Below are 288,358 nucleotides of genomic sequence, written 5' to 3' on the forward strand. Positions count from 1 at the left end.
GGCACCTCCCCTGGTTGGCTTGCTTACCAGCTGTATCAGGAAGTTATCTTCCACACACTCCAGGAACCTCCGAGACTGCTTTCTCTCTGCTGTGTTGTATTTCCAGCAGGTATCTGGTAAGTTGAAGTCCCCCACGAGAACAAGGGCTAGAGACTGTGACTTCAGCCAACCGCTTGTAGAATATTTCATCTGTTTCCTCATCCTGGTTGGGTGGTCTATAGCGGACTCCCACCAGGGTATCTGCCTTATTAGCCTTCCCTCTGATCTTTACCCATAAGCACTCAACCTTATCATTACCTTCATTGGTGAAGAGGTAAATACAAATCAGTTATTCTTTTTTAAATCAATGATCATGAACATGTTGTTTGGCCTGCACGCAAATGAATGAACTACTTTGCTTTAAAGCTTTTTAAAACTATCTAATCCTGGGAAGCTGGAGCCTGCAATTTTCTGTATAGCAGCTTTAATAATGACTAAGGAATTACAGCTGTGGTGAAGCAGCTTGTCTTGTGTAAGCAAGATATCTTAATATAAACAGTTCACTTTTCTCATTAAAGTAATTATTGAATCAAAGGCAAAGCAATCATTTCAAATATGTTGCAGTTCTGCTCTGGAGTGCTGTTCAGAATCAATGCAGCAAAGCAGTGAAACATATTTATGAATGAATTCTCAAAAAAAATTTGGAGCCTGCCCAAAGAATCCTTATAGGAATGGGGCCATTTGGGCAGAAGTTGTGCATTTCTTTGCAGGCTCCATTCTTCCTTTGGTGGTCACTTTTAGTTTCTTGAGGCAGAGATCCATGGAGGTCCACGCAGCTAGAGAAGCTTTCTACCGCCTACTTCATTTGATGATTCTGCCTCTTCAGATGGGATACAGAGCAAACTGCAACAATTCAGGTAAAATTACCTTAGGTGTTGAATTCGGACAACTTTGGCAGGAGTACATCACTGTGAGGGATGGATATCAATTGGATAGTGATGCTCTTCAGAACCAGCAACGTAATTTCCACAGGACCTTAGCAAATATATCTCTTTAAAATGACAGGAAGAGAAGGTTGAGGACACAGATGTAACGGACTTTTTCACTGCTCTCCTTCTTTCTTAGTTTTCCAGCTCAAGTTTCTGTGCCATTTTATTTAATAAATATCAATGGTATGGATAATAGTATACAGTAAATATCTTGAAGACCTTTGCATCCTTTGAGCATCATTTATGCTTACTGTTGAAAGCCCAATGAAGGCAAAAGTAAATATCCTGGGTTACAGTATGCAAGTAACTTCATGGATTGTCTGGAGCACAGAAGGGTAAAAACTCTCTAAAATAATGGAGAAAAGTGTAGCAAACCCCAATATCTCATACCTGACAAGGGAAAAATTAAAAGATAAACTAAATGCAAATTATGAACAGTAAGGAGCGATGAAATAGCTAATGATACAAGTAATGATTTCTCCCTTCCCTAGTCTCTTCAATTCAAGACTTCCTGTTTTTTTTTTTTCTGTCAGAATTCATTTTTTCTTGTTACAAAAATAAAATTACGTGGTAGTCAACCATGCAAATACGTTACTGATCAGTTTGTCTTAAGTGGTAGTCCATAAACTACAGCAAATGAATAGCTGATTCTCGTAGACCTCTGTTGCCCGTGCACCCTTGTGGAGGGTGGACGGCAGGTCTTGGTTAACCACCTTAGCTGCTATAGACTATGTTCATGAATCGGAACTCTTAAGTTACTTAAATCTGAAATCTCTTCACATTGTGTTGCATCTTAGAAATCTAAAGAAATATTACTTCTTCAAAACTCAGGTTCAGTTGCATTTCTTCCAGAGAGCATCTACAGTGGTCATGTTATTGTTACAAAAAGTGAGGAATCAGAGCAGTCTGCTTGAAATGTCATTGAGATGTTTAAGGAGAAATGAAGTGTGAAAGTCAGCACAGAACTGGGTACTTGCAATGCACCCGCACAGCCTTACTGCGGTAGAGTTGTGGATCAGGGTTTGTTTTGTGAGACTTCATAGACCAAAATATGCACCATTGTGTTGACAGTGCTAAGTAACTTGTGAAAAGCAATATCTGCTGTCCTAGTTCAAATAGGTCATTATTATCCATGAACAAATATGAAGCTGACAATTAGTGACTGCTAAGCTTCCTTTTAGTTATTCTCTTGGCCTGAATCCTAAAGACACTACATTACTAGTGCAGAAATGGAGTCTTGGGGATTGTTTTAAGTGCTGAAGACTCCCTCCCTTAACTTACTTCCTCCTTTATCAGAGACACAGCTGATTAGATAGGAAAGCATGCTGGCTGGCGCCTTCCCATCCCACTTGTTTTTGTACCTCACTGCTGTATAGTGCTGGGTCATGTTCCTATTCATTTTTCATGACCTTTCTTCATTACACCCTTTTTTAATTGCAGCTTGTTTCTGTGACCTTGGAGTTCTACAGGCCAGTCCAAAAGATCAGGCACTGTGTTTTTAAGTTACCTTCTGAAAAGGCTGGAAACACGAGGACATTTTTCAGCAAAGAAGTTTGTGTGTATGTGTAGCTTTTACTTTTTCATCATACAGTATTTGGCTCAGTGCTGTAGACTGTTTTTCAGCCTGCTAGCAACTTCATGAATTCTGGTGTTGAATGACTCCTGTTTACAAATGCTTTATATTTGGTATCCGTGTGGCTGTTTTATAAAAAAACCTGGATAATCAATGAATATTGTGTAAATATCTGTCTGTGTTTCACAGGTTTTCGGTCCCACTGCTTTGCTGCTTGTTTCTATACTGACTTTTTGTGTTTCTTTCTCTCTAAAAATCATGCAGCTGTAGTGGCTTTGAACTCACACCTGTTTATTGTAGCCACAAAGAAATTAGATCATGTGTTGAACTTATGCTATAGGCAAAAAATGGAATCAAAAATATACCTTTTGATGTGCTTTCCCACATTTAGATACCCTTGAATAGATATTTTATTTTGATTGTTGGATTTCTTTAATGTTTTACTCACAAGTTCCCTATGCAAACTTTCAGTTGATACTTCAATAGTTTAAAAAGTATTGCAATCCTTTATTGATGAGGAAATGGATTATTACTCATTAAAACTACTTCCTTCCCATCTAAAAGCATCTTCCTATCAGGTTCAGAGCCAAAAAAGGAAGATGTGGAAACTGTACGCTATGTTTTGAGAAAATATTAAGTATGTCTACCTGTGTAAGAGTACAAGAACATATTGTTATAGATCCGTTCTCCCTGTATTCTAAGTGAGCCGGATATGAGGCACTTCTGGCCAGGAGTTGTGTAACCTAATTTGCGTGGCACCGAGCCTGAGTTAACATACCTTGCCTCTCAGCATCCAGTTAATGCTGCTGCATGGCTTCCGGATTGGGCTTTCTCAGAGCTGGTGAGCTGGGTGGAGCGGATGCATGACTGTCTGTACGCAGTCATGTCCACATGCACTTAATGCTCCCTGAAAGGGATTGAGAGCTGAGGTATAAGCATTCTGTGTGTAGACAGTACAAGCCTTGCAAAAGCGCTGTTGTTAGGTTACAGTTTTTAATGTTGGGACCTAGTATGAGGTATGACCTTTAGGGGTCTGATGCTTGGATGCATTGGGTTCTTACAGCTCTCCTTAAAGGTGGAAGAGACAGAAGAGAATTAGAACATGGAAAATCTAGATTCAGCCATATGCCTACATTTGGATATAAGTTGCCTTACCATAGTGTCATGGTTTAACCCCAGCCAGCAACTAAGCACCACACAGCTGCTCCCCTGGTGGGATGGGGGAGAGAATCAGAAGAGTAAAAGTGAGAAAACTCATGGGTTGAGATAAAGACAGTTTAACAGGTAAAACAAAAGCTGCACGTACAAGCAAAGCAAAGCAAAGCAAGGAATTCACTCATTACTTCCCATCGGCAGGCAGGTGTTCAGCCATACCCAGGAAAGCAGGGCTCCATCAGGTGTAATGGTTACTTGGGAAGACAAATGCCATCATGCCAAATGTCTCCCCCTTCCTTATTCTTCCCCCAGCTTACGGACTGAGCCTGATGTCATATGGTATGGAACATCCCTTTGGCCAGCGTGGGTGAGCTGTCCTGGCTCCTGTGCACCCGGCAGAGCATGGGAAGCTGAAAAGTCCTTGACTGGTGTAAACGCTACTCAGCAACAACCAAAACATCAGTGTGTTATCAACATTATTCTCATACTAAATCCAAAACACAGCACCACACCAGCTACCAAAAAGAAAACCAACCCTATCCCAGCTGAAACCAGGACACATAGGTATTGAAATCTGTCAATTCTGATGTTGATGTATTTTATTATAAAATCCTGTACTAGATGCAGAGGCAGATGCAACCTTGATGTAAATGGGAGGATTCTCAGAGCTAAATGTCCTCTTTATTTGGTATCCGTGCCTCAGAGGCAAATTAGACTTCTTTGTGCTTCACCAATGGCTCTTCTTTTCCATATCACCTCCTGCTTGGCTACCTCATCTGCACAAGGAAAGTGGCCAGGACGTTTCAGCACCTCTTTGTGCAATTTCAGTTCTTTGGAGCCCTTGACTGCTGCTATAAATCAGAATGGTCCCGGGATGGAAGTAGAAAGACAGTGGTCACAAGATACAGGGATGCAAACATTTGTTTTATTCTGTGTGGCTCTGCTTTCTAATGGCAACAGTACTTTGAATTATAACACAAATAGTAGAGTACCTAATCATAAAATTCCTTTGAATAAAAGCTTGCTGCTCAGTGTTCATAAAAAGGTAGGATTTTTTTCCCCCCAAATGATTTTAAGTATATTTGAAAGGCAGAACTTTTATTTAGAAGCATGTAGAGCTCCAGCATAATTTAAAATATTTCTTCTGTTAATTCTAGCTTTACTTTTATGTGGTGGTTGCAAAGGTAATACTTATTTTCTAGAAGGACATGTTTCTTCTTTTTCTTAAAAAGAGGTGAATGCAGGCTTTTGACACTAATAACTAGTCCCGAGAGAAGCATTTTTCTGTGGTCAATTGCTTTGGAATGAAACATTGTTTTTAAGTTTCTCAGAGGATTGACTCTAATAGGATAAACAACTGCAGTCAGACCTAATGTTTATGCCTGTCAGCCTTTACACTGCCAAATCACAAAATATTAGTATATCGTACATATCAACTTTGTTTCTTAAAATAATATTGGCTCTTATTACAGTACATGTGTTAAGTACCTGCTGGCCTCAAAAGATTCAATTCCACTGACTCAGAGGTTTTGTTACAGCAGCAGCAAAACAATCTTTTGTCTTATAGCTAAAGCACAAATACAAAATTACAGGAAGAATTTTGAAGAGAACTTACAGTTAATAAAAATATGCTGCTACTGAAGTGAAGGGGAAGTTTGTCTTCTATTTCAGCTGAAACATAGCAAGTCCTTTGTCAATAGCTTTTGAATATCTCTCTGAAAAGATGAAAAGAAAATTATTTAAAAGAAATGGAATCGTATGTTCTGTCAACCGTTCATTTCTTCTTTTGCAACTTCAAAAACCTATTAAACCTGACTAAAAACAACAACAAAAAATTTAGTTCATTAACTGCCATCAGTTCAAGGTCTTCCACTGACTCCCGTAGTCACTGATGCAGGCTCTTACTAATTAAGCATGTAAAGAACACATGATTTGTACTTAGAAAGTATTTTTTTATAATTAATGACAGGAATCTAATAAAAACGTGTAATTTTTCTAGCAGGAGATCTTACTTTTTGAAGTGCTAGGTAACTAAGGGAAATAAGTCATGTTTGATAAATCTTATTATTTTTCATTTTTACAAAAAGAATGTTGAAAAATATACCTCTTTCTTTAATTTCTCTTAAAACATGTAATTTGGCATAAATTGTTCATGATGAAGCAAGAGACAGTATCTGTTTTAAGGAGATGAAAGCTTCACTCTTTGTAATGACAATGTGAAAGAGGCTAAAAAATGAGTGATTACCTATTGCTTTTGATGCTACCCAATGGTAATCACTGTACCAAGGGATAATCCAAACAAAGATTTCCTAATCGTTCCTGGAAACAGCTCCCATTGTTCTTGTTCTGGCTGCTCCTGATGATGTAAGGTAATAATGGGCAGTAACGCGTTTCAATGTTTCTGAGAGTCCCACATTTGTGAAACAGACTGAAAGGTAATATGAAAGTCAAAAGAAGTTTAGAGTATTTTCTTACCCAGTCCCTAAGCATGCCTGAGCACATCTCCGGTGTAGTCCCTTTTAAGAATTAAAACTATAATCTCTGCAGAAGACACAAATATACAGCCTAAGAATTGTGGGCTGGACATTGACAACAGCGCGACCTGAGAGTAATTTCCTTTCAGTGAGTGGGCTGTATGAATAGGATTTATTTATTCAGCTCATACACAGACTGACTTCTTTTCTTAACAGTCAATATGAAAACAATTTATTGTTTTTATTTATTTTATTTATTAATTTATTTAATATGGAACAAAAGAGGCAAGTTTGTTGCTGGTCAAATCTTAATGTTTTGTGTATATTTTTTTTTTAATGCCAGTTTCAGCCATCTGTAATAAAAACAAAGAGGTTGCTCAAAACCAACCAGGCAGGGGCATTTCCTTCTGCCTGCAGTGTTGTAAATAAGCGGTTGATGGGGTGGCTGGGGCACCTGAGATTCACTTAGAACTCATGCTTTCATTCTTTGGTGTAATTAATGCTTTTTTATTTTGTCTAAAATAGAATAACTTCTGCAGGAGGGAGTGTTTTTTTATGGGTACTGTAGAGTATAAGAATCTCCTGCAGGAGACCCCGGAATCAAGAGGACCATTTGATTGAAATATTTGTTCTGACTCATTCACAGAGAGGCGTTGACCCTAATTCCCAAATATCCTGGCTGTGCCATTTGAGCTGTGGATTATAAGGTGGGAGGTGAATGGCAACGTTCTGATTTCATTTATTTTAACTGGTTTTGTGAATTTAGTCCCTCAAAATGAGAGGTATTAGCAACACTTTCCCCCTGCTCCTTCTCTCCTGTCCTCCCCCCTTTCTTGCTTCTTTCCCCTTTTCTTTACATCTTTCTTCCTATTTAGCAAATTCAGATCAAATACATTAATGTTTTCAGGTAAATTTTTGGCTTTCCAGCATCTGTACTCAGTTATAAAATTATCATGAGAAGCTGAATATAAGCAATATTTATGGTATATTATGTATACCCATACCCAATAGTTATATTGATTTAATAAGGACAGAGTGTGCAGGCAGAGCTGCCTGTCTCTTCTATTACTTCATTTACATTTATTCGTTATTTTTTTTTGTTATTTCACAGTCTAATTCCGCCAATAAAAGTGGTCACTGGTATACAATACAAATTGCCTATTGTTCAGATTTTAAGCAGTACAAGATTTAATTGATTAATTTCACTGAAATGGATGAAACTAATAACAACATAAAAATCTTGTTTGCTTTTCAGCATTAGATGCTTAATTAGTAATTTGGCAGATATGACAAGTAGGGAGGGTATTTCCTGATGGTTGACAATTCATTGAGTTGAGTGCCAACAGCAAATCTAAAATCCCTTAACTGCCATTAATTAATTACCAGGAAATACCCGGCTCGGGTGGAGTGGGTCATTATGCTTCTATTCCATGTAAAACTGTGAAGGGTGAAAAGAAATCAAAATAATGTACAAAGTGGATCGTACAAAGCTAGTACAGAGACCAAACTCTGTATATTCACTGTAGTTATACAGTGACACAAATAGGCCATCACAGATATCTTATTCACAAGCACAGTTCAGAGACATAAAGCCAGAACTTCCAGGTGCCTTTAGGTTTAGAACTGCAGTGGGTGTAACCCTATGTTTACACTGGGGTAGCATTTTCTAAAATGCACAAGTGAACAATGAAAATGTCTCCTGAAGACTGCCTTCTAACCCATGTTCTTTGAAGATTACATTTTATATTCATATTTGAGAATGGTTTTGCTTGTTAATACTTCAAAGCAAGGGTACTTTATTCACACAGGATAAAATTAGGTTACAAAAGCTGTTGCCAAGATATCAGGATTGCTAAAGCATGTCTCCGAGTTTTCTTCCATTATTTTATGTTACAGTCTACAGTTGCTAATTTATTACTGTAAATTACTTTACTAATAAAGACGAAAGTATAGATAGTCCTTGATAGCAAATCATGTCTATTTCACTCAAAGTATACCATTGTTTTCCAATATTTCAAAGGAAAAGGGAGCAAAAAAAGATTCCCCCCCCCAAGACTCCCTCTCCTGAGACCTCCATGTAATCATTAACCAAGAGAAATCTTATTTTTTATTAAATTAGAATCCTAGTCTGAGGCATGAGGAAGATGCGATTTAGAAACTTTACAATCCAAAGATAGGAGAGACGTATTACAGTTGTTTCTGCTTATACAAGTCCAAGTCAGATGAGGACCAAACCCAGTGAGCTGGTTTCAGTTTCCTTATAATGAGCATAGCCATTCTTCTGGTGACAATAAACACAGGTAAATAAAAATGGATATAGGAACATTTCATATTATCTCAGACTGCATAAAGATTTTTCTTCTGTTTCTGTGGATGGTTTTGTTGGCTAGCTTAGCTTTTTGAAGTAGGTTATAATTGACTATTTTTTAAAAATTTTTTTTACTGGTTTATGTTTACTGTGTTCAGTTTTGGGCCCCTCACTACAAGAAGGACATTGAGGTGCTGGAGCGTGTCCAAAGAAGGGCAATGAAATTCGTGAAGGGTCTAGAGCACAAGTCTTATGAGGAGCGGCTGAGGGAGCTGGGGTTGTTTAGCCTGGAGAAGAGGAGGCTGAGGGGAGACCTTATTGCTCTCTACAACTGCCTGAAAGGAGGTTGTAGTGAGGTGGGGGTCGGTCTCTTCTCCCAAGTAACAAGTGATAGGACAAGAGGAAACAGCCTCAAGCTGCGCCAGGGGAGGTTTAGGTTGGATATTAGGAAAAACTTCTTCCCTGAAAGGGTGGTCATGCACTGGAACAGGCTGCCCAGGGAAGTGGTTGAGTCTCCATCCCTGGAGGTATTTAAAGAACGGATAGATGTGGTGCTCGAGGACATGGTATAGATGGACTTGGCAGTGCTAGGTTAACAGTTGGACTCGATGATCTTAAGGGTCTTTTCCAACCTTGACAGTTCTATGATTCTATGATTCTATGTTGTAACTTTCAGAGGAGCTTTCCTCTCCCCTCCTCCCTCCTTCAACAGCAATATAGAGTATATAGTTTTAATGTACTTACATGTACACAGTCAAAGTTCGACATTTCAAATGCTTTGGGAGCCCAAACCTATTTCAGGCTAGAATGATAAAGGTTATTAAAGGGAAAAAACAAAATTATCCCTGACACATTTCGTAACAGGAGAGAGTATATTTGCAGTTATACTGATCGTTTTATCATTTCCATTTTTTAAACTTCCCATTAGTATGTGCAAATTCATCTTAAATACAAGAAATCCAGGAGTGTAATTTAGACAACATGGCCATTCTAAATATTAGGACTTTCCCTTAAATTTTTATTAAATAAATCAGAATCTGGTGAGGATTTTGCAAGATCACTTCGTGTACACCAAGACTCTTCACACTGTTCAGAAGTAGATTTGACAGAACATCCGAATTTGCAGTAATCAAGGAACGGTTCCCTGGCTGTTCTTCACCTGGATGTGCAATAATTTTTTTCCACATCCTGGCAGCATCAACACCTGGATTTTGAACCCTACAATTTTTCCATCATTGGACTTTCAACAGAATGCATGGGCAGAGATAGGGAAGTTATTTTAGGCGGTGGTGCAGGAGGTGGAGACACAAATGGGATGGAGAAAGAAAGGGGGAACTGTAGGAAGTGTACAGCAAAATAGTTCATTTCCTTATATTTATGAAATGAGTGAGTTCCCACACATTATTTTTGACCAGAATTGTGTTATATTTTTTGAAGAACCCTTGAGAATCAGTTGATACCAGGGATAGATAACTCATTGAGCCACTGGAACCTTGCCTTTTCTTTAACAAATAATTCAGATTTGTTTTTCCAGGGTGCTGTGTCTCAGCAAAATTTTAGCATGTTTAGGAAGAAAAGGAATTCTAATGGATCTTAAAAAACCTGAAGAATACTACTGCTATTCAATGGCTAGTTGTTTAAATTTAAACGGTGTTTTCATGGGACAGGAAAAAACTGCTGATAAGAAACAATGTAGTCTAATGGTAAAGATCTTATGATTGTGAGCTTTTCAGTGATCATTCAAATAATTCACGTACTTTCATAACAGAACAAGATATCTTGTACTTATAAGTGAAGGGTGGATATTACTGTATAAACTACATACAATGCTTTTCAAGCTTTTTGTTTAGATGCTGTTTAAATATGTAGCTCAAATCCCACTATCACTGAAGTGAGTGATACAACTTCAAAGAGAGCAAGAACACACCCGCTTTATCTGATCTAGTAGAGATACAATGGGACAATGAATACAAGAACATTTTTATTTTTTCAGATGTAAACTTAAGGATAAGAAAGGAATGTATTGCATTGCTCTGTTTTCCCTGCGGGACACACTAAGTAAATATTGTAGTATAAGGTTTTTTTTAATGAAGATGAAATTGCAGATTTTGTTTGCAACCAGATCTCATTCAGGAGATTCAGCCATATTTCTTTTTAACTAGATGTCTAAATTACATTTCTGTTGAAAAAGCTAATATTGTATGGCCTAAACCACAGAGCTACTGATACCCCAGCCCTGTCCTAAATCTTAGAATCACCAAAGTGGTTAATATAATACCATTACTAGGTAACCTGTTAATTTATGGCAGCCACATTTAGAAGTTCAGACGTATAGACAAAAAAGAATTTTAAATGGTCTGATACTAATCAGAATATGTTCTTAATGAGGAAAACTGACCAAGTATTTGAGATTTGGTCTCTCTTTACCAACACTTTCCAATCTTTCCTAGGAAATGCAGGGAGAGTCCATTTGAGTACCATTGGAGATCAAAAATAATTGTTTACCTGAACTAAAGGCAAATGATTGATATTATGGTATGCGTTACAGAAAAATATGTCCTTCAAGTTTCTTGTAGGTGGTACCTTTTTTTTTTTTTTTTTTTCATCTTTCCTTATTCAAAGCTGCTTTGGATCTAATCAGAATCATTGTTATCCCCTGATTATTTGGTTCCATTTGTTTTATTGCATTTATGCAGTGTAAAAAAAGGATAGTGTCCTTAATATATAGTGGTCAGACGCTCTGCCAATGTCCTTAAAGACAATTGCATTGACTTCGTGCAGATTGTAAGGAAATAAATTTCCTGACAAATTGTAATGAAATAAAAAAGACTAAACTCATTCAGGCAGTAATATATTCTTTTTGAAAAAGAAGAAAAAAGTTGTATAACCTCTTGGTGAGTGTTTCTGCTAATAGATAGGTAAGAAGATGTATATGTTACAGGCCTCTGACACACAGCTTTTCTGCCAGACTACTGTTTCACACAGCAAAAAGTGAAGCACTGGCAAGTTTGCACAATGATGCACTTGACTATGACTTAATAAAACCCGTTTTGAACCCTGTGAGACTTTGAGGATAGAAAAGGCACATAGAAATATATGATTTGTAACTTACCCAGTACAATGATTAGAGCTACTGTTAAAGGAATAATAGTTACTGCTGAGACAAGGAACAGGAAAAGGTTCTAAAATTGCTGATGGAATTGGATTTGTTACAGATTTCTTTGGTCATCTTGGCATTTTATTTCATTATTGCACACTGAATCTTACTAGGAAATTAGATAATATATGGATTTTATTTATTATACTATATATTTTTATTATATTATATATTTTTATTTATTTATATAACTGTATCTGATTCAGCTGGCAAATGTTTTTTATGTTATTTCAGTTCAGAAAGGTAATGAAGTGTGTGGGAGTGAATATGAGAATATTACTTTCATTTTTATATGTGCTGTTATCCAGTAACTTTCCTACCATATTGATTGTTTGTACATTTAACTTGGAGCAAATTACCCTGGCATTTAAATGAGTCTCTGGATGTGAAGCTTTCAAGCCCTTTTTTTTTTTTTTTAAACTTTACTTTATTAAAAATCTTTACTAAGATTTTTCAGTTTTAGCTTGGTTGTTCTCTTCACCAGTATCACATGTTCCCTTAGATGCTGTATAAGTATTTATTCTCTAGAATAAATGATGATAAATGTAGTAAAATACTTGTTTTTTCTTTTAGTCATTGGTAAAGACATATTCTATTCAAAAGACACAGAGTATGTCTTTTGAATAAAGACATTTTTGTGAGGCTTATTTTTAGACCAGTGCTTTAATGTCCATGTGATAGATCCTCTGCTGGTGTAAATCAGTAGAAATATATGAGATGATATCCTCTGGTGATCTAACACTAGGACCTCCTCCCACATCCCTTGAACATCACAGAATGAGAGTAATTGTACTTTTAAAAGACTTATTTAACTTGATACCTTAGCCCTTCAAATTTACCCATTATGCCTTCTCCTCTGTAACCTGTGCAAAATAATGATGTTACACAGGCATGAGAAATTAAGCCTTTGCCTGTCGTCTGTGTCATGGCTTTTCCCTGGTTTCATCCATAGATGACCAGTGTATGTCATGTATATCCAAAGTCATCTAAGGTGGAGCAAATGTGATATTTGATCCAGTGTATCTCACTCTAGTGCCAAATTTTAGCTGATAGTTGCTTTTGTGGTTTTGCTGTTTTTATTGAAATCTACAGTGTTTTCAAGTTTCAGGATAATCAGAACACACTAGGAATACACAGGTGTAATTATATGAGAAAGACTTTTATCTTCAGCACCTTTACTACTGCCAAAACTAGTAGGACAGCACACAGCTCAAAATTCATATCTTGTGGTGTTTGCAGGGTTGGCAGTCATGGGATGAAAGTTGTGTTGTTTTCACCAGTAAACCAGACAATTTGAATGTATGTATCATTGTCAAGACAATTTCAAGGCAGTCCATGCACTAAAAAAAAAAAAAAAAGTATAATACTTTACTGAATTCAATTCAGCCTAGTGTTTTTATGCTTAATGTATAAAATAATAATTACGAAAAAAATGTTTTCCGTTACATGAACTAATTTGCTGTTGTACTTGACTTTCACATTTTAAATACCTTGTTCATTACTCTGCCTTTTTTACTGATTTTCAATTCAGCTGTCTTTATCATCTACTATTCATAACTTTCGTTTGCGCCTGAAGGGACCCTCCTTGCTTTAGAGACAACGGCAATTGTCTGGTATTAATTCTAACTTTTAAACAAAGCCAAGTAGTAACCTTTCAGCTACCAAAATATTATCAGTATATTTGTTGTGTGCAGTAGGAAAGCTTCAGGTTTAATCTGAAGCTATATCCTGCAGGATTATGTGTATGCATATGCACACCAAGGTTAATCCCACTGGAAATAAAAAAAACAAATGCAAGTCTTCCCATCTCTGTGTCAGTCTGTACAGCTCAAAGCAAAAATTTACACTGATATTTCTGAGAAGGTATAAAGTAGTTACAATTTTTCCCTTTTAATGTTAGCTACATGTGTAAGGGCTAGACTGAGTAAGGGTCTAGTTTTGTCTAAGAATTAAGTACTCAAAGTAGGCTCTAGACATAAGGATAATTTACCATAAAATACACACATCTTGAAGAAGGGTCAGAATGAAAGGTTTATTTAAGTGGGCTGTAACAATCAATCGGCTATCATCTTATTCCATCATGTGAATCGTATTCTTTTTACTCAAAAAGAGAGGTAGAGACATGCTAGCTGGTGTAAAAGCTGAAGCTGAGAGGAAGAGATGCATATTTGAACTCCCATAGTTGGAGGAGAGAGTTGATTGTTATACAGATTCTATATTTGATTGCCTCTATATTTCCTTCATTGAAAATTGAAGTTACAATAATCATATTTTGTAGGACTCAGATCTTGTTAGTGTATGTAGACAATGTTCTGAATCTGATGACTGAATCAGACGTCAAAAGGTAGAGGACAAACATTTAATATCTGATTCCTAATTGGGTTTAGGTGAGCACTGCGTTGGAAGTGAACAGGAAGCTGCTCAGAACCGCGGATGTTCTGGAGCTGGACAAATACAGAAATCTGTCACTTGCATCAATGCACAAACCGCTCTAGTTTCAGCAGCAAAAGTGCGCGTTTGGTATGTCAGTTTGAAATTTGAATGACTTCGTTTCATGCAGTTCTTCCACAGGGTTCATTAGGCCTCTGTGAGCTTAGCCTTAATCCTTTGTATGACTCTAGAAAATTTTAGTTATATTTTAGGTTTAGCTTTCCTTCCAAGTAACCATACAGTCCTAAAAAGGCAAAGATGTCATATGATGGGTATTTTATTCCAGGGATAGATACAATTCAGGACAACGGAGGACTTCACTTTTAAATAATGCCTTGAACAGATTCCTCTGCTTCCTCTATCTCCTCCTACCACAATCATCTCATGTGCTGATAAATATGATTTTTTAAATGGCAAAGAAACGATAACATTCTTGATCATTATTTGGTTTGTTCCCAGCTTTATAATACATTCGTATCACCTCTTCATCCCAAATCAGATCCTAAAATTTCCCTCCCCCTTTATTTCTGATTCTAATTAACTTATTTGTTTATTCAGAATGCAGAGACTTCCATTAACATGTTACAATTGTCATGTAATTGAGGAATACCACTTTTCAGATATTTTGTCAAATCGATAAAATGTATGTGACTGTCTAACACTCAGCTGCAAAGCAATGGAAATGTTCTTTGCTTTTGATTATAAAGTTTTTGGCTTTTGTTTTGGCAGGTTCCTCATCGATGTATAAAGGATCTGTAGCATTCACTGATGATCTCACAAGTGACACATGTCTTATCCTATTGCCCGTGTTTTCTTGTTTTACTTCATCAGTTATGTCATTCTTTGACGCTTTTCCTATTGCATTCTCATCACTTTTCTTATCTCTTTCCACATTTGTTTCCTTGTGGCATTGCCTCATTCAGTACATTACACCCTCCAAGTTCCTTGACAGCTTCTAGATTCATTTCTTTCTTTCTTTTATGTAAAGGTTTTGTTTAGCCTTTGATTTATTTTCCTCTTGTGCCAGTTCCTTTCCTGCAGTTTCAGTTGTACGGTGCTCTTTCAGTGGTATTAACGATTCCCTGTGTTTACTGGAATGCACACCAATAGGATTTGTCATAGTCACTTTCTGGGATTTTGTATTCCTCTGTTTCTAGCATTGGCTTTTACATCTGGACTTAAATTCTTGTTAAGCTTAACTGCATTTGATTCAGGATATGCATGAGTTTTTTAAATATACTGAGATCCTCTAAGCAAAACTTATTTTTCAAGTAATTTCTCAAGCAAGGTTCTTCTACACCCTGCTCCATGCTCTCTGTCTTTCTCCACCCCCCCCATATGACTTGCCCCTTCTTAAAATGCTTTTTATCATTTCTTCAATTCATACATAAAAAGAAGCGTAGTTTTCCATACTGCTAGTACTTTTAGCATAAATTATTGTCAAAGAATAATTTTTGAGATTGCCCAAAGTAGGTGTAGAGCTTGTGCTAAAAACAAAGGAAGAAATATTTCCCCCATGAAACTCCATTGATCTATAGAGAATTACTTTGAACTCTTGTTTCAGAAAATTTCTTTTTTCCCTTGTTATAAGTTACATATTAGCAATGTAAATTTTTCATAGGTTTATTAGAACCTCATTTGAGTCTTTGTGTCATTTCAACATTGAAGGTATTGTAGGTATTAAAGATTATGAAAAAACGTGGCTAACCAAGCATGTTTATGGCAGGAAAGTATGCAAAAATTTAGCAATATTTGACACTTCTTTTGCTATTGTGAAAATACTACTATTTGAGCAAAATTTCCTGATATTGATGAACTTACTCAAAATAAATACAACTTTCAGAGGAAGCAGGTTTAGACTGACTTGTGACTAAAACAAAGGGAAATCTGTTTCGTTCAGAATTTTGTCTTACGTTGTTTTACTGTCAGTGAATTAAATGTTTAACGTGTCCTACAGCCTTAAAAATAACATAACATGCTTCATATTAATATAGTGTAATTTTTCATTAAAACATTATATATTTTGAAAATTAGCACCTTTCCCTTCATTAGGAAAGCTGAGAAAATGAATTAAAATTTGTAATCTAGGTTTAAATTCAAACAATATTGCCAAAAAGAAAAAAAGCTTCACTTTCCTATGATGGCTCTGAACTTACGCTTTTAAATTGGAATTGCAATGAAATATCGATGATGCCAGTTGTCTGAAGTGTCTGAGTCATGCTGCACACTAAACCAATCTTTACATATTGCCTGAAACTTCCTAAGTAGAACAGACCAAGTTTCATGAATAGCTTCACTCTTATTTCTTTCATTTTTTAAATATTGTATGCATTTTTCTAAATATGGCATTTTTTCCTCTTTATTTACTTTTACCTAATTGTGGAAGAGGTGAAATGGCAGTCCAAATGTTGGAGAGAGAGAGAGAAATCTTTCCAGCTGTAGGCACAGAATTTAATCTATTGAGGGAAGAGTTCCACCTTTTTATGCCTCCATTTGCTCACTCTGAAGATGTGCTAGACCAGATCAGCTGTGGCTAAAAATGACATTAAATTTGGAATCTTTACTAGCATTCACCCAAGCTATCCTGAGGTACATCCTTTCATTAGAAAATGTGCTAGTTTCAAATTCTTCCTTGCTTTAGGTAGAATTAATACTTTTTTCCAGAAATATATCTTTCTTCTGCAGTGTTTGTTTTACTCTTTATATTTTTGTGTTTGTATATTTCTTTTCCAAGTTTTGAAAGAGGGACTAATGATTTTATTGCTACAGAAAACAGACTGCAACAACCTTTATGCAACAATCATGTTTGGTTTTGATAGGGCTGTTTTCAGCTTTTGTCATTTTTTTCCTTTGTCATTGAGTTTTCACAGTGGGAGGGGGACTATACACTAAGCTATAATTACGAATCCTATGGAAAGGCAGGGGTAGTAAAGGATAAACACAGTATCCTGTTAGGAAACACTGCTTTTGTAGAAAAAAAAAAAAAGTTCTTCTAGATCAATATTTGACAGAGAAAATTTGTTGTGCGTATGTTTAAAATCCGTTTCTAGCAGCAGTAGCACAGTTCACTTGTTCCTGCATTGGGCTGTATCTTGTCGTTTTACATGCTGATCTCACATCGATTTCTATTCAATTTTTTATGCGTGGCAATGAAGTCGCGTTGGCAGTACTTAAATTTGCAGGGGAGGGCATAAGTCAATTCTTCCCCACTCCAAGCTGTGGTTTCTAAAGACAGGAAACTTGTGCCCTGGGATGCAGGAACCTTGTACAGCCAAGGAGGTGCGGGTGAAAAAGCAGCTGGATCAGTAGGAGAGCAGAGCAAGCCATAAGATGTATGCAAAGGTCAGTCTAACTGCAGCTTGAGATTCCCTGTTGTGGATGAGGATTGACCCTATTTTCTTTGGCTCTGTGTCAGCACAAAAGAAAAACCCTTGCCTGCATGCCTTCAGTCTAAGAAAACTGAGTCAATATTATGTCAACACAGAGGGACCAACATGAGCCATGTTTCCTGCCTGAAAGCCACAGCACTTCCGAGGTAGAAGTGGCTTTGGGCTGAACCACTGCAAGGCGAGTCCTTAATGGGAATATCTGGCCCAGCGAAGACATTAGGTAACACTCCACTGCTTTGGCTTTTGTTGTGAATAGTATGCAATTGTAAGAAAAGGTGTTGTTTACACCTCTATTAATCCCCTGAGCAAGGATTTAATGAAAGATGTTAGCTGCAACTGCCATTAATTTTAATGAGATTTCCCATTGGGAGTGTTAGCCCCAGAAGACACTAATATTTTTAATGCACTCATTCTGATGTTTCTTAAGGTTGCTGACAGGATCCATAATGGAAATATGTTAACAGCAAGCTGGATTCTCATGTATCCATAGTAAGTCTGAGGGGTCCATAATCCTTTATATGTTCTCAGTGTAGGCAGGAAGGTCTTGTCTAGGGATCACATGAAGCAAAAGTAGACATGCTCTGAAGAAAACCAAATAATGAAGACAATTCTGAGAATGTGTTCTTGAGTGAATTTGACTCTATGCTTGTTTGTAATATGTATAAACACGAAGGGATAAAAGAGAGTGCCTGAATGAGAACTATTGTTAGGAAAAGCAGAACAGGAAAAAACAACTAAAGAACTAAAACAAACTAAGAAACAAAGGGTAAGCAGGTGCAGAACTTGGACAAAGAAAAAAACTGAAGTTTATTTAAACATTTTAAAATTTAAAAACAGAGATTTAAAAGTAAATATCTGTTTCCTTATTGTTCTGAAGAACCAGAACATAATTTACACTGATTTACTCCCCTCCTCTTTAATGCTTCTAACTGCCAAGTTGCAACTGGCAGTGATTCATTTTGATGATGAGGAGGTAATTTTCCTCTAATTTTGAATTGTCTTCTTTTTCTTCGCTTACCTCTTACGTGGGTCTCTACTTCTTCTTTATTTAGGTGCTTCAATAAGAATTTAGGAACTTTAAATATTGTAGGTTTTAGCCTTAAAAAATGGATACTGTGATGAATATTTCCATTGTTATCAGTAAAACAAGCAATCATTTAGAAAACCCAAACAAAATCCAAGCCACAAGGGAGCTAGACATATATAGTAAGAAAGCGCTTCTGCCATGAAGAATTTATATTTTGAAGGGACCAAGTAGTAAGAGAAATGTTATTATCTCATTTAAGTATGCAGGATGAAGAACAGAGTAATGCAGTGACTTGCCTAATGGTTTAGATGTGAGCTAGGAATAGAATCCAGACTGCCTGACTCCCCAGGCAGGGCATTAAAACAGATTGCCCTTCTCTCTTCCACGAGCAATAAGTGAGGGCTATCCGTTTAACAGCCTGGATTTGATGAAATATACACTGTATATTTTGCTGAATGTGTTTTACCATAATGGGGATCTTTTTTTTAAAGAATTAATGTTGTAACTCATTAATGATAAATTATTTATGAGCTCAGTGTGTCACTGCTGGAATGATACTTCTTCATAATCAGAGTGACTGTATCATGTCAGAAGACACTGGTATTTATTTTTGGGGGAATAGGTACCAGAAAATGCTGTGCAGGATGTTCTTTCCTATATAGCCCTTGTTAACCTTTACCCCTGCAACACATGATCTAAGTCTGAAGGAGTGAAAATAAATCTGTCACCTCTAATATGGTTTAGAATACAGATGCAACAGTCCTTTTTTTTTTTTTGCGTTAGTATTGTCTAGTGTGTACTGCAGAGAACTCATCCTTTAAAACCAGCCATGGTGATAAGCAACATATGTCCTAAGGAAATGTTCTTACAGTTTACATCTATAAAATAAGTTCTCCAATTATGAATTAGAATTAGAATTCCAGCCCTGCTGGAGGCTGAATTGGGTAGATTGTAGCCTGAGAAATAAAAAACTTGGAAAAACCTGCCTGGCACGCTGCCTCTTTCAACTAACCTTAAGGAAGGAATATCCAAAGCAGAAACAAAAAAATTACTTAAAATTAAGAAGTAAACTAAACAATGTTTAGAACACACTGGAACTCCCAGAAGAGATTTGTTACCTAATTCCATAGAAAGTATACAGAAAGGTGAGCTGTAAGATATGTAGAGATGGGCATTTAAGTGGGACCTTCTTTACTTAGTACAATAAACATGATAAAATTTGGAGTTTGCACGCTACATATTCCCAGACGTGTCCTTAAGCTGTCTTTAATGAATGCCATTCTCATTAATTTAAATGCAGCTTACATGCAGATAGCAATAAGATAATTGAAGAAGTTCTTAATTTAGAAGCAGTTTATATGGTTATTCCACATGAAGCTATTCTTAAAATCAGGACAGAGATATGACTTTTCAGAGATACATTTAACAGCAATAACTGCTAATCTCCAGTGGTGAGTCATTGCTTTAATTCTGAGAGCGTCGGTGGCAGGGTGGGAGGGGAAATCCTCACTGTTCTTTAAAGGAGGAAAATGACCCTGGTTTTGAAGGATTATAAATTTATTTTCCTAAGGCCTACTGACTTCCAGCAGAGGCTCCATCTGCATGGTAACTAGAGCTTCTGGGGCAGGAGCTCTCCTTTTACTTTGTGCTTGCACAGCACTAAGCATAGCAAAGTTCTGGAGTGCCGTAGCAATAAAAATGTGTGATAATAGTAATTCATTGGAAAGAACATTGGGCAGACTATAACATGTATGAAGCTAATATATCCTTTCAAGGACATTATATCAAAAACAAAAAATCCTTCTTTCTGCTACTGCTGAGTTCAGGAACTTTCTGTATTTGTTGTCAGGACACCTACCATCCAAAAATTAGCTTTGTGCAAAGGGTTACCTCTCTTCTCATTCATTTGGATAGTTTTCCCTGGGTTCATTCCTGAGTTTACTTTCAATTACCTCTAATTCCCATTTAAACATTATGCCTGAGCAACCCAGCATTGCAAAGCAGCTTCTGTTGAAATAGATTCTTTCACCATTATCATGTAAAAACTTTTACATGTAGAGAAGTTCTCAGGCTTCAATATGAAACCACAAAACCTGTCTTCTCCCTTACTGGAATTTGCTCCAAAGCATTATGAACCTAAGATTAGAATTTCTGCCAATATGGAAGCTGAACTTACCTGGTTTTAGTTTTGTGGAATTTTATGTCAATCTTATAGAAAAAGCATTAAATTCCTCATTTTGAAATATTTTAGCAGAAGTAGCCCTTATTATAAGTGATGTGAACAAGTAATATCTGATAATGGATTTCTACCTCTGTGTGTCAAAGTCAGCAATGTAGCGACCTCTTTCAGAATGTTTAAAATTAGAAGAAATCTGGAATTTCTTTGCTTTAAAAACAAAAACCCCAAATATTTATAGCCTGTTTTTGTAATAAGATGGGGAAAAGAGTTGTTTATCATTTGCTTGGTGTAAAATAACTGAATTTCAGCAAACCTGGCTTCTAGCCAGGCTTTGTATGACCATATTTGTCTAATACAAATAATTCAGTGTTTAATATTGTATTGGAACTGCATTCTTAATTGCATAGTTCTTTGTTTCTTTAAGAAAAAAATCCCAAATCAAAACAAATGGCATTGAACAAGTCAGGTCTAAACATACCAAAACTATGGTTAGTAAACTGATTTTTCAACATACTAGGATATGTAAGGAAGCTCATATCACTGCCATCTATACCTAAATCTGTTTTTGAATGTTCTGTTTTTTCTTAGGAATCTGGTTCATCAACTGTTCTCAGCCAAGCACCACTGACTGAACATTGTATGTGCATATGTAGGTGGGTACAACTTTGAACATTATAAATGGATTTTAAATATGACTGCAAAGGTTTTACTTACACCGTGATGATAATGAAGAGGAGAGAGATTTTTGTGTGTTATTTAATGTCACTGCAATGAAACAATCTACTTAAAGCGTACTTCTGGCCATCCCTCATGGTGTTGGTTGGCATTGAGAGAGGAGGGGTCATCCTGTAACAGCAAAAGTTTCACTCAGTGTTTAGTTGGATACTTGGTTGTGGACCCAACAAAAAAACAGATGTGGAGCAAGGTTCTCAACCAGCTAACAGGAGGGAGAAGACAATCAGGTTGTAAAGCCGAGTCCTTGATGTGCTGGCCAGTTTGTCCTCATGCACTGGAGAGGGAGGATGTGGGATATTTCTTTGAAGAACAGGTGTAAAGGGTATTTGGCAAACTGCTTTCTGTGATCTTCCTAATGGCATTAGCCAGAGAGCTACTGGTTAGGAACCCTCTCTCATGCATGCAGACTATACAGGACTTAGACCATGTTAGAAACCTATTTGCAGTAGTTGAATTTTGATGAAGTTGCTGTGTAAGTCCAATTTCTCCCCTATCCCTCCAGCTGTTTCTCTAAGAGGCTTTCTCTGTTGTTCAATAATAGGTATTTTCATTCTTTAGGATTATTCATTAAAATCTTGTGTTTATTTATATAACCTGAACATGGTAAAATTGAGTAAAGACCTTCACAGGTATACCTTTTTTTCCCCAGTTATGCCTTGAATATTACTCTTTTGAGTATACAAAATTACTCTGCAAATTTTTATCTCTCATTTGCATTTTTTTTTCTTTTTCACTCAACCTATGACTCCAGCCTAGCTGCTTTATTTTTTTCCTTTATTAAAAAAAGACTTTCTACTATAGCTTTTTTTGGTTCTAGTCAAGCCTTATAAAAATTAATCTATTACAAATAGTACATATGTGGTTTCATTGCAAGATAAAAACATAGATAAATTTGCAGTGTAGGAAGGGTAGATAGAACCACTCCATTATATTAAAGTTTCCTCATAAATTTTCTTCTATGATTGCATTTTCTGCTGCTTATAACTTTATAAAGCTCTGATTTGGGGCATTTATTTTCTTTTTTAGATGTCTATCTCAGTCTGAGATTTCAGTTGATGAACCACCCTTTCCAAGGGGCTGGAAAGATGTGCTGAATTCCAGAACAATTTCGAAGTTCCCCAGTGGGTTTGAAATCTCTCCAAAGATGATTGCTAGTATTGATGAAACGGTAGGTAGTTTTGTTTTCGTTTTCACAATTCAATGAGGTTTTAACCATAGTCCACTCCAGCAGATGCCAAAACCATAATTTCACTGAAGTTGATATTTTAACAATTGACTAATTACCCTGTGTGCCCTCTTTGTAGCATATCCAACCTGAAACCTATTATTATTTTACATTTCCATTATGGTTGCACACATAGTCCTCAGGCAATTTGTGAGTGTGCTGTGCTGAATATAGTACAAGCACCAACGATCAGTATCCACCACAAAGAATCATGAAATTCTGAAATTATGTCCTAAGCTCTCTTAAAAAACCAGGCCTTTCCACAGCACCTCAGAGAGAGATCCCCTAAATTATGATACTTAAAATTACTTCCAATGCCATTAAAAAAAAAAATCAGAGTAGCTCAACTATTCCTATTGTTCTTTCAAGTTTTTGGAGTGGTAATAAGAAACCTCATGGATTCTGTATTCATTTCTTTAAGTACTCTATTTATGGCAGTGGTGTTCAAAACTTCAGGGTTCATATCTGTTTTTTTTAATTCTCTCTCTTTTTTTTCTTCTTTTTTTTTTTTAAACAATTCTCTTGTTTTCAGCAGTAGCTTATGAATTCCTATGAGTTTTGCAGTAATCTTAAGATTTTAACTTTCCTTGTGAAGAAATGTCTTGGGATTATACACAGCTCGTGCAATGGGACATTGAGCTGTTGCTGAAAAAGTTAAAGAACTAAAGAAATCAAAACAGCCAGGTAAATGCCATCTTACATTGACAAAGATTGAATTGCAATACGTTGGTGTTTTTATCCACAATTTTTATGGTTAAGTTCTTAATCTGATGTAAATCAGACAACTGCAATGGAGCTACACTGACTCAAACCAGCTGTAAAGCTTTTGGTAATTTCCACAAATTATGCCCTGGCTTCCAAACACTCCTGGTTTTAGTTTTATAAATCAAAGCCCAATCAGTGAGTTTTGGCTGTTCTGAGAGATGGCATCATAAACTCTTGTCACTCCCAAAACATCTTGCACTGAGCAGATTGACTGAAGTCTATAGAGCAGCTTACAACACATTTGTTGGAGATCTAGGATCTGGTCTGTCTTCCATTATAGAATAGAAGTATTCATACGTTTATGGAAGCTCTTTTCATTATTTTGCAAAGAGTAACACTTTCAACATGCAAAATTTACACCTACTCAAGGGTTAATATTCTGAGAGCTCCGTACATTTCTTACAAGTGGAAAATACCTTGAGATTTAATCAAGGTATTATAGATTATAGCAGAAAGAAGCAGGGGTTTGTTGTTAAAGAAGTTGAGTCATCTGTGGTCAGAGATAGTCAGAGATTTCATTAGAGAGAAGCATTTATGTATCTGAGTTGCTTTACCAAAGTTCTATTATGAATCCATTGTAACAGTTGCTGTAAACATCAGGATTGTAAAGACAAGGTTTAAAAACATAAATTAATTGTAAATTAAAGAGAAGAAGAATTCTTCTAAAAAAAGAAGAATAATTGAAGTAACTGAGTACATTTGTATTTTTTTAAAAAACAATGGCACTTTTTCATGCATGTATTGGCAATATTTCATAAATATGAATGTTCGATAACTACATAAATAATAGGATGGATAAGCCTTAATTTGATTGAATTTCATCTTTTACTGTTAGTTTTGTTGCTGGAGTCAATGGGATTAATCATTTTAAGGCTGGGCTCAATAAAGAGTTCCAAAATTGAGCCCTTCGCCTTGCACTGTGTGTGACTAAGGGAGATCTCTTTTCTCCTCTTTAAAGAACATTGCAAGCTTTTACTAATTTGCCGGGAAACCACTGTTCAAAACCCTAATGCATGTAATAAGTAAACAAGGAAATGTTAAGAAAGCAGAAAAATGTTTGTAGAACTGCCAAGTTATTTTAAGCTTTGGAAATGGTCTCATAATATGGAAAAATAAAAAGGAATGTAAATGACTTGTTTAGTTAAAGGTGAAAAATGTCAGAAGTTGAACTGGTATAATTTTTCTTCCTGATAGAATTCCCAATCTTTTTGATGAATTATTCAAAAGAAATTGTTGTGCTTATCATTTAAAACCGTAATCGATGATTAATTCTCCGATTTTTGGAGATGATGATGTTAGCCATTTTCTCATTCTGGTGTATCAATATGTCTGACAAGGAGTAACAGAAACAAAGCAATACAAGAAATAACCCATTGTACATTTTTTTTTCTGGTGTGTATTTCAGAGCACAAATCCTGTCCCCACATTCAAAGCATGAGATCATCTTTAACTGCAATCTATTGTTTACCACTGGGGGTTGTTCCAAACAAAACCCATCTTTTCTTCCTTCCAGCATTTGAAGCCGTTTTCATCAGCTACCCTGATAGATTATTCATCTAAGTCCTGTTCTCCCTACATCTATGCTAACTAATTAAACAGTAAATTAACACATATTAATATATGACATGCCTTGGTAACAGTGCATGAGGTCCTGTAATTCTTTTTTGTACCTCTGTTCTTCTTCTTGTACTTATTTTTTATTCATTGGATCACTTATCAAATAAGATTATAAATTCTTCTTTGATTCTTATCAGAAAAAAAATTGTTTAATCTGGGGAATTTATTGCTTAATAAAAGTAGGAGAATACTCAAGAGAATCAGTGAAAAGAATCTCTTTTTCCTGAGAGTGATATGCTGGACAATTTTGAATTTCCAAAAACATAAGTATCATCTGGTTCCTAGAAAAAAATCTTAAGGCATTACAAATTTCTTCTTCAGCAAACAGGCGAAGTTTGAACAAAATAAAAATGCTTTTGAAGAGAAAATGAGGAAAGAGAAAGAGAAATGAGCCCCAAAGTTAAATTGCAAAGTTTGAGAAGTACATGTTATTAATATAACAATTCTGCTTTTAAAGCAAATAGTGAAGTGATAGTTTAGAAATCATGTTTTTTTCACAGCTTTCCTGGCTTCTCTTTTTCTCTACAGCTGGCTTCCAGTTGGTTTAGTATTTGACATCAAGCGCATTTCTAAATGAATTCTGAAGAATGACTTGGGAATTGTCAGATGATGGAACATCAATCTCAGATGTCCTGAATAAATGGAAAAAAAGCTTGGGTTTGATGTTTTCTGAAATACAGGTATTGGCTGATGGAGCAGAATTACATTACCAAATCAAAATGTTCCAGGTTAAATTTTCAAAGACATAAATGATATAACATAAAATTATATTTTCCTGTTTAAGTAGGATGGCAAGTGAAAATTCACTTTGACTTTTGTTCAATTAGACATATGTCTCGGGAAAACGTCACCTAAAGTACCTGACATTTAAAAATCTGGAATTCGGTTGCTAAAAAGTCCATTTAGCAAACTCTACTGCCTTTTGTCAAAAAATGGGCTGAGAGGCTTACGTAGCACATAAAGCTCTATTTTTACACTGGATAACTTGGTGAGTTTCCCATAAAGTCACTAAGAGCCTGTGAACGTTCAGTAGTTCTATCCAGAACAAGGTTACAACAAGGGACACAGTTTTGAAACGGATGCTCAGAATTATGTGTACAGTTCTTTGTCATTCTTTGACGGAAATATTCCATGCTTATTTTGGATCTCTTATGACATATTGAGCACTACATTTATTTAGAATCAAATCCTTTGGAATCAACACGCGAATATAACAGGGTTGATGTAAAGGCACGAACTCTGGCCTTTCGCAACATGTCAGTTGGTAAGTTCAGCTGATCAGTAAATTTGGTCCAAAGCTTTTAAAGACACTTTCCCGAACACTTCAAAGCAATCTATTTTTTCACTGACATTGTGTACCAAAGAAGCTGTTTTGGTGTGATTCATATCCTGGTGTTTATAAACACTGATAATTTCTGCACTGAATGATGTTTCCACTTAATGTGGAAGAAATGAACAATATATGTTCTTAAATATCTTCATGTTAACATGTTCCACCTTGAAGTTCGATATTGAGTGTTTACCATTCCAACTGAGATCACTCTTTTATGACTCTCTAGTTAAAGTAACTCACCATCATACAGTGCTGTTACTTCGTACTGCTCTGTTGGTTTCGTAGGCTTTGCAAGGCACTGGCTACACAACCTATGGACAGATTACTCTGGCTGCCCTAGCCACCCTACTTCAATTTGTGCTGAAGATTGCCAGTAAGATCATTTACTATGCCCATCAGTCAGACAGTATCCTTCTTGTCACTTCTTTCTTTCTAACCTCTGAAATGACACTGTTTTTCAGTACATTTGGCTAGCATACCTACAGGCTTTTCCCCTAAGGCAAGTTGCCAACTAATTGCTATTAACTTGAATACAGTAACAAAAAAGAGTTATCAGCTAGAATTTTCTGATTTTCCTGATTTTTTTTTTTTTTTTTTTTTTTGGTTTAGCTTGGGTGGGGTTTTTTTTTTGGGAGGGGGGGAGATGTTTGGGGGTTTTTTGTTTGGGTTTTTTTGTGGGTTTTGTTGCTTGGTTTTTTTTCTGGTAAAACTGTAAACTCTCCAGTGTAAAGGCAGTGTCTCTCCAGATTCCTCCAGCATGTAGTCCTGATCCTTTATGGAGTTCTAAATATTACAGAATACAACTAAATGGTGATAATAAATAATAATCTACTCATTTAAGCACTGATTATCACTATTAAGGTGGAGTTAGTAACTGTTTTGTGTGAGAGTTCATTCTGAGTGAAAAAAAACCCTAACAAAAAAAAGCACATCATCTTTTACTGCAGCCAAATATTTGTAAACTGAAGTTGCTGAGAGCCTAAGTGGTAACCGTCATCTTGCAAACAGATGGGACAGTCCTGTGTTTGTGAACTTTTGCCCTGGGAAGCAAGAGGGTAAAGGAAAGGAGGGAGGAGAAAATAGAAGAAATGCTCAGTAATTATTACTTATTGCACGGTATTACCTTGCAATTATTGTTTCATTCAGGCATATGTGTGTAATAAATCTCTAGAAATAGTCCCAGAGTAATTAAGATACGGCAGGTAGGTGTAATTTTGAAAATTGCTGCTGGATGTTTGTATAGTTGTTGGCTTGGTTCCTTTTTCTTAGCCACAGTAAACAGAGTGACAGAGTGGTGTGCTAGACTATTAATGATGTCATAGATTAAATTATGTTCTATAAACAGAAATTTACACCCTGTACTTTCAACTGAACAATCATTTAAAATTTGAAATAAAGAGTCTGCACTTTTTATCTCTTTCAATCTTCTACTTTGAAGTCTAAATCAATTAAATTCATAGGGTTTGTGAGGTTGTCTTAGTGTGGTCTAAAATTTAGGTGAGAAGGTAATGTATTTAAGAATGATCAATTTGCTGTGCCGTAATGTTAAGTGCTCCTCTACTTTAAAGAGTGAACTTGGTTACAGAATATCTTCATTTTTGATGTTCTAGAATTCCCTATAATGCCATTAATGCAGGTTGTTGGTATTCACTGTTAGGTTTTTTACATCCTGTTTCATAACTGGCAATGCCACACTGTTTCATACACAGTGAAACGGTTACCGCTTTTGACTCTGGTTAGGTAGGAAGTATTTTGTACAGAGACTCATACATGAAATCTACCAGTGGTTTTGTTCATTACCTTACGCTTTCTGAAATATGCTTTATTATTTTGTAGCATCCTAACATGCTCATCATCTCTCTCTCTCAAACTCCACTGACCCTGTTCCTCCAACCATTACAAATTGTCCGCAGGCTATCACCATAACCACTGAGACACATCCAGTACAAGTCAGCTGGGAACAACCTGAAATTAGTGCCAACGGTGGTGATGCTTCTATATCCAATGCCTCCTGCTTCCAGCACAGAACTTGTCGGGTTCAGAATACAGCCCATGATGAAGCTGGAAACACAGCCTTTTGCTGGTTTAAAGTAACTATCAAAAGTAAGTGCTATTTTAGGATAAGGTTTAACAAATTTGGCTCTGGGTACTGCTGCCTCTTTCATAGTTCAGTTTCCAGTACCAAACTCAGTGTCTGTGTTTGTTTCCATGCACAGTTTGATATCAGGTCCACTATACCAAACAGCATGAATATTTTAGGTTTAAAAATAGTTCTCTGCTTAAAGCTTTTGATGCTAGTGAACCAGCTCCTTCATGGAGTATCACTTTATTAGTTCAGGGAAACACTTGTTTACTAGGGAAGAATTTTTATAAAAATTGTTATTTTACCATTGGCTTGAGTCATAATCAGTTGAGGGCTTCACTGATCAATGACCTCTAGTTGTCTTCACTGCAGTTTGATCACTGTGCTTGATGCCATGGACAGGCTCCTGTACTGTTTGTATTCTCACTAATAAAGCCCTACATTTACATAGTGAGGATTTCCAACATTTTAGAATGCAACAATGAAATACACTGAGCAATAATACGATGATGTACTATCTCAAGCACACATTTGCTTGGAAAGCTATTGCTGTTGTTGCAGCCCCTCTGGAGCATCCTGCTCATGTGGATATTCTCTTTAAGCACTTCATTAATTCGTTTAAGCACTTCTGGTCACTTGTTCAACAAAGGTAAGTTTAAAGCAGTTTAAGCTGTGTAATCAGGCTCAGACTTAGCGCCAAAGTGACTGAGGTGTGCCTAGGAAGGCCATTAGGCCTTTCTTCAGCAGGAGAGGGCCAAGAGGGTGGCAGATTTGGTAAAGAACATTTGTAAATGTTATTACTTCCACTTGAGAGTGTATCATTTCCAGGAACACAGAAGTTTTAAAATTAATTTAAGAGTGTTCCTATAAAAAACTGATAGCTTTTAAGCATCAGATTGATTATCAGTCCTATTTGTGTAGCTAATCACTCTAATATGCAGAAACAAATGCTTTCCAGTCAGCAGAACTTTTGAGAAGGTTTTCAAGCTTAGTGCTCTAAATTCAATGAGCATTTTTAAAATGCAACCATATGTTCTGAATTAAGGTCATAACATTGAAAAAGTAGTTACTATAAAAGTGGAAAAAAAGAAAGCTACTTCCTCTGGCTTGGTTTCTTATAGAAGACAAAGCATGGCTACAAAGGTTCGATGACATGATGGCAGAACATGAAAGAAGTTTATTGAGGATGGGAACTACTTCCAATAAAACATCAGGAATGGCTTTAGTAGAACTTCCAAAAAGCTTTTTAGATGTCTGAAGTTTGCATGTTCTCTTTGATTTCCGGTATATTAAAAAGTCCTACAAACATATTCAGTGCTACTTAGCCTTGTATTCTGTAGGTATCGTCAGTTAACCTGCTTTTTAAATTCTATGGCAATAGTCTTATGCTTATTTCATTGTGAGTTTCAGATGGAAGTTGTGGTTTCTTGGGGTTTCTTATATGTACATATATTGTAAACATATTTTATGAAAATACAGTTTATTACCTGCCAAACCTGAGGAGGACTTCACTTTGGGAAGTAAAATAAAAACAAAGGTTAAGGTTGAAGGTAGTGTTAATGTCTTTGACAGTGGTTTGCTGCAAATGGTTTTACCTGTTTGAATGTAGAAATCTGAGTGCTACAATAAATTCACAATGTTTTTATTTTGCTTGTACGTGTTGTTTAGGAGTAAAGTAATAACATAGGTTGTCTTAGCCAGAATAATACTGCACCAGTTGTGACCAGCCAAGATGACTGGGTTCTTCAAGCTCTCTCCCTTATTTATTTTAGAAAATGAGTTTGGCTGCTTATCAGGAAGTGACTTCAGTAAGGAAGCACAGTAATTCAATTATCAAGCACTCCTTTTTCTAACTCTTCCAACAAAATGCATATGAACTCAATGTAAGAAAAACATTTATTTGCAGCTTCTTGTCTTCAATAAGTCGTTCTGTTACATGCAGCATGGTTCACCCTAGAAGGTTATCTGTCATGAGGGAGGCAGGGGGAAGAATGAAAAATTCTAAGAGCACCTAAAATATATTATTCCGTTGTAGACAGTGATACTACTTCCAGGCAAAGTAGCTCAGTCATCTGTTTGGAGGAAATTCCTCCAGCTCCCTGGGCCTTGTACCCTTTGTTCCTGATTGTCTTCAGACAAGCAATCGGAAAATCTCTAGCTTGGGGACTGTATTGCCCCCAGGGCTGCTGTTGCTTTTTGTCAAATATCAAATTTGGATTGCTGAAATCGCAATGTGTCCTCTAAAGATTGTTGTTAACACATTTTAAGGAACTGAAATAATGATAAAAATCAGAGAACGTTCCGAGCAATTCACAGTCACTGTTCAAAGTTCACACTCTCTTGCTGTCAGTGAGAGGGAAAACAGCCATATAAGAGTCAATTCACAAAAATACATGACAGGCAGCAGAAGTCTCTTTCTTAAGAGGAAATCTAGCTTTGGAGAAAGCTTCTGATGTCTATGGGTATTTTTTTTTTTTTTTTTGACCATTTTTACTTTATTTTCTTCACACACATAAATTCACAAAAAATAATTATCCATACTATGTGTTGAAAAAAACAGTGTCAAATTCATCTGTATTTTCATTTTGGTAGATAAATCATCTTTGCTCCACTTTCAGTATTATGTATGGCTACAACATACAACTACCTGACCTCTGTGAATAGTGGAACAGATAAGCTTATCATATATTGACAAAGTTGGAAAGAACTCCTTATTTTTTTTTTTTAATATTAATTTGAAGTATAGGGACCATCTGGAGGTTTTGTGACTAAGAATTCATAGCCCCTCCAATATGCTTTTCATGCATGGTCAGCAATGTGCCAGCAAGATTTGTTAAGTACCCATTCTGCAGCTAACATGAAGAAAGCTGTAAGCAGAACCTAGCACTCCTGTGTCCATAGTTGAATATTTACCATTCTGGGGAGAAATACACGGAAAGAATAATAGGCAGTGCGTTGTAGGAGAGAACAAAAACATCTGAAGAGCCATGTTGTCTGAACAGACCCAAAATAATTAACTAACTAAGGGAATATTTTCACTTCTTTATAAAAATATAGTTAGAAGATAGCTATGGCAGATATTTTTCCAACAATTGGTACTTTTCTATACTAATTTAAAGAAACAAGCAGAATACGAACTTGTGGCCTTTTGGACTCTCCATTGCAGCAGGCTGCAATTTTACTTCTTCTCAGCACTTCAGATGCATTGCTGAAGACAAGGCAAATGTTATAGTATAGGGATTTAGTTAGGAACTTAAAAGAGGAAAAGGGAGATCATCACAGAGGCTCAGAACAACATTGGAAAGAAACAGGAATGTCAGCTTATAGCTAAACGATATCGTAATTTAGGATACTGGATATAATAATCTTGGGAAAGAGGTGAATGCGCAAAGATTTATAAGTAGGTCAAAGTAAGCGTCCTGCCTGCCTCAGCTGACAGAGCGTATTGATTCCTTTGGAAGGGTGCCTTTATGGAGACATTTTTGCCTAACCTAGCTGCATGAATCAGCAATCTGACACTGCCGCTTTGCAACGGGACGAGAGCTGGACCGAGGTCTTAGTGACTAGTCTGAGTAGTTATGTTACTGGGACAACAAGTGTAAACTTCAGCTGTTTGGAGACCTTTCCAAGGAGAATACTGGCACAGTCCTGCTATAAGGAAAACTGGAGTTTTGCAGCTTGTGCATCACAGACGCTAACAAATCTTGGTGCTGTTGTGATCAGATAAAGAAAAAAATTTGTAAGCTAATTAGGTTGGGCTGGGGAAAAAAAACAAACTCTGGAGTCATGGAAGGGCCATGTTGTTTGAAACAGTCTGAAAGGAAAAAAGTTCTGTTTCAAAAATTATCCTGGCAAATTCTTCTCCTTTCCAAGAGTAGACAGATGAGTGTTTTAGATATAAAAGCATGATTTACAAATTGAATATAAACCTGAAATGGTTTAAGAGTTAAACTACGAAGTAGGCATTCGCTGTTTTTAAGCTGAAATGGGACAGGATACCCACTCGAAGGGGTTAACCGACACAGTAGATCTGCTTTGTTATATCCAGTGTGTAAATGGAATAGTACAGAAACACTGATAATATGGTTGTGCTGCTGAGAGGCCAGTGTTGTGGGAGGACAGTCACCTTTGTGAGGGCAGCTGGGGCTGGAGCTGGGGGTAGGAACATAAAGGCATAATTCTTTAGAGTTCATTCAACACTGCTGTTACAGACTCATCATAAAGCTTAAATAGTGTGTTTGAAGGGAGTTAAGAAAAATAAATCTATCCAGAGCCTTTGAAAGATGGCTCTAGAACCTGAAGAAAACAGCTGGTAGGAAAGTAGGAGTTTGCATTTAGAGCAGATCTGAATGGTAGATAGGACTGTTTTATTTATAAGATAGACCTACACTGCAATCAGGGATTTAAAAACAGGGATCTGCACCAGCAATTAAAGCATCTGTGATGAGAACAGCTTTAATCTACTAAGTTTGAAATGATATTACAGGTTGACAAACGGAAAATGTCAGGGAAGAATAAACCCAAGGTATGTTGGCTATAATGACAAAAGACCAGAGAGAAGGGAATATGGGAGATTTTATCATTTCAGAATTTTCTTTTTGTGTTCCGTATTTTTTGATGAGTGGTATGTATTTTCATTCTGTGTTCCATATTTTATCATAGCCTCTTCAATATAATGACCTTCTCTCCCAGGAAAATTATTTTTTAGTGAATAACTTCAACTTGTTCTAAAAGCAAACAATTCTTTCCTTCACTGTTTCCTTAATATTTGGAAATTGTGATGCAGTAGAATAACTTAAAAAAAAAAAAAAAAGATTAAAAGGATTAATTTCTTAGAGGGGAGTTTAGTTACTGTATTTCTTCTGGAGTGATGGAAATGGAGTTTAATCCATACCATATTTTTTATTGCCATTCAATTTAGAACCTGATCTTTCATGTACTACCAAACCACTTCTGATGGAGACCCCAGCAGCAAAATGAACAAACAGCAGCAATTCTGCATCCTGTTCTGTATGAAGGGCACTGATTTTCACCAAAGAGTGCAGGTCTGGCGTATTTCTGTCAGACTTCTTATATGACAGATTTCTCTCATTTGGATGTAGCCTGGCAGGCGGCAAAGCATCATATACCAGAAGCTTGCACAGGTAAGGAAGTCTTGAAAATGTCAACGGATTTGATTGCTTTTTGCTGATTGAAAGCTCGTTGATTAACGCATTCACTTGCTGTTATAGAAAATCACATTGAATGAGTATGACCTAAATTGAGAAAAGAATGGGTTTGTTTCTTTGTCTCCAAGTAGGCTGCCTCTTGGGTGAAGATTCTGATGTCAGATACGCTGAAGTATATTGAATTCAGAAGAGTTACCTGGGAATAAAGCCAAAGTTACTGGGGAATTGGCTTGAGTATATTGCCTTCTTTAATGGTCTTGCAAACACTGGTTGCAATTTCTGTGCTTTTGTGCATTTGTAAAATACACACGTACACCCACATGCAGATTTTTAGTGACAGGGCTCTTGAAGGCTTAAATATAAGCTTTCTGCAACATTTTTTTCATTGTGTCTTTCAGCAAACCCAGATACCTTCACTTTTTTTGTCTAGAAGAATGATAAGCTAGTACAGTACTTTTTTACTCTCATGACTATTTGCTGAATGGTGGGCCGTACCAGATATGGAGTCATGTGGCAACTGTACAAGAACAATAATTTTTAGCACAAAATTATTAAACAAAGATTCTTCAAGGACCTAATATAGGGGATGCTGATTTATAGATCCAAAATATGCCCTGGAGTCTTGGAAAGCCTTATGTTTTTCTTCCCCATTAGCTACTGATGGGATGACTGTGCTTGGAAATTTGCCAGAGTAGATATTGCAGAAAAATTATTTATGGTTAAAGTGTTTTATTCCAACATGAATAAAGCAAATTGAGAATAAAAATGCACAACCCTCTTTTATTCTGGAGAAACTCTGTTCACAAGGGGAGTTCTGGAATAACTAGTCTGTGACAGCTATTGTGGTAAACTGCCCGTGTATGAAGCACTGCAGCGGCTTTCTAAAAAATTATATTAGATGTTGAAAAGAACATCTTGGCCCTTAGAACAGGGCCAAGATAGACTCAAAGGAGGCAAGAAAACTAAATAAACTAAATATTTAAACAAAAGAGGACCAGAATATGTTTGGCCCTGTTCAAGTTCACATGAGAGGTGGAAGTCTCCAGGAGCTCTTCCCTTGCAGATGTTCCTATATGGCTTACAGGAAAGAATATGAGAATGAACCAGCAGCAGACGGTGTCAACTAAAAAGGATACCTGAAGTAGTTTACTGTCAAGATGTCTGGGTGGTCACAGACCCTGACTGAACTGACAGGTAAAAATGGATCGTCACACCTATTTAGCTCTGAGAGTTCAGGTCCTGTCTATGGCTTTCAGGAGCTCTGGCAGGACAGGTGCACCTCTGTTGCGCACCTATTGCAGGCTTCAGTAGGTCTGAGGCTCACATCTTGTGATTGCAGACTTCAGAGGCAGTTAAACTAATCTGCAGATGAAATGACTTTGAATCTGAAAGCAAAGTGGAATAATTTTAATGACACATAGTTGGAGGGGATATAATATTGTAATTCTCTATCACATGGCTGTGCTAAGTATTTACAGATGATGAAGAAAGCTTGCAAAAATAAAATTACAAGTTCAAAGGAAGTGGGGAGAAGCAAGATCTTTTTTGCTGAATTGTGCTTTCTGTCATCACTGAAATGAGAACATGCTGCTCACACCATTTGTTACTGAGGGGATCTCATGTTCTCAATTTTTAAACAGCTATTTATACTGAAAGGCAGTACCACAGATTAGAAAAAGTCTGTTTGCCCTTTTTCTGCATTCAAAAGAACATATTAGATCATATTTCATGTATCTTTAGTATATCCTTTGAGCTTCATTGTTTAAAAAATAAAGTATGAAGATGATGATACGGTAATATCTGCCAGGATCATCCTTCAAATTTAAACATCACTCTTACGCAATGAAGTGTAATCTTGGACCTGTAATTATCAAGCAGCAGTGCATTATCTGGACTGTTCAAAGTCACATTGGGTCCAGAAAAGGAGATTCACTACAGTATCCTGAAGATGATTGCAATAAGGCAGCAGTGAACAAAACCCTCTAATTTTAGCAACAGTGAGCACATTTCTGCCAGGTACCCCTCTGTTCTTTCCAGTTGCACCCTGAAGCCAGATGTACATCTAGTGATTTTTAATACATCACATCTTTCAGTTCATTGTGGGCCTGGAAACATAATACAATAGGCCTGGAAAAAGTAATAATTTGGGTATTAGAGTTTTCTGAAAGCACTGATATTTTGATTTTTCATTGTATATTTTAATGTACTTCAGGGCATATTCTCTCCCTTTATGGTAGTTCACATTCTCCGGTAAATGTCAATTCTTTGTGACTTGACGAAAACTATGATTCTTTAAGTGTATCTCACTAAACACACATCCTGTCCATCAGTATGCACAGACAACTGTCATGCCCTTGATTAGAGAGCGCACCCCTATTGTCAGTTTTAAAATCTGATGTTTTTCCTCCGTGTGGGCGATAATAAGCTTTCAGAGCTACTTCAAATAAATGCTCTGAAAGAAACGTATAGGACTTCAAAGATAGTGCAGGACCTTTAGGAAAGTTACGACGAACACAAAGGCTGCAGGGTGAGCTGGTCAAATGCAATTGAGCGAATTACTTGAAATCTGTGGTCTCATAGATTAAGAAGTTGGTGAATGGAACATGCCAAAAAGGTGTTCCATGGGTAGACCACATAGATGCTGATGATTTGTGAATGTGATGGTAATAGTAATTCAAGGGCTAGGTGGAAGCAAGCAGGGCAAATTTGATTTTTTTAATCTAATGATGCACGTCCACGTGTATTTAATCCAAACCCATGCTAGTTCTGTACAATTTAGTTACAGTTCGGAGTGAACCATTGCTAGACTCGTTGTTCTCATTATAGTCATCTATTGTTGTTTTCAGCTGCAATCAAGGCAGACATTATTAAAAAAGAATTTTCAACCTTTAAAAAGATCATACTCACTTCTAGACAGTTAGGTTGGTCTAGACATCTTATTTAAACTGCTTTACTTTTAAGTCTATGGGAACTTTCTTATCTAGTGTAGAAACAGGTGATAGTATTTAAACTCTACAGTAAATACCTTCAACAGTAAATATTGCTTTAGCAGAAACAGGAATGATTTCTTTATCTTGGCATCCATTGTAGGGAACTGGGCTGGATGGCTGAGGAGTTCATCATGTAGAATCACTGTAGTTAAAGCCAGATGATATTATGTTGTGAATAAAAGAAGGGGCCAGGGGAGTTCAAGGAAGGAAAAGGAAAAAGAGAAGAATGTGTAAAAATGCTACCCTATCCTTTCTCTTAAGCATATGAGCTGTGCCCGCTGGTGCTAATGGCAGAAGCCTCAGGCTCTCTTTTAACTTTTCCTCTCATCAGTATGTGTGTGCCTGGAAAGCAAGTGGAGACTATCCGTAAATAGAGGTATATGCAATTTTTCTTTATTCTAAAGTACAATTCTTTTGCAGTGGTAGAAGAGAGACTCTTTTTGGAGTTCCTAAATCACTAACAGTCCCTATCTGTACAAGTTTTTTGGTTTGGTTTTTTTTTGGTAGCACCACTCCATGGGCTTTCCATGCTAATATGGTCTTTGTGTATTTGCAGTATTGCCACTGGCTCGCAGAGTGTTCGTACCATCTATGTATGTTTAGTAATTTTATGCTTTATTTATTTCATGCTTCTGCTGGATTAGGAATATGATGAATTCTTAGATTTCTCTGGCTTTCAACGTGCAGCTGCCTCTGCACGTAGAAACTGACGGGGATTCCTTCTCCCTTCAGTTGTTTCAACAGCATTAAAAAGACATAAACAGGGAGTGATTGAGGAAAAGGCCAGAGATTCCACAGCACAGCAAGGAGAGTACAGCCAGAAAACCAGCTCAGTGCATTCTTCCTTGCAGGAAGGCGCAATGCCAGTTGTTCCCCAGCGCCAGAACAACTTTACTGAGGAAATGGGTGTGAGTTAAAGGCTCTCGGAGGCTTCGCTTCCTTCATTCCTGTGCCAAGCGTACCTCAACTGAAACGGAAAGTCAGTGAGTGCTAGCGACTGGCCTGCTGCGCTCCTCCTGTGGTCCTGGCGCAGCTGGCGGGGTTGGGAAAAAGATGCTAGGCTGGAGCAGTATTACCTCCAGTTCCCAAGACCTTTGGAGATAGCTGGTGGAAGGGACAGTATCTTGCAGGGATGTGGACACCCGCTGAGTGCTGGGCTTTGGTGAATACTAAGAAAGGAGGGGAGGATTTTCTTTGGAAGAAAAAAAAAAAATCATACCAATGTTAGTGAAGTACTGAGGTCTGGGGTGGTGGGAGAGAGAGTAAGGTGTAAAACTCAAAATATTTTGCTCGAACTTACATAAAAAGTTTATTTTACCACTCTAAGTGTTCTTATTTCTAAAAAAAAAACACATTACTTTAAAAAATCTTTTTCCATTATATAATGAAATAACATGACTCTATGTAGTGCTGTTATTGTCTGCAACAAAAACACATTTCCAGAATTCTAGTGCTAACATGTTTCCATTTTTGCTTTCAATATTTTTCTTATTTCTGTGAAAGCTTCCTGATTCAACTTTCTTCATTAAGAATTTCTTATATTTCAATTACAGATCATTCTAATCAGCTTTTTAATTACGGCTAGAGCAGACTATTTACAGCACTCCTGGCTGTTATAAACAAGTCCCTGTGGGGAAAAATAAGAAAAAAAGAGGTGATTATCTTTAAATGAAAATGAAAAATAGGTACTGTCATTTTCCACTGTCAAAAAGAAAGGGAAACATTTTCTATACCGTGTACTAAATACAGACCTGGACTGGCAAGGACTGTTTGGGTCAGAGTCCAAACCTTGAAATTATCTGGACTTGAATTAGTTTTACCACAGATATTTGCTATGAAGATTTTGAAGGAATTGATATTCTAACTTTCTAAAGTCTTGGAGTGAGTCCATTGCATCATCTGCATAAAGCGTATCACAATTATGTGAGAGAGCTGTGAATATGAAAAACAAGGCAGTATCACTGTACCATCTTACAAACCACAGAATAGTAATACAACTTCATTATGATTTTTCAAGTCATCCAAGTCTGAGATCTCTTGCTGTGAATTTTGTTCTTGTCACAGATTCTCAAGTATCCGTGGTGGCTATCTGCCCACAGAATATTGAGAGAGACCCTTGAACAAGGAAACTCCTACTGTCATCATCTGCCCAAAATGTGACGGAAGGGGCCAGTGCTTGAAGACAGCTCCTGGAGTCCCTTAGGAATCAGAAGACGGGAGTCCCTTCTGAGTAACAGAAGTGAATTGGGCTATGGACACTATTCTGTGGAATATATGGCCACAGATCCTTCCGGGAAAGCTAGCCAAATGCGCTTCTGAGCTCTCTGTTAAATGCACGTATTTGGCTCATATTCAAGGTTAGCTAAGTAAAATGTGATTAAGTATTTGTGTTCCTAGCTCTTCACTGATATTTAAGCTCTTACATCCAGTGGAACTTAGGAGACAAAGTCATTGTAATTTGTCTAAGTCTACAAGTATGTGGTATGAAAGGTAAAAATACTCTGATTTTAAACCTTTCTGTAACACATTTATAAAAATAGGCACAAAATAGTTCATTCTACTTTTTTTTCTTTACTTTAAATCCAGTATACCCAGCAATGTTTTTATCATCATCTTTATCGTTGTGTTTAAAATAACAAAACTCTTCGATAGGTATTTCTGTTCAGTGCAATATACTTTTTGTAATGTCAAAAGATTGTTCCCTACTAATTCAATATTTTTTTTCTTATATATTTATATGCAAAGCTATTGCATGTACAATGGAGTGCCACAACATGGAGCAACAGTCTGTGACTACCCTTCTTCGGAAGGAATAGACCTGATGATCATGGACTTTACTGCACTGTGTCAAAGACACTGCCAGTTTAACAGCGATCCCGATCCAATGCACGAAGGACCTTCAGAAGCACTTTCTCTGCTGCAGGCACGTTTGTCAGGTTTCATTTGCACATATCGAGGTAAGGAACTAAGCAAATACATAGTTGTATTCAAGCTTATTTTCTACTTTCATAATTTGTGCAGTCCTTACGTATATATTTGCTGTAGAACCTCAGGATTCATACCTAAACCCTGCCCCGAACTCTGGCCATAGGCCCACTGGCAGCTTCAAACCATTTCTCTACATAAGAGTACGCTCTTCTAGGTCAGAGAGAAGGGAACATTGTTACCTCACGCTAAGAAGCAGGAGGCTTGCATTCTTGGTCAACTCTAGCTCCTGCAAAGTAAAAAAACTCAGTTTAGATTTCTGGCATCCCAGGTGACTGCACTTGCCATGAAAACTTGCGTTAACCAGACAGCACCAGGGACCCCAGCACCCATGGTCACCTCTTTTTCCCTTGTGGCATTTTTTTGCTTTGTCACTGATTGTGCAGCCTGCATTTCCAGAAGAGCTTGATCATCTTAAATCAGGAATTAACAATACTGTGTAAACACTTTTTCAGAAAACATGCTTTAGAGGCTTTGATTTTTCTGTATTTATATTCTTTTAAATTCACATAAAACAATGTATTAAGCTTTATGTGAGTTAGCACTAATCAGAAGATATTTTCCCTTTGTAACAGTTTTCATTTAGAAAGTGGTGAGTTTTGTTGAGGGGAAGAAAACTTTGAAATAGTCATTAGGAATTGTAGTTGCAAATATCTTAACAATTTAGTGTGCACGTTTTTATTTTGGGTAGTGATAAAACTGGGTTTAATTTAAAAAACAATCCTATATGTCATTTGTCTCAAATGAAGCATGAAATCCATGTGGATGAATCTAAATTCTTCATTTAGGCAGTATGTTTTGAAAGTTATTAAAAAGATACAACTGTGGGATGATAGATAATAATTCTAATTATAAACAAGGGGCTGTCAGCTCTGAACTTCCAGTCAGGCTCTTGTTACAGTTTAGAGATGGGCTCCTGAAAAAGAGAATGTTCACAGTGTGTAAAGATGAAGTGACAGGGAAAATAACTTGCTTTTTAATTGATTATTATTTATAGGAGTAGCATATGTAAAAAAGACCTTACTCAGGCTTTTCTGTGAGATTTGGAAGAGGTTAATTTTTTTTTCCTAAGGTTTTTGTGTCCAAACCTGTGTTTGCTTATGCGTTAAATGCATTTTGTGTGTTACGGCTATTTCAATGTAAGTAAGAATTATCCTGCTATTCCTAAAGGCTTCCTAAACTCTATACTCGTTGCTTCTGGCCGGTTATAATAGCTAGCGTGGTAGCTCTACGTAATCTTCATAGCAGCCTTCAGCAGTGAGATGCCTGTAGACTGTGGAATGCATGTGTCGGCACATCCACCTGCTTTCCCCCCTCCTCCACTTGCCTATTCTAGTTTCAAGTATGGGTGTGAACACAAACCCTTGCGCCAAACAAAACGTGATAGGATGCGGAGTTTTGCATTTAGTTTCAGCTTGTCCTTTCTCAAAAGGTTAATAATGACTCTCAATGAATAGAAAGGCCACACCGTAGTCCAACAGTAGCTACAAAGAAGCTTACGCCTGTTCACCAGGTTTTTAATTTTAATTCTGTTCCTTTTATTCAATGTGCAGCAGATCAGTTTGCAGGCTTAGTGTCAACAATGGGAATTACTCACTTTGGCCTGTATTTGGTCCACTAGTTCAAAGTGAATTTTGTATTTTCTTTACACGTGGTTTTTTTTTTTTAGAATCAGATAACTATAAAAAGCTAAAACATTGGACTGGAACTTTGATGGTGACCGCCATGACAAGATCATGCAAGGTATACTAGCAGAGCATTTGGAATATTTTCAAAGGATGTGATCTTCATATCTTGCAGAGAGTGGAATGGTATTCTGTGGCAATGGGTGGTATGAAATTGATTGGGGGGTTTTTTGTTGTTTTATTTTCTAGTGTATTTGTTGGCATGTCTAAATATTACAAGGCTACTTGTCCTGTAGGAGCTCTTCCTCTTTCAAAATTACGTATAAAATGTAAGAATCGCTGTTCAGTCTTATCTACGGAGGCTAGGAGGCTATGTTTTATTTTTCTTTCAGGAGCAAAATTCTGTGTTTGCATGCTTTTAGGTGCATATACTCCAATTGTAAATGCTACTGTGGATATCATTTGTGTTACTTTTCTACTGCTGGGCATAAGGATAAAATGTTGTAGGTGGTAACACTTGGATTTGGGGAATTGGCTTTACTACTTTTTCTCTGTAATTACTTATATAAAAGTATAAAATAATTGTTAAATGTAACAGTTTGAACTCTGTATATGCAGATACAGAGAATCTGTATCACTGAGAAGCAGTAAGTATTGGTAAAAAGAGTAAGCCGCATGCTTAGCTGGAGTAATGGACATAAATTAGTATTAGTAGAGTCTGTAACAATTTCCACTAACTGACATTCGGAACTAGAGATAATCAAAATAACCTGGAATTACAGGCTGCTGCTCAAGAGTCAGGAATGGGAGCTGGGAGATTGTGCATTTGTTGATCGGCCATTAGCACACTTTAAATATGGGTATCATGCACACAGTAGTATTAAGCCCCAGTATTAAGATCCCTGTGTGTTCAAATATTGTTTGGCTTAATTAGGCAGTCTTATTTTCTTTTTTTTCTTGAGTGCATTTCTTTAGCTGAGGATTGCTTATATACCTTAGCTGAAACGAGATTTCGGAGTGAAGTTGTTTTAGAGCCCCAGGACAATGATTTCTTCCTCTTTCTTCTCCACCCTCAACCACTACCACACATCCTTTCCCAACATCCAACCTCAAAAGAACTCTGTCTCACTTGAAACAAACAAAGGCACAGTTTTTATTCTTTTTTTTTTAAAGGTTCTTAAAAATACTGTTCTCTAGCTTGCCAAGAAATACAGAGCTGAGCTAAGCTAAACAATTGAGTCCGATACAACCTTCCCTCATTCAGGTTCCACATTAGTTTGAGCATTGTTTTAAAGTCAGTCACCATTCTCTGGCTTGTACGGACCTTCCCTTCTAAATTGTGCAGTGACCCCCTCAGTTGCAGTTTTTAGTGCTATCTATCTTAGCTTTTAATCTTGTATCACAAGGAAACTGTAAACAGAGCCATCATATGTGCTCCTTTGTAAACCAAATCTCTGAAATGAGGAAATTCAGGCTAAGTGCAGTATTGGACTGCTTTTCATGGCTATAAGCTAGCTAATAGCAAAGAGCCGTGTTTGTTTGTTGACCTAACTAAGACTTTTAACAGTTCTAGGTGGTGATTTCCTGTATGCCTTTTAATAAAAAATCCGCTGGAGTTTGCTGCCACTTCTTGAGCTGTGATCCATACCTTCAGTTCAGCCCATCATGAAGTCTAGGAGCAGCAGTCTGAGATGAAAATGAAGACAGGGTATGGGTTATTCTAAAGTTGTCTTACTAGATTTTTTTAGTAGCTATGATAGAAACTCACTCAAATGAGTTAATAAAAAATTGAAGCAGTATGTTTCACTCTGGAAGCAGGTACGAAGTCCAGCTCCAAATTTAATGGGATTTGCTCAAAGGCATACAAAAAGAGAACACCTTCCCAGTTTTGGACGACTGAGCAAGTTAAACAGAATTTCTAGAGATTACCCTTGAAAACAGATGCCTAAATTTCATGTGTCATCACTGTAGGTAGAAGCACACTTAACCCAGTTAGCTTATGAAACTTAGACCTGCAACAGTGTAGGGAGACCCGAGCTGGCCCAATGGAACTACAATTATAACGCTTCCCCACGAGAGCTGCTACACCCCTGTCTTGCTGTGGCGACTGCCCCTGCTGAAGTGCAAACTGGGTGAGCGACAACTTAAGCTGTAGATTAAATGCCCATGTATTTTGGCATTTCCCTTATCTATATTAGAGTGGTTTGATCATCAGCTGATACCGTTCAAAAGCTTAGCAATTACATGCTGGTAGGCATGTCTCTGAAGTCAGACAGGCTTCAGTATTCGAAGAATAGACTCAATTCTACAGATTTAAAACATACCTGTCAGTCATAGCTTTTGTGCAGACACCATCAATTCTATCGGGGGGGGGGGGCAATCTCACTCATTTTTTCTCTTGCTTTGCTTCTTGTAGGTCTTACAGAACAAACCAACTTCTGCACAGATAAGTCTTGTCGGTGGAACACCATGTTGAGAGGAATTCCACCTAGACTGATGGAATTAAGACAGATATATTTACTTTAGTCCCTACTCTGCTCCCAGCTCATGATGGAACAGAAAATTTGGCTGCTTAACATAAGTAAGTATTAATAACTTCTTATTAAAAGGCAGATTCAGGAGACAAGAAATAAATAGGAATATGAAGCTTTTGAGCAAATAATTTTAAGAGCAGCCATCTTAAAGTCATCTATGCAAGCTTCCTCCAGAAATGCAACACTCTCTTATGCATTAAAAATGTAAAAGTATTGAATAAACAAACACTTAAAAACTGAATACTTGGTAGTAACTCTATGTAATGGCTTCCTCCCTGGGTTATTATTTAATTAACACACAGTTAAAACATCTGTGAAAGCCTAGTTTAGATCAGCTTTGGCACTTCCATATTAGAGCACAAGAGATCTGAATAAATGTAGTAATATTTTATTGATCACAAACATAATACGTCTTTCGGCAATTAAAATGCATGATGATTCATATGAACAAAGTGAAAATAAAGCACAACCAAAAAATAACTTCACATTTTCCCATTTCATTCTTAGTGTAAGCAATAAATACAATGCTATAGCTTCTATTAATCTTATTTACATAGGACAATACTTGAATGTTGCCTGGTTTCCAGCCCAAATGTTTCATGACATGAAAAGGAGTACGTGTTACAGCATTTCTACAGCCAAATACTCTAGTAGATCATCACACTGAAAAAATACATAGCATAAATGCTAACATTAAAACAAACAAACAAACAAATGACTGAGGGGACCCTGCAACGGAGCATTTTATTAATTGAAGACAGTAGCATTAAAAATAAACATTCCCTCTCACAGAATACTAACACGCTGGTGTTACAGATACCAAGTAGAAGACAAGTATTCCTGTAGCCCCTGTGGATTTATGCAATAAGTCCTCACTAAATAACAAAAAAAAAAAAAAAAAAGAGCAAATAATAACAGATAACTGTTTGCATGTCCAAAGGAATCTCACAGCCCAACCAAGAGAGTTTACTTCCATCCCAGAGAATACAGATAAGGACTACAACATTCTGTAAAGCAGAAAATAAGCCATGAGAAATCAGCATAACGATTTGATTTTAAGAAGCAGACCCTTCTCTTGGTTGTGTAGGAACTGACTAAGGTGAGGTAGGAAGACAAAATAGGCAATTTATATTTTCCAATGAAAAATAGGAAATAGGTTAGTTAACCTCATGAGGAGGGGGAAATGTAGCTCTCCTATGCCGTATAACCCTCCACAGCCACAAACATTTTCTTGCACATCCAGCTGGATGAGTGTTTCTTTTCCAAAGTGAAGACAGATGTGTGCCTAGAAGCATGCTGTGACTTTCCACCTAAAAGTAGGATGATTTCTATGGAAAAAAAATTTCCCCTCCTAAATGACCATTACAAGTTTCTCTCACAGAGAACAGGGAGCAATTAGCAACTAGTACTTTGTATTAAATGATAAAAATTTATAGGCTATTAAATTTGAACTGCCTAGCTGAGAAGGAAGCTTAATTCAAAATCTAATATTGTATCACACTCTAAACCGTCACGTATATTTTAATTACAACAACCCCACCAGGTACCATTGAAATAATTATCTGATAATATGCCATAAAGGACTTCTAAGCCCTTTTAAATGGACAGATATTTGTGTGGGCTTTGATTCTCAGCTAGTACCCCTTGATTCTGAAAATGGAACTCGAGACAGATTTACACCAGTTGGTGATCTGGTCCCCCAAGTGTAAAGCTGCTCTACCAGAGCAGGGATTTTCTGCACCACTAATATTTTCAGAACGTTGCACAGATTCTAAGTAATGCTACACAGATCAGCAAGCAGAGTTGTAAGTAACCTCTAATCATGTTGTAGCAGATACTGTTACTGTATTCTTACAATTTAAGGGATTGTGACATCTGATTGCCAGATTTCACACTCTTCTAAAGTACAGAATCCAACTGATTTTCAAATCATTCCCATCAATCAACCAGACAGCCTTGCAGAAGAACAGAAACCTTGATTTGTGCATCCTAGCTGAGATTCTATATTATGAAACTAAATTATTAATAAAATGCTTTCTAAATTCAAACTCCAGACAGAAGAATTGTAAAAAAAAAACTATGGAAAGGTGCAAGTGGCGTGAACTTACCGCATCCTCCTAATGTTTTCCTTCTAAATACAAAGCATTTAAAGCCTTATGAAGTCACAAACCAATAAACGCTGTGACAGCAAATTAACTAGATGCTAATGAAGCTTACAGAAAAGCTACTGACAAAAATGTTTAAATGTCAAGTTGTTCATACACAAAATTAAGTATTTAAAACTGAAGAGGTCTCAGAAAGAACTGTCTTTTGGTTTTTTGACTGCTTACATGCACCAGCTATACATTAATTAGCATAATAGTCTATCAACTCCAGCATCTACTTTTCTTCTACTTCGTTTTGTTTTTTTCCCCACTTGAAGTAGACTTATCTGCAAAATAAATAAAACCTTTTTCTAATTTTGTGATTTTTTAGTAAGGCTTTTCTAAACTTACCTTGTATCATGCCCTCATTCTTGAGCATTTTTGTCATTTCACTTAAGAAAACTACTATTTCTTTAAAGCATAAAGATTTACAAAAACACAGATTGCTATAAAGACACATTTTCTCAAGACCTTCCTGACAACCTCCTCATTTTCAGTGAGACCTTTATTCACCAGTAGAACCCAAGAAACAACTTATAAAATACTGTTCTAAGCTAAATAACTGAGATAGAGATTCAGAATCAAGCACTGCAAAATAAAACTAAAATTCTCAATCAGTAATGTTTTGAACGTTTATAAGACAAACTTTATATTGGCTTTTCCAAATAATGACAACTACTAACATTAGTTTGCTTGATTAGTCTGAGTCTCATACACTGGCTGTAAAGGTAGTATGTCATCTGCACTGCATTTAGTCTTCCATGCTTTTCTCAGACAAAAAGCAAGCCACAAAATTAATCAAAACTTTGCCCCAAGAATGAAGGAATAAATTATCAATCATATGGCCAGGGAAATACTTAAAAATGAAACAAAACAACAACATGACTACAACAAATTCTGTACATGACTTTTTCCCAGTTGAGTAAATTCCGTAAGCACACAGTGAAGTTCCATCAGCTTCAATTATGTATTAGTGTCTGAAAGGATTTACAGTTATTCAGGTTACTACTTTTCTTTCTGGCAGTAAGGCCGCATTGATCTTGTCTGTGTTAAAGCCAATAAGAAAATTCCATAAACTTGAGGAGAAGGAGACACTCCTGTATATACAAAAAAATAGTTTAAATAAAATTGCTCAAAGCTTGCTGTAAACTATTGCATCGCAGTACAGAAGTAAGTAGAGTCTCAGACTTGCACTGGTGTCTCAATGCTTGATTTAAAATAGTGGAAAAATCAAAGTGGCCAAACCAAACCAGACCATCAGTATCTTTGAGTCTGTTATCTCAGACTACCTGTTGGGCTTTTTGGACAGTGAAATGCTGGACACAAAATTAAACTGGACAATCTAGTGTTATTATTGCACCTACTTTAATCATTTTCCTTTGTTCTGTTTTAGGTTGAATTAAGACAATACCGTATGGTATTTACATTCTAAGATTCTGTAGGCAAATGAAGTGGCTTCAAATCAACACAGTCTTATACAAACTTCCAAGAAAATAAGAAATCCTTCATTGATTCCCGTTGTACAAAAAATTGCCAACTTTGTCTACACAGTAGAAACTGAAGAGGCAAAGTTTGTATCCTTATATAAATGCACATACATATATAGATATATATATGTACAGCTGTCCATACTATATAGATACACAGAAACACAAACATATGTATATATGCATATATATACATACATATGAAAAACGCGTCGGTTTAGTTTGCATCATTCAGGAGAATAACATATCCCAAGTTAGGTAAAATCTTCTGGCCGTGAAGTCATTAAATCAAACTTGGAGTTCACGAGGGTAGAGCACACTGGCACATGCCGCGCCGCCGGCAGTCAACCATACAGCTTTTCAGTTTTTAAAACAACGCTCTCCATGTCATGGTAGCCCTTCCCATTTAAGTGTTCACTGGTGCAGTCATGATTGTAGCTGTAGCCTTGAACATCGCTGATTGACGACACGGTGTAGGAAGCGGTGCGCATAGCATCCGAGTGGCTGAAGCTGTGCTCAAATTGGATTTTGTACTGATTCCAGTGTCTTCTCAAAACAGCTTGGACCTATGCCAGAAAACAAAAAGAAATGCACATAAAACACTTGGAAAGATATCATTGGACTTCATTCTGTGACGCATGAGTGCCATAATAAATGTGTCTAGGCAAATTAGGTGGTAAGGCTCAGTAATCCTGGCAAATGGGGGTACCTACATGTGATCTGTCCCATGAGATGTTCTGAAAGATTTACAATTTAAGCAGGCATTATTCTTGAGCAAATTTGGTGTGAAATAATTACATTTTACAATTGTAGTGTACTAGTTGCTCAGGAAGAGCACAGATTACAGGAGGAGCAGCAGCACCATTTTCTTCTTTCTCCCCCATAGGCTTGAAGTCCAGTGTGGACAGATCAGAGTTAAAGGTGAAAAAGATCATTTCTATTCACCCTTATATTCAAAAGGCCACATCTTGAGCAGCTGTAAAGTCTTATACTCTCAATAAACCATAATTTACATTTGCTATGGTTCTAGCACAAGAAAGCCTTTCTTAATTTCTGACCATACCTTAGTCAAATGAATAGAAGGACAATTTCCCAAACTCTGTACTTCTACCAGGGTTAAAAATAAAGCTGATAAAATAGCTGAAGGCCCCAGCTGGTTTACATGTCTCCACTGAAGGATGTTATGTTTATCACAGCCTTCCTCTCCTACAATATGGTTAAACACCTGTGCAGACTGGATTGATGAAGTGTCACATTCATGACATTCACATGGAATTAGTCTTTCAGTGGAGATGCTAACTGAGGAATGCTAAGAATGCTAATAGCGATTGTTGTTGCTTTTTCAAGAGTTTTTTTTTTTTTTATGTTAAAAAACCTGTCCACAGATCACGAATATTTAATTTCCTCTTCAGCCAAACTTTGTACACAAAGTATTCCGGCATCGGCTGGCAAGGCACTGACTTTCAAGAAATGCTGGGGGGACGCTGACGCTCACATTTAGCCAGCAGTGCACCCCAAATCACAGGCCTCATTCACAAGCACGACCTTCATTTCACTTTGTTACGTACAAAAGGACTAAACAGCCAACAGTGATTCCCCCAGAGAAATGTTGATACTGTGGGTAAATATTTTTAGGATTTTTCCATAAGTCTTCAGGGTTTCTTTTGTGTTTGCTTTACATTTCCCTAACACAATGGCTTCTTTTGTCTAATTTTCCTCTGGCTTTAATTATGAAAAATAAAAATAAATAGAAGAAAAGGGATGCAATTTTTAGACCTCCTGCAGTCTGGTATCAGAATCCTTCGTTTAAAGGAGAACTTCATATGTGTCAAAATCTTTACAAAGAAAATGGAAAAGGGTAAGGGAAGAAGTATCAACTGAGTAACGTAAGAAATTAGTCTTTTAGGGCAAAGGAGATGCTCTTTTACTGTTCATGAAACCATTCCAATCCACTCAAAACAGCTAAACACAAATCTACAAACACTGAAGAGAAATCAAGTGTCTTAATACTTCTGAGTATCTGATCTTATCGCTCTTCATATCAAAATTCTGTATTTCTTCCGAGTCTAAAGGGAGAGTTCTTGTTTCATCACAGGAAGTTTTTGATTAATTAATTTCCATTGCATAGCAATATATAGCCTTAAATCTTCACATAGGTTGAATCCACTTCCTGTAATCCCTCATAAAGCCAAGAGAAGAGGCATATTCAAAACTCCATCTTTTCCAAGAAGGAAGCTTGGAACTTATTTTTAAATCATATCTATCAATCTGTGCATATCACTAAGCTGTGTTCCATTTGTTCTCCTTTCCATAATAACTCAATAAGATTAGTGTTTTACTGTAGACACATCATACACAAAAAAAAATTATATATTGAGCAATTTTCGCTTTAGACAAGACGGGCTTGAGATGGGAAGATGTCAGCAACTGCAACTAAATGGCTTAACCAAGGTCAAAGAAGTCTATTGGCAGAGCTAGGAAATAAACTAGACTTGCCAAGCTGCAAAAAAGCCTTATACTCAGGTCCTCTCCCACACCTCCTCCTGGCTGCTTCAGTGACGTTTGTTTGTCTTATTTTCAATTGTTAATAATATTTGTAAACCAGTCCTAAAGGATATCAGTCCCCATAGCTCAAGAGAGCCATCAGTATCCCTGCAAGACAAGCGCCTTCAGGCTACCTCTAGGGCGAAACCAGCCTGTCCAGCTTGCTCTCTGGCCCGTGACAGACTGCTATAAATAGGGTTTCCTGTATGGGCCAACGCCGTTTCCTCTGTGCCCACCCCAGTGCCCACCACGCTCTCTCGGTGCAGTTCTGACTAAGCCAAGCCACATATTGCTGGCCTTCTTCCCGAAGCCTCTCTGTTGCTGCTGAATCAGTGTTTCACCCCTGCCCTACTAGCTGTCTGCTCCTGTAGGGGGTTACAGCCTTTCATTTATTATTACTGTCTTTCAGTCTTCTCTAAACTGTCCAAGCAATCACTTATAGAAGAAGATGGGGAAAAAAAAAAAATCAACGAGACAACTAATTTTCACCACTAATTATACTCTGTTTAACAATATGCGTGTCTACCCGTGAAGTGAAAACAGAACTTTTATCGCTCTTTCCTCAAGCTTTGAGCAGTTGCAGAGAGCTGCAAATTCAGCTCAGCAGGGGTAGCACTTTGTTACTTCGTTATAAGAAAGGACACTCAGCAATGCATTTAATGAAAGAAAGTAATGTAATAAATATCATTGTATTTCTCAGTCATCAATACAGATGCTAGTTCCAGCTGCAAGATTCTTCCTTTCTCACCTTATTAGTTAGTAATGGCTCTTTTTGATGAGTTTTCATGAAGGGCTCCTTCCGATCAGCCCTTTAACAGACCAGTAGCTTGATGTTCAATACAGCACATATTAAACAGCTCAGTAGCCAACGAGGAGAAGAAAAAAACCAAAAAACCACAACACAACCTTGTCTATTAGTAAGGGGATTGTATAATCCTGCAGACCTGAGACTATAATCTTTACTGCAACATTTCCATAGACCAGTGGAAGGAAAAAACAAACAAACAAACAAACAAAAACAAACCCAACACAAACCAACCCCACAAACCTTACATGGATCATGTAGCTCATTATTATCACCTGTTATTAATAGCTCAATAGGAATCTTTCTACTCATTTATCAGAGATCTGGGACAAGCTCCTCCTCTGACTGCAGCCTGTGCCACCCCAAAGGCCACTCTAGGCCAACTCAAACTGGAAAACATGATGAGGTAGTCAAGCAGCATCTTAAACTCTGTGAGATGCTGGGCCATAAGCAGAATGTGAGCGTCCTTAGGGAAGCTCTGCCACAGAAGATAAAGATGAGGGGTCTGCACGTACGCCCTTGTCTGCAGGAGGTTTGTGACCACCAGCTGCAGCGCATGTTAGAACTGGCTTTGACAGACCATCCCTGGCTGCGCTGCTCCAGAAGTCTGGAGATGTTCCTTGGCTACAGTCAGAGGGACGTACCAGCTATTTTTCTCACGTTTCTTGGTTTCTTTTCGCTAGTGCTCTCTGCTAGCAGACCACTTTTATTCACTTTTTGGCCAGAGCTGGCCTGCAGGCCACCACTTGAACAGGGTTTAGCTCCTGATATTTGGTATAGAAAACATTAAAAGGTACAGTAGCAGTTGGGAAATGCTAAGATTTAGACAGAAAGAAATTAGTGCTTTTAGCATTTTTAATTGCTAGTACCCCACTGGAAAATCTTTGCCCCACTGTCACTCAAAAGTGTCGATTCCAGTATCAGTATTCACCCTTAACCCGTAGACTTGCTGCAGAGAGGCGTTAACCCCGCTCTCCGATGCCTCTCATTTTGTGCCGTCTCTAATGAGGTGTTGCTATGAGAGGTGATGAGAAAGCCGCATCTTGCACACAACAGCTAAGCCGCAGTTGCAGGCTTTGTTCAGGCAGCGCTGTGACAGCAAGAGACTCTAACGCCCACAGAATCCCCGCGTGCCTGCAGGCCCCCGTGCCAGCAGCGGAATCTTTTAGTAGGCAAAGGAAACACCTTTTTTTTTTTTTTTGCTGTGCAGACATTTTTTCCTAACTCCGCTGTCATTCTCCCCATGGATCTCCTTACTGATACAGTTTTTATAAAGCAGTAAAGTCCCTTCTTGAACAAGGTGTAATTAAAAAACGTGAATGGCGGTCATTGAAGCACTGAACCCACAACTCATTTAAAAAGCATAAATTTCCACTCTACAGAGAGCAAATACAGACACGTATGTTTAACTGACAAAGTCAAGGTATAGGATCTAAAAATTAAACGCGTAAATTAATAACTGTTAAAATGGCTAAATCCTCCTTTTAACATTATCCTGCCGGCAGATATTCAAGAAGTGATTCATCTGTTACCATTTGTAGGAGTTGTGGAAGAGCTCATCTTTTACCGCTGATCAGCCCATGGTGAATTTAGGCTGCTGAATGAGTGGGATGACTCAGGTTTGCTCTTCTTACACAGCAGAAGAGAGCGTGTAAAAAATATGTTTATGACAATGGAATATTAACAGATACCATTCTTACTGATTATATCATACTTTAAAATTAAGGTTTCGACTTGATTAAGTAATAAAGTAGCCTCAGAAGATCCACAAGGATTAAAAGACAGAACAGAGCAGTGGACAATATTGTTTCATAGAAACTGCAGACATTTCAAGGTTCTGCCTCCCCCCCCCCCCCCATTTTGCACTGGAGCAGAACAAATTCTGTTTCATTTTTTCCCAATTAACTGTTTTTAGAAGGCATTCTGAACTATAAAATTTAGAAGGGAAAGAGTGTGTGAAATATCAATGCTGAATGTGGGCGGTTGATCAAAACAGATCCAGAACGCTTAATGATGTGTTCTGAATCATATATACAAGCAGGGACTTGAACCTGGATCTACTTTATATTAAAATCAGAACAAAAACACAGCCCCATGCCCACTGAACTGTGGGAAAGTCTATCTTCATCTTTTCTGCCTCCTTGGTAAAAAAAAAATCATTGAGGCTCATATATTTCTGGTGTGGGATGGAAATAAACCTTGAAACCCCATGGGAGTTTCATTGCAATGCAGTCAGCTTCGGACCTAGGAAGAGGAGGAAGGGCAATCTGCACGAATCAATTCTAGTATTACCCGAGTATTTACCTGTAAGTAAATATTACTGTCCGATAACATCATATAAGCACACTGATACAATTTTATAACATCTGATAAAAGAAACTAAGGGTTCAGTCATGAAAACATCTGGTTACTCCCACACATCTGCTTACGGCCATATACTGCAACTGCACTAAATGTAGAACAAACGAACAAACAGCTGGTAGGAGTAAGTGTAAGATTGTAATTGTTCCTCTGCCAAAAGTGTTGGAAAAGTACCAGTTAGTTTTTTGGTGGGGTGTTTTTGTTCATTTGCTGTTTTTTTTGGGGGTGAAGGTGTTTGCAAGCCAGAGCCATATTAACAATTTTCTATGTACAGTTTTTAGCCTTTCTCCCACTTTGATCTCTGACACTGTAAGGCCCTGTCAGTGGACTCTCAAGTACAGCCTGGGGGCCAGAGTTTCTAGATGAAAGTCACTGTGTGCACTCCAGAGTTACTGGACCTTGATCTATTCAGGATAACAGAAAAGCTTGTTAGCTTCAACAGAATATATTACTGAACTACTGCAATCTTCCAACTTAAGAATAAAGAAGTTTGTTCTTGGAATTGACTGATGATGGTTTCTTAAAAGTGCCCCACTACTTCAACCCAGAGTTCTGACCCAAGCACAATAAGCTATTAAGTTCTGATTTTTGGAGTTATATTTTTCAGCAGTTCTAAAAATGTTTTCCAAACTTCAGCCTAAAATTTTCCCAAAGAGCTGTCACAACACAACCGTACCGCAGCACAGCCACATGTATGCAATATGCTCTATTCCCACTGCAGAAAGACCAAACGCAGAGATTCACCAGGATAACAGATGCTATAAAGCTTCTAACATAGACAAATATACCTTCTGGATATTCAATTACATTTTACATTTATGTGATATGTATTGAGAATTTATATCGAAGTGACAAGTGTCTTCAGTTCCTTATATAATCAAGAGACATATATGCTGCTCAGCACAAAAGAGTCAGTCCTAAAGAACTTAATGATGCCACGAATAATGGCATAGCCCTTCCCAAGCTCTGCTCTTGCCATCCAGACTTTTTTTTAAATTATTTTTTACCTGACAAACCTAGATTCAGATTTTTTTTAAAATTCTTTAAAAATTACCATCTCTTTAATTGCTGAAACAAACCAAACATATATAAAATAGGAAAAATATTATAAATATATAAAAAACTGTTACTCTACCTCTCCGTTAAAGAAGCAGAAAATTGTAGCCACCAGTAGACCCTGTAAAATAAAAAGATTCTGCTTTATCTCAGATGCATATGGATTTTTCCAGGTTTGAGATAAATAGAGGTTCCTGATAAAATTCAGATATAGATAGCAAAGAAAACGTAGTACAAATCTAAACTTGGTGAATTATTTCTAAAAATACATTACTAAAAAGTATTGGGCCAGCTATTTATCATGCCACTTCTTTCCTTTAGGAAATGAAAATTCAGCATAATGAGAAAGTTAAAGCCATTATAGGAATATTGCATGAAGGTCTTTAAAAATTAAAACAACACGATTGTTTCTCCTTTATTTGCTTCACATGCCAACTGCTGTCTAGCTCAAGTGAGCAAAAACTGTTCAATGCTTCCTACCTGGTAGTGCATAAGGATGTGCATCACATAGTCGTACACTTCCTCAGCGATCCGGCCTTCTGGTCGCCATGGAAACAGCACAAATTCAATGCCAAGCAGTGGAACCAGAATCAGGGTTGCTCTCACTGCTTTCATGTACAGGTTGGATTCTGCCTTGTGGGTGTCTTTCAGCTTGGTTATGAGAACACGAACGATATTTAGCAGGAAGAAAAGATTCACCTGTCGGAAAAGAAAATGACACTGAAGGTAGTCTGAAAAATAATCCCACACGCTGTTCTGGGATACTAAAAACCAGAAACTCAAGAAAACTCATGCTACAGGGATGGCATTGTGACTGTACGATAAACATGAGTTAAAACTCTTTGAGAAGACCTTTAAGTAACTGAGATGTGGCTCTAACATCCAATATCCACATGCATTCCTCTAACTTATTAGGCAAGTATCCACCCAGATAACTGTCGGTCTTCCGGCGTTACCAATTCACGCACCTTTCTCTCTGCTGTCACAGTATTAGTACACACATGACTGATCGGTCTTTTTAAAATTATTATATCTTTTTATGCTGGTCAAGAAAGAGGATAACACTCTTTCACTCTTTGTATTTAAATATGGTTCTTCAAAAAACTGCTTTTTTATTTTTCAAATATGTATTTGACAAATTTATAGAGAAGAAAACAATTAGATTTAAAAAAAATAAAAAGAAATAAAATTGCAGGCAAAATGCTGCTAACAAGGAGCTGTATACTCCTGTAGAAAATCAGCAGATGTAATGTTCTCACAGTGGCCCATGCTTGATTTTTGAATCATTCAGCAGAACTGCAAATGGGGCAAGCACTCAGATGATGCTCTACATCATTCTCATGCACTACTGAACTTAATTATTTCCATAGCTATTAAGGCTTTTCTTGTTAACAGTGGTGTATATCCGTTCATTCAGTTTCACAAAAAAAAAAAAAAAAAAAAATCCCAAACTGAAATCACAACTATGCAGACTATGTCTTTCAACATGTGAGCACTTGTCGTAAGCAGCCACAAACCAAATACACGCACACATATGCATATGTATATATATACGCACACCCCCCAGCTTAAGTAACCAGAGCAACAGCAACACTAGGGATGATTACACCATGTTTTCACCTATCATGCAATAATGGTAGCCCCTTATAGAAACTACAGCTGGAAGAGACCTTGAGGGCTCAGGCAATCCTGTCACCTTGCCCAAGGGCACAGAGGCAAGGCAATGCTGCTTAGGGGACCCACTATGGAAGGGAGAGACCTACAGTCTGGTCCTCTTATCTCTTCTTCCAGATAACTGTCTGTCCTTGTTAACAACTACCTAGAGGCAAAAGGGGGGGCCGGGGAAGAAGCCAGCAGACAGACAGACAGGCAACTCCCTTCTAAAAATACTAGGAACTCCTAGTCTAGGGGGAGGCCTCTGTCTTGCTGTAGGACAAGTGCAAACAGGGAATCCATTTCAGACCATGTGTGTCACCGTGTCCTCCACAACCCTGGCGGAATTCTTTCAAGTCAGTTAAGGTTTTCACGATAAACAGCTGTGTATTGTTATAGCAACACGGCCCTTGACAGATATGTGATGTTATTTATATTCTATTTACATGCTATTTAAATCATTTTAACAGGAAATTGTTTTACATAGGAAACTACTGCATGAATTTCTCCTGGAAGTCTCCAGCTACCTTTAGGCTTTGTTTGAGCAACGAAGGTCTTCTGATTCTTTCTCAAGGGATTTATTTAGATTTTATGCAGCCCACGATCCTCATCCAACTTCCTACAGTACACATAGACAATAAGTCTTTCCTCCATTTCTAAATTTAATCCTTCTCCAGTCTACTAGTTCAACATGTCTCAAACACAAGAGTTTTCAGCCCTCTCGTGTTTTGGTAGCATGGCCAATCCCTGTAATACTGTCCTTGAATGCTAACTGAAGATTAAAGTTGCCGCAGCCAGGAGTAAAATACCACCCAGCAAACTATTTCATTTACAACGTGCTGAAATGCACACAATTTGTCTGTATTTTCCACTTACCCACCAAAACCAAAAAGCACAAAAATAAGCATGCAAAGAGTTTGCAAATAGATATTAGGGCAAACAGAAAAGATGAACAAGGCAAAGCAGAGGACAGAGTTGAGAAGAACAGTATGAGTGTCAGTAAAAGTATGCAGCACCAATTTTTTGATGAATATCTCTTCTGTCACAAAATGTAGTGAGAACAGGATGAACTGAATTCTTAATTAAAGTGATGAAAACAGGTCTTGATTTTAGCAAGGTAGTGAGTAGATTTTTACATTTAAGCAAAAGTAGGCCAGTGGAACTACTCGCATATATATTATCATCAAATTGACTGTGATGGTTTGGAAAGCCCCAAAGGAGTCCTGTTGTGCTAGCTGCAGTATGAACATGTAGTAAAATACTAGCAGCTCCACAGTGACCTGACAATTGAACGGGCAAACGAACAAAAATGGAAACAAAGGCAGAGAAGGGAATCCTAGATAAAAAGAAATGTTGGTGCCTATACTGGGAACTTCGTAGAATTTAGGTTCTGCCTTAAGAGTGGCTGTGAACTTAGCTGAGCTTATAAGTCAATAGGTGCTGCAGTTCTTGAATTAAACTCTCCTCAGGTCCCTGATATTTCTACTTCTCTCCATGTTGAGTTTATGCTAAGCAGTATGGTAATCCTTATTAGCATGTAGGTTTAAATTCTGTTTAAATTCCTCCTTAGAATGATATAAACAGACCATTCTCAGCTCAAGAAACTCAGATATTCTTACATACTAGCTGGTAGCCATTACTTGGCTTTTAATACAGTTATGCAGCTTCAGATCTTAGCCTGCTTGAGCCCGGCTTGCTTAGGCAGAACACCTGTATGTGCTCATGAAGACAATTTTTGTACTCGGCCTGCGGACATTTCCAAGGCTGGGTATATGAATGCTAAGCATTCAAATTGTAAACTCCTAAGTCTTGTACTGACTCCAGCTTAAAGTCATTAAATAGGCTGGTGACAAAGGTAGGAGCTCCTGACTTTCCTTCTAGTACACGTTCACTGAGTACACTTCTTCTGCTAAAAGAATTTGCACCTCTAAGAGGCTGTCAGTCTAAGACACCAATACATAACATTATTATAGGGCAAAATAAACATCCCTGTAGTATTATTTATATAAATAAAGGCATAACTAAATAAAAATCTACTCTTTCAGCAGCACCAATGCAAACTAAATCACTAGTGCACTGGCACGTCTGAAATCTATGCTGAAATCAATTCTGCTTTCGCTGAAGTTCAAACTCATTGCTTTTCCACCCCTCCTCCATTTTGATCAACATTTGTCTAGTGTAAAAACTAACATCACCCTCGACTGTTTCATTCCCACACTATTTAATTGTGGTTGCTTAGGCAAACAGTTGTAATTAAATGGTCAACTGAAGACAACTCCAATCGAAATGCAACCTATGTCTGCTCCATTTTCCAGTTTCTTTGGCAGGGATCTGACCCCAGTTATGTAAAACAGGGACCGTAAAAGCAGCGTTATTGTTAACTTTACGTAATTGTATCATTTTCAGTGATGTACGAGAGTTAAATTCCCATTGGCTTCTGCCAGTTCTCCCTGGCACCCGCTTGACAGTCCTCTTCATGTTCTTTGAGATCTTGCTCCTGCAAGTAGAAACAGTGTCTTCTCCCTTGTTATCTAATTTGCAGTTTAATATTGTTGCTTAAACGTCTACTAAAGCAGGTCATGCTTAGTAAAGTGTGAAAATTGTATCTGGCAAGCAAGCTGCTTAAGCAAATGAGGGTTCTGTTCACAAAGCCTAAACACACGCATTTCATCTGATGTCTTTATCCCTGGCTTGTCTTTTCTGAATTGACATACTACATTTTTTTGTTACCAGAAAGGAAAGCAACTCCTTTAAGGTAGTTTCACATCACAGGCAAGCTGTGTAGTTGTGTTTAATCTTTGTTATTCCTACATGGTTTTCAAATAAATTTACTGATTGTACTGAGGCAAGAAAAATGCAAGAGGAACACCTGCAGCCGGTTCATGAAAAATATAGGAATATCAAAGCTATACATATTTGTAAATTGCAAAGAGAATGGACAAAGATTCTGCCCAAACCAACACCGCAGAGGCGATTATTATGCCTCCTGTAAAATCACAGGACATTCTTAGCGCTGCATTGAATGGAAAGAAGACTTGACAGTTTGGGACTGATCCAGTACGTTTGAAACCAGCAGGAGTCTTGCCACTTGTTTTCAGTGTGACTTTGTGGAGGCCACTGCTGGGAACGAGAAAATGATCTTACATCCTAAAATGAGGTCACTTCATGGAAGATGGTGTAGCCTCATAACTTTTACACAAATTTTTCTGTTGTTATTTAAGCAAGCTCTGACTAATACAAATTATATTTCAGTGTTAAAGAGCTTTACTTAATTGATATGTCTGTGAAGAGACAACAGGACAAAGAGGTAACAACCCACAAGGCAATGCAGAATAGCATACATTTTCTGGGTGAGATACAGCACCACTGAAGTGAGGAAAAAAAACCCTATCCCTTTCTGTGAAAACAGGATTTCACCTTCTGTGTAAATTAGAAGAAAAGTTGAAAGGATTTAGAATTGAGTTTAACTTCAGAGATTAGAGCACTAGTGGAAGTGTCTTAACATGAACATAGATGACAGACCTGACTAACAGGACAAGGGATTATCAGTAATAATTCACACCCCAAGGGCCATGGATCTCAATAATTTCATGGGGACTGCCTCTGGCTTCCCATGCAGAGGACCTCAGGTGTGTCACGGTATCAACACAATCTTGAAAATACAAGTTCACCAGCTAATTTCACTGTGAATGAAAATGGGAGTCACAAGAACCACAGGATTTATGCAACAGTCTTCAGGGAGAATTCTCTATGCACAGAATGCCCTCTGCAAATATTCATTAACAATTTAACAGAAGAGGAAGTTCACGTAGCTCAGAAACTGAAATGATTTCCAAAAAATTACTTAAATGTTTTCATTCTTAATTAATTTCCTTGTGTGAACTGAAAAGCCATAAGAAAAGTCAGTAGACATATACAATACCTTTGCCAGATCAGTTTGAAGTTTCCGTTACAATAAGAGAGATGACTGTAACATATAGTCAGCAGCTAATTGTGGTGACGCCTAGAATGCCTCTACACTGCAGCATTCTCGGCATTATGCATTCATAGATATTAATTACGTAGATAGTTGTGTAAGTAGGTACATATCAGCATTTTCTTTTATTATGCACCTATTTCTATTTAGCAATAATCTATTGACTGAATTTCATAGGTTAAATTCAGTCCTAAAATAATCGAAGCACAACGTTGATTTTTATGCAGTGGAGTCTTCAGTTACGTACCGAGAATTTAGTGCCTTCAGCAGGAAGCATTTGTGTAATAGAGCTGGCATTAACTTGGAGCGTAAGACAGAACACTGCACTCTAAGAGTTCATGAGGACTAATGACGCAGAGGAGTTGCAATACCCGGCGGCCAAAGCACACATTGCTAGATTAGCATCAGAACAGGGGCAGTCACAGATACTTGTAGAAATATTTTCACTGGTTCTTTCCCAAGGGCCTGCTCTAGTTTCTCGCCATCCCGTATTCCCACCCACAGTCTGTCCTGACATTCAAGAGCCCTCTTTCTGAACCTCAGTGAGGTCCAGTCTGGTAGCTGTTTGGCCACTTTAGCACAGTGACACAATGATGCTCGTAGTAGGGTCAACCTGGGAAATGGCCTGGGCAGTGAGAAAGCATTCTCAGCTAAAGGAAGGATTTGAACGTGGCCCTCCAGTACCCCAGGTAATATTTAGTTCTTCCTTGTCACTAGCATCTAAGTGGAATGATAACCAACATTGCAAAACCTGAGTTTCTCAAAGGACCAGGGGTACAGCTCCTTGGTAAGGCCAAGACTTGTGTATCTGGTGTGTCTAAAACACCTGCTGGGTTAAGTGAGAGTCTTGTGAATGACAGTGACCTCTAAATGTTAGCTTTAGGCTCTTAGCAACTTTATAAGCCCATGAAGAACAGCCAGAAAACAAATAAGAAAAGCAAATTATTATCTGAAAAATGCCTACCAAGAGAGCAGCACAAATAGGGCCATGGATGATGTACAGCAGATGCGTATCAGAGCTGATCCAACAACTAGAGAAAACAAACAGGGAATGAAAAAAATATTTTATTATTATCTGTTGTATTCCTTTTTTTCCCCTTAAAGAAAATGTAACAGGTTTGCACAGCAAGTTGAGATGCTACTTACTTGTCATTATAATATAAACTTCTAGCAACAGCATGTATGCAGGCAGGGATCAGTGGAAAACCTGTGAAGAAAAAACAAAGTTTTCTTCATACACAACCTGGCTAATAACTAAATAAACTTGCACCTTTTGTGGGAATCTTCTCTGTCTTCACCTCATCCAAACTATATACCTGCAGAGCAAATAAACTAACAGGGACCAACTCTGTTTCTATTTTCTCAGATTTCTTTCAGAGGAGTATACGAAACCTCATTCCCATTGTTTTACCAGGAAATCCATGCTAATGCACAGAAAAAAAAGGCAAATCAAATTATAACTTTTTAGAATATAACAATCAATTTTCATTAACACAGATGTTTTTCAGATGGCAATCTGCAATAAAGCTAAATAGGTAAGTATATTAAAGAGGTAATTGTATATATGACCATAGCTTTAACAGTACTATTATCAATGTTGATTATATCCTCACCAATACTTGTTGGGTATTCAGAAAACAAGGTCACCTGCAAAAAAAATTTGAAAACAGACACTGGAAATCAGGCCAAATTCAAAATTTAAAAAGAACAAACAAATTTGTTTTCTGGGGTGCTTGACACCCTGGTGGTACCTAATTTTCAGAATCTGCTGAGCACCTATGATCTTTTAACCATGTCTCAGTTGTGTCTGTAGTGGGACAGCTCGCGACCCAGGTACCAAGTCACGTTATACCTCAACGTGCCAACACCCTGAAGCTGAGGAGAAAGCCCTCACTTGCACTTTGTGAACATGCTGTTGTGCATTATCTGAAATGACCAGGTTTGGCTTGTTAGTTTTGATACTGATATTACTTGAGACCTTCAGCTACAGCTATTCTGTATTTGCTTAGTGAACAATACAGGTCAAATGGAACTGCTGGAAAAATAAATACTTGGCCATCTCTACCTCAGTTCTGACCCTCCACCCTAGACATGGCGAGACTTCTCTGAAAACAAACATTCATTCCTGAATAAACATCTTCGAGATGAGGAACAATGAATAATTACTTCTTAATGTCTTTTTTATAATAGGAGACTATTTTCTCTATACAAAGGAGGAGTCGCTTCCTGACTCCAGAAATGCATAATCTCTCTTTCAGCAAAGATAGAGGTACATACAACTTCCTACGTTAACATTTCTAAGCCTGTTAAAACACTACAGACAAAGAAGAGCGGTGTGTCATCGTTGTTCAAAGCTACCAGCTCAGAGAAGCAAAGGGACAGATGTTCAAATTCTCTTGAAAAGGAGTAAGAGATTGCATTGGTGTGAAAATATAGAACGTGAAGTTGCATACCCCAGCCAAGAAGGTAATACCACATCAAGTGTTGTTTCTCAGCAAAGACAGCCACCACAATGAGAGTATGCAGGTAAATGCCTTCACACAGCATCCAAAAGTAGTTGCAACCCATTAGGTACAGGTAGATGAACTGTGACACTTTGCAACTAACCTGTAGAAAAAAACAGAATACAATATAAATTTTTTGTTGCAAAAATCTCAGAGCTTTATTGACAAAATGGAAAAAAATACTGCTCCAGTCAAATGTTAATGTTTATTCTGTTTTTCACTACAATTACTTTTTTTTTTTTTTTAATAGAATTTTCATGGAATTACAATTCCATACTTTATGGTGACAAAAAAGTTAGTAACTGAGTCTGTATTTTTATTACGCAGACACGAGGACCTCGAGATCCTCAAGCATGATGGCAGAAAGCTGTAAGGATATTTTCCCGTATTGCAAACATTGCCACACAATAGGGAATCCTTAAATTATCTGATGGTAACTACACAAGAAAACGCACTTTGGTGAGGGTAATCCCCTCTCGGTTTTACCCATCACAATATGTAACTACTCCAGAGAATGATTTATGTTTTTAAAATGCTTACGGCACTTCCAATTTTAACCTAGTCAGAACTGCCCTTGGGGCCAGTTGAGAACTTGCATAGCAGGTTCTGGAAGGAAGCTCTCTTGTTGGCATATATTTGTATTTAGCTTCTTTCAAAAGATATTCTTCAGTTGAAATATTACATTATAACTTATTGTGCAGACTAAAATGTGAGGTTGTGAATAAAGAGCAATAGGTAATCTGCAGATTTGGACACAGTTTTTTTTCTCCTTCTGAAATTGCTGTGTGTTTGATCTATTTCTGGCTCTTTGCTTAAAGCAAACCAAAAATCAATATTGTTTTACCTAACTCACTTGATGATGACTATTAGCAGCTATCTCAAGCCTATTTTCCAGCACTTTGATGAGCTTTTACAGGAGAAAGAGAATTTGTCTTTTTACTTGATTCAGCTTCTGGAGTTTTGCCCTAACTTTCACAGAATTTAAAGTTATCTTCCAGGTCTAAATAAAAATAAAGCCATAGTTAGGGATTTGTTTGTTTATGTATTTCATTTTCAGGCTCTTCCGTTGCTATAACTCCTAGCCTTTTGGGAGAGCCTACTGATTCACACTTACCCCAGTATTATCAGGAAATGAGAGAGAAAAAACAGAGCCGCATGGATGGCTTTTTTATTGTGCTTTTTACTTTTGGAATATAAGGGTCAGCTTTATCTCCCTTCACAAAAAAAAAAAAAAAAAAAAAAAAAAAAATTCTTCTCATTTCAACTGAAGATGGCAAAGTTAAAGCCATAAGAAAGTCGCTGACATCCAAAATACACTCCGAAGCTTTTTGTACTGCCCTTCCTTGGTGAATTCAACTGTCATAGCCTCACTGACATCATCTAGAATAGGCTACTTTCTTGCAGTTGTTTCAGTGCAAAAGTGATTTGTACAAATTCAGAAGAGCAGTTCAGCATGCTCTGTCTCTTAGTGTTTTTACTATTTCGAAACCTGAAATGTGAAATGCCCAAATCATCATTAGACATCTGTTGTAATACATAACATGGATACATCGTTACTGAACATTTTAACCTCGCTCTATACAACATTTCATCAAGTATTCACGTTGCATTTATCTCTTCTGCGTTGCTGAAGTTTTTCACATATAAATCAACAAGGCTGCCAAATATACTTTCACTTACTGGATTAGTTGCAACTAACTCCTGATTGTTGGCAACTGCAGTCAGTGAAATTATTGTTACAACAGAGTTGCAAACAAAAGAGAAAAACAGATTTTTATGCAGGGTAATCCTTTGGCAACTCAAGCTCCTAGAAAAGAGAAACAAGAACAAATGAATACACGGGGGGACAACTGTGTGTACTTGGGGACAACTGTGAAATTTTGAAATACTGGAGCTCTTTATTTTATTAAGCAGTCTTACATCAACCCTTTCTTCAGCTCCAGTCCAAATATAATAGAATGATGTGAAAGGTAACACCTTCCCTTAAACACCAACAGGAGGCAAAGCAAGTACATTCAGTTCCAATATGTTTACAGTGAAGGACCTGCTTTGTAGTGGCTACCTAAAAAAGATCTGAATAGCAATAATATAACATGCTTCAGAAGATTTATACTTTTTTTTTTTGTTAGTACCTGAAGAATTTCCCAATTAACTATCATACATGAGCTTGAAGAAAATGTCTTGCCCTACATTTCTATCTACCCAAACCTGTTAAAATTTTTTGAGGATAATTATCTTTTACTCATATTCTGTTAATTTTTCTTCCTTAGCCCTATAGCTAGAGAAATACCCAAATAAGTAAAATAGCTCAAATCTTATCTTGACTTTTGTATATAACTAAGTTATAAACAGTATATAGAATACAATTACAAAAAAGGAATATATAACTGCATTTAATTGTGTTAGTTTTCAAGGTTTGATTTTAATCTTGCAATAGAATTGAAGAGAAAAATATCTTTGGAAGGGCTTGCTTTTTTTTTTTAAACAGAGGTTCAATAATATTAAGTAATACTTGAGTTGAACATAGTCACAGCAAATTTCTGTTCATCTGCCATTCTAGAGAAAGCAGGTCCAACTTAGTGCCATTCCAAGAGGCAGGAGTGCTTCTCATTCAAGTCTTTCCAAAGAAATCCGGCTTTACAGACAAACTCAAAGGAAGACAGAAAGCCCATATGGATATATAAACAATTCAGATCATTAGGATATTCAGGCTTAATGCTCAAAATTCCTGAAAGAGCAAGAAACATCAATTTTGTTATGAAAGCAGATAATCAGTTTACAAAGTTGGGTAAAAATGATTCTTTTAAGTTAGGGGGTGCGCAGCACATGAGCAAACTGACTCGATCAGGGTCATACAGCACGTCAGCGCCGGCAGTCAGGAACAGAGCCCCGTTTTGCAGGGTGAGCATTGCTCAGAGAAACGTCTCCCACATGCAAAGAGAAGTGATAAAGACTGTGGTCCTGTGGTCACTCTCAGGAAACGCTCTTTGGTTACTTCGGAGGAAGCATCTACTGAAGCCTGTGCTGTGGAGTCTGTGCTTTGTAACCACACCTACCTGCCTCCATTTTATAGCCAGCAATATGCAGTGCAGCTGATTGACGAAATGACTAACCGGAGGAGGAAAATCTATCACTTACACTGCTCTTCACTGTTAAGAGTGAAATACATTGACAAGGTCAGCAGGGGACAAGCCTAAATTGTCACACAGGGGAAAAAAAGTTTTCTAGCCTTTTCAAATAGCATGCCGGGAAGAAAAGATAAAGTATGGACATTGGTGACTCATTTGTAATTTGGGAGGGGAGGAGGGAGAACAACTGTATATTTTCACAGAGAAATGCAGATATGGAATAGTCACAAAAGCTGGAGGAGTATATTGAAAATTGTTGAGAACATGACAGATGAAACAAGAAGCAAAATGACCCCACTGAACAAGAGAGACAGTCCAAAAAGACTGGCTATAGAAGAAACTGCATTTCTTGGTTTCATTCTTTGCAACTATCACAAGAAGAGTGTATGAAGTAGCCCACAGATACATGGAGTAAGTGAACAGGTTCAGATATGCACAGTGCAATACTGTGCACTACTGCGCAATACTGCAAAATCAGGTGGAGTTTCTGCAAGTCAAGCCTTGGAGCCCTGAGACTCATGTCACGAAATAGGAAACCACTTTAGAAACCAGTGCTGCCATGCAGCACAAGGAGCTACCGTACATGAACCTCTGGTTGCCAAGTGTTATTTGACTGAAAACAAAAGAAAAAGCGTCCAAAATACAGAACACAGGTTTGGATATGAATTAAGTGATAAAATATATTCCATTAGGCTTCTGGAAATTTTATTTTTGTCTTTTCGTTTTAATGCCTAAAACACATAAAGCTTTGATTATTACAATATGCAGTTTTTTATGGTCTTTGAAAATGTATTTTTAGATGTTTTTTTTTTTCCTATATGGTTTATGTATGGGAAGAGAGGCAACGCTAGATTCCAGCTAAGAGCTTTGTGTAAACAAGTCCTGAAGAACTCTGGAATTCTGTCTGCTTATTGTTAAGCTTCAATGCACAGGCAAGGAAAAGCACGTACAGCTAATGGGGCCATCTCTCAGGGTCATCCAGCAGCTGTTCCTGTTGAATATTCAAACACACCCATCCACACCCACCTCCACCCATGCATAAAAGGGCTGAAAGGATCACCGGACAAGAAACAAGAAAGCAAGACTGATGACTTTTAAAAATGAAAGCTGCTTTTTGGTAATAAAAGGATTTTTTCCTAAGCTTCCCCACCCTCCCTCTTCTGTTACCCTTCCTATATTCCTTTTTCTGACTGTTTTTTTAATGACATAATATCCTTTAATCACTTAATTCTCATAATTATGAGCTAAGAACATTTGAATGACCTACCCCTAGATTAAACCATATGCAGTAAAATAAAAACAGACCTCCTGCTAAATTACCTATTTCCCTTGCTATTTTGACTCCTGTATGTCTTGGGCATTAGGGAGAAATTCATTTCTCCAATACTTCTCCAAAAGAAAAAAGGTAACATTTTCAAAAGCCCCCAGATGTGTTTGAAATCTTATTTTTTAAGGTATTCAAATACTGTAAAATTCAACCAGCGAGATCCACATATGCACCTAAGGGGAATTATCCGTTCAGCTTAAATTAACTTAGTGACTTAGGAACCTCCTATCTCTCTATCAATCTATGATTCTGGTTTTTGCCCACTCTTTAAGCATAGTGTTGCTGTCCTCTGAGAGTGCTGTCATGTGATTTGACATGATGCTTGATCAAAACCAACTCCTTTACCTCAGGCAAGGTTTTTTTGTTCGTTTGTTTCTTTTGGGTTTTCTGTGGGTTAGGGGGGCCATCTTTCAAATTATAGCTCCCCTTTCTCTGAATTCACTGGTTTTTTTAAGTTTTCTCTTGCCTTGTTTTTCTTCATGAAAATCATAGAACTATTTTAACAGAAGATTTATAATAAAAACATGTATGATCTGGAGTATGTAACAGAATGAGAAAGCAGAGCCACTGCAAGAAGTTACTTTTATGTGTCATAAATGAATTTTCAGAGAGGAAGATTGGAGTTCCAAGTTTATAGCCCATTTTATGCTATTAAACCAAGAACTCCAATCTACTTGGGGAACACAAGTCACAAACTGAACAAGTATTTCCAATGAGACAATTTTCTGAAGAAAAACCAGAATTTCAAATGAAAAAATGAAATGCACAAAAACATTTTAATCTTAAAAAAAAAAAAATCATTCAAAATCCAAATACTTGACATTTGGAAAGCTGAAGAGATTTGAAAAGAACCTGTCATTTTTCCTATGGAGAAAAGTACCACCTTGCTAGTCAAACCTAAAGATACTCTAATGGTCAGCAATCCAGCAAATGTCATGTGGAAACTATCAATCGACTAACAGAATAAATTTTTTGGAAACATGACAAATTTGAAGGCACCCACACACAATAGGAAAGAAAAAAGTCCACCTGTTAAAGCTATGAATAATTATACAAGCTTCAGCTGATACATAATACATCCTGGTATTAATCTAGATCCTTAAATACCCTTCTGGTACTAAAAATACTTTAGAGGAACTGTACATCCCAAGAGAACAGCTTGTAGAGGACTTTCTTTAGCTTCCTTTAAATTTTGTAATTTCCTTTTATATCCCAACATAACCACAGTCTAGAAAATGTGGTTTGTGGGTCTGGATTAATTCCATGTGGTTCTCTGAGGAGAGATGATCCTTCTACCAGAGGGAGAAAAAAAAGAAAAAAAAAAAAATCCCTCGAGGGTTAGACAAACATGACATAGTTATAATGGTAGCAAAGCAGATCACCTGCTTTTGCATTAAGTGCCACAAGCCAAGATGAAATTGGCTTGGTTTTCGTATTACAGCACAGAAAAATCTTGCTTTACTCTCTCTGAACTTTTAAAATCATATCGTATTCCAAAACTTTTTGTTTTCTCCTGAGAAGTCTATGTCAAAGTATTTTTCCTGTCACATGAGATATTTAGTCTGTTAAACTTCTTGTGACATTTATAGCAACAGAATAGCCCTTTTTTATGCAAAATCAAGCTTCTTATAAGGACTCAGCCATTTCACATGTTGATTTTGTGGAGGAAAAGTGAACCTGGAAACGGTAAGCATTGTTTTTACAGGTCATATGCAAATAAATTGATTAAAAACACAAATTTTTTTGTCTGTCCTCACAAAAAGAAGTCAGGAAAAGTGGAAAAGTCATCTTGAATATTGGATTTCATAAAGAGAGGCTACAAAGTTGAAACACTCTGGTTGTTGGGTATTTGTGGAAATGTCCCCGTACTTGGGGAAATAATGCATATTTAAATTGGAAACTATATTCAGCCAAACGTGACTCAAAAGGACAATTTTTTATCAGATATCAGCTACCCCTACCTAATCAAACTCCAGAGCACGAGACAAGCAAAATCTGAGCTAGGCCCACAGTTGCTGGTGTATGTGCTATTGATATTTAAATGTTAGGAAAAAATACAAGGTGGAGTGAGACAGCAGGGCATAGTGATAAGAAATAGGTAAGACCCTAGAGCAGATCTATATTATCCAATGAAAAACGATGCAGAAATGATTAAACTAGTGCCAGTTAACAAGGAAAGCCTACACTATGCAGTGATGGTTGGCAGAGATAACAACTCATCTCTCTCAGCTCTGCTCATGTGGCAACACTCCTGGTTTTCACCTTTCTGTAAGCCTCATCAACTTCTTTTAAAACAAAAAGTCTCTCATGGGAAAGAAAAGTAAGTTCACAAAGTGTGAAGTAATAAGAAGACGAATTTTAAAAGACCTGTGCATTATATTACTAGTTGTTGTGACAGTGGTGATACACTGCTCAAACTTTCTTTTGAGAAGGTAACATAGTAACTATTAGTCAGTGGATATGATATAACTGTCATAGACATAATAAGGTGAATAAAAAACCAGGATTATTTTTATTATTCCCATTCCTCCTGTAGCTCTTAGCCTTACTTTATTTACAGTTTATCATATTTTGTGGCTACCTACTTTGGAATGTTACTGTACCTATCATATGTCATCAGTATTTTGGTTTCCATTCGCTCTTTAGTCTGGTTGATGCTTGGCATATTCACACTGTAACTTACTATTAAAACAACGACAAACCTCAAAACAAACAAACAAACAAAGATTTTCCCATTTTCCCATTTCCTATTTTCAGCATTTTCTACAGTTTTTGGTTTGCAGATTTGGGATTTTAGGTTTCTGAGAAAAGAAACATAATTTTTTTTTACAATATGATGTTCAATGCCAAACCAATATACTGACTTTCTTCACCTTCTTGCTCCATCTAATTTCATTGGGATGGCTGGTGTTTCAAAGTATTGAAGCTAGGATTGTTGCAACCACTGATACTTGGTAAAGGGTTTTAAATATACTTACTTAAAGTAAAAGAATATGCCAAGAGAAATCAAAAGTGATGCAATTGAAAGACCATGTCCGATGATGGCCAAGTAATACAAATTCAGAGCAGTCTGCAATACAAGAACAAAACCAAGCACTTGTGATGCATACAGAACTGTTGTTGATAAAGCACATACTTACACATCTCTTCTGCATATAAAATGACTATATTAGGATTAAGAGAATAAAAACATTACAGATAATGATGAGTTGAGTCTAGAACCCTGCAAATCAACGTTAGTAAAAATCTCTTTCTATAGGACACACAACAGATTCATTGAAATCATCACTAGAACTTACCTCTTATCATTTAAAACATTAGGTTTCTAATATATACTGCTATATTTTTTCTGTGTATTTACATAAATTAGGCTATTTATACTACTGCACTGGGTGCACTTCTGTCTGAGGCTTGATTCATCCATTAAAAAAACTCTTTAAGTAAAATATGTGCTTTCTATATGAATTTATGTATTTTTTTCCTCATAGAAGGTTTTTTTGGTGTCATTTAAAAATACTTCCTTCAAAGCAAGCCATGATTATGATACTGGAAATTTAGTTTTCATTTGGCATTTAAGGAAGGGCGTGAAAAAAATTAACAATGACTCAAAAATAATGAAGACTAAACAGTCTTCTTAAATAAGCCTACAGCCAAATTATAGAATTATGAAAAGCTGCGTAGATAAAAAAGGTGAAAATGAGTAACTAGTAAATTAATATTTGGAATATATACAACATGTTATCATTAATTCTTTGAATTAATAAATATATTAAATTTCAGTAGTAACAAACCCCTGCTTTCAGTCACGGAATCTGCTTCACAAAATTTCTCTTGTTGCATTAAATGTAAGATTATAATTTTGCACATAAGGAAGTGAAGATTTTCAGGTTGAACCCTATACTGTCACAATAAAGCATAACTACCTAGATTCCATAGGAAGAATTAAAGTATACGTACAAATGCTCATGTACTCCAAACTGTATGTATCCTCTGAACTTATTATTCCAATTTAAGACAGACTAACTGCAGCTTGCTACATATACTGACTTTTGAAATCATATAAAAAGATTCCAGGTAAAAGCTTTAAGGAGGTTGTAAGATGAGACAAGGCTAGAATTTTTCAAATTATGATTATTTTTAAAAATGAGATAAATTAGGAAAAAAAAAAAAAAAGCAATGCAATGGGTTTAAGCAAAACTTTCATAAAAATTTGGAATTGAGAAAAAACAAGGGTTAGCCCTGAAATACTAAAGCTTGGCTACGTATACATAATGACAGCCTTTCTATGACAGGTCTGTATCCTGTAGCACCACCTCATTCAGTGACCAGTTTAAGGAAAGGTGCATGTTAAGGATCTAGAAGATTTCCACACGATTTAGAACTGGCACGAAACGGTGGTACAGCAGGGACTGCTGATGAGGGCAAGAACAATAAGAATTGAACAATGGACAACAGTCACATTTATTAGGCATTATCTAACCCGCTTTCCGAGCAAAGTAAAAAGATAATATTGTTTAATATAACAACACGTAGAACTGTACCAAGCAGCAGTAAGGCTTTCTTCGGAGCTATTATTCCATTTAAACAATAGCTCCTGATGCGTGACAGAGTTGAAATATGCTGGAAAAACAGCCTAAGGGAAACTAGCTCATTATTCATAAAGAGGGACCTGCATGGATCTGCTCCTGTCTGAATAATATTCTCTCAGTTTCCAGCCAAATGTTAGCAAGAATCAATGAATTATAGCATCTCTGCTAGTAGAGTCAAACTGCCATTAGCGTATTCAATGTCTCAGGAGTTGAGAAAAAGCAATACAAAAGTGCCTTATTAAAATCTATTACCACCTTTTCTCAATATGGTTTCTAGGCAAATACCCTAAAGCATTCTTGACAGCAACGATGCAGGCAGTTAGGATCTCTACTAGATGTCAGTATTCTTGACACAATCTACTATTATTGAGCTCTTTTCTATGAGGTCTAAATTAATTTATAGTCTACCCCGACCTGCATTTTATATTCCTAGTTCTAAGTTTCAACTTACTGTTTCTTCCCACGACTGAATGTTTCAGAAACATAAAGAATGTTAGTGGACATACAGTTTGGGGGCGGGGGGACACACAAAGTATGCAATTTTGCCCATTATATCCTCACATATCACAGAGTATCTCAGAAAGAGGGCATTTGGAGCTTTACCAGATTTTTTTTTTTTTTAATTTTTCTAACTCTGTCAATGGATGGGCATCTTCAAGATAAACTGAAGTCTATAAAAATACCATCTATACATATACCCATACGGGTATGTGTGTGCATAGAGTCTACATTTGATATATAGAAAACAACTCTCTCAAAGTGTTTTGCTGTCTAGCCTGAGATAATTTTGGATGCTTGCAAAATTTCACTTAAATAAAATTGAAGTATAGGTTTTCCATTCATGTGAGCAGCTTAATATCTCAGAAACTGAAAAAATGGCACTTGCGAGCCAGGAGACAAGACACACACAGGAAAAGGATCACAAGGAAAACCAAACCCTATCTAACACTTCTCATCATTTACTTCCCTTTGGCCTCCAAAGATCCTTTGGTGAACCCACTCAACTACAGCTTGCCTACACTTTTGTAAAAGAGAAAAGATTAGCTCTGCATTTCACACTGGGGAAAAAAAAACAAAAACCCAAACATCTGAACTCTACTTAAAGCTGCCTTGAAAATGTATTAATCCCAAGTAAAACTTTGGTTGTGCAACTGCTGAAAATCTGTCACTATGAGTTAACCGGATAAACTCATGCACTCAGCACGTCTTCCAGACATGCAAACTTCCTGCAGTTCTGCTGACCTCGGACCCTACTTCAAAATTACAGAGCAAAACATAAAGGTCTGCTCTTACAAGGCACACACTTTGCTTACCAGTAGGTGACTGTGGGTGACCTATACAAGCACTAGTACCTATGCATTTAAAATACCCATAACAAAAATATGATCATATTATTCAAGCAGTTGAAGTCAGCTGTAAAAGACAAAGCAGGTGGGTTGGGGTTTTTTGAGTCTGTTTTGCACAATTCATCCTTTTTATTCAACATGTTTTCTTCTTTTTGCCTTTTGATGTTGCGTCAACTCTGCTGCCATTCAAGTTTTGAAACTTGTGAAATTTTTCAGATCAGTTTCTTGACAGCGGTAACATGCATTCATTCCTTTCCTACCTTCACTTTTTCATGTGTATAGATATTACACTGGGTATAGTTTGTCCACGTCCTGTTGCTTTCTGGGTGTCTAAACCAATTCCCACTTGGATCACAGATCTTCGTAACTTTTTCTATAGTCAAAGTAGATGGAAAGGAAAACAAAAAAAGACAAACAAAAGAAAAACACAAGTCAGCACTGAAGTTCTACTTCCTGATGCCTTGTATTTAATGAAGAAAGACTGGCAAACAAATGGAAGCTTTATTAACATGACTAGAGAGACACTGCATGAATTCTGAGAAACTAGACGCCATTGTTTTTGTTTGGCAAGGGCAACTGATGATGTGTTTTTCCTAAGAAAACAGATAGATTTCCCTCCTCCAATCCAGTAAGTATCAAAATATATCAAACTAACTGATAGAGAACTACCAGATGAAGTGACAAGAATATTCAAATGGCTTGTTTAACATCCAAGATCTAAACTGAAGTCTGACATCCTACCACTGTAACTTAGGATTGGACAGGCAGGAAAATATCAATAGAGAAACTGCTCAAGAACCAAACTGGAAAATTTCTGGGACCACATAATGATTTCTATCATCAAATAGAAAGAGGCAAGAAAGGACCGTGGGAAATACCAAATACAGCAGAAAGAGACAAGAGTGGAAGTCTATGACATTTTCCGCATGCTCACAGATGCAAAGTTTAGCCTACAGAAACAGCAAAAGATTCACCTGTGGGAGAAACTCTTGTCAACTTCAGCTGCTAAATTGAGGTAAAAGAATAAGTCATATTTCTGCTTGTCTGTCAGAGAGAAAAGCTCACTTCTAAGAGGAAAAAACTGTGATCTAACTTCAATTCATATTTCCTAATCTACAGAATCCCTCAAGGACATATTTCAGGGAAGAAAATAAGTAACTTGTCAGTTTTCTATGTGATAAAGGGAAAATGGAAATAATGGGTTTGGAGTTACTGAAATTCTGGAGCATTAGTGACTTGAGCGGGGCAAACGGGAGGCATCAAGCACCCAAAACCTCATTTTATTAAGAAATATGTTGATGCAGAAGCCCATGCACACTTACCTGATGGGTTGAAATCCTGAAAGTAGTCAGGACAATGCTGTACTGACACGGTTCCGGCAGCAACATCACTCCAGCACAACCAGCCATCCCATGTCCTGTTACAGTAAGGACCTGCAAACAAGTAGAGACCTGATAATAAAATAACAACCCTTCTTTCATAATAGTCTTTCAAAAGTAAGATGTAAAACTACATAAAGTAAGTTTCTCACTGCAGCAATGAGAAAAAAAGAAAATAGAAACATAAGATTTAGCAGTAGTTAATTAAAACTCCACTTAATAGAAATAGTTCCTTATATGTACATTTCCTCAAACACATTTTAAAATCCATCATCATTCATGTTGAAATGGTCTGCACCTACAATTTATGAACCTCAGATCTAGAGCACGGTAGGCAAAAAAACCTAAATCAATTCAGACCAAATAATGTGCATTAACAAAGAGCGTTAAGCTCGCAAAGACCATTTTACTGAATTTATTTACATTTTGTATGTATACCAAGCCTATACATATGTTTACTAGTTCATTGAAAACACAGTGGTATCCTAGAAGCCATCAGAAAGCCTGGTTGGGAGGCAGCCACAGCTCCTCTGCCTCAGGCAGAGTTGAGCCTGCAGCAGTCATCCTCAAGAGACACTTCTCTAAGTGCCCCAGGGACAGAGAATCAGTGTCCCTCAAGAGCCTCTTGCAGTGCCTCATTGCACTCACACAAATTTTAACATCTAAAATAAACCTCCCTTCAGAATGAGCTGGGGTTTTATAAACAAATCCTTTCCCAAAAGGCACGCAGAATGACTGACCCTCTCTACAAATTTGAAGATGGTTTTAGTATCTTCCTTCAGTTTTCTTTTTGAGACTTAATAATGGCCCCCATCTCAAAGGCTGCATTTTTCAAACATCACGTAATTCCTCCTCTTCTCATCTGAAGATTTTCCAATTTGTCCAGATCCTTCTGAAGCTGTGACGCCCCAGGCTGGACATAAGCTTACACTGTCGTACTCACATCCATTTCTGACCTCCAGACATTCAGTTCCTCCAAAGAATCATTTCAGAAGAGAAAAAAAAAACTCATTGTAAAAGAATGCAGTTACCTCTTCTTGCCTCAAAAGCCATTCAATGTTTCCAGAAGTTATAAAGTCAGAAACAGTGAATAGAGTGACAGGTAGAGTTACAGAGGTTAGCTCTGAACAAGTTATCCAAAAAAGCATTAATGACACTAACACAACCCTCAGAGCGGGAAAATTATGTGTATCAAGATACTTTCAATTTTTAAAGGCAGATGTGACCAAGGAGACAGAGGTATTATAAGAGCATGAAATGAAATAAAGTGGTAAGATTAATCAGTCATAATTTTTTAATCTGGATATCTATCTAAATTAACATTTTCATATCTCATCAGAAATAAAAGCTTTGTGTTATATAACAAGTGGTGTTACGGGCAGGTAACATAACATATTACTTTAGCTTCATGAATCCCAAAGTGACTTTTCTAAAAAATTGTACAAATACATTTACAGCCTGAAAAATGATCGCTACCAAGACAAGAAATGAATATAAAAAAAGGACCCTGAATTACTGTAATTATATCTGTTGACCATTTGCCTTTGTAAAACCTTATAAGAAAATAATCTCTACCTTCTTTCCTATGAATAGGATCTTGCATAATTTTCTGGTAGCATTCATACTGTGCTGTCATAATTTTATTCCGTGTAACACTCAGTTGAGTGAAGTCCTCCGTCATATTCTGATGCCCTTCAGATGGTATAGCCGTGGCAACAAACTAAGAGGAAAAAGACTTTTTTTTAGCAAGTCATGTACAAACTCCCATATAAACCTCTTAAATGTCAATCTTTTTAAATATTATATTTTAAATATTATTTTACTGAAGGAAAATGATCTTCAAATCTTATTACTGACAATAGGATTTTGTCTTTTTCTGGTTAATTTAGCAATTCTTCTTACTACCGAATCTTGGCAAATATCTCCTGAATGAGCATGGGGGAGTAACAATCTGCAAGATTTGTAAATAATAATGGAAAAATGCATAGAAAGCACTGAGACAGTCAGAAGCATATAAACAGCTTTTGCAAAATCCAGTAAAATATATCAAAGTTACATTAGTCTAAAAGGCATTTGAATCAGGCCCGAAATGATCCTTTGTGAAAAGAGACTTTCCATATACTGTATGCACTGAAGCTTTTGGCTTGTTCAGAGCTATTTGGTTTCTCTATAGTCTTGTGAACCATAAAGTCAGCCCTCAGAATACAAAAAGGTATTCAAAAGACATGACATCCACTTTTATAATTATTAAAAATAATAATAATAAAAAAACAAGCTTAAGAAAGTGAATCTTGATCAAAACCTGAACCTTTTAAGTGCATTTTTAAAAGAAGGTAAATATTTTATGGGAAGCTACCAAACTTCATGGAAAAACAAAGCTGCAGATTGAAATACGGTACTACTGTCATACAAGGGGTGAAATTAGAAGTTCTGAGGATGTCCTCTGAACCTGAGTTAGATGTCTCCTCCACTCTTCCTGCATAGTACTGCTTATATGTCACTTGTCAACTGCTGCTGTAAAGTTCTCTGCTAGCAAAGGATATGCTGGGTCTAGCAGAGGTAAATACCATTTCTGTTCCTTTACCACAGGAATTAAAAGGAGAACAGAAGGTAGATAAAGATCCTGCTGTGCAGAAACTACATTTGAACACAAGACTAGTTGTTTCTGCATTTCCATATTAATAATTTCTATGGTATTCTGTACACACTTGTTAAAACTGGAAGTGATTTTAAAAATTCATAAGACTCACCATAGTAACTGATGAGAAGAACAGCAAAAATGTGATCCAGCTTTTTGTCATTTTTTATATCCGGTGCAGTGAATATTATATTGTAGTTGAATGAACTCAAACTGCAATGGAAAAAAAGAAGAAATTTAGTAATTCATGAAAGCCTAAACTGACAAAAGATTTCATATATTCTTTCTGAATTAAAACAAATCAATGGAGTCCTCTCAATTTTTATTCGCACATAGTGACGCCATGGAGATGTACAATGTGATGTGAAAAAAATGCACTCAGTTCACCAGCAGTGAATTCCAGCAGCAGGCTTTTTCCTGCACTGCTGCCTCCATTGTCTCACCAGCACCAATTCTCCAGAGGGTTTGTCTCAGTCAGGTAGCTGGTATCGCCTCTAACAGATATGTAGCAATTAGCCCTGAGATATGAGTTGACTCCTTGACATCTCTGCCTTTGGGCAACCGTAGCAAACTGCAGTTCAGTTTCCTCTAAAGTAGACTTAGACTTTCACAAACACACACACACACACAATTATTTCCTGTTCTCCTCCTACCAGCTGATTTTTGATCTTGCCATTTCTGGAAGAACTGATCTAGTAAGTAGCCACTTTATCTTGAAGATACAACTTTGCAAGGATGACAACGGCAATACAAGCATTAATTGTAAGCTGTAAAATAGTTTCTGTATCTGCAGTAGCTGTAACCTAGGTACTGTATCTGCAGTTTGAAGAAAACAGAACTACCCAAAACAGCTATAACAGACAGGTATAATAGTCTTACAGTGCAGACTATTCTTGAAACTGATTCTTGAAGTGTAAAATGCACCTAAAACATAAAATACACAAAATTATTTATTAAGCACCTAGACCACCTATTAAGCATAATCTTTCTGTAACAACTCCCTCCAAAGGAAGGGAAATGTGTAAGAGATTTTTCACACAATATTTCACTGTGTCCTGAAGTATCCTGAGAAGATCACAAAGCTGAGCCTGGAATTGAGATAAGAGCTTCTCTTCTGCTTGCATGTTAGCAGAAGACCTCTCCACATTTAGATTAAGTGATTACAACTAAACCACCTTTCAAAATCTAAGTATCTCACTGCACTAGCATTAATGAAGCTATTATCAGCCAAAATAAAAGGGGACAACATCCGAGTGAGTTTAGCTCCCTTGTACAGATTAATTCACCACAAGAAATACACTGCTACCTAAGATATAAAACTCACGTACCCCAAAGGTCCATCATATATCTAGCTCAAAGATCCCGCTGCTACCGAATCAAGAGGGCTATCGGGAACTGAGTCCCTACACACAAACCTGCCCCCTGACCCAAGCCACATTCTCCCTTGGATCACACTTGCCCTTGTCTTTGGAAGTTTTTCTTATCCAGCACTCGCGTCTTACGAGAGCCTCGTAGCTGACAAACAACTGATAGTACATTGGCCAGCAGAGGTAATTTTACAAAAAGCCCATCCTTCAAAAAAAAAAACCAACAAAAAACCCCCAAACTGTCTTAGTCACAAAAAGCAAGCATTCTATACCTACTTCTTTTCTGCTTTTACACTGAGAGTGGGTCCTCTTAACACAACTCTAATACAATAAACAGCATTTTGTACAATATATTGACTACAAAATATGAGATCACTGCTGTTTATTGTACAGCTTGATGCAAATACAAGAAATGTGTTGTAAAATCAGTTACTGTTGCGCCTGTTTAACCCAGACTAAAAGTGTATCAGTAATCTTCCCTCTATTTTTACCACTGGCATGCAATCCTCTAACACTGATTGCTGGAAATTGCATGGGTAATTCAGCGAGACACTGGAATTCAAAAATGCTGTTTTGAAGGCTCTTAAAACACTAACAGGAAGACCAATTAGCATACATGAAATATATTCTCAGTTTGAGCTAATACTTCTCTGGAAAATCCACATGTGATGAGAACTACAGTGATTAGATAATTGTAAAAAACACTATTTGTTAACTAAAGAAAAATCTAAATATCTATGTGTAGTGATTAAAGATTGCCTGAAAACCAAATAGAAATGGAGATATCTAAATTAGCAAAGAGGCAATATGATTTCAATTCTGCGTGATAACTGGCAGCAAGGGAAGTCAATTCAAACCAATCACAAGTTCATTCATTTATAGTTGTTTCTGTTTACCTAGGAAGGGAAAAAACCCACTGGCCTGCTAAGGAAATTGGAATTAACTACTCGGTTGTAAAGTAATTGAGTAATCTTCTCTCTCCAAAGTATGGCAAGGTACATCCACACAGGGTTAAAGCCCATAAATGATGTGCACAGGACAAGCAAAGAGACCAAGCAAGTAGAACATAGCAACCATAATTTAGTGTATGTTTTTCTATATACGTATACAAGAGTTCAAAACAATTTTCTCTATAATAGTGTCAAAAATTTTTATGCTAAAACAAATGTTGGATGGCAAATTTAAAATGCATACTCAAATATTGCCCTTACTTAGCCTGGCTTATTTTTATTTAGCTAAAAGATACAATATCATATAAACAAAGGCAGAATTTATCTGCTTTGATTCACAGTCCATGATTATTTCTGTTTCACAATATCAAAAGTCACCCCTTAGCTCAGTTCTTTTAATGGTCCAAATCTTTTCATATCTAGTGGCTTTGTAGACACTCCCTATCAATTATTCCAGTAGACACTGCTAAATTATTGATTCTTCCCAGGAGATAAAAGATTGAGTCAACTTCATAATTCACTCTATGCTTTCCACTCATTTCTCACAGTTGCTAACTGCAAAAAAATTATATATAGAGAAAAAAATCCTTTTTCTAAACATCACTACTTTTGGACTTAATTACAAAATGCAGGATGAAGGTCATTCAGATGCCTATTTGGACTTCAGGAAAGCATTTCTCGCATCACTACATGAATTCATTCACTCAACATTTATTCCAGTTAGTTTGGACAAGAACTTTTACAGGAAGATTAAAAACTTACTTAAGAATGGACAGCAACGTAGTTCACTGATAGAGGTAGCAAGCCAGTACTGCTGAGAAAGTCAGGCTGCCGTTATTAATCATGTTCTGATGAGATGCAAAACATAATTCTCAGAAAGTTCTCTCCCTCTCAGAGCTGGGAGGTATTAGATGCACAAGGAAAAGAAATTAATAATAGAAGAGACCCATTCTTAGGTTTCTTTAAATAATAATGCTTCCTAAGTTGTTGTTCTGCTATTAAACATCTTTGACAATTCTATTGTGGGGAAGAGAGGACAACTGTATTGGATTAATTTGAGTGTATGGAATGTTAGCTTGAGGGAAAAGCTTAGACAGAATCCCAACTCCACTCTGTGACAGTGGGGATCTGAAGAAAAGCCAGCAGGACCATGATTTACATGATAGGTATCGAATGAAACTGTAAGTCAGCGAACACAACACTACAACTACTAGCAGTCCTCTGGCTTAAGTATTTTCCCAGTAAAAGGGAACCTCAGTGAGAAGAGAATGGAGAATTGCAATAGCAAATCAGATTTTCAAGATCTCATTCTTATTTTCAATGCATGTGGTACTGAAGACTGCGATAACTTTAAAAAAAAAAAAAACAAACCAACAAATGGAACTGCCTGTTCTTCCTCTTTATTACATTCTCTGTTACGCAAATTAATGATACTCCAAAGGCCTATACCATGTTTCAACTGATAGCAGTGCAATCTACTGAAGAAGAAGGAATTCAAAAGGAACTGCAAGCTGAACTTAGCCAAAATAGTCACTGGTATAGCTTTAACAGATGTTCACATTTCTCTTCCTCCTGCTTTCTCTACAGAGCCATCCTGCCTCATCAGCTGTTTCTACTTTTAACTTTTTCCCATCCTCCCAAGAATAAATGTCATCCTTGCTGAGCTCCAGACACTTCCTATTTCAATGATACAGCAAAAGGGTTAAAAAAAGTAGTCAGCAAGAAAAACCATTTTTTGAACTTCAATCATCTGACCACATTTAGTACAAAAGAAAAAACACAGGCAGCTTCTACTTTAAAGTCACACTTAAGGGCAACTGCTTAAGTCAGAATGCAACTCTGTAGGAGTGGGATAGGAGGGAGAGTCTACTTAGGTTGTTGCATGTACATTCGTAAACACGCACACAAATTTTTCACTAATTGGTAATCTTTGATTTGCCCAGGGAAAGGGGAAAAAAAAACCAAAACCACCACCACACCCCAAAACATTTTCAGCATCAATTACATATCTTGCAGTGTGCTATAATCTTGCAACACTAAAGTTGAACATGTGCAAATACAGATGTATAGCCTTCATCTCTGACTGAGAATGGGGGTCAGAATGTCGATTTTCTTGACACCCCCCCCCCCCCCCGCTGTTGTTCTAGCACTCCCTGATTTTGTTTTGTTGCAATATCTCTCAGAAATAGCTATACATGCTATTTTGTTATTTCTGGTTCTTTTTCGAGGGAGGCATACAACTCAAAGTATTTAAAACCCCAGGCGATATTTGGTTGTTTCAGCCCAAGATACAGGCAAAAAGAACAAGTTGGAAAATGCCCAACCCTTTTCAAGTGTCCCTAATTTGAATTGCTGTAGTACACTGTTAGAAAAAAACAGTAGTCTCAAATGGAATTACAGATAGAGCCTTCACTTACACCTCCACTCACATAAACTTTCTGGGAAATACTCTGCCTGCAGAGGGGCAGATTGTTTTCTAACTAAAAGGGCTTTACAAGTGGGCAGTACCAGCCAAACATTAATACACACCAGATTAATTTAGTCCTGAAAGTGGGCTACAAAATCTCCACAGTTATCTTAGAGAGCAATGCAGGGCAATTTGGAAATCTTCCTAACCAGGTAAAATGCCCTCATTTCTGAGGGAACCACCTCTGCCAGGATTTGCACCAAACTGCTCTGATGGTATCACATAACAGCTCACAGCTCTATGTGTGAGAACCACTCCACCCTCCTACTAATTACAAAGTTAAGAAGGCTCAAAAGTAATAGTTACGGAACAAATGGAACGAACTCTGGGTAGCGCAGTTTCGTGACACTAGAATTCCCCACTCACCGCCACTCTGAATTAAGACCAAGGCATCAGCAGTTACAGGCTCCTAAAACAGGTGAGACAGGAGATCAAGAGTTTGATCCTCCCTGAGACAATTTTTAGAGTACAGAGGCTCTTCACAGCTTCCGATAGATTTTGTTGCACTATTTTCTTCATTCAGTTAGTGACAGGGCTTGCTTTTTTCCAAATGTATTCTCCTTCACTTGAAAGAACTGGTATATTACCCAAATATGTCAAATCTGTATGTTGCTGGATTTTACAATAAACAAAATTTAACTTACTATACTGGTTTAAAACACTGGTACAACTCAATTGTGATGCTAATGGAACTGCTATAAGAAGGCATTCCTATCCTCACTGCAGTTATTCTTTCAAACCCCCAGTGTGACCTCTTCAAATCAGATGGGGCACACGTCAGAAAAAACGGAAAAACAACAACTAAAAAAATGCTCCTAATACTATTTTGAACTCATTAGGAGTACTATGATAGATCATTGTGTGTACCACCAACTGGTAGCAAGCAGCATCATAAAGACAGAACACTGCAGAGAGCTCATCTGAGAAATGCAGTGGCTTACAAAGGGATAAACCGAGATCCCTTCTTGCACTGCAAAACAAAGAGGCTTATAGGGCGCATGAAGACCTCTACAAGTGAATCAGTAATTAGGAAAAGATTTGCGATATTCTTATAACCCCCATGAAAAGTATTATAGGAAATAAACCCCAAGTTTATAAACAAGCCAAGTTTCTTTAGACATCTCGTTCTCTGAACTCACAGCATTGCTCAGATGCATGAAGACACTAAAAAAAATGCCACATTGAAGTGTTCCTCCTTCTAACTTTCTTTCCAGGAGTTCTTCCTGGGGAGCAGTTGTGGCACAATGGCATTTACTCTCCTCTTGAGGATTAAAATAAATAAAGAAGAAACAGAGCAGCTTATCTCAATTTTACTGTTCTATTATTTTATAACAACTTCATCATGCATTAGGTGGTGCTTCAGCTCAGTATGAGAGAGTACTTGCTTTTTATTTCTTGGGCCACATGCTGTGCACGTCTCAAGGTCTCAGGCTTATTGCAAGTAGAAAATTAGGTCTGGTTCACAAAGATGTTTCACATCTTTTATTCTATTAACATGCAGACTTTTTTGTTTTTGTTTTTGCATCACTCTAGTTGCTTGCCAGAGGCCTTGCAGAGATTGCAGAACCATCTGTAGATAAGATTACACAGATTAAATTACTCCTGTGTACGTTTTCCCATTAATAGCTTTTGGCTACCGTTCAGCTAAGTTTTGTCTCCTGCACCCAACAGAAATTACTAGCAGTAATTGACAAAACTCTTGGCCAGTTCTAATAATACCTAAAATCCTAGGAACCTATCATAGAGCGATGGCGGTGGTAGTTTTTCCCAGGGAGGAGGGAACTCTCACTATTTTGGAACACACTTCTTCTGTTCAGTTCACAGGTTTCGATGACATTGTAAATTATCCTGAGAAGAAAGATGGGCCATGGAGGTCTATTTAAAAACCAAACCAACAACCATACAAAACCCAGAAAAGAAACACCACAGCAAAACCCTCCGAATGAGGGTTTGGAGGAGGAAACGTCCACAGGGTTCTTCCCCTGGAATATTCTGCAATTGCTGCTCTTGGGCAATGTTGCTCCTCTCCACATAGCAGACTGCTGAGCTAAGATGTTTTTGTGTCTTTGTCCATCACACCAATTTTGTCTCTTTAAAACAGGATTTCCACTGATAAAAAAAGGTAAGAGTATTGCCTCCTTGCTTTTACACAGACAGGTCTTCTCTTGACCTCTGTGCTTCCAGTGCTTCTCCCATAAATTATGAAGGCTCTACCCCTCCTTCTCAAATATGATGAACTTCCTAATGGCTTAAGAACATATGAAGCCAGCAGTAGCAAATGCTGCAAATGCATGTGGAAGATAGGCAAGGACTCAATTAGGATTATAGTTACAATTCATCGGGATATCTAACTGTGCCAAACAAATGCATCATATGAATGTTAAAAACATCAAAGCAAAGTAAAATTATTTAAGGTAAGAGACATGATACTCCACACTTCCAAAATAATTTCACAGTGTTTTCTTGCTTATAGTATTTTCTGCTAAAGTACTGATTATTTTATCTTTTAAACAGAAATCTCTATCAGAGTCTGATAGCGCAATACAGGAGAACTTTCTTATTTCTAACCTGAAATGAGAGAGCAAGAACTGACAGCTAACATAAAACAACCTTCACTGCAGAAATCAGTTCCCCAGTAACACGCTTCTTTACATGTTTTATCAAAATACAAAAAAACTCAGGAAAATATTTCCCCGTTACTTACATTTTTAAAAAGATAGTATTTTTTACACTGTCTTATACAGTGATACTAACACCCAAAATGCTTCCCTCTTGAGGAACCAGTTGTTAAATGAAGGCAACTGAAACTCTAGCAAAGCAAATCTTTACCAACAGACTGACATGGCTTATTCTCAGAGATGCAATTGTGATTTCCAACAGTTTATAGTTATTAATGCCTCCAGATTTTTCAGTGAGTGCTATTTGACTATCATTCTGTAAGCGCTTGTTATGCTTACTTTACAAGCTTAACCCTTTTCACCCCATAGCCCTAACCCAAACTGTACCCTGATGTCTAAAATCCATCAATATAGCTACATATGTTATTAGGCATAACTCACCAAGTTCAGTCCAATGTTCTGTAAGCCATGGCATTAAAATTCTGTAGCATTCATTCAAGCACAAAGAAACTTAGAAGGAAGGCTGCTCTGCTGAGCAAAGTTATCTGTAAAAATGCCAGAGTAGCCACTATCAAACACCCTAGAAAGGATTATTAATGGAAATGAAGATGACGGCAGCATAATGAATGATTAAATTCCAACAGCTGATTGATTAAGATGATTTAGTGCTGATACTTCTTTTTTCTACCACATTAATTTCCTGCTATAGTAATTTGAAAATGTAGTTAAAAGCATATTCAGTAAACTTTCCTGAAATTTCTCTTCCTCCAAAGCAACTGCTACGCTGTGGCTAGGATGTTCCAATTAACATGTTATTTTAAGTACAAAGGGATTGCTCATGACATTCTCTCTTTTCCATGGATTTCATTCTATGAAAAAGTTGGAGAGCTCCCACATTCTCATTAGGTATATTTTAATGCCTCATTACCCTTTGCCAATCTGTATTCCTCATGTGTTCCTCAAAAAAACCCCTGTAATTGAAACTAGAGCAAGATATCCACAGACATACACAGCAAAACTTCATGGGCCAAACCCCAAAATTCACAGGGATGTGTTACTGATGCGACCTCAAATCCAATTACACAGTATAGCAAAGCATCACAAGTATGCCACTGGAGGTATTGAATCTTCCTGCCTGAGCCCAAATTCTGTTGCTTCATTCCAGATGCATATCAAAAACAGTGAATGTCTTAAAGACTTTAGGAGAGGCCTTCAGGAAACACTGAGGGGTGTGGGGGCAGCCCTTAACTGAGAGTAAGCACTGGCTTCTTTCCTATGACTCTAAGGGAGAGAACAGAGGACCCTAACCACATGCCCCAATCTAGAGAAAACAAAAATGTTTTCCATCTTGCTTTCCTCAGGATGCAGGCATCTGCTGATATTTATAACAAAAGTGTAACCTGAAAAAAAAAAAAAAAAAAAAAAGAAAAAAAAAAAGGAGTATAGTTATCTAGATACAATTATATATGGATGACGCTCTTAATTATATGATTTAGTTTTAGGGAGTCCTGTGAGGAGCAGGGAGTTGGACTTGATGATCCTTATGGGTCCCTTTCAACTTGAGATATTCTATGATTCTATGATATAGGTGAAAAATATGGTATATTCCTCCAAAGAAGTTTTCTCCACCTCCAAGTAAACTATTACTGTTCTGAATTAAAACAAGGGCAATACGAACTTAAGAATTCATTAAATAGACCTTAACACTTGTAGAAAAACCCGTGCTCAGATGTCTGAAGACTTTTTTTCCCCAGACACTGCTGCTTAAAGGCTGCAAAGAGTGAACTGCTGCTCCGTGTATCCCTTTCAGTCAGTGTTATTTGAATGACTCTGTTTGATGCTGTTTACCAAGCAATGACCCAAAAGAGATCCAAAGGTTTCTTTGTGAAAATGTTTACAGCATGAAGTAATTTTTTCAGCTGGCAGAGTTTTAAAAGTTTTTTGTTATTTCTTCATTGACACATGCTAATTTTACAAGAACAGTATTTCCACAGTTCAAAGACTTTTCTCAAGGTCAGAACACGGCAATGGGAATGGGAGAATGGGTTAACCAAAATGCATCAGGACTTTTGTTTTTTTTCAGAGCTTACCACTCAAGCTTTTTCTCACTGGCCCCAACCCAGTTTGGCAGTTAAGCGTATTCTATTAAACTTACAGGTTTTACATCAGTTTCTTCTAGATTCGCATGCAGAAATGTGAATATTTACACACAAATATACACAGATATGCTCTCATGCAGTTCTAAATAATTTTTATAAACTTTTAAAATATTATTTTTTAATTAAATTATTAATTTTTAGGTGCCATGCCACACCAGCAACTCTGAGCAGGATGGGGAGGGAGCAGGTGGCCAGGAAAGGGAACTGCTTATGCCAGCATAAACATAGTGCTGCTGCAGCCACTGCATCAGAACCGGTGTCCTAACCTTGGGTTCACCATTGGTCAATGACTTGAACAGAACTGAGGAACCAAATATAGATAAACTCTCCATGGAAATGTCAGAAGCACTATGGTCTTCTGATTTTGTGTTGGATTTCTTTCTTTTACCTTTTAAAAAAAACCAAACAAACAAACAAACAAAAAAACCCAAAAAACCCCATAATACAAAAAAGTAAAATATTCCCAAAGCAGTTTTCACCAGCAATAATTTTGGTCTGGCTGAGAATGAAATTTCAGATGGGAAGTTTATGCCAAATAACATTTTCTCTCATGGGATATTTCTGATGCATTTACTATTCCAAAAATGTTCAGGTAAATTTAAGGCAGCTTTAGAAAAATTCAGCTTGGTATACTTATTCAAAACAAAATAAACCACCGGCTACTTCAAAGCCTTTACCAGGTCAACCTAAGTCACCACAGTTCAGAACATTTCCTCTTAAATTTAAAATTTCACATGCCAGAAGTAAAAGGTGCAAAATCTGGAATATTTTACCCTTTGAATATTAGACAATACATGTTGTACTACGCTAAATGATCAAAACTACTAATCCGTCCTGTAGCAAAAGCCAAGAACAAGCAGCAGCCAAAACCAACCTTTTCAGTTCTAGTGGCCTGGAGCTTGTCTCCTTTGCCTTTAATTAGCTACAGATACTTTTCATCTTTCCTATGTTTTTTCATCTGTTATATTCCTAAAATGGCATTTTAGCAGAAAACATTTTAAATTGGGCTCACACAGAGTATGCTAGTCATAAAGGAGTTTGAGAGACTTTAAATAAAGTTAAAAACCAAAAGTAGTTAATCTCAACAGTATGGAAAGAAATTACCTTCTATATATTTTTTGAAGTCTATAGCGGCATGCTGGTATATGCACATCTTGAGACCCACACAAACACAGGTCTTGGCTTCCAAGACTTCCAAGGGCCTATACTCAGTACAGTGAAGAAGAACAAAGGCTTGTGAATGGCTTCCAATGACAGAAAAGAATGGATGCACATACTCAAAGGACAGATTAAGAACACAACAATGTCAAAGCTTTTATCTTTACATTTATAACCAGAGCTTTTCATTTTATACATAACCCTCTTTCTCCTCACAGCCTAGCTGCAGAAATCATCTTAAGGCAGCCATAAAGTAGGCAAAGTGATACAAGGTTTTTCTATCCTCTATCTACATCTCCTTCAAGTGAAGACATGTACCAAGATATTGCTACAGCCAATGATATTTTACATTAACATCATTTTCCGTCAATCTGAGTTAACATTAGTGTTGAGAAATTGAGGAAAATAACATCCATCAATGTTTCAAAGTCTTCTAAACGGGAATTCCCTTCAGCTTCATCCACACCCTACCACACCCACAGGAATATTGACATAAGCACAAGTCTGACACAGACTGAAGCATCCAGGAGTGAAGAAACACTTGTTTTGCTAGAGTTGCTGTCGGTTTAGAAACTAATTACAGGATCATAGCGACTAATGAGCTTAACAAAATGATAAGTGAGATTCTTTGAACAGGAAGCAAACTGCTATCAAGCGACTGCACTAACCTCTCTTACAGTATTTGCCCTATGCATTCCTCATTCTGATTTGAAAGTGTACACGGAGAACACAAAACAACTGGCACCACTATAAATGCGAGAGTCTCAAAATTTTCTTGTGTTACATACAATCCTCCAAAAGGCACTGATGACTGTTTGGACAGCTAAAGCCATATTCAACCAACTGGAACACATTTATGTGGTGATCTTTATCAATTATTTTTGACAATGTGCACTTTTAAAAGAATAATTTCTCTTTTGCATGAGGACAGTCTTTTAGTGTGAATATGGAGAGTATCTAAGTAGAAATCTTCAGCACTAACTGAAATAATACGTTTGTATATCTTTTCTGAAATACCACTTAGGTAAGATTTCTTCCACCTGAAATTGTATACATCAGTCCTTACCTGAAAGTAAGAAACTAACCCTTTTCTAATTTTCAAATTTGTCCATCAATTGTCTTTTGCAAAGTCTTCATTCTTTTTTTGAAATACCAGAGATTAACAACTGCTGACAACTGGATAGGCCCAGGTCTAACTGGCCTTATATTTCAGTTGACATCCTATTACATTTTCATGTTGTTAATAGAAAAGTGATTCTGTGCCATTGAAAAATTCTACTTGCAGAGCTTATGCTGCTGGGAAATATGTTAAAAGTTTGAAATAGCAAAAGCAGTTGGTGGGTCATCTAACAATTTAGCTGGCATGCAATCTGTAAGCCACACACATATTTGATGGTCAAGCACTGCACTATTTCACATCCTCTGAACGAGAACTGCAAGGATGACCATTACCAGGATTTTGATATTATTGCATAATTGCATTGCATATTACAGTCTTTTTACAATGCATGCCATCTGTTTCACATAGCTGTAGAGTAACACTGAAGCAGAATGAAATGTATCATTGCACATTATCACATAAAATCCTCTGCTCTTTGTGAAGCAGAGATTTTACAGACAGTGCCAGCTGCAATCTGTAGGAAGCAGTGTGAATGTTTCCATGAATTCAGTTGAAGATCATATGCTCAGGGTGTGGCCGTGGGAAAGACTAGTGTATCTTACACACAGTCCCTAAAGTCCAATTAGTGCTCCTTTAATTACAAACAGACTTTTCCATATCCTTTTGCAGTATTCCACCCTGACTTACCTGAATGCAAACCAAAATAAAATATTAACTATGAACATTACAAATATTACATAATTTGGACACAAAAATCACAGCCTTGATAAACTCGAGTCTCACTTGGACAAGGTACTTCATGAAGATGAAATCTTACATACCAAATGTAATAAAACATTACAAGCGCTATAGCTACAGCAGAGGAATAAGAATGAAGCACAGCTATTTTGGTCATAAATTATGTATAAATGTTATTTATATGTCATTTACACATCTAAGCACATTATCTCCCCTCCAAATGTAAAAATAATAATAATATAAAGGCAGAAACATGTAATGGAAAATCTCAGTTAAACTTGTCAAAATTGCAAGCAACTGAAAATTTCCACTGCAAGCATGGAAAATATTAGGTGGCTTTAATATAGGTGTCCATATTTTCTGCACACTCAAATCCTGCATTTATTTTCCTGGAGAAAAATACCCCACAGAATTCTCATACTGATTTCACACTCCCTTAAAAAAATCCCTGGCGGAAACAAAATGCATGGAATTTGACAGGAAGCTTTGATAATTAAGCCACCAAAATTAAGTTAAAATATATTCAATTGAGTTTGTAATTCTACAGACCAGTTCCTGACATTGGTCCACCAGTGTCTCAGATGCAACTGCAGTACTAGTTTTCACCAGTTCTAGTGAAATTCACTATTTTTCAATAGTTTTGCTAACTGACTTTAACAGCAAAGCTTGGACATCAAGCTTCCAGGCATTACTTACCTCAGACTGAGGTACCAAAAGTCACTATGAAAAAATAACCTTCGTGTGCATTTTTTTATTCTTTCCTGCACCTTTTAACTTACTAAGACACCTTAAAAGGCTCATCCATTTCATGCACACGCATTTTATTCAGAGAGTCTGGACTTGCACCCCTCAACTGTTACCCTCTCAAAGCTGTATTTGTGCGTCCTGTTCCACAGAGCATGCAAAACTTCAAATTCATCTTGCTGAGAAATTTTGTTCACAGCTGCTTGCTTGGCAGGGATTTGGTGGGGGGGAGGGAGCGGAGAGACAATTTTCCAAGCGATGGGGAAAAACAGTACAAAACTTTCATCATCAATGGCCTTGACATTGCTGGAGCCAACGGAAACATCACCCAACTGATTCCATGCAAGGGAACCATTCAGAAACAAACAAACAAAAAATCTCCTGCATTTATTTCTATCGAGGTAGCTTATGCCAAGCTTCCTTTGGTGAAATCCAGATTTCTCCTGCATTGGCTTCCTCCTGCTGTTGATAGAGCAGGATATTTGCTGAAACACAGCAGGTAATGAATGTGATATTCTGAACTAATCTGCCTATAGGGTGGAGAGAGAACTCTGTTCTCTTCTGAAGCTGTAAGAACAGCTATCTTTTTTTTTATTATTATTTTTTTTCCAAAGGAACTATCAAGTGCTTTATTGGTGAGATACATAACTGGGCCAAGAGCAGATATAAAATTTCTGTACTAATTCTTAACTGGATTCAAGTCTTGCTGGCAAATGAATTCCATAACAGGTACGTGTCTTACTGACCCTGTAAGTAATTTTATAGAAATAAAAATGCTTGCCTATTGCTACAGGTCTACACCACACAAAGAACAGGTGGCGTTTCATGAGCTAACTTCACATTGCCCTAATATCTCCAGGTTTCTCAAAAGAAATAAAAATTTGCAGGAATAAAACCTGGTTGGTTTCCTCTCCACCCAGTAAATACATTTCCCTTTCTCAAGAGAGTATTAGAAAACAACTAGTGCACTAACATATTGTATAACTGCTCAACAATGAGGATCGTGTACAAAAATCACAAAATCATCTTTATTCTTCACTTTCTTTTGTAACATCCCAAATCTTTACTGACTGTGCGCTGCTAAACAGTTGTTGCACATCTTTCCAAAAATAGTGGCATTTTAATGACAGCATTAATTATTCTGGATATTGTATAAACATTTTATAAACTAGGAAGCAAATTACTTTTTGCTTTGTCTAAGCAAAACATAAAATGGATTAGATACAGACCCTGGTCAAGAGAGACACTGACAACTTTAGCTATATTTGGTTTGTCCTATTCTAAAAGACATCATCTCCCAGATACGAATTCAGTAAGATGTTGAGATATCAGTAAGCATCATTTACAACCACCAAACTAAGTAACTTCATTCCCATGTCACTGCTATCAGACAACTTCTAACTTTGAAGTCATTATCGATTCTCAGGCTGTCTCATTGCACCACTTCACAAGGCTATGGAGAAGAGAAATAAACCTTTGATGAGTGTTTTTAAGGAACAGAGAACTTTAAATCTGAAGTGGCCACCACCCAGAGATCTGAACTCTGAACCCCACTTGGCTGGTCATCTCTGAGGGTCAGACATTACAAGGAGGATGACCCTAAAACATCTGTTGAAAATCAGACTACCAAACTAATGGGAAATTCAGACTAATCCAAATGTGCGAGCCAAAACAGCTACTGAAACTATATAGTGCTACCAAATGTAGAACGATTACACTATGAAGAAAATGGGCTCAGTTCTAAAATCAAGAAACAAATCAAAAAAACCCTTCAGTGTAGTTTTTCCTTTACGGTCACAGAGAAGCACCAAGAAAGAACACAAAGGGAAGATCAGAGTAAGATAATTAAAAATACTGATCCTGAACCAAAGAGTTGAGAGTCGGTTGCTATCTTCAGTAAGGGTTTTGTGAAAGAATTCTTAAGCAATGTCTGGCTCTTAAAGACACACCTATTGTGAGAGGTATTTTAACCAGCTTAATGTCTGACAGACAGTCCTGAGAATCTAAATGTCTTTCAACTGCTAATACAGATATAATTTTCATTCTCCGGAGGAGAGAATACCAGTGAGAAGTGTACTGTTTAGAATCGGTTTACTTTGATTTACAGTTTTGAGAGGCCCATAAAACCTGCAGATAAATTTTGAAGGATATAAGGAATAAAACCCCTGATGTGTCTGAGAAAAAAAAAAAATAGACAGAATTTAAGTGATTTCCCATCACCACATTGCATGTTGTGTCACATCTGAGGTTTAAATACCCAGTCAGCAATTAGCAATGGATTTACCGTCCATTTCTGTAGGGATTGTCATCAAAGGGACTGCAAAAAGAGAGTGAAAGTCCTTGGGCTAAGTAAGAGAAAACACAGACAAATGAAAAGTCAGGAAAATATAAACCAATATTTCTGCTAATAAATTATCAGTCATTTATTTTCTACACCAGTCCTTCATCTGTAACTGTACTTACCTGTCTGTAAGATGGTCTCAGACCAAAAATCTCTTCTCAGGCTCTGGTTTGGACATTAATGTCTGTGGTATTGCTAGGGACACTTCAGATGCTGAGTTTAAAGGAACATCTCCCACAAGAAGTTCCCAGTGTTAAGAGATACTTGAGTGAGACAATCTACCTTAATATTCTCTTTGCACCTAAGAAACACGAAATAGGCTCTTCCCATTCAGTGAAGTGTAGGTATAATCATTACCTAAAGTGACCTCCTGCACCCAACTTTATCCCTTTCTAATCTCTTGCTACCCGTTCCAAGCACTCGCCCTACAAATTGAATTGCACATAGTAGCATTGTGGATGTCAGTTTTTTCAGCCATCTTAATAATGATTTACACGATGTGCCCCAATAACCAAACAGATATACCTTTGCATGGTGTACTACTTGCAATTTTCAACTGATAACTCAAGACTACCTACTTTGTAGTAAAGTGTAATGAAACGCTAGTGCTACGTTCCACTAAGTAACAGTCACCTGCAATATATAGGCATTAATAAATATGATTTTAAATACCTGATTTTAACAATCTGGAAATCAGTCACAAAGATTTTCGTGATTCCTTCCATAAAGCCCTAAGAGAAATTAGAACTGTTCCCAGACACGTAATCACGAAGAATCATGGCTGTTAAGCAAGCCATCGTGACCAATGAGAATCCTGAATGCACCTCTACAGCACCCCAGACAAAATAAAAGCACCTGAAATACATTAGGTTTTAAATACTTCTTGATCTTTAAACTGATCACCTAGTGACAGCAGCCAAACTCATTGTCTCATTATTAATATTATAAATTATACAATTATAGTGCGAAAATGAACTACGGTGAATAAGTAGTCTGACTTGTTAAACATGTGCCAGTGGAAAAGAATGTTAAGAAAGGACAGGAACCATAAGAAAATTATTATTACTTGAAAAACAACGTATTCCTAGTTAAAAATGTGAAAAATATTACAATGTAAAATAGAATACAACTTATATTAAAATAGTATGCATAATATATTAAGAGCTAAATATCCATGTTATGCCATAGGAGATTCAAAAACTAGTATCTGATAATTATCATTACTGAATATCAATTTTAAAAAGCTGCAGGCATAAGATTCAAGTCTTTGTTTAGATTTTTGAAGCACTCTCTCAGACTAACAGTGATTTTGAACAACTTTACAGACTTTTTAGTTGGGGAAATTTATTCAGAGTGGTCGTAATACACCAAGGATTTCTCAAATCCCTGCACTCAAAACAAAACAATAGAACTGAAAGGGTGTTAACTTCAGAAGCTAATTATAGCTTTTTAAGTACCAGCACCATTAACAATTTTACTGTCCAAAAAATACCCTGGGGACACTCACAACACGTGCTGGTGCAGTGGAAATGGACCTGCCTAGCTAATCATGATCATCCTTTCATTTTTAAATGATCTTTTACAATAGCAAAAGGTGAACAACATATATGAATATTGCAGAAAGTGCAAAAACACTAGAAATAAAACCACTGTCTCTCATTTTGATTTTTCTACAAACTGCTAGTAGCATAATCATTCCCTAGTATTAACTCCATTTATATCACGGTTGCAATCTGCAAACACACAGACGTAACTACATACATCCTGCATCTTGCCAATGCTACTCCTCACACGTATAGGGAATGAGAGAGATTGAGACCAAAGGCTAAATTCACTTGCCCACACATAGGCTCCTACTGCCCTTTGAGATGCCCTGAGGGTATAAAAGACATTTGCGAAACCTGGCCCCAATGTCTCTGGGGCATGCTGTATAGAGGCAGCCAGACCTGGTGGGCTTCCCAGGCAGTAGCAGATGCCTGTGTACTGGGTAATCATATCCCACCCCAAACATATAACACTGCAAATCCTTCCCCTGTTAACAGCTTCCCTATAAACAGCTTAGCTGAAGGAGTGAGAAGAGAGGAAGAAAGAAAAAAAAAAAAACCCACACCAAAAAAACAAAATGAAAATTTGATGAGGAATAAAAAATACACAGCATGTTTATGTTTTGGGTTTCCTAGCAGTTTCACTAAAGTCACTACGTCATGACATGCCCAGAGCAGAATCAAACAACTCAAAAACAAAGGTCGTGTGAAAAGGGGGTCACATTAAAGACTGGACCAACTCCAAAGACTGCAAAGAAAGGGCAAATTGGTAAGTAAAATTTTCAGAGAAACCTCAACAAGAGCCAGAAGAGCACTATGAAAATTTTGGGTGAGATCCCAACAACGAGCTGAAACATCATTGCGGCATGGTTGTCAGAATCCAGAAGACAGCTGGAGGAACGTTGCAAACACAACTTGTGCAGTTTTCCAGCAACTGTAATCTATTACAGTCACTAGGGCAGATGAGTACTGTAGGCTGTGTTTAATTTGTCCTGTTTATACAGGCTTTTTTTTAAACGATGTATACCAGAAACATGGACAAATGCAGAAATATGGAGTCATTTTTGCAAAAAACAGCTCCTCCCAGAGTTTAAGCGACCAGAAGATTCAAATGATCTTGAAGTACAGAGAGGAGGTGGAGGAAAGGGTGGTATCCTTTCACAACAAAGATTATTTTTACTTAAGTATCATTATCTGTTGAGCTTAGATGCTTGCTTCTGTGATTGTAATTGATACTGCTGGGCTTTGCCAAACAGTCCTAAAACTGGCAGCTCTCAAGGTATAATCTTATAAAAGCAGTACACCAGTGCCCTTCTCCACTTCCCAGAAGAGCTCAAAATACAAAAGAAATATATCTTTGTAGAGACAATATTTGACGAAGAAATGTATATTCAAGGAGAAGTGCCATACTTTGCTGAAATAAGACCAGGCTGTAAATCTACATCATCCCTTGAACAATTTGTAAGTTGTCTCATATAAAATATTTTCACCATGTAAGAAAGAGCTGAAAGGATCAAACAGATATAGCATTAAAAAAAAAAAAAAAAAAAAATTTAAAAAAAATACATCCGCATTGCTGTATTAGGTCTAAGTTTTGCTCAAGGTCTCTTGCATGGACCTTTGGTGACTGTTCAGCTGGAAATTAAGGGCCCAAGAGATTTTTTTTGAAAGCAGTAAGGGATATCCTGAGTCCCAGCCAGCAGCCTAACAATACAGCTTCCAACAGCCAAAACTGTGTGAATTGTGTTATGAACACCACTCATTACCGCGCTGTGTGCTTATGGAGCCTTCATATAATTGTATTTTAACTATTGAAAGTGTTTATTTATGAAAGATGCTACACTTTAAGTAACAGGTTCCTACTCTATAAAAATCAAACTATGATTTTGAATTACTTTTTATTTCTCAATATATTCAGGTAGTCAGCTTTGAAAACTACACTGTGTAATTCTAATGTATTTCTTGGGAACAAAAAAATTAGGCTGTGAAAAGTCTATTCCATACTTCACTTTCATATCGTTTGCATTTCACATCTGACCAGTATAATATGGAATTTTCTTTATGATAACCTTTTCTAGGTTTCAAGGCAAAAAATAAAATCCAAAACCAACCAAAAATTAAAAAACCTACCTGGTTTATATTAAATTCTCATTGAAAACCTACGTATCTCCACTCTTTTCTACCATAAAATAGCTCAAGTGCATTTCTCTAAGAAACAACCTTTCCCTCCTACAAGACTGTGACATAGGTGGAGCTGATCACTGTGGGATTCGCTTAGTTTCTTGGCAAAAGCTGTTATGACGTACTTGCTGCTACATCTTAAGTTTTGTTAGCATTCCTCGTCCTAGCTGTATCTACCACATCCCATAGGGATAACTAAGGAATTATTGCAGAAAACTATTATCTGAGCTACAGATTTCAGAATTTTGTTCTTCAAAGCCGTGCTTTTGTGGTATTAGCTGCATTATGTCCAAGGGATGCAATGCTTCAATAACTTTCAATGTTATTTGTACATTATTTCTTGTTTGTACTAAAACCCACGCAAGTTAGAAATCAGAGCTGCTTAAGTTATAAAAATCTACAATTTCTAAAGGCAAGTCTTAACACTCTTAACACAGTTTATCTCCCATGTTAAAGAGCTATGAGCTGTTTAGAACTGTGCAAATTTCTTTGCAAGTCCTGTCATTTTTTGGTACATCTGACAGTTAACTTGAATTGGGGTCTTTTGATTTAACTGCAGAGACAGACTTGCTGAGACAACTACAAATGCGAGTCTTCACACATTTATCATTCTCCCTTTAGCTACTTCTCTCCTTGCAGCTTGATTAGACATTGGGAATTGACTGCTCAATGTCATTTCTTCAGTGTTGCTCCCCTTAAGTGCTTCTGTGGCTTGTCAGCTCTCTTGGCCCAGGAGAAGCCTGGGTGTGACCATGACTCTTCCCTGAAAAGCTTCTTCATTACAGGAACCGTGATTACATTTCTTTTACTCTTCTCCATGCTCCATTGGCCCTTACACCATCATGGGAGAAAACAGTCATTGAAATGTAACTACCATGTTGAAGACATCAGAAATTATTAAAATGCAAAATGCTTCATGCTCACATTATTAATCCAGTTCTCTTCTCATGTTGATGTAGGAAGGAGCAAGATTAGAGTAGCTGGTGAGTACTAATGCTGTCCTCAATAATGCTAGATGCTCAAACAGTCTTTGTACACACGTTTCATTACCATTCTTGGAGAACTGAAGTTGTAGTCTTAATAAGCATACTGCCTAGCTGGCAAACATGAATTTTGTCACTATGACAAATACCATCTATAACCAAGTAAACTTTAGAAAAGTAAAAAAGACAGTTAGGGAGCTGTTGTTGATCAAGGCTTTAAACAAAACACAAGCATGCCTTCCTTTCTGTGCTAATTCTAGGAGGAGAAGGAAGTCAACACAATTAATGGCTGATAATTATAAAAATACTGTGTTACTTTATATAGCCCAGCATATAGCTTGCATAAACACTGAAGATCCTTCATTCAACTGTTTTCAATCACTGGCTTTTTTAAAAGTCTGGATAATATTATACTATCTTTGTTAGCTAAACTTGTAGTTGGATAAAGATACGTGGGTTTCAGAGTAGTAAGTAAGTTCCCAAGACCATCAAGGAGAAATCATTTTCTCTTTATGCAAAGCATTGCAAAAATAAATTCAGTTTCTTAAGGTGATGCATACATTTTTTTTCATTTCAGGAAGCACCATGCACAGGGTACAGACAGAAGTCAAAAGAAGGATACTAAAGCTCACTGGCCTAGATCTGAGTCAAGATGGTAAATCCTCTATTTTGAGTATAAAGGTTCCAGTTCAATTATACCTGTGAAACAGCATTAAGTATTCTAAAATAAATGAAAAGCATGAGTTGCATTACAAAAATATAATATCCCTGTGATATTCTGATCCCTGAAAACAACATGTCACTGCTAACAAATCAAAAACATCTGTTTCCACAACATTAATTGGTCTTATGAGCAATTTGTTGTGGATCCAAACTTTTAAAAACTTAAGAAAAAAAAAAAAAAATTCCTCAGGATTGGAGAGAAGGTGACGGTGGGAAAAAGAGAGTTCAGTCCCAGTATGTGTAAACAAACTTGCGCATTTTCTTTAGTTTACTGAAGACTTGGCATGTTTGTCAGTTTTACAACATTTCTCATGCTACAGCTACAGTTGCAAGGTACAAATATGTATAGAATATGGTATGAATATATGGTATGATTACATATAGACCATCAACACTTTGCAACTGCTTAAGCCAGAAAATTTCTGGTCCTTATGTTATAAAAGTTATCCGATAGCCACTTAAAATTTTTAAAAACTAAGCTACTTACTTAGTGCAACAGCCAGGAGCCAATTCACAAATTAAGAGCAAATGAAAACAAAATCAAGTTTATCAGCAAATATAAGCACATACCTAAACCGTCTCACACTTCAGAACAGACTATTAGTAGCAAATCCTCTCTGACCTGACTTATTTTGGCGGCACGTGCTGTTTTTACTGCAGCAGATCTGTACATTAAGTGGACAGAAAAATTCTGTACAAAATTATACGAGGCAGGGTGTGAGGGTGCTGAGGCCGAAGCCCAAGGATCAGGAATTGATGAACAAATTCAGTTCATCAAATAAGTAGCAGCATAGTTGGATAAGCCATGTAGCCTTCTGTTCTTCCAAGCGCAAGCAAGTTCCTCCATATTATTAACAGAGTGCACATAGGCACAATAATTTATCTAATAAGTACAATTTTGAAACTAAACTCATTAATGTTTGCTGAATTGAAGGTGATACAAAGATGCTAGCACAGGTCTGCTCAGTGCAAAAAACACTAACAGTCTACCAAGAGCTGGATTTTCCCCTCCTTATTCACAGTGAATATATTTTCTTAAGTCTTTCACCTAATAGAGGAATCTTAGGAACATTATTCCTATATGCAAATATTTCCTCAGAGCAGCTGCAACAGTACATAGGTGCTAGAGAAGTACATTTTCCCCAGGAAAATAATAATAAATTCTAAAAGAGCACCCTAAAACATTCTTTAGTCACAAGTTGTGCTGACCAATGTTTTTTCCTCACATTCGTCCCATGTTTAGGAGGAAGAAGAGTTTTTCCTCCTAAAAGGCAAATTAATTTAAGCTTATGTGATCATCAGACTGTATTTTAGGAGAACATGGATGCCAATGTAATAAATAAAATCTAAACCACACATATCTTACTAGTTTGCCTACGATAGAATCAAGGAAGCATAAACAGGAGTCACCACTGCGTAATATATATTTGTCCATATAGGTAATGTACGTCAAGTGTGTTTTTCTTTGAATGATTGCGTTTACTGATTTATATCAGTGAAAGGGGAGAAACATTTTCAGTGAGCTCAATTGTACTTCCCTGAGAAAAACACAAAAACAAGAAACAGCACCAGCTGCTTGGCAGGACTCTGCTAGAATGATAACATGGTCTCTGAGCACTCTTGTTCAAGCAATGGAATTAATTACTGATGAATACTAACACAGCAATAGCACTGACAACAGCATCACCTACACTGTCTAGCAAACAAGCTGTTTGCTCGTAGTGGCCGCTGCTTTAATACAGAGCTTTTCCAGAATTATTTTTGCATGTATTGTACTTCTAGAGTAATATTTGAACAAAGTAGTCGACTGCGTCTAAAACTATGAAACATTTACATCTAGCAAAGATTTGTTAGTAAGGAAAATTTGATAGAGCAATAGCATGCAAACTCATTATTAAATCTACCTGACACTGAGCACAGAAAAAACATTTTCTTAAATAATATCCACCCACTAACTTGGGTTAATCTTCAGTAGTGATACAGTCATAATTAGAAAATAAGTATGAACAGGTTCTGTAGTTCATTCTGCAAAATTCTCATCACCCTCCACTTTAACAGACTTCTGTTCATAAAAAATGACACTTCTTTCTAAGAGAACGGAGAATGATCAATCTGAATAAAAAAACATTAACAAGGGAAGGGGACAAAGGAAATTCTTACACAGCTGAGAAGACAAGAGTGAAAGAATAGAAAAGAGCTAAAATTATGCAAAAATCTTTGTATAAAAAGTGACAAGGGAAGAACTGCAACCAAAAAAACCTCAACCCCAAAACAAAAAAAAAACAAACAAAACCCAACAAAAAAACCCACACCAAAAAACTCAACCACAAGCTCTGCTATAATTGTGCGATTGTATAAGTATCTACACTTTTTTGGCTCATGTTCCAGATTTGTTGGTCTGGAAATTTGGACAGGAATCTCATGAGAACAGGCTTTCTGATATTTTATACTCCCAGGTTATAAGCCTGCCAGAAATAATGCAAGAGCAGCCTTTTTCCATAGTATTTTGGTACTTTGATTCCAACTCCAGCAAAACAGTAGGAACTGCAGAGGCGTGTGAACTTTAAAGAGAGTGTGATCAGTAATAAAATTCTCTTTCCCCATTCCTCACCAATACGCAACATGGTACAGCCTGCAATTTGGGGAAGACACAAGAGGACTTCGATTTCATTTGAATCACTTCACTCTTTTCTAGTTTTGAAAAAATTATTAGTCGGTGCTATTTAAAACAAACACCTGACAGGAGTCACAGCTTTATTCAGTTTGTTACCAAATGGTTTTCTAATAAAGATCAAGGATTTCTGTCTTTCTTGAGCACTGTGTTGTGACTTCACACACAGGATTCCTGCAGCTCACAGATATGGCTGGTAAATAAAACAGGATGTTACAAAGGTTACCTTCCTCACACAAAACAAGGAAAATAGTTAATTCATTGAAAGACTGTGAAAAGGAATCCTCTATCAATAACAATAATAACATGCTTGCTACATTTTGGAAGGAAAAAAAAAAACAAAACCAACAATTCTGATATTGTGTTAGTTATCCCTTAACGCTGGCTACAAAACCAGAGGTAGTTACCTTCCTGCAAATGATCATATAACTAGCATTTCCACATGTATATCTTGCACTTCTTTGAAAGAGATGCAACTTAGAAACAGGTCTTCTGATAACCATACTCTCATGCAATCAGGATAAAGTAAGTCACAAGGTCTTCTGGGGAAAGAAGGTTTCGGGCTCAACCACCCTTTGTATTATCCGTACAGGTTTGTTGAGCAAGGATTATTCTATGCTTTGTTTTATTACCACATACACTCTCAGGTTATACGTGGAAAACACTGTAAGTTCTTCCAGAGAGTTGCAGAGAAGTGGGAATCCTTCTCTTAAAAATCTGGGGATACAGACAGCTTTGGAAAGGCAGCAGTGCCAGACTCTCACAGCACAGAAAAAGAAATGGAGCAAAGATATATTTGGTTGCTCTACAGAGATTATGCTAATGAAAAGAGAGTCAATAGGATCAGATGGAACACAAAGGAAATGAGAATGAAAAGAATTACACTTCAATCTTTTTTTTTTTTTTGCTGTTTTTAGCTAGAAAACAAGGTCTAGATACTGCCAGATTCACAGGAGCAGCCCTGTTTTCTCTTTGAAAGCTGAGGTTCTCCAACAGTGGGGCAGGAAAGGCAGTTGAATCTCTTCAAACAGACAGCAGTTGCTCGATAACTTGGTGACCTTCCTGTTAAGCCCAAAGAGCCACAAACACACAGAATCCATACGACCCGCGACATCTTCAAACACTGGAAGCTGTTAACCAAGTGCCCAATGTCAGGAAACAACTGCCTGTCTGTGACAAGCTGAGTTCCTCCCCCTCTATGGGACTGGAATTAATTTATTTTCTCCTAGAGTATGCTTACAATCTCTCTCTCTCAAGAGTCAAGAGAAAGATTTTCAACAATCAGTTGCAGGTTACCCCACTGGAAACCCAACAGAAATAATTTTTAACTACATTTGCGGTCCCTTTCCTGGCATGACATACACCCAAGAAACCCAATGCTCTTTCAAATGGTCACCCTCTAAGAAAACCCAGCTGATTTAAAAAATCATCACATGTAATCCCTTTGACATGTTCCATGCTCTAAGCATTTAAGTGTTCGCTTTAAAAAGTTACAAATGGATTCTGGAAATCCACATATATTTCTTGGACCTTTTTCAGTTCAAAAAGCTGCTTACATACATGCACATAAGATCATGTGGTGTTTTAGGAGGAACACATTAACTATTGTGCTGTAGTTAATGTGACAGAAATATTGTTGATTGGCATTAATTAGTTGCTTTATTTTTACATTAAGCAGTGCACATCCCCCTTCCTATACCAAGCAGTATATTAATATTCTCTGTTAAATGGATACAAGCAACATTAGCTGTGGTAAATAATTACTGAGCACCCTCTACGTCTCACCTTTCAAAAGGAGTAGTAGTGTGGACCCCGTGGACAAAAGGCATTTTCTGCAACACATACTTTCTCTTCAATATTTTCTTGCCGGTCACTAGCTTTTTTTCCGCATTTACAACTCCCTTTAAATTGTTGCTGGTTTTGCAAGCCCTTGGCCTTGTTTTGTGCTCTGCATATCATTCATATAGTTTCACTAAGTATGTGGAACTGTATAAGTATACTACTTGTGACTTCAAGGATTTTGTAGCACTGAAGACTCAAAAGCCGAATGGAGTCAAAAAGCTGAAGAAAAACAGTTGGTCTCTAGCACTTCCAATGAGCCATTTGTCAAAATGGACAAAAGCTGTACAATTTGGAAAAGCTTTTGATGAGTAGCATTAATTCAAATCTCATCCACTGACAGTTCACGTCCGTTAATATATTTCTTATTTTGCAAGAACCAGACTCACATGTATATTCCTGTAGTGGCCGATTCCCCCGCCCTCCTTGTCCCTGCATGCAAAAGAAGGCAGCGCTGAGACACGCTGTAGGATCTTCAGCTGCCAGACTTCCCCCTCACAGTTCTGCTAACCTCAGTACTGACCTACAGTACCCTTACTTTTCCATTTGTTAGACTCTATTACACAAATATAGCCCGGTATTCCAAATTAGGCTGTGTTTATTCCAAGAACACAAACAAGACAATTTTCACATCTAAGAAAATGATTTGTCTTGATTAAAGATTGAGACATTTTCATACAACACTGAAAACATACACAGTTTTCATCAGCATCCCAAATCCCTGTGGATTGGTTTCTAGCTTGTTCTACTAATCCCTGGATCCCAATCCCAAATTCATGTCTTCCCATATTTGACTGAATCCTCTTGCTTGAATTTCTTATTTCATATTAGCTGGAAACTTTCTTAAATGCTTGTAACTGCGCCCATTAGTGGGTGTTCTTCAGCTAGAGAATTGTTAGTTTAATCACACATCACAGAAACAGTCCACAGTTGCTTCTAAGGCTCACTAGGTGCTACTTCTTATCTTTACCTTTTACATCAAACTGACCCTTTTGATTCCAAGCGTTGGAAGCTATGAAAAAAATATGCTGTATGTCGGAAAAAAGCACTGTGAATAAGCTGTTTTCTTTTCAAACTTCAAAAGCAAAATATTTTTTTTGTAAATGATCTATCTAGACTTTCAAGTTCAGCAGCCCATCATAAGCTTCTGTGATTTCATTTTGCTAAGTACACTAGAGATAATTTGCAGTTTGATAGTGAAAAATTTCCTGGCTCTCTTTCTCATTGCCAATGATGATAAATAAATACTGAATACTTACAAAATATATAAATTTATTATAAATATTGAAAAGCAGCTTTCCACAGAGCTATTAGATAAAATTTGTATTTCATCAAATTGAACTTTGTTAGAGAGCAGGCAGTTCGTAGCCTTACAGCACTAATAATAGGGTGCTGACAAATGAAACAAGCTGGTAAATATGAAGCTTGTTCATAACAAGATTGCACAAGAAAATATACTGTAATGACCCTGTCTTGAACATCCTGTAATAGCCCATTGTTCCTCTCTATTACTCTCATTCAGCAATTTTTTTTTAATAGCGGATGCATGGCAGCAAAGGAACCAATGTAATGTGGGATTGCACGTGCACAAATCATGGCACATAACAGAGGTGAGAAAAAGACCCTGGCACACAGAGAAGTTTTGGGTGGGCGATTAACTGGACGTGGAGCCTTACAAAATAACCCCACATCTTTGTATAACTTGAATAAGACAAATAAAAATATTGACCCATAAATGCCTGAAGGATTTGTAAACACTGAGAAGACAGGAGAATCATTTTACCTATGAAGGGCAACAAATGACAAGAAGAATGGGAATGAAAAAGGAAAATCATAGGTTTAAATTCTGAGAGATCATGGAGTCTTATAGACAGTACATTTAAAGTTAGTACGGTAGCAGAAATAGGAAGAATCCTTCCATTGCATAGATGAAGAAGAGATGTGGTAATAAGCATCTTCCATGGGTGACAACTGGATGTTTCACCTTCACTCTGTATGAGAAACGATGAGCTAACGTCACTGCAGTTACTGGCATCTTAACTAGATCATGTACTGAAACCCAGCATCTGCTTTTGTTGCCAAATTAAAATACTGAATAGACAATTAATTTAGCAACCCTACTGTGAATTCATGTCATACACAGAACTCCAAATACAGATTTCTCACCATCTAAAGGAATCTTTCAGTTTATCCAAGTGGCTATGTATGTAAAGAAATGGTTTTTGACTGACCACAGGGTACCTGACTCAGCTTTGTCTCTGCAATTAGAAGGTCATGCTAAAGGCAACATCATCCTATTTACTGATTTGTTCACAGTTTACTTTCCTATGGGAACTACATTTTGAGGTTCAGATTTTTTTTCTTTGTGCATTTGTCATTCCTTCCATCATTTTATCTTCCTTGCTACCAGACTTCATTGGTTTACTGTTACTTAGTGCTCAAGGAAGGAGGAGTTGGACAACTGTCCTGTTTAAAAGCTGTAAATATTTACAAGCATAGAAGCTTGGAAATCTAGGAAACAGAAGGGCTAAAGAAATTGTAAAAATAAAATAAAACAAAACAAACCTCTGGCTTAAGAAGTCCCACATTCCTGCATGGTATAACGCTATTTTTGAACGCTTTGGTTTGGCAAATGTGCATTCCTTGAGGAAGCTGAGTTATCACAGATAACTGTCTATCATGCCACTGTCTTCATTGGACAAAATGTATTTCAACGATATCTTTTCTCCCCTTGCCTAATCTGACTTGGAAAGCTTATTGCAATTGGTCCCTAAAATCTCCTTTGAATCTGAGCTCTTTTGGTGCTGACTTCACCCTAACTACGTACACTTAATTTTACAGACGGCAGTATACATTGACATGCTCTGGTGCCCCAGTGCCCCTGCAGAGACAGCGCAAGTATTTTGCCATCCTTCCAACAAACCCTGAATTACTGCCATGTCCTTCACTGGGCTGTAATGTGACTCTAGGAAAAGCTTAGCATGTCAGCAGACTATTTTATGTCTGTAGCTCTAAATAAAAAGTGTCCAGTTAAACTACATTGGCTGAATTCTACCCTTGGATTGCACGCATAGTTTTTAGAAGAGGGATATTCTCTAGAGATGAAATTCTACTTGTACAATCTCTTCTGAAATAATTGGGGGAGAAAAAAAAACAAGAGAGAAAAGACCTAGGCCCAGCATCTACCCCAGTGGTTCATGCTAAAAGGTTAAAAACATCTGAATGACATTTTTCTACCCAGTTTCCTAGGAACTCGGAAAATGCTGAGATAGTGCATCCAGCATGCATGGTGGGGGGACATAAGGCTCTTGTAAGACCGTGCTGTGACTTCCGTAATCAATGTAAGAATGACATTGTCAAGATTTGAAGACTGCTCAAAACACCTCCCTTAGTCAGAAACTAAGCATTTTCAGTATGAGAAACTAAACACGAATTTAAATGAATATAAATGAATACCCAATGATTGTGCTCCAGACAGAATTGTTTGATTTTCCAATTACAACCATTACCCACTTTATATAAAACCTACATTGTGATAGCAAATAGAAACGAACAAATTTTCTATTTCTACTTTGCTCACTGGTGTGTAATTTGTGTCAATGCTAATTACACTTATGACATAACATGCAGAAAACGATAGAAGGGATATAACCTTTCGGATCTCCCTTAGTGAAAACTGATGGAGTATGAGATTCCCCAGCTCTGTGGGGCAAGGAGGACACTGCAATAGCAGTTTAACTTGATGGGAGTTCTTAATCTCATTTGCGTATTGGTTTCCAAAGTTATTTTTCTCTAGTACTATATTTTTCACTGTTTGTTTTCAGCAGAAAGGCCCCTATTTCCTGATGCACGTACAGGATTAACAAATTAGAAACATTTTTTTAAAAATCCCTCTTTACCCACTCCTTCTAAAACAGCAAAAAAAAAAACCAAAAAAACACACAAAAGAAAAAAAATGACAAAAAAAGCCAAAACCCCACACTACACTGGCATGCACATAACCACAAGAAAGGCTACAATTTAGTTCAGTGTTTAAGTGCCCACTTAGTGTTAAGCATGTGCTTTTTCCGATTGCTGCTAGCTAAATAGAAAAAAAGCGCACAATCCTGGTGGCCTTCAATGTATTATGATGCAATAAACAACACATTTAATAAAAAATGAAGAATGCAGAATGGTGGCCATGCAAAGAGTACTTGAATAGCACTCAGGAAAGAGCTTTAATTTTGGCTTTCCGGAACTTGTTTAAACTAACTTTTTCCCGACTAAATAAATTTAAAAAAGGTTACCAATCTTGTTACTTTGTTACGGTATACACATCTGTTGTTCCTCTTCAAGGAAGATGACTATGAATTTCAATATAGAGTCATTTATGGAAAGGGTTCTCACCCCCACCTCCCCCTTCCAAGAAACCAGACGTGTGAAGACAGACATTTCTCTTTGAGAGGAAGGATAAGGCAGAGGTTAATTTCATCTGCATGAGCCAGTGTAGGATAAGCTTTTGGAAATATTGTCAAGCCACATTCTTAATGCCTGGCAAAGTGACTCATTCAGAGTCATCACAGGAAAGGAAGTTGAATAGAATAAAAAACGGAACAGGATGGGGGCTTAAACAGGAGAAAGAAGTGAGAGAAAGGAAACTGGATTGTTTAAAGTGGCCTGAGGTTACAAGTTCTATAACGAGATGATTTTTTTAAAAATATATATGTAAAATATATCTGTACACATGTAAAAGATAATATATACATATAATTTATGCATATATAAACACGCATGTATGTATGCATGTATTTATAAAACCCAACTTCTTTCCATTTGAAAAGAGACTTGTATTTGTGGATTGTCTTCCAAAGCTGCCTGCTGACGTATTTGTTTCAGTACAAGGTGGCATTAACACAGTATGGGAAATCAACAAGAATCCCCTCTAGAAACCCACATGTTTTTAACAATCATGCTTCTGTTCCACACAATATGGAATCCACAGAATATGGAGTTATACGCTCATGTAAAAATCCACCAGAATGCAACAAACACATTGTTATACCATTCCCTAAAGAAACACTCTGCGCAATAAACAGACTTTTTTCTTCCCCCCGCCAAAATACAACATTGACTTTCTTGTACTAGCAACTAGGTGCAATGTGAAAAAGTTTCTCTTCTCCAAATATTTTTATGGTGAAACTTTGGATAATTAGCCACCTATCATGTCAATTTTAGCTGACTCAAAGAGAAAACAACATGTAGACTGTTTCAATAAATACGTTCACTTGCAGCAGTCTACTGCAGAGCACCTCCTTGGATTCACCATAACTGAAAATACATTACTTGTGCAACTAGAATAGCCATTGACAAAAAGAATAATTTTGGTTCCCAAAGAAGATGAGAAAAGCATTTTTTAATATCATAAAGGCAATATTCAACTGATTACCAGCTCTTTATGTTTCAAAATTGACACCCGTGAGTAAAACTCCTCATTGTATAGTCCAGTACTGACTACTGAGTCATTTTTCATGTTCAAAGGGATACACAGAAAGATGAATACACCCGTTAAATCTTGTAATTAAAAAAAAAGAAATTTAAAAATTAAAAAAGCATGCATGGTCAAAAAATTATCCTGGAAGAACGTATTAGAATAAATACTTCTAAATTCTGCATCTCATCTCCCAAACGAATTTATCTCTATTTGTGAAATATTCCTTATTTAATCCCCAGAGTGACACCTGCTGGATTTCACTAAGAGAAACAAAAGCGCAGATAGCCCCATTATACAGAACATTTCAGGATAATCATTGCAAAAATGTGCCCTTTTAGTAATGAAAGTTTGTACGGTATCATATTTTTTGCTCCATTTAGGGCAGTAAATAAATACATAGATGCAACCATAGAGGAAAGAAGGTATCTAAAGCTCTTATTCATTTCTGAAATATAAATTTTAAAATTTCTATCTAGGAGGGATTATAGAGCACAACATTGGGAGACAAACTATATTCATTTCTGATAACATTAATATGAAAAATATTTTTAAAGCCTAGAACAAATGAGTTTTGGTATAACAAATATATTCTCAGTACATCATGTGCTTTACTTCACTTTATGAAACTCTACCAGCATTGCCAGTATTAAAATAATACAGAATTTATTAAAATTAATTTCCAAGATTTTACCGCTGTAGTGGGGGAGAAAAAAAGTGCGGGGAAAAACTAAATGGTAATACAAAGAGTGAGACTTTATGTCCGTACAAGCATCAAGGTTGTGCAGTTTTCAAGCTCAGAATTATCAAAGAATATGTTGAAAAGATTATATAGTTTTTAGGAACTAAAAAGATATTCATCCTAAATATAGCTGATGGTATACCACAGTATATGCGGTAGCTGCTTTGAACATAATAATAATAATAAAAAAAAATTCACTAATCACTGTGTTTCTCTCCTTGTCCTTGTATTTATATGGGAAGTCAGACTGGTACGGGCTTCATTAAACAAAACTCTGTCATTAATTTTGTTTGGGATATTTTTTTAAATAAGGCCTGCATGATCCAGGCATAAATCCAGAAATACAACATTGTTTTATTTTCTAAAACTCAATTAGTATCTTAATGGTCAGCTACAGCTTAATAGTGGCCAAAACTGTCAGGAAAGTCTTGGGTGACATCTATGCTATATTAAAAGGTAACAGCTTCAGAGACACATGCAAATTCACACCACTTGAGAATCTGTTTTCTTTTCTTGAAGTGAGTACATTGCTTCTCTCATGGAAAGTCTTCTTTAATGCACTGCATTCAGCTAAGTGCATTTCAAATGCATCTTTTGAAGGAAAAGCAACTCTAAATAAATCCCTTCTGTTCTTTTGGACAGCATATACTGCAGCAATGATTGAAAGTGTTTGCACAGAACTAGGGCAGAAGAAGAATGACTTTGCTGGGAAAACGTAAACAGTATAAACAAGCTTGGGAGACTAAGGCAGATATGCAGGAGACATAACTGTGAAAATAAAACTTTGAAAATAAGAAAGTTTAGCCTTCCAGTTTTGCCCAGATTTTAAAATAGGACAAAAAGAAAAAGTATTGATAAAAACAAATGCTCTAATGGAAACAAATTTAATATGAAGATCTTCTATTGTACTGCACTGGCTGTGGAATTCTCCATTAAGATAACAGGTAAGTAATAGGCTAATTTCTGCTGCTCTTTGTGCAAACGTATTACACTGAAAACATCAGAATTGCCAACATGAGTACAAAAAACTAAAAAAGGGGTTGTGAACACCCATGGAAAGCTTTCTCCTTTTTCCTTTCAATATTACAAGGAAACAACATTCAAATGTATTCAATTTAAAATATTAACACTCACGGCTCATGGTTTTCTAAACAAAGCATGAGGTTTAGGACTAATTTACTTTGAAAGTCGCTTTAAAAACATACCCATTCTCTCTTTAGTTGATACACTAGGAATAATAAAAGTAAGCGTGATATAGACTTTCATCTATTGTAGATGTGTACATAGAAATAATATTATATATATTATTATATGCCTAACACACATAAACACATACATGAACACACTTCCAGATTTATTTTACTTCTTAAAAGTTATTTGTTTGTCAGCTCACATTTGTTTTGGTAACAGAAGTATTCATTCCTTCCTTGACACAGTGTTATCAAGGATATAGTTAATTCCAGAGCTCTGACAATTTGCTACACCGAAGACTTAAAATATTTCCCAGTAACAGAACAGTTACATGAGCAACTAAGAGACTGTTTTCAGTAAGTGTAAAGCTTAACTGAGGAAACTACTACATATGAAACCAATGACATAGCTACACATGCTTTTAGAACAGAGGTGTCCGTAACACTGAGGTAATGCCGATGTTGTGTATACACTCTATAGGAATGACAGCTAATCAGAAGCACAGAAGGAATTTTGCTAGCAGATCAAGAACACTGTAAACACATTGGGAACAGATGGGAACAACTTCTTAAAGAGAAATTCTATTTTGTTCTCCTAACTGTAGACGTGGACTTCTCATTGGAGAAATTCCTTCAATTGCTTTCGTAAACAGCTTATGTTATGTTCAGTATTTACTATAGAAGTGACTAGACATATACTTTTTAAATATCACTGTGTACATGTTGTTATTAAAAACATATTGATAGCAATAGTTTCTTCCAAATGCCTGTGGACTAGTTTGGATCTTTTATCTGTATGATTTCACGGACTCTTGTGGGCCCAATCCTACCCAGCTCTTGCTAGGAATGCTGTGGCAAGCAGCTGGTTAACTTGAATGCACAGAATATAGAACCAAGTCAGTAATTATATTGGTGGCAAAGGAAATGTATTGGTGTGCTTTCTTCTCTCAGTTTTGCTCTTAATTGTATCCTAGTCTAAATCTGGATTGCAATACCCAGACTGCCCACAGAACACTACTGCATTCCTGGAGTAGGCCCCTCTACTTAGCCAGGTAAGACATTAGTCACCCAGAATGAGACCTGCAGATTTGTGTTTTTCAACTTGAGCATTCAAAAATTACAGAAGTTACCAAAAACCAGCTGCCAACAGACTACAGAACGTAAGTGACTGGACGGGTGATGTATGTATAATTCCTTCAGCAGAAAAATACCCACGTTTAGGAATATCCTGCCCTTTGACAGTCAGTGGAAAAATTCCCACTGGCTCTCAGCGGGCCAGGATTTCAACAGTTGTGTTGAATCAGGAAAAGCCTACTCAAAGGGACAAACGCTAAATTTCTTAATGCAGAGCAAGACTCCAGCTGATCAGGAGTTCAGAGTACGGTAACATTTGAAGTTGACAGGACACACATAATGCAATTCTTGAACTTGCAATGCATGTTATATATTCAGGTACTTAGTTTTGTCCATTAAAAAGTGCACTCACACTGTTCTGCATTGCTATCCTGCCACTGTCTTTGCTTAACCTGCAAATAATGTAGATTCTGGCATCAAACCTGCAAACACATATATGCCTGACACTTCCTATGTGGGCAGTCCCACCACAACCTAAACCAGTTACTTGAGAAGAGCATAAAATAAGAATCTAAATCATTTAGCTGAAATGCTTCTGAAGACAGTTGTTCCTACTGCACTGATCATTAAAACAACATGAACGCTTCTTATCTGAAGTGTCATCTTGTTTGATTTAGTACCACCAAGTGCCTTCTGTGCTGAAGATTTTCAAAGTCGGATAAAGACTTTGGGATTGCTCCTATATGCGGTGAAGTCAATGAGAGTTTAAGCAGACTACAAAAGTAAATACTGTGAAAATACAGATCATTATTTTTCGTTGGGAATCTCAGAGAGCACGTGTACTTTTTGAAAGAAACCACATGGATTCAGATCTGGTCTTATTTATCCAGATCTAGTGTGTCTCCTTTCAATCCACTGAAAGAACCTCAGATTCAGAGCACAACAATCAGGCTTTTAGCACATCACTGATCTGAATGGGTTTAAACTGTGATACGCATTGTTACTGCAAATGAATGACAAGATCCCCAGTACGCACAATATGACTGGAAAGACTCTGCATTGGCACAATTGCAAGAGCAGAAAAATCTGGCCCCAAGGTATCTGGCATAAGTTTATCAAGGTAGAGAGCAAAAAACCTCAGCTATTTTTATTATTATCTCAATCTCAGCCCCTATAAAACGTATGGATGACTAAATGAATTGTTGTAGATCAAATCCAACTGTGATTTATAGCCTATATTATTTCTTAACTATCCTTCAGAAACAAGATTTCTTTTCCTGATTCTACAGATTCATGGCTTACACACACAAGCAAATGACTAGATGTAGCAATCTCAGTAATGCAACTGCATTTGTAAAAACAGAGGATATCGCATCTGTTTTGGAAAGCTGAAAAAGTGGCAAGACTTGTAACTGTCTCTCAACTGATACTGGAAGGCACAGAGTCACACACTTCCCACTGTTCAATAGTTTCTCAAGGAAATGAAATAGGGGAGAATTACCTTTCGATAAATCAGTCCAGTGTTTGTGGGAAAAATCTCGAACAGTAACACCCCGGCACGCGTACAAGCTTCAAACTCGAGCTAACTTTTTCTCAAGCAAACAGAAAGTCCAAAGGAAACAGAAGCTTTATCTTTTTAGTTGTGTAATTACAACACAAAACTTAATTATGAAATAACTCAAGTATGACCTCTTTCCGGTACAATAACATCAATAAGATTAAAGGAATATTCAGTAAGAAAATCTACACCACTTTATCACCTAATTCAGCCTCTCTTAAAAGAGCTCCAGTTGTATTGAATTAGCCTTAAGGACCCTTTTCAAACCAATGAGCCTCTAATTCTCTCCAGATGCAAAGACAGAAATTTGGTTAGCTAGTATTAGAGGTTTTAGACAGAATCCTTTAAGTGCTGATTAGGGTAATTTCATCTCCCTTTCTACTTATTTATCGCTGATTACTTCCTGAAGGATATATTATAACAACACCAGTTATAAAATCAGCTCAGCTCCCTAAAAATAAACGAAGCTTTTCCTCATACCCCTTTCTCCCTGCAGATTACATATCGCACGCTGAGGTTCACGTAAAAGCACGCACACACGCGTAACTATAAATGCATTCAGATGGCACAAAAATATTGTTCTTGGGTAAAACAACGGAACTATTTCGATCAGTACTCACCACGCTGAGTTTTTACGAGAACAGTTTCCAATAAATCAGTTTGATTTCCCTTTTCAGTGAGGGAGAAAGGAGATGTTTCGTGCCCTCCCTCGCCGGCCAAGTAAGAGAGCTGCGAGAGCCCGATCCTCCCGCCGGGAATAATCCAGTGGCCGAGCCTGGTGGCTGCAGGGGGAGAGGTGCCCCCGCCGCTCCGCTCCGCTCGGCTCGGCTCGGCTCGGCGGGGACGCGCTGCCGCGGGCAGCGCCGGCAGCCTGTCAGATTGTAAGTGAGGAGCGGCGGCAGCAGCGAAACATCAGAGCTTCCTGTTACATCACCCTGACCCCGCCTGCAGCCAGCGTTGAGTTACTTTTCTTTCTCAAAGGGCACGTCCCGGGGAAGCCGGGCTGCTCCGATATCGGCAGACCGGAGCGGGGAGCTGCCCGAGTGCCGGCGGCTGCCCTCTGCTCCCCGGCAGCGTTGCTCCCGTCGGGGGCGGCCTGCCCGCACCTTGCCCGCGGCGGCTGCAGCTCCTCCGCCCGGAGCAGAGCTAGCGCTCTCAAACGGGTCGGAAAATACTCGCTCCTCCTGTGGGAAAGGAGGAGACCACGGGACCCGTCTTTTCACGTAGCGAGCCAGTGAGATTCGTCCTCCTCCTCGAACTAGACCCAGGGAAATCAACCAGTTTGGACCTTTAGTCAGAGACAAATAATAGACAATAGCTGCATTCCTCCTTAACGTGACCGACCCGACCCACCGCTGCCAGAAACTGCAGGGGCTGCCTTACGTCCCATACTGTCAGTGCTGAAAAGCTCTACAGAGAAATACTTCCATTCCTCAAATGTAAAATAGCATTACTGGTCAGAATCAAATTTTCAAATTCAAGCAAGTGCATAATTTCAAGTGCCACTTTGTTTTATACCCAAGAAAAAAAACACCCATTATTTAAGTAACTAAGTCTTTGAAATATCAAGGGTAGAAAAAAGGCAGCAGGAATATTACGATTGCTGCACAGAACTCTAGGCTGCGTCTTTTTAAATGCCAATGATTTGAAAGCACAAATAAGAGCTGCCCAGCTTGAAAACTGCCATAACTGAAGACAAAACCAAATTAATGGCAGTGCTTCTACTAGCTTCAAAGAATTTTGTATCAGGACCTGAAAATGTTCCTTTGACAGCATTTGTCACTTGTTCTTTGTACAACTGATACCTGTGCTCTAGACAGAATCTGTGCTCTTCAAATCAGCAGACAGTCGCTGTGCGCACACACGACAAGACTATGCTGAACAAATGGGGAGCTCATGCAGCATTAAGCTCAAAACCTGTAACACCAGTACTCCTTATGAAAGGCCGTAAGGACCTCCCAAAGGTCGTGGTTTCATAAGTGCTCAGCAAAATTACAACCACTTAGTTTACTCATGAAACAAGACAAAGTATTCTGTTTGCTTCTCACTACCCGTTGCTCATCCACTCTTTTTACCAGCACAAACTTTTGTGGAACATGTTGTCAACTTGATGAGGGAATTCATCTGGCCATTGAAAATCATCTCCTCAAAAATGAAAACAGCAAGAAACCCAAAACTAAGCAAAAAAAAAAAAAAAAAAAAAATCAACCCAAAGCCAGGGTCAGGAAAAATCAGAAGAGGGGCAGGAATACTTTAAATCCATACAGCCACTGGATAATACAAATTGTGAAATCACACTCTAGGGTCACTAAAAGAGCAGGCATATGACTTTAATACTTATTTGGCATATGAGACCGTTGGTGCTTCTAGGATCTTACATCAACGGGAGAATGTTTGAGTTTTATAATCAGCAAAAAACTGAGAACTGGCACTCTAAACTTCTAGGCAATGTAAACAGATATAAGCCAGGGCTTAGCTCTGATTCTGAGCAGTGATGGAAATTTAACTTCTCTGAAGTAAACGGCATCACCTCAGGTAGTGAAATTTCATCAGAAGTGAGCCTGGCTGCATTATTTTAGACCAATTAGGTCTAGGCTATAGGCTACAACACGGTATGTTACACACCGTATCCTAGAAAATAATCCATGTATTCCAGCCAAGCACACTTGTTCAAGACAGGCATCTGAATTAGCTGCAGAGATTTATTACATAGGCCATGTTTGATTTGGCACGTCAAATTCAGTGGAGTTGTGTGGGGCTGTGGGGTTTTTTATTTTAGTTCAAAAGTCTTATACTCTACTTATTTAGCTATTATTGGAACTTTCTTACTCCTACTCCACAGGTATCTGAGACATCTCGTCTGTAGCTTACACTTCAAAGACGCAGAAGGCCCGCACGCTACTACAGCTACCCCTTCTTCAGGCTGAAACAGGTAAATTACACCAATACAGGCTGCCTCGGTTAGCAACAGCGTGGGCACGAGCAGTTCAAAAGGGATCTAAACGAACACAACTGACTGTATTTTAACCAAAGAAAGCTTAAAATGGTGCAATGAAGAAGATCGAATTCTGCCTCTTACCATAAACTTTGATCTGAGTTGTAAAGTTCAAGGATAAATACGGTTTTGCAAATAACGAGACTATTCATGATTGGCTATGAGAATCCCTCTCTCTGGCGTTGCAGTTGTGACAAACGCCTCTCCCCTGACGATGAGGGGACTGTGCAGCGGCACGGCACGGCAGCGGCCGTGCCGGGGGCAGCGGAGGGGACCCCGTTTGCGGCAGAGGCCGCGTGCCCGCTGCAGCTCCTCGTGGCGCGGCGCCCGCCGCGGCCCCGCACCTGCGCCCTTGCCCGGCGGCGCCCCCGCGCGGCGGCGCCTGGGGCGGGAGCGGGGCCCCGCGGCGCGGCGCGGCGCTGCCCCCTGGCGCGCAGTGGCCGGCCTGCGTCCCCCCCCCCCCCCCCCCCCCCCCCCCCCCCCGCGGCGTTTGCCCCTCGTACCCCGCCGAGCCGAGGCACCGGGAATAGCGAGAGGATCTGAAGCCTACGTCACGTTCCCCTCGAGACAGGGAGCCTAACTCACGCACCGTCAGTGGCAAAATAGTCCCGTGAAAAAAAGCCTCGACAAGTGACTTGCAACGCGGCATTGCTACAGGTTCAAAAGTGATTACAGGATAAACAAAACCACGGAACCTCCTCGCGTTTGGCAATGTGTTGCCTATGAATCAAATATTAAGAGTTCATCTGGAAACACTTCACAACCATAAATGTATATTCCACTTCACTTGAACCTGGCTCTTTCTCAAGAGAAGATGCCACCGAAAGCAACCAGCTATGAAACATAATCCTTATATCCACTTTAGTATGTTTGAAAGGCAGAATCTAGAAAGATGAAGACTTTCTCAAAATGTAAATAAATCTATCAGTTTTGAAATAGTGGATTGGAGACGCAGGGAGAAACACTGGCTCAAATGAACTGGAAAGAAAAGCAAAGCAGGGGGTAGAGAGTAAAAAGGAGGCCATATCAGTAAAAACGTGAGGAAAAGAACTAATCAAAAGACTTCAAATTATTTCTCAAAGACATTTTGCTTCATCACCTGCATGGACTAAGGGCACATACCAAGCTACTGCAGGTCAGAACATATGTGGAAACTCATCAAATCTCTGTAAAATTGCTTTGCCTTGTTGGCTCCCATCATACAAAGTGGGGGAAATCTCACAGCACCCTGCGTATTTCCTCCAAAGCAAGCGGGGCAGATTCTGGAATGAAATGAGCGGGTGAATGGACTCCCGTTAACTGGAAACGTACAGTCACTGTAGCACCTTAGCATAACTTCATTTTCTGACCTCTTCACCATTCTGCCACCCGATTCCCTATCTTTTTCCCTGTGTTATGGCTCACTTATTCCCCCTTTTACATTCACCCTTTAATTATCTTTGAGAAATTCATAGATCTTTTTTCTTATTCTTGCATTTGGTTGTTATGTAGATATTGAAGATACAGGAATGAAAAGAAGTGAATGAAGAAGGGCGCAAAAGAAACTGCTTGCGGAGCTGATGAAGATCAGACCAGATCACACTGCACTTTGGACTTTTTATGGGAAAAACTAATTCAATGCACTGTAGAGCTATACAAAAACAAGACAGGAAGACATCCAGATAACTGGTATGATGGCCAAACCTAGTACACACACCAAGAAGAGCGTGCACTCTCAGATCAAATGTCTGATTATAATCAGATCAGTTTTGTAGAGTCTACAACATTCCAGTCTTCATTTTCATTACACTGTCATGAGCCTAAAAGATTAATCATTTTGTAATATTTTCTTAGTCGATTGATACAGAGGTACTGTTGAGATGCTATAACTATAAAGTCTTTTTCCGTGTCAACATTGACATAAGAGATCCCGCAATGGATCACTTGATTTATCACCGTTACTACAAAATGAATGCACGAGAAGTTTCTCTAGTATAATGTAAGTAGGGGGTGGGAGAGTATGGGGGAGTACCTGTTAGTGCTGTCCTAGCTACAGCAGTTCTGGAAGAAGAGAAGACTGCACAGTCCTGGGGAGCAACTGAGCACACTCAGTGAGGAGCCCCTGGTAATTTTGCAGGAGAGCTCAGCAAGCAGGAGACTTAGAAGAATGGGGAGCAGCCACACAGCCAGGTTTCTGCAGGGACAGAAAGGAAGATTTTTCCTAGCCTTCCGGGGTGGATTTTGTAGGTGTTGAATCCAGGCAGCCAGGGACAAGTCGCTGGAGCAAGAGGGAGCCTGAAGGAGAGAGACTGCCGTGAAATGACACAGGGATCACAAGGCAATCTGTGTACAAACAAACACATCTATTCTTTCCTACCTTTTATATCTATTGTCTCATTCAGAATATTGTTTTAGAAAGGTCATCATTCTAGTTCATGATCTCATAAAACTTACAGAGTTTACAAATCCTTGTTAGTGTTCTTGGTGGGATTGCTTGAAGCAACACCATAGGCAAACCCCTTCCCCTTCCTCCCAACCCCTGCAAGGCTCAGGTCAGAGTCCTGTCACAACTGAAAACACCACCAGGTTTAGAGCTGCAGTCACAGCTGGGCAGAGGACACTGCCTCAGAACAGCTCTGTCCCCATCACCTTTATTTGGGCTTGATGCTGAGGAAAAACTCTCCTGACAGAAACACTGCCACCAATAACACAGATTCATATAAACACTGGAGTTATCCGAATGTTGCACTCCTGCTGCTAAAGAGCGAGTTTCATTCTCTTTTACATGAAAGCTCTAGAAGATGTTTTAGTTTAATGTGAATCATGGTCAAATATCTCAGAATCATGCTAGGGAATACCACGTTTCTGTGTAAAAGGCTTTTAACATGGTGTACAGGATAGTACTGCTTATCTGTCAGACATCAGTGACAGAAGGCTGCTGTTGCAAATGCGTTACTTACCCAGCACTTGACAGCTTTTTTTTTTTTTTTTTTTTTTTTCTTCTTTAATCTGAAACCATAGACTCAGAATGTCCTCACTGCGTCACGGAGCTGCTGGAGAAGGCAAGTTGCACATACCTCAGCTCTGTCTCCACTCTGAGGTACATCACACGATCTAGCAATCACCTAAGTTTTAATACTGGCGGTCCATGGGAAATTATTGTGACTAAGAATGGAAGATTAGATATTTTTACTGTCTTCACCATAAAATTTATACAAGAAAAGGTGCAGACACCTGTGCACTCAACTGCATTCCTTGCCAGGCAGACACAAGCTAGTGTCAGTGTAGAGGCAGGGTAACTGTGGCATTAGTGAGGTGTTCAGCCCACTGGTAAGCCCTGCCTCTCCCATACCTCGTGCGCGTAAAGCAACTCCTGCTTTCGGAGGCCACGTACACTACTGTGCTAAGGCAGTTGCTATGCTACAGGTGGAAAGACCTGGGAGCAGTTTAAACCATGGGCTCTCCACTTGTCTGCAATGACAAATTCCAGCTGGTCCAAGGATTTAACCTACTGCTCTGCTCCTGTGCAACTCCCATCTACAGAGTCGACTCCTAGCACGTGGAGTACAGACGATAACCTGCAGAGTAAGGTCAATAAAAATGATGAACTAGAATAGGAAGATATCAAACTGGAACTGAAACGGGCAGGTAACTACACACCAAATTAATTCTGTGTAGAGAACTGATGTTACTAGTTTTCAGCAGTCTATGGAGTTTATAGGTTTCCTGTCAGAAGAGCACTTGTCTGATTTATAAGTTATTGCATTGTAAGTCTGTGGTGCTTATAGATTTTATATGACAAGACTCTACGTAAATATTTTCTGGTATACGTTTCAGTTTCATGAGAATTTTTCAAATCAGAGTTTATAGATCCTAGAATAAAAGTGTCATGAAAAGACTTAGGTACCAGAAAAGAGATTTAGATAGAATTTCTGTATAAAAATCTGTTACTTTTACTTACCCCCTCACTCAGATATTTAGAATGTATAAATGCTTTCATTTTCAGTAAAGCTTAGCCCCTTTGTGGAGTTAGTCTAAAGGCACATAAAACAAATTTTCTGAAATCACACATGTGATTCATAGTGCATAGGCAAAAGCAGCTTACTCCCAGCAGATCATTTATTATTCTGTCATTGCTGTTCTTGCTTCTTGCTGTAGTGTCTGAGCCCCTCACATCTATTTCAGCTACTTATTTCCACACCACCTCTTACAAACAGCAGTGTAACTATCGTCAGTAGTTTTAAGCATAAAATGAAAACTTGATACATAAAAAAAAAAATTTACAACATCAAAGAAGATAGGGAAGAGTTTCAAAAACATCCTTTTGTTTCATAGGCAGCGAGGTGCTTCTAAAAAACTTAATAGGAAATGAACTACATTTTTTTCCCCCTTTCCTTTAAAAAAATCTGATGATAAAAGATTTACCAAAGATCAGAGAGGTACCTTGGAGAAGGGAAGGAACTGTACCACTGTTTCATGTTAGTCTTAAAAAACCCCACGAAAACCCAACCAAAAACTCTCTCAAAGTCAACTGGAGTAAGCATAGTGTTATCTCTATAGCAACTGGGTTTATTTCTATGAAAGGAATTTGTTCTGTTTTTTGTAAAAATTTAATACATATTTCTGGAAATTATTAACTTGCTAGCCATGAGTCTAGTTCAGTAACAAGGATAAAAATCAATGATCCCAGCAAATATAGTTTTAAATCTTAGCAAATATCTGTCATGTTGCTTCACACATTTACAACTTTAACACTCTCTTTATGGTTTTTGGTGGGTTAATTCTGATCTCACATTCATTTTACAGTAGTGTAATTATATGCACTTTGATGGAGTTAAATCTAGCTTGCATAACCTAAAATAAATCTGATTAAAACAAACCCAGTGTCTATTTCCTCCTTAAAGCAATAGACCTACCTTTTAATCTATGACTGAAACAATCATGCTTGACAGGTGATTACTCTTTGACAAGCATTATGCCTTCTTTAGCACAAAAACAGATTTCAAAAAAGAGTAATGGGATAATAAAGTAAATTTGAATCTTGTCTACTTTTTAATCATTATGAGTTATACACCTACACAGTCTGTTCTGTCCTGTTTCAGCTTTGACAATTATATACAATCAAACTACAATTTAAGAGCCTTTATCAAAGTCAAAGGTAATGTTTATTAACATGAATGAGGAATACATAATAAAAATATAAGCAGCTTAATAATATGTAATCAAAATAATCAGTACAGTATTTCAAGGGTGTACACTAAAGGCTTTCATTCACAGGTGAATAGTAGTTTACTTCACATTTCCATAAAAATCAAAGTTGTTTTCTTTCAGGGATGATTTCCTCACCCAGAACCTTTACTGGCTGTTTCTTTCTTTTCTTCTTGATTCTTATTACTCTTCTTTCACCTTTTTTTTTATTGAATCCTAAAGGTAGAATGAAGAAAGTAAGATTAGATGGTGTATGACTAACACATCCAAGATTATCAGAAATAAGAGACAAGTCTTGTTTTGAAGAAATACTTTAAAAAAAAAAAAGTTGTCTTACCTAAAGTCTTCATATGCCTGACCAATGCCAAGTTGTTTTATTTCTGTTCTTGTACACTGTATTTTACTGTCCATCTTTCTTTCTCTAGCTCTGTCTCTCTTCTGATTTCCATTTTCACTTTTCTAAGACTTTCAACTATTACATTTTATCAGGCCAATACTGACCACCAAAAGTTGCAAGAATGTTTCAGCCTGCATAATATTTACCTCTTATGATAGTCTGTGGCAGTATCACTTCCCATACCTTTCTTGCAGATCCTCAAACACGACTTTCTGGAGGTGAAATTATTTTCATTCCCACCACAACCACTGTAGCTAAATGGGCGGCATCTTCCAGTCGAGTAGTTGTAGAAAAATCTTAACTCTTTGGCTCTACAAAGTCCTCTGTCCATAGGGGTCATGCACAAAGAAGGGATAGGGGGTCGTTCTAGAAAGACCAAGAAAAACAAGGTTAGAGAAAACACTGCAGTTTACCAGTTTTGTGTTACATGGATATTATACGCAAGATTTGAAGCTCACAGAACTTTGAAATTTATGTGCAATTTACTGGAAAATTTCATTCTGCCCTCCTGAAAATCCAGGATACTTTACATCAACATCTGTCTTTTTATGATTACAAAAAATACCACAGCAAATGTTATTCTCTCTGAATTCCAAAAGCCAGCAAAAGCTTACCTGAAAGCAAGGTTTGTTTCCTATATATTTAATGATAAAATTGCCATTTCTATGATAGGAGATAGTATTCAAATTCAATTAGAGAAGTTTCAGGTGAAGTATTTGTAGAAAGTGAAATGAAATAAATTAAACTTGGACAGCTTTAAAACCATGGTAAATATTTATGATAATTAATGAAGTGAATTTTCCTAATTACTGCTAGACGTTCTGAAGTCAAATAGAAGGCAAAAGTACCCAGCATTTCCAATGTAAGATTCAATACCTTAGTATTGGGTTTGTCAGATGAATACAGAACGCTTGACCTAAGTAATTGTCACAGTTTAACCCCAGCTAGCAACTAAGCACCACAAAGCTGCTTCCTCACTCCCCCCACAGTGGGGTGGGGGAGAGAATCAGAAGGGTAAAAGTGAGAAAGCTCGTGGGTTGAGATAAAGACAGTTTAATAGGTAAAGCAAAAGCCACGCACACAACCAAAGCAAAACAAAGGAATTCACGCACTACTTCCCATCGGCAGGCAGGTGTTCAGCCATCTCCAGGAAAGCAGGGCTCGATCTCGCATAACGGTTACTTGAGAAGACAAAACGCCATCACTCTGAACGTCCTCCCCTTTCTTCTTCTTCCCACAGCTTTATATGCAGAGTATGACATCATATGGTATGGAATATCCCTTTGGTCAGTTGGGGTCAGCTGTCCTGGCTGTGTCCCTCCCAGCTTCTTGTGCACCCTCAGCCTACTCGCTGGTGGGGTGGGGTGAGAAGCAGAAAAGGCCTTGACTCTGTGTAAGCACTGCTCAGCAGTAACTAAAACATCCCTGTGTTATCAACACTGTTTTCAGCAGAAATCCAAAACATAGCCCCATACTAGCTACTATGAAGAAAACTAACTCTATCCCAGCCAAAAGCAGCACAGTAACAGAAGTTGGTCTATTGGAAAACACTGAGCAATTATCAAGAAATAGCTTGTAACTTGAAGCATAACTAAGGATTGAATGTGAAGAATAAGTGCACAAAGTGACTGAGATGCTGGTGCTTTAGTGCTGCTGTTAGGTTTTTACCAGTCCAAGGAGTAGGCTGATGGTTTGTTTCTTCAGTGTCGCTGCAAGTGAGAGTATGAGAACTGAAACACTGGAAGATGAACCTGAGGTATCTGAAGTACCTGGGCACTGGAACAAGTTCAACAAGCAAATCCATTCCAGAATTCCAAAACCTGGAGGAAGTCCATCATCTACCATCCTGGAGTGACTCATAAACAAAATCAGAACTGACACAGTTGCTGCACAGGATGCAAGAAACTGAATGGGAGCCATTACATCATCAGTTATGAGGGACTCAAAGGAGCACCCTTTTCCTTCAAGAAGTAGCAGAATTGAGATTGCTGAGATCTGAATGCATAAATGGAAATGTGAAGCTAGTCAGATAGCCTTCTTGAAGTCACAAAGTCAGGTAGAAGTCGTTCAGAGGAAAAAACAAGTAAAAATTTTAGGGAATAATTTGGGTTACAACAGAGCTGAAGACATCCTGTTGTCACAAAAGTGGGAAGCAGATGAGTTGCTGAAAGCCAAGAATTTATGAATTAACTTGGGTAATTCAAGAGGCTGACAAGAAAATATCCAGAAAGAATATGCTACATCTTACTTGTCTTACACGTATTATACCTGTTGAAAAAGGTTCATCTGCCAAGTATAATAGCTGAACTGGCATGGTGAAAAAGTATGAAAAATTGCTGGGAAAGAAATGGAATGGTGATTTATGGAAAGCTAAGACAGCAAAATGAAATTAATAATTTATTTGAAGCTGTGTTAGCAATATCATACTATTCAAAAAGAATTCTGAAATGCAAAAACTGAGTCATGAGTTGGTTTTTCAAGATAGATTAAGTTAGTTTCAGGTTACAAAATGAGCACTACTTAATTTCTTTTTATAATTGTGACATTATTGTAAGAGCAAGGTTCACTCTGGATCCAGGGTAAGAGCCCACAATGTGATATAATTTATATGAAATCTACTGTTTTATTTATAATAAAGATGGTAGTTAATTAATGCAATGCTTTTGGTACTGCTCTGAGAACTCTTGTGCCTAGAACTAATTTCATCTCTCTCTAGGTGGAGAGAATGTTAGCTTTCAAAGCATATCTTCAGCAACATTAAAAAAAATGCTTACCTATTTTAACATAATAATTTCTGAACCTAAAAAAGAACAAAGCAGAAATGTTTACCAGTGATGAAAGGGCCAATCAGCATAGGTTTGTTAACTATATAACAGAATTGAAATATATGCTTTGTAATGTAAATCACTTAGCTGGTATGTAGAATTTTCCAGACAGACTCCAGAGTCCCCTCATGAAGGAGTTCTCACAAGGACTGTAAGCTTTAGGGGAGCCATGGAGCCAGTGATGTGGTTACTGGTAAATAAGGACTACCTATGTACGTGTAATGCAACTGGCAGAGCGGCATTCAAATGCTATTCAGAATACCTCTTATACTCTTCCTAAAAATTATGTTGTTCTTTGTCTAGATCATTGCTAGATAAATGCCCCAGATACCAAACACGACTGTTCATCTTCAAAATATCTGCATGTTCTTTACACTCACAGAAGGAACCAACCCATGAAGAAAACCTCTTAATTTTGCCATGTAACAGACATTTTTTTCAACAGTGTATTGAAATAAAAATGAAATGACTTTTCATAATTTCCTGACTGCTGAGGATCATCATAATTATGAATTGATTTTAATATACTGATCACTAAAAGACCTGTTAACTTCAAGTTACTGTAAGCATAAAATATGTACCATGTGTCATGCCCAGCCCAACATCTCTATTGGCAGGACAATCTATAAGCCTGTGAGCCAGTATGTTGATACAGTCACTGGGAGCATTAGATCCAGGTAAGTTTTCTCTGTTCAGCCCCAGCTTCTAATTATGTACTTATGTATATGATGTTACTGTAAGTTTAGATATTATACTTGTTCTTGAATTTCTCTCTCAAATGTTTTGGTTTTACAACCTCATTTTTCTGAGAAGGGGTACACTGAAAACAGTGAAAAAAAATAGCAATACATGTCCCACTATCAGAACTATTTTCCCCTAATCTAGTCATTACAGGTCTATGAATTACGTATATCAACTTTAGTGAGAGACTACTTGAGATAGAAATGCTGGTTTTAACTCTATTTTTTTTCTCAGTTTAGATTACATTTTAGCAATTTTTTCCCAGTGCAAGTAGCATTACTCATTACATTACATAACTCATTACATGTTAACATCAAGTGGATCATATGAACCTAAAAATTAATAAATGTCATTAAATGCTTTCTAACCTTTTTATACACGCAACTACACAACCCATCCTATGGCCTTTGACGCGATTTCTACAGAAATCAACTGCTTATTTACATTGATAGCAACAGGCCTTAAGACTCTGGCTTCACCCTTGTGTTCATGCTATTCTGTTTATTCAAAATATGGGATTTAAACAGGTTTTAAATAGCCAATAGCAAGCTCAAACTTGCCTTTGCTATGTATATTATTTGCCAAAAATGTGACATAAGTCAAGTCAATGAACAGGTATGGGAAAAAAGAATTTACAATTCATACAGGCAAAGGACAAATGAAAGCTTCCAAGCTGAGTTAATCAAACATTTCCAGGTGTAAAGTTTTCTTCTGGAAAATGCTGATACAATGAAATACAAAGTTCTGTTCCTCAGAAACATGCCAATTCCATCAAGAACTTTTGAAGGAAATTAGACCTTGGAACCCATCGCCAGTGGAGCTTGGGAACTGGAACTCCCGCCGCTAGTTCTGTAGGAGCTTCTCAAATGTGTTTCAGGCTTTACAATAGCAAAATACAGCGTAGATCTTTCTGTTATCTTTCTAATACTTCTTTTTCTTGATGATGCAGATGTTTGGACTGATTTTGTTTTGGTGAGAGAATAAGACCCAAAACTGCAATATTTGATATTTTGTTTCTGAAAAAATAGGTAAACTAATTATATGAAATAAGCAGTAGATAAAAAAGGCTATTGTTCTTACCTATGAAAAGACTATTGTATCTTACCCTTTACTGCTACCTAAACAATCTTTAAATGTGTATGGTTTAAGATTTAATTCTTATAATACAGCATTGTTGAATCCCAGACACCCCCCTCTGTGGTGTGAACAGATGACATGATCATACTTCAGAATCTCTGAAACATGCACATTCAGATATAGACTCATATTTACCAAAAATAATCCCAACCCTGCATTGCAACAATAATCATTATCCCTCAGGTTTAGCTGGGGTTGTGTGACAATGAACTGTTAATTGATGACAGTACAAAAGAAGTTTGAAATTATCTTGGTGAGCTGAATGAGAAACAATGCTTACTGCATTCTCTTTTGCTAGACACAGGTGTGTGACATTCATGAAGCTTCAGATTTATTGCCAGATTTTTGATATATGCAGACTTCAGTGTCTCATTTCTGGTTGCAGCAAAGAGAAAATAAAAGAATCTTCAAGTAGGCAAGCTATTACAAAAATAATGAGTCATCTGCACTTGACAGTACTCTATAGGTATAAATTGGTGCAGATCCGTTATAGTGAACAGAACCGTGTCAATTTATATCAGCAGAAGATACGGCCCTGACTTTGAGAAGTAATAACAGGAACTGCCTCTGTGTGCTATTCCATATTTGCAGAGTTGAAAATTGACTTTTGATCCTGCATCCCACTTAGATCTCACAAATCAAATGTACAGTATAGCACTCATAACTTCCTACCATAGATCACTTCATATAATCTAAAAATGAAAGCTTTGATTCTCGGCTTCACTTTCTCTTAACTTTCCCAGAATAAAAGTTATTTTAGATCCTGCAGCAGACTAAGACCAGAACAGTCTTCACTCTGCAGAAAGTTCATTGCTGAGAGATAGCACTAGAAGTTTCATGTTTATATGCAGAAAAAAAAAAGTTTGTTTTGCTTGGCCATAGAACAGAGTAATTTTCTGAAGATCAAGAACTTTGTTGGAAATCTATTAATCTGATATCATTACAGAGTTATACATAGCATCAGTAATATGTATTTTTTTCTTGAAATCAAGATGAAATAGCATTTCAATTGTGAGGTAAGGCATTCTATAAGAGACAACTCCTTGCAAATTTTTTTTTAGTGGCGGTCATGTTTTTTAAAAAAGGAAGATACACAGCCAGGCCAATATACATGCAAAATAGATGTTACAGTGGCAGACCACATACTTTGCCTGTGCTTGAGAAGATGGGCATCAGCCACTCCACCCCAAACAGTCCATCCTGACCTCATATGTGCACAGCCAGATTCTTGTGCCTCACTGAGGGCCATGGGGAGTCACAGTGCATGTTTGTGTGAGATGGCCCTATCTTGTAACCTCCGTTTACACTTCTACCTCTAGTAATAGCAGGAATGGAAGCTATGTTCTCCACATCTCTGTGGAGAAATCAGCTGTCAGTTTTGGCCCTACCCTTTCCTCCCCCTGTAATGGCATTGCACAAAGCACAAGATTTTAGTCCATCCCAGCAGCCTGAAAGGTACAGGCTGATAAACAGAATGGCAGCAGGTGGCTGCATGGGGCAGGCTAGTGCAAGACAGACAGAGGTTATATAGTAGGGAAGAACCTGTGGGGTCTTCAGACTTTCCACTGAAACACACTGGTCCTTCTAAGGTCACATTTCTTACCTGACCCATCCAGCTACACTGACTCCACCCACCCTCGTTCCCCGAACCTTTCTTCCACCAACTTTTGAGTCTTCTCTTACTTACTTCTCTTACTCTCACCTCCCAAAATCTGCTCTACCAGAAAATTCATTGTTGCTGACACAACCAAGAACCCTTCAGTTTTCTCTGAGAAAACATAGTGAATCATGCCCTTTTACTTGTACAGATTAGTTGTTTTGGGGATTTGGGGATTCATATTATGAGTAAAAACCTTCAGGGAATGTGGATGCTCTTATGTCCCTAGACTTATTACCAGGCCTTAAACCATTCAAATATTTTTCAGTGAAGTAAGTTGCCAAAAGCTTTACTGTTTTATATTCAGTCATTTTAATAACAGAGTGCATTGATGCTTTGTATGTGGTAAACAAACAATCCAACTATCACAGAAACTTACCTCAACCCAACAGTGCATGCGGATCACAGTGCAGGCAAAAAAAAAAAAAAAAAAAAAAAAAAGAATACAACACACATTCAAGCTTTATTAGACATATCATTCTAAGCAAAGAGCACAGGAATGTTATCCTACATGCTCACTATTTTACAGATCATATTAAATACAAAAACCCTAATGAATTTGTAAGCCATCACTCAATCCCCAAAAGTACAAGTAAGTGTAAATGCAAAAAAAACAACAGAAATACTTGGTAAGAACGCTCAGGCTTTTTCCAACTGTTTCTTGTTTCCTCTTGCATAACTGTGGATCATAAAAATGACATGCCTCAAATTCAATCACTCTTTACAGTGTGAGCAAGTACCAGCAATCTATAGTGGACAGCCTCCAGCTGTAGAAACTGTTAAAACCTAGACCTCTACAGTAAAGGTCCAGATTCTCATTTGCATTATAATACACAGTGCAAGAATACTTTGAAGCAGACACAAAATTAACTCACACTCACTTTGATTATACTCAAACCAAGAACTGAGTTTAATATGGCCTTAGTGAAAATAAAAAATTGTGATGATAAATATATTGTGCCATCAACATATAAATATATTGTGCCATGTTCCAAAATCCAAATATGGTCCTTTTTTAAAGTGTAAAAGGCGCTTTAAATCAGCTGCCACTTAGATCCCCACAAAAATATTAATTTTGACTAAAAGAACTCTGCATCACTGCTTTTGCTTTTGGTCTTTACATTTTTGTATTTATCAGACCTTCAGCAAGTGCACACTTTCAGAAGAGGACAAGATGTGCTCAGTCTTCCACTTTCTGATATTTATGGAAGATCTGTTAGCAATATATTTCTTTGCTTTGACTTTCTTTGCTTATCAAAACATTTGACATAGATGGAAGCCTATTCTCTAGTGTCAGGTATGTTGGAAAATGGCTGGAATGGAAAAGCAATCCAGAGCACATATGAAAGACCGAGAGCTAAGAACTGCAAAGCGAATTCTTACCAAAAAAAATGGGAAACTGGTTGCGCTCTTCCTTTGGGGAACTACTGTTCAGAGTGTTGGACTTCTCATTTGGAGCAGTTGGCAATAAATTGACTAAAAGGAGAAAAAAAGGGGTGAAACAGCAAGTGATGGGTTATCTAGACACAGCAAAGCTCTAAAAATAAGCTATGATTGGTACCCATTTGCCTTGCTCCATGCCAGTATTAAGACCACTACAAGGCAGCATTTCTTTAAGTCCTGCAGGCATAGGACACTGATGTGCTGAGGCAACTCTGGGATGGATTCCTTTTTCTTCTTTAATTTTACTGATGTAAGATTTAAATTAAACATGTATTGGTAAGGTTATTTTTATATTACTAGCAGACATTTTAACCTTTGCAATTGTAAGCCTTTTTCAAAATATGTATTACTGACAATAAAATGGCTGTGAAGCTAGTTTTAATGTTACTGAATTCACTGTGCTTATGTGTTTCAACTAACATACATATCTTCAAATAAATGGGAAAACGAGTGGACAAGCCAAGGAGTGCCTGCATTAAAAAAGGATAACTATAAACAGCAAAAGCAATTTCTTACCAAAAACCCCAGGAAACTGGTTGGGTTCTTCCTCTGGGGAGCTACTGTTCACAGTGTTAGGATGCTCTTCAGCTGGAACAATTGGCAATAAATTTGCTAAAAGAAAAATGAAAAGAAACCAATGAGGAAAAAACCCCAAACAATTGGTATCAATGATTCAATATCACTAAGGTAAAAACTTTGATTTAGTTAAATGATAGCAATGGCCCCCAATCCTCTCTTTCTTCTTGGGTATTCATACAAATTTACATGGAGGTGTTATTTCAGATTAAAGTCAATTAAAAAAAGCATTCTGCAACTTTTAGTCCAGAAGGTAAAATTACAATCAGAGCCTAGGAAGAAATGCTTCAGCAAAGGCAGGGGAAAAGCACATGGCTCTGTATGTTTATCTTTAAAATATCTTTAAAAAAGAACCATAGTGTGTCTTTCCTTTTCTAAATGTGAATAGGCTCAAGTTCCCCTTGCCAAAATGGCAGATTATGAAACAGTCCTGGAAAAAGGCCCACTAGAGACAAGCAAGACAAAAGGGTCTGGAGGCTCTGGGTGGGGAACTGTATTCGTCCTATGAATAAAATGAAGTACTTTGTGAAGGGGAGAGGAGTTATGAAGGTTACTATATTCTGATATAGAACAATGCATAGGAACTAGTAGGATGAGGAAATGGATGAATGATCTATGGTCAGTCTGAATGGCTGCTTTGTAGCCTAAGCTGCACAGCCAAATCAGTCAGAAGTGAGGGACAGGTTTCCCATAATTCTTTGGTGGGAAGCTAGCAATGCACAATAAGGAAACAGTAAAAACAGAAATTCCTATATTGGCACCTCTTTTCATTACAAGACTTGGTTTGAAAAGAATATATTCAGATGTATGGGTTAAAAATATATATTAACAGTTTATGATATTATAAAGCCAAGCAGCTGGCAGATTTTAGATTACAGAAAGAGACTTATGTGGCTGTGACCAGAATAGGTCCATTTCTTCATTCCCTGTCATTATAATCTCCATTACTGTAAACTCTCTACCTTCCTCAACATAGGTACCAACATTTTTACAATATATTTCAAACTGAATTTCCCCAAATTTCTTTCCTAGAAAGTGTGTTTATAAAATTTTTCCCATAATGGCAAGTTTAATGGAGAAATGTGATGCTCTAATGTCAAGGTACGGCCAGGAAACAGTACTCATTGTGGACCAAATGCCCTCTTCAGTTGAAATTGATGTTACTTTAATTGCTTCATCTGTCTGTATTGATTCTAATATTCTGTTTCAAATTATAATTCACACACTATTTGTTTTAACTTAGATATATCAAATAGTATGCAGATTTCTGAAAATTAATATTGTGTTCTTTCTTACACACACAGGTTTAATATATATTTTGCAGGGGCTTGTAGAATTAACATATATGCAGGCAACTAACTGTCATGAGAAAAGTAAAAAAGTACGAGTCCTGCAATATTCATTAAAATTAATAGTACCTACCAGTTTTTTAGTTTATATTTTTCATTTTTAAATTTTTATTTAAAAATATATATAACTAATGTTAACTTCAGATATAAATTATTGCCACCTCAGGGTACCCTAAGTTGCCTTTATTTTTCCATGCAAGATACCTTCAAAGCACAACACTGTTTATACAAGAATAAAAATAAGAATAATGAGGACAACAACTTACAGTTGCCTTGGCAGGTAGTCTGGCACTCTTCCAAATTCTTGAAGTTGTTCTGGTTTCCTAGGCACCCACCATACTTGAATACTTCACATATCTTTGTCTCTTTGTTATAGAAATACCTGGAAAAATATCCTCGGCAGATTCCAGGGTCTTTCTCATGAAAGCAGAAGTTGGGCTTTTCTATGAACAATGGTAAATGATGAACAGGGTGGAGGAAAAAAAAAAGTCAACACACATTCCAAGACAACAATAGAACTGGAGATACTTTATAAAATAAACCTGTAACTTTGGACTAAAGACCAACTGTAAAATAACTGCTACTTTTGTTCTATATATAACACTGCAATATTCTGCTGGAGCATTATAGGGACATTTTTATTGCTTTTTTTTCCTCTTTTCAAGTAGCCAGTAAATTATATCTTGGAAAATGAGGACTAATGATTCCTTTAAGTGTCCTCCTACACTGAAGCTCTAAAAAGAAAATCAGGTTTTACTCTGAATTAAAACAAGACTTGAATCTCAGCTGGATCATTTGAATCTAAGTACACATTCTTGTAATTTATGTAGTCTTTTTAGTCAATGTTAGCGTGAATTATACAGAAAGCAATGTTAAAATAGAAGGAAAAATAGTTTTAAAAATGGAACAGAAAAATAATCTAACAACGGATTTTATCTAGGACAGTCTACTGCTATAACAGGATACAGGAAACTGGGAGACAGAGCAGTTATTCTAACTATCATTTTTCAGTCCCAGTTTCTAGTTTGCAAACAGTAACTACAATATAATCAAAAAAAGTTAACAAATGAATACTGTGCAATTTGACTGAATACGAAGGCATGATATCATGGCTTCTGGCAGAGAAGAATAACACGTAACCATACAATAATCCCCAAATGTCAATTTCTCACCATATTCAATTTTTTCTCAAAATTATATTCTTGAAAGAACATAATGGAAACAACAATGAAATATATGGGGAGGTATTCTAAAATTCTTGCTAGTAGATACTTTGAAATATGATACTTGACTGAGCTGACTTTCAGAGAAAAGTGTTTTTAGCCATCATATAATGTCACATCTGATATGATTGTCTATAAAGGCCTTCCTTACCTGTGAAACTTAATAAAATATTGAGACTAAAACAGTGTGCAGGGGGCTGCCATTTTAATAAAAATGACTATAGAACAATTACTTTGAAGGCCCTAACATTTTGGAGTAGATTATGGAGTTGTAAAGTTAATCCTATTACATCTATTTTAGCCAAGTATCTATTAAAAATCATTGCTAGAACAAGAATATTATTAAATTGATGCACATCATATGTTCATATAAAACATTATAATAGCTCATAATCAGTGTTTTTCCAAGAAATAATTGTCAATATCTTGTATTTCAAGTGTTATAAAGCTTCATGAACAGCAAAATGTCATTTTCAGAGACAACATGTAAAATTAAACCATTAAAATCTTATTGCATAAAGTAACAAAATTAACTATTTTAAGCACTCCTGGATAGCTTAATTTTGATTTTTCACTACGAATTGCGTTCTCTGCCAGTAAGTGTATGTATTCTACAGTTCAGATATGTCACGTTTCTTAGTATTCAAATGCAGCACCTATTGGTGTTCACAGATTTACAAAACTAAGTTCACACAGACAAACAACTATGAAAGGTATGGGCAAGGCATACGATATGCTTTCAGCTGAGAAGAGAAATGAGACAGTTATGTAGACAGGTAGCAGGCAAGAATCTACCAGAGTGGTATCTATTCCATATACCATCTCTTAGGAGCTCACAGACAATAGGACCTACAGAAACAATTCTTTTATCAAACATTACATAATATTGTGAAATAACAGAAGATTATTAGATAGATATTAACTGAGAAAGGGAACCAGATAACAATAAGGGTATGTAAAGTAGACTACAGGACTATGACTGATTCTTAAAACCAGCTGCTTTTCATTTAGAAAATCCTTATATTAAAATGGTTCTTGCAGAAAAAGGAAATTAAGTCCAAATAAGTTGAGCTCACAGCTATCTTTTATAGCCACTTTTGAAGAGAGAGGTCATGAAGGCAATATAATCCTAACTATACAAACTAGTGTTATACTCCTAAATGCCACTTCTTTCTCTAGAGACTCAATATTCAAGACTATGTTACTGAAACAATAGTAAACATGTAATGATGTTGATGACAGCCATGAGCTGAATTGAACAGGATATATTCTGTTTTGTCATTCAAAAATGAACTAGGGTCAGACCTTAAAGGAAGTAGTGCCAAATGTCTGCAGCATCTGTGGGAAATCAACTTTAGTAACTTCCATAGCATTGAATCACGATTTTTTTTTTTGTGCATTAAGAATGGAAAAGAGAGTAGACAACAGGAAAAGAAAACCAACATCTCAGTATGAAAATATTCCAGAATATCATTCTGCAAAGATAAATGATTTAATTGGTCTATTTCAAAATGTATGTGCAAATATTGGTATTTCTGTGAGGAGTTAAATGCACACCAATTCAAGAGAAAGCAAATGGAAGGAAGGATAAGGGAAGGAGGGTAAGCAGAGAAAGAGAAGCTGACTTGTGAAGAGATTTACTCAAGTCTGTATTTGGGGAACTCCAGCTACCAGCACTGGACCCAATCCAGATAAGTCTCTAATGTGGAAAGAGTGGGTGAGGTGGAATAAGTCTTCACAAACCCCGTTTAAGTGTCAAATTTAAACATCCTTGTTAGTAACATAGGTTACCTCAACAGTCCAACAGCGTTTCAGACAAGTGATTCTCAGTGCTTAAGCATTGGCTATTTAGGAAGTCTGGGTATCAGCCATTTAAATTTCTGTAAAATTTTCCCCTTCAGGAGTGGGAAACTTGCCCCCTTGCTTAATGAGTAATTAGGGGATCTCCCTAACCTCTGTTAGCTCTTACACAGGCAATGCTTGAAAATTTCTGTATCAGAGTGATTTTTTCCTATTTTTGCTAAACAGTGGAGGAAGCATTTAGATTATTCTCAAAACACATAATAAGAACTCCACATCATGGCTAATTATATGATGCTTGAATCTCTGCAGAGTCCTTTTCTCTTTATTGAAGAAAGAGGAAAAAAGTGTCATGATGTGTTTATTTTGGGGAGAAGAGATTGCAGCTACTATCTTCAGTGACCACAACTGTTCTCAAAGTCTTTGATGAATACAGAAGAAGAAGATTGGGAATAAGAACGCACTTTAGTCTGACGTTCTTTTTTTTATTAGGAGATAGCTTGGAACAATACATAAAGAATTTATCAAAAGAAGCTAAATCCCTTATCGTTGTATAAAAGTCTTAGACCACTATGTAAACATAATTACCTTTCTTAATTTTTGCCAACATCATCTTCCGAGGCAATTCTGCAATATAAATAAAAAGAAAAGTATTTAGCAAAAGCAGACATGTTAAGTCTCACCTGTGATACCAGGATGCTTGGCAGTGACTATGAGCACTGAGGAGGAAGAATACAGCATCTCGTCCCCTTCTTTCTTCTCTTTATTAGAGAAGTAGCACAAAAGCTTGTTCTGGAAGACTGAATTATCATTTCCTTTGTATGAGAAGACCTGCTATATTGGAAACTTGAGGATATGGAAAGTACTGGAATCAAATTATGCCAATACTGAATTGAATAGAGAAATTCCTCTTCATGTTACGGGAACCAGAATCCTATATTATGTAATCTTACTCCTTAAAAGAGGAGTAATTAGCAGACTTAACCCAACTGCTGTAGCTACTGATCTAGTTTGCAATAAAGACATGAAGACTTTTCTCATGCTAATTCCCTTTGCTATGCTATGTAGTGTCTGAGTAAAGTGCTCACTATGCTGTTTATGATATTAAAGCCCATTCAACCAAGTATCTCCAACTATCTTTAGGGTAATATAGACAACAAACTTGTTTGCACTGTTCTTTTAGTGCCTTATCAGCAGTGATTATTTGTATTGTCATTTCTATTGTTGTTTTTAATAGAGGAGCCTGGGTTTTATTATACTTGCTCAAGAAGCTGGATATCTGAATTCAACCCCACATTCCTTTTCAGCAATTGAAAACAAACCTTCTTCCCCTTCTAGGAGACTGCCTAATCATGAAACTACAAAGGAGTCCAAGGGGAGACCGGCTCAGCCAATGTGTAAGAAAGGCTGAAAATTTTTCAGTGGCTGAGAGAGAGAAAAGTGGCCAAGGATAGCTTACATATTTTCTATTACAGAGATGTTTTGCAAGGCACATGAAATAGTAGTTTCTGGACTTCACCTAAGTCATCTTAATTGCATTGCTTCATAATTCTTGTTTTGTACTTGTGCTTTTCTTAATGGCATTATAAAATGCTAGTTTCTCTAAAACTCTTCTTTGCCTACTGACCTCTTGCATCTGAGAGAAGGGATAGAGTGGTACAGCTAAGGCTTTGCTTGAAGTTGTCTGCTGGAAAGCAAATACAGTTTTATTTTGCATTTTGCTCTGTCAGGCAATCAAACATACTATAATGAAGCAATACATTTGCCTGACCCTGGCCATCTTACTTAGCTACCACAGCCCCCCTTAAGAAGATACCAATTCCCTATAGTACATGCCAAGAGTAGCGGTTCAGTAGCAGAAGCATATTACAACTACTTTCTACTGCTGATGGCTCTTCTTGCTTCAGTGGATACATGTCTTCCAGAGACCTGCTCATAAAGCCTCAGTGTAACCCACGGTCTAGCCGTCTTTGAAACATGAAATGAAAGGGAATTCAAAGGCAAGTATAGATTTTAATCTACAAATCACATGCATTAGTCTCTCATGCCATGTTTCCCAGAAGGCCTCTGTAAGTCATACACCTAAAGGACATCACTAGTGTCTCTCTGTGACTTTGTGTGTGAGATACAGTTGCTCTGCCCAGCTGGCGAGGGTGGAGGATACAGGAGTGCTGTGCTCTACACACTACTGTCAAGACCTCAGACTGAAAACAATTCCTGCTGGAAAGTAGAGTTGCTGCTGTGCCCTTCCTTGTTATGGAAGCAGTAACAGAAGACACTTGAGCCATCTGCATCCTCACCTTTTCTGTAATTTCTAATTTTAATAGGGTCTGTCCCCCCACTATTTATAACAATCTCTTCACAGTCCAGAAAGGAAAGGAATATTATCAGTTTATTCTCCACTCATATTTCAGAGCAAGTGTTTCTAACCATCCTTTATATAGTGATATACCTTCCGTGGCTCCTATTTTAAGAGGTGCTGCTGCTGACTAAGAAGCTTTTAGCATTAGCGGTACTGCCCTTGTGTGCCATAATCCTACCACATTTTTTTTCTTTTTTTTTTTCTGGAAATATGGCCTGTGTTATATTTTCAAAGTAACTCTATCAGGTGGAAATTCTGTCATGATACATTTTCCTTCAATCTCTCAGACAATTCAGCTGGCATCCTTAACAAAAATATTATTTAAAGACATGACATGCACTTTAGAGTGATGTATGATTTGTCTGAACATCTTTCCAGTGCTTCCTATTAGTAGGAGGCTGTACCTTCAGCATTTAAACCCATGACCTAAACCATGGACACTCACATCAGGCCATTTCACTAATTTCACTCAGCTGTCCCCTTCAGGCCAAAATCAGCAATCATACTTTAGCATATGATCTCTACTCTTCTGGCACAGAACAGAAGAATTAATTGTGAGTTTATACAGGCCTAGAATGTTTTAATCTTACTACCATGTCAACAGTGTCCTTTTGCTTCTGGTTTCAGTCAAAAAGCCAAATCCACAGCTGAGTTAATTTCTTCTTTGTAAACAAACTGTATTTCTGAGTAGAGCTGCTGGGTAAATAACAGACATTAGAATTGCTGTCATGTCCAGAACCTTTTTTCAGCAGGTATTTTCCCATGTTAGAAGCTTAAGTAGCCTAAGATATATATTCACTGCCTTGAAAATTAGGACCTTTGTGCCAGTAACATTTGTGATTCTACTCATATCCAGTAAACGATGGAGCATATAGGCAAACTCCTCTTAAAAGTAATTTTTTCTTCCCTGAAATGGTGAGTATCAGGCACATGAAAGAAAAAATGCAGCTGATTTCTAGGAGCCTTTAGTCCAAACTAGGCATCTGAACACTGCCTTAGAGAGTCTTGGAGTGGCCAACCTGTAGTTGGGCTCTCTGAACTCTCTTGTACTAACTTCAGTCAGTTCTGGGAATTACTCATTTCTGTCTTTGATGACTTATTCATTCAAAAATTTTAAAATGTTGTTCTAATTTAAGGAGCCTGGCAATTCACTCATGTTGCCTCATTTATTCTTGTATTTGTGCTTAATATTGGAAAATCAGACACTTTGACTATTCACATTATTTCTTCTGAATTTGTATATATATTGCATAACTTCCCTTTACCTTATTTTTAGCAATCTTGACCTTCATATTCTTCACAGTTATAATTGTATGAATATCTCTTAGTTTTTTATTTATTTTTAAGCATTTTCCTATCACTCATACTGTCTTTTCAATCTGATTTCTACAGTTACTAAACAGTGATTTTCCTGCAGTAATAAATACTGGAAATATTAAGATGAATATAACCATATATTACAAGACTGCACAGACAGAGCCAGATTTAACGAATAGAACCTACTGAATTTAATTTTTTTTACTGAATTAATGTTGGCAAAAGCAGATTAACTTATTAGTTTAGTTTATTTTATGGCTGATGGTCGACAGCATACTGTGTGTGCCACCAAACCATTTTATCTGCTGTTATTCATTCAGAGAATACAGAAATAATGAGCCTTTATTGCTCCAGTTCCTCAAGGAAGATTCAACACTTGCAGAGTCTTGGATTACTGTTAGGCATACACCAAATACTGTACTTGAGCTAAGTACCAAGATGTAGACACTAAGCCAGTTCTCATTTTAAATAACTTTTGGTTTTATTCTGAGTTGTGCCAATTGTATACCAGTACAGGATTTGGCCCAGAAAATCTGTTCCAGATATTGATCCAACGTATATGTCAGAATCAAAATAACAGTATTAGACAAAATAGTAACATTAGATTGAAGAAATAATTTTATAGATCTTCACTCATGGCACCTGATCATGACTTTTGGACACTTTTCATTCCAAATTCTGTATCTATCAACCCTGCTTTTTTCAGTTTAGCCCTCTGTCTTAGCCTTTAAACTGGAATTTATGACAAGCACTCCAACTTAGCAGGAAGTCACATGTTTTGGATGAGATACTGGCAGCTGCAGTCCTGCAAACAACCCTGCCTCAAGCATGGCAAAAATGCTGTGGGTCCAGCTGAAACCCAAAACCAGATACCAGATGTAAAGTACCAAAAGCTAGCCTGGTGACAGAAAAGGCAGCGCTATCTTCACATCCTAGATCCCAGGTCTTTCTGACACTGAACGCTAATCAAGAAAAATAACTTTCCATTTTTTATCTTGAAAGATTGTATTCATTAAACCTTGTGGAGTCATAACTAGGAACAGATTAATCACAGTTTTCTAAACAAAACACTATAGAAGTGAAGAAAATGCCTTTTAAGGAAGGTTGTTCTCTTGGAATGACATTGCCAGCATTCATTTTTTAAACTTATATGTATGTATTAACTATGGAGTTCAGCAGCAAGTTTCATTAATTTCTGTGCTGAAAATTTACTAAATATGGAAAGAAACTTTTAAGCTGGTTGTCCATAGGGGTAAAAAAAAAACAAAACAAAATCAGTTAAATCCATGATACAAGCCTATGACTCATGGAAGCCATATGACAAAGGGAGAATTTTAAGTCTAGAAAGGCCACTTGTGAGATAAACAGACAATTACTATGCAAAATATTAATGCCACAATTTGAATAATTTTTAACACCTCAAAATTATATTAACCTGTCTTGAATGCTCACAAAAATATCATCATTGAATTCCAATAGAGATACATCTTCTGGATAACCATATGGAAAAAGTAATATTAATTAATACTTCAAAAATTTTCCCAGGCTGGGTTAAGTAGAGGAAGGACATCAGTTTCTTTAGCCACAAACCTTTACGGTGGTGATGATTACCAAATGCTAAATGTAAGTCTTTCATACCCGGTTTGGTAGGTAGCAACCTTCAGCCCAAATTGGAAGCAAGACCAACTCCTGCCTTTTAAGTCTCAAGCACTACATCCCTACCTTCTCTACTAACAAGCACTGAAACCAACATATTCTGATTGGAAAAAATGACCCAGATATAGAGATATCAGAATTATCACTTAGGCCTTGATACAAGAAATCTGAAATCTGTTACTGATAATAAGCTGTGCTATAATGAGCACGAGGCTATTTGCTCTCCTTAAGTATTGTAGGGTTCAGTTCCCGAACAGGATGAACAGCTAGAACTTTTGCTAGGACCATTTGTAGAAACGAAAGAACAAAACATCAGAGGTAGAAAAGGAGCAAAATGTCATTTTTGTGTTAGTTTTGTATACTGGTTAAGCACAGCCCTCATCTTCCATTCCTCTGTAATGAACTTCTTGCTTTGTTTGATTTTCTGCGAAGAACTGTCATCTGCTCCTATCCAGTAGTTTCTTATGAAGATTTAAAAACATAATACTTGAATTCTATTTTACTTTTGTATCTATTTTTTTTACTCAGATATGAAGAATCCAAGAAACAACTGGTATAGTCTGGTGAAAGAATAATACTGTAAACAGCTTTTATCCTAACTGATTTCTAAAGAAACAAATACAGGTACATGAGCACCAAAGTAGTAATCTGCACTTCTAGTAGTATCTGAGACTTCAACATGAAAAGAAACTCAATCACTGATGTAAAGGTTCTTTCCCTTCTCAGTCAGTTCAGTAAGAGTTGGCTTAAGACCCATTTCAGATCCAAGTAGGACAGAGTTTCATTGACTTTGTGTGCTTGCATTTAGGGCAAGATGTTTATATTCAGGAAGATGCTTTTCTCTATGTCATCTTTTTTTGACTTGAAATGCTAGATTATGTTATTTAGTAACTAAGGAACTATGATTTCCATATAATTTTTTCTCAATGGGATGTCATTTCAAGGTATACCTTATTTTAATATCATTAGCACTGCATTTATCCATATATGACTTCTGAAAACAGAGCAAGACTGCCACTTCTTCCTGAGAACACATCTGGTCTCTCAGGCTCATTAGTGGATCTTGCCAGAAGCTATCAAAAGATAAGTTTCAAATTAATCCTTAGAGTAAAATGCACTGAAAAACTGCCATTCCCTTAAAGAATGGATTGATCTGATCTTTTTCACTTCGACAAGTTGTTAGAGAAATTTCGTAGTGTTTTTTCCATCCTGATAAGACATAGTTTTATAAGCATGCAATTGTTTGAAAGCAAAACATCATTGATTAGAAAAATAACTGAAATCTGCTTTCATTCTAAAAGTTAAGGTTCATATTTGCATTTATTCTTTCTTTTTTCCTTTTGAGTGCATTGTCTGTAGTCCCAGGTACAATAACAAAAATGCATGGTGGTGCCAGCAGATCAGAAAATAGGTGTGAATGGTAAATAATGCCTTGACTTAGTATTCAGTGAGTAAATAAAATGCATGCACTCTCCTCGCTGGAAAGATCAAAGGGATCAAGACCAGGGATACTTTTTAGGAAGGATGGGTTTTCCTGTGTTAGCTGTTCTTCCAATATTTCTAACCAGTGAGACTTTGTGCTCATGTACAACACTTCAGATTAAATTTTGCTATTATTTCTACATACAGTCCCATCAAGGCCTTGTTCCACTCAGCCACACTATTACTTTGTGTATGTAAGAAAGAAACCCTGCTTTACTCTGTAAATCATAAACACCATTGGAAATTATCATACTAGAAATGTATAATAAACGCATATACTCACTTATTCTTTCCCTTGCTGTGGCTGGACTGGATACAGAGGGAGAAAAGTCTGAGTCAAAGAACTGAATTAGAGACTTTAGAAATTAGGAAGGCCTATGCTGGACAATGACATGTGTTGCTGTTGCATTGGTCTGTATTCAAACAAATTGTTCTATTACATAAACACATCTGCAAGGAAACATCAGCTACCTATATGGGTAGCTGAAAAGTAGCATATGGAAACAGAACCTGCAAATCTTTTTAGCAATTTTTCCCTTCATTTTAAACACCTGTAACTATTTGAAAAAACTTGATCAACCTTGTGGAAGTGTAAATAGGTATTAAGAGTATATAATATAGTATCAAGACTATATAGGTCATACAGACAGGAGAGAAGTGATTATACCTACTGGTCAAGTAAATGCCAGACACCCTGAGCTGTACTCCCTGCTCTGATTGTAACACAATCTATGGACTTCACTTATTTTTCCGTTACTTTACCACCTTTCTTTTTCTGTCAGTAAAAGGGAAGATAATATATTGCTTATTTACAGTACCTGGCTTATTGGTATGATCAGTTAATGTTTGCAGATTCTGAGGATTAGAAGCATTATAACTAAAAAACATTATTAAAATATTACTTAGGGTAATGTGCACATCAGCCCTAGCCATTACTCTGACGCTAGAATGGGAGACAGATACTTACGTTGATGTTTAGCATAAACTTAGTGACACGATTCATGGTAACTTTTATTAGGAAATACAGATGTGTTGTGAAACAGACAATGTAACAGATTTAAGGCCTGGTCTAAATACTACATAGATGTGATTTCTGGAAGGGATGGGAGATGGCTAACAGAGACATTTACATCTATTACAGCAAAGCACGGTGCTATAAATCAGCTTGTCTTATATATATAGTCCATTTGGGTCAGAAAACCCAAAAAGGAGCTTCTGAAATCAATTTTCTAATCTGAGATTTCTGGAAGTATTTTTTTCTAACTTATATAAATTTGCTGTGCTTGAAAGTGACCTAAGCTAGTCCTAGAAGGTACAAAATTTATATCCTGCAAACCAACTCCGTGCCTGTAGGACATCAGCGGATTGCAAATTCTATGGAAAGGCCCAGGGCTAGAATAAATGATGAAAACAAGGCAAACAAAGTGACACCTACAGAGATCTGCATAGCAGTAGGGTGCTATCAGGGTACATCTCTAATAGGCAGAAGAGATTAACAGTTTTCTTCTGATTTTGTTGCCCATCCTCAGAATAACCTGTAAACTGTTCTCTAGTGCAGGATTGCCCAGCATCACTCTCTTGAGCTCAGTAACACTTAATGACATATTTTGCTGCTGGGCATATGTGACTGAAAAGTACCTTCTATTGAGAATGAATCCTTCTATCTTACCTCAAAGTCTAAATAAATGGACATCCAATACATGAATTCACTTGGGAAAAAAACCACATAGTTGGTATAATATCTGTGAGTTATCACACACCTTTGAGGAGCTCTTTATTCTGGAATTTTCTTTTGCCCCCCTTCAGTACCTCCCTCACTATCACTTCCTGTTTACACAGCCAGACACATTCCATTTAATTCCCATGAAAGCAAGATCTGTATTAGGTATCCAGAGGAAACTCTGAATAAGACCTGACTTCCTTCAGTCTCTAAAAATATGAACTTGTCAAATTTCTAGCTCCACTGGCATTAACTTCCAATTTTAAGAATCTTCTAACTTTCAGTCACTCCTGTGAGGAAGAGGAGTCAGTTATTTCACAATGCTGAAAGCCTTCATTAATCACAAGGATCATTTTTAATAGCAAACGCAGCATTCCCAAAGCACCTTCTGCATATTCTGCTGTGTATCGTATTTTGGACCTCATTTTCCTCTTTCTAACGATCAAGTGATGAGGTTTCAACACAACACATCTTCTGTGACAAACAGCTATAACTCACATTTTTAATGAGAATTATTTACTACTGTAGTTCTAATTGTGTTGAATCATAGTGGATGTCCAAGATTTTGCACAGCTTCTATTAGCTTCTCGCGTGAAGGAGAAACCTGGGATCAAAAATTGGGTTAGATACTCTGAAAGCAATAAAGAACATCTGTGCTGCCCACCAGCTTAGCCCAGTCTCAAAATCAATTTCAGTTTAAGAACTCATTCAAAACAGGGCTCTAGCTAGAAAATAAGCTTTCTTGCATTGGTCTTTCTATTCCACAGGTCCACTAAAAAAAGTCATGCTTATCCTTCCAATTCCTGAATGTTTGCTTGCACAATGTAAAATAATTCAGATGAATACAACATAGTATAATACTTGGGAACGTAATTAGAGGCATCATATTACTGTATTTATAGGAACTGAAGAGGGCCTCTGCTTCCAAAATCTATATGGTTTGTAGATGAGAAATAACAGATGCAAATAAAGAGCTAATAGAAGGATAAGAGAATGGCTACTGGCCTGTTACCACACACTTCTGCTGACATTCTTCCAGTGTTAGAAAGTTGTTCTCATTGCCATGGCATCCACCATATTCAAATATTTCACACTCACGGCTTTGAATATTGAAGTAATAGCGCATGTGGATTGCTTTGCATGGACCTTCATCTGCTTTCATGGCACAGACTGAATGCCCTAGTTTCAGTGGTGGCAAAGCAGCACCTGTAATACAGAGAAGTAGAATAACCGTTATTAAGTTCATTTGCTTCTCTGCACAGCATAACTTCAAAATGAGATTGCTTGCGTCTTCTGCTAGAGGCACTGCATAACATCTGGCTGTAAAGCTCTGAACACACTAAACATAGAAGTAAAAATAAAATAATAACCTGCATTGGAACACAAATGCCACTCAATCAAACCAAATGTGTGGTTTCAATTTTCAACCAAAACAGCTCATATTATAAACTTTAACTCCTTATCATAAATCTCTAAATAGCTGTGGATAGTGTCTTATTCACAGGAGCTAGTGAGCAATTCTGAACAACAAATACATTGAGAAAATCCTAGTAGCTCCCCAAGACACAATGACTACCACTGCATAAGAAAAGGCAGAAAGAGGGTTCCTTGTGCTCTCTTCCATACACTGATGGTGAACACAGCTCATAAAGACATCTCATAGCAAACAGTGTGGGATGAACTAAGCAAGACAGCCCTGCAGAGGGCACCATTCCCCTATCAGATTACACTTTACTTGCACATAAACCCATCCGGTACAATTGAAAGGTCATCATACCGTCTTATTTTCTTTGATCACACTGTTCTTACATTAGAGCTTTCAAGAGCTAAGAAGTACACAACTAGAAAGTTAAGGTGAAAAGAAACTGTACCTTTTCAAATCGTGTTGTTTCTGTGTCTTTCAATATACATTATTAGGTCAGGGGATGTTTTGTAAAAATTGTCTCATATATTGCGAAGAGTAACACTGGCAAAGTTTTATACTGTCAATGTCTATAAGGAAATTCTGACTGACGATCCAGTTTGCGATACTGTTCTCTTATCAATATATGGTTTAATATCTTTTCTTGTTTTGCTTTTCCAAGGAACTATTTTACCCTGGAGGATTTTGAAAGCTTTACAGAGCTTGTGTGCTTGCAATAGCAGCCAGAAGAACAGACCTGAAATTTTTCATTCATTCTCCCAGAGCTAATCAGAACACTGATGTCTCTTAACATGTATAGGCAAAAATATCTATCAGTGCTCTTTGCACGGCCCAGGAAACAGGATGAAAAAAAAAAAAAAAAAAAAGGATGAGGACAAGAGTTTATATGATCATTGCACAGCTTCCTACTACTAACAAGATTGTTTCCAGTTTTACGTAAAAGAATCCACAAAAATCAGGCTTTATGACATGGTAAAAAGGAAACTGGTATAACTACTACCTACCTGCTCTGTGGATATCTAATTTTAACATATAAATTTGGTCTTATATAATCTTTAAATGAAATGCACAGCTGAGATAAATCCTCATAAATACTGAGGTCAATGAAGTTTACTAGTTTTATTCCATTTGAGCCATTGATAACTATTAAACCTACAGAAAAGAAACAATTTTCAGCACTAAAATATTTTAATTCATATCATTTAAATCCTTGAAAAATTAACAACCTTTATTACACAGCTACCATCAACACAAAAAATGTACCGCACAATTAGATCTTCCAAAAATGAACAATTTGGTGTTAAAATACAGATTAAGAGGACTAATTTCAAAGTTGTCATTAAATATTCAGTCCCTAAAATAGTTTGTGACTGTTCCCTCATGAGTGAAATTATATTTACAGATTTTGAAGTTAGGAAAATAGATTTGAAAAATTATTGAAGACTGTCTAATAGGAAATGTGGATGAATCAAAAGAAACATTTTAAAGAGATGTTAGATTCAGTAAACTTCCTATGGAGCTCAGCTTGCCAAACAGATTTTTGAATTTTGTTTCTTGCCAGTTTCCTTATCTGGGTCTTCCTGAGTCCATGAAGAATTACAAGTCACAAGAGATTCAAAGGTGGACCTCAAAGGTCTAAAGTTCTCCAACAGGTTTGGGAATCCTTTGGAAGAGACTTAAAAAGGCTCAACTTGAAAAGCTGAGAGAATATTGCATTGCAAAATGAAACTTTGGAATTCCCCCACTCAGTAAAAGGGAAAAAATGGCTTCAAAACATCAAAGGTTTCAGTAACTTTACCAAACATTCAGAGCTCCACAGAAACAGATCTAACTCAGATGCGGTTGGGGTGAGGGCTGGCAGCTGGCTTATAAACATGTTATTTTCTTGGCACACAACAAATGAGATCTCCTACTTGACCTGTGTCAGTGACCCAGTTCAGTCTAGAAGAGGTTGTGAAAACTTACTAGGTTTCCTAACTACTGGAATTTCAGACAAGGGGTTATGTCAGCTCATTTTGCTTGCTACATTATGCCACACCAATGTTGTGGGCTATCACAACAGAAAGAGTGTGCAAGCATAGTTGCAAACTACACAAAGATGATGAACAAACAGCTTAGTAGAGTTTATCTTAGGAACTTTCTGGTCTCAACTCCTAGCCTATTTCCCATCAAACCCACAGAACTAAACCATTGTTTTGCTTACCTCCTAAGGCCTTTCCTCTGCAGTCATAGTGACACTGTTACCACTGTCAGACACACTGACATCTGCCACAAACATAATGACTATCTGTGTCACACTTCTTGGCAATCAGACATTTATTTTCTTAGGAATGCTAGCAAGTTACCATACTTTGACTAAAATCTGTACCCTGTGAAACCCCCAGGGGCCAAACCCTCCAACTTTGAACAGTAACTAAGCGACTGAAGAAAAAAGTCTCAAAGGGATTCATGGGAACTGAATCATTCTTGTGTCTGGGAACAGTGAAAGAATTCTTCCCTGTTATTTTACACCTGGGAACACTTAACTCACACAGATGATATAAAATTAGCTTTCCTTCTCAGATTAGAGCAGCAGATGAGAAGGCAAGCATGAGTGTTTGGTCAGTAGATCTGCATGGATACAAATCTGCCTGTACTCCCTTCACCTGTGGAATTGCCCTGGTTTCAACTGGGATAGAGTTAATTTTCTTCCTAGTAGCAGGTATAGTGCTGTATTTTGGATGAGAATAATGCTGATAACACACTGATGTTTTAGTTGTTGCTAAGTAGTGCTTACACCAGTCAAAGACTTTTCAGCTTCCCGTGCTCTGCCAGGTGCACAAGAAGCTGGGAGGGGGCACAGCCAGGACAGCTGACCCAGACTGGCCAAAGGGCTATTCCATACCATATGACATCAGGCTCAGTATATAAACTGGTGGAATTGGCCAGGGGGCAACGATCGCTGCTCAGGGACAGGCTGGGCATCGGTCGTCAGGTGGTGAGCAATTGTATAGTGTATCACTTGCTTTGTATATTATTATCACATTATTATTATTACTACTACTATTACCACTATTCTATTTTATTTTACTTCAATTATTATACTGTTCTTATCTCAACCCACGAGTTTTCTCACTTTTACCCTTCCAATTCTCCCCCCCATCCCACTGGCAGGCAAGGAGTGAGCGAGCAGCTGTGTGGTGCTTAGTTCCTGGCTGGGGTTAAACCACAACAGGAATATAGAATCATAGAATGCTTTGGGATGGAAGGGACCTTTAAAGGTCATCTAGTCCATCCCCCCTGCAATTGGCAGGGACATCTTCAACTAGATCAGGTTGCTCAGAGCCCCATCCAGCCTGGCCTTGAATGTTTCCAAGGATGGGGCATCTACCACCTCTCTGGGCGGTGTTTCCAGTGTTTCACCACCCTCATTGTAAAAAATTTCTTCCTCAGATCTAGTCTGAATCTACCCCTTTTTAGTTTAAAACCATTACCCCTTGTCTTATTGCTACTGGCCATGCTAAAAAGTCTGTCCCCATCTTTCTTGTAGGCCCCCTTTAAGTATTGAAAGGCCGCAATAAGGTCTCCCCGCAGCCTTCTCTTCTCCAGGCTGAACGACCCCAGCTCTTTCAGCCTTTCCTCATAGCAGAGGTGCTCCATCAGGGGTCCGTACTGGGGCCAGTGCTGTTCAATATCTTCATCAATGACATAGACAGCGGGATTGAGTGCACCCTCAGCAAGCTTGCAGATGACACCAAGCTGAGTGGTGGAGTTGACACACCTGAGGGACGGGATGCCATCCAGAGGGACCTGGACAAGCTGGAGAAATGGGCCTGTGTGAACCTCATGAGGTTCAACAAGGACAAGTGCAAGGTCCTGCACCTGGGTCAGGACAATACCCAGTATCAGTACAGGCTGGGGGATGAAGGGATTGAGAGCAGCCCTGAGGAGAAGGACTTGGGGGTACCGATAGATGAAAAACTGGACATGAGTTGGCAATGTGCTCTCGCAGCCCAGAAAGCCAACCGTATCCTGGGCTGCATCAAAACAAATTCTTAGTATAAGGCCTCCTCCTCTGCTCTTGAACACTGGAAGAAATTGTTCCTACTACATATTAGGTCCTGAGTGAAGAGCACAGGATATGACACATAGGGAAGATGTCTGTCAGGAAGGTCAGTGAATATTGTTGAGTAGAAACATGGGAAGTTAAAACTGGAAGGAATTTTAATGGAGTTTCTCATTCAAGTTTTGGTGTATTTCTAATGGTACAAATACCTTGAGACCTTTTCTGCCAACTGTCCAAATTGTTCTTAAACTCCGGTGAAGTAAAATTCCCCAGCAACCTGATGCAGCCAGTTCTAGGATTTCACGACCCTTCTCGCAAGACAGGCCTTTTTTGCAATATACACCCTAAATATTATTCTTTATTACTTATTAAATAATTTTGTACTTCCTTCAGTGTATAGACAGAATAATGTAAAACTATCCAGTCTTTCTTTTGAAGACTTTTGTCTCCTCTTAATTATCTCTATACTAAACAAACTCCCTTTTTCCAGTCTTTTTATTTGCCTTGCTTTCTAACCCTCTTACAACTCTCCTTTGGATCTTTTCTTACTGGTCTGGATTACCGTTAAAGTGTGCTGCCCAGAGCTGGACATAATCTCCCTGAGGCATTACTGGCACCAAATAGAGTGGAATAATTATCCTTTGTTTTTTTCTTAATACATCACAGAATGACTTGCCTTTTTTTTTTTACAACAACATAGCATTATTTTTGTAATACTCTGCAACTTCCACTTACTTTCCAGCAAATATAACCTTGTTATACAGGTGCTTCAACAGTTATTTTCCACCTTATACTTATGAATGCATTGACTCTCCTTCTTAAGTATAGCATGTTGCATTTGTCGTTTTAAAATGAAAATGAGTTTAATCCTCCACATTGGATCTGGCCCTGCTGGATATTTATTACTCATCCAATTTAGGCATCTGGTCCAAATAAACTTAGAAAATCTATAGAATTATAGAACTGTGCTACCCTAGACCAAGAATATTGAGTTTGTTTTGCTAGAAATACATTAAGTAATGGTTACAGCTGATGCTCAGCATCACACAGAAGTGATTACTTGACATACTAAAACCAAAATAAAGCAAAGCAAAACCTCCTCTCCTTCTCCCCCCTTCCTTGAATTTTTAATTTAATGACTTTATTACATCAGCTACATAGGTTTTCATAACAGAAGGCACTTGGTGTCTGCTGTTCTGTCTTAACAATCTTTCCACTCCATAGTTTCTGGTAAGCGCGAAGTAATGCTGATGAAATGGCTCACAATGAGCATGAGTTCAGTGCAGATATTTTATGTCACTACCTTCTTTCTCCATTCCTTCAGTCTTCCTACTTTTGGCAACTGCCAGAAACAGGATACTGGCCAAGACTGTTCCTATACAGCACAGCCGTTCTCACATTTATTGTCATTCACATGGCAACTTTTGCAACTCAAGACATGGCTGTTTAACATGTGAACAGCTACTATCAACTAACATGCAGTAATTTCATTGTGAGAGCTCTGATAATCTGCAGTTAGTCATGCTGTAGCCCTGAGCACATGGACCTTATATGATCAACGCAAAGCACTGTTATCATCTTACTAGTAAGCAATATAATATTACAAAACCGGAAGTGGTGAATAATGTCTCTAATCCTCTTATATGAATACAAGTGAAAACAATACTTTTTCTTCTGGCTTTAGGCATAATACAAGACTCTAACTTGACTTTGAGACTCTTAAGGATAATCTGCAGGGGTATGTTAAAAATACATCCTTTTAATTAGAAAGTGAACTGACCTGTATTATACCTATTGCACGATAGATATGAAAGACAACAGTATTATTCCACAGTTGCTTTTTGGAACAGAACTATATAAATTGGGAAAATAAAACTTGGTCAGGTATATTTCTGACTTTTTATGTAAAATACTTTCTGGTTTTGTTTGCTTAGGTTATGGGTACTCAACCTTATATGACTTTCTGTGGTTATCCTTAATTATAAAGATATGTTGTCATCTTTCCAGGCTTTCTTGTAAATGTCTCCTTTTGATAAGTCATATCAATACTAAGCACCTTGTCACTAATGAATAGCTGTTTCTTCTCTCTCCATCTTTGTCACTTTGACAGCTTCCCACCCGCACACTGTTCAGTGCTCTTCCTACCCATGTGTTTCCTAACGTTTCTTTAAGCAGTCACACTTATTCTTGATAAACTTTCACATGTGAATAAAAAGCACATTCAACTTATGAGTCATCTTCTTCAGGCTTTGAAACATCAACTAAAGTGCTCCCAACCGTATAAGGTATTACTGAACAATATACATAAACTAGTTATTTTTATATCTTTTATTTTTGTTATCACCCTTATTTATGGGTGGAAAAATGACAGTTTTTGCCAGAAGAGAACAAATTGAGAATCCTTTTTATCCCATTGGACTTGACTTGCAACCTTAATTATTACTGTAATTTAAATACTAATGGACAAACACCCCCCTCTTAGATTCACAAAGCACTTGTACCCAATGTGAGCCAAAAGTATGATGTAACGAATAATGGATGCACCCAACTTATTTTATCCCTTAATACCTGAAATTTATTGAATTCTAGGGTAAAATATGTCAACATTTTATAACTATCTAACTCAGAAAATAAATGCTATCAGTGAAATTCCAGCCTACAAAATTTCTACAGTTAAATTCACTGAGACTAGAATTTCACTCTTAGGAAACCACAGATATAATTTTAATTAGCAACAATCTAATCATTTTATAGAAACAGAGTACTGCAAAAATTTTTTTTTGTAAACACTGCAACTGAGTCTTCAGTAGTCACAAAAACAGGGTCCTACTTTAATTTCTAAGCATCACATTTGATTGTTTTTCACTTTGGAATACAAGCCCAAAAGTTCAGAACTCTTCCTCATACTAAATCAGTTACTGGTTATATAATATTAAATGGCCGGTTGTAGAATAATCAGTGATAAAGTAATGCCCAATAAAGCCTATTTAATTTCCTTGAGATTATTTTCTTATTTTGTTTTATAAACCAACTAAATAAACATAGGAAAAAAAATAATCCAGCAGATTTCTTGTTCTGGTGACTAAGTGTGTTATTTTACCAAGCAAGACAATTTGGCTTTCATGAACTGCAAGCTTAGGCTAAGGATTTTTATAAAACTAAGAGTTGCAGGGTAGAGCAAAGATAAATGTGACTTTGCCCTCAAACAAGAAGGGCATTTATGTACCTCAGTGTTAAAGAGAAACAAATTTATTCTGTATAAAACAGTCTTGACTACACAACCATGCTAAGCATATGCTTAATGTGGAACTGTGCATAACTTAAACTGTAGTGACTAAATGTGACACAGTCCTAAAACACTACCTTCATTTGTAGGATAGCCATGATTGTGCATAATTAATATTTTTGTCTCAAGGAACGCTGCTGCAAAAGACTGATAGAGAGAAATAATCTGATGGAATTCGGACAAGACATAGGCAGATTAAGTAGAGTGCCAACACAAAAAAAATGTTCCCCTTTGCTGCATTCCCAGTTAGGTTTCAGAATCAGACCTGTCAAATGGGAGAAGTATCCACTGCATAGTTCTCTGCAGCTTAAGAAAGAGATCACAATTGTAAATCATTTTCTCAAAGAAGAATATTTTAGTATGGCCCAAAAAGTGTATTTTTGCCTCATCTGCTTTCTCAAAATTGTTTGGGAGGAAATTACATCTTTCACAATGATGTCCAGTATAGAAGTTTGATCCACCTTACTTAATTTCAATGAAGTGAAAGTAAACAATGATCTTAACAACGGTAAGAATCTGAGAACCTCCTCAGTTCCAACAGTCACACTTCTGACGTTACTTTTCTTAACAAAAATCTCTTTCTAACTTGTGAGTTTTTATTTATCCAGCAATATCAAATCACTTGGGGCCATACAAAGAGCTTCTTCAAGGCCCAGAAAAACAACTAGGGTAGTAATTGCATCATCTTTAGACCAAACTTTGCAGATTAACTGTGACTCAAGAGGGCTGTGCACAGGACAGAGTAACATCAGTCTACAATGTTATTTGTCATGTTTCTGCTCCTTTTGCATGGGGAGATAAAACCTGAGTTTACCAGCTGTATGTTCTTTTCCCTAAACACTAAACTTTTCCATGAGTCCTAAAGCAGAGCTTTAAGGGAATAATCTTGATATCTAACACAATGTTTGATTAGGATTAGAAGTTCCAAAAAACATGGGAAACAGAAGCCTTTATAGAAGGCAATTTTGCTAGAGCTTAACGTAAAATTCTGAGCATCTCCCTATTAGTTAGAAACCAGTGCATTTTTAGCTTACTTCCACTTTCAAAGGTTTCCCAGAAAAATTCTCAAGTACAGAATTACATCTACAGTGCATTTTAACATAGCGGATTTTGTTATTTGATATAGTTTTATGTGTCACTTTTGTAACCTCTTACCCAGAACATCCTCTTCTTTGTCATCATCCAAGTCAGTAGTTGCATGCCCAGTGACACAGACGAACATCAAGATAAAGGTTAAAGGTAAGGAACATCCCTTCTTTCTTCCTTTCATCTTACCTGTATAACATATAAATGACAATATACACTTCAATCAAACTCCTTGAGTGGTCTGCAAAAGTCATTAGCAGGGTTGGGCATAGCCATATGGGTAGATATACAAACTGGGAGCTTTGGAAATAATGTGAATTCTGTTAGTATAATTATATTGTAAGCACGATAAAAAACAAGACAAGATTTATAGTTGTGCTCAGCTGATTGCAAGTCTCCTGTCCCGTCTCCAATACAGATTAGAGGCACTGCTATTATTTTTATTTTAAGCCACAATTCAAATCACCTCCCAGAATACATAATGATGTAAAATGTAGCACTTTGTACTTTTAATGTCCTGATCAGTTTTACACTATGTATAATTGGCTGGCATGTCCAGTCCTTCCAAATAAGTTTTATTCTGCCTGCAGACCCTAGATTCATTGCTACAAATATACGACTCTATTTTTAACAAATATTTAATCAATCTATAGTTACCAAGTTCCTGGACTTTTGTGTAAGTTGTATTTCACAGGAGTCGGTGAACATGGGCAACATGGGCTTCAATGCTTTAAGAAGTATTTCATATCTTGTAGATACCTTTAATATTGAAAGCCTCACTTAAGTGCAGAGTTGTTATTTTTCACGTAGGATCAGGGCAACCATAGTCATTCACACAAAGAAAATACTTTTATTCCATGGCAGCTGACATGTTCAAGTCGCCAAAGATGAGGTTATGCATGCACATATGAGAGTACCTCTGGAAAACTTTTGCTTTAACTTTTTTAGAAATACATATTTTCCAACTAACTAGAAGTTCCTTAAGGATCTCTGAATTCTCATTAGAAAACAGGCTCAGTATCTCCTTTAGCTACCAACAGATAGATTCCCTATAGATATCCTCTTTTCTTAAAGTACAATACTAAACTTTGGCTAATTAATATTAACTTAATAGAAATTAAAGATCTAAGGACTGGGAAGTTCCTAGCTTTCAGACAGTGTTATTGTCTTTAGTGTTTTTGTGTACATGCCTGTGAAGATAGCACGTCTGCATCACCTAAAAAAGTGAGGGCAGGAGGGCCTATGGGAGGAGATGAGATGACCCGTCATTGTGCTTGGCATACACCTCAATAGTAGGAAGGCTAAAGAGATGATGCTAAAGCGGCAGGTGACACTAATAGAAGTCATCTTTAACAGGTTAAACTTTTCTCCGAGTGATGTATGTTTGTCTATGAAGCCAGAAGTAAATCATAGCTATGGTTTCTAGGAAAACACTAGCAAGCAACGATGTCTCAGAAAGGCGAAATTTGCACAGAGAGATTAACCAATTTGCCACAGCGACTCTGAACTGTGCCAGAGACAGAAAGTGCAGTTATGTCTTCAACACCAAATCAGAACCAGACTTTTCATTTCTCTCTTGACAACTCACCAATTTTTCCTTCCTGCATACTCAGTGTTTTCCTAACTTGCAACATGTGTAGTAAAGAAGAAACGTGTTCTTAAAAATAAGTCTTGGTGAAATTACAGACCAGACCATGGGTAGCACTAATTACTTGAATAATTTTTTAAATTGACAGTTCCCTTTAGAAGGCTTCAGTATATATTGTACCAAAAAAACCCCAGAGATGTCTTTTTTTTTTTTTTTTTTAATTGTAAAGGAACAGAATTTTGGGGTCAAAGGAATTTCTATTTTAGCTGGAAAATACAACAGCGTTAATTTTTTCATCATAATGCTTTCCTGCCAAAATAAACAAAAGAATGCATGTCTTTCATTCTGTTTAAGCTAAATTTTTAAGCTTAATTTCTACATTGACGTATAAAATCCTTTATCCAGATGAAGTCTGGCAAAAAGTTTGGCAAAATAATTCAGATCTCATTTCATGCTATTAATCAGGATTTTTAAGCAAACTTTCCTCAAATATTATTTTTTACTTCTATGAACAAATTCAGAAATTATTGCTTTCTAGTAGAGATGTAATAACTACTCTTGAAATAGAAACCGACTTGGTACAAATTCTGAAACATTATGTAAACTGAGAAAACATGCAAGAGCTACAATCGCTCATTTTCAGGTATTTTTCAAAGAAACAGAAGTAGTGTCCTTATTCATGTTTCTAACTAGAACCCCAGTTTTACGCTCCTATACTATTTTACATATTAAAATTTAATCTAATAAGGTACTATCTTTCTCCAGCGACAAATTTCTAGTGATGTGTTTGCTCCATTCAGAGTGAATAATCCATAAATAATTTTTCCCGAACCTCTTTACTGGAGGAATGACTTACGGGCCACTTGACTGACCATAGGATATCCCTACAATATCGCTAAAACACAGAGAAAAAAAACAATGGCACTGTGCTATGGATTTATCAGTTCACTCTAACATGCCAGACATTTACACTTAATTACATTCATTAATGCTACTGTCTACATTTACTTGTGTACCCCATCTGCTCTCATTTGCCTTACTTTTTTGTCAGTCTGTTTGGAAGTCTCTTGTTTATATGTGACAATTATGTGCTAGTTAATTATTCCCATTTTCTAATGCCATCCTCCTCCCAGCTGTTGTCCCAATGTTATCTCATCACTGACTTTTTAAAACATTACACTATTAAAGGAGAGTCTTTACTGAGATGCTCATTGCTATCCACTAAATACTTTTGAGTTACAGCACCCGACATTAGCGTTAGCATCCTCTCTCTTTGGGATATTCTCAGTACTTCTTGTCATTATTCACGTAATTTTCAAGTTTTCCAATCAATCAAAGAAGAGATATTCCCTCTCCATTTTTTTTTTCTGAGTACAGTACATACTATAACTTAAACTGAAAGCAAAGTAACTGTTCCAGACCAAGGGCGATGGCCAACCTTGACATTACTGTCGCAGCTTCAGGAAGCTTACCCTGAATTTGATCAGCTTCTGTGAAAGCGGATGAAGTTTAAAGCCAAAAGATCCACAGAAATAGATCTCTTTATACACTATCTGGCAAAAATAGTGTCTTAGACTTCAGACGCTAGAAATAAATCACATATGTTATAAGCAAAGCTTTTAACATATCAAAATAATACCACATTAGAGTATAACACAAATCCAAAATAAACCAAGAAAACATCTTAAAAAGGGAGTTCTATTGACTATATTTCTGCACAATGTGAATAGAAGTAACAATGTTTCTTTTCTGCTTTCATAGTCCATTCTACAACTGCCAGAAACAGACTACCAATTACAATGCATTTGGCCTAATACCAGATTTTCTTCCATGCGAAGCTTTGTGGTACATGGCCTTGGAAGAATTTTACTTTTTTATCCAAAGATTAGAGAAATAGTTACAGGCATTCTTTTTATTCACCCCTGATAAAAAGTCCAGTCATGTTTTAAAAGAGGAACAAAATAACTCTGTACAAGGTAACCTGAAGTTGTCTAAGGTTGTCTTTATCATTTGAGAGACATCTGAGTTCTGACGTTAGCTTGACATTAACTAAAATTAAAATAAATCCACAACTAAGAAAAATTGTATGGGGAGAAACATTAAGTAAAAAAGGTCAAACAACTTTACAAGAATAAGTACTTAGCATTATAATGCAAATACAGGTGGTGATAGTTCGACATCATCTAGGCTGAATAAAAGCAGAAATATCATCAACTATTCAGATTTGATACTTAGACAGATAGTAATAACAGATCCTAAACTTTCACATTTTGCCTGGTTGTTGTCAGTTCATGGGAATGAAAAAATTACAACATACACTTTCAATTTTAGTTTTTTGAAATGACATGGGAAAGGGTAATTTTCTAAGTCATTGTTTTCCTTAGAAGTTTTAATTTGTAATCATTGGCACAGTTGTGACCCTTCATAAAGGAACGTGCAAATTATCCCTGACCTCAGTTGCCCATGGATTAATTCCAAGTTTGCCCCTGGGCTCTCATTTTCTATATTTGAGCTTTTCCAAACATGATGGCAAAACTCTCACTAGTTCAGAAAACTTCTATTTGAATTTGCTTTTGGATCACTCAAGTTGAGGCTTTGCTTCCTTCTTCCAGGAATCTGCAGAGTATAGATTTAGATTGCAAAATTTAGTAATCCATTTTTACTTAGTCATCCAATATTCCCAAAAGTCTGTTCCCAAACAGAAGAAAAATACAGGAAATAATCAGATGGAAATCCTCAGTAAGTTTCTATTTTTCATTTGAAGGTGACTCTTTAAAATAGAATTTTGTATATCATGAGCTACTGTATATAATTGTCACTGTGTGATTATGAGGATAAATTAGTGCATTTGTACAGAGACCCAAAATCTTACCAGAATACAGTATTTCTATTCTTCCACTCAACTCCTGTATTTCCCTGAAAAGCGTATCTTGTGAACAGCAGGGCTTCCTGATCCTGGGGCAATTTCCCGGGAGGAAAAATTTAGGCTTTATAACTGCATATCTGCCTTACCGCAAAGTCTACTGATCAAACAATCTCCTTTATCTTCTTGCTAACCTTCCCCCAAGGTCGTGCATTCCCAGAACATTGTGTCAGGTATGGGTGGAGGTAGGATGAAGGGGGTGAAGGTTTTAGTACCGAAACGCTTAAATCCTTCTGTAGCTTAATTATTTCTTATAATTCCTAAAGGAAGAGTGAAATCCAAGATCAAAGTGAACTTTGCACTGCTTTTTCAATTAAAAAACCCAAGCCCTCTAGAAAAGTCCAACTTTTCTGATTTAACGTTCAGCTGCCCAGTAACAGAACTTTAAAGCTGTAAGCCTCTTATGATATTCATTTTATTTCCTTTTTTAATGCATTGTGTTTATTTTTCCTTGTATTTATATGTAAAGCACAATTCAAAATACTTCATCTATGACGTTTGGCTCAGTAAAATATCAAATGCACACATTTGTGAAGGACTGTCTGTCATGGGAAAGACAGGAAATGTTTTGAGTTTAAATAATTAATGTTAAACAGTTTAATTACTTAGGCCAAATTCTGAAAATCTCTAGGAGTAAATATAGCCCCTTACTCCAGAAGTGTTCTAATTTAGGACAGCCAGGAATCAGTCCAACATTAATACCAGCTTTTCTCTACACTGAAGTGTCACTAATGCAATTTTCATAAATTCCTAAGACATTTTCTTAGGAATTGGCACTCTACTGCTCCCAAACTAACTACCTTTTGATTGAGACATTTTTATATCTATAACAAACAACATATAAGTTACTTGACATAGGGGATCAAAGGTCTATGGGTAATAATTGACACTGATTTATTTACTGGTGTAATTAAAGGCTTTCATTTGTCAATAATGACATTAGCTTCCCTCAAGCTGGAATACAGGTAGACAAAGCAGACCACAAGCAATTAAGGAAGTTCCCAGTAACAGATCATTATTACCTGGTCTTATAACCAGGCCTTTTTTATCCTGCCACCTCAACACAGCAATATGAGAAAGCTCTCAAGACTTTTTTTTTTTTTTTTTTTGCTAAAGACAGACAAGTCAAACTCAGTGTATTTTCTGTGGAGTTTGCAGCCTTTGGAGTCAGATCGCGCGCGTGCGTGCGTGCGTGCGTGTAGATATATTTACTTAGCACTCTCTTCAACATCAATTTCTATAGTTACCAGAATGTTTAGAACCAAACATTTCTTCAGCATAGTATTTGTCTCTAACTAGCTAACTAGAAAAGGCAAAATAAAAGCTAGCATTTCCGGAAGTAGCCAAAAACAGACAGCTTTAGAAAATGGCATAAAGTGACATTGTAATGACTGTAAAAGTGACTCATTCACACTGACAGCCCAGGAAATGGAAGCACACACACAAAACAAAAAGGCAAAGGATGTAAGTAAATAAAGGAATGAATAGCAGGAGATAGGACATGCATAGTCAGAGGTTGAATTTAGTACAGCCTAAAATTAAAAAGGACTAATTAGACAGGATTATAGCGCTTCTGATATAAAAGTAGACCTTTTCCAGTTCGCTATATTTCACAGGCATGATATTTGCCCTATAGTATCTTGTACTACCTACTAGGACTTGTATGACAGAGATTTAATTAGACTGTACCGGTAGCATTGTCTCCCAGCTGGCAGAGTCAGTGAGTTCCCTTAAAAAGTATTTTATTACATGTCCTATTTTGCAGCTGTTTGAAGCATCATGTTTTCTCATTTACTTTGGAGTAAGTATGAAGAATGAAGTAAGTATGAATTCTATCACCTCTGCTCTGATGTAAACTGAACAAAGAATGATGATACATGCCCTAGTTTTATAGGTCCCAGAGTCAGTGCTGGTCTCTCATTCAAACTGACTTCCAACAGAGCAAAGCCTTGCAGCGTCACAGCAAATTAATAAAAAGGGAGGCAGTCTACTGTGGATCATCAGCACGCAAACATTACTGATTGAAAGCACGAGCTATGGAAATTCCCACCTGCCCCCAACTTCTCGCCCTCCTGTGCTGTTCAGTGGCAGCCCTAAGTTTGTATCAGTCCTGAGACCAGAAACTCCATCAGATTCCTCCAAGAACTTCAAAATTCCTTCTTGTTATGAAAGAGGATTTTGGCTGGTTGCCTACCTTTCATCATTTAACATAAATGTTAACTTGCTGCTGCACTATTCCAGCCTCCTGAATTCCCAAGGGAAAATGGGGAAGTGAAGTGAAAATTGGGAAGTGAAAACTTAGAAAAACAAACCCACTTTGGTTCTGTTTGCATTAAGGTTGTAAACGGTGCTTTGCAAACACAACTGATAAACTAATTGAAAAGGAAACCTTGATGTTTTGAAACTGAAACAAACAAACAACAAAAAAAAAAACAAAACCAAAAAACAACATTAATAAGCTTACCACAAGAACACCCTTCTTATTTCATATAACTATAGAACTCTCTTGCTTTTTCACTTTGTCAACTCCTTTCACTTGTGCTTTAAAACTGTTTTCCATTTTCCCAACTTAGCTCCAGGACCTATTTATTCCATTCTCGTAGTCCACTCACACCTGGCACCAGGTACTTTTGCCATCCTGTCTCCACTCAGCTTCTCTTGTGACAGCTCCGGACCCTAATTTTCTCCTCCAGTTAGTTCTCCTTCTCACCTGGCTCAGTCTGGGCCTCATAGCCATGATATCCATCACCCAAGAGCTGGGAAGTGCTCTGGAAGGCAGAGAGATGGTGAGAGTATGCCTTGGCAAAAGTAACCTGGAAGTAATTTTCCTAACTCCCTGATCGTGCAGCACAGAGCACCTGATGCAACAGTCCAAGTGAATTATAAACTCTGAAGTTAAGAGTGATTTTCAAAAATAGCTGCACTTTTCGCAGGAACACTGAATTTGCCAACATCAAATCATATAACTACTTGTGATACCTTTATGGAGATTGACGAATGACTTTGTAGCTAGTTCTACTAGCCTTAGGGAAAAAAATCTAAATTAAAATACATGGCAGAGGACCCAACATTATGAGCTTATCATAAAGGACATACTGAGAACATTATTTGAATTTCAGTTTCCATCTCACAGAATACCGATTCAAACAGAAATAAAGAATTAAGCCAGTGATTTATTTAGATGTGGCAACTGCATCTATCTGACACGCCACATCCCAATCTGAGGTAAATCTCTACTCCACATATACAGCCTGTTTTCATTGTAATGTAGCTTTCAACATGGAAAGGAAATATTCTTTCACTCTTACCAAAATATTTTTTAAATGTGGACTAAACCAAATTACTAGTTTACATAATTTCATAAATCTTAAAAAACAAAACACCAAACCCACCACACTCAAACCTGTACTACTTGGACAGAAACTATCTGTTTGTAGCAAAAATGTTGGTCATTTTCAAACAGAGAATGCCTTCAGCCTCCTAATAATAGCTACTCTCAGAGCACAAAAGCCACTAGGAAAACACAGAGGAGCAATATTAGTTATGGTTTTAGGAACACAACATGGCAGTCCCAACATTAGCATTATAAAGCCTCTACCTTTTTTTTTTCCCAGCAGTTTGGACTGGAAAAGCATAGTGCATGTTTTATTGATAAATAGTCACATATTTAGAGGTCAGTTAACTTACCACAACCTTCTTTTCTAATGGAGAGTCATTTCAGTGCTGTATGTTTATTATCAATCCAGTTGTGAGTAATTTCACATTTTACACACTACAGAAATGCAACTACTCAATTTCACTAAAGTGAAGTCGTCAGTTACTGAAAATATAACAGGCAGGCATAGGAGGAAACTACCCGCCATACTGATACCTCTTGTGACTGATTTCGACCACGTTACTATTAACCTTTTGTAACCTCATCATCACACAGATTACATTTTGCACACATACCAAAAATCAAAATACCACTTTCCTTGCTTTGTCAAGCAAGTTTAGCTCACCCCGTCTATCTTCCCAGCTGGAGACACCATGTAAATTTTTACTGCAATGGGTGTAGGAGCTTTGGATCATCACACAGGTCAGAAATGCTGCAATTGTCATCAGTGGGAATATCCCCAGATTCAGACTGCTTCAGATTATCACCCTACAAATACTTAAAACCAACATAAAAAAACACTGCCATAGAAAAGAAAGGGTCACACTCCCTTCATCTCCCACCATAGTATAGATAGTGCTGCTTATTTTGGTGGCAGTGCCAGCTTCTGTGGACCTAGAGCATTCATCAGATGAGTCTCAGAGCACAGAAAACTTCAGCCTCATCTTTCTACACTATCTTTTCTCTGACTGATGAAAGCATAAATCATTTCCCAGGACCTCATTATGTTAAAGATTGTACGAATATAGAGGAAAAAGGTTGCTTCTAGGCCAAAGTAGAAAATGTTTACAGAAAATGCTGATACACTTTTGCAGACCTGTGATGTTCATAAAAACTGTACCAGCTAAGTATTCCCTTCATATAACACTTGTATTTCTAATTTACTTGCCGCAATTGCTACTTTCAATATAATTGTTTTAAAATCAGTTCTTTTGGAATGCTCTATTTTCTGGAAGAAGGTTGAACTTTCTTGTGTCCAGATCATATCCTGGGTCAGCATGTTCAAATGCCTAGTTTTATTTTTTCACTAAACAGTAAATATCAAATTAACCAGTTAACTTCAGACATATACTCAGTTATGAACGGCACATATCAGGGAAGATGGCAACAATACTAAAGATGGAAAATGAACAGCTGTATTAACAGCAACAGGAAATAATTAAGGAAACCAAACAAAGGAGTTACAAGAGAAAATTAAAAGTCTATTTTGCTGTGAAATAACTATGAGAGGAAAGGAATTATACAATTCCCCATATGGCTTTGCTTCATTCTGTCCCCAGGGGCACTCTGTCCCTATTGTAAAGTAAAAACAGTTTCATAAGAGAAACACATAGAAGTAGGTAATTTGTCCCTGTTTTTTAAAACAGCTCTCCCTGGTTTCAGCGTGAAGAACAGCTTTAGATATAAAGATCCCATCTTCAGTCCTTACCAAAACATCTATCCAGTTCCGGTTTCTTTAGGAACTATCAGATTCTCCTAGTTTTTAGAGAGAAAATATGACTGTTCATAATGTAGCCCAAACAAGGAGAAATAGAAAGTACTGGAATTAGATTTTAAACAGTTTGCTCCAAAATTGTGAGATATGAGAGTCACGTAATTCTTGAGGCTCCTAAGCTCTACTGATGTTCTATTTTTTTATTTTAACATGTCTTTTCTTGTTCCTGTACACATGTTCTGACTCCCTCTGGCAGACATTCTCAGAACATACTGAATGCACACCAACAAAACCATGATAGTTACAAAGCACTTCAAGCAGCTACCACTTTATTTTAAAATGCAGAAGAGAGTTATTGCCAGAATTACCTTTTTAAAGTAAGAGTAGGTGCTAAGGCAGTTTCCCAGAATGTGAAAGATGGTGTCAATGGCTCTTTTTTTCCAGAGGAGATTTAATATTCATGTTTCCAGAAACTATCCTAATCCCATTGACATCTCCGTGAGAGTAATCTGTGTTCTCTGCCCTAAAAGTAATTAAAGACCCACAGAGTCAGACAAATAGCATAAAGGGTATCGGTGCCCTTGTACTGGAGAACAGACAATCAGTGCCCTTGTACTGGAGAACAGACAATCTGAATGTTAGTATCTGCTCCTGTTTATGCACTTAACTTGGAAGGGTTTTTGGAGAAACATATAAACAGTCCTTCAAGCTAGATCTGGAATCCAGTAACTCTCCTTCTCTGACTGTGGGTGTGGCCTAGCTAGAGGTGAGATTTCAAACTCACTAAAGGCTCTGGACGTGTCCTCTGAAAGCCTATTAGGAAGCTTGTTCTTTTATACCTTTGCTTTTTTTCCTAGACACACACTGTATCTCGGGCCACTCTTCCCCAGTCTCTTAAAATTTCCTCTCTGACAGAAACTCTGCCTCCTTTTTGTACACTCTCCCTCATTGCCCTTTAGATCTGACACTAATCCCTAAAATAGTTATCAGCAATTCATAAGCTTTTACCATAAGCCTTTCAAAATTAACTCTCGATGATATTAAGGATAGACAAATTCAACGCCATTAATTGTTGTATCTGTCCTGGGTCAAGAAGATCATACGACTTTAGCTTACAGTTATTCTGCATTTAGAATATTAGCTAGATGACTTTTCATTACCAATATTAGTAAACGTGGGCACTGCACTAAAAGGCTAAATGCACTTTAAAGGTTGAAATGCATTAAATCTTCAGATTGCAAACCATGCAATGCACAATGTAAGGATAAACATGAAGATTACTGAAAGTCAATTTAAAACACACTTGGAGATTCTCCAGCATAAAAAGTTATAAAAATGTTAGAGGTATGGATTTATCAACCAATTGCCCACACGACTACTTTTTAACGAACCTTTTCATGTGGGACATATTTGACAGAAGAAAAGGCCCAGAGAAGAATGTGTTTTAATCATCTTTAGCTCCTCAATATTCCCCTAATTGTGTGCATTACATACAAAGTAAACTTGATTAAAATTCTCAAATTCAGCTTAAGCGATAATCCAAATTAATTTACTGTGGATACAGATACTTGCTACCTTCATAGACAATCACAAACTCTCCTAGTAGAATTAAAGAATGAGCAGAAGATTACAAAGGGAAAAGGCTGACAATTTTTCCCAAGTAGGTGGCTAGCAATTCCTACAGCATGCCTTTGGTGTTCATATCTATACTGACAGCTGGACTTCCTGTCTTTGCATCTGTCCATAAGACATTCAGGAAGGAAGGTTTATATCTTTACATGTTTTCCATGAAGTACTTTGATGACTAATTTCCAGAGTACTGAGTCACATTGACCTTTCACATACTCCCCCCATCCAAATTGTTATTGTTCTCCCTATTCCACTCTTGCCATTTTTACATGCCTTTTCCTCATTTAAATTGTATTTAGATTTTCTAAAACATACTTATTTAAATTTTAACTAACTTTTTTTTTTAAATACAGGCTAGTATCACTGGCTAGCATCACTGTTTTTCATTAGACAGTTACTGAAAATGAAGTTTATGTCAATTCTTCCAAGTAAAATATTACAAAAATCACCAATAATATTCTGGGGTTTTGGAGGGGGTGATGGTGGTCCCCTCCTCATTGTTCAAGTGTTTTTAGTTTCTTGAGAATTTCAATATACACTGTGAGTGAAATTGGCTTATAGTAGAATCCGCTTAATTTGTTTCTCCTAAAATGTTCTTGTACTTCTCAAAATATTAATTCCTTTAAACGTTACATGCCTTAGAAGGATTTGAAATAGCCTGGCAGACCACTCTGCCTGAATCAAGCCTCCCTCGGAGTTACTGTAGTGGAGAAATTGTTTTAAGAAACAAGAGCTTTTTTTCAAACTCCAGCTATCGATCAAAATTAACATATTCACCTTTAGGATGGCTTTCTTTCAAAGAACTGTCTTGGAGCTCAAAATACCTTAGTCTGACATTCTGACAACTAAAGATTATTTGCATTAGTAATCGTAAAAGTATATTCATTGTCCTCCTGTTTCAAACTTACAGAGAAAGAGAGTCTCCGTTTTCACAGCACTCATTGCTGGACTTTGAATCTAAACATCTGACTACTACATCTACCACATTCTACAGAAAACATAACAGTAGATACTCCTTTCTGCCAGCTAAAGAAAAAAAAAAAAAAGATCTCACATAAAACTGAAAGTCTGTTACAAAGTACTCACCAAACTCCTAGCAACAGTTCTTGAAGTAAGAAAGAAAGAATTTCTGAATCACTGCTGAATATGATCCTCCCCTACCAATTCGCGTTGAAGGGGTGTGGTGTAAAGCTACAAAGGCAGGATTGCAACCTGATCTTCCTAGAGCAGGCTCCTGCCTGTGGATTAATCAGCTACCCGTTGTTTTTGGTTTTTGTAGAGCACATGGGTTCACTCTGGGTAGAAGTCAGATATCTGCAGCAGCAGCAGGGACGCTTCCTGTTTAAACTTTTCAGCTCTGCCTGCAATTTAGAGCAGCTGTTTTCTAAACAGCACTAGCTAAAATGAAATGCCCTTTTAAAGATGAGAGACAGTCTGTAGGATATCCTATTCATTGTACCTTGCAGGCTTTGATATGGCTCATGAGGATACTATCTTCACTGCCTATTTTAGAGAGATATGTTGTAGTTTACTGTTGGTTTTTGTTTGTCTGTTTGTTTTTAAATAAAGCCATGCTCTTCACTCTAGATCCAGGCTGCAGTCATCACAGTATCTGGAGCCATACTACAAAGGCTCTTCTGCCTTCAGCTAGAACATACCATCTATTTACAAATCACACTAGTATGCACTAAAACTAGAGTTAAACATCATTAAGAGTACCATGGCTGAAGACAGGGACATAGACCCTAGTTGTAAGACTGAGACCTTGTCACTTGTGGATGTAGAGTCAGATGACCAGAATCCTAGTCCTGGACACAGGATGAGAATTTCCCAGATAATGAATTAAATGGCAACAAAGACAGAAGTAACAGCTGAAGAACAGTAACTTACACAGTTAGTAGCTGTAACTAATTGCAATTATTTCAGGGCAAAGACAAACAGGTGAGTTAAATCACTTTCCTTGAAGATTTACTTCACCTGTTCATCACCATCCTGAACCAGACTGGAAGTTTTTCCATAGTCAGTCAACAGGTTAACTATCTCTGACACAAATAGAAGTACTCCTGGCAGCTTCTTAGCTCTCTTGCCTGTTGTTCCTGACTGTAAGAATGTCTGTAATACTTTTCAGGACAAAGTCAGTAGTCAGCTGAGTCTACTGACTATTAACTGGGTCAATAATCAAATGGATTATCTCTCCTGAAATGGACTAGAAGCACTCACAAAGTAAAGGGGCAGCTTAAAGGCTAGGGGTGAGAGTCTACCATGCAGTTACAAATTACCAACTCCTAGCTCAGATAAAGCGAGGAGTAACCCAGCTCAGGAGAAGTCGGTTAAATGGAAATGGTCAGTCTGTCATTTGTGGGACACCAAGCCACTGAAAAACATGTTTGGGGGGCCCATGTGTTAAGAATTGGTATCTAGCAATGCTATCCATAAATTTCTTCAAGGCTCACAAGTAAGACAGCCCAGAACATATGTACTAAAATGACAACACAATTTAAAGACATCTCAGTTTGTACATTTATAATAGAAACAAAACCAACTAGATTTCCAAAAAATAAAATACTTTTTCATTTTGCTTTTCTTAAAACGTGTCTACATGGATGAACAGAGAGAGTTTCAAATTTGCTCCACTCTACAAGGTATTTACAGAGGAGCTGCTTTATTTTCAGTCATACTGGATGCTGTATGGTCTGAATTTATCAGTCCATGAAAACATATTCTTAATCTAGGGACTTGACCTAGTCAAAACTTCAAGTGGGCTTTTTTGGTTTTAATGAGAAATACATATTTTTTAAAAATGAACATTCAAAAAAGAATTTTCAAAGTTTGTGTCATAATGTGTTAGCATCATTCCTTCTTTTCCCACAAAATCTCACTCAAGTCACTCAGATTTGATGTGCAAACTAATAAAGTAATTCTGAAAGAAACACTCCACACAGACATGAAAAACAAGAAAATGCTACAGTCTTAAAACACGTTTTGTCTTCTTATGGTCAAATAAATTGAGAATCACATATGAAGAAAAGTATTTTGGGGGACATATAAGAGAATGAAACCCCTTATTTTGATTAAAAGTTAGATTAAGAAATCTTTGGTAAATAATAAAACAGGATGAGAGTAAAAATACCAGCATGTGTATGAAGAGCACATATCCAAAAGAAAAATTCAAAGGAAGCAGTATTTCATTTCAAGATTAGTATTTCTGCTTTCTTTTTCCTGTTAATGTCTCTCCAGTTCCCATGTGCAGTCCTCCTAATTTAAAGTTGTCAGGAGGGTCTCTGGACTCCTTTGCATTGTAACTACAACATAAAAAGCTTCAGCTGAAACTCGAATTGGATTTTGAAGATGGAAACAAAACTCTTTTGAGCCTTTAGTGGGATCAAAGAATTCCATTCAGCTATGACCTTGCCTAGACAATCACACTAACCTCTGGCTTGCCCAGAAACCTGCTGATAGCTTAAGACAGTTATCAGGAGGTCCACAATGAAAAAAGTCTCTACGATTCTAAAAAAAATTTTTTGTTCATTTTTAGAAGTAGCTTTCAAGATCAGCAAGATGAAATCTGTGAGCTCGAAAACTAGTCACTGAAAAGCACTTTTCTAAGGTCCTATGGGAGTCTAGAAATCTCTCAAAAAGTAAAACTTGCTAATCACAGAACTCACTGACTTAGCTTCTCCTTAAGAGATCACTTAACTGTGACTAATTTTATTAAGCTTTGTTACTGTTCTGAAGAACCCAAGAATCCTTACTTAGGGAATTTCTAACCTTGGAGTATGTAATGCTATCATTATGTTCTCTCTCTCTCTCTTTTTTTTTTTTTTTTTTTTTTTTTTTTTTTTTTTTTACAGCATGCGCTACATGAATCAATTGCCAATACAGAGATTACAATTTGGAAGATCACCATTTCACATGACTCCTGAGGTCAACCCACAGAGTCAAGCTCTGGCCAGTTATGCAATAGTAGGAACTGTACATGTTATTGAATCAGTGTGAGAAAAGACTTTTTACAATACATATATCAGCAGGCTAGCTACCAAATTCTGCTTGTTTTTCACAGATTACACTTACATGCAGCAGGGCCACTACAAGCCTAATATTGCAGCCCTCTTTACAAGCTGCTTTCTGCTGGCCTGTTTTGAAATTACTTGGGCTTGACAGTCAAAGGAAAGTCCAAAGAGCATTTATATGATTCTTTTCCTATAGCCAGGATAGCTTTACTCAGGGATTACAGCCCCAGAACATCACAGATTAGAAAGGGACAGAGAAGGCCCAGCAGGAAGGTCTGAAGGGCAGTAGACAAGACCGGTGCTACTGAGTGTATTCCAGATCATTCATATCACTGAGAAGTTCCATAAAGAAGTTTGGCATGAGCACAGTTTATACTGCATTTCGATCAAAAAAAAATTTGACTTACAGCTCCATTTTTTATGACCTCTATGCCTCACTATGTATCAGTAAACAGATCTATGCAAAAGTACAGCTAAAGTAAACTAAAACAGAGATGCCATAAAAAAATGCCTTGTACAAATTCTTGGAATACTCAAAGGTAGTTTGGCTCTGGAGAGTTCAAAGCTGAGATGATTAGATTTTAGTCTTCTGACAGTGCATAGAATTGCTACCCACAAACTTGGAGATCAGGGATTGAAAAAAAAAAAATGGGGGAAGCTTTATGTGAGAGGTGACCATTGCTACAAACCTGATGAATGAACAGACACTGCTTGAGAAGGCACACTGGCTACCATCTGAACACAGGAAAAATCCTTCAACTGCAGGTTCTAAACTTGTAGCTCTCACTATGGACCTCTTTCTGGTGACAGCTCCATTTTTTCCAACAGCAAAAACAGGAGAGAATATGCTATCTATCCCAGAACAGTCCCTAGCTTAGAGCTCTGTCTTGACTACTGGTCTGCAGAAAGTAGGCAAGGATAATAATCCTAATGGTAAAAGTCTTAGGATGTGAAAAATTCTTACAACTCACAGATCAAAAATGACTGACTCTTTCTTGAGTCACACCAGTGACTTCAGGTCAGATACTCCATTCTCCTCTCTCCATCATCTGCCATGGTACTACCACAGCCTACGTTTCCACCACAGTGTGGCAAGCTATTACTGGTTTTACACTGGGAGTATTCTTAGAGCCAGGAAGACATCAGCAAAATGGAAAACAAGGGCTAATAACTAACCTAATAGCTTCAGAGGACTGGAGAAGTGTCACTGACTTCTGGAATGTCTGTCATCAGTTTGGGTTGGCGGTCATGCCAAGATTGAAAGGGATGGAGGGAAAGATAGTGAACTTCAAATTCAAATTCTCCTATACTGTGCATCTTTATTTGTACAAAGTGCATGGGCTTTAGCAGAATATATTATACATAACCATAGTGCTAAATACATGGTTTTCAGAAATGAAAGTGATGCGCAAGTGTCTAATCTTGCTATTGTTTTATTGTATCAGAACAGAGATAAAGCAGAACAAAACTATATGAAAAGTTTTGTGTTTCCATATATAATAAATATTATTTTTTTGAGCTCTGTCATCCCTGAAGCAAGATGTACTACATAACACAGTTGGAAAAACACAAAAGCATTTTCTTATGCAAGCTGTTCTTCAGGTCGTAACACAAATGCGACCCTCAGTGGGGGTGCAACATGGCTTAGTCTTTAACAACATAGATGTTTGTGATGTTTTGTTGCCCCCTAGTGATGCCACTTCATTTTTCCACTGCTTAGTTTAAAAGTTTTCATGAACGCAAGAGCTTCCTGTCTCCTGCCTTCAACAAACTATGTAACTGAATACTTCTACTTGGTACTTGAATTGGATGAAAAAGTATGGGTATTTCTGAATCCTCATAAGGAACTAGATAGCAAGCTTATGGGAAAAATACCACTAGCATAGTTGGCTTGCCCCAGTGAGTTTAAAGTCAGAACAAAGATGTAGCAGTCACTGTCACCATACAGGGCAAAAGCTCCCAAGTGCCTTTTCCTCCGCACAGACACAGTGCAAGGTTGTTGCTCTTGCAGAATTTCTGAAAGCACTGAAAGTTGCTGTTTCCCATGTACAATGGCACGCCACAGCAAATGCTTGCAGGAGGGGATAGTCAGCTACCTATCACAGACTCCACATTTGCACTATTAGTAGTCAGTTTTGTAGTTGTGTTACATTATCATAAAATTAGCTGACCTTTTTGAGGCTACTGAAGTATATGCCTGCTTTTCCAGCTGAGGTCATCTACATGTTGATGACATACAACTTCAAAACTCCAACCAGTTCTAAAAGAGGAACTTAAGGCAAGTTCCTTTTAATAAGAGTTTCACAAATGGCTCTATTACTATTTTATATTGTATCTGTTGTATTATTTTTATTGTGGTCTTTACAGCATTTAATATTTAAAACCGACTTAAAAACACATGAAAGGAAGTGAAAGTGAAGGATCTCAGGTGAAAGGAAGATCAGAACCCAGCAGCTGGCCTTTGAAAACCTGTCTCTAAAATACACTCCTCTTTTCCCCCTTATTGTTGTTCTTTCCTGTAACTTCCTGTTCTTATATAAAAACCATGGCTATCTCAAGTGTTTTCTAAAGACTGAAAATAGAATGAACAGAGAGGGTGACTTGTTCCTGACAGCAGAATATTGAGATAGTACAATGAGGAAATTCTAAAAACATAGGCTTTGTTTCTGTCCTCACTTCACATGTAGAAGGCATTATATTACTAAAGTTGAGTGATGGAAATGTAGGAACAATTTTAAAGGGGATAGAATCTTCAAGTTTCTTGGGCTTTACACTCAAATTTATTTTCTAACAGATGTCTTAGCGTTTCGTGCTTTGGAAGTCAAACATTTATCAAGGCTAGCAAGGGTAAATTGGATAAGTGGGTTATCCTAATTTGTTGGGGTTTTTTTGTTTTGGTTTGGTTTTTTTAGGGGTGAGAAGAGGAAAGGAAGCAGTGATGAATGAGAGGAAACTGATTATCAGATCAATTTCTTACTGGTTGAAAAGATTTCCCAGCTGAACTACCAAATCTGTTTGAGAAGCAGCAAGGAACACATTCAGCATCTGCCCTTCTGATTTCCAAGCCCAGTTGTCTTATGTTGAGCAGCTGGTTCTCTTGACATTAAACTTCTGTTTTGCCCAGCAAAACTACACTGGTTCTGCAGTCAGCTGATGCCACTGTGCTGGCTCCTGGAAAAAGTTTGTATTCTTAAGTTATCCTCCCACCAAATCCAGGACTAAAAAAAAGTCCTTCTTTTGTTTTAACAATTATTCTTTTCTTTAAGCTGAAAACTGTTTTATCTTCTTCTATCCTACAGAAATACAGTATTGGCGTACGGGCAGAATATAACGTTACTTTGTAGACACCAGATTAAGGGGGTTTAAATACACAGTATTTTTTGTAATTTGAAAACCACTTAAAGCAAGCAGAGCAAAGCAATGAAACTGTGACTAAGACTTAAACTTTTGTTCTTTTCCTGGTATCACTAGTCAAACCATTGCCTCTTGCCAAAGGACAGATGTGACAAACTTTCACATTTCTTGTTTTAGGCTGGGTAATTGTTTTTTGTGTTTTTTTTTTTTTTTCCAATTCTTTTAAAAGTATTACTAATATAAAGCTGCTTTTCAAGAAAAAAAAAAATCAACTTTGAAAACAAAATGGCAATATTGAAATAAAAAGCTTCCCCCTGGAAAACCTGACCTGAATCAGAGCTCTTGTTAAACCAATACTTCATTATAATCCATTTTATGATAAACTACCTATACTTATGCAATGCACTGCCTCATGAGTGTTGGTTTCTCAGTCTACTTAGTGAGCTGGGTCTGTTTGTGGACCACACTTCTGATAAATGCAGTACGCGTCCCATTGTTTTGAGCTGAAAGGTGTATCATGTATCATTACTTCTGCACTACTCTAGATATGACCATATATATCCTTTTAATACATTTTTTCAGTTTTCCCATTCTCTTAGTCCGTACCACTTTAAAAACAAATTGAGAGTAAGTCTGATGTTATATTCCACTTCCCAGTAATTTGAGGCTGAGGTCTAGAACAAATATGACATCTAGAGCAAGTAAACACATCACGATTTCCACTTCATGAACTTGTAAGTTAATTCTTAAAACACTGCTTTTAGTTTTTACTCAGTTTTTCTGTGCATTTCTTTTTGCTTATAAGCTTACATAATTCATATACTTGTTCCTTCATTCTCAGTTTCTTAACAGTAAAAAAAGCGGGCAACTTGGAGCATGCTTTGAAGCTGAAATCCTAAAGAATTAGTTCCTATTACTACCTTTTTGACAAGCACAGAGATAAGCTACTTCTATAGTATGATTACAATCTTCTTCAGGAAGAATAGAACATATCATGTAACATTTTGAATAACGTGGAGATTTCAAGAGTCAGTTCCAATCAAAAACCTTTTCGATAACTGAGGAAGTAGGGTATCGGGTCAGTACCAGATGTCACTCATTTTTAGAGCCAGAAGCTATATGAGGTTTGAATTTCATTATAAAACTCACACTGACTTCAACCAAAATGGAATAATGGGCTTCTCATGTAAAAAGGCGGTAAGCATTTTGCCACCTTCCCTACACAAGGAAGGTTTCCGACTTCTTTTTTGTCTTTTTATTTCATTAATTTGATAAAAATTGAAAGAACTTCCCATCATACAGCTATATTTAAATCTGAGGTAGATCATATCTGAAGCAAAATATAACAGAAGTACTACCTACTGAATTCTGTTTTTGTTAAATAATAAAAAAGGGCATGAAATGCTGCATAGTCTTGTTAAACAAATTGCCTCACTGGATAAAGCATTTGTTTTAAAATAATTTATTCCCCACTTGGCTCAGCAAATGTCTAATTCTGAAACAGCTATGGGTTAATTAATCACTTACATAATTTTTCTAGATTAGCTATTTATCATGTTTTGCATTCTCCTGTAGTGTCTGTTTATCCTCTCATTGAGTCCAGTGCTTCACTAAGCAGCTTAGTAAAAAAAGCCTCCCTTACCATCCATGTCCATTTATTCCAAATGTAGATCAAGTCTAGAACTAACGGGCTTAGTCACTGGATGTCACTGTTGCAGCACTAAGCTTAGGTATTTTATCTGGAAATAGGGGGCAAGTATACTTGTATGTATTTTATTACTTCATTATTATGAAAGGGTTGCATTCCTGCTCAGGTTGAAGCATGAGTTTTATTATAGGTTGAGTACTTAAAAGAGTTCAGGCCTGAGGATAATTTATGCTTTCACAGGAGACTATTCTACTAGTGGCTTTTCATTTAATTTTTAAGACTCTGTTTCTATTTTCATTTAAAAATGTGCCCTTTCTTAGTTTTTTGTTTCTGTTGCTCTAAGAGTTTTATTTCTGAATATATTTTTATATATACACAATGTACATAATTCTGGTACTACATATATACGCACATATATATACACACCAGTACCAGAGTTATACACTCATTTATGTGTATGTATACACATATAGCATCAACATAAGATTTCTAAAAACATCACAAAATAATTTTCTTGGTAGGTTCATATAAGCAATAAATTTAAAGGATTAATTACTGCAAAAATAAAACACCTACGCTTTGCCTTAACAAGCCTGAGGGAAAGCTGAATGCCAGTTCAGTTCATAATGCCAATCTACATGCTCATAATTTTGAAAACGAGTAACTTACGCATGTGCATAAGTAGCTTACAAAGTCATAGTCTTATTTCTTACAGGGGCTTTTCCAAAACCCCTTGAAATGCATTACATCGGCACCAAAGTTATCAACTATAAATATACTATCACAGTATTATTTAACTGTTTCCACCTCCCATTTAAATGAAACAAAATGAAACTAAATGGAACCTAGTTTTAGATAGACAATCACAAAACAAGCAGAATTCCTGTTCATTGGACTTTCTACTGATTTCTCAAAAAGTTGTGAGCGTGACTGTAGTTCCTTTGTCTTGACAAATGAAGAGAAGTGAAAGTTATTTTCTCTATGGTGAATTTGACTGGGAGACACTAGTTATAGATGCTCCTATGAACAGAACCTAGGTCACCTTCTGTGACATTTTGGTTTTTTTAACATGCTAGCTTCTTTCCTCCTTTATGGTATGGCTTGGGAATAAATAAAGAAGGTACAGGAGACGCTCAAACCATGACATAAGGAACAACAACAGGAGTTTCACAAGATGCTTTCAGAAAAGTATTTTGAGGGTGTGAGTAAATGAAGGAGATAGCAACTGAGGACACCACCATCCGCTGCCCGTTCCCGGAACTCTAAGCAGCTAGTAATGAAGCATTTACCAGTGGCCTTGCCAAACCTGTATCCACCCCTCAGCCCCTGCTGCTGCAGTGTCAGACCGGCTTCCTTCTGTTTGCCCCACCTCAACACTGTGCCATACCCTCTTGCCAAGAGTGGCTCTCAGCATCCTTGTCCCAGTTGTCATTTCTGTTCTGTCACCTGCTGACTCCTAATGTCTAAACCAGACATAGAAAGACAATCCCAGCACATAACAGAAAACCTGTTTCCCAACCCTACTGGGCTGCTAAAAAAGAAAACAAAGCATTACCAAAAACTACTGTGATAAAGACCTGCACTCCCTGTGGCTAGCGGCTTCCTCACCAAGTCACTGGCTTGCAGCCTGCCAGGTGTTTAGTTGGAGAGGAAAAGGCTTCTCTGGGAGAGACAGAGAGGGCAAAAGTTGTTTGGGAAATGCTGCATAAGTTTTGGCTGTCTTCAGCTGCTATCCAGTATCTACAATGACATCTCTAAGCTCAACAAGCTCTTAAAGCATTCTCACGAGAAGTCATTAAACAACTAAAACCAGCCAGTTGTTCCTGTGTGACAGTCATTGTGGTGCACATGTTTACTAGAGAATGAAGGACAATTATTTACACAGCGTTCATAACGCCTAGAAGGCACAGAACAACTGTCTGCCCTTTGCCATGTTCCTGCTGTCCAAGAAGCTGGGGACAACTCATATTTCTTTCCCAAATGACAGAACACTAATCTGTATTCAGCAAAGCTTATGCTGCCTTCCAGTATTATTACTATTTTTTCCAGTAATAGAGAATAAATAATGAGCAGATTAGACACAGGTAGGAAGCCTAGATATCAGCCTGTACTTAAAGAAAGGGGAAAGTACTGGATTCAAACTGAAAAAAAAAAAAGCACATTCAAAGTCCAGTATCATACTGTTTCAAAGCTAATCAGTCAACAGAAGACCGTGTCGAACATGGAATATTTTGTACACTGTAATACTAGAAACTCATGATGCGATACTAGCAAGTTGCATGTCACAGGTCCTGTGAGACTACGCTGGGTGGGAGACCCCTTTCAAACTCATTAGGTAAAAGCTACCTTGATGACTGCTATATATCAAATTATTTGCTGAGTAATATCATTTGTTCTTTTCTTTAGTAGCAAAATTACTTCAACTAATACGCAGGATTCATAACATCTCTCATGTGCAACAGCTTCATGGCACACACGCAAAGCAACAAAAAGCCAAAAGAGATCCTTCGCAAGACTGCCTGTCTCAGGAGATAGGAGACGGAACATAATGCCTTTCACAAGAGTTTTCCATTTGGGCCTGATCTTTTCAAAACGAAGAGTAAACATCTGGGATGCCAACCAGCCCAAAATCACTTAAGTGTGTGCCTAACTCTAAACACGTAAGTAATAACATTGGAATAAGGAAGTATTTTTAAAAGGAGAAAAAAAAACATAACAGCTTATTACATAAAATTGTACTTACTTCTGCATTCTTGTCTCATCAAGCAAGTTCAGACATGTTGGTCTGGTCAGTAACTAGATGAATGAATCAACTGAAACTGTATCCATAATAGTTCTTTAATAGAAATGAATTAAATTAATGATGGTTCATGTGAAAGATTTACTAGTAGTACTACCAGAGGACAAGTCAGACAGGAAACTGAGACTGTAGTCTATGGAAGACTAACAACAATGCAATGATCCTGTTTCACTCATTAGAAAAAACAGTATTTATAGGTGCTTCATGGGGACTAAGTACATCCTTAGTACAGCATAGTTCAACACAATTGTTCAGAATACTCACAAAAGTTGTATTTACAATGTATAGAAATGTGTGGCTTCTATGGAAAAATCCAAATTTAATTTCTGTAAAATCCTAGTTTGTTGAGTGGCAAATTTTTAAACGGCAAGTATCTCTCACGGCTATATTCTAATCATATAAACAACTTTTTCATAATCACTATGAAAGACGATATAAAATCAAAAACCACCATCACAGTTCTGGATGCTTCTCTGAACTAAACCTACAGGAGGTATGTTTTTTACAAATGAGATTTCCTTCTGATGCTGATTTTGTGAGGCTTTTTAATAATGCATCTTTTTCGTTAAACATCATTGTGAACCTGGATCAAGGGTTGAAGTCTCTCTCCATCTTCCCTGAATTAGCCCATTTTAATAAGAAAACACCCAGAGAAGGAGGATTTTTCATAAAGCTCATGTGCTGTTGGTAAAAGAAGATTAAAAATTACTCTATATTTTCCTTTGATCCTCTGCAATCTCCTTCCAGCACCATACAAATCTCCTCTAGGTTCTGGCAGAAACCTGACAGCTTATTTGATTTCTTTACAGCAGGTGGGATAGCAGGGGTGATATTTTTTGCTTCCTTAACCCTACAGGGTAACAAAACCGGCCCAGAGCCAAGATACTATAATACACACACCCTGCTTTAACACACTGGATAACTACTCTAATAGAAGTATATAAATTTCTTTCACAGAATAACCCTCATAGAAACAAGTTGCAACTGCTTACCCCTACATTTCAAGGAAGCTCTTAATACAAACTACTTCCAATAATTCAAACACTGAAACAGTTTCCCCTCAAAAACTAAATGCAAGATGAACAAACATTTCTTACAGTCACCAGAGCGCTCTGTTGGGCCGTATTTAGTGAGAGATATTTAAATATTTCCCCCAACAGAGTTTTTCCTCCAATACTGTTTTTTAATTTTGTTGCTTCTTGGAGAAATAGCTGCTATATAGATACAAAATACCTGTTTATGGTGTTTTTTTTATCATACCTAGAAATTCACATAAAATTTCACCAAAGTAATTTTTCCTTCAAATGCTATGTAATCATATAAAAATAAAAAAAAAACCACACGCAAAACCACTTATACAAAAATACTACAATTATTTAAATAGAATAAGTAGCTTACATGGAAGCTGTATGCAAAAGAAAGTATGTTACTATCAGACTGATTGAAAGATTTCCAATCTCAGATCTTTTTGATGGAAAACTAGGTTTTTATTATATACTTCCCTCCCTCCCCCCACCCTGAAATTCTGGAATACACTGACATGCATAGATTTCAGCCAGGAATGAAAATTAAGAGAAAACCTATATATTCAGAGATACAGATTCTGAATACCAACTTCCTTTAAGAAGGCTCTATTCATTCTGTTGTTTCTTCCAGTTCGATTTTACAAAAGCTAGTTGTGAAGTAAGATCTTGTCCACTGTGCAGATGGGTCAGAATCTAAACTAGGTTAGTAAAATAACCAGCCAGTCTGTGTGATCTTCAAAGCACAGTATCTCACGTTAATCTTTCTTAGCGACCATTTGCACCACAACCAGACTCATTCTGGTAAAATTAAACTCAATGGGGGCACACTGACTGAGTCTGGAAGATTGGCACTTCTCTCAGCAGGTCAGTTCAGCAAAGGGAACGTCAACTACGGCAGCATAACAAATAGCTGAGCAAGTCAACTGAGAAAAGCAGCAAAATAAATAAAGTGTGAAATTGGAAGGGAACTGGCACCACTTTTTGCTGCAAAATAAAGGTCACCACCTCCAGTAATGAGAGGTTGTGTTATATTCTCATAAATCTGTCTTTATGAACTGAGATGCAACCTTGACCTGCTGTGCAGAAATACAGCAGTCGACTAGTATGTGTTTCATATAATGATTCTCTTTATGCATATTAATGTTTGCATATATGTATGGTTAGGTTAACATTCATTTAAAAATAAAAGGGCACATCAGACAAAATGTGAATTCTTTCGAGTCTGAATAACTTTTGTTGACTATCTTTTCTTGTTAAATGCCCATTTCTGTACATGCAGTTCTGTGCTTCTGGGTTCCTGTATAGACTAGAGGTGCCAGGTAAGTGCTGGGAAGAGCACAGTTGCAAGACATTGAACACTATGAAGAATTCAACACACCCTCCTCTGGGACACTGTGGAGATTGCAGTATCATTCTGTACTTAGAAGGACGTCACAGGTCTGTAGCATATGAAGCATTGTAAGGATTGAGCTATAATAGTATGCAGTGTATTTCCTACTTGGTTAGGACAGAAGAACTTCAAGTTTTGAGGGTGAATCATTCTCAGACGCTCTCTAGGTTAATTTTGCAGACTAAATTGGCATAAATATTTCAGTTATGCTTTAAAGAAATAAATTCTCTCCTTTTGTATCCTGCAGAAGGGAACCACATGCAAATAGAGATCACCTAAGTACAGAAATCTTGTAACTGCACTGCTCTACCACTTCATGTATCACCTCTACAAAGTATGACTCTGATCATTTAATCAGCAGTGACAAATGACAAACTTCCCTCTTATTTTTGTTCCTTAACTGCTGAACTGACAAAAATAGTTAGAAGCATGGATGCTTTCTAAATCAGAGGCTTGAAGAGGTTACAGACACAGCACAGGGTTAGAATTGTTCATATGCTAAAACGCAAGAAGAAGAAAATGAAGTTTTTCAGGACTTGTTCCAGAGATGTAAAATGATGTGTATACAGGCAAAATCACTTTTAAAATTGAAGGTTTTTCTTCATTTCTATTAGCGTGGTCCAGGGAATGGAGAATAAGGGCAAATTTAACAAGAAAGCAATTCGGAGTGTTCTTCAGAGTAATCAGTTGTTCGTGAGGAAAAAAAAAAAAAACCCTCTATAACATATGCAGAAGAACAAATAATAATTGAATCATTTTCAACCTAGGCATCTTTGACTCTACTATACGATTTTGTTTCTCAGCAGAAAGACCATTAGTTCAATCAGTGCTATTGATCAGGATGTGATTTTTTTTTTCCAGGTTATGTTAAAATCTTAGAAACAATGAAGAACACAGGCATTATTATGACTGTTTTGTTCCATTTAAGAAAGAAAAATCTTACTGGTTTTTGAACTGTGTTTTTTGGATACAAACTGTAAGCAGGTGGACAGGCCAGCTGGAAAGCAGAAGGAACAAAAAATAACCCAGAAAGAAGTTACAACTGCCCAAAGCAAGAGACACATTTATTTAAAGCTGAATCCCTACGGAGGTTTTGTAAGTATTTTTGGGAATAAAAATATTAATTCCAAATTAGGTCCCTCCTCAGTGAATAGCATTTTTTTCTGAAACTAAATTGCTTTTCGCTAAACATAGCTGATCCACATCATCAAAAGAAGGTCTTTCGATTTTTACAGAGAATAATATTCAATTTTCTTATCAAAATCTCATTCTCAACTATCAATCCTTTGCCCACAATAGACAGCAGAAAAATGATTAAACCAAATGTGTGTTAATAATGGGCTACCAGTTCTTCCCGCTCATGGAATTAAGGCGGCACTGAATAATCAAGTGATCTGTTGAGTAAATACCTTGCCTGGACATAAGGCGTATCAAGGGGCATGTGCTTAAAACACCAAACATTAAAAGAGTTTCTTGGTGATTGATTACTGCTCTTTGATAAAAAGAATGAAACTCCACAATATTTAATTTGATTACTTGCTAATGATTTTGCAGAAGCACTTCTGACTTAGGTGGTAGCTTTTACTACCATTAAAGTGGGAAAATGATATTTCTTCCTTCATTGTTGCATACCAACCTACTCTTTGTGCCTTTGAAATCAAAGAAAGTAACTGCAGCTCTGTAATAATAAGCATGGCTGTACAGAGTAAAATGAGCCTGGAGTTTTCTTCTAGCTTGCAGATGGACCTTTATGCTAATGCATGCAAAGTGTCTAGAAAGAATCAATTTACTTTTTCTTTCAAAATGGACAGTCTGCTCAGTGTAGCTTTATTATTAGGTTAAAAAAAAAGCCTGCTCTACTAGAATATACACATCTAAGGTTAAACAGTGGAGTACATTACTGGATGAAAATAGGATTTGTGATTTGTTTACTCACTGTCTGATATATGCAGATTTTCTGTTTATGTACTTTGATTTTCAAAAAGATTAAAAAAAACCAACTGTTTTTTCAGATTTACTTCAAAAGCTTGTCCACCTATAAGTGACAGCAAATATTCTCTATGTGTGGTACTAAGCAAAGGCTGTGGGAAAAAAAAAAAGTAGTCACTTCTCCACTGAGTATATTTTTGTAAAGTATACATAATATGAAAGAACCACAGTAGTACTCTGGTATTACAGTGGCTACTTGTGAGAGCATCTCTCTTCCTCCAAAACAAGCAGAGTTTAAAATAAAGTGGAACGCTGAATATTTACCACCTCACAGGCACGGAGATACTCCAACATCCTCTGGCAAATCTCTGCAGGTGTTTGACTCTGGCAGATTTTTAAAGTCCACTGCTCAGAAAAGCAGCTCAACCCCTCAAGGGTGGGGAGGTATTCCTGAGGGTTGGGCTGTGCCAGTGAATGGTCAGTATTTTATGCAAATCATTAACATCACAGTTCTGTAGCATTTGCTCAATACTTTAAAATTTTTCATCTACATATCCTATACCTTCTTGGAATTAAACATATTAATCAAATTACAGAGATGTTTCAGTAAACTGGACCATACAGAAACCTACAAGGTACAATTTCTCTGTAGATATGGAGGTTCCTATTAACCCCAAAGTCCAAACTATGCAGAATCTCTAGCCAGTATTTACAGCACAACTGTTTTTTTCTGGAATGACACAAATAATATAACCTGATAAGGAACTATGTTTTAATTACTGCCATTGGTATAAGCTTTAAGCCTTTGAAAACATAACCAAAACAAAAGTAAAACTAAAACCTGATGCCTTGGTATCTCAGCAGCCCTCAGTAGTAAATAACTTACAGATTTGCTCTACACTCACAGAACACTCTACTTACAATTCTGGAGCACTCAAAAATGTATTGACTGCTTTAAAAAGATTTCTAGAGGAACTTTGGTATCTCTTTAGAAATAAAGCAGTTACTCATTTGGTCACTATCACCAGAAAATTTTATATAATTCATCTCGCTTACTCCTAAGTTGATCTCTACATTATTATTAAAGTCTTTGCAACATAGTTAATGCTTTCTACATAGAGCAGTCTCCAATGTTAACAAATGCTTCTGACTATATATACTTAATCTTTGGAATCTGCCATAGGAAACATGCATAATGTCATGATGACCATAAAACTATCTCAAATTATAATTCATGGCTCTTAAAAGCACAAACAAGAATGCCACATATAGAACATCCACGAGTTGTTCTGACTAAAGGGGCTTTCTGCACGAGCATAATTTCCATTCTGCAAAGCACTTTTTGCAGGATCATTTCCCATGAGCTCCATGTGCAAGTTTATATGTGAAAACCCACATTTAGTGATCCATGATGATGGAGGTCATAATGTTTAAAGGTCATCTTCAGTCAGAATACTAAGATATTGTTTCCTTAGGACTCTTTCTTCCTATTTTTTCCAGTATTAGGAACAGTTGTGAGAGTAATCCATCCAGAATTACACACATCCAAGAAAACTCTGTTTAGAGAATGGATATTATTTGAGAACAACAGAAATCCTGGAAACACAGGTCTCTCTTACAAGGCCCTAGCTTCTATAACTTTGAGAATTTATCAGCAAATCTTTAAAGTAATTCAAAGGCAGAAGAGAAAGGATGATGTTACATTTCTGACATAACATTTAAAGAAAATGTGTGAATTGATTTTACAGATTTTCCTACCCTGGAACCAGTTGCAGAATTAGCTCAAGGAGAAGGTGTTCCACCACTTATCCTCAAGTATGTTATAGATCTATTTCTCTAGTTCACTGCTATATTCTATTATCTATTCTGTTCAATCACTAAAACTGCTTCACAAAGAAGAAACAATCATTTATTAGTCTAACAGTAGTGAATAAAAGGTTTTGTCTGCAGCATATATTTAGGCAAATTCCTCTTGTAGGATGGTGTTTGGCTCATTTAAATCAAAAACAACAGAAAGAAAATTCTAAATTAATACTGCAGCTGATGGGGATATAACCCATTTGTGTTTTGCAGGATGAATCCACAGGTCACTACTCTATTTGCCTGTACATTTAGTGGCTGACAAAGAAGATTTATTGTTTCTATTAAAAAGAGAAACATCTTTCTTCTTAGCAGAATAACTTTTGCTAACTGTTCTTGCCCATAGTTTTAGATCTGAAGGAGAAGGAGAAATAAATACCTGAAAGAAGGAATTTTTTTATATGAGGTGCCCTGTTTATCCATGGATGCTGCAGGATAAAAAGCAAAAAAAACCCCAAACCTTTGTTTGACATAACCTATTTCTTCGGATAAGCAACTGATAAAAGATTTCACTCTATTTTCTACAAGAAGGTGGTCAATAGATGCTTATAATCATATTACTATCAACTCACTTTTGAAAACTAAAAAGAGGTGATTGAAGAATAAGTGTCTCTGATTGCTAAGTCCTCACCCTCGCCCTGCCCAGTCACTGTAATTTTTGATTTTTTTTTTTATTTGTTCAATTTTTTTAAGTCTGAATTATAACCACACAAATTCATTGGTTGGGGGTAAGTCAGGTCTTAATGAGTTACATTGAGTAACCTTCCACAAAAGACAGGCCTTTCCAGACCATCGTAGAAAAAGGAAGATATAAATAATGTAATTGAAAAAGAAAAGCAGTTATGCAGCGGTGTATCTTAAGAAGGAGCAGATTAAGAGTATCATTAAATTAAAATCCATTTTGATTTATTCATGTTGCTTATTTTCAGAATGAACTCTTTAAGTGTTTAATGCTTCCAGGGATAAAGCAAGGGTTTTTAGAAACTATGTATCAGTCAGGACTTTTGAATACCCAGACCTAATTAAGATTAACTTCAGCAAGATACAGTTATTTAACAAGCTATAGAACAAGCTATCCTAGCTGGTAATACAATATAAAGTTTTATAAGACAAAATAAATTAGAAAGAGAAAATTGGAAGAGAAAATAACCATTGATACCAGAGTAAGTATAAAGTATAACCACTGAGGAATTAAGAAGTTAACGCTTCAGCATTATATGATGCTGTGAAAATACAGAATAGGCCTGCTTTGCATGAACAGGATTTGAAAGTAATAATTGTACCACAGGCCTTTAATCAGCATGGAATATGCAAATTGAAGTCATTAATAAACAATTTTATTCAGAGACAAAATGTGATGTAAACGGAGCCAGTCTTAAGCAAAGCAAGTCAACTCTGTCACTGTACAGAGGGTGAGCCCATGCACTGCTTTCTGCATGCTTAATGAAAAACGCCAATCTGACAGCCAAGGAATTAAGCAACTTCTGTGCCCCACAGCTCTCAAGCTAAGTAAAAAGTAGGCTCATAATGACACAGTCCTGGACAACTGCAGCAGAGCTTTAGGAAATTTTCTATTTCATTGGAATAATATGTTGTTCGTTTCCACAAACTGCACAAGGCTATACAAATACACATTCTATTTCAGCAATGCAGAGCAGAGAACCAGGCCCACATTCCCTAACTGCTTATTTTTACAAAGGATGTTTTGAACAATGTGCTCACGTTACTGGCTAGTTATGAAGAACCACATTCTTGACACACAACCAAGATAAAAGGTAATTTTCTTTAACTCTTTACTGGATCCTTTACGCAATTTAAATAGAAGATACTGTGAACTTCAATAAATATCACATTTATGAAGCAATGAAGCAAAGTCTCACTGGTTGTTGCTTGTCACCATTAATGACAGCAAATTCCTCAAATCAGTGTTGTAGCAGCTTTGTTGGCCGAGAACCAACTTATACACTTTTATGATCAGAGAGAAGTACATTTGAATTGCTAGGCATTTAATTATACATTAATTATAGAGTCCCAGTGATCAAACAACGAATAAAGAAACACCATTGCTTGCCATGGTCTAAAAAAAGGGAAGATACTGACAAATCCTGCTGACATACAGTGTTCAAGCTTACGGATAGAGAGTGTGGTATCTTAAATATTTCTATGGCTTTTAGAAGGCCAAAAGCCATGATGAGTTCTATAACACAACTACCATTTTTCAAGCCTCATTAATGCTGAGACATCAAACCAGGAGCAGAACAGACTAATTCCTGGCCAAGGCTCCAACATTCCTCTTCCTTATGCTTGGACTACAGTACAACGCTTATTACATCGGTCTGATCCTACACAGGCTCCCCAGTGGGGCCTTTCCTACTCCACCCACAGCAACATCTGTTCTTAACCAGGCATTAGAGAGTTTGAGGAAAAGGACTACTTCTGGTTTCAGTTAGAAAAGTGTCGTAGATTCTTGCTGGTGATTAACCTTGTCCTTTTTATTTTTGGTGCTGGGGGACCATTTAAGTCCTCATTGACAGAAGGACCATTTAACTTCCCTCAGCCAGCATTTCAGCTGTGTCAGACATTTGTATTCATCTGTTTAAAAAAAAAAAAGCACCACAACACACAAGGGCTGCTAATTCTTCATTTAGTTTTTAGTGGCATAACTTGACAGGTTACATATTTTTCTGTTTCTTCCTTTCTCCGCTGTCTCTTCAATACCTTTCCAAACCTGTCTTTTTCTGACAGAAGATCAAATAGTAACATTTACAGCAGAAACTTTTGTCCAAAGAAGAAATAAAGCACAATAACAGTACCACAGAAAATATCTGTAGAAACAAATGGTATCTCTGTTATATAATGCTGCAGGAACAGCTATTATAACTAAATATCACTTATTACAAAACATGAAGTTCTGCAGTGATGTTTCCTCGTATCATCTGGCATCAATCTTGTTCATTATAGTAAGAGGGACAATTCCTTCTATAGTTCTGACATTTCCCCTTACTACTGACTACAGCACTTGACTAGGAAGAACAAATCCTTCTTTCCTCTTCTTTGTTCCCATTAAAAATAAAGAGACAGAAAAAGTTTGTTACAGTTAATCCTCTTCACAATTTCTAATAAAATGTGTAATACGCTTAAACATGTCATATGCTTGAATTGGTGCCAGTGGAAATCCAATCCTTGTTACAGAAGTAATTTAGGTTATTTTTACATTTGACCATGGTAATTCTAACTATTGAGTCAATTTTTCATTAAACTGCCAAGAAGTCACTGAAATTAACACACACAAAAGTCTGAGCAAATACGGAGTTTAAGACTTACAGACTTACAAGACTTACAACAAGCCTGTAATTAAGCCTGGAATATTTGGAACTGGAATAAAGGTAGTTCTTCAGGAAACACAAAGCATGTCATAAACACAGAAAATTTCTTCCAGCTCACATCCATGGAATGAACTTTTTGAGTAGCTTGTCCTTTATCATTATTATTTTATAGATTTCAGCTGAAAAGTTCCAGCTTGCAGAGTTTTAACCTGTTTTTCAGTTTGTGTGTCTGGAATGTAATTTTCTAATTAAAATGCAACCCATACTGCTAACTTCAGGGTTTACCTACAGTGTCACTGGACTTTGAAATTAACTCCAGAGCAAAATGCAAAACTTGAATTACTTATAAAAAACCTTGATACTTGGAAAAGCAATAAACTACCAGCTAATTGGGGACAAATTTTTTAAATGGCCTTTTTTTTGTCCACAGATCATTGATCACTTCAAGTACTTTCAGCATTTGATTTACCTAAATCACATTAGAAATTATGTACTAATGCTAACTTATAACAAAAGAAATTACAAGGTCAAGAATGAAAGCTTGAATTTTAAAGCAATACTTACTGGCTGGCCCCATATACTTCTGTATTTCAGTATTTAAGTAGCCAGTGTAGGTGCTGAAGATAAGTGTTGAAGTAAATTGAAAACCAGTAATCAGTTACTTTAATTTCAGTCTCAGTCCTAAATGGCATCTCATTGTGGGGGGAAGTCCATTAATTCCAGAAAACCAGCCAAGGACTAAAACGCAGATCAAATGTTACAAGCAGATTTTGAAAAAATGCATTTACACAAGCCTTCTGCCTTCTAACATGCAAACACACAAGTAATTACTTATATCATTTCCACATGAGGTGGATTTCCACATACGAGTCATAAATATGGCAGAGAAAATGTTACAGACTATGCCTTTGAGTTCTGAACACTTATTTGATTTCAATGCTATTGTAAGCTTTGACAGTAATATCACATACCATCTAAACAATACATAGTTTACTATATGCTATTTCTATGTATACATTATTTCTTAAGTTAAAAAAAGACAAGAAAAAACCTTTAGAAGTTATTTCTTTAAAAGTTATTTTGAAGTTATTTTTTCCATTTTTGCTCAGACAAGTTAGCAGAAGATTCTACTTCATTCAAATACCTCTCATAACTTGGCACTGGTATAAAGTGACATAAGTGTCAAAAGGAAAGTAAAAATTATTTAAATTTTGACAATAAAAGCCATAATTTTAACACCTGAGACTAGTGGCTCCAGCTGAGATGCTCATTCTCAGAGAAAATGTTTTTTGCCTCACCTACCACTTACAGCCTGAAAGAAAGGAAAGACAGTCCTAATTCCAGAGTGCTATCTGTAAGCATGGCATACCAAGAGCACTGAAGGCTTGAAATTAAAGCAGATTAGAGTTCTAAGAAAAGAAATGTGGTACAGTATTGAGCAAAATCCACTAGCATAGACTGAAAGAATAAACCTGGAAGAACAGATTTCCAACCTGAAAAAATAGGAAAAAGAAATACAAATAATAGCACCAGCTTCACACTGACTCTCTCTGTTTTCTTCTCTTGTATTATCAGCTGTACCACAGTATCAGCAGAGAAAGCGAAAGACTCAGAACACCAAACACACCTGCTATCTAAATATAAAAAATGCTGCAGAAGTCCAAAAGTTATTTAAAGCAAGTGGATGACATCAATAGACAGAAAATATCAACACCAACTGTCATCATGAAAAACATTGAGGAATTGGGAAAAAAAATTGGTATAAAGGCACTTCCTCCCTGGTGTTTTATTCTTCCTTTTTATGGATAATCTTAACAGTGTGATAATCTCCTGCTTAAAAAAAAAAAAAAGACTTCCACTGTGACTACTTTCACTAAAACAATGCTGTCATTGATGAGGCCACTTAATGATTTGCTGGCGGAAGTTATATATGTACCCTGGTGTGCAATACAACAAAAACATTACAGAAGCATGTGAATAATTTTTTACTGAAAGGCTAGGCCCCTGTAGTCACAAGCAGATAGGTCTATCTAGAGCAACTCAGCTAGTCTTCAATCCCATCAGCTCCTGAGTGACAGGACTGAAAAACTGGCTTTACATCAAGAAAGCTAGTCAGATATTATCCACCTACTGAAATGAAAGCAAGACTGAGCTATAAAACCCCAGTAAAGTATACCTTTCACAGATTAAGCCCTGGTTTTGGGCTTTGAGCCAAGGAGTCTACTATGCCCTCCCACTGTTAAATAGTTTTATGAATTCTTTTATTCTGTTGTGTACTCAAACTTGACATGCTTAAATTCTGAAGAGCGTATTTCCTCTGCTTTGCAACTGAAACATGCACTACAGCTTTTATTTTCTCTTCTGTTCTCCAAGGAGAAACTTGCAGGGTTGCTTTATCAACCAATAGATTATAAAAACAAAAAGAAACATTTCCACCATCAAATTTGTCCTTTTGTATAATTTTGACCACAGAATTTTGTTAATTCTTTTACTAAATTCATTTATTGGCCATACAACATTTTTTGAAATACATCTACTTGATTTAAAGACTTAAGATCATGACAAGTGTTCAATGTACTTTCACAAATACATCTGGTTGCTGATTATGCTCACTGCATGCATCTTATTTCTAAAAAGAATATACTAGTCTTGGTTCCCAAAAAGGTAGCCTTGCTATGAAGTCAGCTATCAGAAATTTCTTCCCAAGCTATTGCAGCTGGACAAAAACAACATAATTTTGATTGTCATTAGAACACAAATTATTTCATTTCCCATCTTTGTTAGCTCATTTTCTTCCCAACCAATGACCAGCTAATAACTAAAGTTACCAGGAATATTGTTAGTGGCATTGCCAGGGCTATCAAAAGCCTAATCATTTTTCAAATCAATCTACCAAAAATACAACAGAGAGCCAGACAAATGTGCTGGCTACAAAATAAAGTTTTAACTAGGTCATTTTTCCACATTTTCTATACATGCTAAAGTAAAAATCCCTCAGAAGTCAACTGCTCAAATAGCAGTCCAGCTTGAACTAGGGATTTTGGACCAGTTCAGTTCAATACAGTCCCAAATAATGTCCACTGAATGGCTGCTCTGTGATAGAGTGAATTTTCCCCTGCTATTAATTGGCAAGATGCAGCTGACATCCCACACAATAAAAGAGGCTCACTAACTTTTTGCCAGGTATTTTACCTGGATTGGAATAAAACATTAAAAAGAGTTATTAAGCAATTGTGGAAAGGGAAGACAGAAATACATTAATGCCTTTTGCAGCTTTCACCTGGGTGCAGATTCCATAGAGCCACAGAAAAGGAAAATTATAATAATTAAAACTGCAAAGTGATTATAGATTTCCCAGTACAAATCTGAAGTTATAAGACTGATATAAGATACTGATGCTATGTTTTGTCAACATTCTTACTTTGATTTCAGCTATTGCGGTATATCTTAACACAAATACAGTTAAAGGCCTTACTGCCAAAAGGAAATAAAGCCCTTAAAAGAACTTAAAAGAAGAAATGTGAAAGAGAAACTTTCACATTCTTTGTGCATCAAGATGAAAGCTTTGTACAGCTGCTCTGCACTGTAATCTTATTAATGTTGTTCTTTAAAAAAAAAAAAAAACAAAACAAAAAAACCAACAAACCAACAAAACCTCTCTCTCTGTAAAGCTACTAAATCACGTCTGCATAGAGATTAACAACCACCTAAAATGTCATATATGGATTTGGGAAGGAAAACATCCTTTAAATGTGGATATGTTGTACAAATAGAGATGATTTACCATGAAACAGCTTTCATTCAGAAAATGCCAATCCATTAAAACTTAACCTTTTCTTGGGAATACAACAATAGAATGCTACAATCAAATCTATGGAGAAAGCCAGAAACTGAAGACACATGCCAGAAGTGCCAATATCTTAGCAATTAGGGCCTTACCTGAAAAGAGAAAATGGTCTCAGGCAAGCACTCTACTTACCAGTCTGCTTGTCATTTTGTCGTTTTTGTTTTGTGACTTAGAAATGTAACAGCAGCAGCAACGTGAGAGGTCTGGGCTTTCACCTGCCACAGCAGAACAAAATTCTGAAATTCTGTTTAAAAAAAATTAAAAATAGGACACTTATCTCAGTAATTAGATAAACATCTGTAAACTGTTGTTCCTTAGACAACAGAGAAAAATTCTTTCCTTCTTTCAAAGCTTCTTAAGAGCTCATACTTAAGCTCCAGAAAATTACAACTAATCCAAAGCTAGAAAAGGAAGTGTGTTCCTCTAGCTAGGTACTTCATTATTTCAAAGGAATCATTTGTCTACAGCAGCAAAAAATTATTGCTCCCTGGTATACGTCATACTTATTATATGAAGCCTTAACAGGAGAGAGAGTATTGAATACTTAAAGCTTTATCATTCTTCAGTTTTAATAATATCATCACATAACACTATGAGATATCTTCAGTATTTTTTTTTATATTTATATTTCTAGCATTAGATGATGAAAAAGTTTAGAAATCATTGGGAGTTGTAATGAAGCTAGAGAAAAATCAGGTGGCCTTTTGCCTCCCTCTCTGCCTGAATTTACTGTTAGGACTGGAGAACAGAAATGTAGAAATCCAGATATGACTACAGAGGTGGCAAGAACAGAAACTATCAAAGCAAAAGAAGTTAGCAGGACCTATGTCTCTCGAGCCATCTTTTGGTGAAAGACTGGCATGGGTTACAAGCAAATGTATTACATGGTACCTTATGCATGACAGAAAGATAAGACAGATAATAGCAAAAAAGTGATCAGGATTCCTAAGGAAACTGAAATGGAAGCTGAATGCCAATGTATGTCTCTAAAGAATTAATAATCACTTTGCAAGAAAAAAGTGTCCTTTTACATCCTGTCTGCTTTGGACTAAGGTTAGGATGAGAAAAGAGAAGAACAAGAGACATTCTAAGAATGGGAAAGAACAGGTGTTGCCATAGAAAATGCAGGACAGGAAAGCCCTGTCCCCTTCAGGCAGGTGTTTGGGATGGACAGACAACCATTGGTGCCAGAAACGGAGTTGAGTTAAGGTGAACATTGAAGAGAGACACAAAAAATGGGGTAGATAATAGCTGCCTTATGCAACCTGAGGGCTCATAGCATCGACTTCCTACACTTTAGCTCGAGCTTGGCAGTTTCTGCCACCACATCCTACATTTGCATAATAACTTTTTGTATCTTTTCTCTTAACACAATCCCCACAACCCTTATGCGGCCTGAGTTTCTCCTGCTGGACAAGAGAACATTTGGAACATTTCTAAGCTAATCCTGTTACTGCACCTGCTCTGTAGTCAGCTGTGCTACAGACTTCCCTTTTCTGATATACATGTAGGTCGAGGCAACCAAAATTGATGCCTTCTTGCCAATATGTCTGCCTGACATGTGACAGCTGTATGTAACACCTTCACCTGACACAGAATGAATTGTGATCAATATACTTCTCTGCCTCTTTGAGACAAAAAAAATGGTTGCTCTTAATAACTTTTATAAAGTTGTTTTAGTTTCAAATAAAATTTGCTTGTCATCCTTTCATCTCTGAGGTTGTATTTACATTCTTCTCCAACATGAAATGGTAAATGAAAATCCTCTAGTGACCTCTTCTAAATCACTCTCATTCAATATGCTTTTGCTATGCTCTTTGTTACCCCTCTTCTATCTTTCCAATCTCTCTTTTAGGGGAATCTTTCCTTGTTTAATCTTATTGATTGCCCACTTGTGTCCTATCTGATTGACAGAAAGTGAACTGGGCATTGTGTTCAAGGCAATGCATCCCTTTAACTTATATTGTTTGCACTGTATTTTCATTAATTTCACCCCATTCTTTCATCATTAGAATCGAAAATAATTTTGAGTCTTTCCATCTTATTTTCTTAATAATATCTTCCTAGAACAACTTGTCATCAGTGTTTTGCCTCAAGTACGGTTTCCTTCTCCCTTATTTGTACACAAAGCCCATGGTTTCACAAAGCAACCCTGGAGAATTACTGCTGATGGAATTGGCTGATACTGTTTTAAACCTTAATCTAAACCCAAATATATTTATCACCTGTTATTTCTTGGAGGTTTTAATGAACACTTTAGACTCCTCAGCAAATTTGTTTTAGCAAAGCAACAAAGCCAGAAAATTTAAACAGATTTTGGAACCTCAATTACATACTAAGTAGCTTCAAAGCACATAATACATTTAAAAAAAAAAAAAAAAAATCAATTATAGCACAATACTGCAATCCATAAATAAAGAGGCAACCTATTGAAACTTAGCTTTCTTAGGTGGAAGCAACAGGCATTATTAACATAAGTAATGCTTGCAGTATCAGCAAAATATATGAAGATAACTTGTTGTTCATTCAAAAATGTTAATTAATGTAACTTGATTCTTGAAGGTAATTACAAGATAATCCTATCTTTCTCCTACCCCCTAACAATTAATCTGTCTGGGTTTTTTGCAGCTTGTCTCATCTGACTGTCTCTCCCTGGAGAACTCCGAGACCCGTGAGCTTTACAGCGAGTGCAGTGGTCAGTCAGTGCAGAGCTCACTGTGGGTCAGAGCCTAAGGGCAGATTAGCAATCAAGAATTTCACTGAAAACATGACATAGAAATTTTATCATGAAAACTGAACATGCCTGTTAATAATACAAAAAGCCTTTGAACAGGCTTAATTCAAAGAAAAACCTTGCACTAATAGAAGCTCTCTGCCAATTTACTCCAGTGGAAGAATTGTCTCATTTCATTTCTTGCTACCTTTTTCTTCTCTACTTGGTGCAGCTGGAGGAGGATTAAAACATTCAGACATGGGAAAAAGGAAACCAATCCAAGCACTTGGCATAAAGGAGAGCTATCTCCACCTCCATCCCCTTGAAGAAAGCTACTGAAAAATATCCTTTCTTATTCTTCTAAATGCCTTTGCTGCCTTCTCTCTTTCTGAAGAGTTCATCCTCACAGAAGGGAGGCACACTCTAGTTGCTCTCTTCACTCCAGAGAAGCTGGCAGACTTAAAAGGCAAGGATTCCCTATCACCCATTAATTATTGAGACAGACAAAGGAAGTGCCTGAATTTAAAAAAAACAAAAACAAAAAAACAAAAAAAAAACCCCCAAAAAACCCCCAAAAAACCAAAAAAAACCCAAAACACACTTTTCCACACAGCTTGGAACTATATAGCACAGAAACAAACCACTGAAGTCTGGCATTGCTTTGTTTGTAGCGCTATGAAATATTTCAACTGATCATAAAAGAAATGCTACTGTATAACAGCTACCCAAAGCCTCTTCTCATTTTGGAAGCTGTTTTGTTTATGATGAAACCTGCTCCACAGGAAAACAGATGATTTCAAACCAGTCATTTGCCTGGCACAAATAAAAATCGCAAGACAAACAGACTTTGTCAGATTTCATTGAGGTATTTATATCTGCTAATACAAAAGCCAAATATGATCTCTCTGCTTATTTTTTGGATAGAGAAATGTGCTGCAGGCTGCATGAAGAAATAGACTATTAGGAAGCTTGATTTCTTTGAAGAGCTGGAGATAGAGATTTCTGCATGTATTCACCTGCATAAATTGGGTCATATTTGTAATAGTTGGCAATGACAAATAAAAACCTGCAGTCCCTTTTCCATAGTTATTTCCAACTTAAATAAAATGAAATTTTACCCTTCTACCAAAGACCAAAATTAAAATCCACTAGTGATCCAACAACTGCTTTTTTGTTTGTGTGCTGAATGGTGTCCTTGACTGGAATGCCACAAAGAAAACCAGCTTACAAAATAGCATATGATATACAACCCATGCCTAATTGTGATAACCCAGAATACTGGTCATTCTTCCTTTATCCCCATCCACCCTCATACAAAAACTCTGCTTTTTCATGCAACAGTTTGACTAGATTCCTTTAGGAAATAAAGTATCTTTGTGAGTTATGTTACTTACTACCTTGAGTTCTAGTCTCTGTTTAGCTGGCTTACTCATTTAAATCACACAGCTTGTTACACTGGATTTTTCTGGGTTAGAGGAGGAACACATTACTAGTGTCTAGAAGCCTTGTGACTTTTTCTGCATAACAAGCAGTTCCCATAAGGTGAATGCTATTTCACCTTAATCTTTTTTAGTAGCAAACAAAAAAAAAAAATCAGAAAAGGCTTATTTTCCTTTGATGAAGCTCATTATTATATTCAGTTTAAAATTTGAATATTATCTTAAAGGAGAGGAGAAATTTATGTCTTCACTTTCTTGCTTGATATGCACCATTCTTGATCAAATCTACAAGGATTTTTACAGACTCTATAATAAAATCTTGTCAAGACATATGTTAAACAGGCAAGGAATAACAGAATATGTAGAAAGATTACACAAGATTAAATAAAGAATTCTTGCTTGAATCACGTGGTACCACAGCTATAATTTGTTATATTTTTGAAGTGAGGTAGTATAAGACTTAGTTTATTGTTCATGTGGAAATTGGAGCAGAAGCATGCTCCTGGAGCATGGAAATAATATACCATGCTAGTAGGAAAAAAACCTTTGGCTAGGTAATGCATGGAACATTATTGGGAAGTATAAGCTGTGCAGTATGAACCAAAGTCAAGTCAAATCTACCTAGCTGTATTTTCTAGAGACTCAGAGCAGTTAAGCCTCATCAGCTGCAGCTCATGTCTTCTGTGAAGGTTATGACAAGCTGCCTTTTCAATTCCTCCAACCCTAGACTGGAACAGCAACTGAAATCACCAAGAGCACAGCCTTTGCAAAGGTAAAAGATGAGGTGCATCACTTTGCAGTGACACAAGACTACATTACAAAGGAATTAATATTCCCATTGCTTTCCTGTCCCTTCATCCAATCCCTGCTGTGTTCTGCTTACAATGAAGTTCGACCTCACTATGTGGAAGGGAGAATTATTAAACAACAGCTTTGTATTGTAGGTCCTCTAATGAGACCTAAATACAAATAACAATTAAGTTCTTTGCTGAAATAGTTAAGATACAGAAGTTCATCTGAAGACAGTAGGACTTTTCCAGTTTTGAGTGTGTCAGGAACCTTTTCTTTCTATTTCCCCCCCCATTCCTAATGTTGTACTGATTAATAGCACTGGTCCACTTTAGTATATTTTTAGGGTGTTTGGGATTGGGGGAGTGTGTGTGTTTATTACTGTGTTTAAAAAACAAATACATATATGCCATTACCTTATAAGGATAAAAATACTGACCTTATTTTCAAAGCACTTTAATAGGAAGTGCCATATGCAGGCTAGGAATTGTTCTTCGAAGTTTGTTTTCAGGGTTGGGTTTGGTGGTTTTTTTTTTTTTTTTTTTTTTTTATTTATTTCCTTCGTGTTAAGGGTGACCTGTGCTACTAATAATATCTGTCCAGAAAGCTGGGGCAGGGGGGAGGGGGGAAGTAATTTGCTTGATTCTTTGTATGTGGTCAGACAGACAATGAACTCACAGAAGAGATTAAGGGATGACAAGGAGATGGCTCAGCCTGTATTCACTGTGCAGATCTGTAGAAAAAATTTGGTCAATAATAATTTCACATTCAGAAAAACAAGATAGAAAGCCCAAAGTACAGTCAAAGGCCATCCCTGCTGCATTTATCAATAAATCAGAATGCACAGGTCTCCACTTTATAAACTAAATTGCACATGGAACTGTTATTAGCCAGTTATACAGAGAAACTGTACAGTCACAGCAAGAAGCTTCTGCTTTGTAAAACAAAAAAAAAATACAATTACAGCCCATGCAATAAGTATTCTTTCCATATAGGCAGAACTACTTGCTCTTCATTTATTATTTCCTTGCACTGCTAACAAAATAAAGCAAAAAAACCAACCCTCTTGGGCCTTGTGTCCACAAACAAAATGACAGTATCTTTCCACCCTACCCTGTGTGGCACTACTTACTTTATGCAGAGAGAGTAGACAAGGAACTATCTTAATTAGCCTGGAGTACAGGTTTTCTGAATGATGTACAGGAGGCATTACTGAGCTATATTTGACATACAGTGTATATCTCACATTTAGAGTGCATTTGGACTGTGGTACTGCAGCAGTGGTTACTGGATGAACATAAATCCACTAGTACTATTACTAGCCTGGAAAACCTAGGCAGTCATAGAAAAGACACTAACAAGTTCTTTTCCCCTCAAGTAAATCCAGTGCTAGGGTCAACTTAATGCGACAACAACTCTGAAGAGCCAGTCTGTATAGCATGTACTACATTGTTGAACTCCTGTAGTAATATTTAAACCGCAGTACAGATTAGCTTCTAAAAATTCACTCAAGCAAAGCACAAAATGTTATCCCTTTTGCCCCCCAATCAAATATTCTCCATTCCAGGAAAGTCCAACATTTAATCCAGTTGAATAGTTTTCACCTTAGACCTAGTAATGTATTTTATGGCTTCAGGTTTTGGTATACACTTTGTATGGCTTATCTGAGATGGTCTGACTTATGATTAAAAAAAAAAAAAAAACAAACAACAAAAAAACAAACAGAAAACCAACCAAAAAAAAACTTGTTTAAGCTATATGTAAATCCCTGCACAAAATATTAAAATGAAATTTTGTTGGCACGGGCATACTAGTACATTTTCTATTCAAAGAACTCATGCATTTGTTACGTTGGAGATACTTTCTATGGGAGACCTAGGCAACCCAAGTTCTCATACCTTGCTCATTTAAAAGGCCAGCAATTACACCACTCTTGCCCAATGCCAACATATGAATCGTTCCATATAAATGGAAGACTGGATCAAAATTGTACTAGGTACTTAGAACTCTCAGCCATGTTTGTGTAAGTTTAAGGGTGAACACCGACTCCATGTTTTTAATCAGTAAAAACACACTTCCTAAAGCATACAATATTCATCTATGAATAAAGACGAAATTTGACACTATGAAAAGCCTTCTATTTGTGTCCCAGCCCTTTCGTTACACAAAAAAAAGGGCAAAACCTTGCAAAACTTACACTATTTTTGAAAACTGTATCTCATTAAGGTTTCTGTCATACTCTCCGATCATTCAGTTTCATACTAAATATTTCTTCAATACAACAGTGTATTATAACAATTTTTTGACCCAAAATTGAAAATTCAAAATATTTGTAGGAGCTGCTATGCAATTGTCACAAATAGTCTAATTTTCCATAAATATGGAATCCATTTGCTAATCCTGGTCACAGATCTAAATATATTTCCTTTAAATACCTATAGGTGGTGCTGAAATACAATTGTTTCTTAAAAAAAAGTGATAATCGTGAAGTAACTCTGTAGCAAAGCTACCCACGAAGATGGATAGCCTTCCTGGTTGTGTAGATTTACTTCAGGGAAATGTAGCTGAATCAGAAATCAGATTGAAGTTCATTATCTGTGTTTTCCTGAGGTACTTATTACGATAGATTTTCTCATATGGTCATGTCTTACAGCCAAGACTGTTTACAAGACTGAAGTTGCAAAATGTAAGGGTATTTTTAAGTTGTTGGAAGTACCCAATAATAACAATGTAAACTGTGAAAATGTAGCTGTCATGAATATGGCATAACTACAAAGAAAAACAAACATAAACATGTTTCCCCAAGAATTTCCCTTTCAGGTTGCACATTTCATCCTGATAATCACAAATTTCACCATTCAGTATAAATTATGACAATGCAGCTACTAATAATAGCTCTCTGGGCATCAGCCCAGTTTGCTGAAATGAAGCAGAACTAACTAGCTTCTCCACAAACATATAATGGAAAAGAACAAAATCTTTGCCAGGCATAATTAACATGGAGTAACATGATAATCAACACCAGATGAATCCATATTTTCTGGTTTCAAAAAATACTTGATAATTCCACATTAGTGATTATTTATAGAAAAACTCCAAAGTGTTTGCAATTATGAACATACTTTATGGTAAAAGTCATAGCTTGAGCCATTTCCTGTAATGCTAACACTTTACACTTAATTTCCAAGCTCTGTTCAGCCTTTTAAAATTATGAAACTTAAGTAAACAAGTTACAATAAGAAAATAAACAACATTAATAGTTCTAGAATTTTTTTAAAGATAAATAAGGCACAGTAAAAAATGATGTTGGAAAAAATTTGCATAAATAATTAAATGTTTATAATGTTTGTGAACAAAGTTTTATGCATGTCATGAAAAACAACTGAACAACATAAAACATGAACGGACCCCTTAGTCCCTGAATCCAGCTCCATCCATCTCAAAAGTACTTATAGAACAGAAGCCAAAGCACGCAGAACATCAAGTTGCCTCTCCCTCCTCTTGCAACATAAACTGCAAGCCACAGATGTGCTTTTCCTCAGTGCATCATAAAACCCAAAGAACGAAACACAGAAATCTACATTTAGCCCTCAATTAACAAGAAAAGAGAAAGAAATTATATGACTGATACATAAAGTTTCTAAAAGAATGTAAAAATAGTATGGAAACTGGCATTTATTTATTCTAGTTTTCCTTTAATTGAAAAGTTAAGCTACTTTCAGAAAAAAGTAGGTTGCTCGGGAAGTAGAATTCACACAAAAAGGAAGACTCTTTACACTGGAGTTCTTCACAAAGAGGTACACCACCCTTTCACTCAGCATGTTCTTTTGATTAAAATGTAATACATGGTTTCTTTTTTTCCCCCACCATCTTCCAGATGTTAACCTCTTCCTTGTAGCTCATTTGGAAGTTTAAATAAAATGTAACGTGATTAAGATGCAGTAAGGCAGCATACAAAGACAAGTTTAAAAGGAAATACGAATTCCACAGACACCATGCCGTGGCTTCAGAGCTAATGCAGGCTCTTGCTCTAAACATGAAAGGACATTATTTTCAGGCCTTCAGAAAATATAAACAAGTGTCATTAAATTTGGCAAGGCCATCACACTGAAAAAAGTTGAAAACCTGCACAGGTGAACAACTCAGTTATTTTCTTTGGCACATCTTCCGTCATATTTGCCTGCTTCTCCTCAGAGATCTTTTTGGATTACAGGGCATCTTTAGTATTCACTTTTGCTTCCTAATGTCTTCCTGAACCTGCTGTCACATATCTTAGTGGCAAAAAACAGGATTAAGAATTGGTAGTAGTAGAGAAAACTAATTCTTAAGAAAAACAAGAGAAGGGTAAGTAGCAAAGTCCACTAACTACTGTCTGATCTTTGACAAACTTCTATAAACCTAGAGGCAAGCCTAAAACAGATTTAGATTGCTTAAAGAAGCTGCAAAAAAAGTGGACTTTCTCAGAATGAAAACAGTTATAGGTGCATTGCTCTCCCAGCTATACACAGAGTAGACAGCACAAATCAGATATGTTGTGGTTAAGGTATACAATTATACTTAATTATACTTCTGTTAAATAGTTTGATTGCACAGGGAGTGTTTAAGGTAGTATGAATGAGTCATTAGATTTGAGAGAGGAGCATTATTTGGCAACATTTAGATTAATTGAAGTTGTTAGGAAAGGACTTCAAAACTTAGGTTGTACAGGTATAGTGCGAATGAATACCATGGCATGGATCAATCATTCCATAGGCAGACAACAGTGAGTCAAAATGCAGACATTTGTAATGATCGGTATGCATTGAGATTGTAGCTCAATATTTTCATTAAAATCAGAAAAACTAAAACAAAAAAAAAATTCCAAAACAAAGTAAATTTCAAGCTCTGCTAACTCAAAAAGATACAGCTGAACTTGACCAGTTCATTTTGCATTAGGTATCTTTCAAGGTTTCACCAACTTGGAGGTTTAGTAAATTAATCAGTATACCACCTGCTGGGTGGTCTGGTCATACCCTACCTACATAGGTTAAGACTCTATATGTATAATTTTTTGAGAGCTTTAGAACATAACAAGTTTAAAATTGAATGGCGAACTCTCTCAACTGTTAGGTTGTATTTACTGTGGTGTCACTTTACCTCTACTTGTGTGAACCTGAATTTGGGTCATAATGTTTTCATAACAGCACTCTCTCTCCCTTGTAATCTTGGCTATATTTAAACAGCATCTTTTACCAACCAGTGTAGACAAAAAGGTAAATTTGGCCATCCATATAATCCAACTGTATAAAAATGTGACGCTCTTTCGCACAGATCAGTCTGGCTCCTTTGATATGAGTGGAAATTAATGAAAATAAATGTTAATTTATATAGGAGGGCCATAAAGATGAAGGTGCTGGAGCACCTCCCATATGAGGACAGGCTGAGAGAGTTGGGGTCATTTAGTGTGAGAAAGAGAAGGCTCCACAGAGACCTTCCAGTACTTAAAGGGGCCTATAGGGAAGATAGGGAGGGACTGTTTGTCAGGGAGTGTAGTGATAGGACAAGGGGTAACAGTTTTAAAGGGAAAGAGGGTAGATTTAGATTAGATATTTGGAAGAAATTCTTTACTGTGAGGATGGTGAGGTGCTGGAACAGGTTGCCCAGAGAAGTTGTGGATGCCCCATCCCTGGAAGTGTTCAAGGCCAGGCTGGATGAGGCTTTGAGCAACCTGGTCTAGTGGAAAGTGTCCTTGCTCATGCCAGGGGTGTTGGAACTAGATAATCTTTAAGGTCCCTTCCAACCCAAACCATTCTATGATAGGTTGGAAACCTGATTCAATAACCTGTTTTATCAGTTTAGCACATAAGCAAACTCTGAACTGACAGCTACATGTTCCAAATACACCCTAAAAAGTCAAATGCAAAAATTGCCCCTGCTTAAGTATAATTCTGGAAAAAAAAAAAAAAAAAAAAAGCCAGTTTGGTTATGTGAATTATATAAACAGCCAAGACAATCACCATGCATTAAAATGTTTGTGGCAATCTGGTGCAGCTATATACCTCTGAGGGTTCATAAACACATCTTGAGAGACCTAGAGGAGGTCTCTAGGTTAATGTCTTAATTGTCTCATTTAATTGGCTGTTTATAAATGATCCTTCCTCTGACTTGACTCCCCTTCCAAATATCACATCTTACATGGATGACTACTTCTCTTTCTCATTTGGCCCATTCTGTGTATTCTACTTGTCTTTGACAGCGTACTACTTTTTCATACTTCCCTACATATTTAGGGTGGGAAAAGAGAACATCTGGCACATACGTAGCCATTCATCTGAGAAGCTGAGGGGAAAACAAGAAAGTAACTACAACCAGATTTGAGCCATCAGCACTGAAGTTGAAACTTTATCTAACCTCCCACTGTTTTTCCAATTGTAAAAGAACTAGTGTTCTCATTTGTCAAATTCTCACTGCAGACAGCTCAGATAGGATATTTCACTCACTACTTTTATTTTCAATGTCCCCTGAAGCTGTTTGGTACTGGAGAGAATTGAGATAAGTTATTATTCCTAATGTATACTATGCATAGATCAAAATCTAGTGTTTAAGTCTTGCCTAGCTTGTATTGTCAAAAAACAAGTCAAGATGACAGCTCTTTTGACACAGGGTTTCAAAACAGGGTTTCTTAGGACCAACTACATATTGGTACTGGGAAACCAGTTTTTATTCTTGGATCTTCACACAGAAGACAGAAACTTCATTGAGGGCTGCCCCTCTCCCTTGGGAGCTGCTTTAAAGCCAAAGCTCTTACCCTTGGTCGCCACCTGAGCTACACTGCAGCAGTGTTGCAGCCATGCCTGTGCCCAGTCATTGATCCAGACCCCAACCCACACACTGATTTGTCTCTTGACCTCAGACCCACCTCATCACTATGCAACTCGCCTGGCAATCACTAGGCCTCATCTGACCCTGGTTATTCTCTCCAGGCCTGATCCCAACCCTGTCTTGCTGACTTGACTTCCCAGCTTGACCTTGCACCTGCCTCATCATCACAGACTTGTCTGATGATCTGGACTCTTAGCTCACCCTGGTTGCCATCACCAGGACTGCCCTGCTTGCCCTACTGTCATACTGTGGGACTGTACTGGTGACATCACTGCCCTTGCCTGCCTTATTGTGCTTAGCTCCCGGTTTCTCTTCCCTTGTGGAGCAACCTGCCTTTTCCACTTCCTGACAACCTGATGCATATTTTCTTCAGCGGATGTTGCATTTTACAGCTAAAATGCATATTACAGTCTAAAAGGCCTCTACCTCCAAAAGGTCGATGTCCTGTTCTCTCCCAGTCTCCTACCTTTCTTCCTCTTGTTTCCAGCCATCACAGCCACCCTTCTATTGCACCCTTCTGTCCTTCTCACTCAACTCACTAACACTCAGTAAAGAAATCAACATGTTTTTGTTCAGAGAAAGGGGAGGTGATCACATACCCAGGTGGATGTGTGAGGAAAGGAAGGAGAAGGGACTATCCCCTTTTGGTGACAGTGAGTTGCTGCATTGGCTCACCACAACAGCAATTTCCCTTTCAGTTTCCTTACTTCACAGTGCATCTTAGTTCTCCCCTTTCCTTTAGTCAAGGCATAATTCTCAACCTTGCAAGTCCTCATCTGCCACTATAAAAATCTTTAAAAGGACACACATCAAAAAAAAAAGAGGAACACACTGATGTTTTAAATCTAAGTGCAGCTGAAAGTGAGCAGAAACATGTTTTTCTCATCATTCTTTTCCCTCTAGCACAGCATCAGTGTTTTTTTGTCCTTACTGCTTTCAGAAATATCTGAAACTCATCTACCTTTTCTGCATATTCCCCATTTGAAAGAGTTCCACGTGACTATGATCAGCAATAAAAACCATAAGTCATGTGCCTGTCTTCAGTCTCCCTGCTACCTTACCTACACCTGTGTTATATATAGGCATCAGCTGCTGAATCAAGACATCTGTATCAGCAATGGCAAACAGCTCTCAAAACACAAAAGAACCACTGCATATTTATCAACAAAGCATATGAAGTAAGAGATATAAACAATGTACCATTTTTTTCAAAGTTCAGATTGGCTCGTGATGTTATTCATGGCATGTATAAAGGGATATACGTAAAGACCACATATTTTGGAGTTGAAAGCTCATTACTTAGGCAGGGGAACACCAAAGTGACTGTAAGAAAAACAGGCCACATTTCCAAGACAGACTACTTGAAAAGGAATCCTCTGCAAAGTTTAACCATTCTACTAACTAATTACAGAACAAAAGTGGTACTGTTCAATACAGAATTATTTTACCAAACGTAAAAATTGAATGTATTCATTCATATAAAACTTGGGAGGATTTTACTTCTATCTAATGTGCTAATCTCAGACTGAAGTTTGAAGTCTCTTCTCAAACCAATTTACTGACCATAATCATGTCTATTAACGGTAAAGCAGTAAAAGAGAGGCTAAAATTGAAATAATCATATTAATTATCATGGCAATATCTTGAAGTACACGTAAAATTCTGCTCTAACTGTAACATAACGATTTCTCTTGAATAAAGGTACTGCTGATACTGTTGGTGAATAAGTAATTCTTTCCACTGCTCATGGACCCTTTCTCTGAAAAGCCTCAAAAAGGTCACTGATACAAAAAGAAAGGCAAATCCGAGCAAAAGAAAAACGTAGCCTGGTAACAGCTGTTGAAAAATCATAATTTCTTTTCTTTCTGCTCTATAAATATCATGTTTTGGTCAGTGTGGCCATGCCTAATATTTTGGAGAAAACAAGCTATGATCTCTAAGTTTGCAAAACTTTAGAGTCACAACTTGAATAAGATTCCACAAAGGGAGAGCAAAAGAATAGATCAGTCCATATACTCAGTGCTGGTTAGAAGCAATGAAATCAATGTTTATCAATTTGTATGTGCTTTTATGGTGGAAGAAGAGATACATACTGCTTATGTAGCCTATTCTATTCCTGGAGAGACAGGGAAAGACAAAGGAACCACCTCTGTGCAACACTTACCCTTTAACAACTCTGTCCAGCAGAATCCATCAGAAATGTGTTAAGCCTCATTATCTAATCCCATCATATCATTTGGGGGAAGCTCCTAGGAGTGTTTCCATCAGTCTGCCATTTGATCATCAGTAACCACAGAGTACAAGAGAAAGTTTAGGAGTAGTCTTTTTCACAGGCTAGCCTGGAGGGAAAGGGGCTTTCATGGGCTGCCTTGGGACCTACTAGTGCCACAGGAAAGAAAATCCCAAGCCTTAAACACACCGCCTGGCCAATATTCTATGAATGGTTTTACTACCAGTCTTGGAAACTAATAAATCCTCTGTATCATTCTAATGATTAACCATATCCAATGCACAGTTCTGTTAAATGCACTTACCATTCACAGTCTAGTGAAGACTAGAGTCTAGTCTTTCAGAACCTGGTAAAGAATAAAACTACCTCTTATGTTGCCTCTGATTGTGTGACTGAAATTTTCATTCATTCTATTATTTCCCATTAACCCAGACTGAGGTCAGACTGTTGTAGCATTGTGTTTATAGATACAGAAGTTGGTTTATATACTAGAAGTGCTCCCAACAGCATATTTAAAACCGTTCAAATGCTCATGTGGGTTACTGCTTCCTTTTATTTTTTTTAATTCATGATATCAACACCTAGACAAAAAGGTGTTTTCACACTCAAAGCAGACCCAGTGGAAGCACAAACACTTTTTTCTTACCTACAAGGAGTTTATTTAGCAGTTTACATATATGGCAAACAGATGCTGCTACTCTAATTTATTCATAACATACTGTTCTAGAGAGGCACTGAGCAGACTTGTTTGACCTTTACCATCCCTTATCTCTTCTGCAATACATATGTTCTAGTTGCAAAACTCAAAAAGCACTTTGTGGTGCTAGCAGCTACTGTTTACACCCACTAATGAAAACATCCCTTTCCTTCTCCTCCTGCCACAAAGAAGCTAATAGTTTTCATGAGGTACAAAGCAGAACAAAGGCATTGCTTCTGTAATCACTTAATTAATAACTTATTCCCAACCATACACAATTCTGCTCTCTCTCCTATCAGGATGTGACATACATGACATCTCCAAATTATTTAAAAACTTGTGTACTTACTATCCTCATCAGTTAAGTCACTGAACACCACTAACAAAGTTTATCACAGTGAAAGGCACTGTAAGTTGACCGTAACATTTCCAATATTTCAGAAAGCCCCCACTTCCATGCAAACCTGACCTGAAAATGAGCTCAGCACATGCAGCTCCTGCAGTTCCCATCTGCCCATGAGCTGCGACTGTTCCAGTATTTCAGATGCTTCTCCACAAGCATGAGTTGAGTCACAGGCAGCACTGCTCTTCTGAAAACCATCTGTAACGCAATGGCAAAGACAACATTTTTAGGCATCTTCAAACATGTGAGTAAACTACTACTTTTTCTACACACTTAGTAAAAGTTTGATCATGATATTGGTAAGTCATTCATTATTTGACCCTGCTCCTTCTGTAACGCTGCATTAACCTGAAAGGAAGACCACTGAACTTAAAGCAACCCACATTTTACAGTTAAATTAAACCAACCAACCAACCAAACACCCCCCCCCCCCCCCCCCAACACAAAACCACACAGAAAATACAAAACAAACCCTCTTTTCGTAAGTTAAATGCAGTATTTCCGAAAGCACCCCCTTTTGGGTCTGCCGAAAGGTTTTCGCAGCCAGCCGGGGTACGAGACCCCCAGCCCATTCCTGCCTGCCGGCGCACCTCCCCCCAGCTGCCAAGCCTCTCGCGCGCCGCACCCGCCGAGCAACGGCAGCGCCACGCGCCAGCCCGCAGCCCGCGTGTGGCGCTGCAGCTGGCACGCCCAACGGTCACTCACCTGTCACCGTAATTAGCCGTGGGCAGGTGGGCAATCCTGAATTTAGAAGGATCCCTGATTGCTTAAACTGAACCACTTGTGCTCAGAAAGTTGCCCTTCTCTTTCAGTCAGTATGGGCGCGCTGCACAGCTTTTTCTTGTTGCTGTCTGTACAGGTTCCTAAAGGCGATGCTGTGCGCCTTAGCCCAGCTCCTCAGACTCAAGGCACCTCTGGGGGAACTGGGCCAGTCATCTGGAAAAATATAGGTTAAAAAGTATAGGCAAAATTCCTTGCTGAGCAATATCGATGAAGCAATAAAGCTTCAAAAATTTGTACAGAGACAAGCATGAACACAGGAGAGTCAGGGAACCCATCATGACTGACTTGAAGCTGCCAAGAGAGAAGGATAGCAGAAGGTGTTAGAGATACACTGGGTGTACCTGTGCGGTCTGGTGCAAGGAGGCTGATAATACAGATCTTCCTCCAGAGGCTGGAAGTGTCTCCCTCTAAGGCAGCTGACACCTAGTCAAGAATGACTACAGCTCAATAGGCAAAATTCCCAGTCACAGAAGGAATGGCTTAGATATAGGCTGTTACTCTCTTCAAATTGAAGGGACGAAATGATGGAATATACAGAAAGGTAAGACAGAGGTCCCTTTCTCAAAGGATTAAGGGTTATTTTTCAAAGAATCAAGGTTTCAAATGACAGAATAAGACTGCTAGATGTTTTGACACCTCTGGGAAGGTGGTGTGTTTTACACAGAACAGAGAACAAAGAATACAATAGCAGTTACACTATACTTTATGTGGCTCAGTTTGACTTGTCCTGTTATTGTTTTATCTTGAGTTCTGTGAGTTTCTGTGAGCCATAATTAGTTCACCTGACACGAGCATCAACATAGCAATCCACACAGCAGTGTGATCCTGACCGTGCCACAGGGACAAGCTGCTTCTTGCAAACACATTTCAGGTGACACCATTTAGCACAGTGGACTACAGCACTCAAATGTCTTGATGAATAACTGAAGTGTTGCAAGCACTCTGATGACTGGATTTCATACATATCTTAAAGTGCTAGGAACATCTCATTATTTTAATAGTTGCAGTCAGTTTGGCTCCACTACATAGGTGGTATCCTCACAATGTGTTATGGTTGTTTATAATATTCAAAGCACATTCTGTCATTGCTCTGTTACAGGCCAGCTCTGCTTAGAAGCAGTCCAGTGGAGGAGTATTCCAGAAGCAGTTAAATACTATTCAGTAGAATGAATTTCAGCCAGTTCTCAAACTACATGTTTAAACTCCCTTTAACACTTCTTATTTCCTCCATTTTTATCACTACCCCTGGGCTTGATGGTTTCTCCTGCCTATTCAGGATGATCTCCAAAATATGTGAGATGACCTGAGGGAGACCACTGCCTTGCTCACTCCCTTTCCTGCTTTCACCCCACATCCTCTTGTCCAATCTGCAAACAAGATAACATTTATGGGTTCTTTGGTTCTGAACCAAAAAAAGCTTTGCTTTCCATGTTCACAAATAAAAATATTTTGAATTTGTGAAAACAAAATGTATATTTATGCTTAGGTCTTTTAAAATGGCCAAATGTGCCAGAGAGCATAGACTGTCAGGCGAGTGGAGATCATACTTTTAAGAAAGCTGAGTCAGATTACTGAAAGTTGAAAACTGGCTAAATAACACCCAACAATTCTAACTTAAGTCACACCAAGGAGAGAATAATCCCTGGAACCTCATTTTTTTTCTGTTGGTCAGCAAATAATGATATAATTGCAGTTGTGCTGATAATATTGTAAGGCTCTACACTCGTTTATGTTTGCTTGTGTTGGAGTGAATTACTGTTTAGTAATTATCTTGCCAGGGTCTTGAGTCTGGAGAAATCTCCCATGCTTAAATAATCAAGTGAATACCTTTGCATGTGTGCCTGAAAATCAAAGTAGAAGCATAATGCTCATCTTGATGAAAAAGTTGAATAAATTGGCAAGAAACTAGGAAATTAAATAAGATTTTTGTACAGCATATGGACTTAGCCAGTTTCAGCAGGTGTGGAGGAGTGCAGAGTATTTTGAGCGGGAAGACCTGAGGTACCTCATGAAGGACAGCAGAAGGGTTTGAGTGGGAAGCCAAGATACCTTTGCAGGGACAATTCCTCTGTGTTTTTGTAGGAAACTACTTCAGCAAGGAGAGCAGAGCAGTTTGAGCAGGGAGTCCTGAAGTACCTCAGCAAGGTGAGCAGAGGGGTTTGAGGTGGAAGCACTGAGGTGCCTCAACAGGGACAGCAGAAGGGGTTGTTTGGGAAGTCCTGAGGAACCTCAGCAAGGAGAGCAGAGGTACTTTTGCAAGGACAATTCCTGTGTCCAGGTAGGAAACACTGTGATGCCTGAGTGGGTACAGCACCAAGGTGAAATGGTGATTTGATGAAAGCAGTTCCAGTGTTTTGTTGGGAAGAGCTGAGGTATCTCAGCAGGGATAGCAGAGGAGTTTGAGAAAGAAGCCCTGAGGTACCTCTGGAAGGACAGCAGAAAGGTTTGGGCAGGAAGCTATGGTTTACCTCAGCAAGGACAGCAGAAGAGTTTGGGTGAAGCCCTGAGGTATGTCAGTGAGGAGAGCTGAAGGGTTTGGGCAGGAAGCCCTGAGTTTCCTCAGCAGGGAGAGCAGAGGAGTTTGAGTGGGAATCCCTCAGGTACCTCTGTGCAGCAAGCAGAGAGGAATGAGCAGGAGGAACTGAAGTGGTACTAGTGTGTTTAGGCAGGAAATACTGAGTTATCTGAGGACTGCAAAAGCATTTGGGTGACAGCTACTACGTAATTGATATAAAGGGTATACCAGCTGATTCACTGGGTAAAAAGATCTGAAGAGTTATGTGAGAAACCTAATGAATCCTCTGGGTGAAGGGGTAGCATGGAACAGGTAGCCCTTGAAGTAAGAACAGTATGAGTAAGAGCAAAAAGCTGAGGAAAATCTTTGCTGGAAAGGGGAAAAAAACCATAAGTTAGTGTGTGAAGGGACAGGTCTAACCTAGCAAGTGTACAAAGCAGGAGACAGGACGAAGATTTCAGTAGGAAATGCCAAAGCTGCTTTCTTGACTACTACTGGCAGTTCTAACTCTAGGTGCTAGGTAAAATATATTAGAGATGAATCAAGAGCCATACCTCATTGTTTGAAACAGCTTAGGAAAAAATAATGCTGCATCAAGGAAAGAAAACAATCTCATCAGACTTTTCAGATCAGCTGGGGACAAGAATTTTGAATTATACTTACAAAAGCAGTAATTCCTAAAAAATTGAGAAAGTAAGCCTTAAGCTCCCAACCTAAAATTTTTATTATTTAGTATCCTTACAGCACAAGAAAAAATATGGGACTGAGACAGAAAGAAAATTTGTAAGAAAGCAGAGCAAAAAGAAGGAGAAAGGAGAATGGCATTCGGGGCGCAGGGACCAGCCCATAATCAGGGCACAGATCATGTAAGAGCATGGCTGGCCCCATTGATGGCCTGCCTGCCTTTGAGCCGGGTGATTCACCCTGTAATCAGGGCTGGGGCCTTGGCCTGTTTTTGGCCCTTTGCTTTCTTGCTCCTGGTGCTGCCTGGGGAGAGTGACAACCCTGTAAGCATGGTGAATGTCACTGTGTCCTCACTGGAGGGGGACATTGAGCTCTCTGGAACCCATTGCCTGCCCTGTAAGCAGGGTAGAGCACTTACGCCCATAGCTTCCTGCCTGCTGGCCATGTGGCCAGGGTGAGCACCCTGTAAGAAGTGGGGTGTTTCGCAGCATTGGCCAGCGTGCAACCTGTGGAGCTCTCCGTGGTCATCATGAGTGGCTTATCCTCCATGCCGCTTCAGTGCAGGTCTGACCTCATCCTCCTGCTCGTGGGTGAGAGCATCGGTGCCTTGACGCTGGCTGCCCTGGCTTCTCTTCCTCTGCTGGGAAGGCCTTTTAGATGTATGTGCTTGTAGCTGCCTGTGTGTGTGCGTGTGCCTGGCTGCATGTGTGAGCTTCTTTTGACTGAGTTTCAAAATCACTGCAGTATAGAAAAATGAGGCTTCCCAACACCGGGAGAAAAGAACCCTATGTGTTAGCAGATAGGTCCTGCCTCACACCCTGAGCAGAGGGAGAGTTCAGGCTTGCCCCTTCTTTCTGTGGGACAGACCTAGGCATAATGGTCTGGGCAATGGGACCTCCCTGTAATCAGGGCTTCACAGTCTCTGCCTATGTGGAGCTCAGTAAGTGCCCTATAAGCAGGGCTCAAGGGCTGCAGTGCTGCAGCCTGCTGCTTTAGCCAGCAATGACCCCTGCGCCCATAAGTAAGGGGCAGGTGGAGGAACTGCTGCTGCATGCAGGGGCAGTCCAGGATTTTGTACTGCTTTCTGTCTTGGTATGACCACTCCTCAGCCAGCGGGGTCAAGGTTTCTGCCTGGGCTCCTTAAGACACATAGTGCTGCAGCCAGGATGGCCAGCCCATCCTGTGGGTGTGGGCTGCTGGAGCCTCCCACTGTGGGGGGCTTGGTACTAGCACTGAGCAGCCAGGGTGGCACCCCTGTCAGCAGGGTGCTGTGCGTCCCCTATGCTCAGCTGGAGCTTTTTGGAGCAGCCCCCTGTAAGCAGGTAGGCAACTCCTGCCCCAAGGCATGGGGCAGAGGTCTGGGGAGCAGGTGGTGCCATCTCTGTAGTCAGGGCTAGCTCCCCAGCTCTTTGGGTAGCCTCTTGCCACTGTACTCCACTGCCTGGCTGTTGAGTCATTTCTGTTGCTCTGGGGGAAGGTAGAGCTCATTGACCCCCTCCACCCAGATACTGACCTGCCCATAAGGAGGGTCCATGTCTCTGCAGCTTCCTGCCCAGCTGGCAGCCTGCTTGGTATGAGCACCCTTTAAATCTGGTCAAAGGAGCCTTCTCTGCCCTTTGGGACCAGGGCTGCCCTGTAATTTAGGGACTGGCCTATGCCCTGTGGTCCCCGGCAAGTCCCCTGTAAGCAGGGCTGGAGCCTGTTCCGCCGCTGCTTTTCCTGCCCAGCTGAACACACCCAGAGTGCCAGCCTCAACACCAACTTGAATTCTGCAGCTGCAGCTCTTATCAAGGCAGCTGGGCAGCTTCCCCCAGTGGAGGCTGGGTCATTATAAGCAGTGGCTGAGCAAAGGGATCCTGGTCCCAGGGCATTTTGGAGTGGCTGGGAGGAAGTTACCTGTGTTACCTTTGTGACAGGGCAGGGAGCTCTGCTCTCTCTGCCTCTGGTCTTTGTGCTCCCTCAGCTGGCTAGTGAGAGTGATGGCCGTGTAAGGAGAGTGAGAGTCACATGGGGATTGTTCATATTACTGAGGTCTCTGGGGTGGGACACATCCTGTGGGCTTCATGCTCTGCTGCTGTGCAGTGCGGTACAGAATGTGAGTGCCTCTGTGGAGTGGGTATTTCACAATGCTTGTGCTTGTGGGACAATGGGGCAGCCCTTTTTTTGTGCAAACAGCACCTTGACCTCCCTGTAAGAAGGGTTCAGATCTGTGGGGCATCAGTGCCCTCTTGTTAGCTGGCTTCACAGCCTACCCTTGCCTGTCAGGGTTTGTGTCACAAGACTCAGCTTTGTGGGATGCATGGAGCCTCAGACCCAGAGCTGACCCTCTTGTCGGGGTTTGGCTCCCTGCCTTAGGGGCTTCATGCCCTGTTGGCAGGCAAGCCAGCACAGCAGCCTTGTAATGTGGGTGGATGCCATGGGCCCAACACCCTCCCCTCCCTGTGGAGGGACAAGGGGAGCCCTTTGAAGGATAGAGCAACGTGAACAGCTTTGTAAAACAGGGCAAGAGATGTCCTCTGTGCCTTGATTTTGGCTGCTTTAGTGAGCAGGACAGAAGGAAGACTGTGTGAGGATGGAAGAAATTCCTTCCTATCATTGCTTCTGGCACGATCATGTCCCACACCTAGAAAGCGTGCTCAGAGTTCTAGACCTCTGCTCTCAGCCTTGTCCCTGGTCAGAAGATGACGTACTTCCCTGGGGACTCTGCACCTGTTCCTAAGGGTGAAGAAGTGGAAAGCACTGCATAAGCAATAAGACAAATATCTTGATGGCAAGAATCATACTATTCAGAAAAAAATAAAATTCAAGCAACTGTTTGTGGCAGTAATGCACTGCTATAATGGATTCCTGATTTATTTAACATACTTGCTACTCTCTTTCAGCTCTAGCAATAATCAATAATCCTCCCCTCATGGACTCTATACAAATTTTCCTCACAGGGAATACATTCATAACTAGTATTTGATTACAATCATATTATAGAGATGTGAGGAAAATATATTATGCTATTCTTCATAAAGCCTGTATGCCACATAAAACAAGTATAACTCTCAGTCATGTCACCTCCCATAACTTAGGCTATGAAGAACATGACAAAATTAATCAATTCTTGTTAGTCCCAGTACTAAATACTGTATGAACATATAAATAAACAAAAAAAACCCCCATGTTATTCTTGTCCATGCAAAGTACACATTCGAGCCCTAAGAACTTTATTAATTTATTTTCTGTAGATAATCTTACTCCGTGTGTCTTCACTCCCTTTTCCTGACGGTATTTGTGAGCCCTTGAAGAATCACTGACTTCGAGACACAAGAGTGTAAAGGGCGGCCACCACCGTAGCTCAATTAGCCAGTGGCATAATGTAAGTATTTTCACCCTGGCCAACTGTTTACTGAAAATGATATTACCAGCCTGGGTTTACACCTAGTATAAGCCTCCTGTTCAGTTTGAGGGTAATTTTCCTGTGTTCTTTACACATCTGCTAGAGTATAAAGAAATGCAGGGAAGACTAGCAGTGACCTCTGCAGTAGCAAGGGAGTTGACAACATTTTCCTTTCTCCAATTGTGGGTTTGATGCCCATACTCTTAACATGTTCACTCCTGCTTCCTAAGAACTGGTGGCTATCTTGAGAGCTATATAATGAATCCATAAACAGTGTTAGAAGCAACAAAGTTGTATATGTTAGCCTCCAGCAATTTGAGCTGGAGCATAACAGTTGTTCTGTTTCCATTGGATACAAGGCATATCACAGTAACAAACTGTTAAAAAACCCACTAAACTCCAGCAGCACACATATTATTCCAAAGCTGAAAAATCTATGTAGCTTCATGCTAATGAAATGTGTCTTAATAGTAATATCTTTGTAGAAAAAATATTGTGGAAATAAAGGTAAAAGAATGCTGCTATGGGACCCAGACTGGTATTAAAATGTAAGGGCTATTTACTGATAAAATATCAATAATGCCACATAGAAAAGGCCTAGGATAAAACACATTTTTAATGTATTTATCCTCTTCCATACATGCAGAGCTCACCATCACAACAGTTTGATTATAGTGGGGAATAAATATGTTTGTATCTTTCTTCATTCACCAAGCATTTCCCAATTACACGACACTGACACTAAGTTGAGCACTTTTGCTGTGTTTGCTAGTTTTGATTGATTTCACATGAAGAATAATAAATACGAATGATCTCTGTCATATTCCTTGTCAGCATGTTTGACTATTACTGCTTTTACTCTAAGAACTTACTCTGTTAGAAGAGAATGCTTGTGCCATCCATACATTTCACTGTGGGAAATGCAAGTTACTGTTATTATCGAATTACTTGGTACATACTGTAGAAACAATGCCATCTAATTTTGCGATAAATACAACCTACAAGAGGGAAGAGAGAGAACTCTCTATTTTCATATTATGTTTTGAAATAGCAGTGAAAATGTTACTCTAAAAATGGTAGATTGGCAGTCTTGAGGAACAGAACTCCTCTGTCTATGAAGAACAAGGAGGGGGAGAACTCTGTTTTCACAGGACTTTTCATTCTTGTCCAATTCATTTAACAGGAGTTATTGATGGCCATTTAGTCATTATTAGTCTCTGTTATATTTAGACTAGCTATATGAAGGATAAAATTACAGTTGTTACAGAATTACCCACTAAGACATCTCTCCAGGAATTAGTTTTTCATAGCACGAGTGCTTGAGATAAACAATTGCTTCATTAACGTAGTCCTCAATTTTTTGCCCTTCAGTTTTGCTTTACTTAATTAGGTAATGCTCAGATTGAATGAAGCCACCTTCTAAGGCTTCGTCCTGTGAGCTGACTTGTCCTTATTGGTTCTTACTGAAATCCGCCGCCGTCCCTCCCAGCCCCCCAAGGCACTGCTCTTGATTGTGCAATCTCTGATACACAGTAAATGTACCGATTTAAATGGCCTGTAGAAGGTCAAGCAAATGAATATCGCGGTTATTCTAGATTAGATGTGAATGTGAACACATAGGGTGTATACACAGCAAAGAAACTATCTCAGGCTATCCTCTGTAAGAAATGAAAGCCTCATTAAATGGAGTAAAATAAAGATTTATGTATCTTGTTTCTTGAGATGTCTAGTAAGTCAAGGTGAGTATGAGTGCAAGTAAAAATGAAGCCCACATTGCTGCAATAAAAGTGATCTATTTATTGTCCAACATAGCCTGTGCGAATTTAGTAATTGCTTTTGTTCTGCTCGTGAGTAACTGGTGATTTTCAGATGTTTCTTTGTTCCATGTAACACTCTTTAAAATAATCTGGTACTAAGAGCAGATGATGATGCAACTTGGGAACATTTGCATAAAAAGTTGGTTGTGCGTCAGGATACTAGTGAAAAAAGTATCTTCTATAGAGTTTCAATTAAAGACGGAATGATAGTCTGTTAGAGTACACCTTTTGAACAACTTTTCATATACCACAATGCTGGTATAACTTCAAATGCTTAACTAACTTTCTGACATTAGCAGAAAAGTGTACTATAACGAGTACAAATTAACAAGGCTTTGGATTTATTTGGTGGAAAAAATGCTGTGTGAAAAATTCATTGTTGAAAGTGATTATCAGTTACTGATAGGCATTCAAAGTGAAGCAAATAATTTCAAACTAGGACAAATGGCTAGCTCAACTTTGTGCAAAATAGCTTATCTGGTATAAAACCAAATTCTGCCTAGACTGCAGTACATTATCTATTTTATCTCTGAACTTACAAGAGATATTATCACTGTTGCTGAAGTTCTGCCTTTTCTCAAGGAATTTATATTGGCATTTAGAAGACAAACATGCTATCTTTAATAGTACTGCATGTTAACAATTTTTTTTTGTACTTATCTACGCACCACTTTCACTAGAAACTAAAGTAAACCTGTATTAATGCTGCATAAAAACAGCAGTAGCCACTTCATTTTCCATGAGGTATTAGAAAATAAGAATCATCTTTTAAAGTCTCATCCAAAGCTCATTCATGGTCAATGGAAAGATACTTTTTTTCCTAATGGAAAACTGCTATTATTTAATTTAAAACAAAAGCAAAGCAAATTCAGTCTTTTTTTTTTTTTTTCTTTTCTCTTTCAAGATGATAGATAATGCAGTGAGTAAATTATTACTGTGGTATTCAGGATGACATCACAGACTTACTAACTGATATCATAATTATTTTGTGTGGGATAAGACATACACTTTCTGCATTTTGTTTTCCTTTTGGCAAAATAAAGACAATATAACTTTCCTATTTTTATACTGTATTGTTAGGATAACTAAATTGAATATTGTATTAAGTACATCACCAACTACATTTGTAAAGTGATAATAATAACAGAAAGACTGATATACCTGCATTAAATTTATAGAAGATATGATGAATTCAGATACCATGGCTACCCTAAGAGAGAGACATTTCCTAATCTTCCATGAAATCATATTGTAAAATCTCAGGGGCAGTTCCTACTCCTAGCCCAATAAGTAGCAGAAAGACTTTTTGCCCAACTGCTCATAACCTTGAGAATTTCAATTAATTGTGTATTAGTTGAAATGCTTTTAATAAACACAAAATACTTTATTGTGTATTAAATTTCATCCAGCCTGTATGCATCTAGAAGGGAGCATAGTGGTATGGAACAAAAAGTGGGTAGAGTAAAAAAGAAACCAAAAAAACAAAAAACAAAACAAAACAAAACAAAAAAACAACCGAGTAATAAAAAGCATTACATGAGAGTCAGGCTATATAAGAAAGGAAATATATCTATGTATGAATTTTCTGTCTGTTTATTAGAGCATGCATCTGTGTTCTATAATGGAAATAAAATTGGGGGCAGGGGGAAAGAGAAGTAAGGCATGTTATTAGGTTAAGGTTTGGGGAAGTGAGCTGCAGAAACAGAATAATTCATAAGACAACGCTCCAGTTCTGTTAAGGTTAACTTTTGATTTCTCTGTAGCTTCCTCACTGCCTAAAGTTCACATTAATATTTTCTCACTTTTAACCTCTTTCCAGGGCAAATATTTTCATAGGCTTCTTGATAGTACCAGCAATCACTGATCCTGGCACAGGAACTGAGGAACAAAAGATATAGAAGTGTTTTCCATTGACATAACCACCTATTCTCTGTCTTTCTTGGCAAGGACAAATTAAAAACAAAATAGTGACTCAAACTAGAGAGTCTCAGTTTTTAAGTCATTTACCTTCAATACAGCACTAACAGAACATTTAACTTTCTGGAGGTCAATGCATTAATAAAAAGAAAAGAAAAAAAAGGAGAAAGGTCAATAATTTGTGGTTCTTGCTACTGCTTTGCTCCCCAACTTGCGCTATGTATAGAAAGGTCAAGCACTGTTATATTAAAGCACAGCAAGTTCTCTTCCAAGAGAGTTTGCAATTTCTGGGACTCTTCTCCACTTACAATTGAACTGTTTTGATAATAGGACAAAGACTATAGCCAAAGTAAGGGCAAGAAACAAACAAAATAAAATGATGTCCTACACAGTGAATCTCTGGTACAAAAATAATATTTACTGTAATTATAAATAATAAATAACTACTTGTTTCTAATTATGTTATCCATAATGAATAGAAAAAAAGATTAAAACTTCAGAATGTTATTCTTATGAGATAGATAGTAAAAACAGATTCACTTCTTGTGAACTGATTTAAAATTCAAGTGATCCCCTACTTCATACTGAGTAAAAATGGCCAATCAGAATAAAAATGATAGACTTTTTTTAGGTCAATGTGGGGAAAAAAATCAGATTTACCAAATATTTGTTGCCAAGCAGAGTCTATTTCAACAAGACACAAGCGATACTATCAGATGAGAAATAAAAAACCACAACCTTTCTCCCTTTTCAAAGAGTTTCTTCTCAAGTATCCATATTTTCACAGAATCAGATCAAAACAGAGTTCTACTAAATTATCTATTAGTATTTAGTGACTATCTTTAGGACAATCATTTTAGCTTCTTGTCAAAAACTGCATTGTTGAAAACTGTGAGCATGCCCAAACAGCTCCTTTCTCAAGTCACTAAGTCTTCTACCTTTTTCATGTTGAAACTGTCTGGAAAATAATTTATTTATAGACCATTATTTGCCCTGTAACTGCATATATCCAACATAAAATTATTCCACAGATAGACAAATGCCAGGCTTACATGAAACACTTTGGCAATAGACTTAAAAGCCTTAGCTCTGTGCTTCATCCATGGCTACAGACCCTCCACATCACCAAAGATTTCATATTATTCTCTGTTATGCAAAAACATTAGTTAAGGATGAAGGTGATGTGGATCAAAACATCTTCACTGGTTTTGAAAGTGGATGCATGGAATGGTTATACAAAGATTAATATGATTTATCTTTGTGAAACTATTTCAGATTATGAAAGGAAAAAGCAGTTACTACTGAAACATAGTCACTTGGAGGTCACAAAGATAAGAAAAATGTTACAATTTTTTTTTTCTTGCTTTAATCTTTTATGCCTCAATTGATAAACCTGTTCTCCCCTTGGCCTATCACTACATGAGAACAATAAATTTCTTTAACTAGCAATAACATATACTGTACCAAATCAAAACACTGCTTGTTGAAGAAATATGCTATCTAAATAGCATTACTTTCCAAATGAATTTTCCTTGGTTTGTTTCAGCATTTTGCCTAGATACTGGTTCATTAATCTCTTGAGAACTGAAGACTTAATAAAATGTTAATAATCCTAATCCTAATCCTTATAGTACCTAATAGTAGATAGGCACACACAAAGTATTACAGAAAGAAAATATGCAGAATACCATATAAATACATAATCTTCTTACGGCTATTATTCTACTGTTTGTTTGTCATTTTTGCTTTACTATAATATACAAAGCTTAGCATTACAGGAACAGTTACATAGATGGCAAAGTAGTTTACCAGGTATAAGGAATTTTACAGTTTAGTATTCTAGTTACTTATATATATATATATATTTTTTTTTTTTTTTAAACAAAAAAAAAATAAAGTTTGTTTTCTTATATTGAAACCATTTTCCAGTATTTAGACTTCCAGGGATTTCTTTCATACATGTAACTGCATCAGGAAAGATTTAAGCAATTATGGAGTCATTTCAATTCAAAGACATTATATATTATTTAATTCTCCCCCCACATACCTTTGTCTACCAGCAGCAGCAGCTCAAGGAATGTGTATTTTAGTTTCTTTGAGTATCTCTATTTGGGAAGCATGGTATTCATTTCACAAACTACTTACAGATAAAGCTGAGGCAATTCAACTGAAATAATGTTGGAAATGAACACAGGCAGCATGCTGTCAATGTTTGACAGCAACAAATAGCTCAGGTTTGAGTTTTATTTGAAACAAATAAATTGAAACACAGTTTGGTTTAATGAATGGCTCATTAGTGGTTGTGAGATCTGTATCCCCCATTTTACCACTAATTTATTGAATGATTGTGGCTGAATTGCTTTCACTTTTATGGCTGCTGTTTACCCATCTTTTTCCCTCTTTCTCATTCTTGTCTATTTAAGACTACAAGGTCTCTTAATGTGGTGTAGTCTGAGTTCTCAAAGCTATAAAGCCTCCAACTTACATTCTAGTACTGTAATAATTTGACTTCAGAGGAAAAAAAAAATTAATGAATTCCAGTTCCCCCCTCATTTGTCTCAGTCACCTGTTCTTGCTCCTGACAGATCTCATATTGGGCAAAAATATTGTTTTTGTAGCTGTGATGTGAACTGAACTTGGTTAAAAATAAACAAAAAACCAGAATTTTAGAGAAACACTTTAAAAGCTAAATCAGTTCAGTGATCCAGTATGCAATACCACATTCCAGTCTCAATAATTATTTTGGCTATCTAAATATATTCTATAGTTGTATTTGAATATTGCAGTCCTCATTTCTTATCTTGAACTTGTATATAACCTTATAATGAAGGGCTAAACTTTTGTTAGTTTCACTATGAGATTCACGGGAGTTTTAGATAAGGTATACAAACAGTGATCGATGTATCAGAGATGTTGTCAACATTATATTTCCAAATAAGTTATATATGATAATCAGACAGAAATTTGTATTTTCAGGGATTTTAACTAGGAAATTTCCCGAGGTGCTGGGAGGCAATATAAGATGTTTGGCTCAAAAACTTCTTTCCTAGATCTTCAAAAAGAATTTGTATATTTAGCTTTTAATTTTTTTACATCCTGTTAGCTGAAGTTTTAATGTTTTTATGCATAGGTTAACAATAATGGACAGCCCTGTTGGATATCATGTCATGAGGAAAGGTGGTTAATATTATTGCTCTTTATCTATCAATTACAATGTAAGAAAGCAGAATGAGGCATTCTGCTGACATTTCTTCCTCATTCTGAAAATCACTGATTTAGAGCTATTTAAAATACTTATGCAAATGGACATTGCTGGCACAAGAACAAATGAATATAAATTATCACTGGTTAAATGGTAACCTAAAATTAGAAGAAATTTTTAATGAGAAGAGCAAGAATAACTTAGAAATGCCTTCCCATAAGACCAGGAATATGGAAATGTGTCTCGATTTAAGCAAAGAATTAGGATAAGTTTATGTACAACTTTATTTGGTGCCACAATGAGAAAATTCGGGTCCCTACAAGATCCTACAGTGGGCCATATTGCTATATTACCCTGGAGAGCTATATATTCAATGAATTAAAAAAAATAATTTCCATTTTCAATATCAACGAAATAGGAGTGAGCATAATTCATATTTATCCTGAGCATAGAGGTTTTTTTCTCATTTTTAAATTTGAGTATTTCTAGGATACCGCAGGTTTAGATTTAGAAGAAGAAAATCTATGATAGCCTGAGCCAATGGAACTAAACCTTATGCTCACTAGCAAAAGGTATTAAATTTAAATAACTTTGCCTTGTATGACATAGGACAAAGCATTCTCTTTTTAATTACACTGCTCCTTTAAAGCTACTTACCTAGATAAATCTATTGTAAACACATGTAGCACACGTGTATGATACATATTTGGCCGTATAAAGTATTCATCATATAAATTAGCTTTCGCACAGTGATACTGATTAATGCAAACTTAGGTCAAATGTGACCGTACACAAGTTGTGTAAAATTCTGTTAACTGATTTACCTGAAGGAAAAGTTCAGAATCTGAAGACCAATTTGTTCGGTTTTAATAGATGAACACCAGAAATAGTTATCTCTCTCAAGATATTATGTTACTATTTTCTGTACTTGTCATGCATACATTTCTAAAGGACAGAATGACTTCTGTATGCGTAACAGCTAAACATCTTGACAGCTACTGCTAGTCCATTTCATTGCAGAAAAATAACACCGTGTCATTTTTAACTTGTGTTGATTTCACTTGCACCCTAATGGAGATCAAAATGTTAATTGCTCTAGTAATTGCAACTTTGATCAATAAGAAAAAAATAAATCTGTCATTTACGAATGTCTGTCTTTATTAAACACCAAATTAAGTCATCTTGCTGTTCTGGAAAGGGTAAGTCTTTTATTGCAAAGAAGCAATGGATCAAATAGGCTTTGTCGTAGCTTTCAGATAGTAATCATGCTTTAGTATTTAACGTATCATAGCAATTATTTTCAGTTCTGTAAAGTTACCTGTCATTCTTCTGTGGAACGCTTGATTACAACATGAAGGAGGGAAGAATTTTAAATTAGGAGTGTGCTCTGTATGATTAAAAAAAAAAAGACAGAAAGTGTTTTTTTCCAAAGAGCACTGGACATCAGTAAGAAAGGTCTAAGAGGACAATTTTAGAAGCAGTCGGGTGAAACAGAACAAATGAAACATTTAGGATGAACATTAGGAATGTTTTACTAACACTGAGATCTGCTAAATTCTAAATAGTCTCCCCTGAGTAAATTGCTGCAGCCCATTTTATAGAAACTGGACAAAACACTTAGACTTGTTTGTTATGACATGCTCTCATGCTGAACATAATGATGAAAATGCGTTTGTTCTGGTTTTAAATATCTGAGAAAAAAGGAGAAAAATATAGACTCTTGTGGCACATGTCAGAGCTTCAGGGATGGGTGGAGTAGATTGATCTGCATACCCAGAATTACATAAGCTCTTCCTCTGCACTTGTGTGCTTCAAAATACTCCTGTGCTTGAAGACAAGCAAGAGAGTTGCAGGTCTCAAAAGAATTAATCTCAGCATAACTTTCGTGATTTTGTTTTGAGGAATCATTTCAGACAAATGACTTTAAGCATCACTATATTATTATTTTGTAATACTATTCCTGCAAAATTTTATCTTTCAGTATAAGTATATACAGTCATTAACTTCATCCAACCATTGCACTATACTCTTTAATGTTCTGCTTTCTATCACTGAAATTTACATTAAAAATAAAATTTTAAAAAATCTTGAATTACAAAACTACTTAAGTCACACTTGAAAATCAACTTTCTAAATATAGGTTTCCAATCTGTGCTAGATAGGTTCCATTAAAAAGAAAGGACAGAAGGCTAGATTCAAATATTCCTTTCAAGAAAGCAAGTGTTCTTTCATTGTGTGTGGTTTCTAATAGAACCGCAAGAAGTGCGTGAAGAATACACACCAATACAACATTATTATACTTAAGGGAAGATAGCCCTCTAACATGAAAAATTATTTCTCTGGTAGTGATTTTCATTGACCCTGAGGGATGGTTTTCTTTTAATTGCACCTAATAAGCTGGCTAGAATATCAGTTCTCTCATTTCCACACAAATTATCTCTTGTATAACTAGAAGGCTGAAGGGATGAGAGAGAGCATAAACCAGATCCAATTTCCACATCACCAGAAGTGTCAGAAAACAGCACTTTCATTTAGGAAAGATTTTTTTAAATTAGAATTTTACTGTAAAATAGTAGAAAGCAACTTTAACGGATAATTTCTCACAGGCACATTCGCAAATTTGTATGCAAAGAAAAAAGAAAAAGGAAAGGTGAATGCACATAGAGTCTCTTATTTTTAAATGCATTTATATGTTGCTGGATGACATTTTACTGCCCCTTCAAAGCAAGCGATGTATTTTTATCATTGCCCCAGTGGAGGATTACTAACACAGGAGCAGCCATATGCTTACATGATGAAGACTGTTTTTACTCCAGTGAAGCCTCTGTAAAGTAGACCAGCTAAGGATATGATTCTGATCCAAAATCCATTGAAGTCAGTGAGACAGCCCTATAGCTATTAGTTGAGTTATAGAGTTAAATGTCTTGCCTGAAATCACACAGAAAATATGTGGTAGCCAAGGTCTGAATCTGAGTAACTTAAACTTTACATTAGCATCATTGGTATCAAATTTAAGATCTATTACTTTTTTTCTTTACTTTGCATAAAGATCAAGCAAAATCACAGTCACTAAACAATAAGGCAAAATCTCACGCTGATCTCTCTTCACTTTTCTGGGGACTGAAATTAAACCATAATGAAAACCATGAAAACTCTGTAAAGACATATGAACTCAGACACAAAAGTATACTGAAATACAAGGGAATACATGTAGGAAATCAAGACAAATTGTCCCAGAGACAAGCATCTTCAGATCACTTCTTGTAAAGGATTTAAACTGTATACAGTAGAAATTTTTTTTGCCTACTTCAGCAGTGGCTTCGATCTGAAAGTACCTGTCAAAGATATTAATCCTGTGGGATGATAACTGTCTAGTTGTTTTAATCAAGAGTATGGAACTTTAAATGTTAGGTGACTCTTGGAAAGCCCATTTAGCTCTGGACTTTAGCATGAATTTTTCTATTGCTTTAGGACTGCATGTACAACTACTAAGTTATTCTGAGGTTTATATTCAACTTCCAAACATGCACTCATGCTGTAAAATAATCTCTATTTCTAGGACTTGCTGAATCCCTTTTAAATTTGGTTATGTTTAATTTACACTGGCTTTCTATAAATAAGGGCATGACATCTCCTATAATTAAACTAAATGCACAGTCTCCTCCTGTATTTGATCATTTTAGCTCCTTGTTTTTGTTAGAGCTGACCCTGACTTTTGACTAAGAATACTCCTCTCAGCAGCAGCTATTGGCTAACAGTTCTGTACTCACTAAATACTTCTTCAACATTGTCTTTAAACATATTTAGCTTTCCAAACCCTTTATTAGTATTTGCAGTACTATCTGGACAACATTATACAGGAAGTCTCTCTGTTTTTCAAGTTTTGATACAAATACTGCAATACAGTTTACCATACCAAAAACTTAGTGGCATCTCTCAGGTATTAATCTATACATGTTAATGAGGACCCTGTTTCTGCAGTGATCTGTTGTAAAATTTCCTACCTTAATTTCTTTGCTAAATGTGTAACTTTTACCATGCTTAATTACGTGGTTTTTTTTTTTTTCATTTACTTCTAGCTTAACCATTATTGAAATTTTCCCAAAATTTGGTTAAGAGAAAAACAACTAAACAAAGATTGGTGGGAAAAAAAATCATATTATGAATGAATAAATGCAACGAATTATTGCCAAGACTTGTTGCAAATTCACCTATCCCTATTAACTGTTTATGGAAAACTGAAGATTTTCAATGGGTGTGATTCAAGCTTTGGAGAAAATGAGAACATCTATGCATATATATTTGAGAGCTAATGAATCAACTGGAAAAACAGATGTTTAACTGATTATGTGTGGAACACTGCATTAGCAAATAAGATTAGAGGTTTTCTTCTGTTTGAAGCAGACTTATCAGCTAAAATATTCTTCACTGACATAAGCAGTGAAAAAATTGTCATCAAACTGTATCTCTTCAACTTACCAGATTTTAGAAAAAGTGGTGACATGAAGCCACCTATTAAGGAGATGAAACTTTCAGGTTAGGTATATGTAGCAGAGAAAGTGAGTATGAATTTTTCCCAGAACACAAGTCAGATTACACTGGTGAAGAATGGAGTGCCTGCCAACTTGTGTAGTGACTTGTGCAAGTGACATCACTACCTGCTTTAGGCATGGTAATGCAATATAAAAACTTGTCATGTAACATTCTTCATTTATAATGAAAAACAGGAAAATGAAAAACAAAACTTGGTCCTAATACAGTAATGTATTTAATGTGCTTTTTAGAACAGTATTCATCTGTGATATGATATCCATCTATGATATCATTGATGACATTTTTGATACAAGAGGCATCAAAATACATTTCCTGCCTTCAACAAACTTTGGCTCAGGCTCATTCTCAGCCAGAGATAGTGTCTTTGCAATTAGCACCCTTTGATGCATGTTTTTCTTCCGTGAATAAGTCTGCGCCTTCACAGTTTAATTACATGCCCTGTGTAGCACACCTAAGACATATTTTTCATAGTGTTCATTTATGATGCTTGGCAGTAACAGTACTACTACAGCAGTGCTACTACACAGCAGATTTGTGTGGAGTCAGGTAGTACCTTTCTGAATAGGGATCATTACATGTTTGGGTACTACTAAGGCAGATGTATTTTGGGAGCATTGATGCCTCTCTTATTTGAACATTTTTCAAATACCTTAGCTTCAGGGACACTTATGGAAAACCTCTTATGTGAGCTGCAAACTCTGCAGTTCAAACAAATTCTGAATCCTTGCCCCCAGCTGTCCACTTCAATAACTCAGTAAGACTGAATGCACACACACACAAAAGGCTGTCATTGATTATCTGGGAAAGGGTTAACTTGACTGGTCCCACAAGACTCAACAGCTGGCAGAAGACTCAAGAGGAAGGATGGACCTTGGTCTCTCCTGTTATTTTAATTAAAATATAAAAATCACAGAATATCTTCCCTTCTTTCAAATAACTTATTAAATTAAATTAATTCCATGCATTCTACAGTTTCTTTCTTTCTTTCTTTACAGCTATTTAATTTTCTTCTTAAAAATGCATCCTTTTAAAATCAAGTATATATCCTGTGCAGAATGTGCTTATTAAAAATCAAGCTGTCTAAAATACCTCATATAACTCAAAATTTCAGAACACCCTGTGTCTGAAGAGGTACATTTATCAGAGCTGAATGCTCTGTTGATCCCTGTGCAGAAGACACAAAAGAAATTAAATGTCAGTTACTTAGAAACCGGAATTGATCAACCTCCTATATAATTATACTTTGAAAACAAAAATAGGAAGAAAGTGTGCCTTTGACATTAGGTTTTGGGTTGCAAAGGGGCTTATAATTAAAAATGGAATTTTCTTTAAAAGTTGGTTTCATATGGCACAGAGGAGAACAGGTATACTAGATTAAGAGTCCTGTTAGCTCAAGACTATCTCAAAAAAAAAAAAGATGGGCCTCCACAGGTAATGATCTGTCTTGTTAAGGACCAGCGGACTTCATTTGTTTTGGATCTACCATTAGTTAGTTTCATTTTATGCCTTGTTTTTTGCATCTGAAAGGAAAGTAAGAGTTATTTCCTATTCACCTTCTCATCCTACTGCTAAAAAAAGAAAAAAAAAGTGCATATGCTATCCAGACTAATCCATTTTGGTAGTATGGATTAAATTAATTTAAATTTTAATTTAAATCTGTGGGTGCTGTTCCATAGTATTTCTGCTTATTCATCCCCCTACAGGCATGACCTTGTCCATGAAATACATAGAGGAAAACTTACAGAAATTCATTGATGAGAAAAACTTACTGTAATTCATTGCTAAGGTTACCTTATGTCATAGCTCATTTCTGTAAGCCAAGCTTTTCTGTCTGTGATAATGAGAAAAGAGGCTTGCAATTTGTAGGGAATACCATTTCCTTCAGCAGCTCCCAAGAGTAGTGCTGTACTGAGGAAAGGTAAAGCTCCTTCAGCAGTTTCAGGTAATCTCAGCTGTTCTTGGTAGAAGATGAATTTTGTCACCTTTACTAGAATAAAAGGGAAGGTTTCTCATGTTTTTCAGTCTTTTTGTCAGAGATTAATCTGTGCAAGTAAGGGAGAGAGACAAGTAAAATCTGAGTCACACAGTGAGAGAGAGGCTTGCAAGGGAGCTGAAAGTAATCCCCAATTTAATGTTCCTGTGCCATTTTTTTTTAATAGAGATCCAATGTGAAATGGCAACTTCAGGAAGCATTAGGAGATCTGTATAGCTCAGGCCCATGTACAGTTTTGCCATTTCAATGTATGACTGGCTTATATATATTTTTGAGTCTTAAATCCACTTCATTTAATTGCTTAGAGTTATATCTAATTCTAGGCAGATAAACAACTCCACTAAAGTTGTTGATGGCATTGTACATACATACATTCTTGATGAATAGGAAGGCCTTCCATGAAAGAGAGAACTGACTTGGCTTCAAATACTACTGTAATCATTTATCTTCATCATAAGTTGTGTTTCTCTGACAGGAGAGGTGGTAGAAGTCTTGTGGAGGATGCACTCTAGGGGGTCTCTTCTACCTAGAGACAAAAAAAAAAAAAATCAAAGGTCTGTGATATACAGAAATATTTTCAAGGATATTGAAACTTGACTACTTGAGAGAGCTATTTTTTACTTTTTGTCTTCCAAAGTAGGTGAATATCTTATTTTTATTGCCACTGGGTATCCAAAAGGACATCTGGTGTGCTCAGATGCCAATGCAATCAGACAGTGCTCTCAAAAGAGAGATGCTAGCTGTCTCTTCCTGTGATATGGTGTGGGAAATGGAAGTAAACTTGTTTTCTAATTCTTTTCAAAAATAATGTATTTTCTGGCATGGTGTCAGAAGAAGTATGATTTAAGACATCGGCATCTTCATTCAGAACATAACCAAGAAGTTAGTTTTATTTTGGATATATTCATATAAGTGTAAGAATTCAGCTTGAAAATTATCATGTATATTACTTAATACCTATTTTATGCATTTAGATAGCATGGTAAAAGATTAGTGAAAGAGGACTGAAAAGAGGTTAATTTACTACACGCACAGCTTGGATTGCTAACAATAAATGTGATTGATAAGGACCAGCTCATAAAGAAGCAGAACTACAGTCAGCATAGCCCTTGTGAATTAACTTTCAGTTTCTCCCGAGAGGGAAATAGCTTTTGTGTCCTACTTCATCCAGTTGGACTCTGAAAGCTTTATGATAAAAGTCTTTCATGTACTGACTTTATTTTTCTTCACGTATTCTTGTTCCAACTCAAACAGCTGTTTATAAAAACAGAAAAAAACCTGAAAACAAATTTTAAAAAACAGTTGAGAGATTCATTAAGGTACATAAATTCATTTTTAATTTCACACCCTTTCTTGAGAGCACTGCATTGCCAATACTATAATTAGGAAATAATAATCTGTGTGAAAGCTATAAGAAACGTAAAACACAAATAACAATAGCCACATGAGGGTTCAAAACTTTATTCCAATGAATGTGCCTGAAGATGCCATCCCTAAGGAACAGCTGCATTGTGACCTAGGAAACTTTAGGAAGGCATCTTCTCCTTGGATTCTGCCAAAGAGCACTTGGCAGGGAACAGGAGGACTGAAAATGTAAACGTGTACTTCACTTTTCCGTTCTCCAGATCATAATGTCCTCCACAGACTAGTTCAGACTCTAGTAGTTAGTGTTGACCTGTTAAGAAGAGTTACAAAACTCTCTAGAAATTGTGGAAATTCAAGAACCTTTTCTCCTGCATCAATATCATAGTCTGTGGAGAAGCAAGAGAGCCATCCATGTCAACTTGTGATTTATTCATGCCAAGGAAAGCAATTCGGCAGTAATAGCTCTTCACACACACCCCCCAAACCCAGTTACTATAAGCAGAACAAAATAAAAATAGAAACAGAGTACCATCAGCTGAGAGCACAGGCCAAGAACCAGATGGTTATTTAAAAATAATTATGAAAGCAAAAGCAAATAACTTTATTAAAAATCATTAAAAGGCTATGATCAGAGTAATTACTTGCATATATTTGTAAATAACTACAGTAATCATGCATTTTACTTGTGGGATGTCCACTCTATTTGTAGTCTTTCTGGTTTTGCTAATTTTACATGCTAATACTTGGGATGTTTTGCAAATGTCTGCAGGATGTCCTCCATAGGTAAAGAGATACTTATTCCATTCTTTGTTTTGGTAGAGCATATACAGAACTGCATGACTGATTAGATGCGCAGTAATTATATTTCACTTTATTTCTTTAGCTTCTTGAAGTCTCTAATTTTGTATAACATTATTGAACCAATACCCTGAATCATGACTGCATTATGTGCACTAAAAACAAAGTACAAATGTAACACAAAATTTCCCCCATTACTAACAAAAAGTCAGAGACTAAGGCAATAAACTGATGTCCCAAAATAAAAAAAAAAATAGTTTTTCTATTACGGTAATAAGATATACCTTTTATTTCCTCATCAGTCCCTAAAATGCAACTTACAGCCTTAAGCTGATACTGCAGCACACAGCCTCAGAGTAGTGATCTCAGCAGGTACAGCTACATGTTGAATTACAGGTATGTCACAAGCTCATAATGGCATATGAGCTGTCTGAGATGAAGCCAGATAACCACATTAGCACAGCAGTAGCCTAAGACAATACATTGGCTGACGGCTTGGATGCAGCGCTGCAATAGCACTCCGAGAGCAGCCTTTTGTTAGGGTGATCCTAACACCGGTTCAGACTTCAAGGTGAGAGATACGAAAGAAATGGAAAAAGGTTTAAGAGACGCCAATATTTCCTTGTCAATCCACTGAACATAAATCTAGCAACGGGCTTGGCATCAAAACAGATTGAGAAAAGAAAATATGGTGTTTACCAGCACCACTGAGGGCTCTGTAGAACAAGCAAGAATACAGGCACAATATAGCGAATAAATACAGGAACCTGAGTTTACCTTTAAGCGGTTGCTCTAACAAGTTAGACTAGGCCTACTTTAAAGCTGAACAAGGATAAAAATTGATTTTGTTTAAACGGAAACATATAGTAACCTGAATGGATGTACCAAGCTAAAGTGCGCCCTTTTAAAAACTGCGGAAAAAACCATTGACTACTATTACACTATCCAGAGAACAATCTACAAAGAGGTCAGACAGGAAAACTCTGGGGTTTGGCTCCAGAGAAAACCACAAGATTATAAAAAAGGATTGCAGCAATCATTCAACTTTAATGAAAGACATAGAAGTAACATAATCAAAAACCTGAAAGACCAGCTTTCACAATAGCAGATGAGAATCTGTAGTGAAGTATTTACAGACTCTTTCTAAAAGGGCCATACATTGTGTACAGCAAGACTGAACAATATTGCTGACAGACCATGAAGATTAAATTCTAGCGCTGTAAATGAAGCACTCAGTAACATATTTTTTTCTGGCACAAGTTAGGGAGGCCAGGAGCTGCTGTTCAGCAGAGGCCCAGAACAACAGCATAGCTGGTAGAGATTCTGGTGGAAATCTGTATGTGCCATTTTGGCAGCTCAGAGAAGCATTTTTAAGAATTAGTGTGTGCAAACTGTTTGCATTGTCCTGGGCTTCTGGGAAAAGTGGTATAGAATTAAAAAACTACAAGCCTGAGTAAAGCCTTAAGAAGTTGGCTTCATCTGCAACACATGCCTACAAGTACTGAAACACTGCGCTGAACTGGCTCATCATCGCAACAATGCAATTCTTCTCCATTTTGCAGCTTTGTTTATTTGTTATAAGGCAGCCACAGGTTTACTCTATAAGTCTACTTAGTTATAGTGTGTGCTATTTCAGGGAAAACTTTTAAAAATTTAAATGCCTTCTGCTACAAAGAGAGATTACATTAGTTTGAACTGCTGACAGAACATATAAAACCCCCACATTTTCAATGTCACAAAAAACTCTTCAACAGCAGACAAGTTTCTATTACTGGAATAGGTCAGACTCCTGAGAAATGTTCAGAAAGAGCAGGGAACAAGACAGATTGGTGGCTATAATAAAAATACAGTACAAATACAGTAAATTCACCCATGTATCAATACAGCAACTGCTTTCCCAATAGATTTCTATTATTTCTGAAAACGTATCAGCCTGTGAGATTCTTAACTGTGTTTGTTTAAATAAGTACATAGGCAGATATAGCATTCATTCCAGTTATCTGAAAATGGTACCAGAGTTAAAACAAGAAATGAAACATCTCTTAAGTCCAGAGTCAGAGAGCAGTACTCACACAGTTAAGAAAACAAATCCAAAAGGAAAAAAAAAAAAAAAAAATCCATCAATTCACAAGGGAAAATTTCTGTTGACTAATGTGCGAGTTGGACAAGAAAAATATAACAAAAATATTCCAACGTTCTGTCTTTATTCTTTCCTGTGATGGTGAAAACAGCCCTTTCAGGAGGTTACAAAAGGTTGTGTTCACACTGTCTGTCTGAAGGGCAAGGCTTGACGTGTGAGCTCGTTCTCACTTTCAAACTGAACTTTTCCCATGAAGCTAGTGAGAGTGTGTGTTCAAGTCTAGCCTAAGCACACGGAACAACATACAGGTTTCTGAGATTAGGATTTGCACATGAATTCAAACCTAAACAAAACGACAAAATAAAAATAATTTGCATTTTTGACCTACATAACATATGCAAATACCTATGCAGAGGAAGCACACTATTTGAAGTGTATAATCCTGTTTATGATAACAAAAAGACAATTCATGATTTAAAAAAGACAGTTTATGATAACGAAAAGCATTGTCTCAGCCTTTGTTATTCACCTCCAAGCACCTAAACTGGAAAACATAGTAGGAAGCATAGATTTTAAAAGTATTTCAATAACAACAAAACATATAATCCAGTTCAAATGCCAGAATCCCTCCTGGGATTAGCCCCAAAACACTAGCCCTGTGCAACAATACTGTTTTTTTAATGCCATAAACATCATGATTATTTTCATTGTTGACCCTTAAAGTTAATTGGGAAAATGACCCATTTTATCTTGATTGCACTCTGAAAAAACATTTAACTTTAACCATTTATATACAAAGCTTAGAATCTCTGGGTTTTAGTACTAAAATTGCACGATTGGAGACTCAGCCCTGTGTTGTGTGCAAGCAAATCTCTAACTGAAATAAGTCTCTCAGTTTATTTGGCAGCAAAAGATAGACAGGATTATGCTCACATTGTTTTTGGAAACGATTCTACAATCTTTCTGCATGAAATAAATGAGAATGCCAATCTTTCTGTTTATATTGGTCTATTTTTTGCCTCACTTTGCTCACAAAATAGGACCATGCAGGCAAGTTAGATGATATATTACTGCACTTAAGCTTTCAAAATCCTTTGCAATTTTTTTCTTCAGTGTTAAAGAGCATATTTTTCTCTCCGATATGTGTTAGCAGCTTTCCCAGAAGTCGTAAAAGTCACATGCATGTAAGGGAGGTGAGAGATTTTTGCTATAGAGCATAAGCATATGGAAGAGTTTGTGTGTGTTTTGGAAATTTTAGATGCCTGTGTACAACTACAGTTTGTGACACTGGTGCAATATGCTTCTTGGAAATTCTGTGGTTAACTGTGCCAGATATTATAAAGTCAATCTGAACTCATTCGCAAATAAATATACTCATTAGTTTAAAAAATATGCTTTCAATTGGGAATATCAGTTTTGTATTCCACTCAATTTTCCAGATCACAGTGGTTTCCACTTAGCATTTTTAACAGAAATAAAATTAAAAGCGTGAGGTAGGCACGATAAAAAATAAGAAAGTGATTCACCAAACTTCGAGTTGGAAAATGAGACTATTTGCAAATAAAGCATACAAAATTGACCTTTTTGACCTCAGATGAACTCAAACATAAACCCCTTTTCTGCAAGTTGAGAGCCAAGAAAAATCTTTAAGGCAAATACCTTATAATGATAAAACCCTCTGTCCCAACCTTCTTTTTGAATGAACTGCTGGCACATTCCTCTGTTGTACTAGTTCCTTATCTGCTGAATCCCAATTTTCTGAACAATAGAACACTGAGGTTTCTCAAGCAGTTCAGAAAGCTGAAAATGTGAGGAGAATTTAATTTAATGTTCTTGTCATCACACTGAATCAGAAATGCATCACAATAGAATAATACCTAGCTCTCACTTTACTACCTATCCCATAACTTTGAGTCTCTGATGGCTGTTAAAAATCAGCAGAGACCTGGAACTGGCATGTGTTACTAGGTGTCGCATTTAATGTATGTGCAGTCACATTCCAAACAAATAGCTATACTCAAGAAACAAGCTAACAATTCTTCAGAACAAAAGTGTCTGAATCTGTACCTACAGTCCATTTTGGACCGCAGAATAGATATTCCTTGGAAAGATTGTCTATACAGTCCATCACTTCTGTTTAGATATTCAACCTTTCTACAAAATCATAGATCTTGCTCTTTGCTGGGAACTCAGTGCAATACCAAGGGCAAGATTCTGCTTTTTATGGCACAGTATTGCTGCGCTGTAAACAGAACTAATTGTCCAAATTTTTCAATTTGTCTAACTACGTTATGGCCGCATTCTGACACAACAAGCAGGTAAATTCAGCAAGCAAGAGGAAGCTGGGTCAGATGCAAGCCCAGTGCAATGACAACAGCTCCAGTTTGTTCAGAGTTTGAATCTCAGGCAAACCTTGAACGACGCTTTCATGGCAAGTGCTACATAACAGCTAAGGGACACAGTGGGGGATATCCTCCCACCCTAAATAGGAAACCTCCAGTCCATTCCTAGACAAACTGGCGTGGGGAAAATAAACCTTCTGATAACCAACCATTTGGCAAATTTTCCTAAAAACAAACCAAAAACATTTCTTCCCTGAAACCAGGAGCCACTTTCTGTGCTATCTGACTGCATGTATCCATTCCGTTTGTGCTGTTCATTATACAATACCTTGGAGAACTGGCAAATACCAGGTGAGGGATAACTAAAGAGTTATTATAGAATTTCCACCCTATGTGGTACTTCCCAAAGTTGCACTAAATCTCAGGGTTGGTTGCCAAGCCTGGAAGTTAGTAACTTTTTTAATAGCTTAAAGTAGATTGAAAGCTTTAATGGCTGAGCTATAGCAAGAAAACAACAAAACTGTTTAATTTATTAGCAAACCAGGTCAGAGTAATCTTTCTTTCATTAAAAGATGCATTCTAGTTCCCTAAGACATGATTAAAAAAAATTCTATAACATCTTAGTACTCATTACGTAAGTTAAAGTAAGTTTAAACTTAGTTGTATTACATTTAAGATCTGTAGCCTTTCATATAACCATTCCTGCTTTATGGTTCTAGATATAATTACTCACATATACAGCACAAAGAATACCTTTGAAACAAAAAGTCCCCAAGTAAGGTTTAATGCTTTCAGAACTCAACACATGATGTTTTCACTGTAATTAGTATAATCACAGGACCAGTGAATCAGATCATTAAATCTCATTGGTGATAGTCTAGGAAAATTCTTATCTGCTTCTATCTAAGAAAAGAATTATCGGTTTCCTTTTCTCTGTGTTTCTTTAAACGGACATTAAAATGTTACTCACTGATAATTCTGGTACAGAGAAAGGAATAAGCATATTGACATTTATTCTGGCAAATTAATATATCTGATATCCCCAGTGTATTAAGTCTTAAGATTTACCAGTTTATTTGTACTTTCTTAAACAGTAATTGTTTTCCCTGGGTGCTCAGATACGATGCTATGAAACAAAGCTATACCTGTGAATGTATGCACTAATTCAACATCCCATATATTCATGTTTCTTTGGCTAATTCACAGTAAGGATACACCATTCCTTTACCGACAGATAATATTATTAAATATTTAGCTCATATAATAGATAATTGGAACATTTCTGCTGTGTTAGTTTAGTCATGCTGGTGATTCAGCTGATCCATGTGGGAAAAACTGGAACTAAATTCACGCTTTAAGCCACAGGAATCAGCAGCTGAATCAGAAGAAAAAATTGCCATCTAACCCACACAGTTGTGGAGAGATGGAACACAGGCACCTAAACAATTCATCGTATTGGCTTTATCCAAATTTTTATTTTTTATGCACTTCCACTTGGGATGCACAGTACATCGTTGGACTGTATCATGTTATTTCCTTTTTCAAATTCTATTAAAAAAATAGTATGTTGCTTAAATTGAAATTTGACACAGGCATTTTAAATTGAAGATGTTTGGGGACTGATTTATAATTCCACATATGACCATGTTTCATCCAACTTGTCATGCTTGGAACATACATATGATAGCAAAGACTTCATGTGCTATTGACCCATGACAAATTGACTATTACCTAGAGGAAAAAGCTAGTATAACAATATGCAAATTCTTAAGTGATCTGGTTTTCATTAATATTTTGTAACAAACCAATCCCTGATTCTCCTACTTCAATTCCACATTTACTCAGTCTCTTTAGGGTACCTGTGTTACACAGAAAGCTGTGTCTAAGTGGTATTAGAAAATGGAATGGATTTTAATTCTACAAAAAACCAAAAAATTCAGCCTGCACATAGTCTAATATGCTCTCTGTGGCACAGATGAATTTGAATGTTGTATACCAGAAATTAGCATCCCATTCCCTCCCCTCAGCATATTGCTTTTTTTATATTCAACTGTAATAAATGCAACAAGCAAAATAAATACTATAAGAACACTCCAGCCATTTTTCTCCATATTATGAAGGTAAATCTTTATCTGTTTAGCATATTTTTTTTAAAACTAGATGCATAACAGATTAAGCAGGTGCCATAGTCTCTCTGGAAGGGCTAATAGCTCCTGACAAGTGAGGCAGCAAAGCCTCTTCACCTGATACACATTTTCACAGTAGTTGAACAGGCAACTGCAGTTTCGTGATTTGTTCAGTTTTCATATTATTCAGGAAGAATATCAATACTACATGTATTAACATCTCTAGATTTAATAATTTTTCCTAATTCTCATAGTTTGCAGAAAAACAATACTGATATTGGAGCTATTTCGCTACACTAAAAGTAATTTTGGCATGAGTACTGTGGCAAATACCTAGAAAACTCAGGAGAATATCTGATGCTGCTTTCCATATGAGGCTGGTAGAAATATGCTTGGATTCACTAAGATCTGTGGAGTTACACTGACACATAGCAGTAAAAGACTGACACTTAGGTGGTGAGAAGTGGAATTAGGAAAATACGAAACAAAAATTTTCCTAGACCTCTTCAAACAGTAACACCATCTACAACTTGAGTATCTGTAAGTTGGTATATATTTTGCTGTATATTATTTGGAAGTGTCCATTATATCCTCCTGCTGTTTAGACACTGAGAATACTAATCCTTTGTAAATGATTGAGTCAAAACATGGGTTAACAGCACTACTTTTCATAGAGATACTGTGAACACCTTATGTTGCTGGTTAGATGTCCCTCTGTGCATAAACGTTAAAAAACAAAAGATAAACTCCTGTTTCTCATTTGATTCCCCTCTGTTGAACAGAAATCAGTTCAGTGTTAATTTGGGTTTCTTTCAGAATAAAAGAAAAAACAAAACATTTTTTAATTGTTTGGTCATCTGCCCTGTGGATGGTTTCTTCATCCTTTTCACACATATTCTGCAGTCATGGTTTGTGACCACTGCTAATCAACACAACTATCATCTGCCATTTCATTTTCATCAGGAGGTTGGTATACTGGGATTGTATAATTTTGTTTATGTATTGATTTTTTCTTGCAGTCAACATCCTTCTATCAAACAATCATGAACCTGACTTTTGAAATTTAAATAACTGCAGAGTCATTAATGAAAAAGTAATGCATGATAGTAATTTAAAGGGAACACAAATGGATGTTTAAATATGTATTTACCTCTCCCAACTAGAAAGTGATGATACAGCACTCATTGTCAGAGATTTTTAATTTAATTTGTGGATTTTTTAAGTTCAGCTTCACCAAATTAAAAACCAACGGTAAACAACAAAACAAACAGCTGCAACTACAATTTTTTGTGGCCACTTCAGCTTGACTCTCCCTAACATGTATGTGAGATCACATCCATAACTTATAAATTACAGCAAACATTACATTAAAAAATGTGAGAAGTTGTGCAATTGTGGAGGGGGAAGAACAGCGAGAAAGACAGTGCTTAGGAGGACATGAATTACTTAACAACAAATTTTCATTTGAAACACACCAGGTGCCGAAGGGTAATAAAAATTGTGTAGAAAGCTGAAATGAATACTAATGTTGTGAATATACTGGAAGTGTCTGGCAGTTCTATTCTGCAATGAGTCTACTTGACAAACATTGCTCTGCAGCTAGCATAAACTATTCATCGGAATGAAATATTTAATTCTGCCATATCTCAGTTATGGGCCTTTGTGAGCCCACCTTTTAGTAAATTGACAGTTCTAAAGCAATACCACCATATCATTAATCTACTATGGCCAGGGGGTGTCCTCATCACAATCCGAGTTTTGCATTGTGCAGCAAAACGCTCACAGAAGAAGTTTTATGGTTTCAAGATTTAGGTTATCTTTGAACTGTATTACCCCTGTGCACAATTAGAAATAAAATATGACATCTTTAGAAAGCCAGATTATAAAGATGGATGCACTTTAAGGTCAACTGAAAATGTTTCACTGCAGTGGCACGTTTAAGCCTCTTAGATAAATAAGCAACAGCTCAAAGCAAATATTATGGTTCAATGAACAGCTCTGGAATGAAATCTGCTTCAGAACCTGAGGGAAGTATTAATGTGCTGGGAGACATAGCACTCTCCATGTGTTTAATACCATACATGTCAAAGTATGACAACATATATGTCAAAATACCATATACGTCAGTGAACTTGGATAGTATAAAAATCTGTAAGCAGAGAATTGTATAGGATAATACAGCTAAAAAAAATTTTGATTTGTTCTAACTGGAAAGTTCTTAATTTCTGAGAAAAAGAGAATGCACAAAAGTCTGCTTAAAACAGAAGAGCTGTACTGCGTAACTAAAGGATAGTCGGTGTTTGTAAACTTTGAGTGTATAAAACCAGCAATATATTAAGGAAAAAGGCATTCCCTTGTTTTCCTCTTTCTGAAGAAAAGTAAAGCTTCCTCACAGAGTAAGTGTGATATTTAATCATAAAATGAGGGCAACAAATGGAAAAATATTTGTTGTAATAACTTCTGCATACAGCAAATTCAGCTACATTCGGTTTTAAAGGACTGTGATTGACTTGCTCTTGACTCTGTATTACGAGCGTGTTAATTGTTCCCTTTGGAAGTGGAACTGCCTTTTTTGACAAAAAACTAAAATAGCTTTTTCATGTTTTGTACTACAGCTGCTCTAAAAATCCCCAGCAAACTATTTCTCTTTTTGATACTATGAATTGACATGGGGATCCAAAAAATTATACATATTACAGCAATTAATAATTACAGATAGTTCTACCCAAGCACAGCTGTCAGAACTGCAATTCCCTCTGCAGACTAAGGAAAAATATATGAGTTAGGCCTGCAAAAATTAGAATTATTTTAATAATTAAATAGTTACAGTGGTAAAATTAGAACTAAGTTATATTCTACAGTTGCAAGACTTAAGAACAAGTTGTAAATGTAAATATTAATTCCCTATTTTTCTTTTTAGTCTAAAATAGTTTAAAAAACATAGAAGTAATTGTCTTAAGGAGAATGTATGCACAAAAGAATGCATTACTCTAGGTCATGAAAATTTTTCTACAAATTTGTATGAAGATGACAGAAGATGTAAGAGTCAATCTCAGCTGGAAAATGCGGGTCAAATTTCTTGGCATGTTTCATACTTTTATTTTTCTATCCAATCTACAATAAATATAATATTGCATGACCAGCCTTTAGTAATCCTCTTTTCATTCCCTACCTCAAAGTCTTTAATTTTTTTTTTTTTCTTGGAGTGTTTGTTATAGTCTTAGAGGTTTCTAAGTCAAAACAACAGATCAATAGTTTCTTACCTCAGTATACTTGTTAGCTACCTATTATCTACTACTACATCCAGTTTGATAGATTTATTAATATATTTTTTCAAAGAGCAGTTTCATTGCAATTTCAGTATTCTAGAATGGAAATTGTCTATCTCCCCTTCATCCTTATTATGACTGAATTAATTTCCGTTTTCTTCAGATATGGTTATTTCCATTTCCACTAGTTATCCTGTCTCTGTCCTCGTGCTCCATGTTATCACCCTTACTGAAAACTGAGTTAATGTATTCCTTTAGTTCAGGAGCAATATCTTGATCAGCTCTAATCTCAGCCTCATTGTCAAAGCATGGGGACACCATTTTATCGTATGACTAAAAGACCATTTTTATCAGTTTTAATTTCCCTCCTAAAATATAATTGTGTTTGTCTTTTGACAATTATTGCTAAGTTTGATAGTCCCTCACCTTTAAGATATAGCTTTCCGGGACATATCTTTCTCTGTAGCCTGCTTGGTTTTTTCCTAATATCCTTTCTGGGATGGAATTTCTTCCATTTAGCATTGCAACATTTCCCTTCAAGGGTCCCTTCCCACCCCCTCCTTGACTGCAATACAAAAGCTGTTATTATCAATGTTACGCTCCCACTACAAATATTTGCTCAGTGCCACTCATAACCGTTGCCAATGACTCTAAGTTTCTTAACCGAATAATTGAATTATTTTAAAACAGAAAAAAATAGAAATATGTAAAATACACTCCCTGAAATAATAGCAAAACAAAAATAAAAGAATCATACCACCATATCATCCATCGCAAAAAATTATCGTCGTTCAGATGACATATTTTTGAGTGAATACAGGGGTATAAAAACCTGTGCTCAGTTTCCTCTTCCAGAGGAATTATTATCTTTTATTACATTAAATAGAAAAATTCTCTTTTACGAAACAAGAATCCTTGCACAGGAGCTGTGTAGCTAAGATCTCCTCTAAGGAACACAAAGAACATCTCCTGACACTTGAAAGATTATAAAGATTGATCTATTGCATGTAAAATGAGAAAACTCTACTTTTTATCGTGATCTATAATGGAATAGTCCACTGACCAGATCAGGAGTATTAGCCATCATAATCATTCTCCAAAGCTACATCTTCATAGCTACATTTTCATACTGAAGTAGTGCTTTTCCCCTTCCTATGAGGGGACAGTAACTCTGAAATATCATGCACCTGATGCTGCGGCCAACTGTTCTTCTGGCTGAAATACTGTATTTTGCTCCCTCCGAATATCTTGCAGTTTTTTCACGGTAACAAGCAGTTTCTCTTAAAATTGAACCAGCCTTAGCTTCTGCATAGAAGGTACTTTTTCGCTTTGAACTGATGGTCTTTTTTAATGGGTTTGTTGCTTGATTAGATTCCCAAGACAAAATCTGCACAGGATATTTCACTGTGAGAAGCTCTGAAGTAAGAGAAGTTTTTGTGAGCATAATTTAGATTTTACTGAATTTAGATTTTACTACAAGGTCCTAGATCTCATTTCATAGCTGATCTTCAGTATTTATTCCAGTTTTAAACAAGTAAAAAATATTGACTAGCATCGCAGGGAAAAAGGTTGGGTTTTTTTTTCTATTTATTGCTATTTTTAACATTATGCTTGTGACTTAAATGCAATTCTGCAGCACTAAACAAAGAAAATATTGCCCATAAGTTTTTAAAATAAATATCCAAGGAGATTACGTAAAGCAGCTTTTGCAAGCAAATAAATAAATAAATATCATATGAATAAATACAGGAGGATTCTATGAATTTCTTTAAAGGTCCATCATGTTGTACAATGACCCCCTAGGAATTGTCAATTCTACTGGTCTCAAACCAAAGTACAATACTGTCTCCTCCCTTCTCTCCCCTGCCACCCCTGTCACTGTACTAATACAGAAACCTGGTTTTGAGAATATACCTTTCTGAAATACATCTCTTCAAGGTACGTTGTTAGGGTTTTTTCTCCTATTTAGATTTTTGCCATAATAAAATTTTATACCTTCAGATGCAAGCAGAGATGCCTTTACTGAGGAGTTAATACCATGGGAAATAGGATGTAAACAAACAATCGAAGATGCACCTATGATAGCATTTGTTTCTTATACTTTGCAATCTTGTATTACTAAATGAACACCTGAAAGCAAAACTAATTAGAAACAGAGTTAAAATTGCTATTATTCTGTTATCTTTCAAGAGAGAAAAAGTTCGACAAAAAGAGAAGTGGGGAATTATACAGCATAGATTTTTAAACTGTTGCAAATTTCAACTTTGAGAGATCAGAATCTCTCTAAGCTTTTGGCCATTATTAAGAAAGAGACATCAGTGAGCCAAAATGCCTGCAACATTGGCAGGCCTCCTGCCTCCCTCCTCACAGCTCTTAAATACCCTGCATTTGCTCAGCCCACATTTGCAACTGACTTGCTGTCGTGGTTTAACCCCAGCCAGCAACTAAGCACCACGCAGCCGCTCGCTCACTCCCTCCCACCAGTGGGATGGGGGAGAGAATTGGAAGGGTGAAAGTCAGAAAACTCATGGGTTGAGATAAGAACAGTTTAATAATTGAAGTAAAATGAAATAGAATAGTAGTAGTAGTAATAATAATAATATAATAATACAATAATAATATACAAAGCAGGTGATACACAACATAATTGCTCACCACGCACCGACCGATGCCCAGCCTGTTCCCGAGCAGCAATCGCTGACCCCAGCCAACTCCCCCCAGCTTATATACTGAGCATGAGGTCATGTGGCATGGCATAGCCCTTTGGCCAGGTTGGGTCAGCTGTCCTGGCTGTGCCCCCTCCCAGCTTCTTGTGCACCTGGCAGAGCGTGGGAAGCTAAAAAGTCCTTGACTGGTGTAAGCACTACTTAGCAACAACTAAAACATCAGTGTGTTATCAACATTATTCTCATCCTAAATCCAAAACACAGCACTATACCTGCTACTAGGAAGAAAAAATCAACTCTATCCCAGCTGAAACCAGGACACTTGCTAGTTTCAGCCAGAACATATTTAGAAATTGTGTTAGCAAGAAAATTCCAGTGTGCTCTTTTCCTCTGTATGAGAAACAAATGCATTGTTGTCTGGTCTTGAATGTAAGATTTCATTTCTAAAATCTTACACATTTTAAACGAAGTCTCAAAAAACAGTAAATGATTCAGTGACCCTCAGATTAGATAAACTGCAGAACTTTGCAGTAATGCTTACATCTGGAAATATTATCCATGTGCAGTCTGTGATAAAAAATTCTGGGATTTATTGTTCTTTTTAGCCTTTCTACAATATCCTTGCATTTTCATTTAGCTTCTATTCTTCAGAGGCACTTACAATTAAATTCATAGGATTTCTCAAAAATCTGTGGAAATACATTAAATTCGTATGCATTAATCCATGAGAGAGATCCCACAAGATTCCAGAATGCTGCATTTGGTGCACATCAATGCTGACTTCATGCAAGTCATTTAAAGAATGCACAGCACACTATTTCTGAACTGAAGATTATGGCCCAAACTGATAATGACTTTATAAAGATACTTGGTTTGGTTACAGAATATCAGTGTTTTTCTCCCTGTGTTGTATATTACATTTTTTTGTTTCAGTACAGACTGGGCTGGGTAACTGATAGTTACTGCACTCTGCTCAGTCAAGTGAATCCCTGAGAATACTACTACAGGGAAAAGCATGTAGGGAGGACCTAACAGCAAAGTTCAAGGTCTCTACAGCAACACGGGCTGATTCCAGAATTTCTGAGAAGAGTGAGAAGCAGTGATATTCTTCCTAGGGACTCAGAAGGGATTCAACGGTTTGCTGTAATCCAGGAAGCAAATAAAAAGTTGCTAAACAGAGAACAAACCTATAGGAAGAGAAATGCCTTGAAAAAGCCACAGTAGGCAAGAGGGAGATTTCCTTTCAAAACTTTATTTTTGTACAGTCTTCTTAAGAATTTTCTGTATTTTGAGAATTCTTTTTTCCAATACCACTTTTATAAAATTTATTTTTAGAACGGCATGCTGAGAATCCCATGTCCCACAGTATAAAATCATCCTCACTATGTATTGGTACACATATAAATGCCTATATTTCGTTAAACATTTTCTAATATTTACAATGTGTATATATATTTATAATTTTTGCATTTATTTGGAGAGGAGTGTGCTTTTTCGGGAGGTTTGCACAAGTGAAACAAACTTTGAAAACAGAAGTCTTCTTTCAAAAGATGTTTGATTCTTAGGACAGATATCCCCAAAGCAGTCTTAGATATCTTAGCCTCTATAGACATTTTATGCACTATTCAGGTGGAAAAAACAAAATTTACTTGCACATCATTTACTTGCTCATCAATCTGACAACATCCACAGATGAGGCATGCAGTGGAAAACACAAGAGCACCACAATAATGCAAAAATCTTTCTGGTTTCATTTATTTAATGCACATCAGCAGTTTAAGTTAAGCTAACTGACTTTACGTACAGTTAATTCACGTCTCCCTTCCGTAAGATGAATTTGTCAACCTCTGCTAGACATCCTGAGCCATAATCTGAACCCAGAGAAGAAAAGCATGAGAAATAACCCCTCAATAAAAACATTCTAAATCCAGATTTTGAATGTTTGTTATATACCACATTTTCACTTACAAATTACCTGTCCCCTCCATTCTGCCCACAAGCGCTTAAGGAATATTGGGAGCACAGACCTCAGTAAGGTGGAGATAACAGCTTCCCCGCTATCAGAAGTTCTCTGTCACTTTAAACCTGGGACTTTTTGTAACAGCTAAACCCCAAAACATTATTTAGATCATCAAAGACGCCATGATCACAGGAAGGGGTGATTTAATGAATCACTGTAGAATGAAGCTGCAGTACTACTCCTGTATTTTTACACCTCCTTCACTAGAGGCTCTGACTGGGAGTTGCAAGCTAGATGTAATTTTTCAGAAGGTCTTCAGGGGTATAGTGCACAGGAATTGAATCTCCAGCTGTTGTTGCTAACAAAGGGGTTTTTTCAGGTCCCACATATTCAAAAGATGTCCTTTTAATATGATGTTGATATAAAGTCTTAAACAAAACTAGCTGGCTACAGCCTATTGGATAAAGACCATATCCTAGAACAGCTAAAACTTGTATCATTTACTATTCATACTTCTTATTCTGCTCCAATAATCAGATACAAAGAATAAATGATGAAGGGCTGTCAGTCAAGGAGAGATTTACACTGAAGACTTGTTTCCACCATAACACTCATGAATAAAACAAGAGTAGAATGACAAAGGTGTTAAATCAATATTATAATTAGCAGGGGTCAATTAGAGAGTTTTTGGCTATCAGTTTCAAACATTTCTTCTCTCAAATAAAGACCTTCCTAGTGACAGCACATTCAATACCAAATATCTAAATGCAAAAATCCTATAAAGCAAAGTTTGCCTTGCATTTAAAAGCTATTATTTTTGTCTTTACAATATACTACAGCTCAGATACTGTAACACCTTTCCTTCACAATATTATGGATTTTTTAAAAAAGACTTTTAACGGTTATTTTTAACATTTACTGGTTTGTTTTTTTTTGTTTTGTTTTGTTTGTGGGATGTATAGATTGTATCAAAAACCTGTAAAGAAAAAATCTATTAAAATAAATCTATTAAAATCCACTGAATTAACACAGAAGCAGTCCTATGGGATTCAAAAATGCTTATATATTGTCTATATCAAATCTGATTTAATGAAATTTTTTGAAGAATGACTATTATAGCGTCTTGCACGTAGAGGCTACAAATACAACTGATAGTGCTTCCAAGCAACTAACCCTGAAACCAACTAAATTATCAGTATTACATGTTTATTTCAACATTTGAATTATCTTCTGTTGCATTTGCATTTCTTGAGACCATTATAATCTTAAAACTAAAATACTATGGAAAAAGGGGAATCCAGTTTAAACATTTTGCCCTTGGAGTTAAATTGAGAAGTTACATTTAGTTTTGTTTTGTTTTTTGTTTTTGTTTTTTTTTTCACTAAACTTAAAAAAATGCAAAGATAATGAAACTAAAAAATGCAATGGGGCAACCCATAAATAAACATCAGTTTCCTTTTTTAAATCTTGAGGGTATTTCCGGGAGCACAGAACCATTCTCAGGTTTTACATTTCATTTCCTACAATGTATTTTCAAAGAATGATGTTCTGTCAACCAGAATCACATAACAGATCTTCAGTACATACAAACTGTTACAGCTCCACTGACAACACAACTGTTTATATAGGGCACCCAAGACACTTCAAATGGAAAAACACTGAATTTCCTTGCATTTCTCCTACAACCTGACCTTCAGTTAGTTTGCAAAGGCGCCAAGATCATACAATCCACAATACCATATGCTGCTCTCTCTTGTGTTTATAGTTGTTACACTTTTAAAAGCTGCAAAAGCTTTTTGATTTAGTTATGCCACTGTGCTTGCTTCTGAAATTGAAGCATTTCCTTTTTAGACTCTTCTGGTCTTTTCTTCCCGTTCCAGTGCCTACTGCAACATCTTAGCAGGATGATTGTTTTCCGAGGACCTTAACTAAAGACATTTACTGCTCATGTTTGGATGACTAGTTCATTAATAGTCCTATGTCCTTCACAGAAAGTTGCTTTTATGTTCTAATCATCTTTCCAGAGATCAGAAACATAAACCAGGTCATTATGAGTTGATTCAAATCAATGTCCAATGACTTTCTAATTTTCATTTCACACTTGATAGCCTTAGTGTCTGCTTTTGGCAACAGTCCTACTGAAATACTCTTTTATCAGATATTTTGGGAATTTTTTTCATCTTTCTGAAACCACGTCTAATCAAGAGGGCAGCAGCATGAACACATACCACCATTTCATAGGAAAATGCCTGGAAGTTGGAATTCTCTTCAATTTAAACATGTCTTTAAACATGTCAAAGCTTCTCTAGGATTTACACTGAGTAAACGCAGGACAGAAAAACTTCAATAAACATTTAGGCTTAAATCTCATTCAAACCATGCTTTCAATTTTGTTTACTTGCAGGATTATGTTAAGGAGCAACACCATCATGAAAAAAATGAACGCGTTGATTGCTTACATAGGTAGTAAGCATAGACCATACACGGATATTCAACCTCAAAGTTTTAGTACCTGCTGAAAAGAACTAGTCTTGTGGCTTTGGAATTAGTGCCTGAAGAAGGGATTAGTGCACTCTGCCACTATGGCATTTTATATTCTTTTTGCTGAGCTGGGCAGTAAAACTTCCCTTCCTAACAAGATTTTAGTGATTAGTGACTGCCATACTCCTCAAACAAGCATATGTTAGTCTATTCTATTCTATTTGGAAAGAATAAAATTTTCTTTTTTCCCCTCTAGCATTTCCATATTAAAAGCATATCTAATTCCCCCTTTCTTGATTTTGGTTTACTAAATAATGGTTGACTGAAAAATTTAAATTTTTGTGGCATACTTTGAGCTTTACCTCCAGATTTGTTCTTTTTTGTTTTGTTTTTGTTTTTTTTTTCTTCTCTCCTAATCTCATTACAGGCTAGGGAGATGCAAAGTTTTATTTCCCTAAGCTGTCTCTGTCTGATATTTCCACCTTCTGCTTTTTGTGTGCATCTTCAAAGTTCGGGAGCTATGCATTCATAGGCTGTCTCAGCAATACATTACCCTGCCACATTTCAAATCTTGAGAAAAACTAGGAAAAGCAAGAAAGTGTACCTTCTGGCTTTGTTATTTTCCACCAAAAGTGATCAAAATTCTATTAAAGTTCCTTGATGGATGGATACATGTACAGTATGCCAAGTCATACCCAAATCCTCATGCATATGATTTTCATTAACTTTTACATGAGTAAATTTACTCCTGAGCGTTTTAAGGTAGAGCTCTCAGAGCTCTGTTGTACGTAACAGCTCACATGCAACATTGGCATTCACATTATGTCATGCTTGTCCTGAAGTTTATCAGGAATGATATTACAAGAGACATACAGATGGTTCATATGTCTTTTAAATTGAGGAAGCCATCCTAATCACAGACATCTTTTCCTGCAGCGTATCTTACTATTTGCATGCTCTGATCAAATCGGTGCTTTTCACCAGCCAAAAAAGGGAAATCAGGCCCATTCAATTTCAAAAGTCTGCTTAAAAGAAATTATTTATCTTCCTTTTTATTTAACTTAGATCTTGCTTCAGTGTCATAATCCTACTGACACTCCTGTCTTGTGGAATTCCTCAAAAATCCATACAGATGTCTCTTTAAAGAAAATAAACAACAATTAAAAACAATTCCATACCTGCTTATGTATCCTTGCATAAAGTCAGAAGCAGGTCACAAAACCCCCCCCTGAGATTATTATGAAATTCCTGACTTACTGATCATAGAATCATAGAATCGTTAAAGTTGGAAAAGACCTTTAAGATCATCAAGTCCAACCCTTAAACTAGCGCTGCTAAGTCCACCACTAAACCATGTCCCTAAGCACCACATCTACATGTCTTTTAAATACCTCTAGGGATGGGGACTCAACCACTGCCCTGGGCAGCCTGTTCCAGTGCTTGAACACCCTTTCAGTGAAGAAATTTTTCCTAATATCCAAGCTAAACCTCCCCTGGCGCAGCTTAAGGCCGTTTCCTCTCATCCTATCACTTGTTACCTGGGAGAAGAGACCAACCCTCACCTCGCTACAACCTCCTTTCAGGTAGTTGTAGACAGTGATGAGGTCTCCCCTCAGCCTCCTCTTCTCCAGGCTAAACAACCCCAGCTCCCTCAGCTGCTCCTCATAAGGCTTATGCTCCAGACCCTTCACCAACTTCCTTGCCCTTCTTTGGACATGCTCCAGCACCTCGATGTCCTTCTTGTAGTGAGGGGCCCAAAACTGAACACAGGATTCAAGGCGCGGCCTCACCAGTGCTGAGTACAGGGGGACAATTGCTTCCCCAGTCCTGCTGGCCACGCTATTTCTGATACAAGCCAGGATGCTATCAGCCTTCTTGGCCACCTGGGTACACTGCTGGCTCATGTTCAGCCAGCTGTCAATCAACACCCCCAGGTCCTTTACTGCCAGGCAGCTCTCCAGCCACTCCTTCCCAAGCCTGTAGCGTTGCATAGGGTGGTTGTGACCCAAGTGCAGGACCCGGCACTGACCCTTCTTGAATCTCATACAGTTGGCCTCAGCCCATTGATCCAGCCTGTCCAGGTCCCTCTGTAGGGCCTTCCTACCCTCCAGCAAATTGACACTCCCACCCAACTTGGTGTCATCTGCAAACTTACTGAGGGTGCACTTGATCCCCTCATCCAGGTCATTGATAAAGTTGTTAAACAGAACCGGCCCCAGTACTGAGCCCTGGGGAACACCACTTGTGACCGGCTGCTAGCTGGATTTAACTCCATTCACCACAACTCTTTGGGCCCAGCCATCCAGCCAGTTTTTTACCTAGCGAAGAGTACACCCCTCCAAGCCATGGGCAGCCAGTTTCTCCAGGAGAATGCTGTGGAAAATGGTGTCAAAGGCTTTACTAAAGTCCAGGTAGACAACATCCACAGCCTCTCCCTCATCCACTGAGCAGGTCACCTTGTCATAGAAGGAGACCAGGTTAGTCAAGCAGGACCTGCTGCCTTTCATAAACCCATGCTGACTGGGCCTGATCCCCTGGTTGTCCTGTACGTGCTGCATGATGGCACTCAGGATGATCTGCTCCATAACCTTCCCCGGCACTGAGGTCAGGCTGATAGGCCTGTAGTTCCCCGGATCCTCCTTCCGGTAGATGTGTGTCACCTTTGCTAACTTCCAGTCATCCGGGACCTCCCCGGTTAGCCAGGACTGCTGATAGATAATTGATAAGTAAGTAGCTATTATTTGAAGAAGATTCTGGGAAAACAGGTGAAATAAAACTGGATAATCACATCATTCAACTTAGATACCTAATTTAAATTACCCAAATTAGGAGGCTGGAACCAAGAGCTCAGAGTCCCTCCTGGCCATGGATAAAACTGATACTCTCAGCTGAAGAATTTAAAACCCAGCATGGTGTTTTGAATGTTTAGGCAACTTCTGCTAATCTAAAGGAAAAGGGTTGGTACTGTCCTCCGAGAGCTGTACTGAAATCTGTTGATTATTTCAGATAACTTCTACTCACCTCATTCCTTTATAAATCCCTTATTCTATAGCATTCCTGCCCAAGTCACTTGTAAAACAAAGGAATACAATTTGTTTTCATTAATTCTGTCCTTACATTTCTAGGCAAACCTTTAATTATTCAATGATAGTCTGTCACTTCTATTTGGTTTCAGACTCACCCAATTAAGAGCGGTGGTTTGGATCTGAGGCTCCTTGAGGATTTTATTTTCCATGAACAGAAGAAACACAGCCTTTATTTATATTCTGTTGTATCTAGAAATCATCACGTTATCTAAAAAAGACAAATTCATGATTTAGTGCATAATGATACCCAAGTAGGCTGTTCACACAAATTTAATTAGTGCTTACAAGCATAACATGAATCAGTGTGTTGGTTTATTATTGTGCTGCTGTCTGTAATTTTTCCTGTTAAAGCACACGCTACATTGCTAAATGTTTGACTGACAATCTTGTGTGCTAAATTTACACTTAAGCTCTGCATAATTATTTCACTATCAGTTCTACATTCTGTGGTTTTTTTCCAGTTTTTTTTGTTTCTTATAGTCTAGCAGTCCTTGTTTTCTAGATTGCTGTATTCTAACCACTATCATGTTTCTGTGGAAACAAAGGGTTTTTCAGCCTTTACAAAATTTTGAATCTTTCCTCTATTCTGTGTAATCCTTTCTTTTCTGCTGTTTGAAACCTTTAAATAAGATGCACATCTTCTCAACATTAATCTGAAAAATACTTTGGCAGGAATTGCTTCTTTGATTCATACAAACTTCTCATAATATAGCCTCAATAGCAGATGTATAAATGAACAATATTAACATGAATGTTATTTGATATAAAAATGTTTGGACACAACTACTGCATGTGTTATATATTACTACTCTATTACTTGGATTTAGATTCAAGATCAGAAGCAGAACAATCAAACGCTCACTTGAAAAGACTTCAAGATGAAAATAGGAGGTGCCAAAAGAAACACCCCCAATTCTGTTTATCATCCAATTCTGCCCTCCCCCGCCCCACCCCCAAAATGCATTATAAATTTAGGGATCCAGACTGCAATGATAAATTAACCCTGTAAGTGGAAGTTTAATTGAAAAACATTGAATAACAGCAGATTATGCTTTGGGCTTTCTTCTCCCTACAGAGTATAATGATTTGTAAAGTGTAGCTTATTCTAAAGTTATGTTTTGTTTCTGATTACTAATAGCATAATCAAAGACTATGATATAAGGCAAAGTCATAACATCACCAGCCCAGGACTCAAACCTGAACATAGTTTAAGCAAGTAAATTCCAACTCCCCCCTCTTTCCTCCCTTGCCAATTTACATAAACCATCCAGTTTCATTGTCCAAGATTCTACAGAAATATTGTGTTCAGCTAAAGTATTTGAATGAAGAGAGAGTATTGTTTTTGCAAACAAGAAGGTATAGAAGAAAACAGCTTTCTGACTGGCAGAGAGCAAATGTGATCACCCACTGTGATTTAAGTTCTATCTATATATGTGCTTTACTGATTTTTTAGGTTTTGATTAATTGCCATATTTGACATGTCTTGATATGATCTGGAACCCAATCATTTAAGCTTTTTCCTGAAATTTCTCATTTTTACATAAAGTAGCTATTCCTAGTTTCTCTCAAGTGTTGATATTTCATTTCAAACCTAGCACAGACTTTCTAAGTATATATTCCTAATTTCAGAGGGATGCATAAAGCCATAAATATCTCAAAACCCACTTTGCTTAATTTAGATATTGTGTCTAAGTATTATACCCAATAGTGATGTTCAGGAAAAAAAATACCCATAAGGAAAAATGTACTCCAGAAACAATGGGAACCAAGTGATATTAAAAAAAAAAAAAAAAAAAAAAATCATAGATTTACCATTTTCAGATACAGATACTGAGCTTTATGGTCAAAATAAAGCACTCTAATGTCTTGGAAAACTATTCTGTTAAATTAAGGAAACATACTATAGTGAACATTTCTCTGCATGTTACTAACGAAGTACAAGTTGCTCTGCTGTGTAAAGGTTCTGTCTTCTTCTACCTTGTGTTAACTGCATGTTGGCTTCTTTAAATAGAAGGTTGAGTTTTGGTCACCATTAGACTTCCCTGTGAATGATAAGGCTGCAGCACAACAGTAGGAGTTTAGGCCTCAAGATATCAAGATTTCCATCAAGGAGATTTCAGGCAAATGGTGCATCCACAAGAGATTTACGTATGTGTAAACAGTTTTGAAATAATTTAGTACACATAGAAGCCTTATTTATTGCAAGATTTTTCATAATAAAACCTCTAAACTCTCTTTCATGCCTCTCGAGCATGAAAACTCCCTGCCTCCTGTGAAAAATCTGTTCTTCAAGGATAAGTAATTTTCAGGAGTCTTCTATGCTCATTTTCTTCCAAGGCTGAGGAACCAGATGGCTTAGATCTACGTATTTATAAAAGTCTCCGTTCCTTGCTGCTTATTAGTCATTAGGTTTAGTACAGAAAAACTAGTACCATTAGTACTGAAACGAGCAAAGCTTGAGACCGCTTTGCACTTGCGGAAGGATTCTTACTACTGTGCTGCTGAAAAATTAATTATACTTTTCATTAATTATAACACACATCCACAGCACAGGTCTTCTTTTAAACTACCATGACACTACAATAAAATGATGTTCAGGACAAACAGCAGCATAATACTGAATTTTTAAAATACCTATTGTGAAAGTACTGTAGCATGGAACGTAAACTGTGATTCAGTAGACAGATTTGCCATATGGTAAGCTTTTAGCGCCAGCATTAACTGAATCCCCCAAACCAGCGTTTCACTTTTCCACAATAGAAAAAAAGAAAAACTACTGTACAGAGTGAGGAAAACCAAGACCAATTCATGTCAGAACTGATCTCAGTCTAAATTATCCATACTGATATCAAATTTTCTTTTCAGATAAAACTGTCCTTGCAAATATTTGCTGTCATGAGTATTAAGTATGTACAGATGTTTTCAAGCAGTAGTGAAGGATTTCAATACTATAATCTCCAGTGCTTTTGCTTTATTTATAGCAGTTACTGCTCCATTGCTTTCTCTCACCTAGCTAACAAAACAGCTTCTCAGCAACTCTTCTACAGAGGATTCCCCAGGGCTCTGACCTTCTCGTTTCCCTCGCTTTTTTGTGGGCATATTCTGCAAGGCCAGAAGTAAAGACATATTCAGTCTCTAACCTACCATGTCACAAATACCAGATCTATAGAAAAGTATCAATTGTATCTATGCATATTGTGGAAAGCACCAGTATCATGGAATCGATCATGTGCTACGTAGCAACTTTTATATCCCGCTACAACAATAAATTTCTGTAATACGTGCCCTCTGCAAACATCTGGCTGCAAACCAAAACAGCTAGTCATTACCCATTAAGTCTAACTGAGCAGAACAAGGTCCCTCTGAGCTTTCCTTGGCATCCAAGAAATTGAAATGCTTCTGTGAAGGCCTGACCTTGCTGTCCCAATGAGTTGTATAGAAAAATTTTGTTGACTCCAGTGGAGTTTTATCCAACTCTTGATAAAGTCATAGGTTTCCTTTTATTTGAAAGTGCATCTCTTTTAAGTACTATCCCTAAATACATCTGCCACTGTACATGTCAAACCTCACTTGTAGTATTTCTTAAGCCTCAAAGTGGGCAACTGCATTTAGTTTTCCTCACGACAGAGTAGAATATACCAGAACACCTTCACCATTTTCAAGAGACGGGGCAATATTATATGGCTAGCTTAAGAGAGAGCTCCTCCCAAAATCAATGCTTCAGATACGTCAGAAAAAGAATCAGTTACAATTTCTAATTTTCTCCAAATCAAAAGCACTATGAAGCACAGCAATTCCTACTTTAAATAAAAAGAAAATTAATCTACTGACGTCTTACCTATCTGATTTAAGAATGCTATATAATGAAAAATTTAAAATACATGTTACAGGATGACTTACACATGTGCTGTACAAGTAAGACTGTTTTACAGGGAGAACAAAGAAAGTGTTATCTGGTCCAAAGAGCAAGACACTGAAAAGGAAACTCTTAGAACACACATTCAGCATACAACAGACACTGTTAAACAGCTTGCAGGTTCATGCATTTTAGTTAATCAGAGAAATGTTGGATACTCAATACTGGAGATTTCATTTATACAATTTTTATAAGAGTTGTGCGTGCATGATCAACATGAGGAAGAATATACCAAAAAGGGAAATGTTTTGGTGTTTTTTGTTTTGTTTTGTTTTGTTTTTTTTTTTCCGGGGGGAAGACTGAGACTTCTTGAATAATTAAAAGTCACAAAAATATCGGTCATGCTTTTCTGAATCTTACAAACTTTTTCAGGACTTTTTTCCATAACTTAGAGGATAGTGCCTTAAGGTTTAATTTGGATACCCATTAAAACACATGGATCTTATCAAGTTTCATGAGTCCACTAAATTGGAATGTTAAGTATCTTGACAAAAGCCAGTCCAATGACATTTCTGTTTTGAACCCAGGCCGAGACAGAAACTAGAGAGAATTAGACTATTTAACTGAATATTTCAGAATTTTAAAGGAACATTAGTTTGGCTGGAAAAAAAAGATGACTGTTCCAGGCATAAAGGGACCCTACATTACAGGAAGTGTTTCATGCATCTGTATTCATTCCAGAGTTCCCTCTGTATAATACATCTGTCTTGTTAATGCAAAGTCAGCCCTGGGAATGCCTGGAGATGATGGAAATTAAATCAATTTCTGTTTTATTCAGAGGAAGAAAATAAGAAGAGAGAAGGCTTTAGAAAATCTACTGTAGTGGAAAGGGTCAAGAAAAGTAGAAATACCATAAATATAGCCTAATAAGTGGAGAAAGAATTGAATCAAGAAACTGGTTTGCCATTCACATGAGACAACATTTGTGAGCTTGTGTCCTTAGCAAATATTGGTCTTTCCTTTCCTTTGACTTAAACAACAGTGACCATCAGGATAAATGGATTTTTTTTTTCTCCAGATTTCTTTCCTGTTCTTGATGTGGGTGTTCCCCTACATACAGTCTGTTCAAGGACATTTTCAGTTTCATGATCTCGGAGGTCCGTGACAGATGAACACGGCTAGCCCCAGGGTAGACACTCTGTTCCCACAGTGCCAAACAGTTGGGGTAAGCAGTATTTTTCAAACTGTGTCTCAAAACCCCTTAGGGACTAGAGAAGAATTCAAATGGCATTGCGAAGGATTAGAAAAAAAAATAAGTAGGAAAAATGTAAATAAAAAGTAGAAAAAACAGAAAGGAGTGGCTCAGCTCCCATGAACTAGGGCAAGGGGTTGGAGAGTGAAGTGTTGCAGTTTCTCAGTTGTGGATGTCTCACTGAGCCAGGAGTTGCTGACTTCTTTTACCTGCTGGTGATTTTCTAGATTTTTTTTCCTAGGTCAGGGGACTAAGTATGTATTGTTGTAGCCAGAAATTACACCTGGTTCTGACTCTGCTGTGCTAAGAAGAGTGGTGTCTTGACTCTAAATACTGCAGGAAGACAGGTAAACCAAGATTTGGACTTTTGGAAATTGTGGGAAATCCTGGTGTAAAGGGAACAAGAGATGTGACCAGTAGGGCAGTACAAAAGACAGTAACCGATTTGTTTTTCGTGGACGTAGAAAAGGACAGAGGCTCAGTCGTCTTCTCTCCTTTCACAGCCTCTTGTCCTGTTTGTGTTTGCACAGCCACAGGACTTGCCTGCTCAGCCTTGTGGGCTCTCTGTCAACTAAGAAGAAATGCTGACCTTTGTTTGAAGTAATCAGGTCCAGCATTTTTGTTGGGCAAAGTCATCCAGAATGGTTTGGGGGTCAGTTTGGTCAGCAAACACCACATACTAGAGCACAAGGAATAAATCAGCCAAAATGAAAAGAGAAAATCAAGCCTATGAGAGAATTGGTCCTGGAGGAAGATGGGGATGAATAGAATTTATGAGTTTGGGAGTGGAAATTATGTTTTTTTACCCATTTCTAATAATTCATTTTCTTTTCAGAATTCATAACTCACATGGGCTTTGAGGGAACAATATAAAGAGGCAATGCTTGGAAACCAAAACTGCGAAAAGACTTCTGTAAACTCTTTAAACTGGAAATTGCTGGGTATAGGACCACTCTAACCTGAACTCACTTAGAGAAGTTTACTTCTTGTAGGAAAATAAGGTGCAATTCATAATTGTTTCTAAATGCATTAAGCAGACAGCACGTTTCCCAAAGGGGATATTTATTTTACAAAAATCAACAAACTATAGACAGAAATCAATCAGGTATCCAGGTTACAATATTTTAGGTTTTCTGGAGCTGAGAAGAAATTGTTTGAATTGAAATTGAAATTGTTTTTCTTTTGAGTGATGAGCAAAACATCTGTGTATAAAGCAAGTAATGAGTACATACTGGTAGCAGAATGCTCCATGTCCTTATTGAAGTTTATAGAAATGATAAGATTTACGAAACTGACACTAGTACAAGCTAAACAACAATTTAGTGTGAAGAAAGTTTTTTTAATGACCTGTTTTTCACTTTGAATGGGCGCATGCACTCAGGTATTCATACTAGGACTTGAGCCTCAGATACATATTTATTTTTAATTACTTCGATACAGCTCTGAATATTACAAAGCTGGATAAGAAATTGCGAATAGTTGCCAAATCCCAGTGATTTCATCAGGAAGTTCAGTCTCTGAATCAAGTGCAAGACTATAAACACAGTATCTTGATTTTAATGAAGAGAAATAAGTTCCTACTCAGCTTGTGTGCGAGCTTATACTGTATATTGACTTTCTCTAAACTATACTTCATGGTTGAACACAGAAATTAATGGCCTAACATCACCTTTTTCAGAGTTTAAATCAAATCCCTTGCACCATTCTGGAATAGCTAGAAATTAAAAAAAAAAAACAGTTAAAAAGATGGTTCTTACATTTTTATCTATCAATAGCAAATCATTAAGGGAAAAAAAAAGCAATTGAAACTCAACTTTCTGGCTAGTGTCAATGGGAACTGCTCAGAAAAAAGTGGAGAAAAACACCGGGAGCTGTAAGTTTGTGATTAATACTGAAATACCCAATCAAATTTCTACGTAATTCTGCTAAATTCATTGTGTCACTCTAGAAGCAAACACTACGTACAGTTTCCCTGACACTGCAGTCAGTGGCTAAACACAAGAACAAGATCAGACGGAAAGCAATTTAAAAAGTAAAGTTCATTTGTCTTGTAAAATGCAAAGTTCAGTTCTTATAATTCAAATGGCTTTAGAGAACGCTGATGCCTTGTGCTTTTTGCACGCCAGGAACAGAAATAAAAGATTCTGTGGGCTAACTCTATTAACCATAACTTCTAAAGAAATAAAAAACGTGCACTTGAATATTCTACTGCTCTTCCCTGCATTTATTCTTTCGACAATTGTTTTTCTTGAGAAACCATTTATAAAGCTCTAATTATTCACAGTTCCATTTATAAAGTGAGTCTGAGGCTCCAAAATGGCTATTGCTTTTTATCATTTTATAATAACCATTGTACCATTTCACAAGGCATTGTACAAACAAGAGCCACAGAGCCTTCTGCCCACAAAGCCACAAGCTAAATGTTCTTGGTGCTGAAATATATAAAACAGTTGAAGGACTGCTGAAAAAATAGTATCAAAATACTCCAAAGAAATCTCTGTATACTGTTTCTTTTGCTTCTAGACAAATCCATCCTAGTGACAGTGTTTGGAGACCACCTACCTGCAAGCTGACCAGTTTCTCCACCAATTCATCAGTGAAAACATATGCAATAGTCAAGTGTACCAGAGGCTCCAAGTATCATCACACTGTGATCTGAACATGATAATTGTGACTAAGGAAAGCTTTTGCTTACACTAAGTGGGGCAGGAAAGGTATTCAGCCCCAGAAAGCTGCCTGTACAGTGCAGAAAATCATCAGGAATCCTAGAGCAACATTTCTGTAGGGAAGCAGTTTTCTCAAGAGCTTGAAAGCCCTTCCCTCACAATGCTGCCCCCTCACTAATGTTTATTAAAATCAACTGCAATATCATCTCTTTTCTTAAAAGTAATTTACTATGAAGCTAAGGCTCTGCCAAGTGCCTTCAGGCTGTCTTCAGCCTATTTTTAAGCGATTTATAAAGTAATATATAGGAGAGAAATATTCCTAAGATATAAATGCATACAGAAAGCAAATGGCACATTCGTTATCCCAGCTCAGCATCGAGGCAGAATGCTCAAACCTTTGTGCTTAGTCTCCCCAGATGCCAGGAGGTGTTGGTTTGAACACCACTAGCAGGTATAGGAGCCAGGTCTCCTCTGCTCTGGAACAGTGCTTTAATCCTGAATGTACTGCTCTTCCTCCAACACCATCTTCTTCAAAAGCAAAGAGTTTGAGAACTCCTTATTTGGAAGAAAGGGTATCAGCCTTCAAGTAAGGAAATCTTGCAGGAGGTAGAAGCTATTTGCTTGACACTGAAGAAGAGCTGAAATCTCAGAGGGGCAAACTCCTCTGTATCCTTGCATAGATAGCTCCAAGAAGCCTCCGCCGGTCAGATAACTGGCCTCTTTGGACTCCATCCTGAGGTGCCATGCCCTCCATTGGGCGCTATGCAAGCAACTGGGGTTGAGCATACTACATAAAGTAGGCTTTTTGCTCATGCTATTTCAGTAAGATCATTTTTGTACACCAAACAATTGTCATTATGAAATTCAGATGCATTAACTTTTGGCTATATCTTCAATGCCTCTGAAAGCGAATGGTTAGTCTGCTATATATGAAGGGACTATTAACTCAGATTAAAGAGGGAACTTGGCAGGTACAGCACATACACAGGATGAATTTTTATTTTGAAGCTAAGAGCAACAGTGAAAATTCTCATTTGCCCAAAGGTGATCATGTCAGATGACATCATGTCAGATTGCATTAAATAGCAATCAAACATTATCTGACACTATGTTGCTACACTTGCATAGTAGCAACTGAAATGATAGAAATGGAGTCATTGCATAAATGGGAACATACTGAAGTTATTTGAGAGTGTGAGCAGGTGTCCTTAAGTGTAATTAGCACTTCACAGCCCTCTTGTTCCTTTAGACTAATCTGCCTAGAATTATCAACTTATAATAGCATACAGCTGCTGAATAGATCTCCCTACATCTGCCATGCCTATCAACCCAAGATCATTCTCAGTTTTGTGAACCAGCTTGAGAATTAACAAAATACAAATTCAAACAAGAGAATGTGTACTTTGAATATTTCTTAGCATTGTTGCTGTCCTCTAACATGCTAGCTGGCAAGTTAGGCTGAATTTTCTAATCGTTTCTACTTTTTGCATTTCAGAAATAATTAGGAATACATTTCACATCCCATTCTCCCCAACATCCTTTTGAACCTATTTTCAAACTAAGCAATCAAAGCATCATGTAGCAGATGTAGTTGAATATTCAGTGTCTTGAACAGAGGGATAAACACTAAAAAAAAATAAAAAAAAAATCTTGATTTATGGTCAAAATTTAGTTTTCCATCTATACTCAATTCTTTTCCCATTTCAACCTTTATGTAAAAAGAAATAGGGCTCATAATTCAGAACATTTAAAAAGAGACACACAGGCTTCTGGATTTTTTTCCGGAATTCAACTGTGATAAGGCTATTATGTATTGTCAAGCTAAGAGTCAAACCTCAATTCCAATACACCTTCTAAAGCTACAGATAATGTGCTTCCATTTAAATCTCTAGGTTAAGGTCCCTTTAAAACCAACCATCCAACATGAGGTAGTATTTAAGCTTTTGTTCACTCACTGCCATCCCTTCTCCCCAGAAAAAAACATAAAACACAGACCAAAGAAGAATTGATTTGTAAATTGGCGTTAGTCAACATCAATCCGTTTTTAAAGAGAAAATAAAAGTGTGTATAAATTATGCTACAAGAGGAGATCTGTCAGGGAAGAGAGAGTTCTGCTCTACCACAGGATGAGTTAGCAATGAGCTTAAAATACAAGGCCACATTTTCCAGTAAACATTACAGAGGAAAACCAAGATTTAAAATGTTACAAAAATGAGTTGCCAGAGTTACCAAAAATAAATATGAAAACAAAAGTTACCAGAAACACCTGGCAAATCCATTCGTCAGGCTTATGCCAATACTGCTAGTGTTGAAAATAGAAATATTATTTTGTTTCAATTTCTTCGCTTCAAAATATTTTGTTATTAAATTTACTTCTATTTAAGTTTAACACACTAGTAAACAAGATACTGAAGAGTTGGCTCTTTTCTCTGTGCTGTGACAAAAGTTTTGATTAGAGCAAATTTGCCATGAAGTGGTTGGAGAATTCAGAGCAAACTCTCCAGCTGCCCCAGCAGCATGCGATGCCAAGCTAAACCTGCTGGGCTTGAGAAAAGGAAAGCAGATTTCAAGTCCATTAGTTTCCATTGAGAAAACTGTGTAAACCAAGTCCAGTTAGTCTATGCAGACTAAACATTTTATCCTGCTTGAAGAACTTCCATTTTCTGATGTTACAGTTCCCTGGGAGAAGATACCCTATTCATAGGTCTGGTGGTTAAATCTTGAGTTCCACAAAAGAACTGTAAGCCATCCCATAAAGGAGAAGGCAAATCATGTACTACATTCAAGTAGCTATAAAACAGTGTGTGTTAGCAACTCAGTAAGCCATTAAATAATCTTGTTCCTGGGTTTGAATTCCTTAGGGTCCCATTTAAAAGAAATTAGGAGCTTTTTATATGCAGAAAACTCAAAGTGCATGCTAAAATAATGTGTCAAAATTATATAGATTTAGAAGCTGTTGGTTGACTAAAACAGCTTTGCCAACAATGTATTTATAAATTTATTGGTTGTTATTAGAAAATACTACAGCTATTTCAAAAGTATATGAATGCATTAATAAATCATAGCAATTACACAGCATTTTACATCTTTCCAGTGCAGTACAGAAGTTTAGTACGCAAATATCTTTCATTATTAGACTTTTATTGTTTAGCTAGATGCTTTTCCTCCCACTGCTTGTGGCAAACCTCACAATTGGCTATTCCCTCAGACTCATCCACCTTTTTCCAGCTGTCCCTCACATTAAGCCACTCTCTCATTTAACCCTCAATGTCACCTTCTTGCTTGTTGCCTCAGTCTACAAATTCAGCACACCCACAATGGAATCTCCCACAAAAATTCTCAGGATGATAAAAAAAATAAAGTTTCCTGGGAATTCTCTGACTTTGTATCACAAAATACTGATTCATTGAATCAAATAATTTTCAGAACATAAGGAAAATGGGAAAGACTTTTTCAGGCCAGACTAGAATATTTTGGTCAGACATCATATACTTCTACCACAAAATAAAACAGACCCACAAAAAAGCTGGAGCCATTTCCTGAAGTTTACAATATGCAGCTTCAAGTCAAATAGAACCATGGATCACAGGTTTTTCATTGTATTTAATCAGTTTAATTTGAGACAATTAATCTAGACATGTCTCAGCCAACAACTTAAAAAGACTTAAGTTTCTTTGTAAAGCTAAGTAGGGAACTTCAAAATCTCAAAAATTATGACCTAATTTCAGGTCACAAACTATTAAACTTTCTTTGGAGAAAAAAAAAAACCCAAACCTGTTCTATTAATGCCTAGACTAAGTTCCTTTTGCCTTCAAAATTTCTTTTGGACTAAAACTTTGTGCTCATGACATGCAAAGAGCAGCTTTTTTACTTCAAGCCTTCTAAAGTATTCCCTTAACATAAAAAAAAAGGATGAGAAGGTATCTATTGACAATAAAGAAAAATTACATTGTTTAGCCTTTATTTACAATAGACATTCTCTTGGGCAGACAAATACTACAAGGTTACATTCACTCAAGTAATACGTCTTTCTTTGAAAGGAATTTTCCTAGGAGTCCCTAAGCAAGCAGTAAGCTAGTAAACACATACTGCTCAGATACTTTTCTTTCCAAATTGCTTTTGCAGAGTGCTCAGAGAGTCATAGCTCCATACAAACAATCATATTCTGGAAAAGATAAGCCTTGCCTTGTCCATGTTCTTAATCTCTAAAACACAACAACACTTGTTTTGAAACTATTTTATGTGAAAAATCATTAGATTTTTGAAAACTAACAGGGATCAAAGAACCCTCGATTTAGACTACACATGAGACACTTGGATTAGACTACATATGGGATTACTCTATGTCAGCAAAGCAAAGACAATATAAACCTGGGGGAAAGCTCACTGAAGTTCTAAACCAGAGTCAAGACAGAATAGGGCCAGTGCATAGACCTCTAAGAAAATGAAGTTGGCTAAGGAAGCAGGAAACGTCCCTAAGGGATCAGCATAAATAAACCCATCCAAAGAAGCAGTTCTCTTCAGTACTCCAGTTCTCACTTCAGTACTTCAGTTTTTTTCCAATGCAAATTCCATTCTTGGCAACTAAAACAGTATGAGTCCAAATAAAACAATTTATGGACAGCTGTGGCATAGATTTCTTTGCCTAGGCTCTAGAAATTGGAATAGAAATCCTGTTCAGTATATGGAATGACCAATATGAGATGAAATACAGACAGCAGAGATTTTCATACTCAATGGAAAAAAACATACATATTCTATAAGTCTCACTGCAATTTAAGTAGTTTCAATGTTCCTTCTAGATTCGTTACTGTGATTGTGGAAGTAGTTCCAAGTTTGTCAATCAGCTGACTTGGTATCAAAGGATTAAAATATCTCATTCTACATCAGAACTTCTTTGTGTACAGCCTACACAGGCCTATCCACATCTGAAATGTAAAAAAAACCTCCACAAACTGAGAAAGTAAGATGGCCATAATTATATATTACCCTTTTTTTTTTTTTTTTCCTAGAAAATGCTGGGAGGTCCTGAAACATAGACCAAAATTAGCTACAAATTTGAATTTGACACAAATTTTATTGCAATTGCAAATACGTTCCATTATATGGTACAGCAAGATTCCTGTTAAGTATGATGGGATCATATCAAAGAATCTGAAAAAATAGGATCCCATATCCCATCTTTGCAATTTTAAATTGTCCACATGTAAACCTAGATCACATTCTCACAAGGAGCTCTATCTAGATCAATCCTTTTTGAATCTGTGAAAAGTAGACTGTAGGAATGAAGACTTCTCAGCTATACAGAACTCCTGCAAAACCTTTCCTGAGATTCCCCTGTAATAGACTGTAGACACCTTAGTTCTCTCACCTTTTTTTGTTACATATGTTTAAATGATCAGTTTGCCTTTGATGACCCAAATGCTACAAATCTTCCTGGCATATACTGATAAAAGCAGAACTGCTTTCGAATAAATAAAAATATCTTTGCACAGCTACCACAGCACCAAAGTTTTTTTAAATGGTGGTACCCATTCCCTTAAGCCAATAAGACCTTATGGGTAACCTCCCTTGCCTTTCCCATCTCTGACCTGAAAGCAAACACTTGCATTACTCCACTGATTTGCCAGTTCAAATATGAAGAAAACAAACCAATTCCCCAAAGTTAGTAAAAGCTGATATAATCAAAACCATCATCCTTTTATCCTATGCAAAATGCACTGAAGAAGCCTTGTGCCATTACTATGAAGTGCCCAAGTTCATAATTGTCAGATAACAATTCCCTGTCCTATTTCTATTGCAATTTAAGTGAACTTACTCTGCCTGTCTTCTGCTACATCAGTCTTCCAGCTACATGATGCTTTTGCTTAATTTGAAGAACTCCACTGATTTCAGGTGCTAGGATAAGGAAGGCTTATTTAGCCTAGAGAGATCAAGACTGCCAGAGCAATGATAAAAGAGACTGGAAAAGGTTAAATACGATTGGCAGAGTGAAGTGAGAGGAAAAAAAGACTGGAAAATAAAGAATAATAGAAAAGTAGACAAAGACTAGAGAACTGAAAAAGAGACACAGCACTCCTTACGTATCACTGGTTAGCCTATAAGAAAGCAACTCTGTGCTTCTATACTTTTCCCCAAAGAATTCTGTTTCTGAACAGGGACCTGTCCAATGCTTTTCTGATACACTCCATGCAATGTTTCTCTTCCAGGTGCCAGCTCCCCCAGGCTTAATATTTTAACAATTCCAAGGCTCCCAAATATGATCTTAGGTGCAGACACTTGAAGAAAGTTGAAGGAAGAAGAAATCAGTATCAGATCATAAAAGTACAGAACGTGCATCTCTAAGGTGATGGGAGACGTGTTAGAATATGCTTTTATTGCTCACAGAAGACGACATATACTTTCATGTTGTACCAGGGTCTACTTGCTTTAGTTTTAGTCATACTAGACTGTATATACTGATCTTTGGAGTTTGCTTAGGTAGATAACGTTGCTGACAAGCTGAATAAAAATCTACATAATTAAATGACAAATATGATGGGAAGATGCAAGTCTGAGTTCATATGGCTCAGGCTGGATTTCTCCGATTTCAGAATGAATGACATAAGCTAAATAAATCATTTCTATCTAGACTGTTCACCATCAGAGACATCAAATCTCATTAATCATTGTTAAGTAAAATAAGCCTCCCTGTCAATTCCTTTCTTGTGTTGAAAAAGAAGTTCAGTAAAAGTGTTACCGAGCCCTTGAGCATTCATGCACCTGTGCAATAGACCTCAGTAGGAATTTTTATACCTATCCAAAACTCAGTGACTTATGTAGCAGCTTGGGCTAAGAAAAGAAGCATACACAGAAACACATTAAAGGGTCCTTTTACAAGATAACGGATATTTTTTCTGTTTACGGATTTAGTACGTTTATCTTGTTAATATTATCTTGATAATTGCTACCCTACATACTGTTCTTTATTTGTAGAATAGCATTCTCTTAAGCTCAGGCACACACGTAACATACGTGTTTTATCTGACAGTCTGTGATGAGTGATTGGACTGGTGTTGGCCCCAGCCCAGAGCTTTTCCTTGATCCTCCTGACTCCTGCTCCTTTTACGTTTAACTTAGTAGAACATGTAGTACTGCATCTCAGCTGTCAGTAGCAACTAAATACTGCAAGACAGAAAAAGGCGACCTTTTAAACTGCCTGTGCCTCTGTGACTCCTCCTAGTGCAAAGTTAAACAAGTTTGCTTAAAGTGCTATTTGACAGTGCAGCAGAGTGAAAGAGCAGCTTAGGTGAAACAAACTGTCCAGCTTTGTGCTGGAATAGAAAAGTATTGACAGATCATACAAAACTAAGAGTAGGCTTAGTGTCTCAGTGGGGACGTTAAACAGGACTGTGTGGGCACTGTGTTAGAATTCCCACACAAAGCCACCAACAGAAGTTCTTTAAGCCACTTTTACTTCTTTGCAGTAAGTAAGGGACACTCAAAGGATCAGTAATATTTAATAATGTGAGCAATGGCTTTCAGAAGCCAATATTTAGTGTTTTTCTTAGCCTGAATTTCTGATTTTTATGTTATTCCACGATCTTCTCTGACCTAGAAGGTTTTTGGCCACAACAAAGTGCAAAATATTCCAAACTATAAACAATGTAGAAAAGTGAGTGACACTGGCTGACGTTCAGATGTGAATTTAATTGACCGTGAAGACATCGGCAGAATCATGCATCAGTATCACTTTGCTGAATGAGAAGTCAAAAGCAGTTTTCTGACAGAGGATTCCATGTAGCCAACAAACCTAAGTAGTAGTGCTTATTCAGCCCAAAAGAACATTTAAGAAACCTGTCAGTGTGACACACAAATGCTTTGTATATTAATACATTAGAAAGAGGGATGAGAAAATGCAAAAGTGTTCATAAACTTTACTATGAAATTATGAGCTTATCTACCGTTCTTTCAACCACTTTGTTTTCCATAACAAAACCATATATGACGAAAGCTGTCTTAAAAAGGATATCCACTGAAACGTGTGAGTAGACTAGGACACATGACTGCACTAAGGCAGCATAGGAAATTGCCACCTGTAAGAGAGAACAGAGGTTTGTAACTGTACAGGCTTAGCTTGCTTACAGGGTGAGCGGAAGAATACTTGGTCAATGGAGGTACTTCAACAACAACAAAAAAACCATTGCTCTTATCACATTTGGGACCAGCAAAAAGCATGCATATACTCAGTTACAGTAGCTCATCTGACAGGCGGTAACTGGTTAAGCTCTGCAGTTTAGTTGTGCTTGTTTCTGTCTGTACAATGCGGATATTCAATCCTACATTTGAGACTAATTAGATTAAAACCAAACAAAACTTGAAACGTATTTTTAATCCTTCTATTGCCAGGAGGAATTATAAAAGCACACAGACTACTGCTTTACTAGTTGCTATTACATTGTCCAAACAACAGTAAGTTAAAAACCATAAATGACACTGATAAGAAAACATTGAAACCACTTGAGATTTAACTCTTTGCATAGTAAAGAATGGCAGTCTTAAATTTCTTACTCTCATGTAAATTTTTGTGGGTTTAGATTATTTTCTTTTAATGGAACATGCTTATTAAGATTCACAGGGTTTATAATAAGTTTTTCTCAGTCTCAACTTCTGCTTTTTATTGCTACATTTCAATAAAAATAGTGACTTTTTTTCTGCCACAAAAGATAAAAATCTGGGAAATACAGAAAAATATATAGAGAATAAAAAGAGTAATTTGTAACCTATCATGAGGTACTTCTAGTAAAAGCTTAAATTTGTATTGTAAATTTTTTTAAAATACTTTAATGAGTTTAGATGGCTAACGATGCAGCAGTGAAAAACCAATACTGTGCTTCTCAAGTGAAATGAGGCACTGACATTGAGGGAATTTTCGTAATAGAAAGGAAATTACTTTTTTTTATATCCTTCTTGGAGCAATAAGGTTACTCTAACAAACCTGAACACAGAACACATTTGTTTTATCCTTTAATCCCTATGGAACTTCAGTTTGTTACATTTTGGCTTAAAGTACCTAAAGAGAAAGGCGTTTCACATACAAGTTTTCAGGTAAATTACCTGTGAAAAGAAACTATCATAATGGCAGTAGTAAACATCTTGGTTGGTAAAAGCTTTCCAGGTCTCCACTTTTCAGTAAAAAGCAGCTGGAATTTTAAAGGAAACTTCTGAAAATTTTCTTTTGTGATTTCCATAGTACTTTATAGAGAAGCTCTCTATTATGCATATATACTGTATGCATATTTCATATAAAACCAAATTGTGTATATATACATATGTTCCTTCTCTTGCATCTATATTTTTGACAGAAGATGAACTACTCCTTTCTTTCTAGTTCCATCTTTTATTTTTGCTTTTAAAGAAAATACTTAAAAGTGGCATGGTTTCATCTATTATTGGCTATTTTCCTCTCAATGAGATAGGAAATCATTGGCACTTATATCTGGAAACACAAGACAAAAGCTTCATTATGAAAAAACACAGGGAATGCACATTTAGCCACTCAGCTGGAAAGATTTTTCAATGCAATTAATTATTAGAAATAAATACAGAGTTTGAAATAAGGTTAATTTCTTTTTAAGTCGATTTCTAGTAAGAAATAGGAAACATGAGTATACTGAATTGAGAAAGAGCTGTGTTTTTAGCTTTTTAATACCTTCTCATGCTCCTGAATTTTCATACAGGGTCTAACACCAATTGCATTGTTCTGATTTTTTGTGCAGTCTGTCCCTTAAGGCATTAGTCTACTGAGATAAAATGACAGAGGAGTTGCCAAATTCTTGTCATTCTTTCAGCAGAAGTTTTGACTTGTGACATAAGTGACACTGACAAAGTGACAGGATAAAGTTGGTATTAAAGCAGTTTTAGAAGTGTTTCCGGGTACATTGGTACCTGATCCACTGGCTATTTTTGTGAAAACAGTCCTATCAGTTCCCAGAACCCTGAGTTTGAGTTTATTCTCCTTTATGCTGTCAAATAAATCCTTAACCTTTTATCTTTTTGGTTTTTTTTTCCCTTTTTTTTTTTTTTACCCTTCTGTGAAGGAAACTCAGAGGAATTTAAGATTTTTTTTTTTTTTTTTTTTTTTTTTTAAGACAGAAGAAATACAGAGGAGCATGAAAAGGTTTCTTAAGCTCCATCTGACATTAGTTGAAATTGCTACTAGCAATTGAGGTTTGGGCTTAGAAGCCTGGATCTAAATTGGAGAAGCTGAATTGTTGCCGAGAATCATTATCTGCAAGATATGAAAAGGTCTGACCGGCTTCTGGAGCTGTACTGACCACAGTTTACCCTTTTCATTACTCAAGCCCTAAAATATTCAGCAGAATATTTTTCATAGCATACATAAACGGAGATTGGAACATGTAACTACTGTTAACTGCTATACCATAAACTACTATACAGAATAAAGTCATCTAGTACCTCGCATATTCAGTTACTAGTTCAGACTTCACCTGTAAAGTCTTCAGTTTGTTATTTATAGATTATAAGCCTGCAAGATAAACACATGCATATATACACACACGTATATATAATTAAAAATTGAAAAGTGAGAGTTAACTAACTTTTGGCAGCCTCTTAAAAATAATGAAAAATTGACACAAAAAGCTTGAAAGCTGTGCATAAGTTATATTCTGTAATATTATTGTTCTCCTGCAGTCATACACATGGACAAAGCGGCCAAATTCAGCCCTTTTTTTTATTTAGCTTTTTTTTTTTTTTTTATTTAAGATGGATGACTTAGGAAAAAAAAAAGATAGTTCGTGGTCACTGCCTAGATAGTAGGGGACAGATAAGGAGCTTTTTGCTTTTTTCCTTTTACGTTTTCAAGCTTTCAGTCAGCCTGTGAATCTGCTTACTATGGTAATGCTTCATTGGGAATAGAAAATCAATTACTATCTGAGGTAAACTGTACAAAGTGTTAGCATAAACCATAAGAACACTTTTGCTTGAAGGAGTCCTGTTAAGGTTCAAGGGGATCAATATTTTCCAGCAGGTCCTGCAAGTCTGATAGACCATATCCACTGATTTTAGGAGGTGATGAAACTGCCAATGGCCTTGTTCTCATGATCTATAGAAATGACATTCATATGCACCGGGCAACCACAAGTAAGTCTTCTACTGATTTCCTCATTCCTTTTACCAAATGAAACCACTCAGAAGAGGCTTTTTTTTTTTTTTATTACTCTGATTTCTTTTATCTGTATTTATTTGTCATTTAACTGAAAACAATAAGAAGGGATGTTTTGCTTTTTGTGAGGTATCAAAAATCAAAATAATTTGATTTATTTACAGATTTTACTGTTTAGCCAAGGTGTTTTGCCCAGCCAAAGTGCAGATTTTTTTTTCCCCCCCAAGAACGAAAACATTGAAAGATTTTCTGTTTTTCTGAAAAGTATGGCAAAGCGAGATTCAACAAAATCTCTTCTTTCATGAAAGCCACTGAAAAGACTTAGGAATGGACAAGAGAATTATTTCATGATATGTGCTTGTGTTGCCAATTAAAGCAATGAATGGTAACTGCTTTCCTGAAAATCCATTTCTGGAACACAAGTGAGAAAAGTTACTGAGATTATTTTAAGTCATGTAAGTATATATGACAACTTTCTAAATCAGTTCGATCAGCTTTCTAAAAATGAAAAAAGACTGCACAGATTTCTAACCTACAATAATTTGCTAATGAAAAATTGTGCTCAGTGGGGAAAAAATTAAAGGCTTTCCAAGCCTTCAGGGTATTTGGGGTTTTATGAAGTCTGTGACAGTTACAAACATTTTAAAGGAGACACATAAGAATACCTTAGTGGCATTGTCTTTAATAACCCAGGATAGAAACATGAATGTGCTTTACAAAACAGTCACACTATGAGTGAACATGAGGCTTCCTAAGGCAGGTAAGGTCTGCTCTGTTTGTGGGTTTTAGTAAATTTTTTTCAGTTTTGAATGACAGAGGAAAGAAAGTTATTCCAGGGCTATAACTGAGGACAATACCCCTGTCCTCTAAACTTTTGTGCTTACAAATATGCTAACCTTGCTATCATTTTGCCTAAAAAGGAAACAGTCTTTCCTTTACAGCTTCTGACGTGCTTTGATGTGCTGTCCATTTAGCTGTTTGAGATAGTATTTTAAACCATAACGTAAGAGCATCAGACAACACTGTCACTGTCTTCAGAAAGAAGCTTTTATTGCTATAGCCAAAGTTTAATAACCATGCTGGAGGAAGACAAGTCCAAAGCAGAGACTGGAAACTTGGGACCCCAGTAACATCTGGTGCCTTTTTCACAGGTTACAAAAATTAAATTGCACAGCTCTTTGGAGAACCAGTTGTATTTGCTTCAATATCCAAAGACAATGCAAGCCACAAAGACAGACAGAAAGGTCAGGGATCCTGATAGATCAAATATTTAGAACAGTCTATCTCTTTCTATGGTACCTATCAAAAATTTACCAGAGCCCTTGGGCAGAAAAAGACAAGGCACCTTTTCAACTACAATAATCATTTGGACTAAATACCCCTGACAAGCAAATTTATTCCAGCATGAATATTTACAACACCTGGCTGTCTGAAAGCAACCAACTTTAAGAACAGGTAAATAAATCTCTGGTAACTTAGCAAATGATATGGCTGGGAGATTTTATATTTCTTCAGTGAGACCCAAATCTGACCCAGGGACTACTGGAGATAGTGGGATTCTTTCCTTTGAGTTCAGGGGGCTTTGGATTAGGCTCTTGATTTAAGTTTGTTTGTTAGTTTGGGGTTTTTTTGTTGTTGTTTTGTGGTTTGGGTTTTTTTTTTCTTTTTTAATTTTTAAATAATATCTAGTATTTACAATTTCCCATGATGCTTAGGGGTCACATGACAAGTATGATTCAAATGTATCACAGGAAAAACAGTTCCCTCCCTCCAGAGCTAATGTTTAAAAAACGAGAGAATAACTCATTTCTAGTTATGCCTCCATTGCCAAAACCAAGGAATAATACAAATTGTGTTACCTCAGAAAATTAATAATACTTCGTGCTTTCTATTTCTCCTACTGTACTTTCTCTCCTCTCTCCCTAAGGCAAGTCAGAGTTGATAAGGAAAGCAGATGACAGAGAGAAAAGCAAGAAGTTCTTCATATTTCTCGCATTCTCAGGTTTGAGATTTTATTGTTTCCATACAGCCTCCTTCTTCATTTACGGGCCTCTCATACAAGAGAGCACATTCAAACCTCAGGCTCTCAAACAGGCCCCAAGAGCGGGGTTGTGGATCATTCTCCATCTCATTCCTTTCTTGCAAAAGACAGAAGCCTTTTTATTTTTCTGATCATTCTTTTTAGTAGTGCTTGCATATCATTGCTTTTTTGTTTCACTGACTCCCAGCTAGCACCAAGAAGCATCCTTCTTTTTCCTGGCCAGTTCAAAAGCTAAATTGATTATGCTCATCAGACTCTCCAAATTAACCTATTCAAGTCTAATTTGTTGATTCTTTTGTTTATAAGCTTTCATCTACAGGGAGATTTCACCTTTGGGAATTTAGTTTAGCTGGATGAGCCCAGCATGCTTCCTCATTAATTTATGTTTCTGCTTCTGATTTTAAAACAACCACAGAAATTAGGTCTTCCTAGGGAGATTCCTCCCTTAAGACACAGATCACTAAATGCCACATGTTTTCATCACATCCTGACACTAACAATCCTTTGAGATGCATATTACTGTGTAACAAAAACCTGGTTAATAGTTTTGTTTTGATTATGATTGTGGACTGGGACCTTCAGTTGTGAAAATCTTGTCTAGACTGAAACCCTTTAAGAATTAGAAACCTTATGAAAAAAGGACTTTAACAACTTTTTCAAAACCTGTGAACTACAGTTTTATATATACTATTGTTGCAAGATACAAGCAACAGTATTAAGAACTTTAGAAAAGGACCCTTTCCAACTTCTCATTTTTTCCATTTTCAGTCACCTGGGACTCCTTAACTCTTTGAAAATAGATCTCATATTTTGTTATTTCCCAAACTGCTATCTGAAATAAAAAAAAAAAAAAAAAAAAAAAACAAAAAACATATTAGCAGAAATCTAGGTATAATTTCTCCTATTTCATAGAAATTTACTAGCAAAAGCTCATAGAGACGAAAACCTTGTGTGGCTTCCTTAGACAGTAAATAAATTTCAAACAAAATAAAATAAAACCACCACATTAAATTCTTCAAGATGTTATCATAATTTCAAATACACAGCAGTTGTGAAATAACAAGTCATTTTTCTCATGGTAATACCACAGATACCACATAAAAGTCTATAGTTGTCTTCTGCCGTAGGCACAGGAGTACGAGCACTTTATACTGCAGATCTTAGTGCTTACAAAACCCACATTCCATGGCAGTGCTGGGAACCTGATGACATGGTAGTCAAGGATTTATTCTCACACATACAATAGCTTGCACACGATGTGATTACAAAATACAAGCAGGACTGATTCTCCAAAGAAGGAGAATCTACTTTATTTTATGCTTCCACCTATTTTTCACAAACCAAAGGATACTATATAGTTAAAATAATTTTAATTGTTGAAGAGTTTTATTTGTTTGTTTAGAAGTTAATTGAATTAGAAGTTAGGTTTCTTTCATTTTTTTCTTTACAGTTTCAGTTCACAAACTGCATTGCCACTTTGGATTCCTGCAGTAACCCGTGAAGACTATTACAGAAAAGGCAAAACAGGAGCTAAGAGAAATTAGCTTTAACCCTAATTGAATCAATGACTCATTCAATGAAACAACACAAAGACACATCCAGCTCAGCTGGAAAAAAGGGCTCACAAAACAGACCTAGCCTGGGGAATTCCTCACCACAGAAAAAGGGTTATAGAAATAAATAGTGAATTGGAGAACTTTTTTTTAATTAAATGAAAAGCCTGAAACTTTTTAAAATAAGCCAGGATTCATTTATGTATTTCAACTACATTGCTGTACAAGGATAGTTGCAGATTCTCTTTGTCCTTCCTGTGTTCCTTGTTGTTATCCTTACATTTGATCTTGCATTGATCAATGTAAGAGATGACAATGATCAAAGGCATCAGGATGCTTCAAGAACAGACTTAATGGAAATATGGGGAGATACATTTTAAAAATTTTATTCACATAGCTCTACATTCTCTAGATTCTTTCCAGTCAAGAATCTAGATTCACATATCTCTGGCTGTAGGGAGAGGCAAAACCCTGTCACCGAAACTCCTAGTCTTCTAAAAATGAATGGCACTTTTTCATTGATTTGTGAGACCACAACTTCAACCAGTTTCTCTATCTTCTTCTGATTTATTGTGCACAGACACATTTGATTCCTGATACCTAAGAAGGCAGAGTAATTTATTATAAATTTTCCTCCATTTTGTCAGAACAATATACAGTGTTGCAGTATTTGGGCATACTCCTACAAGGATGAATCACTATATTCAACAGGGTTCAAATGTTTTACATAGCATTTTTATCAGAACAGTTGAAAGTATGGTAGTTGTATGCTTATGTTAACCAGAAGCAGACGTGTTCAGGATAGGTATGTATTTGACTTTCTTTAGGCTGTGATTTTTACCCTTTGGAAATGTATTCACTGTCTTTTCCAAGCATTCATAGCCATCTGATATTACAGTGGCATTTTGGCTGCTCATGATGCAATATGCCAATGCCACAAGATCATAATTAAAATGACAAGAATTAAAACAGTTGGTTACATCCTGAAACATAGAAGTCCCTTCTGTATAACATTGTCATACAATTGTATGGCTGTCAATTTGTTCTTGTTGCTTTAGGAAGTTAGGAAAAAAAGTAAAACATAGGTAAGTAAAGAAGCAGAATGATACCAGGTGAAATGAGATCAATTACAATGATCAAAATTGAAAGGTAATGAAAGGCTGACCAACTTTTTGTCCATCCCAGACAGAAAGGGAGTCAGCCTTGGAAAAAAACAAAAAAACAAACAAAAAAACCCAAACAAAACCAACACAAAACAAACAAAACCAACACAAAACAAACAAAACCAACACAAAACAAACACTTAAAAAGAAAGCAAAGGTTTCTGTATTTTCAAGGGCTGAAATAATACCACAGGCAAATACAACATGAAACTAAAATTCATACAGTCTCACAAGGCCATCCAAAAACCTTATTTTGACAGTCCAAATATTACACAAGTTATTCACGAACCTTTCAAGAGAGATAAATTTCATAGAATCATAGAATATCCTGCGTTGGAAGGGACCCACAAGGATCATCGAGTCCAACTCCTGTCCCTGCATAGGACAACCCCCAAAATCATACCATATATCTGAGGGCATTGTCCAAATGCTTCTTGAATGTTGTCAGGCTTGGCACCGTGACTACCTCCCGGGGGAGCCTGTTCCAGTGTTCTGCTACCCTCTGGGTGAAGAACCTTTTCCTAACTTCCAACCTAAACCTCCCCTGGCACATCTTCCTGCTGTTCCCTCGGGTCCTTGGGTTCAGGTGTTTCTCTATTTTTTTCCCCTAATATTAAAACACTAAGTTAGTTTTTTAAAAATAATTAAATGATTATATAACTAGATATTAAAATTAAGATCCATTCACAGTTCCCATCCTGACTCTCAACTGCATTTAGCTACACACAAGGAAAAAGAGAAATCCAGCCCACCTGGTATGCTCTGGCAATGAATATCATAACAAGATAAGTCCAGAAAAATTCCAAAATCTGTAAAGCAAAAAAAGAAAGACAACACCTCCCCCAAAGAATGCAAAAAAATGAAAGCCCAAATCTCAGCACATCTGACCCTTAAAGGACACCAAGAGAGGAAACTACCAGGAATTTTTTCCTGCTAAATGACAGCATATTTTGCTTGCTTGTACACAGTCCTGTACGAAGGACTAGATATATGCAAAACCAGCAATAAAAGCATGAAATATAATTGCTCATAACAAGACCAGTAAAGGTCAGAGTAGTGCCTATTCCCTCCTCTCTTCACCATTATATTCTGCTGAATGCACACTATCTATTTTTAAAATAGTAACTGTATGAATATATTAAATCATTCACCAAAGACCTCTCTGAACACTCTATGCTATTTAGAAAAGATAGAAATTTATCTTCTAGAAAAAAAATCCTGTAAGTGGCCTAGGGCACAGTTCATTGCTTCTATGCATCTGACACAATGGGGTACTTAAGGTGAAATGGATTGGACACATTAGTTTAATCATATCCTAAAGCACACAAGGCAGTAATGCCAGAGAATTAAGATTTTTTTTTTTTTTCTAAGAAAGTTTGAGAGTAAGGCCAAGACCTTTATAAAATGGGATTTTAAGCCCCTACTGAAAATATATCTACTGTCCAAAAAGAAAACAACATAAATGAAGAAATTCCTACAGGCTGTTTATTGATACCAGATTTGCTTTAACAGTTAATCTCCATGAAAGGCTATTAGAACAGTGATAATGACAAAAGCAGCTCTCCATACTTATTAAATGTTGGGATAATAGTACAAATTCACTTGATAAGTGTTAACACTTAACTTGCTATTGTCTGCATCAAGAGAAGGCTTAATTATATCTCTAAGTGTCTGAAGTAAATCAATATTTTAACTGGAGTACTGCTTCAGATTCATGTTGGTGATTTTTTTTTTCATTTTTTTTTATAAGCCCCTTATTTTGTAGCTAAATAAAAGATGAATGTGTTCACTGCAATCAACAGAAAGAAGTATGTCACTGTAATTGATCTGATATCAAAATAAGAGGGAAACACTGACTTCACTTGAAATTACACCATTGATCCTGAGATACTGTTCACTCCCTGTCCTTGTAAAGTCCCTATCACATGTTCTTGAGAGCAGCCAGCATGATTTCATAGTTTAGGTACTTTATTAGATGCTTTCAAGCATCAATAGATGAAGACATAAATACATCTTCACAATTCTGCCAGCTCTTCAAAAATTGTTCTGTAAATCAGAAAGAAAAATCAAGAGTGTGTGACCTCCCCATATTCAAAGCATGTAAGTGAAAAGAGCAGCCTAACAACAAACGTTGATGTAATACACTGATAGATAGGGAGTACATAGCTTAGTAGGCAGATTAGCTAGAAAGCTAACCAAATAAAAGTTTAACTTTGCAGACATATATGTATTAAAATCAATGAACCATTCAACTCAGTCGATTGTGTTATCTTGATACTCTAACTTCAGTACTTCTCTAATGAAAGAACTCAAAGATTACTCACCCTACTTAATTCCGCAAGGGTTACTTCTTGTCTGGCTACCATACACCAACAGAATAGATAAAACAAGATTTGTATCAGAGTCAAACATTTCTTAATTCTGAGTCTTGATCATTGAGGTGTTGAGGACAACTCAATGGACTCAGTGTGTTTTGATTCCATAAGTGTCATAATATAGTCTAAATGGCAACAGTTCAATCCTAAATTGCTACTGAAAGCAGTGACAGTATAAAATGCTTTTATGACTGGACAGTAGTAGAGATGCCAAGTGCCCATTTAGCTCATTTATTATAAAAAAAAAAAAATTGATGTCTATTCCATGATTGAAAACATTTCCTTAAGTGACCTGGCCAATTGAGGGAATTGTATTTTAAATACTTCCTGATAGAAGATTTACAAAGTTATTAACAGATTCAGGCACAGAACTTTAGTACATGGTTTAATGCTTCCCCTTCACTGAGGAAACTGGTAAAAAAAAAAAAAAGTGAAGGAATACTTTCAAAACGGACTACCAATTTAAGGAATCTCAATTTGAGTTGCCAGGTTACTCTGTCCTGAAGGAACTTGAACATTTGTACCAAATCCAGCAAATACTACCTGAAAATAAATAGTTGTTGCCTGGTTTAGAGTGAGTATCCAAACCCAATCTTAAGAAAGAGCTTTTAGGCACCAGCTGATAGTATGACTTTCTATAATGAAAGATGCCAACTAAATTCAGGGTAACTAAAAGCTGCTGAAAACTATTGCTTTGCTAGATAAAATAACTCTGCAGTTCATAGGACAGGAACTGACTGTGATTCATTAGTCACATTGAAAAATAATTGATTCACACAATTCCATTTCTAACAATGGAACAGTTCGAGGAGGAGGATACTCACCTCACGGAACAAAATAGAAAGCAGGCTATGCTCCAGCTGACTGAAGACGTTACGGAGTGAATAATAATTAAAGAGAACTGAGAGAGCTTAAAATTATTTTCTCTGGATCATTTTAGGTGAAAAAGAAACAGGGTTGGGTTTTCAAAATCATCCGGAGTGGTGCCAGTTACTTTTTTTTTCTCCAGTAGCTAAGTAGTTTAAGAACTCTTTTTGAGACGAAGACCTGTCCAGAACTTGACCCTTAGTCCAAGAGAATCAGAGATTAAATCTTCCATTTTTAATACTGTGCTAAACAGTAAGTTGTAGGACTCAACTTTGAGCAAGTCTCCCAATCCCCAGTGTTGGTGGTTTTCCATTTCTTATTACAGATGGGAGATCAAGAAAGAAAATCATTCTACCAGCATCCCCTGGGCAAAGACATATCCAGGAGATGAAAAACCTGAGTAAAGCTGAATTCTTCAGCAAGAGAATTCACATAAGCAACCAGACAGCTGTCATGTCACATTGAAATATTACTAGTGGGGACAACATCCAAATCTATGATGCAGCGCTAAAATATTCATTGAATATCCCATTATGAATCCCTGGAGCCATTCATGCTTTATTTCCGTCCACCATACTTATTTAAAAAAAAAAACCAAAACAAAACCATGCTTTTGAAACAAAATCAATCTGTAAATAAAAGCATCGTACAAAAACTGTTAATGGTGTATTGCCTTATAAGTTCCTGTTGCATTTTCTCATGGATTCTAAATTGCAGTGAACAAAATTATCTTGGGAGTTATGCTTTGTGTGTTTTGCTTCTGACACCTTTATTATAGCCAGATAACTCAGCAGCATGTGCTAGCCTATCGTCACATAACTTCAATACCTCATTACAGTAATTCTTCTAACTTACTTTGCTAATGGAATGCCTCTAAGATGTTGATTCAGCCCACCTTTTTGTCTTCATTACCCAATACAACTAGTAAAGGGAAATAATTCAAAAATAGGGTACTATGCTGTTTGATATTTCCATCACATGAAACATTCCTTTTCTACCTCACTTCTACAGTCAAAACATAACTAAAAGTGTAGCTTAGTTTCAAAGGATCAAGTCCGAGTTCTACATTTTCAAAGGCTGAGGGGCTCTTTGTCTCCAAGTTTTGTTTTTTGCATTACATGTAGAACAGAAAGCCTTGACACCAGCCACTTACTCATATCATTCAGACCCCGAAGTGCTCATATGTACCTACTTACAGATACGCTATTGGATGCAGTAGGTATTGCAAAATTTCTCATGTATCAGAAAAAGACAGCCCTATTTCACGTACCAAAATCTTTTACTAGAAATTTTGTGTTTCAGATAAAAAAAATTCACTCATTTTTGGGCAATGACATCTTCTATACCTGAACTGTGGTTATACTACAAAACTGATCTGCTTCAGTGTCAGTATGCTATCAAGGATTACACAGAGGCAGATGCGGATAAAATGCTGGTCCTGGTAAAATAGTTGGTGAAACTGTCTTGCCTCCTGTTTGGCTGCAGGGAAAGCAGGAAAATGCTAAGTGAATGCTTCCAGTAGATAAAAGTCCACATGTTACCAAAGTTTCCAAATGCATAGGGTTATTATGTAAATCAATCTGTTTCTGGCAACTCTAAACAGCTCTTATGGCTGAAAACACAATTTTCATCATGTGTGCCTAATAGCAGGAAAGCTGAAGGTTAAAAGCTTCAGTTACATAATATCTTGTTGCTCATTTATTGATACACTGCATTCATGAAATTACACTTCATGAGCGTAAAACAAAAGAAAAATTTGACTCACTATATGCTAACGAACAAAGGCATGGAGGTAAATAAAGAACTAATGCTCACGGTTTTCCAGGTTATTAAAAACAAAAAGAATATCAAATGTTTAATTATGAAATTTAAAACAAAGGAAGGTAAATAACTTTTTATAGGGCAAATATACAGAACGTTGTGAAGGCCATTTGGCTTTAGAAAATGAGGAGAAATATTGATAGAAGTAAAATCTACCTAGGACTTAAACAGAGGCTCTTTTTTTGGGGGAATACTTTCATTTGCAGAATGTCAGGGAGATATTCAGGAAGGAGTACACCCCTCTGCTTCCCTGTTCTGTAAGCAGCTTTGTGTACCAACTACTCACTACTATCTGAGACAACACAATGTTAGCTGAATAATTTTTTACATTCATACATGCAAAACCTGACGCCATCCAAACCAGATGTATGGGTGCTTGGTTATTAAAGAGCATAAGGTATACAGAGACAGCCATTGGATAAGTTTGCTCTCCTTACCTGTTAGACATTGAAATGCCCTAATGTCGGCCTGCTGAGACCCCTTAAATCTGGATGGACTTTGAATTAGATTGAAATGTTTACATAAAGAAATATTCTGATCGCATCTCGTTTATAGCCCTCTAACAGAATAAGAGAACTAAGGAGCCTTCTCAGAATTTTGCCAACTTTCTAAAAAAAGTATTCTCACAGCATGTTCTGAAAACTTTTATAGAGACACTCTCAAATCTCTACATTATATCACCAGTTTGACATGTTATCTGTTCATTTGCAGGTGATGGTTTCTCACTGGAAAGGCATGTCAGCAATTTAAAGATGGTGGGTTTTGAGGCTATATTTCATTTTTCCATAAACCAATATAGCAAATCATGGCTGTGCAATCTGTACCTAACAACATAAGCAAAGGGAATTAAAGTGGGGTTTCATATTTAATAAAGATCTATAGCCTATCTGTAGATCATCCAACTAGAAAAAATAGATTTTGAGATAAAGCAGAAAAGAAGATCATATATAATGACTTGCAAAAGCTACGAACAAGAAAAATCCATAGAACTATACTGATATGGTCTGGATCAGAATTACATATTTTCTTTATTTAAAGAGGAAAAACGGGAATTAGTTTAGCAGCCTTTTTTAAGGACTACTCAAGTAAGCTAGTTTAGAGATGAAAGACTTATGTTCTAGCCTTGGTCAATTACCACTGAAAGCTGTTGCTGTCAACTGACTGCTTGATGGCTCCTACGAGCAAGCCTGATAGCCTCATCCCTGATGCTGATGAGCAGTAAATGCCCATACATATCACAAAACCGTCATTGCAAGTGCAATCATCTGGCTCGCTCATTCCAGCAGTGAATCAGAAACCGGGGCGGACTCAGACACCGACTCTTGTGTGATCTTGGGAGTACTAAACACTGCGAACTGTCATATTGTTCGTCTGGGCTGAGGTATAATTGTGTAGAAGAGGGAGCCGTGGGAGGCTAAGTGGAAGTGGCAATGCTTCTGTAGCCACTGGCCATAGTGCATCTGTTACCTTCTGCAGGCATTACAGCTTCCATTTTGACATACTGAGTCTCAGAAAGCTTTAAAAGCAGATTCCCATTCTGCAATAAAATGGTAGCGATCTGTGGGAACAGGTATGAGTATGCAGTTAATCAGTCAGATTCAAGCACCTATGTTTAAAATTCTTCAGTTAAGAGCGTATTATAATTTAGCTCCTTGCTGACTTTCAGAAGAATTGGAAGGACTTAGGAAGAAAGATACAAGTGTGCAGACATATAGAAAAGACCGACTGATGTGAAAGACTGATTGTATTTATTACAGCTGCGCATTCATCATGGTACACTACGATAATTTCATCTGCATACAATATTGACATAGGCTTCCACAGAATTAATATTTCAAATCACTTCCTTATTCTATCAGCACCTTTCTGCATTTATCACTCTTCTGCCTTTAATATAGTTGTTTTTATCAGTCTGAAGGAAAAGCTATAGCTGATTTGCCTACTGACCCTAACGAATGAAACAAATTATTCTATTTCCTTGAGCAGCATTCTGATTCAACAGCAATTTTCTCGGCACAGCAATTTCACTGCAGTTCTAGTGCACAGAAATATTTTCAATCACTTAGTCGTTCTTACAAGTGTTATTAAATACTTAGTCGTATACCAGCCATCCATATCTTAAAATGCTCACTTCAATCTTGTATTAAGAAATGAATATGACATGGGGAAAGATGGGAAAAAAATAGCAAATATAACTAAAAATCTAAGAAAGAATAAGATTCCATAGGGTTAGCTTGGGATTCTTATAAATAAAATGTTAAGACTGTTGTACATTTAGTATTTATATTTGAGGTTTGAATATTTTCTACAGTGACATGCGGATAATGTTTGTTCATCCAAAATCTTACGATTACAAAACAAGACAAAGAATGAATGAATGAATGGAAAAAACCTTAAGATTTCACTTAATTTATCCTCATGAAAGCAGAAACAGTATTCCTAGGTTGGAAGTGATCTATAGGGCAACACATTTATGAGGTAGATTTAATTGTATATTCACATTAAAGAAGGAATTCAAGACCAACTGCTGCTTTCTTTGAAAGTTAGTCTTCATCATCAAAAATAGTTTGTGGTAAATAATAGGTACAATAAAATCACTGTTCGTATACTACAAGTTTTTTCCATACCAAACTGATATTGTTAGATACCTCCCTCTTGGAATTCATTATTTGACTACTCCCTTGGTGTTTTGGTATAGGTTTAAAAAAGTTGAGAATAATTCATGATTTGGACATAAAATTCATACTTCAAAAAAAATTCTCTTTTATAAGGTGGTGGTTTGTTTTCTAAAACCTTCACATATTACCACATAACTATGTTACAGTTTTAATATACAGGATTTTTTTTCCCCCCAATGTCTTTGTTTTAAACAAATAATCTTAGGTTGAAATAAATATATAGCTTAAATTGGGTTTAAAATTCATCTGTGCTTAAACTGAAATAAAATTATCCCTAACTTAAGTAAAAATAAAATTCATATGCAAGCATAGCCATGGGTATGCAGTGTATATGAAAACAGGAGAAAAATCTTTTTCCAAAAAATCACTTACTACTGCTAAGATATGTCTTTGTGCCTGAACTGTACAGTGTTTTTATGACACACTATCCTCTCCCACCCTTCAGTCCTGCCTCTCCACATCCCTTCAGGCTACAAATAAAAATACCACCCTAATCCAGAGAGATGACACTTAAAAAAAAAAATTGCTTCTTCTGATTCCCACTGTTAGGAAGTTTGTAACTTTAATCATATCTGACATCAAATTCTAGTGCCAACCTATATATTGAACACATGTTTGAATAGCTGAAAATTACTTTTGTGGGGTGTGGAAATACTAGCAATAAATGATAAGGGGAAAATTCCCTGCCTCTAAATGATAGGTATTTGCAAGATGATCCTTGAGGGTATCTTCATCTCTTTTTAGATGTACTAACTTGCATCACAAAACATTGTCAATGTTTATTACTGAACAGAAGACTATCATTTAAAGCTTTACAGACTACTGACATGGTAGTTTCTGCTTCATCATTGTTTGACAACTAAGACAGAGGTTTTACTAATGGCCTCTAATTTAAGCTTCCAATGGATTCCTTCTGTAATCTATACCATTGGATCCCAGAGAGGTGGTGTACATATACAGCAAAGTCCCCTATCACATGAACACATCTAAACTCCTCAGATATCTCAAAGCCTTAATATTCATTTAATACATTCCTGATATTAATTATTAAGCAGTCACAATTATTTTTTATTAAAATAGCTGTAGCATTTGTTCTAAAAGCATTTGCACATGTAATAATACACATTAAAATGCATTATTACTTAACTGCAGTTTGGTCCTAGTAAATCATAATCAAGTTAATAACCTTCACTTGAAGAAATGGAAACTCTTTCCAATGGTTTGCACCTTCCCTCAAGTATTAAGCTTTAAAACACAGAAGACCTTGAAATATGATTCATAAAGAAATTTTCTGTACCTTGCAAGCCAGTGAAGACCCAAGACGAATGCACGTTCACCTAACCAACAGCACAGTGCAAGCTTACACTGTATGCTTTGCAAAGAAACATGATTGCATCCTGTTGCAATTTCATTTAAATCTGAGAAGTAAAGTCTGCCTGTATACAAGAAAAGACTGAACATCCCTGCGTGGTCATTTCTGACATCTGTAACAAAGCAAAGGGATGCAAAATGACCAGACAATCCAGACTCACTTGTGTTTCATGACCACTTCAGGGCAATTTATCAGTGTAGACAAGGGTCTGAATGTGCAGCTAATGCAAATCCTTTAAACTTTTGATCCAAAAGATGTGCAACAAAATTATCCAGAGAGATAAATATCCTCACACAGCTTTATCCCATTGAATTGCAGGCTAAAGACAGATACAGGCATTTCAGACATTAGATGGTGAAGACTGGGTTTAGGAGTCTCTGTGGAAGGCAGGCATTTGGAGTGGGATTTATTTGTCCTTTCTTGCACTGACACTTAAAGACACCTGCATTTTGGAATTCTGAAAGTTCTGCTTGTTCTACTAAGAATATATTTAAGGTAGTTTTTAGTCCATCTAACCAAAGATAATTGAAGCTGTATCAACTCACTAATGAGTTTCTTCTAACCGCTTCAAATCAATGCTATTTTCATGTTCCTTCAAAGGGTCAAGAATGTGACTGATAAATCAGGACTAAAACCCCGCTATACTATTAAAACTTTTCAGTGTGACAGTATCATGGAAAGTCAGTCCAATATTATTGATAGTAATATGACAATTATTTGAACAGCAGACACTAATTCAACTTATGCTCTAAAGGAAAACTATTTGCATGATACAGAACTACGTGTACTTAAAAGAACTGATGCCAGGAGAATTTCAAATTAAACTATCCTAATATATTATTGGTATATCACACCATTTAATGGGATTTATTGTTAGATTTTCTCTCAGAATACTGAGTCAAATATTGGTATATACAGCTTACTTATTTCTTATTTATACTTACTGTTTGACTCAAAGAAAAGGATTGAATTTCACTTTGTTCACCCAACATGAACTTCCAAAGATAAGCAAGCTGGCTACACAATTTTTTGTAAGGCATAGCACTAAGCAAAACGATAACATTTTGGTAGTCCTATACAGGTAGTTTTCTCCTCTCGTTACTAAGATACACTTTAGTTTTATTAGTACTAAACTGTCTTAATTTAGGGTTTTGTCTTCTGGACTAACAACATAGTATTGAAAGGCTTCAAGACATTCCGAAAACCCCTCCAAAGCTTCCCATTCATACAACTCACACAGGTTCCTGCTGACAGCTCCTGCTTCTTGGAGAGAGCAGAACCCAATTTTCCTCCCACTGCAGCCATTTCCAGTCTTCTGATATTTAGTGGACCTTTGTGACCATCAGTGTTTGTTGACCAGCTGTCCTTGGCACTTTAAATTTCCCTAGCCTTTACCAGTAATCTCCACTATTCCCATACTCAACATGGACAGCTAATATAAACAGAATTAAATTTTTAATTGCATTTGCTATTTTTGAAGATTTATGTTAGCCCTAAATATGAATGTCAAAGGAAAAAATGTCAGCTATTCATGTCTGCAGACTCCACGTCTACCTGTCAGAAGTAACGCTGGACTTTGTCGTTCTCCATCTCAGGTATTCAAAATATAATTATTGAGCTTTCAGAAGACAGGAAATAGTAAACAGCTGGAATTCTCCCCCCCCACCTCCATGACTGTGGAGATGGCATTACAGCGCCTGTCCATTTTGGTGGATAAGCCTGGTGTCTCATATGTCACTCAACAGAAAATTGCCACAGGAGATAGCTCTCTTACAGAATTATCACACTCACTGTTCCTCTGTATTAAGACCACTTGAGATACAGACTGAAAGACAAAAGCTTTCAGGCTTGTTTTCTTGTAAGAACTCCAAGAACAGCCAGCATTTTTCTCTAAATACGTAAACATATAAAACAGTTTTCTTCAAATATATGCCAAGATGTACTATGTCAGGTCACGCAATTCAAGCCTCTGAGCCATTTCAGTATGCCATTCTTAAATATGCCACATATATAGAAATGTCTTAATGTACAGAAACTTACTTCAGAACTGGTGTAACAATTTATTAACTAATGCATTTATAAAAGCTCTGTAAAAAAAACATAAAGCAAATGATATTTTTTTCCCTCTTTCAGAGAACATTACATTTTTTCAAATGGGGGGTTAAGAGCAAAGGATCCTGTGAAATTTTTACGGAGTTATATTTTTACACATGAATCATGTTTTTCTTTGTCACCTTAAGACACAGTTGAACCAGTGTCCAATGACCCTTAACAACCAAGACAGATCCAAATAATTTGATTTCTTGTCAATGTCAACTTGCATTACTCTCTAGTGTGAAAGCGAAGACATTATGCTTCCAAGACTTATATATTATTTTTTCAAGAATTCTTTGGTTTTACTTTTGGTTTGCTGGCATGAACAATTCCTATTACATACCTTCAATTCTACCTGCTTTAATTAATGTTTCTTCTTAATGGTTTCATTTATTCTATATTTCCATTTTTTGGTACGTTGTATGTATGTATGTAAACATGTCAGACGAAATGAAGAATATGAGAGCTCACTGCACGCTAGCAGCTGGAAAACATTTAATTCTTTTTCCCCCGTCTTATTCAAATATACTTTATGTAGTACACATCAGTAAGCTGGCTTTTTATTGGCTTTTGTAAACCTTCAAACTCAAACACTTTTAGACAATAACTTATGAATAGAGAGGTGAACTAGATTACCTTATGTAATGGACTACACTATTGTAAATCTTATGTATGCAGGTCTACAGTATATAAGAAGTTAGACAAGTTCTTCAGCTAGAAAACACAGGACAAAGTGACTATAGTGAAGGAAAAGATTTTGCTGTTTAGTTTTACAGTTTTAGTTTACAGTTATTACATTTAAATTCTTCCAAAGTCCTGTCACAGCATTATTCTATGCTGTGTCTTTATGGTAAACTGTGTCCCACATTAGGGCTCTAAGTGAAGGAAATGATGGACAGTTTCTTTTAAAATCAGCTTAGAAGCTAAGAGCTATTATGAGAAGCAACAGCCAAAATCAGGGATGGCTGCATTAACTATTGAGAGGAAAGAAGAAAAATAAGACATTACAAATCAAATACCTGTTAACAATTTTAGAATAAGTTCAGATGGTAACTGTGGCAAAAATCCAGCATTCTGGTTTTAATCTGATAGCAATTTCTCTACCAGAATGTTCAGGAGAGGAATAGTTGTGAACTTCCTGCTATGCTGTATATTAAAAAGTCTGCAAACCTGACAAAAATAACATGATGCATTGGAAAGCACCCTTTTGGTCCATGGGGGTTAATTTCCTTCTCCTGTTGATTTGCAATTAAAAAAAATAACTTTTTTTTTTTTTTCTTCTAAAGAGAGACCCATTTTCTTGCCGTCCCCTACATGCTTAGGAAAAAAATAATCTTTTCTATCAAAGAATCCCTTTTTAATTTAAGGCCTTCCAGAGCTGACTTACAATTTATTTTTATGTTGCCTGAGTGAAATTTTCCATTTCAGACATTTACAGCTAGTGAATTCTGTAGACATGCCTTTCACAATTTTTCATCATGCCAATCACAGTCTGTGTCCAGACTTTTTAATTCTTTTAGTACTTATGGCAAATTCCACTCTTTGCTTTTCTACTTTATTTCCAAGCACCTAAAATAGTCTAACTGGAAAACGCTTCATTTGGAATTCAGTTTGTCCCAGACAGATTCTCTCTTTTTACCTATTGTTGTTTCTCCACTGATGCATTCTCCTCTGCAGTGGTGGACTGTTTAGACTGATCACTTGCTCTATGAAAGCTACCAAGTATGTACCCCTGTAGGCCCCCTGTCACTTAGGAAAGGGTCCAGGCTTCCAGCCCTACAACAGTTTCTTAGCTAACCACAATAAGAATATGCTAGCAAAGTATTTCATCATTTTGCAGATATAAAAACTGAAGCAAAATTTGAAATTCTTGATCCAGGTCACAAAGACAGGCTTAAGTAAAAAATTTAAGTCTGAGCCTCCCTTCAAATCTGGTTGACTAACTAGATTTCATAATGTCAAATGTTGAATGTATAGGTGGTAAATTGATTCAGTCTTTAAAGCAAGAAGAGAAATAATGTTCACTGAGTGCTACTGGAGTTTGCCCACCGATTCATCGAGTCCTTAATAATCCAGAGACTGGGGATTCTCATTTATCATCAGACTATTTTTCATTATTTAATCTTCTTTCTTTATGATCCCAATCTGGTGTCCACTGAATTCAAAAGAAACAGATCAATGACTTCAAGGAGCATTCAATCAGCTGCAGAGCTGAGATAAGGCTCATTTCAAAGTATAGGCAAACATCAGAGTCTGGGAGTGAGGCAGCATCACGATGGGCCTTGGCACCACTGAGGGAGGAGGTGTCAAGATGGATAGTCTGAATGGGCTCCTGCAATCTTTAGCCCTTCTAGTAGATCAGCAAAATTCATATGCTCTCTCCCCCCTCCCGAACTGCTGAGTATCAGGTTGTTCACATGCCCTGTCTCGCTCAAGTGGAAAGAAGCATTAGTCTTTATTCTGTACACAGCCTTACCCCCGTTAGAGTATTTTGCACAATTAAATACTGCTTACGGCAGTTTTCTATGACTGTTATTCTTTGTCTACTATAAAGTGTATTTTTACTGGAAATTATAAGGGTATCACATATTGAATAGTGTCCTTTTCATAACAGTCTTGCTCCTATTATCATAGCTAAGAGAACACAGTGATACAGTGGTATTAATAATCATAAAACCAAAATACTAGATTGAAAGAGCTATTTCATTCATGCAGTGCTAGCTAATAGGTACAACATACTAATGCTGCACATATGTGCAGTGTATAATTAAATGAATATTTTATCTAACCTATTTAAATCATGAAAGTGCAGATTTCATATATAAAGCAAAATCATAACTCTATACTCTTCTCCCCCAGAGTGCTAAACAAAAAGAGCAGTTGCTGTACTTATTCATGGCAGTTACGAATAGGCAATTCTTCCACTTAAATAATTGGAAACTCTCTTTTCTTGCACCTTGGGCTTGCAACTGAGATAAATAATCTGCATGGAAACAGAAACTACTTTTTCCAGTCTTGAAAGATCTATCCATGTCAAAAAGGAAAAGTTGGTGACAGAACAGCGAAGAAAGCTTAGCAATCACAGCCTAATGCTGTACCTAAAACTAAATCATCATGGATTTTAAAAAGGATTTTGGTAGCTAAAGCTAAACTCTCAGGCTGGATTCAAAAATTATAAGAATCTATTGAATAGATTGACAGATGGTGCTGGAATCTACAACCTTAAAGCCTATGAATTTTGTTGAAATATCAAAATAATTCTAATTCAGCATGTGTTTGAGAAAATTGGTCTATCATTAGAAATCACTGAAGTCTAACCTGGAGCCATAAACACTGACACATATACATCGTAATTGCACAGCACTGATGTACAAAAATTTTTTTTAAATACAGGGAATCTGGTACATTTTCATCCCTTACAGCATGGTTTGAATTCAATTCAACCATAGCATTGTCTTTTATTGGTTTATAACGCTTCTTGAAGAAGTCTAAGAATTACTATTAATTGAACATTTAAAGAAATTTAAACCCTTATTAATATGTATTCAAAATGTAAGCTTCAATTCACATTTGTTTTACTTAACTGATTTCAGTGGAACTACCTAGATTTACACTGTGTAATTAAGATTAATTCTAGACTCCAGCTGGTGCCAAAATAATAACAGTCCTTTAGCCCAAACAAATGTTTCTATTTGCCTAACAGGGAGAGCATAGAAAACTATACAGTATGGTTGGTCTTGGATTTGATCATTGTTCTTCACTCTCATCAAAGGAGAGACTTGCTCTAAAGACAGGGGATAAAACTACATCCTCACTGAGGTCAGCGAAGCCAGAATTCTACATAAAATGGTTTACTCTCAACCAATGAAGTCCCCAAGGAGCATGAAGCTGATAGAGGTTCAACCAGTTGCAACTGTACCTTTACTACTTCCGGTCCACAACTAAATACAAAAACATTTTACAAAGGCAGTAACTTCCACTGAAAATTGAGTTGTAAGCTTATTCTGATTTGAGCCAAAATCAAAATAAATTCCTCAATGTAAATGGTTTTGTTATACTAATGCAGTTTATTCCGGAACCTTCATAACATCAATACCCTTTAAGAGGAACTGCTGTTTTTCATTGACCACCTTTATACTACAGAACTGGCTTAAATCTTTGTCAGTTCCTCTTGATAAAAAATTACTGGTAATGTGGAGGACTTTTCATAGTCTCTTTGGATATCATTAAAAGGATTTCTTGGTGTGATCTAACATATTCTACCTCCTAGCAACTGAGTTAACAATTGCTTAAGTAACTTAAAATACTGTTTCATAAGCCCATAACTGGGAAGGGGGAAACATTTGTATTCTGAAGTCTCACCAAGAAACTATTGGTCCTTTCTCTCATGGTGACATTTCTGCAAAGGCTGTAACTGGCGCAATTACTTCCTGGCATGTTTGCTTTGCCAGAAATGATGTGACATGATTGCTTTGCATTTGCTCCTTTGTTGGAGCCATGACAATAACACTACTACTGTGGGTGCAAATAAGGTAGCAGGGACAAAAAACATTACTTAAAAACCTCACTAAAAAGCTTCTCATGTTTCTCTGCATAAAGTCCTGTCTGTCTTAGAAGTGAACCCGACTATTTAGAAAACATAGAACATTACTGAGTACAGTTGAAAAAAAATTGTTGACTCAGGACCCAATATCTGTTGTATTACAGGCATTGCTGTTTTGACAAATCTAGGTGAACGGAGTAAAAGAACCAGAAATTGGAATATTTAAAAGTACAGCCTATATTATTGATACTTTAATTAAGTTAGCAATACAGGAAACTGAAGCACAAACTTCATGAGTCACTTGAATTAAGCATTCCTGTCATGTTAGATACTCCAGAGAAGAAACCTTTTAAAGCTCAAGGGCATAAAAGGGTATATTCTACAAAGACCACCTAAATCTTACTGACAGAATATCACATTACATGTATTGCACACAAGAAATGAAGCATCAATAACCTCTAATCCACATAAAGGACTTGGGGTGAAAGTAGTTTTAGGCAGGCTGTATAGTCAACTTTTTAAAAGCCACACAGGAGTTAAAGGTCATAATTTCTATTTAGATAAATGGTATCTCTGTACTATACTCACTAGAGTTTTGCTTAACTACAAAACAAAAAAATTCACGTCAGCCAGATATGAGATGGGACATAAAGTGGTCAGACAACAGAAGAGCAACAAAAAGACACAGCAACAGAGCAGTCAGACAAGATCTGGATGGCTGTATTGGGTTTGCATGGCAAGGTTTTGGTATCAGTGGGGCTACAGGAGTGGCTTCTGTGAGAAGTTGCTAGAGGCTTCCCCTATGTCCAGTAGGGCCAATGCCAGCCAGCTCCAAGACAGACCTGCAATTAGCCAAGGCTGAGCCCATCAGTGATGGTGGTAGCACCTCTGTGATAACATATTTAAGAAAGGTGGGGCGGGGAACAACCAAACCAAAAAACTGTGCAACTGCAGCCGGAGATAGGAGTGAGAATATGAGAGGAACAACTCCCCAGACACCAAGGTCAGTGAAGAAGGACAGGGAAGAGGTGCACCAGGCACTGGAGCAGAGATTCCCCTGCAGCCCCTGGTGAAGACCATGGTGAGGCAGGCTGTCCCCCTGCAGCCCATGGAGGTCCATGGTGGAGCAGATATCCACCTGCAGCCTGTGGAGGACCCTACGCTGGAGCAGATAGATGCCTGAAGGAGGCTGTGACCCTGCAGGAAGGCCATGCTGGAGCAGGCTCCTGGCAGGACCTGTGGACCCATGGAGAGAGGAGCCCAGGCTGGAGCAGGTTTGCTGGCAGGACTTGTGACCCCCCCAGGGGACCCACGCTGGAGCAGTCTGCTCCTGAAGCACTGCACCCCGTGGAAGGGATCTACACTGGAGCAGTTCATGAAGAACTGCAGCCTGTGGGAAAGACTCACAATGAAGAAGTTTGTGGGGGACTGTCTCCCATGGGAAAGACCCCACACTGGAGCAGAAGAGTGTGACGAGTCCTCCCCCTGTGGAAGAAGGAGCAGCAGAGACAATGTCTGATGAACTGACCGCAGCCACCATTCCCCTACGCCGCTTGGGGGGAGGAGGTACAGAAAATCAGGAGCAAAGTTGAGCCCAGGAAGAAGGGAGGGGTGGGGGGAAGGTGTTCTAAGATTTGGTTTTTATTTTCTCATTACCGTACTCTGATTTGATTGGTAATAAATTAAGCTAATTTCCCCAAGTTGAGTCTGTTTTGCCCGTGATGGTAATTGGTGAATGATCTCTCTCTGTCCTTATCTCAGCCCACGAGCCTTTTGTTACATTTTCTCTCCCCTGTCCAGCTGAGGAGGGAAGTGATGGAGCAGCTTTGGTGGGCACCTGGCATCCCAGCCAGGGTCAACCCACCACAATGACAAAAACATCAGTTACAGTATTTCTTCCCCCAGATCAATGCTAGAGCTATTCTTTACACCTTAAATTAGGAAATAAGATGTATGACCTTGACAAGAAGTAGCTAGAGCATAGAGCAATGTTTCCTGGAATAAAAACGTACAGTAACAGCCTGAGACATGGTACAGGAAGGAGGCCCTGGCAGGCAGTCCCAGAGGTGCAGCACTACTAAACACCAGCACGGAGGTGGTGTGGCATCATGGAGAAGGAACCGGGGAGTATCACAGTAGAAGGTGTAATAGCTAACAGGTTGGATTACTCCGGCTGCCAATACACCAAATACAGGCCTGGTCTCATGAATGAGTCCTTACAGTGAACACCAGCCTGGGATGGAAGATTTGGTAGCTATCAGTCTCCCTGTGATACTTATAAGTAGCAAATAGTAATGCATAACAAGATAATGGTAGGGCAGAGACATGAAAATCCAAC

At 37.0% G+C, this 288,358-nt stretch overlaps 2 protein-coding genes across 5 annotated transcripts; both read right to left on the reverse strand.

Annotated features, from left to right (window-relative positions):
- Positions 1-44,086: 44,086 nt before the first annotated feature.
- On the reverse strand, positions 44,087-113,035 carry CALCRL (calcitonin receptor like receptor). The gene is made up of 13 exons (XM_082313933.1): positions 112,912-113,035; positions 76,770-76,870; positions 75,595-75,739; positions 73,963-74,073; positions 72,901-73,013; positions 69,684-69,775; positions 63,931-64,057; positions 62,200-62,353; positions 60,893-60,953; positions 60,711-60,777; positions 54,598-54,816; positions 54,197-54,238; positions 44,087-47,917 (listed from the first exon to the last, which is right to left on the reverse strand). The coding sequence occupies exons 2-13, from the start codon at positions 76,818-76,820 to the stop codon at positions 47,696-47,698; spliced, it is 1,404 nt and encodes a 467-aa protein (XP_082170059.1). The 5' UTR covers positions 76,821-76,870; positions 112,912-113,035; the 3' UTR covers positions 44,087-47,695.
- A 7,368-nt stretch (positions 113,036-120,403) lies between these two features.
- TFPI (tissue factor pathway inhibitor) lies at positions 120,404-164,485 on the reverse strand. Of its 4 annotated transcripts, XM_082314391.1 has the most exons (10): positions 164,315-164,485; positions 161,968-162,122; positions 152,068-152,187; positions 143,164-143,364; positions 134,210-134,248; positions 130,865-131,041; positions 129,190-129,285; positions 128,614-128,706; positions 121,054-121,236; positions 120,404-120,689 (listed from the first exon to the last, which is right to left on the reverse strand). In XM_082314391.1, exons 3-10 carry the CDS (start codon positions 152,180-152,182, stop codon positions 120,577-120,579), a joined length of 1,017 nt encoding a protein of 338 aa, XP_082170517.1. In that variant the 5' UTR covers positions 152,183-152,187; positions 161,968-162,122; positions 164,315-164,485; the 3' UTR covers positions 120,404-120,576. The 4 variants fall into 4 exon arrangements, 3 of the variants coding, with proteins under 3 accessions (XP_082170517.1, XP_082170516.1, XP_082170518.1); XM_082314390.1 differs by lacking the exon at positions 161,968-162,122; XR_014228411.1 differs by lacking the exons at positions 120,404-120,689; positions 121,054-121,236; positions 161,968-162,122 and adding exons at positions 122,085-122,110; positions 122,539-127,909.
- Positions 164,486-288,358: the final 123,873 nt, after the last annotated feature.

Source organism: Platalea leucorodia (genome assembly GCF_965183815.1).
Source record: "Platalea leucorodia genome assembly, chromosome: 5".
Classification (NCBI taxonomy): domain Eukaryota; kingdom Metazoa; phylum Chordata; class Aves; order Pelecaniformes; family Threskiornithidae; genus Platalea; species Platalea leucorodia.

Coding starts and splice junctions, on each gene's coding strand:
- CALCRL (XM_082313933.1), bottom strand. CDS start 76,820: ATGACAAAAAGCTGGATCACATTTTTGCTGTTCTTCTCATCAGTTACT. Junction 69,776..72,900: donor ATACACATGAAAAAGTGAAG/GTAGGAAAGGAA, acceptor CTTGTATTGCAG/ACTGCTCTGAATTTGTATTA. Junction 64,058..69,683: donor GGCATATTCTTTTACTTTAA/GTAAGTATATTT, acceptor TCTCTTTTCTAG/GAGCTTGAGTTGCCAAAGGA.
- TFPI (XM_082314390.1), bottom strand. CDS start 152,182: ATGAAAGGAAGAAAGAAGGGATGTTCCTTACCTTTAACCTTTATCTTG. Junction 129,286..130,864: donor GACTACCTGCCAAGGCAACT/GTAAGTTGTTGT, acceptor TTTTTCTTTTAG/CAAATTTATTGCCAATTGTT. Junction 121,237..128,613: donor CCAGTTTCCCATTTTTTTTG/GTAAGAATTCGC, acceptor TGGTCTTTCTAG/AACGACCCCCTATCCCTTCT.